Source organism: Dermochelys coriacea, chromosome 4, assembly GCF_009764565.3.
Source record: "Dermochelys coriacea isolate rDerCor1 chromosome 4, rDerCor1.pri.v4, whole genome shotgun sequence".
In the NCBI taxonomy this organism is placed as follows: Eukaryota; Metazoa; Chordata; order Testudines; family Dermochelyidae; genus Dermochelys; species Dermochelys coriacea.
In genome coordinates, this window is record NC_050071.1 from 64,425,021 (window position 1) to 64,679,478 (window position 254,458).

The 254,458-nt window shown below is 41.5% G+C and overlaps 3 long non-coding RNA genes across 9 annotated transcripts; 1 reads left to right on the plus strand and 2 right to left on the minus strand.

The window, feature by feature from the left end:
• The first annotated feature begins 55,577 nt into the window (after positions 1-55,577).
• On the plus strand, positions 55,578-67,258 carry LOC122459893. Its single transcript, XR_006280859.1, has 2 exons — positions 55,578-55,910; positions 66,893-67,258. It is a non-coding gene; the product is annotated as an uncharacterized LOC122459893 (long non-coding RNA).
• Positions 67,259-76,604: 9,346 nt separating this feature from the next.
• On the minus strand, positions 76,605-178,140 carry LOC119854759. 6 transcript variants are annotated; one of them, XR_006280855.1, is made up of 4 exons: positions 178,048-178,140; positions 107,625-107,708; positions 79,218-79,370; positions 76,605-76,864 (listed from the first exon to the last, which is right to left on the minus strand). It is a non-coding gene; the product is annotated as an uncharacterized LOC119854759 (long non-coding RNA). The 6 variants fall into 6 exon arrangements; XR_006280854.1 differs by lacking the exon at positions 178,048-178,140 and adding an exon at positions 164,725-165,140; XR_006280857.1 differs by lacking the exon at positions 178,048-178,140 and adding an exon at positions 133,361-133,429.
• A 19,188-nt stretch (positions 178,141-197,328) lies between these two features.
• Positions 197,329-210,829, minus strand: LOC122459891. 2 transcript variants are annotated; one of them, XR_006280852.1, is made up of 4 exons: positions 210,677-210,823; positions 208,293-208,386; positions 208,020-208,130; positions 197,329-198,906 (listed from the first exon to the last, which is right to left on the minus strand). It is a non-coding gene; the product is annotated as an uncharacterized LOC122459891 (long non-coding RNA). The 2 variants fall into 2 exon arrangements; XR_006280851.1 differs by lacking the exon at positions 197,329-198,906 and having other exon boundaries at positions 207,882-208,130; positions 210,677-210,829.
• Positions 210,830-254,458: the final 43,629 nt, after the last annotated feature.

Genomic DNA, 254,458 nt, shown 5'->3' on the forward strand with positions numbered 1-254,458 from the left:
ATGCCAGAATTCAAGTTGCCTGTGCATCTTATCTTGTCAACTTTATGTGTATAGATTTTTTTTTTAAATTACATCATGTTAATCTTTCTACAAGACCCCTGCTTCCTTCACAGCACAGGATAAATAGTGCTCATTGAATGGGTAGCTGTTCTATCCATCTCCATTCTTTGTTTAAATATATTCTCAAATGCATATGCCCAAACCTATGCACATGCTTGTGAATTAATGCTTTTATTTTCATAATACCTCTGTGAGATATAATATTATCCCCATTTTACAGAGGAGGAAATGGGGCACTGAGAGGTCAAGGTCAATACCACCCACTATCGTTGTATGTCCAATTTAAGATGCCTAGTGCCTGATTAGTGTGTGTATCTATGTATGGGGATAGACCCAGGCCAGTTGGGTACAGCAGAGTAGCCGTATTGGGGATCCAGGAAGTGGGTGGGCAAAGCCCGTCCACTGCTAAAGGATACCCCCCGAGACTAAGAGGGGGGTCCACAGGACCTGGAAAGCCAAATAATTACGGGGGACAACTAACGAACAACAGGGACAGGAGCGCGGTCAAACGAAGGGAACCGGACGGGGATACCGAGCAGAGAACCCCGGACAGCGCGCACTGCTCCTCGAAGGTGTCAAGGGAGTCAGGGGATGCCGCCCAGAGGAACTCTGCCCGGAGGCATGAACGGATGGAGGATTGGAAATAGTCCCCACAGTCACAGGAGACTCCATCGGCTAACTTCCTCACCCTGGTTTTATAGATGGCTACTTTAGCAAGGGCCAAGAGGAAGTTGACCGGGAGGTCCTGTGACTTGGTGGGGCCACGGACAGGGAGTGCATAGATAAGAAGGTGAGGGGAAAAGTGCAACCAAAATCTTAAAGTATTCGTGAGGAGCTGGAATAGGGGCTGCAGCCTGGCACACTCTAGGTAGACATGCGCCAGGGTTTCCCTCACGCCGCAAAAGGGGCAGGTTTCCGGGATTGGGATGAACCGCGCCAAGTACACGTCCGTGCTCACGGCCCTGTGAAGGAGCCACCAACTGATATCCCCGGCGGGCCTCGGGACCAAGGTGGAATAGAGCCCAGCCCACCGGGGCTCCTCACCCTCTAGGGGTGGCAGGAGGTCCTGCCACTTTGTGTTAGGGCAGGACGCGAGGGTGAGGATGTGAAGGGTGTGGAGCACGAGCGTGTATAGATGTTTTCTTGGCGCGGTCTGGAAACGGACCGGCTGCAGCTCGTGTAGCCGGCTCACGGTACAGGGGCAGGGGGGCCAGTCGGATCCACGGAGCAGGGGCCCGATGAAAAGGTCTGGATGGCCTGGCGTGGAGGGTGGGCAGGGCACACCCTCCTGAGGACCCGGTCGAGGTAAACCCGAGCAGTGGGTGGCAAAGCGGCCCTCACCTCCTGAAGTACGTGCAGGGGAGTACGAGGTCTGGAGAATCCCATGCGCTGAGCAAATGTCATGGGATCCAGCCAGTCTCCCCGGTCGTAGTCCTCAAAGTCTGACTCTGGTAACTTCTGCCAGCACCAACCTCCGGCGCACCGCGGGGGACTCCGCCACCTGCACACGGAGCTGGGGGTTGTGTAGCAGGGGCTCCGTGAGGAGATCTTCCCCCACGGAGGCCGCCACAGACCTGGTCACTGTGAACAGTTTCCAGGTCCGGAGGAGGTCCTGGTAGAAGACCGGCAGCCCGGAGAGATCTCGCGGAAGATATTGGTCATATCGGAGCCGGTCATATCGGCGCCCCCCGGAGGTGGCGCAGGAAGGCGTGCGCCAATATGCTCCACGCCAGACTACCTGCACCATAAAGGAGCCTCTGCAGGGCCTGGAGGCAGAAGACACGGATCTGAATGCGAAGACACTTCAGACCCTGCCCTCCCTCCTCCAGGGGTAGATGGAGGACCCCTGCAGAGACCCAGTGCAGTCCTGACCAGAAGAACTCCAGAATCAACGTCCGGAGGTTAGCCAGGAAATCCGGGACTGGGACCAGGGTGTTGAGCCAGTACCAGAGCATGGACAGGACTAGTTGATTAAGCACCAGCGCTCTCCCTCGAAGGGAGAGACACCAGAGTAGTCCTGTCCATTTCCAGAGCCGCTCTGTCACCCCGCCCTCTAAATTCTGCCAGTTCTCCGGCGGAGATGGATGCGTGGCAGAAAGATAAATGCCGAGATAGAGCAGCGGACCCGTGCTCCACTGGATGGCCTGAAGCACGGGTGGGAGGGAGCTCTCCTGCCACCCGTCCCCTACCACCAAGCCAGAGCTCTTGACCAGTTGACCTGGGCGGAGGAAGCTGCCGAGTAAATGGCCTGGCAAGCCTCCACTTGCGCCAAGTCACCCGGGTCCTGGACCTGCAGAGGAGACAGAGGAAGGGCTCGATCGACAGAGCATACAGTTGGCTCAAGAGGGGGCACCCCTGCTGTACTCCTCGCCCGAAGCTGACCAGTTCGGTCAGGGTCCAGTTGAGCCTGAACAAACACTCTGCGGAGGTGTACAGCGCCCAGAGAAAACCCACAAACTGGGGTCCGAAGCCAAACGCTTGCAGAGTGCTCAGGAAATACCCGTGATCCACCCTGTCGAACGCCTTCTCCTGATCCAGGGACAGGAGGGCGAACGACACTGTCCCTACACCCAAGTTCCAAGAGGTCCCGGACCAGATAGATGTTGTCGAAGATGGTGCGGCCTGGGACGGTGTAGGTCTGGTCTGGGAGGATCACAACCGCCGGCACGGACCGTAGCTGCAGCGAGATGGCTTTCACTAAGATCTTGTAGTCTGTGCTGAGGAGCGAGACAGGACGCCAATTCTGTAAATCGCAGAGGTCCCCCTTCTTTGGCAATAAGGTGAGCACGGCTCACCTGCACGAAAGAGGGAGGACCCTGCTCTGCAAAGACTTGGCCCAGATGGTGACTAGGTCTGGGCCGAGGACATCCCAGAACATGCAGTAGAACTCCACAGTCAGCCTGTCCATGCCCGGAGATTTATTAGTGGGCATGCAGCGGAGGGCTTCCGAGAACTCAGCCAGAGTGAGAGGCAGCTCTAGCCGGTCTCAGTCGCCCGTGCTGACCGTCGGGAGTCCGTCCCAGAGCACTCTGCAAGCGTTAGGATCGGTCGGATCTGGGGAGAAAAGGCGTGCATAGAAGGCCCTGGCCCTCCCGCAATCTCCGCTGGATCCGTGAGGGGGGTGCCATCCTCCGCGAGGAGGCAGGTGACATGCTTCTTAGCCCCCCTCTTTTTCTCCAGGGCATAGAAGAAGCGGGAGCCGCAATCCATCTCCTGAAGGAGGCGGATGCGGGATCGAACAAAGGCACCCCGGGCCCAATGGTCCTCGAGGGCCTGGAGCTCCTCCCGCTTCTCCTAGTATGCCCCGTAGAGGGATGGATCCTCGGGGCTGGAGGCCAGACACCTCTCCAGCTCTAAGACCTCCCGTTTCAACTGCTCTATCGCTGCATCCCTCTGTCGGCTGGTGCCCCGGGTGTAGTCACGGCAGAAGAGCCGGGCGCACACCTTCCCCAGGTCCCACCACCATCGCGCCGAGGGAAAGGCACAACGCTGCCCTCGCCAGGCGAGCCAGAACTCCCAGAAGGACGCCACGAAGCCCACATCCTCCAATAAGCTGTTGTTAAAATGCCAATAGGCCGGCCCCGGCCTCTCTGCGCAGAGAGAGACCATCACGGTGGCTAAATGATGATCGGAGACTGGGGCCGGCCAAATGCTGGAGGAGTGGGCCCGTGAAAGGTGGAAATGTGATAAGTAGATGCGGTCTAACTGGGAGTGGCGCGACCAATGGACCTCCACCCGGACAAAGGTGAATGTCAAGACGTCGTCAGAGTGGTGGTCGTGCCAGACGTCCACCAAGGAGTGATGGTCGACTATCTCCCGGAGGACATCTGCGGCAGCCGGGCACTGCTCGATCCCCGAGTGGTCCTGCTCCTTGAGGGTTGTATTAAAGTCCCCGCCCAGGACCAGGCACTCGCAAGGATCCAAGGTGCCAAGGAAGGCGGACACCTGCTGAAAGAAACACAGCCGCTCCGGGCCTGATGTCGGGGCATAGACGTTGACAAGATTGACCACGAGCCCCTCCATACGGGCCCGGAGGTGCAGCAGGCGGCCTGGCACAGCCTCGGCGACCCTCAGCACCTCGGGCCATAGGTCAGGGGAGAACAGGGTCACCACTCTAGCCATCTCGCAGTTCGTACGGCTAAAGTAGACCCTGTCCCCCCAATCCAGCCGCCAGCTGTCTTTGGCGGCCGGAACCATATGGGTTTTCCTGCAGGAAAACCACAGACTACCTCCCCCCCGAAGGAAGGGGAGCACCTGGGACCTGCGGAGACCCATCCTACAGCTGTGGGTGTTCAATGTTGCGATGTTAAGAGGTGCCATGAGGAGGGCTAGGGGGGATCCTCGCCAGCAGAGATGCTTGCGGCTCCCAACAGGCCGCGCAACAGTCCGTGACCTACCCCGTAGGTGAGTAAAGAGTCACGGAAGAGGCGGACCCGCTGGTAGGCCATGGTGCCCTGCCTCCCGGTCCTTTTACCCTCCCCCATGAGGGCACTCGCAGCCCGAAGGATTTGATGGAAGTCCACCATCGCTGGAGAGTGAGATGCACCTTGTTATGGGAGCCACAGACGTCCTCAAGGAACTCCCGCAGCTCCTCTCGCAGCATATGGGAGGCCGGGGTCACTGTGGTTACGTACCGCAGAGCTGGTGGAGGGAGCAGCAGGTAGGGACACCGTGACCGGTGGCGGGGCTGCGGCAGTGGGGGCAGCCCCTGCCATGGAGGGCCCGGTCTTTTTGGCGGGGCCCTTCCCCTTCTTCTGCCCCGGCCCTTCCCGCCGGCTGGGGGGGCTCCCCCGGAATCCGAGGGGGCGAGGAACGTGGCAATAGTGGAGGTAACCCCGGTGCCCGCTGCTGATGGCGCCCTGGCGTGGGCGGTGGCAGGTGGCTTGGCAGCAGCGGTTTAGGTGGAGGCTTGGGGGAGGGGTATCTGGGGCTGCTGGAGGGGCTCCACCCATTTTGTCCCCCCCATAAGTAGCAGGGAGGGAGGGGAAAACACCAAAGAGAGGAAGGGAAAGGGGAGGCAGGTCGACCACTCCTCCCCGCTAGGCTGCGGGCAGGAGAGGAGGGTGCCAAAAGCGGGGAGCTGGACAGTGGGGTATCAAGGGCTCGTAGGGGACAGTCACCGACTCAGGATAGGAATCCGGCTCCTCTAGCTGCACTAGGGGAGGGAGGTCACAACAATGTTGGGGGGTGCAGTGAGATAGGGGCAACGCAAACAGCGGAAGAGTACAAGCGCATGGGCAGGAGCATGAGCGCACTGGGTAAGGGGCCAATCAGGACAGGGGTACCCCGTGGGGATGGGGGAGAACCAGGCCAGAGGCAGGACAGGGAACTGAGAAGCTAGCTTCAGAGGCCGGGCGGGGCAAACAAACAAAAGCTGCAGAGGGAAAAGGGCGGGGCGGGCAAACCAAACTGAAGCCAGCGAGTGCTGGGGTAAAGGGGAGGGCAAAAAGGCTGCAAGGGGCAAAATGGGGCAGGTAACAAGGGACAAAGCTGGGGGCTTGCTGAAGGGATCCAGTCCAGGGAGATGGCGGGGGGGCACGTGCGCCCACATGCGCTTTCAAAGAGTCAGTGTGGGCTGGCTGCTGCTTCAGGCCCAAAAGGTGGGGAAAGGGCACAGCAGGCCAAGCAAGCAGCGGAGTCCCAGAGGCAGGAGCCTGAGGCAGATGGTAAGTGTCCACTGGGAGTGACGGAGGGGGCAGCGGCGACGACGGTGGTGGTGGGGGTTCGGGAGATGGACTGGGGGGCAGGCTCCACGCCACACCCCTGTGTCCCCACAAACACAGTCAAAACCCCCACCACAAGAGCACAGTTCAAAAGTTACTCAGCCTTAAGGCCCCCTCCACAGTGGTCTGCAGAGTCCCTGTGTGCTCCCCAAGCAGCAGAGGGTCTCATCCCCTCCTCCTCCGGGGTCCAGCAGCTCCCAGGCAGCAAAGGCAGCAGCAGCCCGGTGGCCAGGCAGGCAGAAAGGATTCCTCACAGGTGGTGGCGGTGTCCACAGCAGCAGTAGCAATGGCTGGGGTAGGGGTCCCTCACTCTCCCACTCCGGGGAGTGGCCCAGCAGCCCCCCCCCCCCCAAGGGGCTGCAGCTGGAGCAGCAGCAGCACCCAAGGGGGGGAGTCCAGCAGCTAGTCAGCAACCAGGTAGCAGAGAAAGGGGATGGGGGGTGTCTGGCCCAGTCCAGCCAGGGAAGTAGCTGGAGCAGTGGTAGCAGCAGCAGCAATCTCCCTCCTTCCTCCGGGCCAGTTGGGTTCAGCGGAGGAGCCAGAGACAGATCTACTGGGTGAACAGGTTGCTGCTCCCTGACTGACTAGAGCAGGGGCTACTCCAGGCTAATGAGAACACCTGACTCCAATTAACCTGCAAAGAGTCAGATGAGGCCATTAAGCTAATGTGACCACTTGACTCTCTAATTAAAGCCTCTCTGATGATATAAAAGGGCTCACTCCAGTCAGGCAGAAAGGAGCGGAAGTGTGGCTGGTTAATGAAGACATCTTCAAGTCATTGGTAAGGGAGAAGCAGGAGCGCTGTGGGGAAGTGGCACAGGGAAATGTAGCAACTCTGGCAGTAACAGGTTGGCTGCCAACAGCTGCTACCACTAGGGTCCTTGGGCTGGAACCTGGAGTAGGCCCAGGTTCCCACCACTACAGAAACACCTCCTGGGAGGGGAAAACAGGCCCCTGTCAGGACAGGAGGCCAAACTGTTTTGGCATGAGGCTGTACGAGCAACAGAGACTGTGGAACTCTCATAGATACTAAGGTCCGAAGGGACCATTCTGATCATCTAGTCTGACCTCCTGCACAGCGCAGGCCACAGAATCTCACCCACCCACTCCTATGAAAAACCTCACCTATGTCTGAACTATTGAAGTCCTCAAATCATGGTTTAAAGACTTTTCAAGGAGCAGAGAATCCTCTCTCAAGTGACCCGAACCCCATGCTACAGAGGAAGGCGAAAAACCTCCAGGGCCTCTTCCAATCTGCCCTGGAGGAAAATTCCTTCCTGACCCCAAATATGGCGATCAGCTAAACCCTGAGCATATGGGCAAGATTCACCAGCCAGATACTACAGAAAATTCTTTCCTGGGTAATTCAGACCCCACCAACCTAATATCCCATCTCAGGGTATTAGGCCTATTTACTATGGATATTTAAAGAGCAATTAATTACCAAAATCGCATTATCCCATCATACCATCTCCTTCATAAACTTATCGAGTTTAATCTTAAACTTATCGGTATCTTAAAGCCAGATAGATCTTTTGCTCCCACTGCTTCCCTTGGAAAGCTATTCCAGAACTTCACTCCTCTGATGGTTAGAAACCTTCGTCTAATTTCAAGTCTGAACTTCCTGGTGGGCAGTTCATACCCATTTGTTCTTGTGTCCACATTGGTACTGAGCTGAAATAATTCCTCTCCCTCTCCTGTATTTATCCCTCTGATATATTTATAGAGAGCAATCATATCTCCCCTCAACCTTCTTTTAGTTAGGCTAAACAAGCCAAGCTCCTTGAGTCTCCTTTCATAAGACAAGTTTTCCATTCCTCGGATCATCCTAGTAGCTCTTCTCTGTACCTGTTCCAGTTTGAATTCATCCTTTTTAAACATGGGAAACCAAAACTGCACACAGTATTCCAGGTGAGGTCTCACTAGTGCCTTGTATAACGGTACTAAAACTTCCTTATCCCTGCTGGAAATACCTCTCCTGATGCATCCCAAAACCCCATTAGCTTTTTTCACAGCCATATCATGTTGGCAGCTCATAGTCATCCTATGATCAACCAATATTCCAAGGTCCTTCTCCTCCTCTGTTACTTCTAATTGATCCGTTCCCAGCTTATAACTAAAATTCTTGTTATTAATCCCTAAATGTATAACCTTACACTTCTCACTATTAAATTTCATCTTATTACTATTACTCCAGTTTACAAGGTCATCCAGATCCTCCTGTATAATATCCCGATCCTTCTCTGAATTTGCCAGCCTCCATTACTGGCTTATGATGAAAAGGACTCCGTAGACTGTATCCCTGGCCCTAGAGAGAGAAGGGCTATGTGGAGGGTTGCAGTGAGCCTCTTAAGCTAGCATAAACCACCTGGAAGCGCAGGACCCATGGGCACAAGGTCGGTGCTCTGCCACAAAATAAATATATATATTATTTTATAGCATTTATTGTGTTTAGAGTAGATCTCCCGTTGAGTTTGCTTGCAGTTTCCAGTGTTCAGCACTTCAAATCAGACTCCAGTCAGACATTCAGAAAATGAGAAACATGCAATTAGTAGCCATCTGTGTAAAGTTGGAGTGACTTGCACAGCACTACACATTAACTCTGTGTCAAAGGCAGGAATAGAGTCCAGTTGAATGCCACACTGGCATTCAACTTTCTTAATTATAAAACCATCATTTCTCTTCCTGCTGTCCCTGTCATCATTATTACACACCTTCCAACTTCTGCAGCAACTGAGGCAAAGATCCTAATGACAATGGCTTCCTTCACTACATATTTCTGACTTCCTCTCCAGAACAGCTTCCTCCTCTGCGCTGAATGGCAACCTTGCTCATCTCTTCTCTTGAAGGTGGGTTGCTCCCTACCCACCCCCAGCCCTCTGGTGCTTGTCATTGGGCCCCTGCCTCATGCATCCCCTCCTCTCCCCCCCATCTAGCCCACCTCCGATGCACCACCTAAGCAGGCTGTCTGCCATCCAGTTGGTCTGTTTCCAACCCATGTTCCACACCACCCCTCATGGAAAACTTCAGTCCAAATTGTTAGTCTGGAAAAATTATAAGATCATATTTACAGTTGTTGATGGTGGAAAGTATTAGACAATCTTCACTGTCCGTGTTGTAATAGGATACCACAAGTTGCTGTAAAAACAAACTGAGGGCGTGAAAGAGGGAGAACAAGGGTAACAGGAACATATAGTCATGGTATCTTGTTTAATGCACAGTATCTTGTGTATTTATATCTTTAATGGCTAGGCAGTTGCCTAGCCATTTCAGATGGTAATTAGCACAGATATCACAGCAAAAGATGCTCTTGAGGAGGATTTGAAGGAGGGCAGGGTTGCTGCTTTACAGATTAGTTCTGGGATATTCCATGAAGAGAGAGCAACATGTAAGCATGTACAAAGGTTTGTTCTGATTTTGTTCCTGTTGCATCTCTCTGGACAGTAAGCACATATTGGCTCTGACTCAAAAGATTGGTTGCAAACATCATGTTCCTTGGTTTTGATTGCAGTGTGTGAAGGGATTATGCTCATGACCTATTATGTGTTAGTAATATGCATAGAAAAAACTGACTGGAATGCAGTGTTGCACTTCTGGGAGGCACAGCTCCAAAAATGATATTCTAGGGGGTGGTAGGGGCTAGGGTTGTTTTTAAAGCCACCCTAGGGATTTTGTACTCATACAAGGGCTAGTGCACACTCCACTATAGGGACTCCTTTCTCACACCCTGCCCTACTTCCAAGCATCTTTACAGCTGTCCTATGCAGTGTATGCACTGGATAAATCTCCCTTAACTGGCTGCAGGGCTCTTGTGGACCTGTAAGCAGGTGCAGTGGGCACAGGGCCTGTGGTGGAGGCCCTCCCAATGAAGAATCCCTCCCAGTGAATTTTAGCACTCATATCAAAGAACAATTTGAAAACACCGGATAGGGCTGGTCCTGGGTGTGTTGCCACCCAGAGTGGAAAAAGTTTTTGATGTGCACCGCCCCACTCCACCCAAAAGCAGAAATACAAGGATTTGGCACTCCCGAATGGGACGATTTGGTGCCCCGAATCTTGGCACCTAGAGTAGCTGTCCTGATAGCCTGGCACTGGCTAGAGCTTCCACTCTTCCAGTCTTTTGGTATCTGCTGAGCAGAGCCAGCCAGTCATGTCTATTCTATATAGTACCACGCTCCTCACTATAGTATCAGAGTGCCTTGCTGTAGTGCATTAAGCAACATGTCTAACATCTGTCAGGTACATGTTCTCTCCTCCTGACTTCTGTGGGAGAATAGTGTGCAGTGATGATGGGTGTGTGTGTGTGGGGGGGGGGTGTGGTGGTTGTAGTATAAATAAATCCCAAAACACACATTGAGATGTGAGAACTTGGAAAATGTGAAAACTTCAAAGACTATTATATTGAGATGTGTCTGCTATGGGCACACAGACTATCGGATCAATAAGTGGTATGTGTATCTTTGTGTTTCTGGCTTCCTGTGTGTTTCCTGTGGAATCTGGAATCACTAGTGGGTAAGCAATGCAAAACCCTAGACAGATAAACAAGACTGTAAAAATCCCACCCTCCAGGGAAAACTGCTTATACTGGTTCAGACAGTATTCAGGGGGCTCAGAAGACAAAGAACAAGAAATGGTATAAAGAATGAGCCTGAGCTGACTCGGGGATGACATGCTGTGGAACAAAGAACTGACAAATTTGTGTACAGACCTACCAGGATCACATGTGGATGATGGGCAACATAGTATGTATTTTAGATTTTGTTCTGCTTTATCTATAATGCGTGCAGGAAAGCTCTGTCTTGCACACAAACCAGCTTTATGCTTATGATAGAGAGCTCTGTTGTGCCCGAGGAACAAAGCTGTCAACCACAGTTGTCATCTTGGAGTTTTAGGTAATCTCTTACATACCTTGGGCCCAGGCCATTGAGCACCTTGAAGATAAGGACTGAGATGTTGAACTTGATTCAGTATTCTGCATGAAGCAAGTGTAGAGAGCAGAGGACAGGTCTGATGTGCTCACAGTATCCTGTGTTACTTAAGAGATGCACTGCAGCATCCTGCATTAGTTAGAATTTCCTAAGAGCTAAAGGCTTCATGCCCAGGTACATTGCATTGTAGTCCAGATGGGAGGTGACCAAAGAGTGACCTGGCCACAGTGGTACTGAGTCCCCTAGCCAACCAGATATATGAGAAAGCGTTACTCAGAGGTTGCTATGCGAGTACTTAGCATCAGTGAGGAATCCAGGAGCACTTCTAAGCTACATACTGAATTGACCAATGGTGGGTGTGTGCCTCCATCCAAAGGAGATTGTATCATGGCTGCAAACTCCACAGAATGCTCTCCTCTTGCTCGGCATCAGCATCGATTGACTATTCATCGATGAGCTGATGTTGCCCAAGCAATGGCCCATATATGGGTAATGGAGTGGTTTTATATGCTGAAGGATAGGTAGAGCTTTCTCTCCTCAAAATAACTGGGGAAAGCTCCTAACTATGCAAATCTATGGGTGACTGTTTTCATGCTACTTGATAATTAGATTAATGCTTTGACTATTTAGGATTTGTTTTTTCAGTTCAAGTTCATTCATGCACTTTGCTCTAGATTTTTTTTTTGTGACCTGTGTTATCCCAGAGGGGTATGACTATTAAGGATTGGCAGTGGACTGGAACACATGCTTAACATGCAAGTTTATTGAAACAGTTGTGCCCTTAACATCCACTAAAGTAGGATGTGGGGGAATGAGTAAAATATATTTTATTTTGCTGTTCAAAAGTTCCTTTTCAAAAAGATATACCTCTATGTGCCCTAATTTTCAGAATTAGTCCATTTTGTAGCTTAGCAAAAAGTTTAATGTAGCATCCTAGCAATTTCACCCAACAGTTCATTTGACCAAACTACCTCTCTTCTCATTTTATGTTTGCACATTTTTGTCTTGAGCTGATTCTGCATGTTCTATACTTAAAATTTGACAGGATGGTTGGTTTTTGTTTTTTTGTATGTTTTTGTTTTTATGTGCTGCTGACTTGTAACAAAGCTTCACCTAGATCTTAAATTTTGAGAAACATGGGGTTTATTCTTCTAGGCTCTGGGTTAGAGGGTCATACAATTTCTCTGCTGTTTATGGCTGGTGTCTCTAGTCTCTTAATGCCCATAAAAACTGCATCTCTGGAAGGACCTCATCATTAACAGTGGATTGGTATAATTGAAGAATCCTCTGATTTTCTCCTTTTGGATGACTTTAAAAAAAAAACCTACAAATAACTTCTATAAAGAAATCTGAACATCCGATAGAGGTCAAACTCTTAACCAATTTCTGATCCATAGTTGGGTGGCCTCCTTGTTAGTTAGCACAGCATGCTGAGTCCTGGGAATGATGACACAGGCTCGAGCTCAGTAACAACAAAACATGTAGTATGGTGCGAGAGAACAAAGGCATCTTCCCTCTTACTGCTTCTGACTCCACAAAACATTTTCCCTTTTCTGCAGGCAGGAAGCAGGCACCACGCCCCGACCTACCTCTCAGGATTATTTCCTTTAGGGTCTGGTTGTGATGTGCCACACACAGAGACCCAGCCAGCACAGTAACTTGGTTACAATACTTTACCTGTCATCTTTTAGTGACTTAGGCCCAGATCTTTCATTGTGAGCCGTAATGTAACAGTACACCCCTGCCACAGCACAGACCTACAAAAGCCAGTGGGACTCCACACACACTGGCACCCAGACAGTTCTCCTTGTAGAATGAGGGCTATAGTTTCCTTAAAAGCTTCTTGTGGAGTTTATGCAAGTTCTCCCCCCCCCCCCCCAAAAAAAAACCCTGTCGGTCTGCTCTGAACATTTTTAATAATCTTCTAAGAAAGACTCTTCAGGTGTGATTTGCCTGTCATTGCAGGCCAAGAGAGACAATCCTGTAGTGTGGAGGGGGGTGGGAACCTATAAACTCTGGTTAGGTCCGGGTTAAAAGAGTAGAAGTTAAGCCTCAGTTTACTGAGCAGCTGCTAGGCAACAAATACCGTTGCTGCATTCAGAACTTTGTGGCAGTGTGACTAATTGATTCTTGACACAAGTCCTTGTTGGTTTGTGGAAATTGAGAACTGTTGCTGGAAGTGCAGCGAAGCCTCAACATGAATATCTGCTTCAAGAGCAAACTTGTTAGGGGATATTTGCTGTGCATCACTTCCTACAGAAAATGGAATTAACTTCTATAGGCGATTACATCTATTTAAATTAATACTTGATAGATTAATACAATTGTTATATCTCACATCAGACATTTAAAATACAGTGATATTTTGGTGTTTGGACATGTAGCAATTAAGTAAATCTATTGTGCGCCAACTTATTTTGAGGTTGCATATAAAACTGAATTAAACCCAGGAAAAAACCTTCCTTTCAAGAGTAATATATGGCACATACAGCACTAAGTGCGATATTAAAGTGGCCTCCACTGCATGTAAGGGTTAAAAGCTCACAAAGGGGAGTGCTTGAGCTATAAACAGAATGGGATTTATTTGGGCTTTGATATCCTGGGAGAGTCAGGCAAGGAAGGAAAAGGGGAAGCTGCCTGCAGGAGAGAAAAAAAAGCTAGCAAGTGCCTGAGCATCAAAATCCTCTTATAAGAGGTTCACTTCTTACATAAAGAGGATGCATTATGGTATTGACTGTATGCCAAATCCTGATAGGATCTTACTCTCATTACTAACTGCAAGAATTGTCTAGGGACAATTGTAAGAACTGCCTTATGAATTAAGAAAAGGAGTACTTTTAGTCTTTAAGGTGCCACAAGTACTCCTTTTCTTTTTGCAAATACAGATTAACACGGCTGCTACTCTGAAACCTGTCCTTATGAATTAAGCTATTGTTCCTCATAAATAAACTGATTCCTGTTTCCTCATACATAATTTATTTCCTTCCTCTTTCTTGGACTGCCGAGGAATGTAAAAGCAGGGAGGGTAAAAGCTGAATAGGTTTCACATAATATTTTCAAAATATATTAGCAGTTTGGTGGAAACTGCCTATCAAGACACTGGCACATGTTACATGTATAGAAAGCATGTGCTAAATATTATGTGACTTTTTTTTGCTTCCCTTTGTGTCGTGTAAGGGAAACCAGTAAAGTGTGCCCACGCTCATGCAGACTTTTTCTTTTCTGAATCACAGTATTCTCCCTCACTTCTATTCTCTTGATTGTTGTAATGCAGCAACTCCAATATTCTGTTGGATAGCAACTGAGTTTCTGCTTAGGTCAGGTATTGTTTCTGTAGGCAGGTCAGAGATTGAGACTACATTTTTTTTTTTTATTCTTTTAAAAAGAAAAATTCAACCATTTCAGGAGCAAGATAAGATCATGTGCAACTGCCTAGTAAATCCTTTGGAAAAGGTCTTCCATTTCATGTTGCTTTATGCATAGTTGCAACTAAATCTTTATTATGCTGGTGTGTGTGTCTGCCTGTATTTTGATTTATTAAAGGATGCATCTGCCCATCACATAAGTGTCAATGATAGACCACAAGCCAGGTGGAAATATTTTTGAGTCTTTTCTATACTGTAGTCTGTTACGTCTGTATATCTATTACAGACATATGAGCAGGGGTGACTGTAATCTAGTGTCCTTTTAGTAATGTGCTGGATTTTCACATTTTTTTTTAAACATCTACCTCTTAGTACCTTCCCTCCCCTTCTTACACTAAAACAAGTCTATTCAAAATGGCACTTAGCAATAGAATACCAGCTTGTATTCGTGAGCCACAGGACATGCATAATAGAATTTGAGGATACCCTGTGTATATTATCTCATTTTAAAACAAAAGTGTCCCAGAAATTGTTAAGCAGAATTGAAGTCTGATCTTCTGCTATCTAGAATTCCTAATGGAAAAGCTAAAGTGGAATGTATTACCTAAGAGAGTACAAAGAAGCTGAGTGAAAAAACAAACTGATATACTTATTCATTTTTAAATTATGCCCAGCTCTCTCTTGATGAGTCTTGCAAAGTGATTATGCTAGTTTCATAAAGAGTCCAGAGTAGAAATGTCCAAACATCTCTTCGTGAACTTTACTCCTTCCCGTCCACCCACGTTTGACCTCTCTTTCTTTTTACAAATTATCTGCAAACGGATTGTAATGGTTAGCTAATCATAAATGTATCTGGGCTATAGACTGTTCATGAACTGTTCACAGCCTTTGAGTATTCAGAATTCATTTTATGATCCTTGAGATTGCTCTCCTAAATTGCATGGTAAGGTTTCCTTTGCCTTATTGCCTGGCTATCTTTTTAAATAGGAATATCTGACAAAATCAGTGGGGTGTTGAATCTCTTGGGGGGGGGGGGGAAACTGGGGAGCACTTTAGGGCAAGAGGCAAAAAAATGGAGATGAGCAAACTTATCCCTCCTGAAATTACACTGACTTCAGAGGGCTCATACTAAGGATTAATTAGGCCTAGTATATTTACTTTTTGTTAGATTTTTCTCTCTTGTTCATTCTCTTCCCACCACTTCTCTTCTTTTTTTTGTTACTTTTTTCCACAATTGCTCCTGAATACATTGTTTCAAAAAACAAAGTATGGGTCCATGTTGTGGCTTTCAAAGTTCAAAATTTGGCAAAACAGGTACATCTTTGCCTCCTGTAGAAGCACGAAGACCCACAATCAAACCCTAAAGTGCAGTAGCACCATTAAACACAATCACTGACTCCAAATTAAAAAGAATAGACACAGACGTTAACTGAGCATGAAACAGTCACCCTTTTCAATCAATTTATTCCTGGATTTAACAGGATAATTACCATATGCATTTTCTTGAGTCATTCTCAAGTATTGGATATTGTTGCTTTTTAAAGATATATCATTTGTACATTAATTGTTTTGTTTTTTTTAAAATACTGGTGCATTGGCAATACAATGCAAAATACAGACTTAAATGCGTGAAGAAAATTTTGTTGCACATCATCTTTATTACAGAATCTTAAATAGGAAATAATTGTGGTGATGAATTGAGATAACTTCAGCCTAATGAAGGAATTGTAATTGCCTGTGTTTTGAATTCTAGCAAGGCAATATCTGCTGGGTTTCAACATCAATGTGTAAGCAGTTGTGATGCTTTATTTATGACTGCTCCTGGCAAGGTTGTTATATTATTCTCCAAGGCAACTCTTAATGAAAATTCTGTCAGCAATCAGATGAAAATCTAAAAATATTTAAGTGGGGGGGAAGGTTTTTCACCTTCTAGACATTATCAGCAAGAAAAGATGCCTGGAGTTTCATACTGAGTCTTTATTAAATCCTTTTACATTGTTGCTTGCTCTGTGAATTGTTGCCACTGTGCAAAAATATACAGGCTCCCTGTATTTTTGATTCACAAATATTTTCCATTGTCTTTTCCATATTTTGTCTTTTTAGGTGAACACTTTCAAAAAACAATCTCACCTAAACCATTTTAGATGTTTTAAAAAGCCAAGTTAGGAAAAAGATTTGGTTCAGCTGTTTAATCTACAGCATTAAAAACAGCTATGATATAGCTGATTATTTTGAATGTCATGCCAAATATTCAAAAGTGTCCATTAATTTTGGAGGCATTCACTTTTTGTGTGCTCAGTTGACAAGATCTAGGTGTCGCTCAGAAAGGCTGAAGAACCACAATATTGAATTAATTTGCAGTTGAGAATGCTCAGCACATTCAGAAAATCAGGCCCCAGATGTCTGAAGTTGGGCCACCAAAAATTGAGAGAGCCAAAATGAATGGACCTTCTATGACCTTTAATTTCTGTGATGTTATAGTGCTTTTTGTATATAATGTTTATAAAGCACTTTAAGATCCTCAGATTGAACGCACTATAGAAGGGAAAAATATTAGTAAAATCTACCTGAAGATCACACTTATTGCATATTTTGCTGCTTCAATAAAATATGCAAAGAATTTTCCTTCACATTTGACAATGAAGTGCTCCTCTAAAACCAAACTCAATCAGATAATTTCTTTTTTGATGTTAGTGAATGATCTGACTGTAATAAAACCACAATCTAATTCCAATGCTCGTTATGCTATGTTGTGTAAATTATAATCCAATATGTGTCTGGGTCATTCAGTGATTTCTTTAACCATTTATCTGTGTAGGGAACTACTATGTTAAACTAACCAACTTCTGGTGGAAGGGACATGCTTTCAAGCTTCAGAGATATCCTCCTCTTCAGGGCTGTAGCAGGAAACCTGAGTGTCCAAGCTAAAAACAAGGTGGGACAGATGGTTAAGCATAAGAGGTTCATATATGTTGTAAAAGACCACTTAATTCCCCCTCCTTCATTTTAACACCCCTGCAGTCATAGGACAATGGAGGAGTAATAGGCAGCAGGGTGCATTACAAATTATTGTAATGGGCCACAAAACCAGTGCCCCTGTTAAGTCCATGGCTTTTAGTATCCCACAGAATTCTGAATTTAAGTTCCCGACTCATCTTTTGAAAGTGGTGTGCAGGTTTCCTTTTGGGGAGGGATAGCTCAGTGGTTTAAGCATTGGCCTGCTAAACCCAGGGTTGTGAGGTCAATCCTTGAGGGGGCCATTTAGGGATCTGGGGCAAAAAATGGAGATTGGTCCTGCTTTGAGAAGGGGGTTGGACTAGATGACCTCCTGAGGTCCCTTCCTACCCTGATATTCTATGATCTAGAAGGATCAGTTTTCAAAAAGTGTTCACCCATTGATAAAAGGGTGGTTTTTGTCCTTTGTGAGTTCATTTGAGAGCGTCGTGATTGTCTGGTTTTACTTACATAGTTGCTGGGGCATTTGATGCACTGGATGAGGTACATCACATGTTGTGATCACTGTCTCCTACAAACACCTATCTTGAAAGATGTGTGGTGAGGAGGAAAGAAGAGACTTCAGGCTGAATTTTCAGGCCTCTGACTTTTTCGATTGCGGCCATCTAACAGACAGCAATCTTGCATGTGCTAATCCTACATTTGTGTATACAAAGTTAGAAACCCAGCTGAATATGTGACCTTCTGTCCTTAAGGTGGGAAGGAAGTTCCAAACACATGAGGCTGCATAAGTGAAAGTGATCTCTAAATATGGAATAATGGAAAAGAGAGAGAGAGAGAGAAGGCCAAAAGTAGAAACAGCAAAGTAGAGAGGAATAAATGGATATTAGGGAGGGGTGAATCCATGAAAGAGTAGAAAGTTTTCTAAATTTAACATCAAATACATGTCAAAGTATTGTAAATGTGGTGTTCATAAGTGTGTTTGCTGTACATTTTAAATTGCAGTTTGATTATAATCTGGGTTAGGATCAGCTAACTATAAAACTTTTTTTAAGTGTGAATTTCTAGATCATGAAAATTTATTTCCAACCCAGTAAGAAGGAATGCAGAGTTTTGTACACTAACAATGTATGAGGGGTGAAATATTTTTGCCTGCAATTGACCCATGGTAAAGAAAAAATGCTTTCTCCTTACAAATATCTTGCCCCCAAATCATCTGCCAAAAATGATTTGCTGTATTGCAAAAGTTCAATTTTTTTGTGGTAGTGCTACTTCTGATATTTTTAGCTTTTTTGTACTGGATTCTACAATTTTGAGCAGTTCCTTAGTGCCCTCAACTCCCATTGAAGTATACTAGAATTTAGGGTGCTTAGCAGTTAGGGTGAGTTGGAAGAATGCAGTAAAGGACTAGTATTAAGTCATCAGAAGCATTAACTTTATAAAATACTTCTATAAAATATAACCCAAACTCCTTGTATATTGTAGAAAGTAAATAAAAAAATGAAATGATAGAGGTATTTCCATAAAGATGTACCATTGTAATTTATAGCTTGTCCAAAAGAAAAAGTTGGGGGGGAAATTGTATGGGGGGGTGATAATTTCCGGCAGTTTTAAAAATATCAAAGTTCAAAATTTTAGATGTTTTGAGACTATCATTGATTGAAAAGCAAGGGGGGGGGAGTTGGAATGTGAAATGTTTAATCAAATTTCCTTTTGTTTTTCAAATGTCTAGTTTTCAAAATTAGAAATTTTAATCAATACTGGGTTTTCCCCCGCATTTCAACCAACCAGCCGAACAGTTCTATTGGTAACCATTGACATACCTCTCACTTCTGACATCTTGACACTTGCATCTCTGTAATTATAACTGTCATTCATTGGTGGCTGGTGAGTGAGCTAAGTCCCACCAATAATTGGGGTTGGGTTGGGTTAGAAGGTTCTAAGAGGACTTTGGGAGGTTCTTAAGTGGAAGGAGATTGGGTTGAGGTGGTAGGTAAGAATGAAGAGGATATGAAGGAAATGGTGATGTATATGGTTTGTGGGAGAGATGGTGGGGTGAAAGTTTCACTGGAGGGGACAGATTGCTTCTAGGAGAGAACACTGAAAGAATCAGAAATAGACCATTTTTACCATTATGAATCTTACCCCAAGATGTCCCAGGTTTTTTTTCATTCTGAAAACTAGACAGAATGGATGAAGCATGAGGGCACTCCTTTTTCTTTTGACTTCCCCATCAACAACGTTCATTATCCCTCAACAAAAAGCTTCCCAGTGACCCTCTTGACCTCTGAATCACAGCTTTTCACTTTGAAAAGTTTGCCACATGCAGCTTCACCACTTATTTGGGACACCAGCCACTACTGTATTTGGTACTTCAAGTAAATGGTATCTGAACATGGTGAGGAGAGAAACAGATAAATTTCTAGTTCTCTAAAGGCTCCAAATCTACGGGTAAATCACTTTAAAGTAGGGAAGAGCACACATTAACTAACTGCCATATCTCCTGATAAATTACATTTACTTATTCTGCCCCATAAGGTACAAGTCTACTGGGACTTTGGAAACTTGTAAATATCATCAGTGATATGATGAGAAAAAGAGGGGAAATTCTAGAATGACCTTCTCAAACTAGCAGGAAACTGAGGGCAATTGGTTAAAAGAGCTGCTCAGCTACCAGTGTGTTTCAAAAGCTGAACTTTATTTCAGAGATAATACAATAGAAATCATTAGAATTGTACTAGAGATGATTTTTTTCCCCTGAATGGTTTCCTATAAGTCAAAAAGTGAGATTAAGCTAACATATATTTCTATTTACCAAATACCAGTTGTGCTTCTTAAAATGCATGCAACTGCATTTTAAAAAGCAGGTTACCTTTTAGCGATAGCTGACAACTTTTATATAATTCACAGGCTCTCATCCTGGGAGTGACAACTACCCTCCATTTTTTTTATGGCTAAATGGGATTGGAGGCCTGAATCTTTCTTCTGCTTGTAAGATGGGGCCACAGTATGAAATAGTTCCATATAACAGCTGTAAATGTTTATGTATTCCACATATCACAGATATCTGCCTTCAATGCATCTTGATGGATTATAATCTGATATTGTACGAACAGGGCCATGCAAGAGTGCAATGAGCAGCTGTAGGGTATGCTGAGTAGAATGCACTTCTGATACCAACATAGCAGATCCCATCTATCGATCTGCACCCTGCATTTTGGGGTTATACTTGGGTTGCAATAGTTGGGGGGGAGGTTTGGGGGAATATTTGCCATGCACCTGCAGATCATACTTGTGTCGCATTTCTTGGATTCACTTAGAGCCATGCTCATGCAATGCTGCACATCTTGGCCTGTATGTAGAGTTTAGGGAACCGAGTTCCACATTCTGTAGATTACTCTACATTAAGTGGAAACCCTATTTATGAAGGTGCACTGAGATCATTCTACACCATGATCTCAATTACTGTATTGTGTGGTGGATGTGACTTATGGGCTGGAAGGCGGCAGACTTTTACTTGATCCTTTTAGCTCAAGTCCCCACCCTTTTTATTTGTGTAAGTTTGAATGTAATTATATAAATTTTGTATAAACTTTAAAAAAAAAAAAATTATGGTGCCCCTATAACAAGGAGCACTATACTGCACAGCACTGTCGACCCTCTGTATGAGCTCCCCAAATCTTGTTCCTCTCTCTGTAACAAAACATCGTTATGGTATCACTTCTATCCTAGCCGCTCACAATATTTTTCAAGCTTTGCAACAAATGTCTGCATTTGGGCAGGCTGAATTAGCCCCCACAAGATGAATGTTTTGGAAAATTGACTATGTGAAAATTGAAATTTTGTTCTGAAACATTTGTAAGCATTCACTTCAGTATATTTATAATGAAATAAGAAGTATTTAAAATTAGAAATCCAGTTAAAAAGATGTTAAATTGTTCTTTGAATTCTTAAGATCAACAAACCTGAACCAAAACCAGTGAGTTTTCCAAATCTATCTATCTATCTTCAGGAACAACCCTACAACAATTCTACATTTTAGTATGAATTATTCATTGTAAATGTTGCTCAATTTCTTCTTCAAAAGGAAGAAATGCAGAACATAAGACAAAACATTTGCACTAGCCATCTTCAGGCAAAATACAGAAAGAACAGTCAAAATAAAAATTTGACAAAAGGTATCCAGCCTCTTCATACGCAGGTACAGAATTTGACTCTGTTGGCAAAAAGAATCACTTTTAATGAGATCACATCAATTAATATTTGGGAGAAATGAGATGATATTTAAGTTTGCTTAATATTTGCCATCCGAGCCATTCATTTTCAAAGGTTAATGATTTTTTAAAGAATCTAATTAACCAGATTAATTATTACTGCACTATTTTCAGGGATATTTCCTAACCTAGGCGATTCTCAAAAACCCAACATTCATTCTTTTCTCTTGGCAAAGTACCATATTTAATATGAATTTTAGATTGAAGGACATCCTCCCAGCATGAAGGTTAATCTCAAACGATTAAAAAAACTTATTGAGAGAATATAACATAATAATCATGAGTACTTTGGAGATAACAAACACAGCTTTGACGGCTTTAATACTCAGTTAAGCATAATATGATCTTGGTCCTAGAATAAGAACAACAAGATTTAGGGCTAATTAAGTACTGTGGGAACATGAAGTTTTGCACCCATCATAACACATCACCTGTGTGTGTGTGTGTGTGTACACACACACACACACACACACACACACACACAACCATGCTCCACTGTACCTTTCTCTAGAATAATTTTTTATGCAAAAATCTACTGCCTCTTTGAGTGCATAAATGAAAAGTTCCTACTACATAGTCTTGGGTCTAATGAGCTATCATCCGATGAAGTGAGCTGTAGCTCACGAAAGCTTATGCTCTATTAAATTTGTTAGTCTCTAAGGTGCCACAAGTACTCCTTTTCTTACTGGGGAAGTGATGTTCCTTCCCATTCTCCTGACTTGCATTGGTCCTTTGTTTTTTATTCCTGATCCTCTAGTGCTACTTTCTTTAGCTGCTCACTGTAGTGCATAGTGGAGGAAGCAGAGCCCTGTTGAAGCAAGACTACCTGAACGTTTGGCCCTATTCACAATATCACTTGCAGGGAAAGAGGAAACACTGCATCATTTACGTTTAGATAGGCATGAGTTATTAGAGTTCAATGCAGTACTGTATGAAGAACGCTGTTGCCTTGTGAAGGAATCAGCAGGACTAGGATCACTTGGCAAAGGTGATTTCAAATGTTTGTCATGGAGGGAGCCTGGGGAGCATTTGGGTTCTGACAGGTCAGGGGCCCAGGGAAATAATTAACATTATTTCTTTATGGCCATACCCAGGATGAGATATTGAGGATGGGTATATTTATCCCATGTATCTTCCAGAAAACACTCAAATGTGTATGTTTGTAGCACTCTGGAGGATAACTAGATTAAAATACTGAATATGTATATACCTTCCCTAAAACATGGGGGAGTTGGCAGGGCATGCATTATGCATTATGTAGGAGGTAAAAATAAGAGGTAGCTGCTCAAATAGTACAAGTATGAGAAACAATTGAAGAAAATGTCTTTCTCTTGCAGAGCTGTTGAACAGACAACTGATCAAAACATGTCAGCTCCATACAAAAATCTGCACTTCCCACTCCATAAAAAAAATCAAACTGCAGCAAACCATAGGAGGCTGATCTATAGGAGTACATGCTGCATCTGACTAAGTGCTTTGATAAGCTAGCTGTGGGAAGTACATTTGTGAGCCTCTATTGCATGGTTGCTAAGAGCCTAAATGAAGACAGCTGTGATGACTTACTGCTAACATCAGCAGGAGCTTAAATTCTGTCTGCTACATCAAAGCTATTGACATCTGAAACTGAAATATCATCAAGATGCCTAAAGTAGATCTGCATTCCTTTTTCATTTTGCCCAAGACAGTATTTTTATTTTTATATATATTTTAGATGTTTTCTCCCTCTCTTTCTCTCTCTGTGTGTATTATATTCTCTCTCAGAAAATAACATCTAGAATATAGAAAAAGCAACTGAGATCAAGACTATAACAGGGTTCAAAAAAGAACTAGATAAATTCATGGAGGATAGGTCCATCAATGGCTATTAGTCAGGATGGGCAGGGATGGTGTCCCTAGCCTTGGGTTTCCAAAAGCCGGGAATCAGCAACAGGGAATGGATCACTTGATTACCTGTTCTGCTCACTTACTCTGGGGCACCTGTCATTGGCCACTGTCAGAAGACAGGATACTGGGCTAGATGGACCTTTGGTCTGACCCAGTATGGCCATTCTTATGGTCTTATAAGATACTGAGAATGTACTGGAATCAGAAATAGCGGCACTGCGATGGGTACCCGCATGGCCCCACAGTATGCCAACATTTTTATGGCTGACTTAGAACAACGCTTCCTCAGCTCTCGTCCCCTAATGCCCCTACTCTACTTGCGCTACATTGATGACATCTTCATCATCTGGACCCATGGAAAAGAAGCTCTTGAGGAATTCCACCATGATTTCAACAATTTCCATCCCACCATCAACCTCAGCCTGGACCAGTCCACACAAGAGATCCACTTCCTGGACACTACGGTGCTAATAAGCGATGGTCACATAACCACCACCCTATATCGGAAACCAACTGACCGCTATTCCTACCTACATGCCTCTAGCTTTCATCCAGATCATACCACTCGATCCATTGTCTACAGCCAAGCGCTACGATATAACCGCATTTGCTCCAACCCCTCAGACAGAGACAAACACCTACAAGATCTCTATCATGCATTCCTACAACTACAATACCCACCTGCTGAAGTGAAGAAACAGATTGACAGAGCCAGAAGAGTACCCAGAAGTCACCTACTACAGGACAGGCCCAACAAAGAAAACAACAGAACGCCACTAGCCATCACCTTCAGCCCCCAACTAAAACCTCTCCAACGCATCATCAAGGATCTACAACCTATCCTGAAGGACGAGCCATCACTCTCACAGATCTTGGGAGACAGACCAGTCCTTGCTTACAGACAGCCCCCCAATCTGAAGCAAATACTCACCAGCAACCACACACCACACAACAGAACCACTAACCCAGGAACCTATCCTTGCAACAAAGCCCGTTGCCAACTCTGTCCACATATCTATTCAGGGGATACCATCATAGGGCCTAATCACATCAGCCACACTATCAGAGGCTCGTTCACCTGCGCATCTACCAATGTGATATATGCCATCATGTGCCAGCAATGCCCCTCTGCCATGTACATTGGCCAAACTGGACAGTCTCTATGTAAAAGAATGAATGGACATAAATCAGACGTCAAGAATTATAACATTCAAAAATCAGTTGGAGAACACTTCAATCTCTCTGGTCACTCGATCACAGATCTTAGAGTGGCTATACTTCAACAAAAAAGCTTCAAAAACAGACTCCAACGAGAGACTGCTGAATTGGAATTAATTTGCAAACTGGATACAATTAACTTAGGCTTGAATAGAGACTGGGAATGGATGAGTCATTACACAAAGTAAAACTATTTCCCCATGGTATTTCTCCCTCCCACTCCCCACCCCCCACCCCCACTGTTCCTCTGATATTCTTGTTAACTGCTGGAATTAGCCTACCTTGCTTTTCACCATGAAAGGTTTTCCTCCTTTCCCCCCCCTGCTGCTGGTGATGGCTTATCTTAAGTGATCACTCTCCTTACAGTGTGTATGATAAACCCATTGTTTCATGTTCTCTGTGTGTGTGTATATAAATCTCTCCTCTGTTTTTTCCACCGAATGCATCCGATGAAGTGAGCTGTAGCTCACGAAAGCTTATGCTCTAATAAATTTGTTAGTCTCTAAGGTGCCACCGGTACTCCTTTTCTTTTTGAGAATACAGACTAACACGGCTGCTACTCTGAAACCTGTAAAGTGTGTGTGTGTGTGTGGGGGGGGAATCTTAAAGTAATGAGCATACTATTGAATTGGCATAGCAATGTGCAGTTATCAAAATTCCATGGGATTTTTTTTCCTAATATAATATATGGAGCCACATCTTCAAAAATCTCTCATTTTGTACATGCAATGAATGAGTGTGCAAATGTATCCGTAAGGTGGTACTTTACAAAGTAGCTGGTATCCACCCTTCCCCCCCCCCCCGCAAGGAGGCTGTACAAGGGCTGATTCAGTCTTTACTGTAGCTTATAGCAGCCCTGACAGATGCTCTGAATTGCACCCCACCTGCAACAGCTCCCAATAGACCTTTCAGAGATTGCTAGAGCACAATGTGCTCTGTTCAAACTTCTTCTCAGATCTGGCATGTTGCCCATGCCAGGGGCTGAGCAGGAAGCTAATAGGGGGTGTGACTGGAGTGGCTTTTTAGCTAGTCAAGAGCTATGATGGGGCCAAGGATTGAGCCCTAGATATCTAAATCATGGATGACAATAATAGGTATTCATATCCACTCAGATACGCCCAATACCCATGGCATATGGTTTTTCTATGCTGCAGTTGGGAGGTGGGATTCTCTGCACAGGTAGACAGACTCATTCTAGCTCTGCATGAGCTAACATGCTAAAATATAAGTGTAGCTCTTGCAGCACAGGCTATCCTCTTGAGCTTCCACCTGGGAGGGAGGTGGGATCATACTAATGCAGCGAGCCTAAGCTCTCCTCTCTGCAGCAATGTCCACACTATTTTTAGTGTACAGACTCCCACTAGCCCTGCTTACGTGATCTACCTGCTCTGGGAATGCCACCTCCCAGATGCAGTGTATTAGGCTCTGTCTACCCTACAAACTAGGGGTGAGATTCCTCCGCTCATGTACACATTCCCACTGTAGCTCTTATTGAGTTAGAGCAAGTATAAATAGCAGTGTAGCTGCGGTAACACTAGTAGCAGCAGTGGAAACATGGCTCAACCATGCCTCCACTGGCACTACCTTTGCTACTGCAACTATGCTGCTATTTATACTCATGAATATATGCACATGAGCTGGGGAATCATTACTCCCTTTGTTTATAATGTAGCCCTAGCCTTAGAGGCAAACTGTGCTATGATGGCTTCTATAACAAAGCCTTCAAAATAGTAGAAAGAGAAAATCCTGGCCTATAAAAATACCCCAAGTCTCTTCAATGCATAGTTCAGTAATTAGGCCCCAGAGTTTTGATGGGTTTTTGGGCATTGGATCCAAAGTATAGCACAGCAATACAGAATACATAAGAGGCATACGCTTGAACAATGTAAATGTCCCACCTGTTAGAATGGTTAGTTGAGATTATAATAATCTCATCATAAACCAAATTAAAGCCCAAATTATTTTTGTTAATATATCACTCATGAAAGATTCAGAAATTACTGAAATCCTTTCTAGCTACACAAGAGAGAGGCCTGTCAGAGGCATATGACCAGCAATTCATTTAATGAGTTAATAAACCATTTCTGTTCACTACCACTATGGGCTGGATTCAAATCCGCATTCTAAGCAGGAAATCTCTTTTACAGTTCCTGAGCCATTTAGGATGAATATAGAGGCAGAATCTTACTAACTGTTGATTTGTCAGAATTCTCCCTTATTGCTATAAAATGCCTTTTTAGATTAGGAATTGAATAAATAAAGTGCACTTGTTTAACATTCCAGTGTCTCTTCCCTTCCCCAACCTCCAGTTTTATATGAAGCTCAGATTATAATCACAGTCCTGCAGAGAACTGTGATACTATGATCTTAATTGTGATACTATGATAAGGAATACTGTATTTATACAGTTTTTATTATACTGTTCTTACTCTGGTCTTTGGGCATTACTATAGTACATGTTCAAATTAACAGAACTTTGTCTATAAACTGGCACAAATCCAAATGAAAATCTGAGCCCTATTTCTATCCAAATCCCCTGAAATAATTTTTAAATCCAATTTCACTAATTAATTACTCCCATTTAGGCTTGATGTTGTCCTCAGGAAAGGCACTATTTTATCAGTATAAAACTATAAGGAAGGATTTTATTGTAGCATTTACGTAACTATCAAGGGAATATGCTTTTCACAGTATTCACAAAAAGAAAAGGAGTACTCCTTTTCTTTTCATGAATACAGACTAACACGGCTGCTACTCTGAAACCTGTCATTTCACAGTATCTGGTTTCAGTGATATTTTGAATGGGATTATCTTGAGGGGGAACAATGGTGGGTTTTTTGAGGGGGGGTGGCTTTTGGGTTGTTTTTTTTTTTTGTATTTTCAAGGGGATAAAAGGAATAAACATGGCCTAGTGGCAAAAACTGAGAGAGCACACAAGCGATCCCTCCAGTGAATTCTTTGGGTCTCAGCCTGCTGGTAATTTCACTTTGTTACATAAAACTTTAATCATAGCCTTATCACAGTCACTATTTAGTTCCTTATTGTAACAATAAGGGGACTGTGAAAGATTCTCCAGATACAGAGAAAATATTTTCTTTTTACAACAAGTGGCATTTTTTGTTTGTTTTGAGAAGTGCTTCAGGAAAGCACTTTCCAACTGACATTTTATGAATTTACAAATCCTGGTGACAATGGGAAAGGAATGCAGTGCCAAAGATGAGAATATTGCTGGAAACGTATGCACTGACTGTGGCAATGTCAAAGATAAAGCCAGAATTAATTTTCTCAAATCTAATATAAACACATTTGGAGACACAAGCTTTAAATCAAGACCAGCAGGATGTAGTCTCATTTTCTGTCTGCCTAATCTAATATTAATCTTATATAAAACAGCATCTGAGAGCCTCAGAAAAATTATCCCAATGACCAAATTAGTCCTGCAAAGGTATAGTTTAATCTAGTTTCCTCCCTACTTCACTTAAAATCTGGATTCCCTTATCTGCTTCCTCCTTCCCATTGAAGAGACTCAGAGATGATAATGTTATGGGCCAATACAAACAATTCTAGATTTTTATTCCAAAAAGAGGGTTTTCTGTTCCCATTGTTATCCAGGATAAATATTGAAATATATATACCCTTAACTTAAATTGCTCTGTTTCATTTAGCAGTGAAGTAGTGCATACACTTTCAGATGCAGAGCTTCTAACCTTCAGATCCGTATTTTTCACAGTTCTGCCTGTATTTCCTTTCCCCTTGCAGTCAATGGTGGTAAACCATTTATTTGCCTAGCACATGATGAGGCTATAAAGCATAGTATTCTATGTTATGATATTATACCAGTGGGTGCATAAATGTTGTAAATAGGGCTGTCGATTAATCATAGTTAACTCATGCCATTAAATAAAAAAATTAACGGTGATTAAAAAATTAATCACGATTAATCGCCCTGTTAAACAATGGCATACCAATTGAAATTTATTAAATATTTTGGAATGTTTTTGTACACTATGAAATATATTGATTTCTATTGCAACACAATGTACAGTGCTCACTTTATATTTATTACAAAACATTATACTGCAATCTTTTTATCATGAAAGTGTAACTTACAAATATTTTTTGTTACATAACTGCACTCAACAACAAAACAATGTAAAACTTTAAAGCCTACAAGTCCACTGAGTCCTACTTCTTGTTCAGCTAATTGCTAAGACAAACAACTTTGTTTACATTTATGGGAGATACTGCTGACTGCTTCTTATTTACAATGTCACCTGAAAGTGAGAACAGGCATTCGCATGGTAGTTTTGTAGCCAGCGTTGCAAGGTATTTACATGCCAGATATGCTGAACATTCATATGCCCCTTCATGCTTCAGCCACTATTCCAGAGGACATGCTTCCATGCTGATGCTTGTTTTAAAAAAAAAAAGTGTTAATTAAATTTGTGATTGAACTCTTTGGTGGAGAATTGTATCTCTCCTTTTCTGTTTTACCCACGTTCTGCCATATATTTCACATTATAGCCCCCTCGGATGGTACCAAGAAGGTATTAAGGTGAGATTTCTAAGGATAGATACAGCACTCAACACAAGGTTTATGAATCTGAAGTGCCTTCCAAAATTTGAGAGGCTATGTGGAATATGCTTTGATGTCTTAAAAGAGCAACAGAACCAAACCACCAAAAAAGAAAATCAACCTTTTGCTGGTGGCAACTGACTCAGATGATGAAAATGAACATGCATCAGTCTGCTCTGCTTTGGCTCATTATTGAGCAGAACCCATCATCAGCATGGACGGATGTCTCCTGGAATGGTGGTTGAAGCATGCAGGGATACATGAATCTTTAACGCATTGGGCACGTAAATATCTTGTGATGCCACCTACAACAGTGCCATGTAAATGCCTGTTCTCACTTTCAGGTGACATTGTAAACAAGACATGGGCAGCATTATCTCCTGCAAATTGTAACCAAACTTGTTTGCCTGAGCAATTGGCTGAAGTAGGACTGAGTGGACTTGTAGATTCTAAAGTATTTTGCATTGTTTTGATTTTGAGTGCAGTTATTTTTTGTACACAATTCTACATTTATAAGTTCAGCTCTCATGATAGAGATTGCACTACAGTACTTGTATGAGGTGAATTGAAAAACTATTGTTTTTTACAGTGCAAATATTTGTAATCAAAAATAAAGTGAGCACTGTACATTTGTACATACATTTGTATTCTGTGTTTGTAATTGAAATCAATCTATTGGAAAATGTAGAAAACATCCAAAAATATTTAAATAAATGGTATTCTATGGTTTAAAAGTGCGATTAATCACAATTTTTTTTAATCGCTTGACAGCCCTAGTTTTAAATCAACCTAACTGATGCACAATTTAAGCTTTTAAGATGGTTTGAAAGGATCTCCTCTCAAAATGATTGGTTATGTCCTGGAGGCAATTCTGTTGATATTTTAAAGTCATCCCATTTAAGTCAACTATAATACTGAATAAAACTTCTTTACTCTGTAGTGGGTCAGTGAGTCATAACTGCCTCACCTTGTGTGATTTATAATTGTAATTCATTAATGACTTTGAGAATAATAAAATTAAATAATGTAAACATACGAAGTTAAACTGAAATGCTCAATATAAGAATATTCAAACACTTTAACTTTAAAAACTGTAATATTCTTACCTTTATAGTACTGCTATCTTAGGATCAGGCATTTATAGAAAAACATATTTAGGGAATTGTATATAAATGTCATCAGTTACAAGCAGATGGTTATGGCTCGCAGAGCTGATCCTGTAAGTTGATGAGTGAGAATTAGGCAGGCATAGTCTAATAGAGTTAAGACTCAGGCTGAGCACCGGGAATTCCTAAATTCTAAACCTGGCTCTAATACCTATTCCCTTTGTAGCCTGCTGCAAGTTGCCTAACATCTCTGCCTACTTTTTTTCCATTTCTAAAATGGAGATAATACTTAGCAGCTCCCGCGAGAGGTAGCTTATGTAGGTAACTAGTATGTGTAAGATCTCTGCAAATGCAAATGTCTATAAAAATGCTGAATAGTATCATTATGGAGGCTCCATAGGAAAAGCTTATAAATAAATATATTTGAATGTTCTAAACATGTTGTGTATCTAACACATTAAAAACGGAGACCAAATTGCTTTTGGGAATAGTTGCTCTTTTAAGATTCTACAAATATTACTATGGAAAATAATTTAATTCAGTTTGTATTCTTTGTAGAGATTAAAGAGCAATGTTGGTCAACAGAATTTTTCAATATTTGGTGGCTTATTACAGCACTGAGTCTCTACTTTCCCAGGCAGAGATCACAAAGGTACATGCTTGTTACTCTGTTGATAAACTGAATAAAATAGTTTTTTTCAATCTTATTAGACACAACTTCTACAGTAATTTAATGTTGTCGCATAATTAAAGACCTTGGTTAAACCTATGGCTTGGCTCCACTGAAGTCAGTGGAGGCAGGCTAATTAGCTGAGGCTCTAATCCCAAACTGAAATGCCTAGTTGCAAACACAAAGTTGAGGTTAGCATTCAACCGTAACTTCTGTATTTACCTGCTTGTATGCTTAATTTCTAAACTTAAGAAGGCAGTAACGTTTGGTTCCCCCCTCCCATTTCCTTATACTTAGTGGAAATGTAACTTAGAATATCCAATAGTGCAGCAACATTTAAAAATACACTGTAATGTACATTTGTTAAGCCTCAATTTTATAGGTTAGATGATAATTGGATTTTAAGATGAAAATCACCCAGGTGTGGAGGAGTCATGCTGCAGGAAGAATTCCAGCTGACTCAGTCCAGTGTGTCCACATAATGAAATAGCCATAATATGGCACACCTATGTAAACTTAATTTTAGGCCATTTGCAATGGCTTAACACAAACAAATACTCGGCATGCAAATGATCATGCAGACTTGTGATTTGCCACAAAGTCTCATGGTGATTCCACTGTGCTTGGTTTACTTAATGGAACAAAATAGTATTCTAATGAGATCTTGCATGGTAATTATGAAGTCTATTTACTTCATCACAGCATGTTTGAAATTGTATTTATAGGTTCATGAGGCATTTATTGGGTTCCAACAACAATCCAAAAATCAATCTTCTCTAGACAGCAATACTGGCTTACCAGTACTGATATTTGCCATCTCTTACCAATGATACTGGTAAAGCAATACCCTTTGTGGACAATTCCCAGTCTGTCAGCAAAGCATCTGAAAGTTTGGATGGTTACCTGAATATCTGATTTCTGCTTGTTTCGCTTGAACAAGCAAACTGGAAAGTGCATTAAATAAAATAACTAAGTCTCTATAGAAAGGTGAGGTAAAATAATATAAAGATTTCCTTATACAAGCAATGTGTTTTCTGAGAGAGAGAACTAAAATAACAGCAGTCTATCATTTTGGTCTTTCCTCTATCTTTCTGAGGAGAAAAAGTTCAAAGAAAAATATCCCCAGGGTTTATTGTGCTTTTATATTACTCTTAACAAGACTAATTCAGACTTATCAGAAACTCTAATTTAGTGAATCTATTATCTTTTTCCTTCTATGACGCTATAGTGAGTATTATGATTTGAAGTGCCAGCCTCAGACTAGCAAATAAACCTGTATAGACAAATGATATTGAAAGATCAGGGCAGAGTTCATTGTCGTCATGCATTGTTGCCTCCATATTCTTAAATTTTAAAAGATACAAATCTTAAATACAGAAATAAGAGAACTGTCATCCTGGTCTCTAAGGCTTCTGCTACAATTGGTTTCCATTCTCCAGCCAAATCTGACTGGAACTCTAGAAGAGATGATCTCTTACTTGTTGTCTTTTGACATGCTTCTACTAAAACCCCTCGTCCCACTGATTCTAAATCTGATCTTGCCTGCTAAATTGATGGAAGAATCTTTGCAGCAAGGAATATTTGACTCTCTCCCCAAATAAGGACAATGTGGCTTCATCAAGCTGCCTCTTCCCTACAATTCCACTTCTCAGGGCTTTGTGGATGCTGATCAACAAGAAAAATCTCTTTGCTGCCAGCTAAGCTATGATAAGGGATTTCATTAATTACTTATTCCACAATTGGTCAAACTCAGAACACAGTTCTTAAAACTGGTCCTTTGTTACAGATCTTCTGTATATCTTGGTCTCTTGTGAAGGGGTCCAAAGTGAGGGAATGTTTTAAGGCTACCATAATCGGCAGAGGGAAACTCTAATATTCAGTCAATGGTCATCAGCTGAGCTGATTGAATTGGTTGGGTTTCAGATAGGCCCCTTACCCTGATTGGAGAAAAGATGATCTGTGGCCTCAAATCAGAAGAGGTAAGGTGTGACCATAACAAAAGTCATCCACTCGGATACCCAATCTAGCACCAAAACCAGATGGAAATTATCGCTGTTTTTGTGTGCTGAGCTAGAAATCACCCTGGGCAATTCCGCATTGACAAGTTGACCATTAAACATATTAAACATCTCAGAGGGAAATCTAGGGTGCATCCTATTCACCAACGCTAATAGGGGGAGATCCTTAAAATAGGATGACACATGTAAAATGGAAACACTAACAGGCATCGATTGCTACTGCATCCACTGCAGTGGATAATTTCTACATAATTTCTTAATCTGATTATCAATGTCATTAATCAATACTGCCTATGAAAGACACTTTGGGAAAAAAAAACAGATACCAACTTTCAAGTTCTACAGAAGTCAGCAGCTTAAGTGACGAAAAGAATGAAAGGAGGATTTAACTGCATAGATATCTAATATTTTATTACTGTTGCTTGACTATGACTTGAAATTAAAGGAGAGAAGTTAGGAGGAAACACTTAACTGGACTATTAGCTCACTCAAATATTGGTTTCCAGTCCCCCTCTTCCTGAAGCAAGGTACTGTACTGAGCCTATACGTCACATGGCCTTTTGGGACCGTTGAGCAAACTTCCAGGAAAATATAGATGTCTGACACATATATATTTAATCTCCTAGCTAGTTGCAGAAATGTAAGAGGATCCCCACAATTATTGCACAAGGAGAATCTAGTTGATGAAATCTCTTCCTCAAGCTGAGTGCAGCATCTACTCTTCCTGTTCTCATCCCCTGATTCAGAGTCTTTCTTTGAGTCTTCTGCAGTTGTATCTTTGGGAAGCTTAATGTACATTTAAGATATATTTAACATTTTCCATTAGATAAACATCAGTTATTTAGAAACATATTATGCTATTAATATGTATGGTAATCAATAGCTGATAAGTATTAATGAATGTTTTTATCATGGCACAATATGCATTTATAAACCATTTTGCATACTGTGCAGAATCTAAGTTCTTCACTGTAACTGTTCATCTCTGAGGCCTGGAAAGGGGGAGACCTAGATTCAATGTTCAGGTCTGCATCTGATTCTCTGTATGATCTTGGGCAAACCACTTAAACTCTCTGTGCCACATGTAAAAAGGAGTTGATTCATACTGTGTACAATATAGTAGCTCTCAAAGTACTTTTACAAAGATGAGTAAGTATTATCATTCTGGTTCACTATGGAATAAATCCTGCTCCTTACTCTGCAGCAGTGGAAGGCTTAGCTTTGCAGAGAAGGTGGAGTTGCTGTTTTGGGGCCCCATGCAAAGGATGTGCAACTCCTACACAGCACAGAACCCTGACTCATCTTTACAGGTGATGGGTGAGGGTAGACCATGAATGGGTATAGGGAAGTATGATATGGATCTTCTAATCCTTCCTGTAGCAGGGGCTACACCAAGGGATAAAGAGGCTACTCCAGCCACGGGGCTAGAGCCTCCCTGGAGCTGTCCTGTAGTATAAAGAGAATTCCTTACCCCTTCATACACCTGTTCAGGTGTACTAGCTAGGAATTGGGCTATAACAAAGTTATATTAATAGTTCTAATGGTCTTTGGTAACTGTAATAGTTAATCATTCAGGCAGTCAAGCCACAGTTCATATGCTTTAATTTACAGGGAGCATGTTGCTTTTATTACATATGGTATAGTCTCATATTGGGAACCTGACTCTAGCAGCTGATATCCCATATGAACTGAAATATATCAAGGCATGATAGATTAGCTAAGGCTAGTTTCTTAGCTAAGGCTTTTTGGGAGTGGAGATGTTCATCTAAACAATATGCACTATTTCAGTACCAAAAAAAGGAAAGAAAACTCCTTGGTTCCTATCATGCTCAAATCCCAAAGGGTTCTGTTTTTTCTTTTTAAGGGCCTTGAATCAGCAAAGTATCTAAGCACATGCCTAACTTTTAAGCATGTGAGCAGCCCCATTAACCTCAGTGGAGCTACTTGGGTAACTAAAAGTATGTACACATAATATATAAAATGTGTTTTGATTCTTCAGTGCCTTGCACCTTATAGCTTAGAATGACTTGAATTGGAAAAATGTGTCCATATAATTTTGAAAAAAGTCAGAACAATTCTGACATTTCCCCTCCCTCTTCTACCACCTGTGATGTAGTCACTAACAATTATGGAAATTTGAGGGCTAAGTGGGTTATTTCTGATTGAGTTGGGTTTTTCATTTTTCACTTTGCTCGGGTGAAAATGACTGTACAAGGTGCAATGGGGTGCAGAACTGGGCCTAAAATAAACTATATATTAGGTCTGATTCACCACTGTTACTCTAGTTTTACACCTGTAACTACAGAGAAAGCAAAAGAGTTAAATGGTGTAAAATTGGTGTAACTGGTGAATCAGGCCCACTTTATATATAGCAAGGTTGTGAGGGACAGATCTCTATCTTCTGAAAAGAGGGCAAGAATTTTATTAAAATCCATTGACAGTATCCAAAGTACAGTATTTATATAAAATGCATACATTAACACTAACTAGACTATGGAGAGTTCACTATCTAATATGACTAAGTTTTGTTTTGTTTTATTTTATTTTATTCTTGTGCAACATTTACAATCCTACCACTGAATTTTTGTTCAGATTGAAAGCATTTGTTGGCAACATCAGGTAAGGAATATTGGTAGTGATATAATCCAAGCTGTGGCAGGAATATAGGTATTTGGCTTGTAAGTAATAGGATAGTCTTGTACTCTGGGGCATGAAACATTGACAAACATAGGAAGCCCACCAGGTATGTGGATTTGAGCAGGCTGATGTCTGTTGGCTGTGCAGAAGTTTTTGGGAAATGTGCTGTGCGTGTCAGGTCTGGTGTAATAGTTGTTTAGGGTGGTTACATTTTAGAAATAAAGCAAGTTTATTTTTCTGTATTATTTTTCCTGCTATACATAAAATGAGGAAACTGCAAGCTTCTGTATCATTTCAACTATAGGTAATGGCTAATCTATAAAATATGGGATGTTAGAAAGTCTCTCTGGTGTGTAATTAGTTAACTTACATTGGTTGGGGTTAGATTCTACAAGGGATTCATTACAACATGTATGCACCACTTGCATAAACTCTTTTTTATTCGCTATGGAATAAAATGTCTACCACTAAATGCAAATGAACAAAAATGTACATTTTTTTTTCCTGATTTAAACTTAGGTCCACTTACTACTTCTGAAAAATCTTTGTATCATTGATGATGAGAATATACTATGCTGTCAATGGATGGGTCTTTACTAATCTGTTTGTGCACTTATCCTATTACTAATAGCAAGGAAAGTATAGAAGGTTTCTTTGGCCATAAGACTAGAGCCATTGTGAATACATGCCTGAACCAGAGCCCATTGACATGTACTGGATTCTTTCCATTGATTTCAGTGTGGCTTTTGTATCAGGCCCTATGTCTGAGGAGCTGAGTATCTCTGAACATAATATCTGCCCTCCCAAAGTTAGAGCAGATAAGTGACTGCAACCCTCATTGCACTGAGTCTGCCAGTCAAGATTTACCACACTGACTCATGGCATCCCTCTTTATGATAAAAAAGGTTCATCGTGGAAGTAAGGTGAATGAGTACCGGTACATTATTTCAGCAATATGAGTGGCAGAAATTAAATTCCCTTACATTTCTATCCTGGGCCACTCTGCTATAGTAAAGTTATCTTCAGATTGTCTACTCTTTTATTCAAGAAGAATTTACTGAATATTTCATTTCAATAATAACTTGTAATTAGGTAAACATTTTGCACTTACAGTTTTCTTGTATTTCTGTAAACAGAAATAAGAGGGGATCTAATGGCTCAATGCTGCTCCCATTTAAGATGACAGCAAAGCTTCTATTGTATTCAACTTGAAGGGATCCGGCTCTGAGAGCAGTGATGAGAGAGGAATATTTCTTAATTTTATTGTAAATGTTCTCTCTAGGTGTTCTGATCACCATTCCAGCTGATTCTAGGCAAAACAAATGATGTACTACAGATAGGCCTGTATCCTCCTATTCCTACAACACTACCACCTAAAAAAGTTTTATAGGACTTGCGCGTTCTGAGACCTCTGATTGCAAGAATTTGGATTCTCTATGCGCATGTAGATGCCTTAACTTCATTTCTGTTTTAAAAAAAAATATTCTTTTAAACATAATCTGAATTATTTCAGGCCAATCCCAGACTTAGATCCCCTGGTTGTAGTTTGCAGTGCTGTTCTCCAGCCATTTGACCTGTCCTCTCTTTGCATTTTTTAAGGAAACATTGTTCCATAGATACATGTGGGTTCTTCAAGTTTAGAAATTAAATAAAAATGTAATCTTTCAAGTTTTAAACTCAATAAAACTTTAACAGTGCTCAAGTGAAAAGCCAATTTCAGTGACTAAGGGGAAGATCTAAATTACTGAAATATGATTATATTGGATTTACATTTTTCTCAGTGGATGTAGATTGATGTGAAAAACGTTACCAGCATTAGTGAGAGAGAAATCACAGCATGTAGAATTTTATCACTAAAGGGGGAGAGGGAATTGGCATTGTAAATGATTTATACTTCAAATCATAAAGTGGATTTCACGAAGTCACGCCTAAACTTACCAGTGACTTGGAAATCATGCTATTGTTAAATTCAGGAGATGACATTACAAAATGATGTACTGCAGTAGTGTGGGGGTTTTTTTTTGTTGTTTTTTTTGCACTGTGAATCAATTAGCATTAGTGTTTTTTCAATGGCGGCAGGCCTTTTATTTATGAAAACCAAACACTCAGCTCTCTCTTGATTAACAAACTCATTATTTGAACTGGGAAATCACTGGTGTGTAACATGTTGTCCATTTCTTTACAAGACTAACAGGGTTGTAAGATGTCATTCCACTATGCAGCTTCAGTAGGTCTCCCATCCTGGTAGACAAAAGCAATTCTGCTTTGCTGGTCTGAATAAGAGTGTTGTGCCAAGTATGGAAATCAGGCACAATGGGCTAAATCCACAAAGGCATTTATGCACCTAACTGACCCTTTTGTGCCTAAATAAAAAATTTAGATTTTTAAAACCCCTGCTCAACTGCCACCTAACCCTATAGGCACCTAAAACCTAGGCACTTACACTTCTGCTGCAAAAGTCCCTTAGGTGCCTAAAAATCTACTACTCAGCATGTGCACAGCCACCTGAGTCCTGATACTTAAGCCCTGGCCTTCTCCCAAGTATTGGGCTGCAGGGCCCAATCCAGCAGGAGTCTCAGAGCCTGCCTAATGAATTGAGAACTGCACAAAGGGGGTAGTGGTGATGTTGCTGCCACTCTTATAGCCTTTATCCAAGTGGTTAAAGCACTCATCCAGAATATGGGAAACCCACATGCAATTCCCTGGTCCAATGAATATTTAATTATTCATACAAAATGGGACATCTTCAACAGGAGAAATTGAGAGCCCCACCCTTATACCTGGACTAGCCCATAGCCTGGTGGTTGGGGTACGCTCCTGAGAAGTAGGAGACCTGGGTTTGAATCCCTGCTCCAAATCGAGCAGAGGGACTACTGGAAATCTCTCACTCTGTATAAATGCTCTAACTCCTAGGCTAAAGGTCATGCGGGGAAGGGCACTGTCCTTTTTTGAGACAAAGGGCCTAGGCTTCTGCAGGAGAAGGTGAATCCTGAATAGAGATGGGCATTTAAGTCCCCTTGCGGGGCTGAGCTTAGGCCCCATCCTTCAGCATTTCCTACTGGCTAGCTCAGGCTGCTGCCTGCTCAGCTTGCTGAGTTTTGTGGATCACGTTTTTAGGCATCTATCTTTCCCTATGCATTGTGTACGGATCCTGGGTGCCTAACTCAGGGCTGTGGATTCTGTTAGGCAGCAGAGCACCTAAAGTTATGCATTGCAACACTGAACTTAAATCCATATTATGGATCAAGTCCAGTGACTTCTTTCATCTGGGGAGAGAACTGTATAAAACTCTTCAAGCCACTATGTGGCATCCAAGTGGAAAAACAATTAATTTAATTACAGGTTGATATGCAAAGCACTTGTGGCTTGTTCTTTTCCCATTGTGGTCTTTGGCAAGAGGCAGCTCTGATGTAAGGTGAATTGCCCTGACCAAGTTGGGATGTTTGCATGGTTCTTGTCATTCAGTCAGGTGTAGTATGAATGATGCCTCACTCTCATGACCACTATCTACCTGACGGAGTTGGAGTGTTTGTGACTGTGCTAAATGTATTAATAAAACAATATGTGTAAATATAAGAGTTCCTATAGAGTGTGTGTGTGTGTGTGTTGCAACTGTGCACCTCAGGGATCCCAACTATATAATAATTTAAATATTGGGTCTGATCTTGGGACAAGAACCTGTCAACTCTCAAAATAATAACTGGGGATTCTTAAGTAATCAATATAATTAATACACAATCTAAAGATTGGGCAACATTGCTCCCGGGCTGGAAAGAGAAAAAGCATGATTTGTGTAAGTGTTTCTTTCCTCAGCTGTTTAAAAACATGACTCAACCTTCCCAGAATAGCAATACATTCTTTCTTTAAACTGAAGAATAAATATCAGCATATAAAACAGTCAGCAAAAACTGCACACCATGTCAAAAACACTCGAGATGGAACTTTTTGTTATATCAGCAAAAAAAAGTATTTATCTCATCTGGAAACTACTATCGTGATTATTCCCATACCAGTTTTGATTCAGCTAAAATGATAACCACAGCTTACTTTATTAGTTTGCAATTATAAATTTTAGGCTTTCCTTTGTAAATGGACACTATTCCAAAAGAATCTTAAAAATAGCTTTGAAAAGTTGCAAGATGGCTATGAGGACATTGCCTACCACTTGTAAATGCTTCTGAAAACAATTTAGATCCCAAACTGCTTAAAAATCAATTTTAAGGCTAAAATGTTACTGAACTTTTAGAGCAGGGAACTACTCTCAACACTAAAAATGCTGTTTTGTATATTAATCAGACAATAATATTTCCTGATCTAAAGTATTTCCTCGGGTCATTTTTACAGCAATGTGTGGCATGGGTCATAATCTTTAAATGGTATTGGATGAGTAATAAGTTCATTTTAAGAAAAGGAGTACTTGTGGCACCTTAGAGACTAAAAAATTTATTTGAGCATAAGCTTTCGTGAGCAACAGCTCACGAAAGCTTATGCTCAAATAAATTTTTTAGTCTCTAAGGTGCCACAAGTACTCCTTTTCTTTTTGTGAATGCAGACTAACACAGCTGCTACTCTGAAACCTGTCATTAGTTCACTTTAGGCAAGATTATCCCCTTCTGTATTAAAACTTTCAGGGGCTTGTTAAACTGGTAGAAATCTCAGCAGGGTTCACCTTGTGGAGGTGCTTCCTGGTCATTCTGCCAGATGCAAGATTTGCCCCCACCCCTACTTTCTCCATGGACTGAGCTGCAGGGCTTGCTCCCAAACATGGAGAATCCCCAGGGATCTACATGGATTTTATGTGATCAGTAGTAAACTGAAGCCATCCACACAGAGACCCATGGCCAGCCTGCACCTCTGATGGCTCCTACCCTGTTCTTTGGCTGTGCAGTTCCAATGGTACCCAGGATCCCACTGGCAATGGCTTCCCCTTCATTTATTGAAGAGTAAGGGTTTTTTAAACAATAGATATCCTTGAAGATAAGGTTGCTTGATAACATAAATATATATGCTATGTTACTGTTAGTGGGTTATTAATCATTGCACTGTACCAGAGCTATGTTACCCAAGAACCACTCAAGGCCCACTGGCAAGGGGGCTCCAGTAATATGTTGATTCTGGTATGTACATTCTGGTTCACCAAAGAATCTCATATGAGGTTTTAAATGAAAGCTGAGGGGACACTGATCATCAGTAGCATTGTGAAATGTATGCACAGATACTGTATAAGGAGTTATTTACACATACGAAAAATGTTTTTAAAGTCTGAATCGAGACAGTCACCAGCAGAGGTGAAAAACGGGTTTTCTTCCAGACAGGAGGTATGAAATGTGTATCTCACTGTTGGAGGCTCAAATTAAGCATTGTAAGCTAACATAGTGCATGCTCATTTACATATCAAGTCCAAATGTTAACAAAGATGAAACGTCAATATAGAAGCAGCATACAGGAAAAACAAGCCATAGGTAGTAATCCTGTCTCTGAGGACTGACAAACTATGAGTGAATACGTAGAAGGCAAAGATAACACCCCATCATCCTGCACTTAGGCAGTAAACTGTGTATTTACTTCATGAAAACAGGATCTCTGCCAACCTTGGTGAAAATCCTGTAGAAGACTTTGGGTGAGAAACTTTTAGACAGGAGATTAAGGTTAGATATAAAACAATCCATAACATGCTTTTCAGAGACTTAACTTATGTTTCCAGTATTCTTACTCCTCTCCAAATCTATAGTCTTTGATGATAAACTCACTTATGGGGTGGGGGGGGGGAAAATCTCAGTGCTGTGATGTTAAGACAAGTTCTGGTCCTGAGCTGAATCTGACTATCTGGTGTGCACACTGGTCCTTTGGGGACCACAGACTTGATATTTCTGTGAGTAGTTAGTGTCGGATTCACAGCAGAATGTTTGTTTCAAAGGGACTGGAGTGAACCTATTGTTAATCTACAAGGGAAGGGCTGATAGAGCCTAGAGGAGAGTGCTTGAGTGGCTAACAAGCTGGTGCCATTAGGGAGCTGACATCCATCTAAACAGGAGCAAGATTCTCTCATGTTGGAGGCAGGCGTAACAAGGTGGCTCACAGTCCTGGGTATCCTGAGAACCATCAGCTATGTAGCTGACTTTTTTTTTTTTCCCCTAAGAATGCTTATAAACTTGATGATATCCTTTCCATCATTTATACTGGCTTTATTTTTTGCTTTTCACTTATCTTCGGTTATGACACTAGTCGTATTCCTATTCTTTTTATATTTAGTTTCACTCTTTGGTTTCTGTCACGCTTCAGGGCAACTGCAGCTGCAGTTTCTCAAGTGCTAAATTCAACTGAAAATGTATCCAATTAAGGACATCTTGGTAATTGGAGCCCATGGAAACACTTTAGAGAAACAAAGATGCTCTGTTAGAAGAGACTAGGAATCTCTGATCTAAGAACTGTTATGAATTCCCTGGTTGGTGAGCTCTCCCAAACACACACTCCTCTCAGATTTCAGAGTAGCAGCTGTGTTAGTCTGTATTCGCAAAAAGAAAAGGAGTACTTGTGGCACCTTAGAGATTAACATATTTATTTGAGCATAAGCTTTCGTGAGCTACAGCTCACTTCATCAGATGCATGAATGCATCTGATGAAGTGAGCTGTAGCTCACGAAAGCTTATGCTCAAATAAATATGTTAGTCTCTAAGGTGCCACAAGTACTCCTCTCAGAGAGCTTGTGTGCTGAAGAGCTCAACATGAGAGCTCTCCGGGACATTTTCTGTTCATCTCAAGCTGAATTCAACGATTTGGCCCACAGTGAAGTGTAAACTTGAAGAAAGTACTTGTATTCAAATAGTCATGCAAGTAAATCAGAATAAAATTGCTGTGCAATGATCTCCTCCTCAAGGTGACCTTTTGGGTGGGTGGGTGGGGGTATGATTTTGAGTGGTGACAGCAGCTCTGTGTTTTGCAGCTGCCCATCTGAACTCATTGTTTGGCACTTCTACCATAGTGTGATTGATTTGTGCTTATTCAATAGATAGCCAGATACTCCAAGCAATCATGCATGTAGGTGTTTCCATGACTCTCAGGGAATGGTAGGATATGTAGCTAGCAATATCAAAAGGCTTTATGTCTTGACTCCTTGCACCTGTTACATGCTGTTTTAGCTCTGAGTTTAAAGTAATTATTTTTAGGGGTTTCTGTGACTGCACCTGAAGGTGTTTGGTCTTATCTGAATCACTCGATGTGCAGGTGCAGGCAGAGGCATTCAATGGGCTGATAGCTTATTTTGCTCCCACACAGGAAAACTCTAAGTGCGAATGAGGGTTTAATAGATTGGCAGGATGTGAAAAACTGCTCTGAAGCAGTTACACAGGCAAATGCGTCATGACAGGGAGGACTATATTCACCCCCCATCGACATGGCAGTTTTTGCCACCAGGGCCCACAATCCTGGTGTGCCCTCTTCTGCCTGGGTGAATTCAGCCTTATTCTGGAGAGAACTTTAGTCCCTGAACTACTTTAGGTGTGTTCGGTGCCCTGTTCTTAGCAGAGCATCCAATTACTGGCCATGTCTACTTTTTCAGGATTATGAAAATAATGAAGAGAAAAATAAATAGCTGAAAATGCATTAAGACACATCCTGCCAGGTGCAGTTTACATAAGCAGGATATTTTTTTGCTTACTGGTGAGATACTTACAGTAGCATCTTTAAAACCTACTTCTCTGGTTAAATATAGATATGTAGTAGTAATTTAAATAAATAGAGATGCATAGATAGTATAAGAAAGCATTTTAACAAAGCATAAGCAGGTCAGTATTCCTACTTGTTGATGATATAGTCATGCATTGTAATGTAATTGAGCCAGAGCACTGTAAATGCCTCATGATTCTGTCTTTACTTTTTGCATAGTTTTATCTGTTACTAAACATGAACATTATGCAGTGAGTGGGTGAAGAGTTTAAATAAAAAAAAAACCTCGTGCTAAGATACAAGTTTGGTTTTAAACTTGATACCTTATTAAGGAACAACACTTTGTAGGGCTTCCTTTTGAGGTGATACATCTTCCCACTACCTTTTGGACCACTAGTTCAGGCTTTATCTTGATGAGGAAAATTGGTCCCCTTCTCTAGTGTTGAGTCAGGATAACATCTCTAGCTTGATTTCCATATCTTATAGTTTCCATATCCTATCACAAACCCTCTCACCATCTACACTCACGTTTCAGGAAACTAGGGTAAAATATAACCCTGTAAAAAAACAAGCTAAAAGTGTTGTCCTGCCTCTATGCCAGGAAAAGAGTCTGTTAGAGAAACTAAACCACTTTTCTGTTCAAAACACATCTTTAAAGGCAAAAATGTACCATTAGATACTATACTAATGACTGATCTTAGTTTTTTACTGATGTAAATAAGTCTTCATTGACTTTAGTAGATTTCACCTAGATTTACATCAGCACATGAGAGCAGAACTTGGTTCTTCATCAGATATGGAAGCAGATCTGCTTCACTTGAAAACAAGCTGGTGTTTAGTATCATGCCAAGTCAATACAACCAACATGACGTATGCTTTATTTCTGAGTATACATCACCTCCAATGGAGGAAGGAACCCCAAATCCATGCTTTAGTCAGTCTCTGTGGAACTAACTTTTCATATCTGTACCAAGATATTTAAAAAACTTTCTAGATAGGTGGACACAATTGGCAACAGGCTTTGTTGCAAGGATAGGTTCCTGGGTTAGTGGTTCCGTTGTGTGGTGTGTGGTTGCTGGTGAGTATTTGCTTTAGGTTAGGGAGCTGTCTATAAGCAAGGACTGACCTGTCTCCCAAGATCTGTGAGAGTGATGGGTCGTCCTTCGAGATAGGCTATAGATCCTTGATGTTGCGTTGGAGAGGTTTTAGTTGGGGGCTGAAGGTGATGGCTAGTGGCGTTCTGTTGTTTTCTTTGTTGGGCCTGTCCTGTAGTAGGTGACTTCTGGGTACTCTTCTGGCTCTGTCAATCTGTTTCTTCTCTTCAACAGGTGGTTATTGTAGTTGTAAGAATGCTTGATAGAGATCTTGTAGGTGTTTGTCTCTGTCTGAGGGATTGGAGCAAATGCGGTTGTATCGTAGAGCTTGGCTGTTGCCAACTGTGTCCATATATCTATTCAGGGGACACCATCATAGGGCCTAATCACATCAGCCACACTATCAGAGTCTCGTTCACCTGCACATCTACCAATGTGATGTATGCCATCATGTGCCAGCAATGCCCCTCAGCCATGTACATTGGTCAATTTGGACAGTCTCTACGTAAAAGAATGAATGGACACAAATCAGACGTCAATAATTATAACATTCAAAAACCAGTTGGAGAACACTTCAGTCTCTCTGGTCACTCGATTACAGACATAAAAGTGGGAATACTTCAACAAAAAAGCTTCAAAAACAGACTCCAACGAGAGACTGCTGAATTGGAATTAATTTGCAAACTGAATACAATTAACTTAGGCTTGAATAAAGATGGAATGGATGGGTCATTACACAAAGTAAAACTATTTCCCCATGTTTATTCCCCACCCACCCCCCACTGTTCCTCAGACATCCTTGTCAACTGCTGGAAATGGCCCACTTTGATTGTCACTACAAAAGGTTTTTACCCCCTGCTCTCCTGCTGGTAATAGCTCACCTTAAGTGATCACTCTCGTTACAGTGTGTATGATCACAGGTTTCAGAGTAGCAGCCGTGTTAGTCTGTATTCGCAAAAAGAAAAGGAGTACTTGTGGCACCTTAGAGACTAACAAATTTATTAGAGCATAAGCTTTCGTGAGCTACAGCTCACTTCATCGGATGCATTTGGTGGAAAAAACAGAGGAGAGATTTATATACACACGCACAGAGAACATGAAACAATGGGTTTATCATACACACTGTAAGGAGAGTGATCACTTAAGATAAGCCATCACCAACAGCAGGGGGGGGAAAGGAGGAAAACCTTTCATGGTGACAAGCAGGTAGGCTAATTCCAGCAGTTAACAAGAATATCAGAGGAACAGTGGGGGGTGGGGTGGGAGGGAGAAATACCAGGGGGAAATAGTTTTACTTTGTGTAATGACTCATCCATTCCCAGTCTCTATTCAAGCCTAAATTAATTGAATCCAGTTTGCAAATTAATTCCAATTCAGCAGTCTCTCGTTGGAGTCTGTTTTTGAAGCTTTTTTGTTGAAGTATAGCCACTCTAAGATCTGTGATCGAGTGACCAGAGAGATTGAAGTGTTCTCCAACTGGTTTTTGAATGTTATAATTCTTGACGTCTGATTTGTGTCCATTCATTCTTTTACGTAGAGACTGTCCAGTTTGGCCAATGTACATGGCAGAGGGGCATTGCTGGCACATATCACATTGGTAGATGCGCAGGTGAACGAGCCTCTGATAGTGTGGCTGATGTGATTAGGCCCTATGATGGTATCCCCTGAATAGATATGTGGACAGAGTTGGCAACGGGCTTTGTTGCAAGGATAGTTTGTTGCCATGTACATTGGCCAAACTGGACAGTCTCTACGTAAAAGAATGAATGGACACAAATCAGACGTCAAGAATTATAACATTCAAAAACCAGTTGGAGAACACTTCAATCTCTCTGGTCACTCGATCACAGACCTAAGAGTGGCTATACTTCAACAAAAAAGCTTCAAAAACAGACTCCAACGAGAGACTGCTGAATTGGAATTAATTTGCAAACTGGATACAATTAATTTAGGCTTGAATAGAGACTGGGAATGGATGAGTCATTACACAAAGTAAAACTATTTCCCCATGGTATTTCTCCCTCCCACCCTACCCCCCACTGTTCCTCTGATATTCTTGTTAACTGCTGGAATTAGCCTACCTGCTTGTCACCATGAAAGGTTTTCCTCCTTTCCCCCCCCCTGCTGTTGGTGATGGCTTATCTTAAGTGATCACTCTCTCCTTACAGTGTGTATGATAAACCCATTGTTTCATGTTCTCTGTGCGTGTGTATATAAATCTCTCCTCTGTTTTTTCCACCAAATGCATCCGATGAAGTGAGCTGTAGCTCACGAAAGCTTATGCTCTAATAAATTTGTTAGTCTCTAAGGTGCCACAAGTACTCCTTTTCTTTTTACAGTGTGTATGGTAACTCGTTTGTTTCATATTCTCTATGTATATAAATCTCCCCACTGTATTTTCCACTGAATGCGTCTGATGAAGTGAGCTGTAGCTTACAAAAGCTTATGCTCAAATAAATTTGTTAGCCTTTAAGGTGCCACAAGTACTCCTTTTCTTAGTACAATTAAAGTTGCCTTCATTGTCTCCTAACCTATGGAGGCAAACTTGGTTAGTTATGATGTTTTGGTTTGTTTATATTATAAACAAATCTCCCCTAACTCATCTCTAAAGAAAACAGGCTACATTTCTATCTTGGTTAAAAGATTGTTTTGGAAATTGATGGCAATTTTCTTTTTCATCCTGTTCAACATGTTGCCTGGTGTATCCAATTACAGCAATGTGATCTGATTCAGTAGTAGTGTTACCACTTATTCTGGGGACTATTACAAAAAGTAATAGCTCGTGATGATATTGTTGTAATTGGAACCCTGAGGGTATAAGCTCAGAGCCAGACCCATAAGTCTTTTGACCACAGATCCAGAGTGGGTAGATGAGATGCTACTTTTACTGCCATTTAATGTTTTGCACTTGCCTATGCTGCTTTTACATACAGTTTGGATCTAGTCCTGTCCTCAGATATGCCCACGTAGCTCCTGCTGACTTAAATTGGAGCAGCACACATCTGAGGGAAGGACTGTGTCCTTTCTCAGCACTGCTTCTCCTGCCAGTGCCTTCTCCCCTTCATCCAGACTGTGATTATTATTATTATGCTTTGAGTAGCAGTTGCTTTACAATGCTGCCAAAATCCGCTTTTTACAAATCCTTTTCTGCTCTTGCACCCATTAGTTTTCTTTTAATTATTACCCATTTGACATACAAGTTTAACAGAGACAAGACCGGGCCCTTCCCCCACCCTATTGAATTCAAATTTACCATCCATTTACTGGGCACTGTGCTATCTGCACACAAATTACACTGAGCTCACCATCAGCCACTGCTACTGTGCAGTATTAGAGGAATGGTCAGTTTATGGTATAACTAGAATGTTTCAAAATCTGCCAAATTTAAAAATTTTGAAGATTTTTTTTTTTTTTTGGACTGGAAAGGCACCCAAAATGTGTTTGAGCAGCTATAAAATTGAAGTTTTTCAACTTTTAAATATGACTTGGTCAAATTGTTTGACAACACCCACATTCCCCTCCACACCAAATGTCAGGAAATGGTATTAAATAAATGTTGACTGAACAACCTGAACAGTCGCACTGCTTTTTTTTTTTATTTAAGTTTTACTATAAAATAGCCATTGGAGATGGAGATCAGTAACTCTGTCACATAGCAGTATACAACTTTGTAAAGCTCACCTGTGTCATATGACTGGGCCCAGAATACAAAGAGCAATCTTTGACCACCCTTATTACCGCTACACTTTTGTTATCCCAGATTATTATCCTGTGCACTGATCCTGCCAACAAACTGAAACAAACAGAGGTCTGAAGCTACAAGAACTGTGGTAGGGTGACCAGCTAGCAAGTGTGAAAAATCGGGATGGGGTGGGGGGTGATAGGTGCTTATATAAGACAAAGCCCCGTATATCACGACTGTCCCTATAAAATTGGAACATCTAGTCGCCCTAAACTGTGGGGACTCTGTGCTTCCTCCATGTATAAGTTCTGGTATATGCCATCTGGCTGAGTTCAAAAGACTTGCAATTAGCAGTAGTATCAGCTGGTGTGGGGATTGAGGTGAGCGCTTGCTGGAAAAAGGGAATCCTTTTCCATGGGATTTTTTTTTAATTAATCCCAAATCAGGATGAAATGTTGAAGCCACAAACCTTTTCACTTTAAAATTCATTTTTGGAGAACTGAAATCAGCTCCCTGCCCTGCCCCCACAAGGTTCCTATCAGTTTCACTTATGTAATTCACAAGAGCCTTCCAGCCTTGCTGCTGGAGAGGCAGAGATTCTAGGCACTCAGTCTGATCTTGCAGCTCCAGGAGGTAGGGAGCCAAGACTCTCTGTTCCCAGAGTTAACCCTGCAGGAAAACTTTTTGTCAGTTTCACTGAGAATACACTGTAAGTACCAAGGGTAAAATAATTTAGGCCAGGGGCTGCACAGCTAACTTATGTTTACAGACGGTGGCATGGGCTCTTTAATAGCCAGTGAAAGCCAATTCAATGAAATCTTGGGCCTCCAGTGAAACCATTAGATTGGGAGAAGGATAGTGTTAGTGTTATCCAAACTCCCCAGCCATGCCAAAGTGGAGGTACAGCAGAAAACAATGCATAAATAACTGGCATGTACATATGTGAAAATACAGTAGTGAATGGAGTTTCCCTATTAAACAGGAACAGGGAATCTGATATATGCCAGCAAGAAAGGCAATAAAATGGATGAGCTCCTGATTCTCCAGGGGCTCAAATTTGTCACCATGGAGCTCTCAGGTAGCATGAAGCAGCTTATGCTCTTCATCATATGGCACTGGAAAACAGCCAGCAGACATCACTCCATAACCTGGTGAGCCGCTATGGCTTGATGCCACTTTCTGATCAGCGCACTATCCATAGAGGGCTGACAAGACCCAATAGGCTCTGCAGTAAATCAGAGATTTTATACCTATCAGACCCCTTCACTATGAGAGAGCTCGCTTATGTGCGCCTTCATCAATGCCCATTACTAATCATAATCCACTTTGTTAGTGAATTATTAAAATAAAAAACAAAGCATTAGGAAGGTGGTATTAGTGAATCTCCATAGAGAAGTAGAAATCTCCTCATTATCCTATTATTGCTACAATTAAGTATTCATTCTGTGACTGGACATTTTATTACCTGCTCTTCTAAAAGTTCAAAATGTTTTAAGTATCATGAAAACAAAAGCAAAACTATTTTTTTGCATTAAAGGAAGAGCATTCCCATTACAACTACAAATTTCACATAGTGCTAGTGGAACATCATAATAATGTTGAACTAGTAAATCACAATGGTAAATCAAAATATTTTAATAGCCTGAACATCCATGTAAACATGGTACTTCTTGCAAAGGAAGGAAGCAAAAACTCCATAGCATACTTTTAGTTGCCTATGGTCTCTGAACAGTAGCCAATAAAAAGTTATATTTAAAAAAAATCTATTTTCTTTTCATAGGTAATCTTTGATCTTATCTCATAAAAATGACAATCTTTATGGACTAATGAGGCAGGTTATGTATTGCAGGGAATCTGTTAAGATTTCTTAAGTACTAAATGTGGCTTTCAATCATGTTCAGGTATTGTAATGTATCCTACCAAGTTAAAAATGAAGCCATCATAAACCATTTATATCAATAATGCACATATAAATTTACCCCAATGCTTAAAGCATAGCGCAGTTGTCCAGAATAACTGTGCATTGAACAGTTGTGCAAAAATAATGAATACAAGATACCACTTGAATATTTTTATTAAGTTCCGTTATCCTTTGGGTAAAGCCATCAAAGGGATTGGAGTTTTTGCTTCCTTCCTTTGCAAGAAGTACCATGTTTACATGGATGTTCAGGCTATTAAAATATTTTGATTTACCATTGTGATTTACTAGTTCAACATTATTATGATGCTCCACTAGCACTATGTGAAATTTGTAGTTGTAATGGGAATGCTCTTCCTTTTATGCAAAAAAATAGTTTTGCTTTTGTATTCATGATACTTAAAACATTTTGAACTTTTAGAAAAACAGGTAATAAAATGTCCAGCATGATACTTTACAGCTATATAGCACCATTAATCTCTGAGAATACCAAAGCCCTTCTCTAACTATACACAAAACCTCAGCAATAAGATGTAGCCACCTGTAAGATGGTGAATAGCAGCCAGGTAGGTGACTGGTGTTCAACAAACTGCAGAAGTTACACTTCAGCCTTATGCCATGTGATCTTTATTATCCATATTTTTAAGGTCTCATTGGAAACATCCCATCCTGTTTCCAAGCTTGTGACCCCTAGGAGAGTTTAATTAAAGGCAATGACACATTTTAGGTAGGAGGGAAAAAAAAGTTAGGCAAACCCAAACATACAATCAAATTCTAGTACCACTTAAATGTATTACACCTGGGGAGTTCTGTGAAAACCCAGGGCAACAGAATCCTCCTCATAGGACCATAGACACATGCCTTCACAGCCTCTTCTATACCCTTATGTTACAGGGTATGCAAATGGAGAAGATAGAGAAAAACGTAAAATACTGTTGATGGCAGACTGCAACATAACACTCTTCTTTTATTACTCAGAATGATAACCCACAAGAACCCCTAAACAAGGAACACCCTGCTTTGTTTCTCTCTAAAACAAAGAGGTACAACTTACACCATCTCTTATGGGGCTGGCTTTCTGCATTCGAAGTGTGGCTCCCAGGCTGCACACTTCACTATAGAACCTCCTAGCCTGCAAGCAGGTCTGTGTATTCCACAGTCGTCAGTAGTGGCTGCATTATCCCCACCTGAGTGGGTTTGTCATAATTCAATTACACAGATACACTGGCCCCATTCCCCTCATCTGCTGAGCTGACCTCCTTCCCAATCCTTCCCTGTGCATTGCCATGGAGAAAGCCAGGGTAAAGCATGCTTGATGACTTGCAAAGTCTATACAGCCCTCTGCATAGCCCCTCTGATTTGCCTCTATATGCAGCTGAATGCTGGTAGTTCTGTTGCCTTTAGGGCTTTATTAGAGTGTTATGAGGTGGAAAGAATTTGGTCTGCAGTGATTAAATAATCTGGTGTCTTGAGATGAATCCATAAGCAACCTGCAATTATGTATTCAGGGATAAAGATGCATCAAACGATAGAACATGTCATGTATTGTTGGCAATAGTGGCATGTGGTTGGACAACTACCCATCTCTCAACAGAGGCTGTTAGTTACTGCTTGATAATATTGGCAAGAATATTAATGAAGCTGGCATCTCCTCAACGCCTCTGAGTATACTCCCTCTGCCCCTCACCATAAGCTGCTCTATTGAAATGTGGACTTTCTAGCCTCTCCAAAAAAACATAGCTAATACAAACAAAGAATACAAAGGAAAAAGATTTTTTTTTCTCCTTCACTGCCTTGATGATGCCTGGGATCTTAGGCCCCAAAACATGGGATTCTGTAGGGCAGCAGTGTATTCACACAGAGCAGGCTGCAGAATACAAGCCTTAATTCATCTTACAGGAAAGTCAGGAATTTTAAGTGCTGCACTGTGCCCTTGGAATGCATTCTGAGGAGATTTTGTGTTTTAGCATGTTACCCAGAGCCAGCAGTCTCAGTTTTATTCTGGCACCTGTGGCAGTGCAATATCTTCTGGATGCAAGTCTTCTCTTTTTTAACCTTTAAAGTGTAAATCATCCCACGTTCACAATATTTCAACATCTTGGTTGGTTCACTTGATTAAACAGTCTACTGAGATTTCAAGTAGTGCTGGTCACTGGTGGTACTTGCAGTACTTTGCTCTACTACAGCTGGCTCAGATAGGTCAACTTGCAAGAAGGATGTTAAAGGACTAACTGTCAATGAGCTCTGAACTTATACATGCAATATAAGTCATTACGGGATAATGATGGGCCTTCTCCCCTCTCTCTCCTGCTTTTTCCCAAAGGCCAGATTCTGCCACCCTTATTCATGTTGGCCCTGATCCAACAAAGAGAACCCCATTGGCAGACTCATGCCTCCACATGGGGCAAAATCTGACCCTGAAACATTTTGCTGTTTTAGTTGAGTGTAGGTTTTCAACAGGTTATGATTAGAATACTTTTTATTTTCAAAAAGAAAAGGAGTACCCGTGGTACCTTAGAGACTAACAAATTTATTAGAGCATAAGCTTTCGTGAGCTACAGCTCACTTCATCGGATGCATAATGCATCCGATGAAGTGAGCTGTAGCTCACGAAAGCTTATGCTCTAATAAATTTGTTAGTCTCTAAGGTACCACGGGTACTCCTTTTCTTTTTGCGAATACAGACTAACACGGCTGCTACTCTGAAACCTGTTTTTATTTTCACTTCAGCTAAACCTTATTTTCTCAAAAGTTAGTTATGCAGAGGTTTGCTGAGCTACTGAAAAAAGTCTATTTTTATTTTAAAAAATGTAAACAGCCAGTATTAGATATGAAATACATAGCAACACCTAAGCAAACAAAGCCAGGATATATTTGCAGGCTACAACTATTTTATTCTCCTCGTTTAGGCTTTTACCCCCCAAGAACAAAGAACCAGTTGTTGATAGCATTGTGATAGTAGACCTTTCCCCTAGACCTCTATCCTAACATCTATATTTTATTAATGTGCTCAGAGCCACTGTTTAACAGAAGAGCTGCTGGAAGCTGTTAGAAAAGCAGGAAACAGTAGGAGAGTGGTAACACGCTGGGTGTTAACTCTGTTTCATAATCACACTGTTTGGAGCATCATAATACTTTTCAGTGCCTCTTTATTTTCCTCCCTCTGGCACCTTCAGAAAGTGAGGCCTGGGTGTTTATAAAACCTTGAATCACATGAGATAGGTCATATGTACAAATCAACGCTTATTTGTTGGAAATCCTCAGGTCAGTGTTGCCTTCAGCACTTGGCAGCAGAAATAGTGTCATCAGTTTCAAAAGGTTGCCTAAAGATCTTAAGTGTGTTTCTCAGGAGACATAGGAGTGAAATATTTGGTCCATACCTTTTCTTTGTCCCCTGAAATTGCATGTCACCTTCCAAAGGTGGCAAAATTGGATATAAAACACTAATGGCAGAAAGTTGAGAAATTCATTCTCTTGTGCCCGTTGTAACAAGTTCCCCTCTATACTCTATAGGTGAGTGGAAATTTGTGTTACCAGCTTTAATATAAAAGCCAGAGTTTAAAATGCAGTTTTGATCTAGTTTCCCCACTCATAACTTGATCATTTTTAGCTGGTGGTCTTTCATCTCTTCATGTCAGAATCCCCTTTCCTGTCAGCTTAACTTTTTTGGCCATAACTGATTTTTTCCCCCTCTGTCTATTTTTATGCATTCTGTGACCAGCCAGTGAAATCAATGAGATCTGCCTGAATAAAAGGGGCTGGCCAGCAGCCCACACATACACACCATCATTGTTGTATTACCTTTCATTTGCTTTTTTATCTTTGGGATTTAGATGGTCACTTCTTCATTAAGATAAGGGAAAACTGGTGTGACAATGTGGGAAGTGTCTGTACAATTTATGAATTCATATTTTGAGTTATTTCTATATCACTGAATGGCCCTCTGTAAATGTCGAATCCACCATTTGCTGGCAGGACCTACAACAAGGCTGCACTACACTCAGGACAATGGGTAATATTTAATTTCAATGACTGTGCTTTGACTGGACTGTAGATATATTTGGAGGGTGAAAAATTGTTCTCCTTAACCTCAGTGGATAGTCAATGGGCTTTAAATTGCAGCAAGAGAGGTTTAAGTTGGACATTAGGAAAAACTTCCTGTTAGGGCAGTTAAGCACTGGAACAAATTGTCAAGGGAAGTTGTGGAATCTCTATCAATGGAGGTTTAAGAACAGGTTATACAAACCCCTGTCAGGAAGGATCTAGTGTATTGTTTAGTACTGCTGTGAGTGAAGGGGACTGGACTAGATGACCTCTTGAGTGCCTTCCAGTCCTACATGTCTATGATTCTATGTGCTAAGGGTGTTAGCTTCTCCAAGCTGGAACAACTTCCTTCTCTTGTCTGGGAGAATTAAGTGGAAAGAGTGAATATTCCCTGACTAAGATAGAGAAACAAGAGGTTATAGAAAGACTCCTGGGAAAGGTATGGGGAGATGCAGGAAGTTTGGGCAGGAGAGGAGAAGGGGACAGACCAGCTAAACTGGAGAAGAAGGATCCACATGTTAGCACACAAGCTGGACGCTACTGCACCTGAAAGATGTTGGAGAGCTGCAGACAACCATTGCCCCAGCCAAACAATGCTCTGGAGTGGTGAGGAAAGAAGCAGGGAAATGCATGTAGGGTTTAAAGTTTGTAGTAGATGTGCATTTCTTCTGTGACTAAGTAATGAGCAATAGTGTGTTTGAGTCTTATGTAAACTTTGTGTTACACCTCATCACATGCCCCTTGCAGAGGTAACTCAGAAGGCTCATGGCTTTGGGTGGACTTCTGATTCCTTTGACGTCACCCCACCCACTCCTAGCAGTGGTACTAGGGACTGGGCAGTTGGACTGCTGGCTGAAAATCTCAGGTGGGGGAGATAGAAGGGGTATGAGTGTGCTTAGAGGCCCAAAAAGTAGGGAGAGTGTCTGTGCTCTGTTCAGCCTCTGGAGGCTTAAAACATCTGGGATCCACTAGCTGATTCCCCTCACATTAGTCAGGTATATGGCTCAGAGGTGGTGATCATGCCTTTGGCTCACATATCAACGCTATGTTGAGGTAAGTGTTTGGATGGGAGAGAGCACTTCCATTCTCTGGTCCTAATCCTGGAAATATGCCCATGCTTCACTTTATACTTCTGAGAATTCCCATTGGAAGTGTTTCAAAGACTGAGATCAAAAACCCTATTTTCAAACTGCAATAAGTTTTTTTTGACCGAGTGATCTCATTGTCATTACTCCTGTGATATTGTTCCCTCAGCTTCAATATGCTCTTGTATCTGGAGCAGCTTGAAGTTTCAGTGCAGTGCCATTAGTATGATTTGTGAAAGTTTATCCAATTTCTGATAATAAGCAGTTTACATTAAGGGCTTAATCCTGCTCCTGATAAATTCCTTTGGGTCTTCATTATAAACCACTGTGCAAGTGAAGCAAGATTGGGACTAGAGTCACAAAAGGACATAGGTGCCTGAATCCCAGGCCCCAACACTCCCCCCCCCCAGCTGCACCCAAGTCCTGTAGGTGCTCCACACCTACATTTTTGAAGTAAAAGTTCCCTAGGTGCCTACACTCGTCTGAGGATGTGCACTGCAGCCTCACTCAAAGTATCTGGATACTCAGCCCCAGCTCATTTGTCCAACCAAATTGCCTATGAGTCCCAATCCAATAAGCATGCTCAAACCTTACCATGCAGATTGGGCCAGTGGCAGGCAGGAAGGACTTCTCTTACAACTTTTAGCCTGGTGGGGATGGGGGGCGGGAAAGAGAGAGCAAGACATTTAGTGGTTTGGGCACTCACCTAGGATATCAGAACCCTGGTCATTGGGGGAGAGGAGAGAGAATGTAAGCATGAGGAGGAGTCTGCAGCCTGATGGTTAGAGCACTCACCTGGGAGGTAGGCAACCCAGGATCGACTCCTTCTGCTCCAATGACTTAAATTATTTATCCACATGGAACAGTTTCAGCAAGACAGATTTTGGGAGCAACACATCAGAATAGCCCAGTGGGTAGGGCACTCAGCGGAGAGGTACCAGATCACTGTTCAACTCCCTTCTCCTTCAGGTGGAAGAGGAATTGGAACCACAGGGTCTCACATCCCAGGTACGTACCTGGGTTAAAAGTTTGAGGACAGAGGATTGTTGTTTTTGTCCTCTTGGCACCAGGTGCCTATATCATTTTGCAACAGGCCAAAGGGGAGGTTTGCAGCTGAGAATCACAAGCTGAGGATTCACCTCATTGCAGTGTGAATTTAAGCGCTGAATTTCCTGAGAGGAGTGGGGCTTAGGTTATACTTATTACCTTGGCATATCCCACTAATTAACTTAGGCATACTGCTACCTAACATACTGAGTTTTCTGAAAACCATTCTGAGGTGCCGCACTCCCTCTCCCCGCCCCCAATTCAGTGTACTGGGAACATATGTGACTAACTCAGGCTTTGTGAATCCCAGTGATTTTCTAGGACTCTAAAAGAAAGGTGAAGTGACACTCAGCATTGCCATGCCTAAGTTCCTTTGTGAATCTAGCCCTCTATTTCTCACCTTGCTTTTATTTTGCTTAAGATAGTGGTAGGAGAAATGAAAGAGTAACAGATTTACATACACTTATTCAGTAACTGCTATTTACATTCTGGAATACATTTATCTACTGGTGTTGCTAGGCAAAGTTGTCAGCAGAATATTTTGAACTCATACTATCTGAAAAATATTATGGAATACCTTAAAGCAAATGTAATTTATCTGAAATATGGAGACTCAAATTTAAAAGTGATAATCTAAAAAACTCATTTTCCATAAGAAGGATAGGTACCCGAAACATACATGCAGATTTTAAAAAAAAAATTCTCTTAAAAACCAAGAGATTTCCTGAATTTGTGGATATTTATTTAAAAAAATGTTTTCAAAAGTTTGGGATTTTTCACACCGCTGACTCACATAAGTATGTCAGCCACTCTAACTTAAGTATTGGCCAGGCTAAGATCTCTTTTTTACTGAGTCCAAATTCCTACCAGACTAGGAGGTAGAAGAACATTTATAACTAATGTATTAAACTCAAATTCTTTTTTCTACATCAACATGTTGTACCTTGAAAAGCTGAATATCCCACCATCTTCCAGGCCTAGACAAGCAAGTTGTGTGTCCCAATATCCAGTAAGTTAAATCTTGCATGGGTAGCCCTGAAGGAACATGACTTTTTCATTATTATTATTAAACCCGATATTAGAAATGGGCTGGATATCTCCTGTTCTGGGCCTCTGACATTTGCACATCTCCTAAGTGTGCAACACAGGCCCTGAAAGCCCTGAATATGACTTCCTGTCTGACTTTGCCTATCCGATGATTTTGTCTGGTCCTTAAACACCCAAAGGATGGCATTTTTTCTTCAAAATGTATCCTCCACATACTGTGTATGCAAGGCGCGATCTTGTACACAAGTCTAGAATTGCATGACATACCACAAATGTCACAGCACGCTACTGGCCTCAGACCAGTGTATTTTTTTTCTGAGGGGATGGGATTTCACAATTGGTGGAAAAGTGTTTTATTGATATATATTTTAATCCATGTAAATTGTGGCTGTTTGAAGTTGTTCCATCAGAGATTTTGAATATTAAAACTAATCATGGGGTGATGGATTGGCAGGCAGAAAGCAAGTGAAACAATCAAAGGTGCAGGAGGAATGCAATTACATGGCTCTAATTTATCAAATACAAGCTGACAGATAGCAAAAGATGCCTTTAAAAAAATGTGCTGTTTAAGTTTCCTCCATTTCTAGCTGCATTCTGCATTAGAGAGAGAAGGAAGAATGCTGGAAATAGTAAACTTTAAGTGTGTCCATCATGACAGTTGTGTTCTTTAAAACTTTTCTTTTACCATGTTACTGATATTCATGGTAATATTAATTTTCTATAGTTAAAGTGAGGCATTAGCATAAATATTGGTACATGGCAGTTTTTAAAGGGCTTACAATGCTTAGTGTATGGAACGGGAACTCAGAATTGTGTTCTGTTCCCTACTTTGTCATAAATTTGCTGGGGAACACTGAGCAAATTATTTAACCTTCCTGTATTTCTTTATACCTTTTTACCTCTAAAATAGGTAGGTAAATACTTGCTTACCTCCTAGAGTTACAATGTACTAATGTTCTGTTTGAGATCCTTCGATGAAAGCTTCTATTGAATGTAAGTAGGGAAAAAAGTAAAGGAAAAATAAGTTGTAGCCATTTTTACACTGTTTCAATAATGAGTAATTTCCTGTGTTTGACACTTACTGTCAAATTTTATGGTTGAGTCTATTACTCAGATATTGCAGGTACTAAAGTGATAAACATTTTGAATTTAATTATACTTCACAACTGTCTTTAATAATCCTCACTTTACAGAACATACAATTTCTTCACCATCCATCAGGCATAAACTGTGTAATAGAGGAGGTCATGAAGACTTTTGTGCCATAAGATCTCCTATACCAACAGTTTTCAGAGTAGCAGCCGTGTTAGTCTGTATTTGCAAAAAGAAAAGGAGTACTTGTGGCACCTTAGAGACTAACAAATTTATTAGAGCATAAGCTTTCGTGAGCTACAGCTCACTTCATCGGATGCATTTTATACCAACAGTGACTGCTTACTCAAGAATTCACTGCAGTATTCCATACCATTGTGCAATCCTCCATTTCTTGACAAGAACTACAAATGGACGAAAGTAATATTGAAGTGATCAAAGGGAAGCTGCCTTTAATGAGCACACATGGAGTTCTGTCATAACAAATTACTACCCTGTGATGCTCATGATTAATTGTGCTGCCACTTGTTGTATGGCATTACAGTAATATAAGCCAAGCAAGCATAATACAAGACTGTCTGTAAAATTAGTAAATTTCTTTAATTTCTTATTTATCACTGTGTGCCAGATGTGACAACACTTCATCATATATGCTCTTGCCAGTAGTGTCCTGAATTATAATAGATCGTAATACAGTGTTGGTTCAGTTCAGGGTCAATGAGCCTAATGCAAGCTGACAAGCCATAAGGTGTACAAATTAGAATGAATTTGTGCCAATATGCAACATATTATAACCAGCTTTAAAGAGTCTCTTTTTTGTATATCACACTTGTTCATGAATTACATCAGTGTGTTTTTCATTATGCCCATGTTGAGGACCTATACTCTTTTATTTGAGGTATTTTGCCTGTGGTGTTTAGGAGAATTTCAATTATGTCCCTATTTACAATTAGTGAGGAATGATATCAGACTCCTAGGGATTGGATTTTAATTGAGATAGGCCTGACCAGCAAAGTTCAGGGAATGTTGAAGTTGGACCAGGATTTTGCTTCAGTTTAATGTATCAATTACAGTATTTAAACCAGGATTAAAACTCAGGAATCCATGCTCCCAGCCCTATGCTCAAACCTCAAATGAAAGTTATGTAATGATGTGGTTTAGACTATATACTGGCATCTTAAGTAAATATTTGAAACACTATCAACAGTTTAAAGAAAAATGCTAAAACATTGGATTGTGATGCTTTGATTTACTTGAGGCTCACCTTCTGATGGGATGACTACCTTGCATCTGATCCTTCAAGTTGGAGGAAATCTAGGTAACCAGTCAAATGATGGAGATAAATTTAAGAATTATATAAATGATATTTCTAGGGTGGGATTTTCAAAAGCACTCAGAGGTTACCTACCTCTGACTTCAGTGAGTTCTACCATTGCTGAAGGGGAGAAGTGCTAGGCCAAGAGTGAGTATTTTTGAAAATCTTACTCCCATGGGCTAGCGAGCCTGAGTACATTGGTTTTGTAAGGTAGTAGTTTCTCTCTCCTACACAATTTTGCATTTAATCAGTATAATGAAACTAGAGATCCTAAGGGGTCTATTCTGATCCCTAGGAGAAGAGAGGCAATAATTTGGAAGAGTACTCCAGAGGTGTCAAATATAAAGGGAAGGGTATATATCTTTAAATCCCTCCTGGCCAGAGGAAAAACCCTTTCACCTGTAAAGGGTTAAGAAGCTAAGACAACCTTGCTGGCTCATGACCAATGAGGACACAATATACTTTCAAAGCTGGGGGGAGGGGGGAACAAAGACTTCTCTCTGTTTGTGTGTTTTTGCTGGGATCAGAGCAGGAATGCAGGTCAGAACTCCTGTAAAAAGTCAGTAAGCAATCTAGTTAGATATGCATTAGATTCTGTTTTGTTGAAATGGTTGATAAAATAAGTTGTGCTGAATGGAATGTATATTCCTGTTTGTGTCTTTTTGTAACTTAAAGTTTTGCCTAGGGGGATTCTCTATGTTTTGAATCTGATTACCCTGTAAGGTATTTACCATCCTGATTTTACAGAGGTGGTTCTTTTACTTTAATTTAAAATTCTTTTAAGAACCTGATTGCTTTCTTCATTGTTCTTAAGATCCAAGGGTTTGGGTCTGTGTTCACCTATGCAAATTGGTGAGGATTTTTATCATCAAGCCTTCCGCAGGAAAGGGGGTGTAGGGCATGGGGGGGAAAGACATTTCCAAATGGGCTCTTTCCCTGTTATATTTGTTAGACGCTTAGTGGTGGTAGCAAAAGAGTCCAGGGACAGAAGGTAAAATAGTTTGTACCTTGGGGAAATTTTAACCTAAGCTGGTAAAAATAAGCTTAAGGGGTTTTTCATACAGGTCCCCACATCTGTACCCTAGAGTTCAGGGTGGGGAAGGAACCTTGACAAGAGGTATCTCTGCACACAATAAGGCAATGGTGGGCAACCTGTGGCCCATCAGGGCAATCTGCTGGCAGGCTGCCAGACCGCTTGTTTACATTTGCACAGCCGCCTGCAGCTCCAAGTGCCCACGGTTTGCTGTGCAGCTCCCATTGACCGGGAACGGTGGCCACTGGGAGCTGCAGGTGCACGTACAAATGTAAACAAGCAGTCTGGCAGCCCGCCAGCAGATTATCCTGATGGGCCGCAGGTTGCCAACCACTGTGATAAGGGCTACACTGGCTCTATTTGTATACCTGCATATGCAGATCTGGTTTTTGATAGGGTTTTCATGTCTTCTTTTGACAAAGTTTACTTCATACTGTTATACCTAGGTCTCCACTGATGGGTTTGTGTGAGAGACTTAAATCTACCCTACACTATTCAGTGCAGAGTGAGATTCCACATTATTTCTTTACTAGAGTAATAAAATCCCTGTTGTGTCTATTACAAAGTTATAATAAATCAAATAGTCTATATTGTATATTCACCCATATGTAACATTCAGAGTTGTTTGCAGTTTTAGGGTGTATAGACCCCAATCTATATCTGGCTAAGAGGATTAACACATTAACCTTGGACAGGGAGGTGAAAATGGTATCCCCCCTCATTGCAAGGTCTGTTTAAGAATTAGCCATGAGGGGGAGAGGTTAGGCTCAGATGGGAACTATTTTTCCCTTCAAGAGTACAGAGAAGGAGAGGGTTATAAAACTTTGTCTTTGGGAGTTTTTCGAAAAGGGTCAGATGCTCCTTGGAAAAACAGACCGCAGGAACCTTGCTTCTGCAAGGAAATGCACCATTAAGCTGAATAAGAGGGCATAATTAAGCACAGTGGATAAAGAAAAGAAAAAACAGGATGAATATTCTGAAAAAAGAGAACATAACCTCCATCTGCATTTAAAAAGCAGATTGTAGCAAACACTAGTAAGTATGTATTGGGGGACAATCCTGCATTAGCATATGGATACACTAGGTTTTTTTATAGTCTTTTCATGCTTCCATCACTCTTTGCTTCTTTGATACTTTGCATGGAAAGACTCCACCCCAAGAAGTAGTCTTTTTAATGTATTTTATTTGAATTCTTGGTGCAAGAAGCTCTTTAAAGCATGAGCTTAGCCCCGAGAAGTTTTGGTTTACATCTAGACAGTGTCACTTAGATGGAAGCAGCTGGACAGTTAAAGTGGGTTAGTAGCTTTCTGCCATGAACAGATAGCGTGTTAGTCAGACCTTTTATAATACCTCTCAAGAAAGCTGAAGGCATATCACAAGTAGGCTTTGTGCCATGTCATCATTCAGGTGTCATTCATCTTTCAAACCACAGAGGACAGACATGCCTTTCAATGCATTCGTGGAGACATTGGCATCAACTACTACAGTCCACTGAAATGTGGTTATAAGTACTCTTCCCCCATATGGCACGCAAACACATCAATACAAAACTAATTTGAATTATTCAAATTTTGTCACTCATTCAGTTGAGAAACACCTCACTCTACAAATAGTCCCATTAATTTCTCAGGGTGTTTATTGCTCAGACACCTCTTATAACTGATTCTACTGTGCATCACCTGGTCCCTCCACCAACATGTTTGACATTAATAGCAATTAAGTCAAAGAGAAACCTTGGCAATACCCTCTTCAGGGCAATAACTTGTCACCCTTTCTAGCATGTTAAGGGGGAGAGGAAGGATGATATGGCTGATAATGTACTAGACCTGGAATTTAGGGTTTTGCTACAGACTTTGTGTAATCTCTGTGCCTCAGTTCCCCATGGATAACATGTAGATGAGAATAAATCCACTAATGTTACATGGTGTGCTTCAATATTATGGTAATGAGCACCAGAGAAAAATCCATAAACAGACAATAGCTATCCTAGCCTAACTCCAAGTGAATATAGAAGCTTCCGCTAAGCCCTCAAATGAATATGGTCCATTTTTTGGATACTATTTGTACATAGATCAGTATCAATCCTGATTATGCTCTCACCACCATATTCCACTGACTTTGAATGGATTCACTCCATTTTTACATCCGTGAGAGTGAGAGCAAGTAGTAGTTCTGAGACCAAGTTTTCAAACTTGATGCTTATAGTTAGCAAAAATCCATATTTAGATGCCTAAACTAAGGCCTGTTTTTCAGTGAACAATCTTGATTCCCATGAAGTCAAGGGGATCTGTGAGTGCTCTGCACCGCCAGGCCACTTTTATTTCAATATGGCTTTAGTTGCCTACCAAATTTGACTAAAATATATAAATTCTGCGATAGAAAAGCTACAAGTGCATTTGGCTTTAGAGAAGGTAAATTCCATGTAAAATAAAAAGGTAAATAAAAAAGGTTTAAGACTACTGTGTTTTACAATATCATGCCTCATATCTGATCTGCTGCAATAAGAAATTAAGAATGATCACTTCCTTCCTTCTGTCCCTGATTTAACCAGTTACATTTCTTCTGAGTATATGGATTTCTTACCTGTAGCTGACATGTATTTATTTATGGGGGTTTAACTTTACCTGGAAATTTCACTGTGCAGTTGGCATATTTGGTTACAAGGAAGAAAGAGCAAGTTCTATTACAACAGCCAATTATCTAAAGAGATGAGAAGTTCTCTCCTCAGTATAGTCCTGACACTATTGTCTGCTATCTCTCTGCAGGCATGAAATGGAGCTGTATTTTGTGAATGAAGTTTGATTATTTTTCCAGAAAAACTACAGCTTTTTATATATATATATATATATATATATATATATATATATATATATATATATATATATATATATAAAAAAAACACACACACACAGTCACATTGTTTACAAAAAGCAACAATTCATAATGGGAAGGTTTGATTTGAATGGAACAAATAGGGATACTGGAGGCAACCATCAGCTACCATGATGATTTAATCACATAGTAGATGAGTATAGATCAACTAGGGGAAGAGATGGCACAGGGACCCCCTTCCCTATGGAACTGCTATGCAAGAGGCAGCCATGATTGGGCTACTTTCAGTTTGGGAGCTTAACAAAGGGAAGTCAGCCAGTGCTGCCCGCAGCCATAGTGATGGTGTATCAGTTTTTCCATGGCTTTCCGGTAAGCATGAGCTGAGCTGAGGAACTGCAGATAATGCGTGTTTCACGAGTGTCCTGGGGCTTCCAGCACAACTGCTCCTGGCAGAACCTTTAGAGGCATTACACCTGTTCCTGGCCTCCACAGGCCTAATGGCTGCTGAAAGTTCCCTTCATGAACTCCAGCAAAGCTACATTCTGTTTTGCCAGTCAGACCTCACTCTAAGTCTCAGCCACACCTGTCAAACGTTTTGGATTTAATCTTAATAAATGGAACTAATTAAGTACAACTGGTGCTGAGCCTCTGTCATTTTAACAGGTTTCAGAGTAGCAGCCGTGTTAGTCTGTATTCGCAAAAAAGAAAAGGAGGACTTGTGGCACCTTAGAGACTAACAAATTTATTTGAGCGTAAGCTTTCGTGAGCTACAGCTCACTTCATCGGATGCATTCGGTGGAAAATACAGTGGGGAGATTCGGTGGAAAATACAGTGGGGAGATTCCCCACTGTATTTTCCACCGAATCCATCCGATGAAGTGAGCTGTAGCTCACGAAAGCTTACGCTCAAATAAATTTGTTAGTCTCTAAGGTGCCACAAGTCCTTCTCCTTTTGTCATTTTAATTTCTCACTAGCTAAAAGGCTTTGGACTAGATCCCCAAAAGGATTTCAGCATTCCAGTGCTGACCATTGCAATGCCGAACTTTTAGCCTGGAATCCTCAGCCCTGAATTAGGCACCCAGATTCTCTCCTTGGGGAGAATTAGGCATCTAAAAAAGTGATAGACAGAAATCAGCAAACAGATCCACAGCCAGCCAGCCCCCTAAATTCTCAATCTGGTCACTCCTGGCTAAAGTAGCAATTAGGCACTTAAGTCCCTTAGTAAATATAGCTCTTTGTTCAGTCCTTTCGGTTGTTGACCTAGACACAATAGCTCATGTGTTTATCACCTCTGAGATGGATTACAGATCTCTCTAGCTCAGCCTAAGCAAGAGACTCACAAGAAAGCTGCAACTGGTACACAAGCCTGCAGTCATAGAATCTCAGGGTTGGAAGGGACCTCAGGAGGTCATCTAGTCCAACTCCCTGCTCAGAGCAGGACTAATGCCCCACCTCGTTAGTGGAAAAGAACACAGCACGCTAAAGCTACAGACTGCACTGGTTCCTCAAGCACTAGTACATCCAGTTTAAGGTCCTAGTACTGATTTACAGCGTACTCAATAGGCTGGGCCCAAATTGTTTCTCAGACTACCTTTTCCCCCAGAAACTTCACAACAGCTATAATCTAGCATGTTACATGTAACCGAACTGAGCGACACACTCATGAGAACAATAAAGGTGAGTGTTCTAGGAGGAACCCCACAGAAGCTGTGACCAATGGAAGTCACTGGAGACTGCCAGAGTCTCAAAGCAATTTTTAAAAAAAAAAGGCACTGGGCCTCCCCACAGATAGCCATGGCCTCCTGCTGATTCCCAGGATGCAGGATATTTATGGAAGAGTTCCTTGGCCTCTAAAATGGGAGGCAAACACTGCCTCCCAATCATTAATGACTCTGTGAGGGAGGGCCTTCATGAAGATTTCCTAAATTGTGCCCCCTCCTATGAGTTTTACAAAGGATGCAATTGGCCTTAGGCTTCCAAGATAAAGCCCCTACAATTCTTTCTAAACTTTAATAACTGGAATTGAGCTTTAATCATCTCCATACCTATTTCCTCAGAAATAGAGGGAAAGGGAGGGAACTGAAATAACTAGGCCAGAAACCCACCAGAATATCAAAGGGTCAATTTGACACAAAGTTTGACCATGTAAAATATCATCCCCTATTCAAATGCCTCATCTGCATACCAGATCAAGTTTAAGATTCATGTTCTTCCCTTTAAGGCTCTCCTCAGCCCTTCCCAAGTCTGTGCTCTTGTTTGTTATTTTAAGCCACTGAATGATCTTTACTCTCCCAGTGAAGGCTATCTCACTGTTCAGTTCATTTCCTTCTCCTACCTTCTTCCATACTTCCCCTGCCTGGGCATACTTCCCTATCAACCTCTCCTGAGAAACTACCACTTTCAGGAGCCCTACAGGCACTAACCCATGTCCACACAAATACCTTGACATTCACATTTTTAGAGATTCTAACCACCCTTTCCATTTCCCAGTGCTTCTGTCATAAATATAAAGGGAAGGGTAACCACCTTTCTGTATACAGTGCTATAAAATCCCTCCTGGCCAGAGGCAAAATCCTTTCACCTGTAAAGGGTTAAGAAGCTACGGTAACCTCGCTGGCACCTGACCCAAAATGACCAATGAGGGAACAAGATACTTTCAAATCTGGAGGGGGGGGGGGAGGTTTTTGTCTGACTGTGTGAGATCTTTGCCAGGAAAAGATCACAGATGCAAGCTCTCCAAGTCCTGTAGAGTTAGTAAGTAATCTAGCTAGAAAATGTGTTAGGTTTTCTTTGTTTTTTGGCTTTTAAATTTGCTGTGCTGGAGGAAATGTATATTCCTGTTTTTGTGTCTTTTTGTAATTTAAGATTTTGCCTAGAAGGATTCTCTCTGTTTTGAATCTGACAGCCTGTAAGATTATCTTCCATTCTGATCTTACAGAGTTGTTCTGTTATCTTTTTTTTTTTTTGTTCTTCTAATAAAGTTCTGATTTTTAAGAATCTGAGTGGGTTTTTGGATCCTAAAAATCCAAGGGTTTGTGCTCAAGCCTCCCCAGGAAAGGGGGTGTAAGGGTTTGGGGAGATATTTTGGGGAAACAAGAACTCCAAGTGGTCCTTTCCCTGTTCTTTGTCTAACACACTTGCTGGTGGCAGTGTTTTACTTAATCCAAGGGCAAAGACTTTGTGCCTTGGGGAAGTTTTAACCTAAGCTGGTAGAAATAAGCTTAGGGGGTCTTTCATGCAGGTCTCCACATCTGTACCCTAGAGTTCAGAGAGGGGAAGGAACCTTAACAGCTTCCTTGTCTGATCTTTGCCTCCCTTTAGACTAATGTTTTGGGCCGGTACAGTGCTTTTATTTGTGCTTCATACAGTTCTGGGCATACACTTGGCATTTAAATAATGTAATATTTAGAAAGTAAATTAGTTTAGACTAAATTATTACAAGGCAAACAACTTAGAAGCTAGAAAAATTATATGCATAAATTTCAACACCTACTTTAAACCATAAATTGAGATGGGGTGGATGTTGAAACAAGGGCCTGATCTTGCATTCCTTGGGTACTTCAGATTCCCATTCGTTTCAGTGTACATCCCCCTTTCATTGTTATTTCTTGGTCTGCATGTAGGATTTAACGGAAACCAACAGAAGTTACATGCGTGGAAGAAGTGCAGAATATGCACTGGAGATCTGCATTGAAGAGGAGAACTCCACAGTGTTGGTCAGAATGGAGAATATTGCTTACAGACTGGAAGTGTCATTTGATGGCAAAGATTTTATACAGTGGTGAACTTTCTGCTTAACTCAAAGCCTACTTTTTGCCTTTGAAGCCTTTCTTGATTTTATTTTATTCCTTTGTCCTGCCTGTAGCTATTTCAGTTTTTCTATGATTGACACCAGCTAAATCACATCTGTGTCATCATCAAGTCAAATAGTAAACAGAAAAAAGGCAACAAGTACTTTGGAAACATTAAACAGTTTTGTTTTGTTTTTTTAATTCTGTTGTACTCCCTTGTTGCTGTTTTGCAATCTGTACTTTGCGTTATTCAGGTTTTAGATACGGCGGTGTTGTGTTTTTTTTAAAATGACGTACAAGGGATGTTTACAAAGGAAAGGGAAGGAGGACATACTTTCTATAGGCTAGATTCAGACCCCTTCACTTGTATTGTGTCCTCTTTTCAGAAACAATCCCAATGATTTCACTTCTATTTGTTGTGAGCAGCAGAATATGGATTTTTTTTTGTTTGGTTTTTAAACTTTATTATAGGACTAAATTGGAATATCAGATTCCTTTTTCACTCCATACCCATTATCCACTTCCAAGACAATTGCCTCCAATCTTGCTGCTGATCTGTCACCCACCTACGTGTTCTGTTTTCCTCTCACATTCTTACAGCTTCCTGACTTGCACCTTAGCTTCACCAGTACAAGACACTGCCTCAGATCTACACATGCATCATAAACAGTTTTTTTCTGTACAGTTGATATTGAGTACTTGTCTAAGGTGGCTGATTATGAAAGTCTGGAGTTTAGATAGTGAGGTCTGAAGTGTTCAAGTTCCAGCACCATATAGGAAGACTGACTTTACAATGTTGGTAAAAGTTTAGTGTGGAGGGCAAGATTTCTTTCTCCAGATCAGCTTTAGGGCACATCTGGCTGTTATTCTGGCTTTAATAATTTTGTTCATTCCACCCATTGTACTTACAATGCTGAAAAGAGATGTGGAGCTCTTCCATGTCAGTCCCAGAAAGCATTGTTGGTGTTTCTCATTTATTGATTCTCATGGTTTGTTTTCTCTGGGTTGATTTTCAACCCTACTAAATTGTGCATAGATCTGAAGATAATTTGTTTTAGCTTGCTTGTTTCTCTTGGTATGGGATAGCAAGTTGATGCCATCTGCAAAGTCAAGGTCCTCTAACTTCTGAGTGAAAGTCCATTGTATCCCCTTTGATTGTTCTCTTGTGTCTCTCATTACTCTGTCCACTATCAGTAAAAATTGTATGGGTGACATCTTTGATGCCCATAGTAACTTCAGATGTCTTAGTCGGTTCACTGTTATGTCACTTGGCATGTCATATTTTCATAGACACATGAAAATCATTCACAGATTTCTGAAGCATTTCATAGTGGTGTAGCAGCTTCCATAAAACTGTTCTACCCATTGCATCAAGGGATTTTAGAAAATGTATAAAATTCATATAAAACAATGACTTCCATTCAATTGTCAGTTCTATACCAGACACATGGGGGAAAAGGTTCAAAAAGTGAATCTGCCAAAGTAAGAGACCTGAGTCCATGTAAGAATAGGAGGGAGATTCTACTGTTGTCTATTCCAAGAAAGATATTCACCCATATTATTCTATACAGAACATAGAAAGTGGTAGATTCAAAAGTTATGACAAGGACAGGAGAAGTCATGTATAGGTCAAATAATAACCATAAATACGATCAATGTGCCTAGGGAAAGCTTAATTAAGGAAAAGGGAAGATCTGCAGATATAGAGAGGGAGAATGCTGTGACTAGTTATTTTAGGAAGATCATTACTATAAATGTGGCCGGTTGAGTAAGCGAGAAGGTTTCAGGTGAGGTGCTTCCTGGTTTCTGTAAAGTTAAAGCAGTAAACCCCCTTCTGTAGACACAATTATACCAGTTTTAAAGTGTTTAATACTTTACATTCAAGAAGGGAAATACACTGTATCAGTACAAGGTACCTATATAACTGCATCTATACCAGGAGTCTCAAATGTATAATTATATTGGTAAAAACAAATCACAATCCTAACTAAAATAGCTATGCCAGTACAAAAACTGTGTAAGCCAAGCCTGAGAAGTGTTCAGATGTGTACTAGAAATGAAAAGAAGTGTGATTTTTATGTTCTAACTTTTTTAAAATTATATTGGAGAATGGCACTTCAACCCCGAAACCTGAGCATTGATGCAGATTGATAATCTGGACTAATTGTTTTAAAACAGGTGAGTTGTTGTTCCTTCAGTGACCCCTGCCCACCTCTACTGTAGGTGCATTGTTCATAGTAGATGTGGTACGGTGTAAAATGGAAGTATTGGATTCTTTTATCACTGGTCAGTCACTTCAGGTTCAGCCTTCTCATCTTACATAGGTTACAGTTTCATGCACTGTGCTATAACTTCAAACTTAGAACTTCTATTATTAAAGAACTAGAAACAAATTCCCTGTAAAAATACACTAAAATGTATGCTCTACATTCCTCTTTTTCAGTTAAACTAATTTTCTATTGGTGTATTTGTATGAACTTAAATAGAATTACTCCCGATTTACATCAGCGTGAGATGTTATATTGTATTAAATCTAGGCTATCAGTATCATTTTGGCCAAAGGGCCGTCAGTGAGACTGTTGTGCCTAAGCCTTGTACATGATTTTTGGGCAAACTTAGTCTTTTGCAGAGATTGATGCCAGAAAGATTTTCTCTGTTTTAATAATGCAAAGTTCCTTACATAAAATAACCTGGATATTGATTTTACTAAGAAGGCAATGTTCTGCTTTGCTCAGGTCAACGGGGCTCAGCATTAAATTTTTGACAATGCTTGATGGGGGGAGGGATAGCTCAGTAGTTTGAGCATTGGCCTGCTAAACCCAGGGTTGTGAGTTCAATCCTTGAGGGGGCCATTTAGGGATCTGGGGCAAAAATTGGGGATTGGTCCTGCTTTGAGCAGGGGGTTGGACTAGATGACCTCCTGAGGTCCCTTCCAACCCTGATATTCTATGATTGTTTTTATGCTTTCATTGTCACCCCTCCCCCCTTTCCATTCTAAGCTGCTGTTCAACGGCTGAACTAACACTGGTTCATTTTAGGATGACAGCTCAAATGAGTGGGGTATTATCTCGTCAACCACCACTACTATGCCATTTTAACAAGCTATAGTGATTTATTACTGCCTTTCTGCACCAAAAATAGGCTATTGTTCATCAATGGCAACAACTGTACAGCACTAAACTCATGAGTAAAATGGCACACTCCTGCTCTAAGAAAGAAGCCAAAGACCATATGAATTATGGCATAACAAAGAGTGGGTTATATGGAATTAAGTATTATTCTCTGCAAATCAGAAGCCTCCTCCAAGGTAGGTTGATAGCACCATTGTTTTATAGCAAAAAGCATTGTAACAGAGGTGCAGAACATTTTGTTAGAAAAAACAGAACCTAAAGAAAGATGGCATTCTGTTATGGAAAATGTTCAAGATGGATGCTATAATGGAATTTGTGAAATCAGGCTTTACAAACTTTAGGCCAATTTGAGCTCAGTAGGCACTAGTTTAAGTATGAACTGGACTCAGGTGTGCTCCAGCAGGGATCATGCTCAAGAAGGTCCAGTGTATCCGAGTTCCACAGTGCAGGGAGAATAGGGGAAACTGCATTCTTTCATTCTAATGGATAGTGCATGGGGCGGCAACATTATGTCCCCACGTTCTTTTCTCAGGCATTTTGCTCCCCAGTGGTCAAATAGAGTGAATACAGAGACTGCAATTGTACCTGACAGTGGCATAGGATATACAAAGAGGAGGGAGGGAAAGATTTTTGCACCATCTTACAACTTGCTGCCTATTCACACACCCACATGAGAGTGAGGCATGATCTGGCCCTGTATGTGTAACCTGTAACTTTAATCACTACAACTCAGACTTTATTCTTTTATAAGTGGAAAGGAGACAAACTGGCTTAAAACTTCAGCTATTCCTTTAAACATACAGTTACCATTTGAAAGTTAGAGTGATATTGTGGTATGATTCCCTGTACTATTGCCATTAAGATGTTGAAATTATTTGCTAGTAATTAGCATAACCCTGATACTTCAAGTATTCCCAATATAATTACCATTAAATATTGACATTTACCTCTTGAAAGCAATTGATGTCACTGTAGGGATAACAAATAGTAACTACTGCAGCTATGTATTTTGAAGCTAAACATTTATTTGTAAGTAGGGCTATATCTTGACCCTAAATATTCCATTTTAGGCCTACATACCCCATTTCAGATTCTGCTGTCTTCATGCTAACTAAAATCAATATATTCAAGCTTAAAGGTTAGTCTACCTTTGTGACAGAATAAAAGAAACATATCACCGTCCTGAGACGTAACATTGTGGGATGGACATATATCCCACTCACGTCTCCCAACATAAAAAGGTCACAAAGAAAACATTAGCATTCAGAAACATGGTTTTGGATGCTCCCTGAGGGATATGTCTGGCAGCTTATAACTGAAAATTGCCTCCATCTGTCTTCCAAAGCACAAGAAAACGTACCGGTATTCCTCAGAAGCATCAAGAGTTACTTTCCCAGCATGAATAAATTCAGAACCACTGCAGAAAACAAACTGACTTCTTGGAGTAATTTTCTGGTTTATTTTTTGTGACCAAAGTCTTGCACCTCTAGCATAACTATGTATTAGACTAGTTATTCTCTAAAATGTCTAGCTTAAAGAGACTGTTTAGACTGCCAAATGAGGTTTTATCAGCAATATGCACTTAACTCTAGTTCTCCATACAGGCTTGGTTGAAAACTAACCATTTGCTTTAGTGCTATACACCTTCCAAAGCGTACCTAGTTTTGCCTGATGTTCTCAGACAGTGTATTAGGGGCTAAATAAGTTTCTGCTTGTTGCAAAAGTAACTGGATTCTAGGCAGCCTCTGAATGCCTGAAGGACTCATTTCCCATTTTTGATTGGCCAAGAGACATACAGGGGGGAAAAGGCAGTGTAGAAAGAGGAGCAGAATGGACAGGGATGTTGTCACAAAGCTATGGACACTAAGGGGGAGTGCTTTCCTATAACCATCAGGATGTAACTGTAGCCACTGGAATCAACCCCCCTACAATTTGATATTTTATAACCCTGCCCCAAGTCACCAGTCTCTTACCAGAGTTCTCATGTGCCACAATAACCTTCCCTGTAGTGTGGAGAGGCAGCTACCAGGACATAGACAGCCATGCATAGGGTAAAATGTCCCTCTTTCTGTCTTTCAAGAGCTGGAGAGTTTGGCAGATATGGAAAGCCCTGCCATAGTCACCTGTGCACAGAAAGATAAATTCTATTCTGAATGAGTTAAGCAAGCAGGAAGAAGGATTGAACCAAATCCTTTATTTAGCAAAACATACTTAACAGTGACAGTAATCATTTTATGCCCTTCTTTTCTCACTGTTCTCTCTCAAACCTCTTGTGTCCCAAACCATATACTGATATTTACACTTTAAACTGATCTATTGGATTAACATTAGATACATCTATTTTGCAAATGGGGGAATAGATTGGAGCTCTCTAAATCAGTGCAAATCAATCTGAAGTTCTGTCCATTAATCTGCTCAACAGTAGAATTTAGCTCTGGTATGAGATGCAAGTAGGTAATTACCGCATACTCACATATGAAATCTGTAGTAAGATACCCAGATGGAGACAAATGTGCCAGCATTGTTCCTGCCTCATCATCAAATCAACCTTAGTTATGCATGCAGAATCAGGAGTCTCATCCTTAAGAAGATATTGATTAATGCAAGATTAGTGGCTAATAAATTTAACAGTATGAAGAACTAATCATAGACAGACATTTTCAAAAGTAAAAAAATAAATGCAAATGAGACTAAACTCAGTCTTGGTTTATGCCAAATAATGTGCACTTTTTCTTTGCCCTGTCTCCTCCTGCTCATTACCTCAAGGACTGAGCACTCAAGCCCCAACAACCAATCCTTTGCAGGTCCTCCATATCTTCATTATACCAGCCAGCAGCATTTTCAACCTTTTTGCATACCCTAAGATAATAAAATAAGGAAGGTAGCTTCCCAAATAAGAACCTTCCCTTGGTCAAGCCAGAGACCACCTGAAAAAAAATACTCCTATTCTCCAAAGGACTACCAAATTCCCTTCTCCAAACCTTTCCCACGACCCCCTGGATCTCATAATACCACAGATAATTAACACCCCAGCCCACCTAACTATTAATATCAATTTATATTAGAGTAGAGGGTAGAGCCCCTACCCAGGGATCAAGGTCCCACTGTCCTAGACACTGTAACAATATGATCCCCGCCTCAAAGAGCATCCAGCTAAACAGGTCTCATCTCATGTGGGTGAGCTAATGCTACCCTTCTCTAGCCCGTCTGCCACTTGGATCAGAATTATAGCCAAGAAGTAGAGAGAGAACCATAACAACTTGTCTCCCTGGACCTCTGCCATCCAAGAAGAGGTAACATGATCTGACCATATTCAGCATGTCAATGAATATGAAAATAGTCTCTTGCCTGCTCTCACTTAAATACTTGACCTGAATGATTGCAGGTCATCAGTTGGAAAGCTGGTGCATTAACTTGGTAAATACACAGCCTAAGTACACAGTAACTTTTTTTTGGACAGTATCTTTTTAACAAGTACATATATGCCCCACTCAGGTATTTAGTACAAAGACCATGTACATTTAAAGAGTCTCCTTCTCTAACACATTCATCATTGTATCTTAATCCCTAGCAACAATATTATACACTGAACAGCCAATAATGTGTTGGCATTTCAACATACCTGCATTCAACAGTATTTGTTTCCATTATCTTCTCAATGAAAATGGAGTGACAATATTTTGCCTGAACTTCTCAAATAAGTTACCATGAGTCTGATGCTGAGCCTGGAAAAAATCAGCTCAAAAGGTCTTCCAAAGTTATGAACACCTTAAAACTGGAGCGACAAGGTGGGTGAGGTAATAGCTTTTATTGGCCCAACTTCTACTGGTGAGAGAGACAAGCTTTCAAGCTACACAGGGCTCTTCTTCAGGAGCTGATTACAGAAACTGTTTTGCAGCCTCATAGCAGTTCTCAGTAGGGGGCCACTCTAAGAAATTGATTTTATCCTATCTGGATGAGGGAAGACATGGGAAATAATTGTGTACACAAGCAGGGTTGTACAGTAGGACATACAAAAGTATGTCTTAATCAGTCTCAATGATTCAGAAAACAAATTGATCCCAGCCAAGTCTTCTTCTCATCTTTCAAAACTGCAGAAAACCTTTTTCAGAGGCCAATTGGGCATTCTGCTTAAAGATATAATGACACAATATAGCTCCGAGAATGCTTATTTCCTCAACCTCTAGGTAGCATGCTGCTCTATCAGCATTATTTTTAAATTCAATGGGTGAAATCCCACTCCTATGGCAAAAACTCCTATTGTCATTGGGGGTAGGATTTCACCAATATTGGTTTTTATTCTTAGGAGCTGTTGGTCACTTAAAATAGTTTCCTCTCTTTCTTTGAGCTATCCGGAAGTTCTGACTGTTGGGTCCTGTATTTTCATTCTCAGAAGGAAAGCCTAGTGCAGGGTTTAGACAGGGCTGTTCTACACTACAAAGTTAGGTAAACTTAACTACATCACTCAGGCCTGTGAAAAGTTTCATGCCCTGTGTGATGTAAGCAAGCTGACCTAAACCCCAGGACAGACAACACTAGGTCAACGGAAGAATAATTCTTCCTAGCCTCTTGGAGAGGTGGATTTACTATAGCAATGGAAAAAAACACACACTTCTGTCTGTAGTAAGTGTCTGCATTGCAGCAGCACAGCTGCCATGTTGCAGCTGTGCACTGTTGTGTTTCTACTGTAGACATACTCACACTAGCTTCAGGAATAATGGCAAGTTGTCAGGTACTAGTAATAAAATATTCTCATCTCTAATTAATTTTGTCTCTCATTTTCCCTACATAACATAACACTAATGGGATGAGGGAAAGAGATATGAGAAGAGGCAGGTAGCCGCATGCATCAAGAATGATTATCAAGTGATTTCTTTAATCCTATTGTCTCACCCCCCTCCTCATTTCATGCTGTAAAACAATATATTGCTAGATTAAGTGCCCACTAAAACCACTTTCATGTTTAGAAACCTATTCTTATTCCATTCTGTTATCTGTGCACAAAAGTATGTGCATTCATCATAATGACAGCTGAATATTTTATTAACATCCAGCAGAAAGCTATGCTTTTGTCAAAATATTAGGTCACTCAATTAGTGTGTATGTATATATGGGATCTTAAGCCTCCCCCCCCCCCACGGGGAAGGGTACTCATCTCTGCAAAAGGTTGACATGGAAGACTAACAAAAAACTATTTTTACTTCTGGCTTTCTGAAGCTAGATATAAGAACTTTAGAGAGAGGGCTGAAAGTGCTGCGTTTTCCGTTTTACATGGAGTCTGATCCCATGCTCATCACCATGCCTTCCAGACTTGCTCTAAAATGACCTCTGAGCATGCCTAACAGATCAGGGCCCACAGGCAAGATAAGCAGAGGAGCACCTAGTTGAGAGTCCCACTGGGTAAGGGCAGGAATTAGATGGCAAACAGCTCAGTGTTGTCAGGGGTGAGGTGGCTTTGAGCAATGCCTACTGGCAGAAATTTAGGCACCTTACGGAGTTTGGACAGCAGCTGAGCTGCTGCTTTGAGAATCTAAAGTTAGGATTTAGATACCTAAAGTGGTGGTTAGGCACCCGAGTCATCCTTGTGAATCCCACCCTTGTTTTTCAAGAGTCTCACAACTGAAATTTCAGAATAGCAATCTGGTTAAAAAGAAGTTAAGTGGATAATGTCACAGAGCACTCCATTCACTGCAAGTCAATGTAATGCTGTTGCAAAAAAACAGCAACTGCAATTTTAAGTTGCATTAACAGAGGCATTGCTTGCAAGTCACAGGAAGTGATAAAACTGCACTACTCCGCACTGGTTAGGCCTCAGCTAGAAGACTGAGATTTGGTCACCAATTTATAGAAAGAATATGGAGAAACTGGAAAGGATCCAGAGGTGAGTGACAAAGATGACCAAATTGATGGAATGCAAGCCATACGAGCAAAGGCTGAAGGAACTGGCTACGTTTAGTTTGGAAAAGAGGAGACCGAGAGAGGGACTTGATAGCATTCTTCAAATACTTGAATGGCTGCCCAAAAAAAGATGGAGAAAAATTGCTGTCTTGCCACTGAGGACAGGACAAGAGGCAATGGGTTCAAACTACAGCATAGTAGATTTAGATTAAATCTCAAGAAAAACTTCTTAACTGTAACAATGGAACAGATTGCTGAGGGAGGTTGTGGAAGTGCCTTCCCTGGAGGTTCTCAAAAGGAGGCTGGATAGTCATCTGTCCTTGATGGCTTAGACACAACAAATCCTGCATCTTCACAAGGGGGTTAGAGTAGATGACCCTTGTGGTCCCCTCTAACCCTATGGTTCTATGGTCCCCTCCCCTCCATACCCATTAATCCCTGAAGCAGAAAACATGGGTGATGGCAGTTAAAACTCAAAGATTCTGCAGTAAAAAATAAATATATTTTATGTCTAATGTTATGCTTTTACATACATATCAAAGCGCCTAAATAAAAATGGACTACATTTCAGAGCTTACATGTTGCTTTTATTTAGATTTTTAGTTAAAGTTTTTTCATCCAGTTTTCTATTCTGCAATTTGTAGGTTCCTGTCTCAACCCACTTTTTAGTTCCTGAGACCAAGGATGGTTGAGGCAAGACTCAGTTCAAGACTTCCTATTATCCCACTGCTGCAAAACTTATGCATATGCTTAGCTGTATGTACATGAGCAGTACCTGGAAAGTAAACAGAGTGATTCAGACACATAAAATTAAACACATGCATATGCAGTTGCAATATTAGATACATACAAAAACTGACTCCCATAAGAAAAATGCACATTCTCACACAAAGTATTTGACCTAGAAGCAAGTTCCTTCATCTGGAATAAAACGTTAATTTTAAAACTGCTGACATTTACAAAATATTTCTATAGTTTCTTATTTACACACCACATAATTAATGACATAGCACTTGATTTAACTGAATAAATCAGTAATGAACATTTTTATAGTTTTTAAATATTTTTAATTAGGACAGAATGTAAGAAGTGAAATAAGATTTAAATTATCATAGTTTGCTCTTTTAGATTACATATGGGTGTCATTATAAACAGGGCTGGCCTTAGTGGGGTGCAGGGTCTGGGACAAATCAGCCTCCCCGCTCTCCTTCTCACTGTCCGCCCACCCATTCACCTCCTCACCCACCTGCCCACTCCTCGCCTCCCCGCTAGTCCCCTCGCCATCCATTCAGTGGGCACACACACCCCACTGCTCTCCTCCTCACCATCTGCCTGCCTCCTTGCCTGCCCCTCGCCTCCCCATTTTCCTCCTCGCCCTGCTTGCCCCTGCCTCACCTCCCCGCCTGCCTCCTCACCTGAATATCAGGACAAATGGTGTCCAGATTGTACATAGGTCTGGATGTGGGGAAAGGACTAAATATTGGGACAGTCCCAATTTTATTGACACACAGGGCCCCCCAAGGCACAGGGCCCAGAGTGGTCATCCCTATTGACCCTACCCAAGGGACAGCTCTGATTATAAATGTAGTTTATGCAGCCAGTGTAAAGATGAAGACAGGATAGTAGGTCAAAATGTAGGTAAATCCACTATAAGTGTTTTCTTAAAATAATAAACTGTTCCTTAAAGATATTGTAGATAGACTAAACGGTTGCTCTAATACCATCTCCTCAATAATTATTTCAGTAATATCAATGATAGGTGTTGGAAGGGTTCCAGCTCCCTTCTCCCTCTCAGTTCCCAGACACAGTTCTCTGGAAAATAACAGTCCAGAGTCTAGTCTGCAGGCAATTCGAGGGGTTTATTGGGGCTAAACAAGCAAGTGTATTCCAAAGACCTTCACACCAGTCAGGCTCTCTCTATATGCTGATAGAACCCCCTTTTTCTCCTGACCCCTAGTTCCACAGGCTGACGGTGCTCCCTCTTCCCTCTCCCTCTTCTTGGAAAACTTAATTATACTTGTAGTGCCCCTCCCTGGTACCATCCCTTCCAATATATGGTCATGTTCCATTCTGTGGGGTCTGGAGTCAATAAGACCACCTCTTTTGTACCTGATGGGAGGGATAGGGAGCGGGGTTACTTTTGCCATGGACACTTTCTTGCAGACTTTGTGTCTCCTCCTTACACCTACCCGCTGCTTAATTAGCCCCTTATCTTCTCTTATTACTGAAAGGCAAGGCTACCAGCTGGAGGCATGGGGAGGAGGGGGGGTGTAGCCTTTTGCTTTCACTTACATTCTCTTGCTTGCTTATTCAGCCTGTTTAAACTAAAAGCAAAGCCAGAAGCAAGATTATTATTATTTAGTCTCTACCCTATTTACTTCATATTCTCCGAACAATAGGTATAATACATGCCCAGAGGTTGGCCTATTTGAGTGCTGGGTATTCAACAATTTGGTTGAAGCACTGTGACATTAAACAGAACTGTATTCTTGAATGAATGATCACAAGATGCCAGCAGATAGAACCCAAACAGAAGGTCAGAACCCAAAATACTCAGCACCCATAATAGAAAGCCCTCGGTGATTCCAGGATACTGCAAGGCTCTACCGTCAAGGATTCAGCTGTAGATGTGGACAGAAAGCCTGTCCCTCCTTCCAAGACAGCCACATAACATTTTGTGACTCCCAAACTCCTCCTCCTCACCAGATACAAAGCCTGTAACTGCCCAGGTTAACTGCCATATATGGCAATCAAGCACTGAAAATAAAAAGGTCACTGTTTCCTCAGCCTCCATCTGAGTGAATTGGTTTCTTCCCTCAACTGATTGACAGCCAGGGAAATTGAATTGGACTGTGGTTTAGGCTGCATGGCCCAGGCTGACAACTCTAAAATAGCTCCATGTTATTATGCAGCAACGTGGACATGTTTGCCACATGAATTCAGAAAGGACAAAAAATCCTCAAAGCAATCTTTGGAGAATTTTTGAAGTGGTGTTCTACTTTGAAAAGTGGCTTTGTCAAAATGGCACCCACTTAGTCAGAGTCTGCTGAACTGAGAGACAAAAATAAGGTTGGTTGCTTTTTACTCCTATTAGCTCTGAAGAGGCAATGCAGGTAAGAGAGACTGACCTGCATTTTTGTTCTTTCTTGTACATCAAAGGAGTTGTTTGCAAAGTTCCAATCAGTTACCTCTGTCATTGGAGAGCATAACTGGGAGAGTTGCACACTTGCTACTGAGGAGCAAATTCACAAGATGGAGAGGATCCAGCTTGACTCTGAGCCCTGATGTATTAGTAAGGATGCAAGTTAGAAGATTTGCCTCTAAAGGCCCAGATCCAGCAAATTGATTAAGTGCATGCTTACTTTTAAGCATGTAAGAAACACCCGTCACTACAAGCTGGGAATCAAACAATGCATATTTGATATACAAATAATTCAGAAAGAAAAAACATGGAGACCCGCCCCCATCCCCAAATACTATTTCCACCATTCTTTTTTTCAAAATAGAATAAGAGCATTTTAAATAAAATAGCCAACTGATGTGTTAAGTTGTCTCTTTTTTAAGAGCATCTCACTGTTCAGATACAGCCTTTGTGTTTTGACTTTAAATTAAATATAAACAGTAGTATGAAAAGTAGATCTTCTTTAAGACTATTATATTAATTAAGCATAGATATAAGTTCATGGTGGAGCACACCCTAACCATCATTTTACATTTCCCTCAATCATAATTATGTTTCAGGAATCTAAAATTGAATAAGCTAAAAAATTGCAATTTTACTGCAGTAGAGAACTTCAGTTGTGTATAACATATGCATTTGTCATATAAACATGTCATTGATAAATTGTGTAAGAAACATTAATTCTTTAAATCCAGAGCTATAATGACAGCTTAAATTATAACCGCTCTCAAGCTTCATTTTAAATGAAGACTTTCATCTAATAAGAAAAACTTACACTTTCACAACATTTGTGAGAGCAAAGTAAGTAAAACATGCTGAGTATGTTGGTTTCACTAGGGAGCTGTGATTTTAAAAAAAATCAGCCATACAATATAGCCTATTATTATCCCAGCAATATTCATATGGTGGGTTTTGGCACTTGGTTCCCTTATTTGAGCCAAGGAAGATCAATGTATCTGAGTAAAATCATGATTTTAAAACCTCTTTCATTTTCTCTCATGCCTGAGTTTCAATGAAAACTTTAAGAAACAAATTTCAGTTCAAAACCAAAAAACTTAAATTTTGGATGATTTTATGGGTAGTGTAAAAAGATTGCCATGGGACGGGGGGACATTGATGCCCTCATCTGAGGTGAAAGTCCAAATAGAAACAGCTGAAATGCCATACAGCAGTGATACTCAGACTGAGGCTTGCCATACTCAAGTGGCTCTTTAAATGTGTCTCCTGCAGCACACGGTATCAAAACACTGTCATTTAATTAAAAACCAATCAGAATGCTTTTACTATGTTATTAACCAATTGTAGTTGATAAAATAAGAATACTTGATCTGTCATTTTGTTGTGAGAAAATTAAAGAGAGTGTAAATGAAACAATGAATTCACACTACTGTGGCTTTTTTGGGTAATGTTGATCACTAATTTAGCTCCTGATCACTTGAGGTCTGTGTATCACTGCCACACAGTAACCTCAACCAGAGAGTCATTAGGAGGTTGAGTAAGTTAACTCATTCTCCTGTGGTTGTGCACATAAAGCTTTGAGATTCCTTTGCATGGAGAAAAACAGATGCCCAAAGGGAGGGCTGACTTCATTGTTCCAGACTATGTGCTCTGAAGGGACCTTGGGGCTAGAGAGGTTACTCAGCTGTAAGACTCAAGGACTGGGTCAGGAAAAGGGAAACTGTTTTGTTAAGATGTCAGCTTTTGGCTGTCAGTCACGTGCAAGTCCCTGGAGGGAGGCAGAGGCAAGAGAGTTATTGTTTTGGGACATGGCAGAGGTGCTTTCAACAAGGTTTCTACCAAAGGGAGTTTCCTGTGTAATGTTCATTACTAACCCTGCTTCAGAATACAGGACTATGTACATTTTATAATTAAAAAGTTACACTAGGAAAATATTTGATTTGGCATCACCAATTTCTTCTCCAAATAATACCTAGCTCTTAGATTGGACTTTTCCTCTTTAGATCTCATAGCACTTTACAAAGGAGGTCACCTCCATTTTACAGATGGGGAAAGAGACACAGAGAGGGAAGTGACTTGCCTGAGGTCACACAGCAGACTAGTAGCAGAGCCAGGAATAGAACAAGTTCTTCTGAGTCCTAGTGTATTGAGTTATCAACTAGGCTACATTGCCTTCAAGGCAGCTGATCTGCAAGACCCGAGAAATCTAATACTGCTTGGCAGAGGGGTGACTTCCCCCCACCCAGGATCACAAGTCTCATTTTCAAAGAAAAATGAACTTTGAATCAAACTACTGCCATATAATTGATATAAATCCTTTGCTAAACAAAAAGCTTTACAACCAAAAATGCATCAGATAACCAACAACCATTACCTGCTTCTACCTGCAGGCAGCAACAGTATGCCCACTCCTAAAAATAGTCAGAATGACAAATATATTGCTATCCAGCCCACATACAGCATGATTGGAGCCAGGCATTTGTGGTCATGTAGATGAGGGAAATGGATCCAAGCGGCGTTAGTTAGGGCTGGTTAGGAGTGATTGACACTGATTAGGAGAGGAAGTCTTTTTTTTTTTTTTGGTGGGTGGGTGAGAAGAATGGTAGTGAATGTTGGATTAAAATTCACCACTCAGCAGATTGGATTAACAAACCCTTATTAGTGAGGAAAAACACTAGCAAGCAATGACCAGATACTTACAAGTGGGAACCTCTTTGGGACAACACCATACATGCCCTCCTGACCAGTTAGTTCCAGCATCCCTGATCTTTTGTTAGGCTGACTAAATTTAACTTTTTATTTCCTTTTCTTATATATATATTGGTTCCTCATTTCCCTGGTTGTTCTCCTGCCCTGTCAGTATGTACGGGGAGATTTTAGTTTGGTGACCTTTAAGGAGGGGAACTGTATGGAGAGATTTTGGTAAACCAGTAAACTGCCTGAAACCACTATTGCATATTGCTAAAAGCAGCCAAGTTGGCAGGCCATAAAGTGGCCATGCAGCAGGCTTAGCTTAACCATGGCAGGGGGGTTTTGGTGCCACAGAAAGGGCAGCTTGACCCCACATCCTTCCTGATAAGAATTGTGTTGAAGTTGCTGATACATGCATTTTAGAAGAGTAGGATGTACCCTCAAGAATGTGTCTAACAGGGTCTCAAGGCTGCAAACTCTGGGAAAAAACCACACCGGGTTAATCAATAATCAGAAGAAAACTTCTTGCTTGACCATTGAAACTGCTGCATAACAAGTTTTCTTTAAGGGATATGGCACTGTGTTACTAATGTATAAAATAAGGGGGGGAAAGTTTGAGGTAGTGGAACTCTTTTGAGTTACTTTATTTTCTGTTTTCCTCACACATGATTACTCTGCATCTTTCTTGCACATGTGCAATTTTACTTGTGCTAAGGTGTTAGACTTACCAAAGCAAGCTCTGTCTGGTTTGAATATGCCTTCATTCCCAACAGTAAATAGAACATCCAAAAGATAACTTATAAAGCCCTAATTCAAGAAAGCACTTAAGCACATGTTTAAATCCTATTGAGTCAACCTTTCAAAGAGACTTAAGAACATACTTAAAGTGAAGCATGTACTAAAATGTTCTTCCTAGATAGGGATGTGGTCCTGAAACAGGACCTAGTAACACAAACTTTCAGAGTTTCTCTCTGTATCTTTTGACTAGTCTTCTCACTAGTTACTTTGAATGCAATTTCATTTATGTTTTGGGGAAAAAAAAATCACACAAGAGGGCAGAAAGAAAGAAAAATCCATTGAAAATGGGTCAGCTATTTTATTACAGGGCCTTTTGCTCAATTTCAATCCATGTGTGACAGGGTTCCAGGGGAGCCACACTGAGGTTACGTAATTAAGGTAAACTGCAAAGAATGGGGCAGACAATCCCCACAGCTGGTGGTCATTCCAGTACTTAGATCCACCAAGCTAGCCTCAAAGCAGCTTCTGTAATACCTTACTGGTTACCCAGAAGTCAAAACACAGTTCCCTTATGGCAAAACAGCCTTGGATTTCCACCCAGACACCAAAGTCAAATATGAAAGTTCTACCAATTCCAAAGGATCAGACACATCACCTCCCAAGTTAATATACATTTCAGATCTTACCCAAATACACGCTTACAGCCAATCCTTATTAACTAAACTGAAATCTATTAAAAAAGAAAGAGTATTAGTTAATAGATATGTATACAGATTGACATGTATAGTTTTGAAATGCATTTCATAGTAGAGATGGTGAGCTTTGTACTTGCAGATGTTATGATCTCCTTTTGATCTCTGAATTAATAGAATACAGAGTAGACAGGTACTGTTTATTACATTGTTAACCTCTAACAATACATATGTAAACACACATTATCTACCAATAGGTCCCTAAAGGTTGAATTGGGGTCATTTACTCTGCAGGATACTTAACCTTTTCTGGTCCTGTTTCACCCCATGATTCTTTCTTCTCTTTAAAATTTTGCCAGTGACATTGAATGGACCTCAGACAAACTTAATTGTCATTGAGTGAAAAGCAATGACAGATTTTGATGAAAATTTAGTTTGTGCATTTTAAATAAGTGAACAATAAATTGCCACATTTTTATTATAATTACAGTCCTCTCCCCTCTCCCGCAACTTTTATTACAGTAACCTTTAGTTCCAGAGGGGGAAATGGTTTTTGCAGCTTAATTAAATCCAATCCTTGCATGCTAACACTGCCACCCTGCCATTAAATTAATATGTAAACTTTACTGACCCTCTCATAACAAGCAGAACAGACAATGTAACTGTGTGCAGTTACCCCTACTGGGTGGCTTATATAAGCTTGGCTGCTGGTGGTGTGGGGCGGGAGGAGAGCGAATAGTAACAGCACATCTCTGGAGCCAGTCATGCTTGCAGTGCAGGGGAAAGGAAAGGAGCTTTGAGAGACCGTGGGTGAAATCCTGGCCCAATTGAAGTTAATGGGAGTTTTACCATTGACTTCAACAGAACCAGGATTTAATTCCATATTAGTAATATGCACAAGACATGATGTCTGTTTGGTTCAGACCATCTAAACCCATACATCCTCAGCCTCTATATATTTTGCTATCTATGTCTTCCCCTCTTTTCCATGGCACCCAGCCTCATATCAGCAAGGGATGCTACTGCACAGCTCTGGGAGGTCAAAAGCAAGGGATATTTTCTTCTAAGCATTCCTCTTCTCTGCTCTTTTTCCTGGAAGGGATATGCCTGACCTTTAGATTTCATATTTGTTTGCAGTGTTGTTGTAGCTGCGTCGATCAGGATATTAGAGTCAATGTGGGTGAGGTAATATTGTTTATTGGACCAGAAGTTGGTCCAATAAAAGCTATTGGATTACCCACCTTGTCTCTATTTTTCATAGGCATTTGTATTTTAAGTCTGACTTTTTCCATCTAGTTACTTTTTCCAAAAGATGTTCTGTGTCAGAAAAGGTTCATGGGGAAAGAGAAACAAAATTAACTGAAGTAGGAATTTTTTTTTTCAGATTTTCAACTTTGTGACCAGCAGTCTCATCAGCTATGTATTCTCTCCTTTATGTAGGATGATAGTAATCACAATGAGAAAACAACGTGCGCTGATTTGCAGTCTGTTATTCATACCCTCCAATGTCGCTTGAGAAAATCATTTGCTTTTTGAAAAATACCAATAGAAATCCATAACCAGTTGTATTTTTTGCTATGTTTTGGTCCTCAGAGGTAGATCACAGTCTCTTGTGTTTGCAAATAACATGCAAGTTAAGTGACCGTTGATGCACATTTGTGTTCACTTTATGGCAAAAAGAGCTCTAACTTTTCAAACATTTGGCTCAGAATCTTAACTTCAAGGCTAATGCTAGCCAAATCTAGTGGAAATGGACTTGAGGAGGAAGAAATGACAGAAGAGAAGAATCAGTTGCTCTGCAGCCTGCTTCCACTGTTCACAGAGAAGTTCACAGGCTCTGCATGACTAGGGTGGCCATGCTGGGGTAGGACAGATGGGAGGGGAAAACCACTCTTCTGTTTCAGATGGGGGGGGGAAATTTCCTTTTAGAGGATAATGATCTGACCATCTCAGCATTATGGTTCCAAGCTGCTCCCCCTCCCTCCACTAGATTCCCCCTAAGAGGAGGGTCTCAGGCATGAGACATGGTAGTATGGCAGCAGTAAGCAGTGCAATGGCATTAACTTCCACACCACAACTCTGGTCCTTCCATATTTATGTTAAAATCCACAGGATTTTAACCACAGAACTTTGGTCGGTTTGATGCCTTTTGACCCTTCCCCTTCCATGAGAGGAAGAAAAGTCACATACCCCTCTCCTTGAAGGAAGGACTTGATGGAAATGCTACAAGTTAAAACTCAATTTTCTCATCTTTATGTAGCTTTTACCAAATAGGGAATAATCTTGTTCTAAATGGATATATGGACTTTTCTCAGAGGGCTTCCTACTTTGTTGTCGCATGGCAAAATACTAGCCTATCCAAATTGACTGGATACCACTTTTCATTTTGAAAGAAAACTTTTGGAAGATATATTTTTAATAATCAATCTGCATTTGCTTGGAATTGTAATACAATTCTAAAAGTAACTCCAAGAGCATAAAAAAATCTTTCAAAGTAATAAAAAGTTAAGACTATATAGCTTTATAAGTGCAATTAGAAATGAGCTCTCCCTACCTCCAAAAAGTATTATTTTTAATCACAACATAAAATCCTACATACAAGTGCCATAAATACATGGCACACTGTGCATGAGAGTGCAATAAACAGCGAAAGCCTGTGCAATTTACTTGCTTTCTTGTGTATTAAACAATGTATAATAAATGTTGGAAAGAACAATCTGCCCTTTCTTCCATTATCTAGTGTTAACAGCCGCACACCTAGGTGATGGCAAACCAAACCTTTTGCATCCTTTTTACGAGCACATTTTTAAACAGATTGCATTGACAGGTGGTGGTGCTCTGCAGCCCTCTCCTTCTTTACTGAATTTTCACTAAGCTCTCACCAACATCCTTTGCATTTAAATGACATAACTGTGGGTCTCTCTCCCTCATGACTGAATACTCAACCTAATTTCCTCCTCAGCCTTTTCAGCAGTCCATGCACTAGCAGCATAAAAGAACATCAGAAATCTCAAAGACCATTTTGTTTCTTCATTTACATCATTCCTGTTTATTCAGTATAGTCAGTGTTGTGCAGTTTAAGTGGATGGATAAACAAAAATGTCCCATAGCGACACAACACAGAACTACAAATAAAAAAAAAGATATATTTTCATTATTTCTCATTTGATACCACTAGCATGGTACAGATATGAAAGGTTGTTTTTATCTGCTCAGTACTGTGTATTCTGGACATTGATTTTTTTTCACTGAAGTATTTGATATTCAGCTTAAGCAGCTTTATGCATTTATCACTGACAGATATTTGTGGGGGAGGTGACTTATTGATCTGTTAAAGAGTGAGCAATATCTCAATTATCACACGTGCTCTGCTATTACAACTGCTTTTCCTTTGTGACCTAAAATTCTGCTTGGGAGATTTCACAGACTGTGAATGAAAACTTGAGTCTGTAAAAGCCTGTGGTTAAAGCAAGCATAAATCAAATGCCAGAATACCCTGAAACAGAAGATTCACTCATTATATAAGCAGACTATGCTCAAACTACAGGCAAACTAGGCAGCTGCCTAGGGCAAGAGATTCCTGGGAGAAGTGATGATAGTTGATAATGAGTGCTGGGAAATGTAGTCTCAGAGATCAGTGGATGCACAGCTACAACTGTTCCCTGTCCCCATCACTACACACTGTAATCTGTGCATGCCCAATATGGAGCACAGGGTGCCCAATAAAGTTTTGCCTCAGGTAGAAGACTGTCTTGAGTTGCCTCTGCCTAGAAGTGTTACCCACACAAGTTCTTGAAGGATGAAATTCACCTCACTGCAGAAGGCGAGTTTGGGGACTTAAGTGATGACTGACCTGGTGCTAGCCTTCTGCACAAGGTCAAAATTAAGGGCTAGTCCAGACAAAATACACCATTCTGGACCATATTATTTATGGCTCCAAAGCAGGTAATTCCACCTTGTTACCTCCTTTCATAGTTTATAAAGTATAGTTTTTTCAATTTCCAGTTTTCAGTTCAGCTTCCTTCTTTCCCCATTTGAGAGCATGGGACTAAGATGACCAATCACAAATAACTACAGGCCTGATCCAAAGTCCACTAAGTTAATGGAAAGATTCTCCGAGTTCACAAAGGGAAAAATGGGTTAATTTTGTCCAATATATTGTTCAAAGCAAATCCCTGGAGCAGCTCCTATCTTTATACGCAGCCCCACAGACTGACAACAAGGTTTTCGAATGTGATGTGTTCTGCACATCTGCCTAGTAATAGCATGATTACCAACTTATTTAATGCAAACCACTAAAGGGCACTCAGAACTTTTGAGAACTACCAACTTGACTGTACTTAAGCAGTGATATACTGTTCCAATAAGCCATCTAGTGTCTCTTATAATGAAAATAGGTTGTTTTTTGTGGAAGGAACCTATCTGCTATTTTCTGACAAATTCTTCTCCCTTTGATGTGTGCTGCTGAATTTTATGTCAAGTAGGAGTTTCATGACATGTGGAGAAAAGGGTTTTTTTTTTTTATAATGATTGAAAATAAAGAATCATACAGTAAGTGGCTCTCTTTTTTCCTTTGTAAATCCCAGAACCATAGATGTTTTTGTTTGATTAATATGGTCCTTTCTTTTGGGTATCCTTCATGTTAACACCTAGTAAGAGTATAGATTTAGATTTTTTGACAAGAATCTGAATGATAACATTATGTAGAATGTTCAGGGCTCACATGTAGTCTTAGATACAATAGCTGCACATACTCAGTGCTAATCTTCTAAAATCCAGGTAGGGAGAATGTACACACTTCCAGGGGAACTGGGTTTACAAGACAAGTGGCAAAGCAATCCCAGATGTCTAGAGCTAGGATCAAGCCTATAGAATTTTGCCAGTTATAGAAATCACTTCATTATGGCTTTGGAGATGATAAGCACAATATGTTCCAGGAGGAATTTTGATTAGAAATCTACAACAGACAATTCGAAAGCAAAATAGGCAATGGAAGAATGTAACTAAAATCAAAGTCATTTTTAAAAAATCCAATATTATCTGTTTATTTCAGGGAAATTTTTTCTGGAGCTCCACAGAAGACTTGCTACCAACATCACACTGCAGCAATGAGTCACTCCAGATGGAGAATATTACATTCCTAATTAAAGAGCACAGCCAGTACTTCATGTTTTTAGTGCTTTTAAACCACCTCACTGGTCATAAAAATTATACTAATGTGTCTATTGGGGGGCAGAGGAAGAAGCACTCCTGACAGCTATACTATGCACGTGGGTGAACAGCAGCAGCACCACTACACATAAATTTACTTTCCTAGCTACAGCAGACCTTGTTTCTACAGAAATCCAAACCTCTGACATTACAGTGAACCTAAAAGTAACAAAGATTGTGAATTGCATTCTCCATTTCACGAACAATTAGTGTAGCGGAATTTGAGTATTAATTTGAGTATTATTTCATGAATTCAAATTTGAATATATATATAAAATATTATTTATGGAGAACTGCTACCCTGCTCCTTGGTTATAGTTAAAAGATCTTCTTACCTCAATAGCTGAGTGAAGTTGGGGCTCGTTGATCCTATGTCCTTTTAGTTCATACTAGGAAAGGGGGTCACAACAAGGGGCTTGATAAGAACATAGGAATGGCCATACTGTGTCAGACCAATGGTCCATCTAGCCTAGTATGCGGTCTTCCAACAATGGCCAATGACAAGTACTTCAGAAGGAATGAACAGAACAGAACAATTAAGTGATCTACCCCTTGTTGTCCAGTCCTAGCTTCTGGCAGTTGGAGGTTTAGGGACACCCAAAGCATGGGGCTGTTCCCTGATCATCTTAGCTAATAGCCCTGGATGGAACCATCCTCCATGAATTTATCTTATTCTCTTTCAAACCCTGTTATACTTTTGGACTTCAAAACTTCCCATGGAAACAAGTTCCTTATGTACTTCCTTATGCTTGTTTTAAACCTGCTGCCTACTCAATTAATTAGGCGATCCCTGGTTCTTGTGTTATGTGAAGGGGTAAATAACACTTCTCTACACACTTTCTGCATACCATTTGTGATTTTATAGACTGCTATCTTATACCCCACCTTAGTTGTCTCTATTTAAAAAAAGACTTAGATTGTTCATCTTAAATCTCTCCTCCCTTTGAAGCTGTTCCATACCCCTAATCATTTTTGTTGCTCTTCTCCATACTCCTTCCAATTCTAATATGCCTATTTTCAGATGGGGTGACCAGAACTGCATGCAGTATTAAAAATGTGGGTGTAACATGGATTTATATAGTGGCATTATGATTTTTTCTATTATGTACCCCTTTTCTACTAGTTCAGAACATTGTTAGCTTTTTGACTGCTGCTGCACATTGAGCAGATGTTTTCAGAGAACTATCCATTATGATCTTACACTTGAAGTCAATGGCAAAAGTCCCATTGGCATCAATAGTGCAAGATTAGGTCTAAAGTGTTCAGACTCCCTAGAGTTTAGGGGGGCTATTATGGTATTGCTCAGTGACAATGATTTATTAACACTGTTCTAGAGTAATGCCCTTTATTAGAGTGCAATTGAAACAAAAATGTATGGAAATTGCAGCAGAAGTATCTGAAGGAAGGATTGATAGTTCCATTTTGTTTGCCCATAGACTGTCTACAAGGAGTTCAGAAACTCTGGGCTACAACCTAAAATTTAGAACCAAGTCCTTGTTGTCTGGAAAAATACCCCTTGGGCAGAAGATTTTTTTTTAACTAAATTTTAATCCAAATATTCAGCCACAGCTTTCACCTTCTCCTGAAGAAGGTGCATACATGCATTACCTTTTAATATCATCCCCCATGGTTAACCAGATACTCTTTGACTTTCATTGTTCTGAAAACTATTTCTTTAAATCAACTTACAAGAGCTTCCCTAGCACTTCTCGCTAGCTCTCCTAGTCCCTTCTTACTTACAGATTACTCGCTATATAGTATATCTGCAGTCAAAAATGGCTCAGGAGGTATAATAAGTAAGCATGGCCCTCCTGATAGTTTATTTCAAAAATCGCAGGTTTATAAAACCTCTCTTGAAACTTCTCAGCAACAAAAGATGCTGCATTTGTGAAGACAGTATAGCAGGTAGTTCTGAAGTTACTGAACTCCAGGACCTTTTGACTTTGTAAATATATCTTCCCCCACTTTTCAACAGAAATTAACAACAGTTCTCTCCTATACGTTGTATTATTTTATTCTGCCAAAAATCTACCTTCCAGTCTCAAATGCAACTTGCTATTTACTATCATTTTCTATCTGAGTCACTACAGCACAATCACTGTGTCAAGTTGTCCCCAAAAAAAAAAGCAAATCAAGATGGATTTGTTCCACTTGTGTCCTTTTGAGGCGCTATTAGGCTTTCAAGTGCCTACTAGCTACCATTACTGCAATTTGAGCTAAAGCAGCCACAAACCTATAATAGCTTAGAAGTAGCATGAAGGCATCTGTGTGTACAGTTATTTGTAAATCAGGCCTTTTTTTGATAGCCTTTGCCTTATACAGAGAGGTCCAGATCCTACAAGCCCTCTGATGCCCTGATCCAGCAAAGCACACAAGCATGTGCTTGACTTTGAGCACATGAGTTGTTCCATTTATGTAAGTGGAATTACCCATGTGCTTAAAGTGAAGTGAAGCACATGCACATTTCAATGGGTCTGCCCCACTCAGGGGAAGCAAAATCTGCCAGACATACACTTCAGGATTTGTCAAACACTTCAAGCCCAAAAATTATCCTTTTCGTACCCACACATGCTTTTACTTAGTATAAAGACTGCTATTTTTTATTCTACATGAAGGATCTAGATTCTAAGCCAAGTTTTTAGAAAACAGGATTCTAAAATAATCCCTATTTAGGCACCTGTATAAGTGACCTGATTTTCAAAGTGCTGTTTGTGACAAATTGGCCACAATCCATCTGTACCACTTCTGAATTGTGGTTTCAGAGTAGCAGCCGTGTTAGTCTGTATCCGCAAAAAGAAAAGGAGTACCTTAGAGACTAACAAATTTATTTGAGCATAAGCTTTTGTGAGCTGCGCTGTAGCTCACAAAAGCTTATGCTCCATTTGAGAGAAAACAATAAAAACAAAAACCTATACACATGCTAAAAAGTTTACGAGGGGTCATGCTGAATTCCAACCTAGGGCTCTGGTAGGTTTTAGTCCCTCAAAACCCACTACTTGGTTTTCCCCATAGTTACAAGTTCATCTATCTTAGATCCAGAACTAGAACAAAGGTTAGACAGATCACCTATTGCTTTATACAGCTTGGACCTTTGTCTGCTGACTGCTTGTTACAAAAGGCGAGACTCCAAAAGGCTGGGGTTTTAAATAATTGGAGATAGGGAATTTGTATTTTCTTCCTAGGAGTTCCCCAGGAAATCCGTTTAATGTTTATGGACATGTCCCCATGTCCATAATTGCCTAGCAATACAGTCTTTTGAACTCCAAGGGCTTACATCTGTTACATCTCCTGCCCCCTTCCCTAGAGAGAGACAAGGTGGGTGAGGTAATATCTTGTATTTGGTGAGAGAGAAGTGTTCGAGTCACACAGAGCTCTTCTTCAGGTCTGGGAAAGGTACTCCAAGCATCACAGCAAAATGCAGGGTGGAACCAGTTGTTTTGCTGTGATTCTGGGAGTACCTTTCCCAAACCTGAAGAAGAGCTCTGTGTGGCTCAAAAGCTTGTCTCTCTCACTTTCTTCTTAGCATATGTGCAACATGCCTCAGTTAGCACATGACCAGGATTCATCACCAAATTTGGTCAGAGGTAGGATTGGGCCGGGTACTAACGGGGAGCACAATGTGAACACTGATCCATTCCCAACAGAAATTAGTCCAATAAAAGATATTACCTCATCCATCTCATCTCTCTACCATTCTGGGACCAACACAACTACACCTACACTGCATACATCTTCCCCCTAGAGAGGTTACATACAATCACGGTTCACAATAATACATAAAATAAATGAAGTTTTTCAAGGATGCAAAAACCTGCCATATCTATCTCACTCGAAGCATCTCAAATGGACCTCAATGGGAGCTGATGGGTGCACTGAACTTTGGAAAATCAGACCACTCATTTATTGCCCCAGTTCAGGAAAACGTTTATAACCATGCTTGACTTTAAATGGTCTGATTTTAAAATCAATGGGATTTAGACATCCAAGTACTTTTAACAATCCCACTAGGTGCCCACCAGCATCCTTAAATGCCTAAATAACTTTAGTTTGGCCATAGGAACCTAATGTTAAGCACCCATGTTTTTTAAAATGGCCCTAAAGTTAAGTGATGCTGCAGTACTCATTATGTTCTTTGACTGTTTTACTGTATGCTGTTTTCATATGCACTCATCAAATGTAAGTATGAATACATCATGCCTTAAATTCGTAAAAGTAATGAGCATTTTTTGAGAGAGACATTCAGAAAGACAGGCCCATTTCTGAATACTATTTCTGGAATGTCATTTTTGTCATGCAAATCTGAAAATAAGCCAATTTAAGGTCAGATTTGACTATAATTTTGTTCGGTAGAAATAAGTCGTGAAAAACAACTTGAGGCAATGGATGCTCATTTTCAGATTTATTTTTAGCATTCTCAATGAACCACAGTCTATAAAAATCCATGTCGGGAAATAATTTGATTAAAAAAAATTAGGAAGTTGCTCCTTTTCCACCTTCTTTCTTCCTACTGTTCCATTTTCTTCTCGTTTTTAAATTATTTCACCTTTTCTGATCTCAATACCTTCTTATGTGTTTATGTGCCTTCCTTCTGATGATAAAAGTTCCAATAAGTTGTAATTAGAAAAACTATATCTTGTGATTTGTGAGACTAGATAACACTCAACAGATTTCAAACATTAAATTACTAAATGCTCACAGTGAACTTTTGGCAATGTATGTATTAAAATCTCCTAAAAAAATTAGAGAAATTAACTCAAATATTGAATAAATCTGAAGAAACTGCAATCAGCCTACAGATAATCCACATGCAAAAGAGAAGGATAAACTCATTCAATTCATTACAAATTATTCATTCAACTCTGAATTTAATCAAACTCTTCAGCTAAAATGCATTTTAGAAGTTCTCAGCTGTCTTTCACACTTCACAGTCTAACAGGCAAAAAGCAGTTTTATATAGTAAATGAACATTTGAAATAGATGGAGAGTGGGGAAATACAAGAATACATATGTGGATCAAGGCACTTCTGAATCCAAAACCAAAAGTATATCTTACTGTAGATAATTTATGTGCAATATTAGCACGTTATTGGATTTTATTTATTACTGTGATTTGTATATTTGTACCAGCCTCTGTTATGACAGCAACTTTGCCAAGAATGCCTCAAGTGCTACTGGCTACAGGCCACACCACATCCCACCTCAGCAGGTCCCCGGCCTATGCTACACTTTCTGAGGCCCAGCATGAGCTGAAAGAATTCTCCTTCCGCTTGATGCATCTTTTGGGCTAGAATCTCATTTCAGGCAGTGAATAGTGCAAGATCATCTATAAAAGAAGATTCCAGGTTTGTCACTCTGAAACCTAGAATGTCTGTTGAGTCATTGTTAAGAGACAGAAACAGCTACAAGCAACAAGCATGGCCGTGAGTTCTTTTTGTTTAGAATATCACCAGGTTCAATCATCACTGGGATCTGTGGTCTGTTATTGTCCAATTTTTAAGTGCTCAGCAATTTTGACTTTACAAATTACAACTGAGTGACAGCACAGGCTTCCAGCTACAGTAAGGCATGTATGCATGCCATGCAAGAGTACTAGACCACTGAGATTTTAGCGGTAACTCAACTAATTCCCACCTTACTCTCCAGCTGATTTGCAAGCAGTAATTTTGTTGATTGTATGAGAAAGACTGCACAGATTATTTGACCCAACTGCCACAGTTCTTACAGTACAAGCTTTTACCCATAGTTTTATAAAGGATAGGGATAAAACCATATCTTATTTTTTCTCACCTTGTGTGTAATAAAAGGTGGAAAAATAGCTACCCCGACAGCCATCCACCAACAATCATAAATATAAGTTCCTACAGAAAAAGTTAATATACCAAAATCTCCTTGATTTTGCTGCTTGAAAGAGAACTCCCATTAGAAGTATCTTGCTAGTTTGGCAGATATGTTCTTTTACAGAATCTCTCAAGGACCAAAGGGAACCGCATTGGGGGAAACAAATGAAGTATATCAAGGAACTATGGAAACATTAATCTAAGGAAGTCAGAGGTAGTACACTGGAAGGAGCATGTGAATTAGTATCCCTCTTCTCAGGAGTAGCACATACTCTCCTGTAGAGTTCTACATCTGCTATATGGCATGTAGGGCAATGGCCAGACCCTGGCCTAGGCCTGCCTCTGTGGGGCAGTGTGTGCCTTCAGCAGCATTGGACAGCTGCACCTGTGCTCCAGGGCCCAAGCACCCAAGTTATGGTTGCATCCTGCATGGATGAATTAAACAGGGAAAGAAACTCTGTATCCTCTTTCCTCACAGAGCACCTATGTTAGAGTTGCCACAATTTGGCCCAAATGGCCTTCAATCTAACCATGAAGACTTGAATACATAAAATTCTGAGTTCCGTGAATCCACTACCTGTGAAGTGCTCTGACATTCCCTGTATCTACTCAGAGAAGCAAAGCAGAGTTAGAATTTTCAACTAAGTTACAAGAGATGGGATGTATCCATGAAACAGAAAGGTGGAACAAGTGGTTAAGTAAATAGACCAGCACAGATCCTCCTGGAATTTCCGTAGTCAATTGGACTCCTGTGTGGAAAGCCTTGTGCTATGTATTTTACTTAACCTAATTCAACGCATTATCTCACGATTGCATGCTGGAATTATCCATGTCTCTAACCTGTGTCAGCACTGATTGATCCAGCGAACCCAAAACTATAATGCAAAACTGAGAGCACTGAGCTTTGAAGAGAACAAAAGCAGCAATTAGTATAGTTCTATCTTTTCAGAGTTCCCTAGTACTTGTTGAATTAAGAAGCATAGGGAAAAAAAAATCCTACTCTCGCTATTTAATTCTTCTCCGTATCCTAGAATAGATCACAAGAGACATTTTATGCCAACTTTCCGACAATCACTTGGCAACATTGTTGGTTTCTGAATAAACCACGAGATCATACTATAGCTGTTAAGCTTTCCACATTATGCAGGAGTGTTTAAAATTTAATGTACAATTTTAAATGCACTCTGCTGCTTTGCTAAGGCTTTAGTTAGTTCAGCACTAGCAATTAAAAAAAATCTGTCAGAGCTGGCACCAAGCTAAGCTCCTTCTCCCCCCAATCTTAAGAGGCCCGTTGGAAATCATTTTCAGAAATAAAGCATTGTGAAGAGTCAACTCAGGCCTGGGAAAGCAGGATGGGTGCCTCTGTGGTGATGTTACAGAACAAGAGCTATGTGTGAGGAGAAGGAAAGAAAGAGCAGCAGATAGGAAAGGGTGGGGTGGGAGGAATAAGCAGCACTGGGCAGAGATGGAAGATGTGAAGAAAACTAAGAAGGGGGATTGGAAGAAAAAACTTCTTGGTTTTCTTTTAAAGATGTGTCCGTAGAGACTATGAACAGTAGCCAAACATCCAGCCACAACATTCAAGTTTTAGAAGAGATTCACAAGCTCAACTTTATAACAAAAACAATCTATTTGACATTTATGTTAACTACATAACAGGGCATCCATCCCAGGCTCCAAACACCCTGACAACCACACAGAAATGCAATTAATATACAATAGATCTTAACAATAGGCCTACTGAGAGGACTACCATATCAGCAACATGGATGTAACAAAAACTACCAAACAAACCATCACCAGAGACACCTACTTCACCCATCTCCATTCCCAATAGTCCAGGAAGAAAAGATTGGATTTGTAATGTACCCTGAAAAACTCACGCTGCTCCAGATCCAGGGGGTAGTTCCAAAAGCTTGGATTCCTAATGGAGAATACCCTGTTAGATATCTTCTCTCTTTCACACAGACAAAACTTCATCTCAGGGGCCTCCACTGATTGCAAATATGGCAGCACCTCATGAAGAGAGAAATGGTCTCAGACATATATGTCTCAGGCTATTGAAGGCTTTATGGCCCAAAGCCATCATTTTAAAAAACAACAACAAAATGAAGAAAAACAGTGATCTCTTGGTGACTGATGAAGATCAAATATCCACACGGATATTATTAGCTCTGATTTCTACCTTCGATACCGTTAGCCATGAGGTGGTGACGACTCATTTGGGAACCACTGTGGATGAGGTTGGGGTTACTTGAGTTACTTTTGTGCACTTTGTTGGGTGTTCTTTTTTTTTTTAATGCTTTTCATCAAAGGATCCAAAACCACATCAAACATTAATGAATGAAGCTTCACAAGACTCACGTGAGGTAGACAAATTGTATTTCCATTTTACTAATGGGAAAACTGGGACATAAGTTTAAGTGGCTTGTCTAACTCACATAGCAAAGCTCTGGAAGAGCCAGAAGCAGACCCCAGAATTCCTGGCTCCCATCCATGCACTTAGATCACTAGTATCCTTTCAACATGGCACTATCATCTTGTATAATAGTATTAGTATTCATGAAAAAGAACTGTGGTTATAATTTTTACTATAAGTTTTTGAGGTTACAAATATATCGCTCTTAGCAGGGAAATTCACAGCCTTGGGTTCTTCAGTTCAACATAAATTCTAATGATTCAATCCCATGAGAAGTGAAAAGATTCCAAGCATGATCAATAGTGCATGTCAGTTCTATTTTTGTTTTAATAAGAAAATCCCAAGGTATCTTATATAGTCTGTTCTCTCCTGCTTTTTAGACAAATATGCAGAAAGAACAAATACACTCCTACTTCGATTTGAACTTCTCTGTAATTGGATGCCACTAATGGAACTAGTGAAAATTATAGAGTGGAGTGACATCTTAGCCCTGGTCTACACTAGGCGTTGAGATCGAATTTAGCAGCGTTAAATCGATGTAACCCTGCACCCATCCATATGACGAAGCCCTTTTTTTCGACTTAAAGGGCTCTTAAAATCGATTTCCTAACTCCACCCCCGACAAGGGGATTAGCACTGAAATAGGTTTTGCTGGATCGAATTTGGGGTACTATGGATGCAATTAGATGGTATTGGCCTCCGGGAGCTATCCCAAAGTGCTCCATTGTGACTGCTCTGAACAGCACTCTCAACTCACATGCACTGGCCAGGTAGACAGGAAAAGACCCACGAACTTTTGAATTTCAATTTCCTGTTTGGCCAGCGTGGCAAGCTGCAGGTGACCATGCAGAGCTCATCAGCAGAGGTGACCATGATGGAGTCCCAGAATCGCAAAAGAGCTCTAGCATGGACGAAACGGGAGGTACAGGATCTGATCACTGTATAGGGAGAGGAATCCGTGCTATCAGAACTACGTTCCAGTTTTCGAAATGCCAAAACATTTGTCAAAATCTCCCAGGGCATGAAGGACAGACACCATAACAGGGACCCAAAGCAGTGCCATGTGAAACTTAAGAAGCTGAGGCAAGCCTACCAGAAAACCAGAGAGGCGAACAGCCGCTCCGGGTCAGAGCTCCAAACATGCCGCTTCTATGATGAGCTGCATGCCATTTTAGGGGGTTCAGCCACCACTACCCCAGCCATGTTGTTTGACTCCTTCAATGGAGATGGAGACAACACGGAAGCAGGTTTTGGGGACAAGGAAGACGATGAGGAGGCTGTAGATAGCTCACTGCAAACAAGTGGAGAAATCGGTTTTCTCCGGTGTTTCTCACCCTGAACCTGGAGCCAGTACCCCCCAAACCCACCCAAGGCTGCCTCACGGACCCACCAGGTGGAGAAGGGACCTCTGGTGAGTGTACCTTTTAAAATACTATAAAAGGTTTAAAAGCCAGCATGTTTAATGATTAATTTGCCCTGGCATTCATGGCTCTCCTGGATGTACTCCCAAAGCCTTTGCAAAAGGTTTCTGGGGAGGGCAGCCTTATTCCATCCACCATAGTAGGACACTTTGCCACTCCAGGCCAGTAGCACGTACTCGGGAATCATTGTAGAACAAAGCATTGCAGTGTATGTTTGTTGGCATTCAAACAACATCTGTTCTTTATCTCTCTGTGTTATCCTCAGGAGAGTGATATCATTCATGGTCACCTGGTTGAAATAGGGTGCTTTTCTTAAGGGGACATTCAGAGGTGCCCGTTCCTGCTGGGCTGTTTGCCTATGGCTGAACAGAAATGTTCCCCGCTGTTAGCCATGCGGGGGGTTGGGGGGAGGCAAAATGCGACCTTGTAACGAAAGCACATGCGCTATGTATGTAATGTTAACAGCAAGGTTTACTGTGAAAGAGTGTACCCATTGTTCTATAAAAATGTGTCTTTTTAAACACCACTGTCCCTTTTTTTTTCTCCACCAGCTGCATGTGTTTCAAAGATCACAGGATCTTCTCCTTCCCAGAGGCTAGCGAAGATTAGAAGGCGAAAAAAAAACGCACTTGCGATGAAATGTTCTCTGAGTTCATGCTGTCCTCCCACTCTGACAGAGCACAGATGAATGCATGGAGGCAGACAATGTCAGAATGCAGGAAAGCACAAAATGACCGGGAGGAGAGGTGGCGGGCTGAAGAGAGGGCTGAAGCTGAAAGGTGGCAGCAGCGTGATGAGAGGAGGCAGGATTCAATGCTGAGGCTGCTGGAGGATCAAACTAATATGCTCCAGCGTATGGTTGAGTTGCAGAAAAGGCAGCAGGAGCACAGACCGCCGCTACAGCCCCTGTGTAACCAACCGCCCTCCTCCCCGAGTTCCATAGCCTCCTCACCCAGACGCCCAAGAACGCAGTGGGGGGGGCCTCTGGCCACCCAGCCACTTCACCCCAGAGGATTGCCCAAGTAACAGAAGGCTGGCATTCAATAAGTTTTAAACTTTTAAAGCGCTGTGTGGCCTTGTCTTTCCCTCCTCCACCACCCCTCCTGGGCTACGATGGTAATTATTCCCCTATTTGTGTGATGAATTAATAAATAATGCATGAATGTGAAGCAACAATGACTTTATTGCCTCTGCAAGCAGTGATGGAAGGAAGGTGGGGAGGGTGGTTAGCTTACAGGGAAGTAGAGTGAACCAAGGGGCGGGGGATTTCATCAAGGAGAAACAAACAGAACTTTCACACCGTCGCCTGGCCAGTTATGAAACTGGTTTTCAAAGCTACTCTAATGCGCACCACAGCATCCTGTGCTCTTCTAACTGCCCTGGTGTCTGGCTGTGTGTAACCAGCAGCCAGGAGATTTGCCTCAACCTCCCACCCTGCCATAAACGTCTCCCCCTTACTCTCACAGATATTGTGGAGCGCACAGCAAGCAGTTATAACAGTGGGAATATTGGTTTCGCTGAGGTCTAACCGAGTCAGTAAACTGCGCCAGCGCGCCTTCTGAACTAGCTCAGCCTGTAGTTGAACAGCTCCTGGCTATTCTCCAGGCTGCCTATGTATGGCTTCATGAGCCATGGCATTAAGGGGTAGGCTGGGTCCCCAAGGATAACTATAGGCATTTCAACATCCCCAACAGTTATTTTCTGGTCTGGGAAGAAAGTCCCTTCCTGCAGCTTTTGAAACAGACCAGAGTTCCTGAAGATGCGAGCGTCATGTACCTTTCCCGGACATCCCACGTTGATGTTGGTGAAACGTCCCTTGTGATCCACCACTGCTTGCAGCACTATTGAAAAGTACCCCTTGCGGTTTATGTACTCGCCGGCTTGGTGCTCCGGTGCCAAGATAGGGATATGGGTTCCGTCTATGGCCCCACCACAGTTATGGAATCCCATTGCAGCAAAGCCATCAACTATGACCTGCACATTTCCCAGGATCACTACCCTTGATATCAGCAGATCTTTGGTTGGTTGGCTACTTGCATCACAGCAGCCCCCACTGTAGATTTGCCCACTCCAAATTGATTCCCCACTGACCGGGGGCTGTCTGGCATTGCAAGCTTCCACAGGCCTATTGCCACTCGCTTCTCAACTGTGGGGGCTGCTCTCATCTTGGTATTCTTGCGCCTCAGGGCAGGGGAAAGCAAGTCACAAAGTTCCATGAAAGTGCCCTTACGCATGCGAAAGTTTCGCAGCCACTGGGAATCGTCCCAGACCTGCAACACTATGCGGTCCCACCACTCTGTGCTTGTTTCCCGAGCCCAGAATCGGCATTCCACCGCATGAACCTGCCCCATTAGCACCATGATGCCCACATTGCCAGGGCCCATGCTTTGAGAGAAGTCTGTGTCCATGTCCTCATCACTCTTGTCAGCGCGCTGACTTCGCCTACTCGCCCGTTTTTGCCAGGTTCTGGTGCTGCATATACTGCTGGATAATGCATGTGGTGTTTAATGTGCTCCTAATTGCCAAAGTGACCTGAGCGGGCTCCATGCTTGCCGTGGTATGGCGTCTGCACAGAAAAAAGGCGCGGAACGATTGTCTGCCATTGCCCTGACGGAGGGAGAGGCGACTGACGACATGCTTTACAGGGTTGGCTTAGAGGGAATTAAAATCAACAAAGGGGGTGGCTTTGCGAGAAACAGAATGGCCCCCTCAAGGATAGAACTCAAAACCTCAAAGATAGAACTCAAAACTGGGTTTAGCAGGCCGTTGATTTCACAGAGGGAGGGAGGAGAAAATTAATACAAAACAAATCTGGTCTATTTCTTGTTTTTAGTCACTTCATCTATCTTTATACATCATGCTGGGAGCAGACTGTGCAGTACAACCGCTAGCCATCGTCACCTCCTGGGTGCTCGGCAGAAGACGGTGCAGTATGACTACTGGCTGTCGTCTTCTGCTGGCTGCAAATTAAAAGACAGTGCACTGCCGGTAGGACTCAATTGCCATGAGACGAAACAAGGGAAAATGACCTGGCTGAGTCACTCCCATGTTTGCCCAGGCACCCGGTTAAAAGAGCACCCAGGACTACGTCGACGACGGCTACCAGTCATACTGCACTGTCTGCTGCCAAAAGGCAATAAACTGCTGCTGTGTAGCAATGCAGTACCACGTCCGCCAGCACCCAGGAGACATATGGTGATGGTTAGCTGAGCGGGCTCCATGCTTGCCGTGGTATGGCATCTGCACAGGTAACTCAAGAAAAAAGGTGCAAAACGATTGTGTGCCCTTGCTTTTACGGAGGGAGGGAGGGAACGGGGGCCTGACGATATGTACCCAGAACCACCCGCGACAATGTTTTAGCCCCATCAGGCACTGGGATTTCTACCCAGAATTCAAATGGGTGGTGGAGACTGCGGGAACTGTGGGATAGCTATCTACAGTGCAAAGCTCCGGAAGTCGACTGTTGCCTTGGTACTGTGGACACAGTCCCCCAACTACATGCACTTAGAGCATTTGTGTGGGGACACACACACTCGACTGTATAAAAACGCTTTCTACAAAACCGACTTCTATAAATTCGATCTAATTTCATAGTGTAGACATACCCTTAGGTAAATTCATCCTATGCTGACTCAAAACATGGGGCAAACAGGATCCACCACATTCAATACATTCTAAAATAAGCTTTTTTTAAAAAAAAAAATCCTAGGTGCCAGACTCCAGCTAGCCAATCTCAAGAGGTGTCTTCCTGCCTCCCCCCTTAAATTGAAATGCCTCCATGATAAGCTTCTTGTTCATATTTGGTTTTAACAAAGCCATAATTGCTAATATTTTAGATAAGTAGGTCATAGTAAATACAAGGTGATACAGACTGATGTAAAGTGTAAAAATTAAGGCCTCCTCAGGGGGAGAGGGAAATCTTACTTTATGCTTCTGCTTTTATTTTCCATAGAATACAATGACTTTATCAAAATACTTTGAGACATTTTCAAGTTATAGGACCCAATTCTCATTTACAGTAAGATCCCTTTAAACCGTTCTGTCAATGTAAAACAGATGTAATCTAATTGTATAAAAGTCCACTTTAGGACTTTTATATAATACCAGGGTTATTTACACCACCCTTAGTGCAAGTGTGAATTAGAACCATATCATAGAGTTTATATACAATAGTCTTGAGGTGGCCAGTTGAAATCATATTTGGAATGAGGATAAAATAAATAAGCTATCATACAGGGATCTGACAGGAATGCATCTTAAGAGACTTTGACATGTTCACTATTTAGTTTGCTCATGATGGAGGAAAAAGGGTATGATTTTTAAACTCAGGTTATGAGTTATAAAAATGACTGACAGTGCTCTGTCTCTAAATAAGATCCTTTCTTTCAATGGGCATGGACCTCTAAAACTCATGAAGGATGTTAGTAATATGTTTGCTTTTCCCTCAGGTGAAATTCCAAAGGAGGAACTTTAATCCTGTTTGTGGGAAGGTGGAGTGGAATGAACAACGCTTGTTAGAACAAGAGCATACAAAGGCATATAACTGACACTAGCAATAACAGAATGGAAAGGACAGAAGCTGCGAAATGTCTCTTGGAAGGAATGTAATGAAGGTACAGACAGACACCACCATCCTTCATACCAGCATGCTGGCAGCTGCACACAACCCAACAGTCTGTTTCAGAAGCCCAAAGCAACACAAAATGACCTAATTAGAACCAAGATGACAGCCCCGAAAGACTCACAACAAATTAAAGAGAAGTACAACTGTTTTTAAAATAGTATATAAAACCTATATTCAGCTTTCAGCTGTATATGCAGACCCAGTGGAATGGTTTGGATATTAGCTGTGGGAAAAGTTAATTCCCCCCACTCCTGTCCTCTGCAACTCATTGACTAGAATAACAGCAGCTGCCATTCTGTATCTCTGTTTTCTGCAGGATCTCTGCAGCCTCGCCCTCTACCCCTCAAGCCTGCTCTCAAATCCCCCTGCACTGGCGTGTTTGAGGCCAGCACATAGACTTCCTCTGCAGCGTACAGAAAGTGCAGAACCTTCTCCCCATGTCTGTGCTTTCACTGTTACTGCACAACCCAGTGCAAGATCACTGCATGGTTTGAATGCACCAGAAATCCCTTGTCAGGCCCTCTAAGGCTCCGGTGAATTTCACCCTCAGTTAGTTTACATCTTATGGAATCAAAAGCCTTCTCAGAATTATCGAAGTCTGTGTTGCTAACATAGGAAAGCAAAGGTTCCAGTGCTAAGAAAGCAGCATTAGTTCAGTCACAGTGCATATAGAGAGCTAGATTCTCTTCTCACTTTCTCTGGTCTATTTTTGAAGTAAATCAGATGAAGCCAATGGAATTACACTGGTGTAAAGCAGCTTAAAAGAGAGGAGATCAAGCCCAGTGTATATAATCTTTGTATTTATATAGCACCCCAATTAACTATTTAACCTGGAAAGTAAACACTGCATACATACAACATAGCTGAGTTCATATTGCTAAGCTGCTGCACCAGTAGTCATTAATGGCCCTTGCTAACAATACCTGGTTCCTAGGTGTGGATAGTTTTGTTATAGTGATCCAAACCTATAAAATAAACTAGGGAAGAAGGAAGTAATAAGCAACCCAAATACAGGCAACTTCCTCAAATTACTTACCTACCCTGTTATGCTGTGATTGCAAGAATTTATAACTAGAGCTGGGCAAAAGTTTTTGTGCACATTTTTTCTTTTTCAGATAAAAATGCAGATTCAGCAACACCGAAACATTTGTAAGTTTGTATCTATTTCACCAAACTGTTCTAAAAAGATATCAAAGTCTTTCAATTTGTCATATTCAAAATGAAATGTTTTGAATTTTTTTTATTTGAAATGTTTTTGGTTGTGTCAAAGTTTCCTTTAATTTTATTAACAACCAATAAATGGCTGGTTTAAACTTGTGAAAATCAAAACTGAATATTTCAATTTCATCAAAACAAATGTTTTGTTGTACCTGAAATAAATTCTTTTGCTTTTTGGAATTACCAGTGAACTGAAAACTCATTAACTGAGCTCTATGTATAATGCTGTTATAGAACTATATTAAAGTACTGTGATATCAGAAGTGTTGTATTATATTATGATAACCCCAATAATCTCAATCTTGCTTCCACTCATTTCAGTGCAAGTTCACTGACTTCACTGAAAGCTGGACCAGGCCTAATGTTAGTTTGCTTATATAAGCCCGCTTATTGACCCTGAACTTCTATGAAAGAGCTCTTAGAACTAAAATGCAATGAAAGAAACACTCTTGCATGAGGTAATTTAGTGACAATAAAGGCAGAAACAATTTTAAGTAAAAAGAAACATGTCAATAATGAAATGGGCCTGAAGAAAAGAAACAGATAAAGTACTTAAAGTAAAATTGGGTTAAAAAAATTCCAGAAGTGAACAAAATAGACCTATGATGAAGAAATAGGTAATTACTGGCACTGACTCAGATGCTAATGATAGAGACTGGTAGACATCTAGGGCGGAAAGTAACTTTCAGCTCCCTCTTAACGCATCAAGTTAGCAGTAAAATCTGTTCCCAAGTGATTCTTTTCTATGTTGGGGGAGGGGGGGAGAGCAAGAGAGTTGCCTGTGAATTTTAGAATAAAATGAAACCTTCTTACAAGGAGCAAAGTGGAGCTTGGGCAGGATGTATAAACAGGGTCAAACTCAAAACAAGGTTTTTTTGTTTTTTAAAAAGGAGTACTCGGAAGGTCACAAAGAGATAAAGTCAAAATGTTACTGGTTTCAGATTTCAGGTGCTTTTATTTGGATGAGGTTCTTTATTGTTTTGGTAAAGAGGGAAAATATATGTTCTAAAGTTCATTGAATCATACTGTGTTTTTCAAAGTGTCTGTCTGATTAAAACTTTTTTTTTTTAGCAAAAATAGAATTGAAAAGTCTATCTAGGTAACCAGATGTTTAGGATCAGGATAAAATAAAATTGTTTCTGCCTTGACTTGTTTGTTCATATTTGCTATCAAGAACATAACCCTGTATAAAATGACTCCAGATAGTTCTCCCTGACAATCAGAAAGCTGAAATAGTCACTCTCCCACAAAATGTGTACCCAATGTCTTTTAGCTGATTATATAATGGGAGATTTTACAAGTGCTTGCAGATGGCTGAGATAAACAATTAGTTCAACTTCTAGGTATCTCAGGTTGATCTGAACTGAACAATTTACATCTGTTTGCTTTAAAAGGCAAAGTATTGGCTTTTGTACAAGGAGGAATAGGGGCCCGGAGCAACTGGTTTGCTTTCATCCATGTCTTCTGAGAAAAGTTGTTCCCTGAGGAACTGAGTCAAGATTGTCAGTTTCTCTGTGAAGAAATTATGGCTCATTCATTCCCCATGTCATAATGTGGTGCCGTTTTTCCCTCTTATGATTCTAGAGTCTCTTAGCAATAGCATTGACCCCAAGATCTGGAGAGCAGCTCTAATATCAGAAGCTGTCACTCTGAGTAGCTGTCAAAATCAGCTGGCTGTAAATTATCACTGTAGATCATTAATATGAACACCAACCAGCTAAAGAAGTGCAATCTGCTTGACTCTTTTCTCTAGAGAGCAAGTGCACCACTTTTGCAAAGCTCCTAACTGAATAATAATGGTATATTATAAGAAATGGATAAAAAAGCAGAATGATCTTATAAACAATATTCAATCTTTGCTGAACTTGCATCATCTTAGCCATGGAGGCCCAACCTTTTAGAAGGATTTGGGTGGTGTTCAGCTGAGTGCAGCAATGCCTCACCCACTGCCTAGTGGAATTTTCAGTCCTAAATTAGGCAGCTTCATGACCCCTCAGCTCCCTATGGAATGCATGGGGAGAATTAATCACCTAAGAAAGATTTTCAGAAACTGGCCAGCTGAGTGAGGAGCCATCTAAGCAAACCAGGAGTGAGGTGCCAAGGAGAGGAGCTTAGGTGTTTAAGCATCTGATCTGGCAAACCTGTTTGATGAGCAAAGGATAGAAAATTGCTATGCCTAATGCAAGAGCACCTCATGAATGGAAAGCTTCCAAGGGACTTTCATTGATGCCAATTTATAGAGCTCAAGGATAACATCATAATTACAGTCTTTGGAGTGCAATGAGGTTTAGTTAAATATTGTAACAATTGTAATACAGAGATGGATTTTTGACATACATTATACACTTGGTGGAAGAATGAGCTGCCAGAATTTCTTGCATCTGACAGAACATTTCATATAGGTGATTAATATATAGTGGTGCATTACCATTTTTTATTTGATCAGTTAACCAGTCAGAGTTCTACCTGGTTACAGCTTTTCTTCTCTATATGGTGATTGCCTAGCCAATCATATTTCAGAAGCTATGGGCATACTATTATGGTACTATATATCAATGTTCCCTCTAATTTTTGACTGACCGTGTGTGCAAAAAATTTCTTCTGTGCAAATTGTTGTGCTTCTGTACAAATTTTTGTGCATGCGGTGTTTTGCCATGTGTGTGGGGTTTAGGATCTGTGTGTGCACGCACACGCGCACAGCTTAGAGAGAACAGTGCTATATATGCTTTAACAGACTAGAGAAAAGATTTAGAATTTGGTCTTCTCATTTTCAAAAGACTGAAAAGAAAACAAATTCAGCTAACAAGTCTTAGAGCCCATATTCTTTCTTCAGACTCATGGGCACATTCCAGCTTGCAAAGATCCAAACACAGACTGAAGATCCAAGATGAAGGACAAAATAAAACAAATGACTGAAGATTATTTTTAAGAATAAAACATGTAATAAAATCATACTTTCATGATTTTGCATTATAATGTATATACTTTATAAAAGCAGAAAATATTTCAGTTAGATGTAAATTTGATTCTAAAATGGACATTTGAAAAGGGTTGATCCCATAAATATTTTTACTTAGTTTAAACTAAGATTTTTATCAACAACACATGTGAAAACATGTATGTTGCTATACTGAATAGGATTCACATCTTGGCAATCAGAAGCTCTCTGAATGGTGCAACTCAAGCCACAAAAGTACTACCAAGAAGTCTAGATTCAATACTTAGCTCTGGCAAAGATTTCCTGCAGGACCTTGGGCAAATCACCTAATATCTCTGTACTTCTATTTCCCATCTGTAAAATTGCACCAAGTGATTTCTGCATGAAGGTCATAATGTCTGTCTGAAAGACATGCTCAATCTCAGTAAGAGCCTGAACTGCATCCAACCATGTTTAATGATGAAATTGTACATACCCCAAACTGATTTATGCATTGTACTAACTGTATAGCAACATGATTTTTCAAGGTCAGCTGGTAAGACACATAGTGGGAAGCCTACCCCCATGTGATCAGAGGGGTATCATGTGATCAAGAGTTTTAGCTTACCTGAAAAATCTATTTCAATGAGGTTATTTCCATCTCTTTCCTTGAGAAACTGAGGCTCCACTTTAGCTGAGATCTAGGATGCAGCTGGAAAAAATCCAGAAAAAATAGTTTTTTTAATTATAGGCAACAGTTCTAAAAACACCTAGATCTATCCATTTCTGTAGCTGCTTTGCCTCCAATCCCTCACCTGCCTCCTCCCTCTTCCTAACATATTCTTCAAATTAAAAAATAATTAGGGGACTGGGCTTATGAGACTGGTAACGGAAGCCACCATCACCATCTAATAGTTCCTTGATGGCTGAGAGCATGTGAAATATGATTTGGTGGTCTCAGTCCAGTCCCTGAATGTTAGTTGTAATGCCTGTCTATTAATAGGTCCTGTAAGCCACCACCATAATGGATATTAATTGGCAATAAAGGCCAATTTACATGCAGATTGAGTGATCCTCATTTTATGCAATTGTTTCTTCCAAGTCAGGAATGAGGCCAGTTGCAGGCATCATGGAGAAACTTACAATGCAGTTTCCCTCTGCTGTACCTGTTAAGTGGTTATATAGAGGACTGTAGTCTACAGAGGTGTAAATCCAGCACGTTCACAAGCATTCAATTCATTTTTGAAACAATTAAACTAAGTTATTTTCAAATTGTATGCTTTAAAAAGAATTCAATGCTGGCCTGAGACCTGCAAACCGAGGTTTAGCTCAAAACACATTTTATGTTTGAGCTGTTAAACCCTTGATATTAAGGATTTATAATGCAAATGCTGACACAACCTTAACTCTGGCCATCTGAGTGGCACCACTATAATTAGATGACAATTTAATTATTTCAGCTGCAGCGGAACTGAACAAGTAGTGCAAGAAAACAAAAACTGCAGCATTTATATAAGCTATGGGTGAGACAAACTAATAGCAAACCAAGGTGCATGCCGTATAAAACCTGACAGAAATTGTGTCAGTGCTTCTTGAATAGATGTTTTTCCTCCTGACTCAAGAAGAACTTAATAGATAAATATATGGCACCCAGCTTTGCTTTTGGTGTGGAATAGAATAAAAAAAGTCATAATGCAGTTAGCTACTCCTTTTATTCTTCTTGATATGAGAAAGATTTGAGGCCATTCCAAGCAACACAGGATGTGTTAAACTAGAGACCAGTGACTGACTCATCAATAGATAAAAATAGATTTAAACTGAGAAACAACAGCTGAGAAAAATGAGCTTGGTAGTGGGTAGCCGATGAAAGAAAAATCAAGCCACATGAGAAAAGTTAAAGAAAGTTGTGAGAGGAGGAGCTGTTTCAGAATATGCTTCTCCCTTCAATTTATTCTGCACCCAATGTTAAATAGAATATTATATATAATGCTACTAATTATGTATAATATTGTTCATCAGCACTTGAACTGGAGGGAAGATATTTATTATAAAATAATTAGAAGCCCAAACCATATATTGTTTCCTGGACCATATCTATTCAATAATATATATGCAAAACTACCACTGGCCACCCTGATGGGGATGAAGTTAAAGCTACCTTAAAAACCATCAATGGGACTATAGGCATGAGCACGACATGACAGATTAAACTGCTGATGAACAATAAATTGAAAGGGTAAAAACTTATTTTGCTGTAAGTGGTAGTTTATCATCCATTAAGTTATGATCACTTCAAGGCTAAACAGGTACATAATTGGAGAGAGCAGTCAGTCAGCATGGATTCACCAGTAGCAGAATGAACAGCTAGCCCGAAGGCACAATGTGAGCTCTCAAGTGTTTCTCTTTGAACTTCTCTGACACAGGGCATGTCTACAGGGCAACGTAAGTCCATGCTTGAACCCGGGCTCAAACCTAACACCCCTTACGTCTACACTGCAATTGCACTAATCCTGGACTCCGAACCAGAATCCCAGGACCTTGCAGAGCAGAGGGTCCAAGCTCAAGTCAAGCTGGAACCCAGGGTCTGAGCCCTATGGTTTTGCACGGTAGGCCCAGTTCTGCTTGACTCAGGTCCCAGGAGTCAGCCAAGTACCCCACAATTCCCTAGGACAACTTAGTCCTCTCTATTTCAACAATCTGCAATCCACTCTACTGAAAATGGAAGCTGCCCTCCCCACCCCTGTTTGGCAAACAGCAGCAGCTCGGGTCAGCATTAACCCATTCTCTTCTGATCACCCATCTGCAAGCATGCTATCAGAGAGCCTCACATGGGTTTGTCACATAGAGCAAACTGATCAAGCCTTTTTTGCTAAGTGAGCTGCTTCATGGTCATGGAAGTAGCCAGATTTTGGTGAATCTCTGGTGCGAGGCAAGTAAAACTGTGGACTTCAGCAAAAGCACCAGGAATAACAACACGTACCAGCAAATAGCTAAAAGGCTGGCCACTCTGCAAATTTTCCAAACAGGTGATCAGTACAGGGAGCGTATTAAGTACTTAGCTGAAGGGTGAGTACTGGAAGATCAGGGACAAGAACTGCACCTCCAGCAACTTGCCAATGAAATGCCCATTATATGACAACTTTGACCAGGTTCTGGACACTGCACCCAGGATGAAGCCAACCATGCTTCATGACAACCTGATCAGCAGTGATTGGGCCCTGAATGCACCCTGGGGACTGATGGGAGCCAACAGCAGGCTCCCAGTAAGCAGCAGAAAGTGACTCTTAATGAAACCAGGCTCAGAGGAGGCTGTGGATCAGAATCAACAGCAAATACTTGGTCCCTATTTGGAAGAGCTGTTTGATTTCCCTTCCTTCCCCCACAAAGAACAGCCCGCTGATGAGCCTGCAGAAACTCCAGTGGAGACAGAAGCTGCCCTGGAGCTCAGTAAGTGTATGGCTCAAATTTAGAGTTTATTATTACAGTAATGGGAGGGATTTCTGCTGTAAGAAAAAAATGCAAAAATGATAAACCCTGGCTACCAGCATTTGGCCACTAATGGCAGATTGTATTACACAGCCTAGTGTCCCCCACAATGAGGAGTTAAAAATGGTGACTTAGAATTCAAAACATTCATAAACAACTGTAAAGGTTATTTTAACTGTTAAATCACAGGTGTTTGGTAAGGTCATTCTGGTTTTCCTTTTCAGTTATAAGAAATTTGACACTTTGTAATCACTCTTCCTGGGTTTATGGAGCCACTTCTACTTCCAAATCTAGTGCATTTCAGTTAGGGGTTATCCATGCAGTCTGCAGGTCACAAAATCATTTCACCAGAGTATAAATGTGGTGTCAGTTTTTTTCCCAGAACTGTGCCAGGTGGAGTAAAGCTGCAGAGTTAAGCCATGTGTGAGCTAACACTGCATCATGTTAATTCTCTCATGGCTGCTGATTGCTGCAAAGTTCTCCAGAAGCGGGAACTCCAGATTGTTAGTCACATTGTGGGGAAGGGTGTATTTAGAACCAGGCTCCTGCTGCCTTGCCACCACCACAGCATGACCACCCTGCAATCTGCTGTCAGCCCAGCAGGAGCTTGGACATCTCCATGTTAGGGTGGCCCAAGCATTCAGGGCTCATGAGCAGCTGACAGGGCAACTACACCCCAGGCAGGCTTCCTTCTTCAGCGGAAACCTCTACCCACCTCCCCTGCTGTCAACTGAGGGGAAAAGGGGCAAAGAATGGGGACATGCAGTGATAGAAGGATTGTGTTGGGTATTAACTATTCCCTGCATGTGGTTTTATAATGGCAGCTGGCCTTCCCAAGTCTGAGTGTTTTAGTCTTTTTAAGACATGTTTACAAATAAAGCACATTATTGTTTTCAAGAAAATTTATTTCTATCACGGCATCACATTCTGTAATCATGATTTGAGTTAATAAAGCTAAAAACATGTTCAGGAACAATTAAGTATTAATAAGCAAACAGTATTCCTCTGTTTAGCTAGGTACAGCAATTAACATTTCAATAAATGCCATCTATACACCTACTCTGCCCTCTTCTCCCCCACAACCAAATTCATTATTCATCATGTCATTCAGACTTACATTGCATAGCAATCAAGCCCACGCCCTACCAAACACTGCCCCTCTCCCCAAATGAGCCACTTTTCCCCCCACAAGCACATTCGTACGGTACTATTCCCCCTCTTCCATTGGTCTATGCAAGTCCAAAATGGGAGAGCTCAAAGCATCCCCAACTTTTGCTGCCTGACTTCTGTACACCCCGCACTTTCTGGCTGAGGGAACATAGGTCCCATTCAGGGGGAAATGACTCACCTCTGGTTTCACAAAGGTGTGATTAGCACAACAAGCAGGGGCAGGACTGATGACACAGGAATCCAAATGGATTTGTAGACACCTCCAATGTGATTTTAATCTTCCAAAAGCACATTCAATAGCTATTCTACAGCTGCTGAGAGTATAATTAAACCTTTTTTTTAATTTTGGCTAGGGCCTCTGAAATCAGGGTAGGGTTTCATAAGCTAAGGCAAAAGTGGATTATTGAGGGTCCCCCAGAACAACAGTGGGGACAGTAACACCATTTATGTCAATGTAATCTGGTGGCAATAGTGCCCCAACCTGTCCATGAATGTAGGGTCCAGAGAGGCAAAAAAATTCTGGCATTGTGAATTTTTCCTGTACAGCCTACACTGACATTCATAAAAATGTCTCTGTGGTCCACGAGTGCCTGCATAAAAATGGAGTAGTGACCTTTGTCGTTTATGTACTCGTGTGCTCCTCAATAGCCCTGGAACAATTAGGAAACCCCATTCTCTCAAAGCCAGTAATGTGCTGACTTGTTATCATATTAGCTAATTTCACAGTTAACTGATTTAACAGCATGTTCTGGAGATCAACAAATCTGGGCTCCATTTGACTAAAATGAGGAGTAAATTCCAGAGTCAAGGATGCTTCATCCATGCTTCAACATGCTACAGGTTAGTTTTTGTAATGATTGTAAAAACAACGAGGAGTCCTTGTGGCACCTTAGAGACTAAGGTGCCACAAGGACTCCTCGTTGTTTGTGCTGATACAGACTAACATGGCTACCAGTCTGATACCTGTGATGATTGTGTTGTTCTTTACAGTAATCTGGACTCAAATCATTTAGGGCCCTAAAGATCAAAACTAAGACCTCAAACTTTATCCACCAGGTAACTGGAAATCAGTATGCATTACAGAGCTTGAGCGGTCTCTTTGATTTAAACACAGTTTAACAATTAACATCTGCATTTACAAAGGTGAAATTTTCTACTCATCTTTTGATACATCCTCATGTTGAACACATTTTTGTAATCCATTTTTGAGCTGACAAAAAATTAGTTGTAGTATGAGTCACATCATAGACAACATTGCAATCTTATTGCCAAGTGCAAATTAAAAACAAAATTATTGGTTACTGCTACGATTTGGATATTCAGAAATTACTGGGGATCCAACATGATCAATAGATTGCAAAGCTGAGTAACAAACAGTGGGTATACTCCTTTCATTGAAGAATATTTGTGGTTGCTTCTCTAAATCTCAGTGTTAACCAGAATGAGTCCCAGCCAGCCAGATCTCATCCAAGCTCCAACCTCAGCTAAACACCTACTAAAGTACTGAATGTACTTCCTGGGTCAGATGTCATAGAAATGAAGAGATTTATAATTGTTTGGCATTGTGCTAAAAAAAGAATAGACATGAGTGGACTCGAAGAGCTAACTGAAGCTTTTCAATATTTTTGAGAGCTAGAGACTTGCCTTCCTCTGAAGCAATGAGCATGGAACACTATTGCCTAGGATTAGGTGATTAGTTTTCCATTACATCCTTTTCCTCTGATTGCTGAGGTTGGATTCCAGAAGGCTCTATTCCTATCTGACTTCTTCATCTACTCTCTTAATAATGTTATGCGTTCTTCTACTAAAGGTCCTGAAGACAACTGCTACTTCAAATTTGCATTGACATTTTATATCTGCTTCTGTGTTTTTCTTAGGTATTCAGTCTGTATGACATTATTTCACTGCCTAGGGTAAAAACACACACACACACACACATATATACATCACTGATCTTTCTACTGTTGCACTAAAACCATAATATGTCTGTTTTCTACTACCAGTTTCAAAGTGAGATTGCAATAAGACACTATTTTCCAGCTAAGCATATTTAAATATTGCATGAACCTGGCTCCTTTCCGATGCACATTTTATTAAAACCAGCTGTGAAGGAATTATTGAACATGCTAAAAATGGCTTTTGAGAGCAGAATGATGAGTTTTGTCCATTTTCAATTCACAGGCTGAGCTTTGACTACATTTCATATTCCAGGAATTCATTTGCCTTTCACAGCAGATCAGCTTTATACACCGAAGTCTCTTAATGACTTCAGAAACATCATTTCTGAGAACTGCAGGAAATCTAGGTCAAGGTCTGATTGTAACAGAATTTACTTACATGAGGAATATGCTCTTTATGAAATAATAAATAATATGAATACAAGCCTCAGTGAAGTCAGACTGTGGAATAAAAGCTAAGTAATGTAATTATATTTGAAAATAAAATTATACAAATAGGAAAACTAATTTATTTACATAAATTGTCTGATATTCTGAAAGTAAAACATCTGTTGGGATTTTAGCCTAGTCATATACTCAAATGGATTTCCTCCATTCCTGATGGATTGACCACCTGTTATATTTTACAAAGAAATTTTAATTCATCTTCCTACATCATATAAAGTTCTAGGAGGCAATTTCATCATCATCTCCGAAACATTCAATTTTATGTACATCAAATAAACTATTTTCTCTGGGGATAATTTTGACTTCTTTATGATTACTCATTTGCAAAAAAAAAAAATTTGAATATTCTAAACAACAAGGTTGTATTCGAGTCCACATTTGCATACTAATGGACATCAGTATTTCAATGTTTACTGCTATCTTACAGGTTGTATACAGCCCACCTCTTCAATGTCATATATGTTTATTAGAAATTAATATTACTATTTTATGCATTCACAGCCTGAGAATGGTATTATATGGATAAACATCATTCCTAAAAGAAGCATGTTTGTGAATACTGTATTAAATTAGTGCTCAAGGGGAACAATGTAAGAAGAGAAAAATACTGCAGCTGAATTCACTTTGCAATTGTGCTGATATTAAATACTCAAAGATCTAATTATATGTATTCTTCTAGCCAGAAGAATCTGTGACCCGGTAATAAGGGTACACAGAGAAGACCTGGGATCTGGAATAAACTTAAGATACTCCGACAGAGTTCTGTTCAGTTCTATCTATTGTCTTATGCTTTGCATATCACCATAATATCTTAGTCCCTTCAAATATTTAAATAATCTTTCTACTATATAGTGGCCTTTCTCCACAGTAGTAATGCATCTGATCCCAAGGAGAGGCTTGCGCCAGCATCCCCAGGGAGAAACCATATTGGATAACTTTATGTTGATGGGGGTATTCTTCTGTGTTCCCAACCAATATAAAATGTGGAGCTAGAGATTACATACCAAAGCTAGAACAACAAATGTGTGATCCAGATTTAAATAAAAAGGATCAACCTCTAAATTCAAAGCTATTATCTCATCTGTATTCCATTCTTCCCAGTCCCCCCAAGGAGCAGGCTTGTTGGGGACAAGAGGGGTCATATCTAGAGCATCCTGTGTTGCAGGCACCCCTGGCCTCAGTAAAGGCACCCCAAAGAATCAGGGGAGCATAAAGCATCTTAGAGATACCTTTGTCCCCTTCTTCAGTGGCACCAAGCAGAGCTCTGATTTTGGATATCTTTAAAACTTCAGTCTGCAGCTCTGAATAACTGGTTATCCATGAGCATAAATGTCAGCTATTGAATGAAATCTGATGGGGACAATAATCAGAAATTTTGTCTTCTCTGAATTCCTGAGAGAAGGACTTATTTTTTCCTGAAAATGCAAATTACAATTCTGCAAAAATATCAGAGAGGATTCAGCCCAATTGTGCAGCTAACTCTCTCTCTCACTCACCCCTCTTCTCCACCCCATGAAGTCAGTATGAGTTTTGAGTGAAGAGTATAGGGTCAGGTCCTATATTAGTGATTACAGAAATAGTTTCTCAATATTTAAAAACTAGAGAGACATATGACAACACAAACTGAACAAAAAATGAACAATGGACAAAAAAAATGTTTAGGCTGCCACGTAGAGAGAAGGAGTGGATAGTTAGGTTTGCTTTTGAGAATCTCAGTTGAGGCATCTGATGAAAGTCATGGTGGCAGTGATAAGAAGTACAGGAAAGACCCTTTTGTGGTCACATTAATCTTGTGCTGTATATTTTTTTGTATTAAAAAACTAATAACTTTCTCAGCAGAAAAACAGGTCTTTAAAAATGTAGCAGAATGAAGAAGGAAGTGGGGGTTTTTTCCCATACACAAATATTTTCTCCATTGTTTACTCAGATATGTACCATCCTTCTTTGGAACATTCTAAATGCATTACTGGGAAACTTTTTAAGTTCATAGTCATTTTCTGTCCTTCACACACCCCCCCACCGGAAAGATAAATAAAAAGTGCTTTGTCCAAAAAGAAGAGAAAATTGCCAATGAAATAATTTTCTGCTATAAATGTGTTAGAAAAAAGGCCATCATCATCATAATTTGGATTGAAAATTGTATCCATTTCTAATGGTTAAGTGATAAGAACACTCAGGCAAAAAGGAGGCTCTATGGCCTGAGGAATCTATCTATTTTTAATCTGCCAGTCACCGTGCTCTTGAGGCACCAATGGGAACAAGCAAATTGACTCGAACACTGTTAGACTGTGAGCCAGGAGGAAAGCCACTTCAGCTCTCTGTCTCAATACTCTTATTAGTAAAGTTAAGTTAGTAATATTTACCTAACTTTTAGGGGAGCTGTGGGAATTAATTAGGTCATGTTTGTACAGTGCTTTGTAGATTACTCCTGGGGGGAATTCTGCGCCACTGCATGTGCACAGAATTCATATCCCCTGGAGATTTTTTTGCTTCCCCACAGAAAAATGACTTTCTGACAGGGAAGCTGCAAGAGCAGCTAGCAGCACAGGTACATCATTTAAGGCACCCAGAGCAGCTGGTGGAGAGGTAAATCACTGCAGGGCTGGGGACACCACAGCCAGTGGCTCCTACTCTGAGTTGGAATCAGCTGCTAGTTCCAGCTGGTCTGGAACCAGGAGAGGACGGGACTTCTTCCCCTGCAAGGAGTGGCTGGGGCTGTCAGATCCACCCCCAGAAACCTCCCCCAGCTGCAGGAAGCTCAGCATCCTCCCCTGCTTCCTGCCCACATCGCTCCTCAGCTGCATGGGGAGGAGACACTGTGCGGGAAGCAGCTTCCCCATCTGCCCAACCCTCGTGCATCCGGACCTCCCATACCCAGACACCCCTTCCAAGCCTCACCCTGTACACCCAGAACTCCGCAATGCTCCATACCCAAACCTCATACCATTGGACCTCAATCCCTGCATCTGAAGCCCCTGCAACCAGACCCCCTACTTCAGACCCCCACTCCTGCACCCAGACCACCCCCTGCTGAGCCTCAACCCCCTGCACAACCCTGGAGCCCCACATTCAGACCTCCACATCATTGACCCCCAACTAGATGCACCCAGACCCCCATCCCACCAAGCTCCACTCCTCCCCCAGCACTCAGGCCCCTCTGCTGAGCTCCAACCACCTTCACCTGGAAACCCCTGCAGGAACCCTCCCAATGAGTTTCTGTGCATTCAGATACCCCCACACCTAGACCCCACGGAGAGCTGCTTGCACCCAGATTGTCCCACACAGAATCCTTTTACCCACACCTAGATCCCCCACACACTGAGCCCCTCCACACTTGGACCTTGCCTGGTTTAGCCTGCCTGCCCCACACCTGGTGCACCAGGTGCAGAGGGGCAGAGCCTCAGGGTGGTTCTGGTTCAGGCCCAGGCCTTGTGCTGTGTCAGGGTTGGGTGAAGCCTCACCACTAAATCCGTGTCCCAGGGGTGGGGAGGACTGCAGGGTGATCTCCGACCTTTGTGTAGCCAGTGGCCTCTGCTCCCCAATGCCATGCTGGAGCCTCTGCATTTATTTATTGACAAATAAAATGTGCAAAATTTTAAAATATCGTGTACAGAATTTTTAATTTTTTGGAGCAGAATGCCCTCAGGAGTAGTACATGTAAAGTGCCGTATAAATATTAAGTACTATAACTTATCATCATGTTTAGAAATGACTTTATAATGATTGTCAGCCAAATGTATAGTTCTTTTTCCTTTCCTTGGATTGTTTTGAGGGTGTAATGTTTCTTGATTTGTCATAGACTTTCAGAATAAAATGGATAGTAATCTGACATGACTACCAGCTGGTTTGGATGCTACAGAAAATAAATTAAGCTGCAAAAACACAATCAATTTATAAGTAAATAAATATGTTCCTTAAATAATAAAAGGACTTTTCCTGCCCTCATATTCATTTTTAATTAGACAGCACTGTCTTTTGCCACAACTAATTGCTGAGTTTCTCAAATGAGAGGAGGTGGCACGTATTGATTTAACTGTCAGTTGAGTTCATCTACAACCAAGGAATGTGCCATTTTTGTTAGAAGTCATCCCAAAATGGCAAAGTTATAACATGCAGTACTGAGACTAACACATTTCATGAACCATGGCAAGTAGCAACTACATGCCTAGACTTTCACATCTTATTAAGATCTGTTTTAGGAGAAGCAGATCATAAGCCTTTTTTTATTTTTGGACCATAGCCAGCCCCAAAGGATTGTTTAAGGCAGTGAGCAAAACAAAACCAAGTTTCTATATTTTTGGACACACTACATGAGAAAATAGAATATGAAGTGTCCTTTGCAAACCAGAAGCTCACAGTTTGGCAAAGAGAATTTAACAGAGTTGTGGCTGGTTTTTATTAACCTTTTCTTTTTTTCTCTTGCTCCGTTTAAACAAAAATAGCTTTTTGGCTGTTTTTTTCTTTCCCTTTTTTTTTTGACAAGGGTCAATTTGACTGATTAAACTAGGCTGCTGCACATATAATATGCAGCCAGTTACTATGGCAACAGTTTTACTTTGACACACAGCTTAGCTTGTTTTAAAGAGTGTACCCTGTTATGTCAATTTGGAACACCAGCATTTTTCCCTGAAAAAGAAAAATTAAAATTAGTTCAAGAACAAAACCTAAGCTGGATCCAGTATGTTATTGAATCACAGAAATTAGAGCTGGGAAAGCCTATTAGGCCATCTATTCCATCACCTTGCCAGTGCAGGTTTAGTCCCTGCCCAATATCACAATTCCATTTTTGTTTTATTTCTTAAATGCAATAAAGTCCATCAGTATGAGTACCATGTAATGGATGTACATAGTAACCATCAGCTTTGATCTCTGAAATACACCAGATTGGAAAGGAAATGTAGATGCATATTTTTGAATCCTAAAATTTATATTTTAGTCTTCTCCATGTTAATTTTCACAAAATCACATACACTTGGTCTCAGGAGGGATGAACAAGCCAGCGAGGATGAAATAAAAATTGATGCTAATCTCTCTGTTGCAGATAAAGTGAACCAAACCCCAAACTCTGAGCTTTGAAAAAGTTCATATAACATCTGTTCCACAGTGAAGCTGGGGCAGCAGTAGTTAATAAAGACGTTAGATGTATCCACTTCTGAGATTTCCCCTAGCCCTATTCTCCAGCCATCCTCTCCAGTCACAAATTCCTGACTTTGAGAAGGGCCATCTGCAGGGCCTGGGGGAAGGGATACTCAGTGCTGAGGACATGGTTGACTATTTCAGTGCAGGATGGGAGAAATCTGTAAGTAAAGGGTTCATGTGGAATAAGGAACACTAACAGTCAGTTCTCCCATGATTTCCAGAATTTCAGATAAGCATCTTGACTGAATCTTCAAGCCTTCTAAGGCATGCCTATTATTAAACTATCTAGATCATAGAATCATAGAATATCAGGGTTGGAAGGGACCCCAGAAGGTCATCTAGTCCAACCCCCTGCTCAAAGCAGGACCAAGTCCCAGTTAAATCTTCCCAGCCAGGGCTTTGTCAAGCCTGACCTTAAAAACCTCTAAGGAAAGAGATTCTACCACCTCCCTAGGTAACGCATTCCAGTGTTTCACCACCCTCTTAGTGAAAAAGTTTTTCCTAATATCCAATCTAAACCTCCCCCATTGCAACTTGAGACCATTACTCCTCGTTCTGTCATCTGCTACCATTGAGAACAGTCTAGAGCCATCCTCTTTGAAACCCCCTTTCAGGTAGTTGAAAGCAGCTATCAAATCCCCCCTCATTCTTCTCTTCTGCAGACTAAACAATCCCAGCTCCCTCAGCCTCTCCTCATAAGTCATGTGCTCTAGACCCCTAATCATTTTCGTTGCCCTTCGTTGTACTCTTTCCAATTTATCCACATCCTTCCTGTAGTGTGGGGCCCAAAACTGGACACAGTACTCCAGATGAGGCCTCACCAGTGTCGAATAGAGGGGAACGATCACGTCCCTCGATCTGCTCGCTATGCCCCTACTTATACATCCCAAAATGCCATTGGCCTTCTTGGCAACAAGGGCACACTGCTGACTCATATCCAGCTTCTCGTCCACTGTCACCCCTAGGTCCTTTTCCGCAGAACTGCTGCCGAGCCATTCGGTCCCTAGTCTGTAGCGGTGCATTGGATTCTTCCATCCTAAGTGCAGGACCCTGCACTTATCCTTATTGAACCTCATTAGATTTCTTTTGGCCCAATCCTCCAATTTGTCTAGGTCCTTCTGTATCCTATCCCTCCCCTCCAGCGTATCTACCACTCCTCCCAGTTTAGTATCATCCGCAAATTTGCTGAGAGTGCAATCCACACCATCCTCCAGATCATTTATGAAGATATTGAACAAAACGGGCCCCAGGACCGACCCCTGGGGCACTCCACTTGACACCGGCTGCCAACTAGACATGGAGCCATTGATCACTACCCGTTGAGCCCGACAATCTAGCCAGCTTTCTACCCACCTTATAGTGCATTCATCCAGCCCATACTTCCTTAACTTGCTGACAAGAATGCTGTGGGAGACCGTGTCAAAAGCTTTGCTAAAGTCAAGAAACAATACATCCACTGCTTTCCCTTCATCCACAGAACCAGTAATCTCATCATAAAAGGCGATTAGATTAGTCAGGCATGACCTTCCCTTGGTGAATCCATGCTGACTGTTCCTGATCACTTTCCTCTCCTCTAAGTGCTTCAGGATTGATTCTTTGAGGACCTGCTCCATGATTTTTCCAGGGACTGAGGTGAGGCTGACCGGCCTGTAGTTCCCAGGATCCTCCTTCTTCCCTTTTTTAAAGATGGGCACTACATTAGCCTTTTTCCAGTCATCCGGGATTTCCCCCGTTCGCCACGAGTTTTCAAAGATAATGGCCAAGGGCTCTGCAATCACAGCCGCCAATTCCTTCAGCACTCTCGGATGCAATTCGTCCGGCCCCATGGACTTGTGCACGTCCAGCTTTTCTAAATAGTCCCTAACCACCTCTATCTCTACAGAGGGCTGGCCATCTCTTCCCCATTTTGTGTTGCCCAGCACAGCAGTCTGGGAGCTGACCTTGTTAGTGAAAACAGAAGCAAAAAAAGCATTGAGTACATTAGCTTTTTCCACATCCTCTGTCACTAGCTTGCCTCCCTCATTCAGTAAGGGGCCCACACTTTCCTTGGCTTTCTTCTTGTTGCCAACATACCTGAAGAAACCCTTCTTGTTACTCTTGACATCTCTTGCTAGCTGCAGCTCCAGGTGCGATTTGGCCCTCCTGATATCTTTCCTACATGCCCGAGCAATATTTTTATACTCTTCCCTGGTCATATGTCCAACCTTCCACTTCTTGTAAGCTTCTTTTTTATGTTTAAGATCCGCTAGGATTTCACCATTAAGCCAAGCTGGTCGCCTGCCATATTTACTATTCTTTCGACTCATCGGGATGGTTTGTCCCTGTAACCTCAACAGGGATTCCTTGAAATACAGCCAGCACTCCTGGACTCCCTTCCCTTTCATGTTAGTCCCCCAGGGGATCCTGGCCATCTGTTCCCTGAGGGAGTCAAAGTCTGCTTTCCTGAAGTCCAGGGTCCGTATCCTGCTGCTTACCTTTCTTCCCTGCGTCAGGATCCTGAACTCAACCAACTCATGGTCACTGCCTCCCAGATTCCCATCCACTTTTGCTTCCCCCACTAATTCTACCCGGTTTGTGAGCAGCAGGTCAAGAAAAGCGCTCCCCCTAGTTGGCTCCCCTAGCACTTGCACCAGGAAATTGTCCCCTACGCTTTCCAAAAACTTCCTGGATTGTCTATGCACCGCTGTATTGCTCTCCCAGCAGATATCAGGAAAATTAAAGTCACCCATGAGAATCAGGGCATGCGATCTAGTAGCTTCCGTGAGTTGCCGGAAGAAAGCCTCATCCACCTCATCCACCTCATCCCCCTGGTCCGGTGGTCTATAGCAGACTTCCACCATGACATCACTCTTGTTGCACACACTTCTAAGATTTGATCCTTTTCCTAGAAACTTTTCTCACATCTGTAAATATGAATCCTAGGCTTACAGTAAGTCTGTCTTTTATTTGTGAAATGAAAAGTGTGCTTCCCCTACTGCTCCCTTTAGTACTGAGTTCAGTGTTGTCTACCTCTACAATCCGGCTTCTTCTATCATTATAACCAACAGCAATGAAACAAAAGGCATGCTTTTTTCCAGCAATTATAAAATTACTTACTTAATTTTACTAAATGTAATTAGTTCCAAATCCATTGATTGTCACTGCCTTCTGTGCCATAATTGCTAATCTAACAAGTTAGTCTATTGTATAACTGTGTCCAATACCAATTAGTACAAATTGATTACCTGCACTGCTTCATGCCTGCCTGCTTTCTGTGCTATCACCCCAAAAATTCCACTAGACTTGTTAAACATCCACTCTGAGAAACCCCACAGGCAAGATATCATTGAAGTGTATTTCTCCAGATGTTCTATGAGCTCTTCTCTTGTTATGTCTCTAGGATCTTCTTTGCCACAGAGGTTTTACATGAAGGCCTATCACAGAACTGTAGAACTGGAGGGGACCTCATGAGATCATTTAGTCCAGTCCCCAGCACTGAGGCAGGACTAAGCATTATCTAGACCACCCCTGACTGTTCTTAAAAACCACCAGTGATGGAGATTCCACAACCTTCCTAGGTAATTTGTTCTAGTGCTTAACTACCCTGACAGTTAAGAAGTTTTTCCCTAATGTCTAACCTAAACCTCCCTTGCTGCAATTTAAGCCCATTACTTCTTTACCTGTCATCAGTGGTTAAGGAAAACAATGCATCACCCTCATCTTTATAACAACCTTTTACGTACTTGAAAATTAATTACACCCCTCCGCCCCGCCATCTCCTACACTGTTGAATAAACCCGTTGCTTTCAATCTTTCGTCATAGCTCATATTTTCTAGACCTTTAATCATTTTTGTTGCTCTCCTCTGAACATTCTCCAATATGTCCACTTCTTTCCTGAAGCATGGTGCCCAAAACTGGACATAGTACTCCAGCTGCGGCCTTATTAGTGCTTAGTAGATGGAAGAATTACTTCTTGTGTCTTGCTTACAATTTCTATAAACATTTCCAAAATGCCCACAATGTCATGCAATTGTAACAATAAGTTCTATCCAAAGTCAGACTAAAATCCTTCACCTTCCAAAAGTGCCCAGCTTTTCTCCCATTCTATTATTTTGGCAATATCTTTGCAAAGAGAGGATGGTCAAATTCAGAGATGGGGTAAAATTTGCAAAAAAAAAGTGTCTAGGGTTCAGATTCTCTAAGGTATTTATGCATTGTTCCATTCAATATTTAACACCTAACCCCTTGGCAGCTTGCTACTTAGTGGAAGCCTCATTCCCAAGTTATGTGCCCAGGCTACCCATTTCATACTTTGGAAGAGTTAGACCCCTAGAAAGGAATCCTCAGAAGCCAGCAAGCTGAAACCATACCTTAGCAGCTGAAACTCTCTCTCTCTCGGTCTCCCCTACTCATGCTCAAATTTCTGTCATGCTTAGTTTACATTTCCTTGTGTGCCCCTATGTTTTTGTGCCAGTACTGTGCTGTCCTCGCACCCAGTCATCCTAATGCAGGGTCTGACAGGTATCAGGTCTTCCATGAGTGCCTATATTGACATCCGATGAAGTGAGATGTAGCTCACGAAAGCTTATGCTCAAATAAATTTGTTAGTCTCTAAGGTGCCACAAGTACTCCTTTTCTTTTTTGCGAATACAGACTAACACGGCTGCTACTCTGAAACCTATATTGACATGATGGCGCAATCTCATTTTAGGGCCTCCAAGGTTTGGCTTTAGCTAGGGCTCCAAGTAGCTCATTAGCTATAAGGCAGTGTCAGGGTTTAGGTAGCTTTGCAAATCCTGACCAGTTGCAATTCAAGCCAGGGGGATTTAGGAAGTTACAGTGATTATAAGAATGCCAGTGGCATCTGAAAGGTGGTTTGAGGCATTTAGGTACCTGAATACTTTTGCAGATCTGGGAATAGGCGCTAAATCGCTTTTGAAAATGTGGCGCTTAGGTGCTTTTTCAAATTTTACCAGCATGTAAATTTCCCAATTAATCCATCTTAAGTTACTTACACTGCATGTAAAGATTTCATCTTGTACAATGTTTGTTCTGGCATAAATTACTTTTCACTCTTCATTTCTATCTCTCAACCTCTGTTGGAAACCAAAAAAAAAAAAAAAAAAACTCACTTCAGTTGTATCTTGTTCACTGCATTAACCCTTGTTGATCCTCTAACATTGCTTGTCAATACATACTGACTAAATTATATTCAGATTTGCTTCTTGAATATTGAATCTGAACATCCAAGGTGGAATTTGAGATCCAGACCCAGCTCTGCTCTCTTTGTGAGAATGGGAGTGACATTTTGATTTTTTTAATCCATCAGTTATTTAAAAACAAGACAAAAAATGCACCATTATTTTCTCATCAGTCCTTTTTTTAGCCCCCTTGTTCTTGTATTTTTTTTTTAAATTCTCGGATAACTATAAAGAAGTCCTAAAATCCATCAGCCTCAGTCTTAGCCTTTTCTGGTGTTGTTTGTGGATGGTACAGTAATTCTTTCTGAGCATACATTATAGAGAGCTTTATTTCACTTCCATCTCTAGGCCCCCTCATTTCCATTTTTATTTTCTTCCAACCTCACTCATGACAAGTGAAGAAAGATAATAAAATATTAAATAAACTCTTTTCCTTTAATGAAGACCTGCTGCCACTTTTTTTGATACTTTGTTTCTTACATGTGACTAACAAATGCAGCAGAGTATAGAGATAGCTCAAACAAATGTATTTTTAGTGCAACAGCCTTTTTCTGTGCTTCATACATCCACAAAGAGAAACAAAATACATATCAACATCAAAGTCTGAAATGATACAACACTCAAGGCTGGCTCCAGCTTACAGGGGCAAAATATGTTGCCTAGGGGAATCATCGAATATCAGGATTGGAAGGGACCTCAAGAGGTCACCTAGTCCAACCCCCTGCTCAGAGTAGGGCCAATCCCCAACTAAATCATCCCAGCCAGAGTTTTGTCAAGCCTGACCTTAAAAACCTCTAAGGAAGGAGATTCTACCACCTCCCTAGGTAACCCATTCCAGTGTTTCACTACCCTCACAGTGAAAAAGTTTTTCCTAATATCCAACCTAAACCTCCCCCACTACAACTTGAGACCATTGCTCCTTATTCTGTCATCTGCTACCACTGAGAACAGCCTAGATCCATCCTCTTTGGAACCCTCTTTCAGGTAGCTGAAAGCAGCTATCAAATCCCCCCCATCTCTTTTGCAGACTAAATAATCCCAGTTCCCTCAGTCTCTCCTCATAAATCATGTGCTCCAGCCCCCTAATCATTTTTGTTGCCCTCCAATGGACTCTTTCCAATTTTTCCACATCTTTCTTGTAGTGTGGGGCCCAAAACTGGACACAGTACTCCGGATGAGGCCTCACCAATGTTGAATAAAGGGGAATGCTCATGTCCCTCGATCTGCTGGCAATGATCCTACTTATACAGCCCAAAATGCAGTTAGCCTTCTTGGCAACAAGAGCACACTGTTGACTCATATCCAGCTTCTCATCCACTGTAATTTCTAGGTCCTTTTCTGAAGAACTGCTGCATAGCAACTCTGTTCCTAGTTCATAGCAGTGCATGGGATTCTTCCGTCCTAAGTGCAGGACTCTGCACTTGTCATTGTTGAACCTCATCAGATTTATTTTGGCCCAATCCTCTAATTTGTCTAGGTCCCTCTGTATCCTATCCCTACCCTCCAGCATATCTACCACTCTTCCCAGTTTAGTGTCATCTTCAAACTTGTTGACGGTGCAATACACACCTTCCTGCAGATCATTAATGAAGATATTGAACATAACAAAAATGGATATTAGAGGCAGCTAAATGTTTTATGACTGCTATTGGGTGGGTGTCTGCATGAGAGTGCACAGATGTTCTCTACTCCATCTGTGTGACCAGAGATTTTGCCTCAGTTGTCCAAAATGCCTTATAACACTTTAAATGGGAAATTTTCAGAAAAACCTCAGAAAGTATTTAAATTCAGAAAAATTGTAAACTACTTAATTTGGACATAAAACAAGTGGTAATAGTATCAGGACCCTTTGGAATGCTTAGGATAGTAATTAGTTTTAGGAACAAATCTTTAAATAAAAATTAAGAATAGTTTAAATTAGAAACATCTAGTAATGGCGGCTATAGGGTGATGTAATATAGTGGGCAATCCCATTTCTAGGGCACATAGGGATCCATTACCTATGATGTAATGAGTCCACTTCTTATGATGCAATGGCAAATTCCACTTCCTGTGAGGAATGACTCAAGCAAAATCCCATAGAGATACATTGAAGCCCATAGGAATACATGGGACTTTCAAACAGGAAGTAGCTAGCGTTCATCCAAAGGTCAGCTGAAAAACTCAATAGGCATACATTGAGAGGAGGATGAAGGAGCTACTAAGACATGTGACTAATTAGCATATAATTAACATATGATAATCTCTGGAAACTGATTGGCTGAGCTTGAGTGTCACATGTTGATATGTGACAAATTAGCATATGCAAATCCCTGAAAGCTGAATTACAATAAATTATCGCTAATGAGCTGCAAGTCATATAAAAAGGAAACATCCAGCAGAATAAAACTTTGTAGGGGACAGGGACCTGTAGGAGAGCAAAACCCTACAGGACACCTGGAAGAAAGATGACGCTCAGAGCTGCAGCAACCACACCAGTGGAACCCTGCTGGGTAAGAAAGCTAACTATTGCCTTAGCAGCAGAGTAGCTAACTACCCATGACCACAACCATTGACAATGCTCGCTAGCCCCAGACAACGCTCACTAGTGGCCATTGCTCACAAACAGCTACTACTACAGAGGCACCACAAGCCACAGCAACCGCTTCTGTAATAGCTAATTATTTTTCCATCCTAGTCATGCTGCCCTGTAGCACTGCAACCCAGGCTCACTAGAATCGTTCCCAAGCAGCTCTTGCAGCAGCAGTAACAGCAGTCCATCCAGGGTTCCAAGGTTGTCCCTGGCAATGGCCGTTTCTGCCACCCAGCCAGCAGAAGGCCACCGCAGCAGCTACCAACAGGCATCAGTCTCTGCCACCACAGAGCAGCATTTATCTCAGCAGCAGCTTGTGGTGAACTCACCAGAGAACCTGCGCTACCTAAAGTTACCAATGATCCCTATTTTAAACAGAGTTCCAGAGTTGTTCTACAATAAAATGGATGTCTATTACAGGGTTCCATAATCACTAAAGATGTTAGGTCACATTCAAAGTATATAGTGCAAGAGTAGGACAAATGTCAGTGCCATCTGGTAATACTGATATTCCCATTGGTTTCTCTTATGCAATCAACACCACTTGTTGTATAAGGGTTTTTTGGGCTTCCTCGTATGAGTGCCATATCTTCTTTGTTGAACACCACACCTACATGGTTTATTTTAACTGCTGTGTTGTCTCTGCCTGTGATGATTAGTTTGTGCTTTAGTGCATGTTGCTGGTGAAACTTCTTGTCTTGAATGAGTTCTGTACAAATGATGTCAGTCAATTGTTTCTTATTTTCAGTAAACATAAATATAATTTTCTGTGGAGGTGGCTGTGTACCTGTACTCAGCTGATGCGCTCTGCTTGCTTCTGTAGCTTTGCTAGATCTTGTGACACACTATCTTGAAATCTTTGTACCTGTCAAAGATGAGGTATACATCACCTGCTGCTAGTTTATGTTCAATGTAGACTACAAAACTGTTCATGACATACATGATGATATCACTTGCTGGCCATTATACTACCCAAAGAACTGTAGAACCATCACGGACTCTGCTGGTGACTTCTTGTGAAGTATGTTTAGCTGAGACTTCTGTCTGCAGCTGATTCCTTAGGTTAAACTTAGCCTTTGCAATCTTCATGTCACCAGAGTCAGTGAACACTGATGTTGGCACAGGAGCCAACTCATGTAACAAAATATTCTTAATGTCAGCCTCTTGTGAACTTGTGCATAGGCCCATCACTCTTGAATAGATGAGCTTAGCATTAGATACCTTTGATGGATCAACCAGTACATGCTTTTTTGTCACTGCCAATGTCTATATCATAGAACCCCGTGGGCCAGCTACATTCAAATTCTTGCATTTTGCAAATTCATATTGTAAGTGCATTGTCTAAATTGACTAATGGTGGTGTCCTTGTTTATTGGCTGTTGCTTCTGAGTGCTTACTGGTGTCCAAGGGACCAACACACAGTTCTAGCTTCCAGCTAATGGCTTCTCTTTGCCTTTCATTCACAGCAATTCATAACTTTATTTCTTCTTTGTGGATCTCTTGTATTTGTGCCTCATGGGTGTAATTTATGTTTGCAATGTCTTCCACCTACAGGCAGCATATGTGGAGGCTTGAGAGTCCAAGTCTTGAGAGTCTCTGATTTCAGGGTTCTTCCAATGATGCAACCATAGCCTTTGCCATACCTCATGATGGTGGTTTCAATATACATGTCACTCCAGAAGCATAAAAGAAAACAAAAGGTGAATGAAGCTGACCATGTGTTTAAGTTTATAATCTGTGAATGTCTGTAATTGTCCAGTATTTGAAAATTAATTCTCGTGAGTAAATGTGAGAATTAGTTGAGTGAATATGCTCAGAGTACAAGAAGAATGTGTCCGGGTTGCGGGGGTAGGGGAAAGAAAGTAGTATACACTAGTATGCCCTAATACAGAAATAAAACATATGTACCTCCTTGCTAATTATGTTCCATAATATTAGTGTGAAGTTTTAATTAAAAAATTAATTAAAATTCAATTAAATAAGTTCACTGTCACCTGGCTTGTGAATCAGGAGTTGTAACTGCTCATATTTCAAAATGCTCAATAAATGACAATCTGTCAGGCAATTTCTTTAAATGTAGAGTCTTGAATTTTAGAACACACACACACACCCCACTGTATGAACACTAAAACAAGGCACTGACAAAAAACTTGCATTTCGGTACCAAACTATTAGGTTTTCAAAGTGCTGTACCAACATTAGCTAATAAGTCCTCACAACAGCCCCATGACACAGGAAATCATCTACCCAATTTTCTGATAGCTTCTGTGTTCAATTTCTCCAAGTCAAAAAAATTTCAGTTTAAGTAAGAGAGGGATGGCTTCTCTCTCTCGCTGTGAGTCACCCTCACAAATGTGCTCTTTTCCTTCCTGATCAGGCCTCCTCTTTTGGTGTAGTAGAAACTATTATAAACCTATCAGAGGTCAAATGAACTCATCTCTTTAAAAATTTAAAAAAAACTTTTCACCTTCCCACCATTTAGTGCCTCACATAATATCCATTATACTTTCATTATGATGAAAATCACTAATCTTGAGCGAAGAGAGAGAGAGAGATGACCGGTCTTGAGTACTGTAGGATGTAACTATCTTGTGATATACTTTGGGGCAAAAAAATATGCAGAAGTACCACAGCATCTTAAATTTTAAATATTCATTCAATAGGTTCAAGAGAGGGAGTTCTGGGATCTACCATCTCTGGTCACTGCCTGAAGAGAGGACACAGTTCTGTGACAGCAGTGATTTAAGCCATATGACCATCTGTATTATTTTGCCCTTTGGGAGATGGGAGAGCCAGGGCTTCTGTTGGGATTGGGAAAGGACCTGAAGTGGAAAGAGTGAACTGGAAGTAGTGTGGGGCTCCCAAAATGCTTTGATTCAAAAAAGTATCTTGATTCAAGAAAGCATTTAAACCTGTGCATAAATGTAACCATGTGATTAAGTGCTTTCCTGAATAGGGGCCTGGATACTTATAATGAAGCAAATGTTTGAAGCTCTATCAATATGTTTAATTTATCCTAAACATCACTTCCCTTTCCTGTCTAAGTATGTGAAAATTTGAGACAACATTGCAAGTCAGAACTATCACAGGATAAATGTTAATAATTCATTATAGAAGTTTAGCCACTCTGACAATGAATTTTGAGGCCTCTATGTATTTTCCCCCACAGTAAAAAACAAACCTACAATGTACATAGCCCTCATGGTCTAATGGAACTGTAAAGTTCTAATCCTGCCTCTGCCACTTCCTCCCTGTATGGCCTTTGACAGAGCTACCTGTATGGCCTTTGACAGAGCTACCTCGAAAATATACAACCGTTACATACGAGTATTCTAGCCCTACTGCATTCCTTAACTGGAAGGTTTTCGCTGTATGCATTTTCTTACTGAATATAAAACTGCTTGTTACTTTCATCTCTTTTGATTGTTATTACGATGCTGGTAAATCAGGTACCAGCTCTTGCCAAGTCTGTAGCCATCAGCTGAGCACTGACAAATTCATAGCTGTAAACCAGACCAGCTCACCTATATGTTAATATTGTTCAAGATAGGTGTTAGACTTGAAATAATGCTTTTTGTGTACAGATTCTATAAAATTCTTGTAAATTGCTGCATGCATTAATCTTACCTGTAATGTCTGTATTCCCTGCTACAAGATACATTGTCTTTGTTTTAGAATAGTAAAAATGCCTGCTCTGAACTCAGACAGAAAGAGTGCCTCACCCCTCCTGCTTCCAGGAGGGCTATTAAAATTAAGCAGGCCTTTAAGACAAAAGCTTTGTTGATTGCCCCATCCACCCATGCAGAAGTATGTGCAGAAGGCCTCATCCCATTGATTTGAATGCTGGAAGAGGGAAATAAAGACAGTTGACATGAATACCTCTTTGCTGTTTGGACTCTTACAAGGGCTAGTGCTAAGAATCAAAAAGCAGAGATCCCCAGGGTCAACCTGGCATAGCCCTTAAAAGACATTCAGCACTGACTGGTTACTACATCTGTCACCTTTTGGAATAATAGATTTAACTAATTTGTGCATATATGCTGCCTGCTTTAACCTGTAAATAACTCATTTTTTCCTAGTTAATAAATCCTTAATTAGTTTACTATAGGATTGGTTACCAACATTGTCTTTGGTGTGAGATCTAAGGTACCAATTGATCTGGGGTAAGTGACTGGTCTCTTGGGACTGGGAGCAACCTGAATTTTTTGTGATTTTTGGTGTAAGTGATCATTTATCACTAAGTCTAGCTTGCCTGGGTGGCAAGATAGACTGGAGAGCCTAAGTGAACTGTCTACGGTTGCACAGAAAGACTGTTACAGTGGTCCAGGAGTTCACATTCGTTACTGGGCTGGGGAAATCTAAGTATAGAACGCACCACCACCAGGCATTTGTCAGTCTGCCCTGAGGTAGGCATGCACAGTCATGAACCATTTCAGACAGTGTAACAGTTATCACTGCCTTTTCACTTTCCTTTCGATTCCTGTGCTTCCAGCTCCCCTTTTCTTTTCCTGATCTCCCATCCTTTGTGCTGCTCTTTCCTTGGTGCCCCTTGCATTTTTTCAGCAACAAATTTAGGAATTTAGCAGCTTAATATCCTTCACTAAAGCATGCTAAAATGACATTAAGTGAGATAATACTGAAAGATCAATGAGCTATAGCAAATGGGATGCACATTTGACACACTGGTTCAAGAGGTAGTCCAGCTCCACTAGCCAAATTCAAGCACAGTTTTTACCACACCAAACGTGTATCAAGTTGGTGTATCAAGATTGTAGGATGTGTGAAACATCTCCTAGACTATGTATTTTCAAAATTAAATTTCTCAAAGCATTCTGGAGTCCAATAATAACTGTTCTATACTCTCAAAACAAAATGAGGTGGTAAAGGCTTTCTTTAAAGGAAGAAAAGGATCAGAACTGGTGTCTTATTTTTACTTATGCCTGGCTTTTAAGATATCCATAACTGATGTCCAAGTTCCCATTTGTAGCTGATCATTATCATTACCGCATTCTCAAGCATTTGTGACAGCACTAATCTCCCTGGTAGGGCTGGATATCCCATAGCAATTACACTGAATAAAATCCAATTGCAAGAGAAGAAAAATGGTTCAGATGTTGGTGAGTATGATGTAAAGTTACAGCAAATTGAAATGCCATTTAGAATTTTTTCAGGATTCCTCCTACTTAGGCCAGCACCGTCATTCAGCTCGTTCTCATTACCTCCTTCGAGGCTCAGATTTGATAGTTTGCCGCTGTGCATATCACCACACTGCATTGGCAACACTTTGCAGTTGCTTTTATTGAGGAATCATTTAAAAGTATTTTACAACATTTCATAAGAAAATAAAATAATTTGTGAAGGCTAAAAGGGACACAGCAGGAGCTCTGTCTCCAATCTCACTTTTGCAATTCAATCTATGTGCATGGAAAAGCAAAACTGTCAAAATTATAAAACTATTAGGTTTCTGTGTCACTGAGTACAGTTATTACTGTTACTGCAAATGTACTATGCTCCAGTGGCAATTCATTGGTAGCATACAATGAGACAAGAGCTCAACTTTGATTAATATTCATGACGAGCCCACATTTCATATTTTGATTAAGTACACTGCTAAGTCTTAGAAGAGGATATTAAACCAGGAGATATTGGAACTGTCATACAATATATGGGATGGAGCAAGCAAAGTAAATAAAACTGGAGCTACCTTGAACTACAGCGAAGCTCAGCAGCATCACCTACATGTATTGCAGAATTCCTTGGCACAACAAACATACATCAACCTGTCTGCTCCTACATACTGTGAAACAGATAGATTCTCTAGTGGCACTGAGCATGGTTCAGCCATAAGCACATTGGTACCCCAGGCCAAGATGGGATTCAATGCCCCTTTCTGCCGGATTACTTCACCCACTGTTGTGAGGGGATGCTATAGTTGCACTACAATTACAAATTTTCTACACATATACATGCATACGTTCATAACCATAATCTATATCCATATCTCCTACTGATCATTAAGTTTATAACATTACAAGCTTTTGTAAGAGACCTTATTTGACATATTTATACTATTTTTTACTATTACAACAACGAAAACATTCTATACAACTAATTGATTTAATTGCTTATTCTCTAAGTTTCAGACCCTGTTCTCCCCTGGGGGTGTCTGGATGATGATGATCACACCCAATATCAGTACTGGTGGAGGAGGTGGACAGGTCCTGTGAAGGAAAGGGTTTTCCATGTAACATTTCAAAAAGATACATGAAACATCAGATGAATCTTCAGAGGGAGAGAGAGAGAGGTGTTGCTGAAATTCAAAAACGACTGGATTGACCTTAAGAGGACCAAGGAACCGAAAGTCCAACTTGTAAGCCAGTCTGTGCAGAGATGCTCCCTGGAAAACCTTACCTTTTGCCCCACTGAATAGGTGTGGCCTTGCTGTTGAGGCTGGAACGTATGCTCTTGTTTTTTCCATGTTTCAGAGTAGCAGCCGTGTTAGTCTGTGTTCGCAAAAAGAAAAGGAGTACTTGTGGCACCTTAGAGACTAACAAATTTATTAGAGCATAAGCTTTCGTGAGCTACAGCTCACTTCGGATGCATTTGGTGGAAAAAACAGTGAGCTGTAGCTCACGAAAGCTTATGCTCTAATAAATTTGTTAGTCTCTAAGGTGCCACAAGTACTCCTTTTCTTTTTGTTTTTTTCCATGTGATTCTTCAGGGATTTACATATGAAAAGTTAAAGATTTTTATAAAGCAACTAAATAGGGGGAAAAAACCACCTCTGCCCTGCCTTAACCTCTGTTCTTATTTCCTACCATCTTCACAAATGATTAGGTCTCACTTGTCCCTTCTTTATCTTTTTCTCTTGAGCCTCTTTTGACATTATGTCTTTTTCTATACTACTCCAAGCCCTGGGACTCTCCCTCCTTCCCTCCCAGTGTAACAAGAGCCTACCCTCTTCCCCCACCCCCATCCCACCAAAGTAATCCTACAAAATCCACTTCATACTAGACCACATTTCACCGCCCTGCTAATCCTCATCAGTAAAATGCTGTCACTTACCAATTATGCTGGTTTCATTTCTCCTTATTGTCTTGGAAACAGAGCTTTGCCTCCACAATACCTTTATCTAACAAGAGGCTGCAGGTTCCAAAGATCTGATGTCACTTCTGTACCTAGGTCAATGTATCTCACTTTTTACTATTAATTAGGCTATTGAATCAGTCTGGATATATTAGCATGAAATATTACTTGATTTTTAGTATGACAGCAATGCCTTTATCAAAATGAAAGTTTTTTTTCCCCAGACATGCATGAGCTGAAATGACAGTAGAACACATTGTTGTGGGATGTTCTTAAATCATAACACAGAACATTAACAGCCTCATACAATAATAAAAAGTCAACATATCTAGGATTAAAAACCACTTAGTTATAATTCCATTTATTCACTCTGTACTCCCTGTTCATCAAGCGATACAAGATTACAGCTCTTACAGTCCGAGTCCACAGACAGGACACTAATATTGGAACAAGGAAAAAGCCCCTCCCTTGCAAACGGGCATCAGTTCCCAACAATTTTGCTGGCACATGGTCCAAATGCTACCACCAATGCTGCGTAGTAATGAGCCCCACTGGAGTCTAGAGAATATCTTTTAAACATATATTTTAGCTTCCTTTTAATGGTCAACAGAGTAACCACAATACAGGAAGCATATTTTATTCTTCAAAAGAAATCCAGAAGGAAACTAGAAATTAACACACAAGCAGTTATTCAAAGAGGTTGCATCTCTTATCTTTTGCCTACAGTTAATATTTCACTTTTAAAAGAACGTTTTAAGTTCATTTCTGTAAAACCAGCAACTGTGGGGGTGGGTGGGTGATGATCAACACTCCCCATAACACTCCTTTCAAGATCCATACATGCCTATTACATCATCCAGTGCACTAAATGCACCAATAGCAACTATGTGGGTGAAACCAGACAATCTCTGTGATCTGGAATGAACTCACACAGGAAAATGATAAGACAAAAAACACTACATCATCTGCGGGTGAACACTTTTCACAAAGCGATCACTCTGTATTTGACCTATCAGTCCTCATCCTCAAAGAAAATCTGTACACATCTTCAAAAGACAAATCTGGGAGCTTAAATTCATAACTATGGTAGACACTAAAAGCCATGGACTGACCAGAGATGCCGGATTTATGGCTTATTACAACAATCTATAATCCACTAACCACCCGCCCCATCCCAACCCCACCCCCAGATTTTTCTCATCTTCCCCCCATATGATTGGAGATATGTTAATGGACCATTTCACCTTGAATGGTCTCTTGAAATGTGTTAACTACTTATGCTAAAAATCTGTTGCACCTTATATTTAGCTGTGACATGAAGTACATTTCCCAGACCTGAAGAAGAGTTCTGTGTAGCTCGAAAGCTTGTCTCTCTCACTGACAGAAGTTGGTCCAATAAAAGATATTAGCTCACCCACCTTGTCTCTCTAATATCCTGGGACCATCATGGCTACGACACTGCATACAATCTGAGAAATGTCAGTTCTACAGTAGGTTTAGATTTAAAGCAAATCTATGTAGAAATTCTGATTATTTTTACAGTTTATTAGAAATATCTGTTTTAATAAGACAATATCCAGAACATGGACACACTGGTCACCTGTTGTAAAGATTATGCAAGAGCAGAAAAAACAAGAGAGTTTTCAGACACTGCAGTGTCCTGCTCAGCAGAGACGACTCAAGATTTGATAGTAATGAATATACAGTAAAGGGTCTTTACTCAGGTTTCAGAGTAGCAGCCGTGTTAGTCTGTATTCGCAAAAAGAACAGGAGTACTTGTGGCACCTTAGAGACTAACAAATTTATTAGAGCATAAGCTTTCATGAGCTACACCTCACTTCATTGGATGCATGGAATGGAACATATAGTAAGATATATATCATACAGATAAGTTGGAAGTTACCATACAAACTGTTTCAGAGTAGCAGCCGTGTTAGTCTGTATTTGCAAAAAGAAAAGGAGTACTTGTGGCACCTTAGAGACTAACAAATTTATTAGAGCATAAGCTTTCGTGAGCTACAGCTCACTTCATCGGATGCATTTGGTGGAAAAAACAGAGGGGAGATTGATATACACACACAGAGAACATGAAACAATGGGTTTATCATACACACTGTAAGGAGAGTGATCACTTAAGATAAGCCATCACCAGCAGCGGGGGGGGGAGGGAAGGAGGAAAACCTTTCATGGTGACAAACAAGGTAGGCTATTTCCAGCAGTTAACAAGAATATCTGAGGAACAGTGGGGGGTGGGGTGGGGTAGGGGGGAGAAATAACATGGGGAAATAGTTTTACTTTGTGTAATGACTCATCCATTCCCAGTCTCTATTACCCAAGATCCATAAACCTGGAAATCCTGGACGCCTCATCATCTCAGGCATTGGCACCCTGACAGCAGGATTGTCTGGCTATGTAGACTCTCTCCTCAGTCCCTACGTTACCAGTACTCCCAGATATCTTCGAGACACCACTGACTTCCTGAGGAAACTACAGTCCATTGGTGATCTTCCTAAAAACACCATCCTAGCCACTATGGATGTAGAAATCCTCTACACCAACATTCCACACAAAGATGGACTACAAGCCATCAGGAACAGTATCCCCGATAATGTCACGGCTAACCTGGTGGCTGAACTTTGTGACTTTGTCCTCACCCATAACTATTTCACATTTGGGGACAATGTATACCTTCAAATCAGCGGCACTGCGATGGGTACCCGCATGGCCCCACAGTATGCCAACATTTTTATGGCTGACTTAGAACAACGCTTCCTCAGCTCTCATCCCCTAATGCCCCTACTCTACTTGCGCTACATTGATGACATCTTCATCATCTGGACCCATGGAAAAGAAGCCCTTGAGGAATTCCACCATGATTTCAACAATTTCCATCCCACCATCAACCTCAGCCTGGACCAGTCCACACAAGAGATCCACTTCCTGGACACTACGGTGCTAATAAGCGATGGTCACATAAACACCACCCTATATCGGAAACCTACTGACCGCTATTCCTACCTACATGCCTCTAGCTTTCATCCAGATCACACCACACGATCCATTGTCTACAGCCAAGCTCTACAATATAACTGCATTTGCTCCAACCCCTCAGACAGAGACAAACACCTACAAGATCTCCATCATGCATTCTTACAACTACAATACCCACCTGCTGAAGAAACAGATTGACAGAGCCAGAAGAGTACACAGAAGTCACCTACTACAGGACAGGCCCAACAAAGAAAATAATAGAATGCCACTAGCCATCACCTTCAGCCCCCAACTAAAACCTCTCCAACGCATCATCGAGGATCTACAACCTATCCTGAAGCACGACCCATCACTCTCACAGATCTTGGGAGACAGGCCAGTCCTTGCTTACAGACAGCCCCCCAATCTGAAGCAAATACTCACCAGCAACCATACACCACACAACAGAACCACTAACCCAGGAACCTATCCTTGCAACAAAGCCTGTTGCCAACTCTGTCCACATATTTATTCAGGGGACACCATCATAACGCTTAATCACATCAGCCACACTATCAGAGGCTCGTTCACCTGCACATCTACCAATGTGATATATGCCATCATGTGCCAGCAATGCCCCTCTGCCATGTACATTAGTCAGACTGGACTGTCTCTACGTAAAAGAATAAATGGACACAAATCAGACGTCAAGAATTATAACATTCAAAAACCAGTCGGAGAACACTTCAATCTCTCTGGTCACTCGATTACAGACCTGAGAGTGCTTATCCTTCAACAAAAAAACTTCAAAAACAGACTCCAATGAGAGACTGCGGAATTGGAATTAATTTGCAAACTGGATACAATTAACTTAGGCTTGAATAGAGACTGGGAGTGGATGAGTCATTACACAAAGTAAAACTATTTCCCCATGCATAATGACAGGTTTCAGAGTAGCAGCCGTGTTAGTCTGTATTCGCGAAAAGAAAAGGAGTACTTGTGGCACCTTAGAGACTAACAAATTTATTAGAGCATAAGCTTTCGTGAGCTACAGCTCACTTCATCGGATGCATTTGGTGGAAAAAACAGAGCTCTGTTTTTTCCACCAAATGCATCCGATGAAGTGAGCTGTAGCTCACGAAAGCTTATGCTCTAATAAATTTGTTAGTCTCTAAGGTGCCACAAGTACTCCTTTTCTATTTCCCCATGTTATTTCTCCCCACCACCCCACCCCCCACTGTTCCTCAGACGTTCTTGTTAACTGCTGGAAATGGCCCACCTTGCTTGTCACCATGAAAGGTTTTCCTCCTTCCCCCCCCCCGCTGGTGATGGCCCATCTTAAGTGATCACTCTCCTTACAGTGTGTATGATAAAACCCATTGTTTCATGTTCTCTGTGTGTGTATATAAATCTCCCCACTGTATTTTCCACCGAATGCATCCGATGAAGTGAGCTGTAGCTCACGAAAGCTTATGCTCAAATAAATTTGTTAGTCTCTAAGGTGCCACAAGTACTCCTTTTTTTTTTGTAATTAGATTGGAAATCTCTGAAGTGTAAGTAGATGGCTTGATTCTGAAAAGAACTGGTAAGATCAAAATCAGGTACAGAGTTTGTTACTGTGGATATAACTGTTTCTATATGTACTCTCTGTCTGTCAGGGGGACTCTGTACACTGTGGATAACCAAAAATGGGACAATAAAATCAACCAAAACCTGAAGATAAGATTTGGCCTAACCTAATCATTAGCTATGGCTAATGAACTAGTCTGGCTTGGAACAATGATTGTAGAGCATTAGTAGTGTGAATGAACAAAGTGTGTGTATGAGTAGGAAAAAATAGCATTTTTAAGCCAGCCCACCAATTGAAATACTGTTACTATTAAAAGCAGATTAATTATTCCTATCCTTCAATATATTATTTATATGCCAAATGTTCTAGGAAAGCCCAATTACTTGGCAGGGTGAGGCATTTTGCCCCTTTTTGGAAGCACTGCTAGTCTCAAGAAAATGAAGTGAAATCAGATTCTGTATTCTCAAGATAAAACAGATCTGTCCAGCATGTGCAGCATGCAGACAACAGATCAATATGCTTTCAGATTCAGAGCTGACAACACTTAATGGCTGGTAGAAGATAATATCAATGCTTTGAAGCAATTCTATGAGAGTGTGAAGGAGTCCCTGTCAAGTCTCTATTTTAGAATAAAATTCCCTACCTTTTGAGAAATACCAGCAATCAGATAGTCCTCAGATATAATCTTTTATTAGCCCCAGAATCCAAATACCTTAAATACATTTGTCAGTCTATTCTTTCAGAAATAACCAGAGAGAATGAAATGGATTGCTGATGACCTATAGACCTACATTTTTTTAAAATGATCTTAATAAGCCCCGGTACGGTATTTTAAAAGCACAAATGATAAAATTCTGTAGATAACAAAAAGAGATAGTGGGTAACATTTTCTAAAGGAATGTAAGTCACTTGTTTGCTAAATCTTAAGGGCACAATTTTAAAGTTATTTAAGACCTAAAGATGCAGTGAGGCAACTGGTGGAATTTTCAAAAGGCCCTGAAGTTGACGGGAGGTAGGGACCTATGTACTTTTGAAAAGCCAACCTGGTACCGATCTATAACTTTTAAAATCTAGCACTACTCACACTGAAAGTCATGTCAATGGTTTTTGGGGCATGTCTTCACAACAAACGGCACAGCTACAGCGCTAAAGCTGTAGCACCATAGTGTAAACATTTCCTACATAGGACATTTGTGTAGCCTGTTGTAAAATTAGCCAAATATTTAGAGAAGTTGGTGTACCCCTTGGGATATTGAGTTGCGAACCACTTTAGCACACTGGCTCAAGTAGAGCTAGAATGAGTCTGTATACACTCCCAGCTGCATTTTACTCATTATATTAGACACAACAACTTTCAGACCGATACTATTGCAGTGCAAAGTAGCCCTTATTTTCCTTCCACTACACTGAGGAACTATACTGTGGCCCTCTACCCTCTGGCTTAGGAACAATAAATGGGACTCTCTTTAAAGCCTATTACTGCTGTTTGTTAGACATAGATGTTTTTTCTCAAGCAATTCAAGGAATACCCTGCCTTCCCGGAGGATATTTCAGATATTTCCATGCAAAGCACTCCCACTAGGTCTCCATAAATAATGCTCTATACATGAAGTGCAAATACTTAAACACCTCCAACGTGACCAGATCATTAATGATGTTTGTCGTTATTGGTCTTTCATTTATATTTTGACGTTTTTCCTGTCTTGCAGATTTAAAGCTGGTTGTTTTATTAGCTTTTTTTGACATTCAGCCTGGCATTACTAAAATGTCTCAAGTGTCTTTTGAAATATATCTAAAATGATTTACAACAGTGTTACTCAAAGTGTATGACTGATCTCCCTGGGATGGCTCCAGCTTGCAGAAAAACCATAAAAGCCCAGTCCTGCTTCCATCAAAATCAATAGGAATTCTGCTGGAGCAGGAACAGGCCCTAGGCAAGACAAGCTACACACACACACACACACACACACACACACACACACACACACACACACACACAAACAAACTTATAAGGAATATAAGCAGCATGTATGTCCAGGGTTTTGATGTAAAAAATTCAAATGCATTCTTCATATGGACTGTCTGATATCTATAAAACGAAATAAACATTGCTACATTTATTTCCATATTTACGATTCCAAATACATGCACATCTATCCAGAGCCCTGTAGTTAAGAATGTAGTGGAGTCACAGACACTACATGTCCATGCACTAACCTGCTTTACAGAAGTTTTAAAAGTTGGTTTACAAAGAATACATCTTTCAGCTGCTCCTGCTGCATTGTATTATTTGAAGCACCCAATGTGAAAAAATTCATAACTTAAACATAATTTTACCAAGACATTTACCTTAAACTTAACAAGTTGAAAACATTTCAACCCAAAGTGTAATATGTTTAAGTGCCTGAAGTCAGGGCATGAATGAAAGTGCCAGTTCAACTGTAACTATAACACTGATAAAAAGAAAAGGAGTACTTGTGGCACCTTAGAGACTAACAAATTTGAGCATAAGCTTTCGTGAGCTACAGCTCACTTCATCGGATGCGAAAGCTTATGCTCAAATAAATTTGTTAGTCTCTAAGGTGCCACAAGTACTCCTTTTCTTTTTGCGAATACAGACTAACACGGCTGCTACTCTGAAACCTATAACACTGATGTAATTAGAATATCTTATACTACATGTAAGGGATTTTGAAAGGCAATTTGATTCCATATAAAATGAAAATGATTCTTGTGACTTGTTTCCCTCAGTTTTGAACAGTTTGCCAGCTGTTTAATTCTAACATTCTGTACTGCATTTAAAATGGATCCAATTACGTTAGATTATTAATTTTTTTATATACACAATACAAAGCAACTTGTTATAGAAAAGGCACATGTTATTAAAATATGTAGCAGTTTCTTCATTGTTTAAGATCAGTTTGGTTTTATAAGGAACAGGAAAGATATGGATACAGACAGCAAGATTCTTTCTACAAGAGACAAAATACTATTACTAATGCAAAATCATATGAAAAAAGTGGGTGTATATAATAAATATATAGATATAGTAACCATAAAAGAAGAAAGTGAAAATGCTTAAATGGAAGCATTGAGAGTGAAGGATTCTTATAAATATATAATATAATAAGGTTATTTTGTGATCTCCTTTTGGAATTTGTATGATAGACTGACAATTTCCTGAACAAACCTTAAGGAATTAAGATAAAGGTTATTGAGTTAAGTTAAACCTTATTGAATTAGCGTTGATACCTTTGGTGTCCATTGTATTAAATATGCAATTGTGTATGTGTTATTATATGTATTTTCATGGGAAGACTAAATCAGAGAGCAGCAGGGAGTGATTAGGTGATTGTGACATATCCAGAGAAGCCAACCCCCTGGAAAAGTATGCATATACTGGTTCCAATGGGATTCTTGAAGGATCACTGACAAAAAACAAACAAACCAAAAAAAAAAAAAAGAGTTTTGGGATAAACAGCTTTGTTTTAAATTGGCTCAAGGCCTTATCCTGATCTAGCAAATGGACAGGATCCTTAGGCCATGGAAGGTCCCAATCCTTAGAGAAAGGTTGGAAGGACTGAGCCTTCTGAGGTCTCATAAGACTGGATGCTTGTTCGGAGCTGAACCTGTGATGAACTTGTAGCCATAAGGACTTCCCCTTGGATGGGGCATTTAAGAACCGCTCCTGCCAGAATCCATATTAGGGTTGGGGTGGTATCTAGTAAAGTGTCTAGGTTCTTTCAATGTTTTTAATATGTTTTCTCTGTAATGCTTTTTTTCTTTAAGAGTAAAGCAGGCTTGCATAGGAAGTGCTGTGTGGTACTGTATAACTAGCAGTTACACCTGTTCACAAGCTCTGAAGAGTTTCAGAGTAGCAGCCGTGTTAGTCTGTATTCACAAAAAGAAAAGGAGTACTTGTGGCACCTTAGAGACTAACAAATTTATTTGAGCATATGCTTTCGTGAGCTACAGCTCACTTCATCAGATGCATTCAGTGGAAAATACAGTGGGGAGATTTATATACACACACAGAGAGAACATGAAACAATGGGTTTTATCATACCCACTGTAAGGAGAGTGATCACTTAAGATGAGCTATTTCCAGCAGCAAGGGGTGGGGGAAGGAGGTGATAATCAAGATGGGCCATTTTGTGGTGATAATCAAGATGGGCCATTTCCAGCAGTTAACAAGAATGTCTGAGACAGCAAGCAGGTGGCCTTGGGCAGCCTGTCTGTGCTGGGAATTAAGCTGAAGACAGGGAACTGTACAGCCTGGAAAATCAGAAGGGAGAGAAATGCAAGTATCCACCCAGAAAGGCAATGGCTGGGCAAGTGTAAGCCTGACAGTGGGTATTCTTGGTGGATACTGAAGGGAAACACAGGTGCAGTTGCCCTGAACTGGGACAAACAGAACAAATGAAATCCTGTGGTTTTAGAATTCTGACGTGTCTGTTACAGTTGGCATTGGCAGGATGCTGAGCAGACCAGCCATTTGCCCTTTACTGGACTCTAAGCTTCCTTCAAAACAAGAAATTAATCATCAAGAAGCTGCTGCTCCAGCTACCAGGATAACATGCCAGCTTAATCAAATCTTGTTTCAAGGGCTCAATCTTGCAAACACTTATACCCATGAGTAACTTTACTCAAATAAAGAAAAGGAGTACTTGTGGCACCTTAGAGACTAACAAATTTATTAGAGCATAAGCTTTCGTGAGCTACAGCTCACGAAAGCTTATGCTCTAATAAATTTGTTAGTCTCTAAGGTGCCACAAGTACTCCTTTTCTTTTTGCGAATACAGACTAACATGGCTGCTACTCTGAAACCTTTACTCAAATAAGTAGTCTCGTGCATCTTTGCATGATTGGGCCCTTGGTCTTTGCAAATAAGCTTTTTTTTTTTTTTTTTTTTTTTAAAAAGGAGAAAAGTTTTTTGTTAATCCTGCCTTTTAAAAGGTACAGTTTGAAAAGCAAAAATAGATGGCATAGGACTAGGAAGTTATTGAACATAAAAATACAGAAAGTAAGTTCTCGCACCAGAAGGGGGAAAAACAAAGTAATTGGCAGGATACTGAAGCATTTATTATTGTTATTTATTTATTATACAGCAGCACCTAGTGACCCAAAACAAAATCAGGGTCACTTTGTGATGAGCTGTGCAAAAATAGAGGACTAGGACAACAGCTTATGCACCAAAGTATCTACAGTTACCAGCCACAAACACTTACCTATATGCTTAATTTCAAGCAAAAATATTGATCTCAACCTAATTAACCAACCTAGTTTCTCAGCCTCATATTACACCATTTATCAAAATCAGTTTTGTAACCTGTAGTTTCTGGCCTAAATATCACCAGGTTCCTTTTCTTATTCTGTTTCTAGAATATTAATCAGAACTAAATTAATTTGACAGTAATACAGCTATCAGACTATCTCCTATCATAATTTCACTATAATCATCATTAATTAATGCACTATTATAGTGCTATCTGATCACATCTCTAGTCTTGTATAAGTGACATCTCTTTTACCTTTGATGAAGATGGTGATAGTGATAATTAATGTTGTGCCTCAGAGAAAGAAATATTTTTCTACTTCAGACTGTACTGTATTATGACAGCACTTTGTATTTTAAAAAAGAAATCAAGAAGTTCTGTGTAATCTCAAAAGCTTGTCTGCTTCACTGACAGAAATTGGTCTAATAAAATATATTACTTCACCCACCTTGTCTCTCAAAGATCATCAAAAGAAATCATATAGCCTTCATTCCACAGCAAGATTTGACAGGTTTCAGAGTAGCAGCCGTGTTAGTCTGTATTCGCAAAAAGAAAAGGAGTACTTGTGGCACCTTAGAGACTAACAAATTTGAGCATAAGCTTTTGTGAGCTAATGCATCCGATGAAGTGAGCTGTAGCTCATGAAAGCGTATGCTCAAATAAATTTGTTAGTCTCTAAAGTGCCACAAGTACTCCTTTTCTTTTAGCAAGATTTGAGTGACAGTGCAAGATCTTGAGAATTATCATGGTGTCAAGCTTTCTTACTGCTTGAAGTGCAGACAACTAACATCTGTATTGCTCAGCAGTATCCTTTGCTGCAAAGTCTCCAATTGCTTCTATCTCAATCAAATGCATTTATCACTAGATATTGTGAAAAGAAGTTCAATAATCATGCTGTAGACGCGTCCTAGAATGAATCGGTCAAAGTGCTTCTAGGTTACTCGAGAGAGAAAGACTACAGCTGTAATTACAAGTAGAGGTGGATGGGGATTCAGGCATAAAAGACCTGTAAACTTTTCTGAAGTTTAGTCAATTTGTCTACACATAATATAGCATACATCATATATTTTCACATGCATACACCTCTTAAAATCATCACCCTCAGTAAACCACCTCAACTGACTATATTTCGTATATTATTCTGTCTCAGTAACGTTGCTGCTCTTGTTTAGGAAATTAGTTTAAATAATTATTTTCCTCCTTCTCTCCTTGTTTTTTGTTAATTTGATAAGTGCTTTCAGCTATGAACATTTCAATCCCTCTTCACCTAGACCTGAGGCACACTTTAAAAATTGAAGTATATTTATCTATGACAACTACTTTGCAGTCACACTGAAAGTACAGAATAAATAGAAAAATTACATTGTGTACATAATACAATATATTATTGTGAGTCCTAATAAGGATCCATTTTAGCTGTGCTCCTTCTCTGTCTTTTATGCTACACTGCTAGTCTTTCTCCAGAATGTAGGAGTACACTTTACATATATTACGCTTATTGTTATTGCAGCTTTTTGCCAGGACTGGGTTGCCATAATTAGTTGCAGCATTTCATTTTCTCTGCTTGATGATGGTTAGAATATGCATAATTTTGTTGTGAGCAAAGGAAGTTTCAGGCTGAATGTTGAGGGGGCAAGGGGTGGAAATTTCTTACGATTAAGTCTGTTAAGCTTCCCCGGGGAGCAAAGAAAACTCCATCACTTGAGTCATTTAACATTAAAATGGAGAGAGTATTCAAGAATATATTGTAGAGAGCAATTCTACATTGGCAGTTTGGCAGCATCCAAAAGGCAGTATGAAAATAAACCAGGATGTATAAAAGAGTTTGCTCACATTCTTTGTGTGACTGCATCTCATCTTCTGTTCTGTGTCCTAAAACCTAGCACCTCTTTCTTTTCTCTCTCTCAAGATAAAATGATAGAAACACTTGTGTCAAAGGCTGGGAGACAGGTATTATCGTACAGACAGCAATTGGGGAGCGCAGCTTGTTTTACATTTTTCCAATCACACTAAATCACCAGGTAAACCTCATGGAGCTGGTCTGCTGCCTGGATCTGTGAAAAATGGGAACAAGCTGCTGGGAATGGAAGAAGAGGTAAGCTGGATCAGCTCATTAGGTGGGATATGGCAAAATGCTTCTCCTTTTATTAGCTCAGATTTATTTTTTTGTATGGCAAGGCAAGGCATTTTAAAAATAAACCGTATACATTTGTACCGAAACCTCTCACTGTGTATTCAGTACAATGTTTGTAAAGGTTTGGGGAGCGTTACTGACAATCACTGAGGAGAAGAGAGAGCCCTTTAAAAGAAGGTGCACATCCTTCTGGCCTCAGCCCTTCCTAATTGAGGGTTGTGCAACTCAGCCCTGCAATGAGATCCACGAGCCTGCAGATAACTGAAACAAACCAAACCACCAGGCTTGGGGTCTCATTGCTGGATTGGAGAATTTGTGGGGCTAGAGCCAGTACTAACTATTTTTTAAAGTACCAGGAGTGTGCTAGGCACTATAGGGATTAGACACTAGTAGAAACCCTGCAACAAATATAAGAGTTGAAATATCCTGGGGTAGTATCTTGGGGCCCTATCCAGCTCCTGAAGCTTGTCAATAACATTCATCGTGTTTATGTGTATAGTGAATTTATCTTCAGAACTCCCAGGTCTGAGTCCAATGGATAAACAGCCTGGACTAATCAACTTTCTGGAATCTCAAAGCAAAAGCCCTGTAGCCTACAACTATAAAAACTGAGACCAAAGAGAAAGACCTAGCCAGTCACTCCAACATCTAGTCAGCAGAGATCCTAAATAAGGAGATGTGAATTATATAATATTTTAATACAATTTAAGATGATGATTTATGGATACAAGAACAAAAACATTAAAATGCAGTTCCACTCTAGAAAGTGACTATCAATGGCACCAGATGCCCTTGCTGCTGTGTATTGAGAGCCATATATGCTCAGTTCAGTGTAAAGTTTTATACTGCCTGCTAGCCTTGCAAAATCAACACAGCTAAGACTAAACGAGCTGCAAATTCTATTCCACTTCCTACATTAAGAGAATTTTGCAGTTGGTTTAATCACGCCTTTGCCAAACCCACTGAAAGCAACAGAGCTCCACAGGTCTAACAAAAGGGTATCATTTGCCTTGTAGAGCTTTTTATTACTGGGTTAATGTGCAAGATGGAAAGAACCCAAACTGGTTCGTGGAGTCCAGGCTGAATTTGCTGAGCTGCATTTTTTGCGGGAGGAGGGGGAAAGAGATCTGTACTTGTAAATTGAATACATGTTGGTATATTGAGAAATAAACATGCAGCTGAGATGCCTTGGGGTTTCCCACAGATCAGTAAAGTGTTCTGTATTGCCTACCCTATAACCCTGGGTGCCTCTGTGCTATGCAACTTTGGATCAGAGCCCTGACAGAGCCCAGAAGCATGCTCACAACTCGATCTCACCTTGGCTTCCATCAGTCCAGTTACTCCTTGCAGGGTGATCCCCCACAACCCTTCCAGTCCTGAGTTTCCCCCAGACCATATCCCCTGCAGCATCCTGACCCTCTGACTGGACATTGACAGAGGTAACATCAAGTTCACTATCTCCAAAAAGACACTGTCGATTCCCGGCCAATGGGAGCTACAGGGGAGGTACTTGTGGGCAGCACATGGAGACACGCTGTCCCCCTCCCCCACCAGGGGCCGCAGAGATGTGCTAGCAGCCGGCCACTTCCGGGAGCAGCATGGGGGTATGGCAGGCAGCCTGCCTGAGCCCTGCTGCACTGCTGACCAGGAGCCACCTATGATAAGCACCCCCTCCTCCACCCCAACCCCCTACCCCAGATCAGAATACTCCTCCTGCACCCAAACTCCCTCCCAGACCCCACATCTCCTGCTGTACCCCAATCCCCTGCCCCAGCCCCCTCCTATACCAAACTCCCTCCCAGGAAAAAGACTTGTATACAGGGTCCTCACAAAATCTAATAGCCCTGGGGCTCACAGGAGAGTTAATCAAGCCCTGATTAGGTGAGCTATTTTCTTTTAGATTCACAATTCCATGGCTAATGAGGTTTTATCACATTTTACTTCCCATCAAGGAGATATGATTACAATATATTTGTTTTTATAATTGTTCTTTGAAGAAGGGAAAAGGGAATTAATGGAAAACAAACATCTATAAAGAACATAAGAATGGCCCTACTGGGTCAGACCAAAGGTCCATCTAGCCCAGTATTCCCTGTCTTCCAACAGTGGCCAGTGCCAGGTGCCCCAGAGGGAATGAACAGAACAGGTAATCAAGTGATCCATCCTCTGTTGCTCATTCCCAGCTTCTGGCAAACAGAGGCAAAGGACAGCATTCCTGCTCTCTAAGCCCTGGTCTACACTAGGAGTTGAGGTCGAATTTAGCAGCATTAAATCGATTTAATCCTGCGCCTGTCCACATGACGAAGCCCTTTTTTGACTTAAAGGGCTCTTAAAATCAATTTCCTTACTCCACCCCCGACAAGGGGATTAGCGCTGAAATCGGCCTTACCGATTGGGGTACTGTGGATGCAATTAGATGGTATTGGCCTCCGGGAGTTATCCCAGAATGCTCCATTGTGACTGCTCTGGATAGCACTCTCAACTCAGATGCACAGGCCAGGTAGACAGGAATAGGCCCACGAACTTTTGAATTTCAATTTCCTGTTTGGCCAGCGTGGCAAGCTGCAGGTGACCATGCAGAGTTCATCAGCAGAGGTGACCATGATGGAGTCCCAGAATCGCAAAAGAGCTCCAGCATGGACCAAACTGGAGGTACAGGATCCGATCGCTGTATGGGGAGAGGAATCCGTGCTATCAGAACTCCGTTCCAGTTTTCAAAATGCCAAAATATTTGTCAAAACCTCCAAGGCATGAAGGACAGAGGCCATAACAGGGACCCGAAGCAGCGCCACCTGAAACTTAAGGAGCTGAGGCAAGCCTATTAGAAAACCAGAGAGGCCAACGGCTGCTCCGGGTCAGAGCCCAAAACATGCTGCTTCTATGATGAGCTGCATGCCATTTTAGGGGGTTCAGCCACCACTACCCCAGCCATGTTGTTTGACTCCTTCAATGGAGATGGAGGCAATACGGAAGCAGATTTTGGGGATGAGGAAGATGATGATGATGAGTTTGTAGATAGTTCACAGCAAGCAAGCGGAGAAACTGGTTTTCCCGACAGCCAGGAACTGTTTCTCACCCTGGACCTGGAGTCAGTAACCCCGAACCCACCCAAGGCTGCCTTCCAGACCCACCAGGTGGAGAAGAGACCTTTGGTGAGTATACCTTTTAAAATACTATACCTGGTTTAAAAGCCAGCATGTTTAATGATTAATTTGTCCTGGCATTTGCAGCTCTCCTGGATGTACTCCCAAAGCCTTTGCAAAAGATTTCTGGGGAGGGCAGCCTTATTCAATCCACCATGGTAGAACACTTTACCACTCCAGGCCAGTAGCACATACTCGGGAATCATTGTAGAACAAAGCATTGCAGTGTATGTTTGTTGGCGTTCAAACAACATCCTTTCTTTCTCTCTCTGTGTTATCCTCAGGAGTGTGATATTCATGGTCACCTGGTTGAAATAGGGTGCTTTTCTTAAGGGGACATTCAGAGGTGCCCGTTCCTGCTGGGCTGTTTGCCTGCGGCTGAACAGAAATGTTCCTCACTGATAGCCACAGGAAGAGGGGAGAGGCTAGCCACACACTGGGGGGGAGGCAAAATGCGACCTTGGAATGAAAGCACGTGCTAAGTATGTAATGCTAACAGCAAGGTTTACCGTGAAAGAGTGTACCCATTGTTCTATAAAATATATGCCTTTTTAAATACCACTGTCCCTTTTTTTTTTCCTTCCACCAGCTGCATGTGTTTCAAAGATCACAGGATCTTCTCCTTCCCAGAGGCTAGCGAAGATTAGAAGGCAAAAAAAATGCACTCACGATGAAATGTTCTCTGAGCTCATGCTGTCCTCCCACACTGACAGAGCACAGATGAATGCATGGAAACAGACAATGTCAGAGTGCAGGAAAGCACAAAATGACCAGGAGGAGAGGTGGCGGGCTGAAGAGAGGGCTGAAGCTGAAAGGTGGCGGCAGCATGATGAGAGGAGGCAGGATTCAATGCTGAGGCTGATGGAGGATCAAACTAATATGCTCCAGCATATGGTTGAGCTGCAGGAAAGGCAGCAGGAGGACAGACCGCCGCTACAGCCCCTGTGTAATCAACCGCCCTCCTCCCCAAGTTCCATAGCCTCCTCACCCAGACTCCCAAGAACGCGGTGGGGGAGAGGGGCGCCACTCCACCCCAGAGGATTGCCCAAGCAACAGAAGGCTGGCATTAAATAAGTTTTAAAGTTTTAAACTTTTAAAGTGCTGTGTGGCCTTGTCCTTCTCTCCTCCACCACCCCTCCTGGGCTACTTTGGTAGTTATCCCCCTATTTCTGTGATGAATTAATAAATAATGCATGAATGTGAAGCAACAATGACTTTATTGCCTCTGCAAGCGGTGATCGAAGGGAAGAGGAGAGGGTGCTTAGCTTACAGGAAAGTAGAGTGAACCAAGGGGTGGGGGGTTTCATCAAGGAGAAACCAACAGAACTTTCACACCGTAGCCTGGCCAGTCATGAAACTGCTTTTCAAAGCTTCTCTGATGTGCACCGCACCCTCCTGTGCCCTTCAAACCGCCCTGGTGTCTGGCTGTGCGTAACCAGCAGCCAGGCGATTTGCCTCAACATCCCACCCCACCATAAACGTCCCCCCTTACTCTCACAGATATTGTGGAGACCACAGCAAGCAGTAATAACAGTGGGAATATTGGTTTTGCTGAGATCTAACTGAGTCAGTAAACTACGCCAGCGTGCTTTTAAATGTCCAAATGCACATTCTACCACCATTCTGTACTTGCTCAGCCTGTAGTTGAACAGCTCCTGACTACTGTCCAGGCTGCCTGTGTATGGCTTCATGAGCCATGGCATTAAGGAGTAGGCTGGGTCCCCAAGGATAACTATAGGCATTTCAACATCCCCAATGGTTATTTTCTGGTCTGGGAAGAAAGTCCCTTCCTGCAGCTTTTGAAAGAGACCAGAGTGCCTGAAGATGTAAGCGTCATGTACCTTTCCCGGCCATCCCATGTTGATATTGGTGATCCACCACTGCTTGCAGTACTACTGAAAAGTACCCCTTGCGGTTTATATACTCACCGGCTTCGTGCTCCGGTACCAAGATAGGGATATGGGTTCCGTCTATGGTCCCATCACAGTTAGGAAATCCCATTGCAGCAAAGCCATCCGCTATGACCTGCACATTTCCCAGGGTCACTACCCTTGATATCAGCAGATCTTTGATTGGTTGGCTACTTGCATCACAGCAGCCCCCACAGTAGATTTGCCCACTACAAATTGATTCCCCACTGACCGGGGGCTGTCTGGCATTGCAAGCTTCCACAGGGCTATTGCCACTCGCTTGTCAACTGTGAGGGCTGCTCTCATCTTGGTATTCTTGCGCCTCAGGGCAGGGGAAAGCAAGTCACAAAGTTCCATGAAAGTGCCCTTACACATGCGAAAGTTTCACAGTCACTGGGAATCGTCCCAGACCTGCAACACTATGCGGTCCCACCACTCTGTGCTTGTTTCCCAAGCCCAGAATCGGCGTTCCACCACATGAACCTGCCCCATTAGCACCATGATGCCCACATTGCCAGGGTCCATGCTTTGAGAGAAGTCTGTGTCCATGTCCTCATCACTCTTGTCACCGCGCTGACATCGTCTACTCTCCCGTTTTTGCCAGGTTCTGGTGCTGCATATACTGCTGGATAATGCATGTGGTGTTTAATGTGCTCCTAATTACCAAAGTGATCCGAGCGGGCTCCATGCTTGCCATGGCATGGCATCTGCACAGAAGAAAGGTGCGGAACGATTTTCTGCCATTGCCCTGATGGAGGGAGGGGCGACTGATGACATGCCTTACAGGGTTGGCTTAGAGGGAATTAAAATCAACAAAGGGGGTGGCTTTGCGAGAAACAGAATGGCCCCCTCAAGGATAGAACTCAAAACCTCAAGGATAGAACTCAAAACTGGGTTCAGCAGGCCATTGATTTCATGGAGGGAGGGAGTAGAAAATGAATACAACACAAATCTGGTCTATTTCTTGTTTTGATCCACTTCATCTATCTTTCTACATCTTGCTGTCAGCAGACAGTGCAGTACGACCGCTAGCCATCATCATCTCCTGGGTGCTTGGCAGAAGATGGTGCAGTATGACTGTTGGCTGACATCTTCTGCTGGCTACTGATTAAAAGACAGTGCACTGCCGGTAGGGCTGAATCACCATGAGACTAAACTTAAGAGGGAAATGACCTGGCTGAGTCACTCCCATGTTTGCCCAAGCGCCCCTGACCTCATTGAGGTTGGTTAAAAGAGCAACCAGGACTACGTTGACGATGGCTACCAGTCATACTGCACTGTCTGCTGCCAAAAGGCAATAAACTGCTGCTATGTAGCAATGCAGTACTGCGTCTGCCAGCACCCAGGAGACATATGGTGATGGTGAGCTGAGCGGGCTCCATGCTTGCCGCGCCACGGTATGGCGTCTGCACAGGTAACTCAAGAAAAAAGGCACAAAACGATTGTCTGCCCTTGCTTTCACGGAAGGAGGGAAGGGGGGTCTGACAATATGTACCCAGAACCACCTGTGACAATCTTTTAGCCCCATCAGGCACTGGGATTTCTACCCAAAATTCAAATGGGCGGTGGAGACTGCGGGAACCGTGGGATAGCTACCCACAGTGCAATGCTCCGGAAGTTGACAGTTGCCTCAGTACTGTGGACACACCCCGCCGACTACATGCACTTAGAGTATTTGTGTGGGGGGACACACAATTGACTGTATAAAAATGCTTTCTACAAAACCGACTTCTATAAATTCAACCTAATTTTGTAGTGTAGACATACCCTAAGAGGCTGTTGTTCTGGAACTGGCAGGGCTGTCTTGCAGACATCAATATCACAGAGCTTACAGTAAGCATCAGAAATCATGGAAATATTGAATAACTAGCAGTTCTAGCAGATTGGTAATGTTCACAAGGCAGCATGTATGAGACAATAAAATGCTCTGGGGACAACAAAATGGCCAGACAGAGCTTTTAATCATATATTATTTATTTACAGTATATGGCACTTATGCTGTGAGAATTAGGACCTTAATCTGTTTTTGGTGTTTTGTATAACACACCAACCCCAATGTGCTGCCTTAGATAAAAATCACTAATACGCATATTTTTTTTCCAGTAGTGATCACCCAAATGTCTTGAATTAACTAAACAAATCACTTGGCTCCTAAAATGCCTAAATAGCTACCAAAACAAACAACAAACTAAAACAAAAGACCCACCAAGTCTAAGCAAAACAACTAGGATTTTGCCAGCTGGCAGACAGGACACTACTCATATAAGTTAGCACAGCCCCTATGAAGGCAACAAAGCTATGGTAGTTTATACACCACCTGAGGATGTGGCCCCAATTTTCCTAAATATGTCTTGCTTGGTGAAACCATGCACAAAATATCCACAATGCCAACAGTTGTCCCGTGAATTCAGATCTTCAAAACTTATCTCCGATCCCCACTGGAAAAAGACAGTGGATCAAATGCTCCAAAAGTCCTATCACATTTATGAGAGGTACAAGGTGCAGAAGCCCTCACCAAGAGTATCTCACTTGACTTTAATGAGCATTGACTCAATCCCTAAATATACTTTTTCCCAGCCCATGCATTCTTAGGGCACCCTGGGCTCAAGGCTGAAAACCAGCTGCATCCACTAATTCACTTTTGCAATCTGGAATTATGTCACATGGGATTCCAGGCTGAGGCTTTTATAACTTTCTCCTGGTTACAGGGCAGGACTAAACCTTCCCACAAAGGAATCAGCCTTGTCAATCTGCTCAGCCCTTCACTTAGAAGTGACGGGACATGCACTAAATACCTGTGTCAATGGAATCATGCAGCCATTGGATAATCATATTGTACCCTCTACCCCTTTAACTTGAGAATGAATATTTAGTCACTTCATTAGGTAAAAAGTTTGACTAATTGTTTACAGATTACATTGACTACTTACATAAATCTTCAATTGTCAGCAAACTCTCCAGCTGTTCAGAATATTGAAAAATACTTTTCAAACACCCACATCTCTCTCCCATTCTGAAAGTTAGGATAATTCATTATTCTAAACACAGCATCTTTGGCTAACAAAATGATTGATCTAACTACTCTGTTCAGATAAGGGAATTTAGTAAAAGGGCATTGCATTATCAGTTACATTAATCTATTGCATTCAACAATGTGCATAGATCTTACATTGCCATCTGCAAGATAGCAGGAGATAAGATATGAAAAGACAGCCTGAATGGTTGATTTAACAATTTATCTTTGATAACAAACCTTGAATTTGGGAATATTCTGAAAAGATCCTCTTCAAGGCTACTTTTTAAAGTTACTTTAAAAAAAAATCCAAGGTACTATTTTTATGTGCGTGCAAAAAGGGAGAAATGGTGGCATTCAAATTTTCAAAGAGAAGGGAAATCATCATCATCATCAGTGGCTTGAAGCATAGATGTAGCCTATATTCTTCACTTGTGTCTGCTTTTGCTAATTACATTGCCATAATGATCCAGTGCATCTTTACTGATTTTTACTTAGTTGTGATCCCCAGGCTAGGATTCGGACTGTGGTTAGTACTGCTCACCAGGCTAGGCTTACAGTTACAAATGGTGGTGATCATAGAATATCAGGGTTGGAAGCGACCTCAGGAGGTCAACTAGTCCAACCCCCTGCTCAAAGCAGGGCCAATCCCCAACTAAATCATCCCAGTCAGGGCTTTTTTAAGCCTGACCTTAAAAACTTCTAAGGAAGGAGATTCCACCACCTCCCTAGGTAACGCATTCCAGTGTTTCACCACCCTCCTAATTTCAGAGTAGCAGCCGTGTTAGTCTGTATTCGTAAAAAGAAAAGGAGTACTTGTGGCACCTTAGAGACTAACAAATTTATTTGAGCATAAGCTTTCATGAGCTACATCCGATGAAGTGAGCTGTAGCTCACGAAAGCTTATGCTCAAATAAATTTGTTAGTCTCTAAGGTGCCACAAGTCACCCTCCTAGTGAAAAAGTTTTTCCCAATATCCAACCTAAACCTCCCCCACTGCAACTTGAGACCATTACTCCTTGTTCTGTCATCTGCTACCACTGAGAACAGTCTAGAGCCATCCTCTTTGGAACCCCCTTTCCAGGTAGTTGAAAGCAACTATCAAATCCCCCCTCATTCTTCTCTTCCACAGACTAAACAATCCCAGTTCCCTCAGCCTCTCCTCATAAGTCATGTGCTCCAGCCCCCTAATCATTTTTGTTGCCCTCCGCTGGATGTTTTCCAAATTTTTCCAATCCTTCTTGTAGTGTGGGGCCCAAAACTGGACACAGTACTCCAGATGAGACCTCACCAATGTCGAATAAAGGGGAACGATCACGTCCCTCGATCTGCCGGCAAGCCCCTACTTATACAGCCCAAAATACCATTGGCCTTCTTGGCAACAACGGCACACTGTTGACTCATATCCAGCTTCTCGTCCACTATAACCCCTAGGTCCTTTTCTGCAGAACTGCTGCCAAGCCATTCAGTCCCTAGTCTATAGCGGTGCATAGGATTTTTCCGTCCTAAGTGCAGGACTCTGCACTTCTCCTTGTTGAACCTCATCAGATTTCTTTTGACCCAATCCTCTAATTTGTCTAGGTCCCTCTGTATCCTATCCCTACCCTCCAGCGTATCTACCTCTCCTCCAAGTTTAGTGTCATCTGCAAACTTGCTGAGGGTGCAATCCACACCATCCTCCAGATCATTTATGAAGATATTGAACAAAACCAGCCCCAGGACCGACCCTTGGGGCACTCCACTTGATACCAGCTGCCAACTAGACATGGAGCCATTGATCACTCCCGTTGAGTCTGACAATCTAGCCAACTTTCTATCCACCTTATAGTCCATTCATCCAGTCCATACTTCTTTAACTTGCTGGCAAGAATACTGTGGGAGACCGTGTCAAAAGCTTTGCTAAAGTCAAGGAACAACACTCCACTTCTTTCCCCTCATCCACAGAGCCAGTTATCTCGTCATAGAAGGCAATTAGATTAGTCAGGCATGACTTGCCCTTGGTGAATCCATGCTGACTGTTCCTGATCACTTTCCTCTCCTCTAAGTGCTTCAGAATTGATTCCTTGAGGACTTGCTCCATGATTTTTCCAGGGACTGAAGTGAGGCTGACTGGCCTGTAGTTCCCAGGATCCTCCTTCTTCCCTTTTTAAAAGATGGGCACTACATTAGCCTTTTTTCCAGTCGTCCGGAACTTCCCCTGATTGCCATGAGTTTTCAAAGATAATGGCCAATGGCTCTGCAATCACATCTGCCAACTTCTTTAGCACTCTCGGATGCAGCGCATCCAGCCCCATGGACTTGTGCTCATCCAGCTTTTCTAAATAGTCCCAAACCACTTCTTTCTCCACAGAGGGCTGGTCACCTCCTCCCCATGCTGTGCTGGCCAGTGCAGTAGTCTGGGAGCTGACCTTGTTCGTGATGACAGAGGCAAAAAAAGCATTTAGTACATTAGCTTTTTCCACATCCTCTGTCACTAGGTTGCCTCCCTCATTCAGTAAGGGGCCCACACTTCCCTTGACTTTCTTCTTGTTGCTAACATACCTGAAGAAACCCTTCTTGTTACTCTTAACATCTCTTGCTAGCTGCAACTCTAGGTGTGATTTGGCCTTCCTGATTTCACTCCTGCGTGCCCGAGCAATATTTTTATACTCTTTCCTGGCCATTTGTCTAATCTTCCACTTCTCGTGAGCTTCTTTTTTGTATTTAAGATCAGCAAGGATTTCACTGTTAAGCCAAGCTGGTCGCCTGCCATATTTACTATTCTTTCTACAACATCGGGATGGTTTGTCCCTGTAACCTCAATAAGGATTCTTTAAAATACAGCCAACTCTCCTGGACTCCTTTCCCCCTCATGTTATTCTCCCAGGGGATCCTGCCCATCAGTTCCCTGAGGGAGTCAAAGTCTGCTTTTATGAAGTCCAGGGTCCGTATTCCCAGGACTATGGTTGGGTCTGGAGTCAGTAAGGTTCCCCAGCCTATGGTCAATGTTACAAAAGGTAATGTTGCCCGTACTAAGTTTATGGCTGGGGTCTCTGATCTAGGGTTAGAGTTACAAAGGGTAGGACTCCCTGGGCTAGGCATTGTTCAGTTTGCTGGCAGAGAGTTTGGACTGGTAGGGCTCCCCAAACTAGTATTAAAAAGGGTAGGGCTCCCTGAGGTTGGGTTTGGGCTGAGGCCAGTATGGCTACACAGGTTAGGATTACAAAAAGTGTAGTTTTCTTCAGTCTATGGTTAGTGCTAACACCAGTTGAGCTTCCCAGGCTATGTTTTGGGTTGAAAAGGATAGGGCTTCCTGAGTTAGAGATGGGACCAGGTGGGCTCATCTGACTAGCATTAGAGTTACAAAGGCTGAGGTTCCCCTTGTGAGGGTTAGAATTACAAATGCGAAGGTCAGTAGGTTGGGTTAAGGCTGGGGCCTGTGTGGCTACTTGGGCTAAGGTTAGGACTTGATCCAGATAGGCTCCCTGGGTTAGGGTTAAAAGGGGAGAGTTCCCCAGGTAGGGCTATGATTACAAAAAGGAGAACCTCAGGCTACAGGTAGGGATGGGAATGGTTGGTCTCTTTGAGCTCAGGTTAGGACTGGTGCTGGTTGAGCTCCATGGGCTAGGGTAAGGGCTACAAAGGGGACAGCTCCCTAAGCTAGGGTTAGGGCCAGGGTCTGTTGGTCTCCCCCAGTTAGTGTGAAGTCTGGGTCTGGTTGAGCTTTTCAGGCAAGTGTTTGATTTATAAAGGGAAGAGCTCCCTGGGCTAAGATTGGGGTGGGAGCTGGTCAGCTTCCTCAGGCTAGGGTTAGTGTTACAAAGGGTAGTGCTTAAGCTCTTTAAGCTTCTCCATGTTAGCGCTAGCACTGCAACATGTAAGGCTTCCAGGCTATGGTTAAGGATGGGACCAGTTGGGCTCCCTAGGCTAGGGTTAACATTATGAGGGAAAGGGCTCCTCAGTACAGGGTTAGGGTTACAAAAGGAAGAGTTCCCTTGGTTAGGGCCCGTTGGGCTTCCCGAGTGGTGCTAGGATTACAAAGAGTTATGTCACAAGTTGTACAGGTCCCTGGATGAAGGCTGGGGATGGTCATTGTCCCCAGGCTAAGGTGAGGTTTAGAAAGGGTATGGTTACTAGGACTAGGGCTGGGAGATGGAATTGGTCCTCCTCCAGGTAGTGATAGGGCTGCAAAAGGTAGGGCTCCCTGAGCTAGGGTTAGGGCTAGTGCTGGCTCAACACCTCTGTGACATTGCATGCTATAGGATTTTATGAAAATATGCTAATGTGTGAATATAATTTAACTGGAATATGCTTTATGCAAAAGGTCTCTTGTAAGGTATCATTACAAAGCTTATGATCCACTGAGTATGGTCATCCTATTTGTATGAATGTATCACTTTTGTATCTGAAACTAGAAATATGAAATATAACTCTGGGGTCCTATTGTAGTTATGCAAAGTGAGGGCGATTAATGGTGGTTTGGAATCTTGATGGCTTCCATCAACTAGGACAACTGACTATGAATGGCTCTGTTTGGTTGCAGGGCTTCCTATGAGTCAGGCTGGAAGGAATGAGGGCTTGAAGTTTTACAGTGACATATGATCATGTCACCTGAACTGAAATCCATCTTTAATCTGGTGCTTTTCCATTGAGAAGGAGGGGTGGGAACCCAGAGCGGGACAAAGGATTCCCGCCTTATGCAAAAGATATACAAGTGGGTGGAACAGAACAAAAGGGGCTGCAATCATGAAAAAGCCCCTAGCTACCACCTGAACTGGAACAAGGACTGTACCAGGGGAAAGGATTGTGCCTAGACTAGGAAGGCATCCAATCTCTGATAGAAGCTTATTGAAACATCTCTGAGGGTGAGATTTCATCTGTATTCAGTTTTCATACCATATTAGACATAGACTTGCATGTTTCATTTTATTTTGCTTGGTAATTCACTTTGTTCTGTCCATCATTACTTGGAACCACTTAAATACTACTTTTTGTATTTAATAAAATCACTTTTACTTATTAATTAACCCAGAGTATGTATTAATACCGGGGGGGGGGGGGGGTCAAACAGCTGTGCATCTCTCTCTCAGTGCTATAGAGGGCAAACAATTTATACAGGGTAAAACAGATTTGGACCCCATTGGGAGTTGGGCATCTGAGTGTTGGAGACAGGAACACTTCTTAAGCTGTTTTCAGTTAAGCCTGCAGCTTTTGGGGGGGATGTCGTTCAGACCTGGGTCTGTGTGTGCAGCAGGCAAGCATGTCTGGCTCCAACAAGGCAAGTTTCTGGAGTCCCAAGCTGGCAGGGAAAATGGGTTAGAAGTAGTGTCAGCACATCAGTTGGCAGTTCCGATGGGGGGGCAGGTTCCTGTGATCTAACCCATCACAACCTCAGTTTAGGTTAAGTGTTATATATGGTCTGTGTTCCCAGGTAGGGCTGAGGCTGGTAGTTTAGCTGGGCTAGTCTTACCCTTTCCAAGGGTAAGGCTCATGGGTCAAGGGCTAGAATTACACAGGGTAACAGTCTTGCTGAGGGTAGGGACAGGGCTGGGGCCAGATGGGCTTCCCAAGCTTGTATTAGGGTTGGGACCCGTAGGGCTCTAGTGTCTGGTGACAGTGGTACAAAGGGAAGGTGTATTTTCCTTCAAAAGTTAGCAGTCACCACATTTAACAGACCATTAGCTAACTAGTTTCATGTCATATTTACATAAAGACATTTAAGTTTACAGTCTTCATTATAGAAGACATTTGCTCAGTATAGTGCACTCCACTTGAAGTAGATACATATCCAGACAGTCTGTGTTCAAAAACAAAATTTTCTGTGCCTCTTGTGTAGTTTATCTGTAAATCATGAAGTGTAATAATATTTTTGTAACTCATTTGGCTTCCCTAATGACTCCCATACCCATTCAATACTTTCAGTGCTGTTGTGTCTCTCTTGTCTCTAAGGTGCCACAAGTACTCCTTTTCTTTTTTCCCTGATGTTTAACTCTTTGGAATAAGTGGGAATAATTGACTGACAAGTACAGTCAGTCCACTTTGGTTTTGTGGAGACTTCAAGCCGGAGATACAAATCCAGCTGAAGACATACCCTCCACTAGCTCTGAAAAAGGACAGAGCTGTGGTGACAAGCAGCAGTGGGAGCTAACCCCATTGAATATGTATCCATCTAAGACCATAGATATGTTCTTGGGGTGGTGAGTCCCTCCTGATGTTCACTGGCTATGCTGTTTTTAGCATTCTAGCCTGACCACAGCTAAATCTCCAGCCTGAAGTGTAGACATACCCTCAGTCTGTTCTAAGTATCTTAAACTGCACTCAGAATACAAAAAAGAATGGCTTTCCTGATATGTCAGCACTATCAGTCTCCATATTAGTGAGACAGTTATTTTAAATGTTGGAATCCAGGAACTAATCAACTACCATTAGATTATATAGCGATTCCTAACATTAGCACTCGAGTACTACATTTTCAGCATGAGGCTTTCAGCAGCACACTTTGCTAAAATTAATGGAAATCCCTGAGCACAATGAAAATTTACCTATGAAAGTATTTTAAATCATTGACAAAGCCCAGTGTTTCAGCAGGCTGAGCACCCTCAGCTTCTGCTAACTTCAGTAGGAAGTGAGGGTGTTCAGCAGCTACTAGAAGGAACCCAGTGCCTCAAATGATGAGACCAGTAAATAATCCAGTATGTTTCTCCTTTAAAAACTTCACTTACATATAGGATCAAAGACCTAGAAAGTGTGGCAGAATATAGCTACTGCAAAATATCTAGTGTGAGATGGGTAACTTGAAAGGGATGGAAAGTTGAGTCTAAGATGTTTTAAACTGAATTGTACTTTAAGTGTAAACACCTGTTATCGAGGCTGTTTTATAAAAAACTTGCCCTGAAGTGCAATTTAAATGTAAAACTGTGTTTAGCAGTCGCTTGACTTTGGAACTTAGCCAGATTCACTGGAGGTGAGCATGTTAATTTGCTGCTACTTCTTCTGTTAATTTTGCAGTTCTGGACTACTACTAGTTTAGTCTAGGTGCAGATTAGCTAACATTAAGTAGTACAGGTTTCAGAGTAGCAGCCGTGTTAGTCTGTATTCGCAAAAAGAAAAAGGAGTACTTGTGGCACCTTAGAGACTAACAAATTTATTTGAGCATAAGCTTTCGTGAGCTACAGCTCACTTCATCGGATGCATCCGATGAAGTGAGCTGTAGCTCACGAAAGCTTATGCTCAAATAAATTTGTTAGTCTCTAAGGTGCCACAAGTACTCATTAAATAGTACAGTCATTGTTTGTCTTGATGTAATGTGCCAAAACATTTCAAGAACAATAATGCCTATATTACTTGCAAGGCAACATTTTGATTGTAATTAGTTCTTGTAAATGAATAATGTAAAATTTTAGGAAGAGATTTGGTCCTTTGTCCAAGTAATTTGTAATAGGGACCTTGTATGCAAAGTGCCCCCAATTTCCACCAAGTTCTATCTAGGTATTTATAGTGGGTTCATCACTGCTTCATTAGCAATAAGAGATGTGGCAGGAAGATTTATACAAAAGATCTTAATTGAGTGTGCAGAGGCTCGTGTTATATGCCAAGAGGATTATAGTTGTCCCATTGCAGCCTGGCCATAAGCAGGCAATCCTGATGTCCAGATGTCACCCCAAACTAGGTCCTTCCTGAAACCTGACCCTCTTTCTCCAGTTCTGCTCATTATATAACTATGCTATCTGAGTAACTTACCAGATGTCTTTATTTAAAATTTTACTTATTTTATTAAAAAAAAAAAAAAAAACAGTGAGGTTGAAGAAATTTAGCAAGGGCCACCAGTGGTATTTAGTGACCATTTAGTACTTTAGGTGCTTGCAAGAGCTCAGCTTTATTGTCTAGTTCCACATGGCTGTCCATAAAAACCAACAAGAGCTTCATAGTTCCCTAACTATAATGTATGTCTGGGAAGCTCAGGTCTTGAAGGCCTAAACTCCCAATACCATATTACCTAGGGTTCATACATTTTAGAGGCAGCTCTTGTTCAACCACCCACCCCTATCAGATAGGGCAGCTTCAGGGTTCTCCTCCCACCCTGTGCCACCAGGAACTGCTGTACCAGCACAATTCCAACCTATCCAACCTCTCTCAGTCAAGACCCTCTTTTAAAGGTGACCCTGATCACTTCCCTGAGCTCTTGACCAGCAGCAGTCTAGTGCTCTAGGGTCTCGGTGCTAAGCACCTCTTGCAGAGTGCTGGGCACTAATGGGATCAGGCCCAAATTTAAGGCCAAGTCTCTCCCAACCCCCAACAAAACACACACACCACCTTCCAAACACCAGAGGTTCCCACTGAGTTCAGGGAGAGTGGGCACCACCATTCAGGATTTGGCCTTTCGTCATTAAATATTTGTAATGTTTTTACACAGACTATACAGGAGGAAAGTAAGCAATTGCTGCAAGTTCCTACAGGGATGTTATGTGACCATGAATGGACAGGGAAGCCTCTTCAAAAAACAAACCAAGGTTTGTGCTATGCTAGGTAAGCATTTGAGAATCCCTGCTACAGGGCCAGCACAGGCTAAAGACCCTATTAGTCACATACACATAACTGTGAAAAAAAGATAATGAAGTCCCCACCCAAATTGTCTGTAGTCTCTAAAAAGTCACAAGTGGATAAAATATGATAACACACACAAAAGGCAAAAGAGAATTGAGCAATATAGCAGGACAGCTTTGAATGGAGATTTGTTTTTGCAGATGGAAAACATTTTGTCTGTTAGACTTTTGTCCTCAAAATTTCTCCACTGTTGTTGCCACCTGTGCCCTCCCACGAGCAAGGCCCCAGATGGGAACTCCATTGCCGACAAAACACTAGTGGTTATCAGCGTTAACACAATAGTGTTATCTAGTCCCATTGTAATGGCCTGGTAGAGAATACTCATTCCCACTGTTGCTGTAACCTTTTTGCCAGGTATCGTCAGCAGCAAAGAGGGCCAGGTTCGATTATCTAGGTGTTCATTCAGGAAAAATTTACAAACACCACTGGCTCAAACCCCTACCCAGAAATTCTCTGCCATCCTAAGTACCCTTCACAGGCAATACTTCCCCCATCAAAACCACTAAGTCTATTGTACAAACAAACCGTGGGAAAGCCAGTAATCAACCAAACAGCACCCCCTCCCCATGTCTGTGAAACAGCCTTAAACTGAGTCCTGCATTTGTACACATACAACAAAGCAATTGATTCCTGTAATAGCTGCTTCCCTCCTCCACTGTGATCCCCACTCACTGTTTGTTGTCCAGGTTTCAGACATGTCTATCTCCAGCCCATGAGGGATGTGCTGCCTGATCAGCTCCAGGGGCTCCTCTACCTAGCACAGCTGAAGTGATTATAGCCGATTGTCGGCTAGGGGGGCCCTGACTGTAGTTCCTGAAATAAGTTGCTGCCTTCGGCACAAACTGCCTCAGTGCCATCCATATGCCTCAAAACCACTGAAGTGGGGCATGGTTGACTTGAGGGAGGCTTCTCTGCTCCTTGAAGTCTTTGAACCATGCTTTAAGGACTTCAATAGCTCAGACATGGGTGAGGTTTTTCATAGGAGTGGGTGGGTGAGATTCTGTGGCCTGTGCTGTGCAGGAGGTCAGACTAGATGATCAGAATGGTCCCTTCTGACCTTAGTATCTATGAATCTATAAGTGCCATGGCCCATCTCTTGTTTACAGAAGCTGCCTTTGCATCACTTGTTTGCAAAGTCTTTAGAGAAAGACCAGTGATGTTAGACCCTGAACAGAAAGTACAGAATCATCAGCGGGGACACATTCCCTTCAGAATATAGGAACCCTTTTCCTTTTTAGCTTTGTCCAGGCTCTGCTACCCAACCATGCTCGACTACAGTTTTGGTCAGTGACTCTTCCCCCAGGCACATTTGGTGCCGTTTTCTTGATTTTTGTTATCCATCAGGGTAATAGCATTTGATTACACCAAACTCAACAACTAACCAAAATGCCCTAAGCCGTCTCATAATTGAAATGCAAGTGAGGCCATTTGGTTATTTTCCCTTGCTCACCAATGCATGCTGGCAAGAAACTCCCTCCCCCCAATAAAGCCTCTGCCAGCTGGAATTATGAAGCAGCTTCAAGCTAGTCTTTTCCCTATGCACCTACAGGTATCTATAGAAAGATCCCTACTCTCTAGGCCATAGGGCAAGTCCACAAAAGGGTTTAGGCATCTCACAGCAACTTTAAGCACATAAGTGCCACTGAGATTGTCAAAATCCCTCTCATCTGCCAGCTAACCATGCCAATCCCTACATTCCTATCATTAAAGTCCCATAGGTGCCTAAGTTTCTTCTAGTGAGCATCACGCTACCATCTATTTTATATTGAAGCCCCAGTGGGATCCTAGGCATTCCCTGGTCTACCTTGCCTGGGGGGCTTGATCCGGTAAGTATGGTCTCAGCATGCAAATCCCTCACAGGGGCAGAGGTGACAGCTCTCTCCCTTCAACTAGTAGCTAGGGCACTCTTCCAGAACACCATGGAGAGAGAATGACTTTATAACCCAGCGATCAGGGCAGTCACCTATTAGGTAGGGAAACCCAATTACAAATCCCTTCTTTACAGGGATACGGAATAATGCAGATCTTTGTGATGGGACACTGCACCTCCTCCTGGACCTGATGAGTTATTCCCCAGAGCAACAACACACCTTTCTGCAGTTGCACACCATCTCTTTGCCTCTCACTCTCTGCATCTGCACTGCAATCCCTCTCTTGCTCCACAAGCTGCTGCTGCCTCTTCATGACTCAGTCCTCCAGGCAGGTCACTATCTACTTATCCTCTTCCAAGGTATCAAAGTCTTTATTCAGCAATCCTGGGCAGTCTTCCCATTCATTACCACGTAGTTCAGCTCCCTCAGTCACTAGCAGGAGAACCCAGGCCTGCCCTCTACTCCAGCTTCTGGCTCAGGGACATCCCCAGCCAGCAATCAAGGGCTGTTTTCTCTTAGACCTTACTACCTTCCTCCCCTCTCTGGGTTTGCAAGCCCAAATGTACCTCCCTTCTCCCAGTGAGGGATTGCAAAGTTTTCCCACAACCCCCTTTCAATTTCCAATTTTCTATCTGTAAATCCAAGCCCAGTTTACTCCTCCCTCTCTAAATCCTGGAAACACTTAGCCACTTGATTCATCTCACCTGTGGCCTGTTGGGTTAATTGGCCCCCCCTTAGTTTTCATTAACCCTTTCGGGCCAAGCTTGGGGTGGGCAGCACATCACAGTACCCTATGTCCTAAGTGAATGCTCTAACGATGAGCTAAAAATATAAGAGTGACGGTGCCCCCCATAAGGCTTTATGGAAATATGCCTGTGAATGTATATATGACATAACTGGAATATGTCGTATGCTACAAATGCCATGTAACGTATCTCTATAAAGGTTATGATCTAAGGAATACATTTCTCCTATTTGTATGCATGTATCATTTTTGTACTTGAAGTTATGAATATTGGCTGTATACTTGCTTGATTTCTAAGTAAGCTTTATAAGGCATTTGGTCAGCTTCTTTAGAAAGGAATTTGCAAAGTTAATGGCCCAGTCAAGAAGCACTTAAGGAGCTACTAGGCAGCTCTCCAACACCACTTTCTACAAGCCATTACCCTCTGATCCCACTGAGAGTTACCAAAAGAAACTACAGCATTTGCTCAAGAAACTCCCTGAAAAAGCTCAAGAACAAATCCGCACAGACACACCCCTAGAACCTCGACCTGGGGTATTCTATCTGCTACCCAAGATCCATAAACCTGGAAATCCTGGATGCCCCATCATCTCAGGCATTGGCACCCTGACAGCAGGATTGTCTGGCTATGTAGACTCCCTCCTCAGGCCCTTCGTTACCAGCACTCCCAGCTATCTTCAAGACACCACTGACTTCCTGAGGAAACTACAGTCCATTGATGATCTTCCTAAAAACACCATCCTAGCCACTATGGATGTAGAAGCCCTCTACACCAACATTCCACACAAAGATGGACTACAAGCCGTCAGGAACAGTATCCCCGATACTGTCATGGCTAACCTGGTGGCTGAACTTTGTGACTTTGTCCTGACCCATAACTATTTCACATTTGGTGACAATGTATACCTTCAAATCAGCGGCACTGCGATGGGTACCCGCATGGCCCCACAGTATGCCAACATTTTTATGGCTGACTTAGAACAACGCTTCCTCAGCTCTCGTCCCCTAATGCCCCTCCTCTACTTGTGCTACATTGATGACATCTTCATCATCTGGACCCCTGGAAAAGAAGCTCTTGAGGAATTCCACCATGATTTCAACAATTTCCATCCCACCATCAACCTCAGCCTGGACCAGTCCACACAAGAGATCCACTTCCTGGACACTACGGTGCTAATAAGCGACGGTCACATAAACACCACCCTACATCGGAAACCTACTGACCGCTATTCCTACCTACATGCCTCTAGCTTTCATCCAGATCATACCACTCGATCCATTGTCTACAGCCAAGCGCTACGATATAACCGCATTTGCTCCAACCCCTCAGACAGAGACAAACACCTACAAGATCTCTATCATGCATTCCTACAACTACAATACCCACCTGCTGAAGTGAAGAAACAGATTGACAGAGCCAGAAGAGTAACCAGAAATTACCTACTACAGGACAGGCCCAACAAAGAAAATAACAGAACGCCACTAGCCATCACCTTCAGCCCCCAACTAAAATCTCTCCAACGCATCATCAAGGATCTACAACCTATCCTGAAGGACGACCCATCACTCTCACAGATCTTGGGAGACAGACCAGTCCTTGCTTACAGACAGCCCCCCAATCTGAAGCAAATACTCACCAGCAACCACACACCACGCAACAGAACCACTAACCCAGGAACCTATCCTTGCAACAAAGCCTGTTGCCAACTCTGTCCACATATCTATTCAGGGGATACCATCATAGGGCCTAATCACATCAGCCACACTATCAGAGGCTCGTTCACTTGCGCATCTACCAATGTGATATATGCCATCATGTGCCAGCAATGCCCCTCTGCCATGTACATTGGCCAAACTGGACAGTCTCTACGTAAAAGAATGAATGGACACAAATCAGACGTCAAGAATTATAACATTCAAAAACCAGTTGGAGAACACTTCAATCTCTCTGGTCACTCGATTACAGACCTAAGAGTGGCTATCCTTCAACAAAAAAGCTTCAAAAACAGACTCCAACGAGAGACTGCTGAATTGGAATTAATTTGCAAACTGGATACAATTAACTTAGGCTTGAATAGAAACTGGGAATGGATGAGTCATTACACAAAGTAAAACTATTTCCCCATTGTATTTCTCCCCCCCACCCCACCCCCCACTGTTCCTCTGATATTCTTGTTAACTGCTGGAATTAGCCTACCTTGCTTGTCACCATGAAAGGTTTTCCTCCTTCCCCCGCCCCCCGCTGCTGGTGATGGCTTATCTTAAGTGATCACTCTCCTTACAGTTTTCAGAGTAGCAGCCGTGTTAGTCTGTATTCGCAAAAAGAAATTTGTTAGTCTCTAAGGTGCCACAAGTACTCCTTTTCTTTCTCCTTACAGTGTGTATGATAAACCCATTGTTTCATGTTCTTTGTGTGTGTATATAAATCTCTCCTCTGTTTTTTCCACCAAATGCATCCGATGAAGTGAGCTGTAGCTCACGAAAGCTTCTGCTCTAATAAATTTGTTAGTCTCTAAGGTGCCACAAGTACTCCTTTTCTTTTTAAGGAACAATGGATCTTAGAATGCTCCAATCCACATAAGAAGTCTACTTGAGGATGTTCAAGGTAGCATGTGAACCATGGCTGCTACCTGTAGTTCTGAGTCATGCAGGGACATGTGACTTGCCCATGTGACTCCAAAACTCCATATTGTAGCTGGGATTCTATACAGAGAGAGGGGTGTCCACTCACAAGAGAAAGTCTATTTAAACCCCAGGGAGACCCCTCCATTTTGTCTTCAGCTGGCTAAAACAGATTTATTTGGGGTTTGGACCCCACTGGGAGTTGGGCATCTGAGGGTTAAAGACAGGCACACTTCTCTAAGCTTCTCTCAGTTAAGCTTGCAGTTTGTGGGACGTGGTTCAGACCTGGGTCTGTGTTTGTGGCCGGCAAGCATGTATGACGCAGCCAGGCAGGGTTCTGGAGTCCTAAGCTGCAAGGAAGGCAGGGGCAGAAGTAGTCTTGACACATCAAGTGGCAGCCCCAAGGGGGTTTCTGATAGTGGTAGCAACAGCAGTATTTCTTAGGCACCTAATTCCAGGAGAGGATTCACAGCTGAGAATCCTGAGCAAAGACTGGTGCATAATTCCTTTGGAGGGATGGTGCTTAGGACTCACCCCCTCCCCTGCATTTCCTACTGATTAACTTAAGTAGCTCAGTTTGCTGGCTTCTATGGATTCCAGCCTATATCCACAAAGGGACTTAGGCACCTAGAACCCCAGATTTAAGTGCTATGGAGATCCACAAAAACCCCATTCAGCTGCCATCTGAACTTGAGGCAGCCTAAACTCATTTGGCAACTATATTTTTACTGTAACAGTTCTCTATGTGCCTAAGTTTCGGTTTGGCATGCATACCGCTACATCAGGCAGCTACCTCAGGTGCCTCTCTCTGACATCTAAGCCCCTGCATGATCATCAGATCAAACAGAGAGATGCATCCCCTCTATCTTACCTGTAGGGCCTGATCAGGGCATGGGCATGTTCAAAGCATACACAACTCCACACAAAATAGCTGGTGGGTGAGAAAGTAGTGTCCTTTCTTATGACCATTAGCCCACTGGTTACAGCACTCACCTGTGATGTGGGACACAGTGGCTCAATTTCCCTCCATCTGACATGGACTATAGATTTCAACAGGGGTCTTTCACTCCTCAGGTAGGTGCCCTAACCACTGGATTATGGGATACTCTAATGCGAGTCTCTCTAAATATCTTGTTGAAGTCACTCCCCTTTAAATAATTTAGTTATTTAATAATTAAGTATTAATTGGACCAGAAAGAGTGAGAATGTCTTCATAGTCCAGTGGTTCGAGCACTCCCTTAAGATGCAAGAAACATAGTTCAAATCCCTTCACATCAGACAGTGGGGACATTAAACAGGGGTCTCCCACATCACAGGTGAGAACCCTAACCACTAGGCTATAGGTTATAAAGGAGGCCTCTGGTACCTTCTCTTCCTTCTCCCCCTACCATTTTGTGGGGAATTAGATGTGAACAGAACTTGAGTACTAGACCAGGGGCCACAGCAAGTTAGGTGTGTGAATGTCTTTTTGCCTGATCTGCGGCTTCTGCTGGAGCATAGTTGTGAAATAGGGATCTAGATACCTGCCTGAGGCAGCAGTGCATGTGGTCAGAACAGTTTTTGTTTGCTGGAGGTGTCTGAATGCCAGGCTTAGGCACTCAAGTCCCTTTGAGGATCAGCGCCAAAATGTCTAGTACTATAGACACAATCTGAGTAGACAGCCCAAATAGTAACTTGCAGTGGAGATTTCCAGTGTAACCTGAAGACACCAAACTGCCTTTTCCTCCTCATTTATGCTAGTCTGAGAATTTTCTTGGAACAATTTTATTCAAATGGGCTCAAAAGAAGGCTCTCATGGATACAAACATATACATTTCAAAAGGTATGTTGCCTTTCCAAGAGCTTGCAGAATATTATCACTGGTGCTACCATTATGAGAAAAGCCCTGACTATTTTATTGAAAGTAAAGAGCAAAAGATTTGTAATACTGGGTCCTAAAATAGGGGCCATACAAGAATTAGGAGGTAAGTAAATTTCTAAATTCAAACCTTACCATGATTATATATCAGAATGTATGATTTTTTTTAAATGGATTATTTAATCCCTCGACGGTCTAAATAACATTTGAATAGAATCATAGCATCAATATAAACCATCTTTAGAAAAATATTTATAAACAAACCCTATTTGCTTCAGAGTAGTCAATTTCAGATTATGACAGGTTTCAGAGTAGCAGCCGTGTTAGTCTGTATTCGCAAAAAGAAAAGGAGGACTTGTGGCACCTTAGAGACTAACAAATTTATTTGAGCATAAGCTTTCGTGAGCTACAGCTCACTTCATCGGATGCATTTGGTGGAAAATACAGAGGGGAGATTTATATACACACACAGAGAACATGAAACAATGGGTTTTATCATACCCACTGTAAGGAGAGTGATCACTTAAGATGAGCCACCACCAGCGGGGGGGGGCGGGGGAGGAAAACCTTTCATGGTGACAAGCAAGGTAGGCTATTTCCAGCAGTTAACAAGAACATCTGAGGAACAGTGCGGGGTGGGGTGGGGGGGAGAAATAACATGGGGAAATAGTTTAACTTTGTGTAATGACTCATCCATTCCCAGTGTCTATTCAAGCCTAAATTAATTGTATCCAGTTTGCAAATTAATTCCAATTCCGCAGTGTCTCATTGGAGTCTGTTTTTGAAGTTTTTTGTTGAAGAATAGCCACCCTCAGGTCTGTAATCGAGTGACCAGAGAGATTGAAGTGTTCTCCAACTGGTTTTTGAATGTTATAATTCATGGATTCATAGATTCATAGATACTAAGGTCAGAAGGGACCATTCTGATTATCTAGTCCAACCTCCTGCACAGCGCAAGCCACAGAATCTCACCCACCCACTCCTATGAAAAACCTCACCTATGACTGAGCTATTGAAGTCCTTAAATCATGGTTTAAAGACTTCAAGGAGCAGAGAAGCCTCCCTCAAGTCAACCATGCCCCATGCTACAGAGGAAGGCGAAAAACCTCCAGGGCCTCTTCAATCTGCCCTGGAGGAAAATTCCTTCCCGACCCCAAATATGGCAATCAGCTAAACCCTGAGCATATGGGCAAGATTCACCAGCCAGATACTACAGAAAATTCTTTCCTGGGTAACTCAGATCCCATCCATCTAATATCCCATCTCAGGGGATTAGTCCTATTTACCCTGAATACTTAAAGGTGAATTACTTACCAAAATCCCATTATCCCATCAGACCATCTCCTCCATAAACATATCAAGTAGAATCTTAAAACCAGATAGATCTTTTGCCCCCACTGCTTCCCTTGGAAGGCTATTCCAAAACTTCACTCCTCTGAAGGTTAGAAACCTTCATCTGATTTCAAGTCTAAACTTCCTGTTGGCCAGTTTATACCCATTTGTTCTTGTGTCCACATTGGTGCTGAGCTTAAATAATTCCTCTCCCTCTCCTGTATTTATCCCTCTGATATATTTATAGAGAGCAATCATATCTCCCCTCAACCTTCTTTTAGTTAGGCTAAACAAGCCAAGCTCCTTAAGTCTCCTTTCATAAGACAAGTTTTCCATTCCTTGGATCATCCTAGTAGCCCTTCTCTGTACCTGCTCCAGTTTGAATTCATCCTTTTTGAACATGGAGACCAGAACTGCACACAGTATTCTAGGTGAGGTCTCACCAGTGCCTTGTATAATGGTACTAAAACTTCCTTATCCCTACTGGAAATGCCTCTCCTGATGCATCCCAAAACCGCATTAGCTTTTTTCACAGCCATATCACATTGGCAGCTCATAGTCATCCTATGATCAACCAATACTCCAAGGTCCTTCTCCTCTTCCGTTACTTCTAATTGATGCGTCCCCAACTTATAACTAAAATTCTTGTTATTAATCCCTAAATGCATAACCTTACACTTCTCACTATTAAATTTCATCCTATTACTATTACTCCAGTTTACAAGGTCATCCAGATCCTCCTGTATAATATCCCGATCCTTCTCCGAATTGGCAATACCTCCCAGCTTTGTATCATCTGCAAACTTTATTAGCACACTCCCACTTTTTGTGCCAAGGTCAGTAATAAAAAGATTAAATAAGATTGGTCCCAAAACCAATCCCTGAGGAACTCCACTGGTAACCTCCCTCCAGCCTGACAGTTCACCTTTCAGTAGGACCCGTTGCAGTCTCCCCTTTAACCAATTCCTTATCCACCTTTTGATGTTCATATTGATCCCCATCTTCTCCAATTTAACTAATAATTCCCCATGTGGCACGGTATCAAATGCCTTACTGAAATCTAGGTCAATTAGATCCACTGCATTTCCTTTATCTAAAAAATCTGTTACTTTTTCAAAAAAGGAGATTAGGTTGGTTTGGCACGATCTACCTTTTGTAAAACCATGTTTTATTTTGTCCCATTTACCTTTGACTTCATGGTCCTTAACTACTTTCTCCTTCAAAATTTTTTCCAGGACCTTGCATACTACAGATGTCAAACTAACTGGCCTGTAGTTACCCGGATCACTTTTTTTTCCCTTTCTTAAAAATAGGAACTATATTAGCAATTCTCCAATCATTCGGTACTACTCCTGAGTTTACAGATTCATTAAAAATTCTTGCTAATGGGCTTGCAATTTCAGGTGCCAATTCCTTTAATATTCTTGGATGAAGATTATCTGGGCCCCCCAATTTAGTCCCATTAAGCTGTTTCAGTTTCGCTTCTACCTCAGATATGGTAATATCTACCTCCATATCCTCATTCCCATTTGTCATGCTACCATTATCCATAAGATCCTCTTTAGCCTTATTAAAGACTGAGGCAAAGTATTTGTTTAGATATTGGGCCATGCCTAGATTATCTTTAACCTCCATTCCATCCTCAGTGTTAAGCAGCCCCACTTCTTCTTTCTTAGTTTTCTTCTTATTTAAATGGGTATAGAACCTTTTACTATTGGTTTTAATTCCCTTTGCAAGGTCCAACTCTACTCGACTTTTAGCCTGTCTCACTTTATCCTCACATGTTCTGACCTCAATTAGGTAGCTTTCCTTGCTGATCCCTCCCATCTTCCACTCCCTGTATGCTTTCTGCTTCTTCTTAATCACCTCTCTAAGATGCTTGCTCATTCAGCTTGGTCTACAACTCCTTCCTATGAATTTTTTCCCCTTTCTTGGGATACAGGCTTCTGATAGCTTCTGCAGCTTTGATTTTGACATCTGATTTGTGTCCATTCATTCTTTTACGTAGAGACTGTCCAGTTTGGCCAATGTACATGGCAGAGGGGCATTGCTGGCACATGATGGCATATATCACATTGGTAGATGCGCAGGTGAGCGAGCCTCTGATAGTGTGGCTGATGTGATTAGGCCCTATGATGGTGTCCCCTGAATAGATATGTGGGCATAACTATTTCCCCATGTTATTTCTCCCCCTCACCCCACCCCCCACTGTTCCTCAGATGTTCTTGTTAACTGCTGGAAATAGACCTACCTTGCTTGTCACCATGAAAGGTTTTCCTCCCTCCCCCCCCTGCTGCTGGTGATGGCTCATCTTAAGTGATCACTCTCCTTACAGTGTGTATGATAAAACCCATTGTTTCATGTTCTCTGTGTGTGTGTGTATATAAATGTCCCCTCTGTATTTTCCACCAAATGCATCCAATGAAGTGAGCTGTAGCTCACGAAAGCTTATGCTCAAATAAATTTGTTAGTCTCTAAGGTGCCACAAATACTCAATTTCAGATTATATTTAAAGACTAGATTTAAGTCAAATCAGATTAAGTGAAAAGAAACAAAGTGATAGAAAGCATTTAGCAATTAGCACCTCCTCACTGATGCAGGCTGTTTTGTGAATCAAGGCAATGTATTCTGCATACCAAAACAATATCATGCTAGTTTCTGCTGAGACATAGAGCTGTGCAAGTAGCTGATTTTTTTCAGTTTGGTGGTTGAACCAAAAAAATTGTTTCAGGTTTACCCAAAAGGAGGATTTTTTTTTAAATTAAATTTAAACAAACAGACACCACACACACCAAAAAAAAAACAAAAACAAAAAATCCCATACATTTGGGTTACATGAAATGTTTTCTTTCAATTCAGAAGTGTATTTAAATTTTTTTTAATGACATTGAAGGAAGTTCCAAAACAAAGAATCTTTCAGAAATGAAAAGTAAAGTATTTCTTTTCCTTTCTCTTCTCCCCAACTGAAAGATTCATTGAAATCAACCCAAATCTGCACTTTTCAGCAAAAAAAAAAAAAGTATTCTCATGAAAAGTGTTGCCCAGCTCTACTGGGAAGTTCCTCACTTATGGAAACCCAAGAAACAGAGGCCCAAATTTGTACGGTGGTTACCACCTTCTGCTAGGTAGTGAGTGCCCTCAACCACTAGTGAAGTCAGTTTCACAGTGTTATCCTGTTTTTTCTTGTCCAGTGACCCCAATGGGAGGAGCTGCTGAGTGGGATTGGGCCCTGATTAGGAATTTAATTAACATTATTTAAGGCAGTCAGCCAAATATATTTACAGTATATTACAGTAGTACCTCAATGCTCCAACCTGGATTAGGGCTTCATTGTGCTAACCATGCTAAAGACAGATCTGGCCTTGTCTACACATAAAATTGATACAATTTGTGTGATATGGGTATAGTTAAAGCAGGACAGTCCACCCCCTAGCAGGGATGCAGTTATATCAGTATGAAGGTGCCTGCTACTGGTATTGGCTATTCCTGGTTGGAAAAGGGAATAATATAGTTGTTTTACATACTTTTGTGACCCTCCATGCAGCTCCATCTCAAGTCATTTTTGTTTTAGTCAGTTTCCCAGGATTAGTCAGCACTATTTATAGCATTACGGAAAGCTAGACAGTCAAATGCGTCCTTGTTAGCTGTAGACTCTCAAACCACAAATAACTCACAGAAATACAGATCCCTAGACACAGAAATGTTGCCAGACCAGAGACTGTCATTTTTCTTCACTTGAAAGTATCCTTGTTAGCCCAAGGGTATTTTCAGTAAGCAACTGCTAAATTAGATTACCCACTTGAGTGCATCGTTACAGTAAAAGTATCATTTTGGTTTAAACACAACATTTTTCATTATTCAGTATTGTCCTATAAAGGCAATAAATATACACTTCCAGCTTCCACTAAAGAGAGAGGCACTCAGTCACTGACTAAACCATAGTACATATAGGTACATTATTGTTGGTATCACACAACATAGCAGAACTCAATTTAGTTTGCCATTAGAGAAAATATGACAGTATTCTAAAGTAATCATCCCAAGCACCATAGTAAAGTTATTGTGAATTATGGGGCCAGAGCCTTGGCTACCCCAAAGGAGCACCCATAAATATGATGGAGGGTGGGGGATGCAAGAATAGTGCACTGCAAAGCTTTCCTTTGCTCTCCCTTCCCTGATCCTGGGGGCTGCTGTGTGCAAGGTTGATCCCTGGCATAATTTGTAGCATTCTGAAATCTACTCGGCCCCAAAACAATAGCTGGAAATTGCTGGGACATAGGAAAGCTTGGCCACGTCCCCTTAAGCTCAAACCATGGGTGGGGTGTATAGCACAGGACTTTCTGTGCATGCTGTTTGCCTCCAGAGTAATCCTCTACTCTATGGGAGCTTCCCATGGAGAGCTACACAAGCACTATGTCCAGTGAAGTAGCCTTCTGGTTCAGGAGGAACCATACTAGGATTTAAATCTGGGTTCAGTTCTTGGCTCTGCCATAATCTTCCTGTGACCCTCTGTGTGCTACTTGCGGAGAAAAATACAGCTGGTGGGGGGACTGATAAAAAGACATGTGATGTGAAGGACTGGGTCTTGTTCCTTTGAAGTCAAAGGGGAAAGGAGCAGAACATCATCATTTAGCATAAAGTTTTTCTATTCTTTTTCAAACAAGAAAGTGAAAAGTTTTAGTACAAATGTCTGCACTAAATCTTCAGACATCTAGTCAAGGAGGACAGATGTTTTGTCTTATGTCAGTAATACTGGTATAGTTATTCAGATAAAGGGGTTCCCCATGTAAATAAGCCCTTAATCGATTCAGTTTATAAAAATACAAAGCCATTTCTCAAAAAAACTTCACTTGGGGTTTTTGATCTGTTCTTAGCACCCTTAATTATTTCCTGTTATCTGACATTATGACAGTTTTTTGCAAGTCACCCACTGCAGCATATTCAGATGCTCCCACCAATTACTCCCTCCATTGATCTTTCCATGTTGTACTTCTTGCCCTCATGACATTTTATATGATATATGGAATCTCCATACCAAATCCCTTATGATGCCAGTTTAACCTTATTTTTTTTCTACTAAAGCTGCCACAAAAAGGTATCATTTGCGATGGGGCTCATTGCAATGGGCAAACTCATTTCACTGTAGTATCTCAGGTCAAAAATCAAAGAAAATACATACCAGAAAGAAACAGATTTTGTATTTCAATTTCAGATTAATGAGAGACGCATTTTAATGTAAGCCTGTTTCCCTCCCTAGGCTTCAGAGCCTGAGCTGCAACTTCAAAGCCCTCTCTACGCAGCTGTTTTTAGAGTACTAGCGCAGTCTGTCAGCCTGGACTGGGAGGCTCGCTGTTTAGACATACCCCCTGCCTTTACAGTTACACTCTAATTGCTTGTACAGTGCTGAACAAGGAAGGAGCTCCAGGAAACGCAAGGGTGACAGTATTTTCTCTCTCCACCAATGGCCAGTAGCAGATGCTTCAAAGAAGATGCAAAAATAAATAAATAATATTCAGCACTAGGCAGTTATGGAATAATCTACCCAAACATCAGAGTTTCTTCATGATGCCTCCCATGCTCCCCATATCCTCACATTGGTTTAAATCATGACGCATGAGAGTTTTTGGAAGAGTATTTAGAGTTGCATCCAAATTTTGTTTTTTGTGGGTTTAATTTATTTTTAAACCTTATTACTACAGTTGAAGTGTTTTCCTTATCATGAAGTGTTTGGTTATTTTTTAAAATACAGTTCAATACTTGGACTCAGAGATAGCTCACTGCCCCAAAGTAAAAGGAAATAACTGTATAACATGTGAAAAAGTATCAGTTTTAAATGTGTTACCTTGCAATTTTATTTTGTGTCCCTTTTGTTCTTGAATTATGAGACATGGTGAATAAAAATGCTCAACCTGTCTTCTCTATCCTATTAATTATGTATTACAATTACTATCATCATCATCATCATCTTTATTTTTCTCCTCTCTAAACAACCCTGACTTCATTTTTAAACATGAATTAATCAATCAATCTTCATTACATCCTGTCAGAAAATGAAGCATTATTTCCCCTCTTTTACTGAAGGATAAACACAGAGGTTTAGTGACTTGCCCAAGCCTACACCACAGAGTCTGTGGCAGAACCAGGAACAGAATCAAGGAATCCTAGCTCTTTGACTTCCGTTCTGATAACTTTTTAATAGTCTCTTTCCTGGGCAAAGTACAAGTTTAGATAAGGTGAAAAATAATTAATCTATTCAGTAACTTACAAAAGAGTTGCCATGTCATGATCTAATTACTATATTAAAAAGTGGGTCATAGTGCTGCTCTAAAAAGAGCATAATTCAGGGCATGATGGTGACTGAAACTATGCGTTCATGTTTCCATTACTACCAGAAGCAGGTTACAGTTTTATAACAAGATTAATTAATTTTAGACACCAGTTCTGAATTCTTTACCACCCAATCCCCTCTAGCTGTTTTGTCCATAATAATGCATAATAGGATTCGTAATTTGTAGTCCCTATTTTCATTTAGGACACCAAGCACCTTCACATATGTGGCCAGATTGATATAAAACTGTGTCAAGTTTTCAACACTATGTGATAACTATATAACCAAATGCCCAGCTAGATGGATCAATTACATGACTACACATATGATAACAGCAACTGTATGTTCACACACTTTTCTAAACAATCTGGGACATGGCATTGGAAAATTAAACACAGTTTATCACAACTAGTTTGATTTATGCAATTAACTCCAAAAGCCAAATCAAATGTATAAATACAAATAAAAAAAATCCAACCAACAGCACGGGGTGGGGGGAGGAGGGAGAGGAGACACCAAAACAAAAAAGTCTTGAGTTTTCACCTGCCGGATGCTATTGTCAATTGATGTATCCTATTGAAAACTGTAGGGAAGAAAATTCCAGCATTATGAGCCATGGGGATATGCATTTAGTGCCAGACTGTGAAAAGCTGTTACCTGTGAGTGGTAGAAGCTGCAAACAAAGGCCTAGATTCACAAGGAGGACTTGGCATTGCAGTGCTGTACATTGCAGAGCCTAACTTTTAAGCATGCTGCTGCCTAATAGAATTCACAAGCCCAGGTTAGGCACCCAGGCTTCCTATACAATGCATGGGGGAGTTAAGCACCTAACACAGAGGCAGCTCCTTGCTAAGTTAGCCAGTATGAAATGACTATGGGAGCAGTGTGGCCTAACCCCCACCCCTCTGAGCCAGTTAGGTGCCTAACTCCAAGTTGGAGGGAGATGCCTATCTCCACTTGGGATTCACAGCTGTGAACCCTCTTCTGGGGTTAGGTACCTAAGCCAGGCTTGCACTTTATCAAGTAAAAAGGGGGTGAGAGGTGCTGACCCTCTAATTAATAGTCCAGTGGTTAGAACACTCACCCAGTATACGGGGAATGCAGGTTCACATGTGATTCAGAGCAGGAACGTTAAACCCAAGTTTACTAGGTGAAGTCCCCTAACCCTAGAGGAGAGTATTCTGTGGTAGGTCTTTCAATATCTCCTGTTGAATCTATTCAGTTTTGTACAAAATACTTAAATCATTAAACCAGAGGGACCAACTGTGTAGCCCAGGACTTATGGCACTCACCCAGGAGAGTGGGGTTCAAGTCCATACTCCAAATCAGGCAGCATGAAGATTTGAACCTGGGTCTTCTACCTCCTGGGTGAGTATGCTAACCACTAAACTATTGTCATCTATTTTTCCTGGCTCTCTCTTGTGCAGGTTTAGGGGTGCTTCAAGCATACTTTCTGGATAAGGCCCCACAAGTAAGATAGGCGGGGAAAGCCTTGTTTGTGTATCCTTCTGGGGCTTAGGCAGGATTTAAGCATCATGCTCCTTGGCAGTGTCATGACTTGGGTGGCTTTGTGCATGCCCACTAGTAGAAATGCAGGGGTCTTTAGTGGCAGAAACATAGGAGCCTAGAGACTTTGGGCATCCACAGGACTAGATGGCAGCTGAAAGGTGATTGGTGCATACCAGTAGCACCTAAATGTTGGACTTAAGAACCAAAGGCCCACTTGTGAAACTAGCCCAAAGAGCATCTCCCTTGGGCAGCCTGGATAAAACCCGGTCACAATTGCAGTGCCCTTTGCTTAAGGGAGCAGTGAAATCCAAAGGGGGCAAGGAAGATGGGTAGTTCTGACTGCTGGGAGCAGGCTGTACCAACTCTGCAGTCCTATTGCTTGCCAAGCCACCCAGGAAGGAATCATTCAAGAAGATCATAGGGTGTGCTGCTCCACAAAACCCCTCTATATGAGCAAGGGCTGAATGCCATGATTTAGCCTTTAATATACTTATAAACATTCTGCTTTTCCCAATCCCATTACAAGTAATATAACTCTGCCTTCACAAGTGTTACATTATGGTATGCATTAAATAGCTTTGTTGCCCTACAGGACTGTTTGCTTTCATCCATCCCATATGCACATTGCGTCTCTGATCCTGTCTCCATTTTAATAGATATATTTTTAAAAACTGTCCTGAGGACTTTAGTTTAGCCTTCAACAATCTAGACGGACTGCGGTGCAAACTGAATGAAATGTGAATACAAAGTTACAAAATTATTTATTTTTGTAAATATATTGGGTCCTAAAAGTCATCCTTGACACAATTACATGTTACATGGCACAAGTTGCATATTACAGGCAACGTAAGGTTCAATCATCTTTTATATCCTAAACTTCCCATTCTAAACTTTCTACACTGAACAGTGTTTTTTTTTTATTAAGCAAAATGACTGACCACATATTGAACCTGAAAAATAATTATATGGGCCAAGTGATTACTAATTGATGGATCTTCCACCTACGGCAGCAGTTTAGCCTAGAGACTTGATATTATGAGCTATGAGAACATGAGCTCTAACATACCACCAAGATTGACTAACCGCCTTGCTGTTTAGTGGAGTGCTCTGCATTAGCATTTATAATGTGTGTCATAAATATAAAGGGAAGGGTAAACACCTTTAAAATCCCTCCTGGCCAGAGGAAAAACCCTTGCTTCTGTAAAGGGTTAAGAAGCTAGGATAACCTCGCTGGCACCTGACCACAATGGCCAATGAGGAGACAAGGTACTTTCAAAGCTGGGGGGGGGAGAGAAACAAAGGGTCTGTCTGTCTGGGTGATGCTTTTGCTGGGGACAGAACAGGAATGGAGTCTTAAAACTTAGTAAGCATCTAGCTAGATATGCGTTAGATTACGATTTCTTTAAATGGCTGAGAAAATAAGCTGTTCTGAATAGAATGGATATTCCCGTCTTTGTGTCTTTTTGCAACTTAAGGTTTTGTCTAGAGGGATTCTCTATGTTTTGAATCTAATTACCCTGGAAAGTATTTACTATCCTGATTTTACAGAACTGATTCTTTTTACTGTTTCTTCTATTAAAATTCTTCTGGTAAGAAACTGAATGCTTTTTTCATCGTTCTTAAGATGCAAAGGTTTGGGTCTGTGGTCACCTATGCAAATTGGTGAGGATTTTTATCAAACCTTCTGCAGGAAGGGGGGTGCAAGGTTTTGGTGAGGATTTTGGGGGGAAAGACATTTCCAAACAACACTTTCTCAAAAATAAACCCGATTAGATGTTTGGTGGTGGCAGTGGAAGTCCAAGGGCAAAAGGTAAAATAGTTTCATGCAGGTTTCCACATCTGTACCCTAGAGTTCATAGTGGGGAAGGAACCTTGACAATGTGCAAGATGTTTTTCAGGTAATGAAAAATGCAAACAAGCAAACTGCGGCAACTATCCAACTGGTTTTTAAAAACTATTCAGGATGACAAAGGATGTTCTTGTGAAACAAAACAGGGAAAACTGAGAAGGGCTGGTGAAGAAAGAGTGGAGGGAAATTGTTAGTGTGGTGTTTTTCCAAAAAAATAAAAAAATCAGAACAAAAGAAAACATTTTTCTGTGCAATATATTAGCAGTTGTTTCAGGGTAAAATTTTCAAAAGCACCAAGTGGCTCAGGAGCATATGACCCATTTTCAAAAGCAATGAGATTTTGGCTCCTAAGTCATTGGAGCTTTTGAAAAATTTATCCTCAGACTTTTAATGGTATATTTTGCTCCTATCTATGCCGTAAAGTGAAGGTGAGCAAATCCATACAATTCCTAGCCTAGTTTTGTAATGTGTCATTTTCTGTGAATGGAAACACAGCTTTTATTTTAGTTCTCCCACTTCTCATGTTTCTACGCAGAATATGATAACATGGCATTTAACAATGTGTTGGTATTTGCACTAGACACTGGTTATAAAAAAAAACACACCTCACTAACAGTGGTAGGGTGACCAGATGTCCTGATTTTATAGGGCCAGTCCCAATATCTGGGGCTTTGTCTTGTATAGGCACCTATTACCCCCCCCCCCCCACTCTCTGTCCCGATTTTTCCCACTTGCTATCTGTTCACCCTAAACAGTGGTTACAAGGGGATACAGAATCCTCTGTACACCGTGCTATAAACTTACCCTAGTTCTTGCCTCTCAATTGTAATGACCTCAGTGTTGACTTTCTATGACCTGGATATGATATGCACTTTGATGTCTACTCACTACATGCCTTTTTAAAAAAAAAAAAACTAAGTGAATTACAAATTGGTACCTAGTTAAAGCCAAGTCTGACTATTACATGGGTTTTGAACATCTGAATCAAATTTACACCACATTTAACCACATCTGACTATAATATAATATAAAAGCATTACAGCGCATATCAGAGTGATGTAACTGCCACAGAGCATCCTGCAGTCTTGGGATATACTGTTTAGTTCATTTTCTTCTTTCTTTAAATTGACATGTCCTCAGTTTCAAGTTCTATAACTGAAAGAGTTTAATCAATGGGTAGCCTCTCATAAATGAGAACACTGTTTAGGAGAATATGTCTGCTGCTTCCCACAAGGGGAAAGCCCGCATTAATTATTATAGGGCACAATTTTTGTCTGAGCTTTTCAAGGTCTGTATTTAAACAGGCTAGGCAGGAATGTAAACTTCTGGTTCTATGAGTACCAACCACACTTAAGCTGTATGCACTTAAGAATTCTTACTAACAAGTAAATATTCACCCATGGAAATTTCTTCCAGATTCATTAGATCAAGAAATTGGCTGGATTCTTGTTTCAGCATGCCAGAATTCAGAAATCACTTCTTTTTTTCTAGAATTATCCACCCACCCACCCCCAAGCTATAGTTGACTTGAATGGGGGAGGGGGGGTAAGGGGTAGCTTACTGAAAGTACTGGGATTGATTTTTTTATAGCCTAGTCATTTACACTTATGCTAAATGGGTGTAATATTGCCATCTTAATATGGTAGGGCTTTACACCCATGTTGTACATGGCAGTCTTGTGGTTAACAGTATTACCAATCTCCAGCATTCAGAAGTAGAGAGTCAGCCCTCATTCCCCTGCCCCCCCCATCATAGAATGGCTTTTAAAAAAACAGATACATTTGGGGGTTTATTTGCCTTAGGTTTGTGCCTTTAGAGTATGTTTAGGTCATGTTTTCTCTTTGCAACCTTAGGGGCTAAAAATGGACTTTTGTTTTTAATGAAAGCTGGGATTTGTCATGCAATCCCATGACTCCAGTATCTGGAGCTTTGAGGAAAACTCCAAATATTGTGGAACTCAGCCATACTGGGTATGCTGAAATGAATCCTCCTTGACTCCCTAGAATAGGCAGTTGGGTACAGTGAGTGTTGGAGCTGGGGAAGGCACAGGTAGACCCACAGTTCTCTCTGGAATCTCAGGGTTTTTTTATTTAAAAAAGTATGTCTGTAGCTGATATGGCTGGAGGGGGGAGAATCTTTGAAATGTGAAGCAGTGTAACTGATACAGAAACCTCTACCTGAGTTTGCAGAGAGTTTGGAACAATGGCTTTGAGGTATGAATAAGGATATGTCTACTTTTGAACTGGGAGATGCGATTCCCAGTTTGTGTAAATAAATGCATGCTAGCTTTGTTCAAGCTTGTGCACTGAAAATAGTATTATAGCTGGGGTAGCGTGGGTGGTATCTCAGCTAGCTTAGCAAGTACATACCAACCCAGATCCCTGCTATTTGTAGTATGTTCCTCCCCAGACCTACACTGCTATTTTTAGCATATGAACGCAAGCAGAGCTAGAGTGAGTATGTCTACAGAAGCTGGGAATCGCACCTCCCTGCTCAAATGTAAATGTATCCATTAGTTGCTAACTCAGGTGTCAACAAGGTCAACATTGTTAATTATTTCACTACTCCTCAAAGCAGGTATGAAAGGAGAGGATGAATCATGTTACTAAGAACTACATCAGTGTTTGGCATGAAGGGTTAGCTGGGGCAAGAGAGCATACAGATTTTATAAATGAAGATGTGTAGGCCTTTAGCACGTGGCAGGGTTGGGAAAGGGGCATGACTGGTTTCATTTTCCTGAAGGAGGCTTGGTTTTGTGAAAAACACACTCCTAGAGAATTCTTCACTGAAAGGAATTTTGCTTTTCATCTTCAACCCACTGTGTTCCTTGGATATGGAGAGGGAGAGTCATAAGATCAGTCAGAACATAGAAAAAAGGATAGAGATATTGTAACCAGCTTTGATTTGTAAATGTTTGTGAAGAAAATAGAGCAATTACTGAGTGTCACAGTTACCAGGTAACTGCATTTCTGATCCCTTTGTGGTCTCCTTTAGGTACTCCACTGAGGTGATGGTGAGAAGCCTGAGACCTCTCTCAGGGAGGAATCACATTGTGGGGGAGAGGGTGGATTTATGCTGCAGACTCCTGAAGTTCACTGTGACTATCTCAAGTCTGACTCTAGTTCAGCAACTTCCATCCTGTGCTCTCAGGGCAATGAGAGGGTCAACCAGTGAGTAACAAGCCTTCACAAAGCAAAGTATTACTGATTCAGTATTACTCATTCAACAAAAGCACTACAAAGAAAATATATCTTAAATATGTTTCTATTCATGCCTAGCTTACAAAGGGTCACCATCTTCCACATGGAGACCCTGGCAGATTTCAAAGTACATCAGACCCTTTCCACAGGGTCTGTCACTCTTGGTCACAAGTTCATATTTGTCATTTCTTGGAAAGTGTGTGGCCCTTATCTCAGATCAAGGTGATCGCTTTATACACTTCACTGTTCTTTGTTTTCCAGGCATCCTAAACTAAGTGAAACCCATATATGTTATTTCTCCCAGGGAGTGAACCTTCCACAGACATGTTACCTGCATTAATGATTTGCATTAGTTAGCCCTTAGTGACCTTAGTCAGTAATACAATCACTAGCCAGCCCATAAAGATACATAAAACACTTATAAAGTTGATATAATAGTCTTGGAATATTCCATATGTTCAAAGCATCACATCTGTCACACGGACCACAAAATTCCACTTTAGCAACAGAAGAGTAAATAAAAGTTCTTATGGGAAGTATTTCAGTTTGCCTTTCATCTTTGATGTTTGGAGACTAACATTTGGCAGGCAAAGTGTAAACACTGTATGATACAGTATAACTGTGAAAGAACACCAGAAACCTGTATTCATTTTTAAAAGTCTACCTATTTAAGCCCAAAAAGTTGATGAGTGATGCTGATCAGAATTAGGGTGCATCACATACTGATTTTACTGCTGGGACACAGTTCATCATGAAGGAGCAACTGAAGCGTTGGCAGGGGTAGCTACAGTAGGAGAAAGAATCCTGAAGAGTAAAGAAAAATTAAAATACTGTGACAGGGTCAGGCCAGATGACTATAGGAGAGTAATCCTATTGAGATCTGGGAAGTGGGCGGGCGAAACCAGTCCACTGCTAAAGGATCCCCCTCAGCCTAAAATGGGGATCCACAGGACCTAGATGCCAAAAAATTCCGGGGCACAACTAATGAAATAACAGGGACAGGAGTCTGGTCAAAGGGTCAAACGAAGGGAACCGGAAGGGGACACCGAGCAGAGAACCCCAGACAGCGCCCACTGCTCCTCAAAGGCGTCAAGGAAGTCAGAGGATGCCGCCCAGAGGAACTCTTCCCGGATATGTGAACGGACTGAGGATCGGAAATAGGCCCCACAGTCACAGGAGACTCCATCGGCCAACCTCCTCACTCTGGTTTTGTAGATGGCCATTTTAGCTAGGGCCAGGAGGAGGTTGACCAGGAGATCCCGTGACTTTGTGGGGCCATGGATAGGGAGTGAATAGATAAGAAGGTGAGGGGAAAAGAGCAACCAAAAGCGTAATAAAATACTGGTGAGGAGCCGGAATAGGGGCTGCAGCCTGGCACACTCCAGGTATATGTGTGCCAGGATTTCCCTCACGCCGCAAAAGGGGCAGTGTCTGGGATTGAGGAGAAACGCGCCAAGAACAGGCCCATGCTCACGGCTCCGTGAAGGAGCCGCCAACTGACATCCCCCGCGGGCCTCGGGACTAAGGTGGAATATAGGCTGGCCCACCGGGGCTCCTCACCCTCCAAAGATGGCAGGAGGTCCCGCCATTTTGTATCGGGGCGGGACACGAGGTGAGGGCGTGCAGGGTGTGGAGCACGAGCGTGTATAGATGTTTTCTTTGTGCAGTTTGAAAACAGACCGGCTGCATCTCATGCAGCTGGCTTACAGTGAAGGGATGTGGGGGTCGGTTGGGGCCACGGGGCAGGGGTCCAATTAAAAGGTCCGGTGGGCCTGGGGTAGAGGGTGGGTGGAGCGTGCCCTCGTGCAGGACCCGGTCAAGATAAACTCAAGCAGCGGACGGCAAAGCGGCCTTCACTTCCTGAAGTATGTGCTGGGGAGTACAAGGTCTGGAGAGTCCCATGCATTGAGCGAGCATCAGGGGATCCAGCCAGTCTCCCCAGTCATAGTCCAGGAGGTCTCCGACTCTTGTGACTTCTGCCAGGACCAACCTCTGGCGCACTGAGTGGGACTCCGCCACCTGCACACGGAGCTGGGGGTTGTGTAGCAGGGGCTCCACGAGGAGATCTGCCTTCTCGGTGGCCGCCATGGACCTGGTCATTGAAAAGAGTTTCCAGGGCCGGAGAAGGTCCTGTTAGAAGACCTGCAGACCGGAGAGGTCTTGCGGAAGACCTCTCAGATGGAGATAAAGGAGCTGCTGGTCATATCAGAGCCCTCGGAAGCGGCGCAGGAAGGCGTGCGCCAGTATGCTCCATGCCGGACTACCTGCACCATAAAGGAGCCTCTGCAGGGCCTGGAGGCAGAAGACATGGACCTGAGTGAGCAGACATTTCAGGCCCTGCCCTCCCTCCTCCAGGGGTAGATGGAGAACCCCTGCAGGGACCCAGTGCAGTCCTGACCAAAGGAACTCCAGAATCGATGTCCGGAGGTTGGCCAGGAAACCCGGGGCCGGTACCAGGGTGTTGAGCAGGTACCAGATCATGGACAGGACTAGTTGATTAAGCACCAGTGCTCTCCCTCGAAGGGAGAGGCACCAGAGTAGTCCTGTCCATTTCCGGAGCCGCTCTGTCACCCCGCCCTCTAAATTCTGCCAGTTCTGCGGCAGAGAGGAATGCGTGGCAGAAAGGTAAATGCCGAGATAGAGCAGTGGACCCGTGCTCCACTGGATGGCCTGAAGAGCGGGTGGGAGGGAGCTCACCTGCCACCAGTCCCCTACCACCAAGCCAGAGCTCTTGACCCAGTTGACCGATGTGGAGGAGGCTGCCGAATAGATGGCCTGGCAAGCCTCCTCCAGCACCAAGTCGCCTGGGTCCTAAACCACAAGGAGTATGTCATCAGCGTATGCTGACAGGACCAGCTGTAGCTCCGGCTCCTGCAGCACCAACCCTGTCAACCTCCTTTGGAGGAGACAGAGGAAGGGCTCGATCGCCAGAACATACAGCTGGTCCAAGAGGGGGCACCCCTGCCATACTCCTCACCCGAAGCTGACCGGTTTGATCAGGGTCCAGTTGAGCCTGACCAGACACTCTGCAGAGGCGTACAGCGCCCGGAGAAAACCCACAAACTGGGGTCTGAAGCCAAACGCCTGCAGAGTGCTCAGGAGATACCCGTGATCCACCCTGTTGAATGCCTTCTCCTGATCTAAGGACAGGAGGGCGAACGACAAACCGTCCCTACACCCGAGTTCCAACAGGTCCCGGACCAGATATAGGTTGTCGAAGATGGTGCGGCCTGGGACGGTATAGGTCTGGTCTGGGTGGACCACGTCTGCCAGCAGGCACCCTAGCCGCAGCGAGATTGCTTTTGCCATGACTGTGTAGTCTGTGCTGAGGAGCTAGACGGGATGCCAATTCCGTAAATCGTGGAGGTCCCCCTTCTTCGGCAATAAAGTGAGCACGGCTCGCCTGCACGAAAGAGGGAGGACCCCGCTCTGCAAAGACTTGGCCCAGACGGTGACTAGGTCTGGGCCGAGGATGTCCCAGAACACGCGGTAGAACTCCACAGTCAGCCCATCCAAGCCCGGAGATTTATTGGTGAGCATGCGACAGAGGGCTTCCGAGAACTCGGCCAGAGTGAGAGACAGCTCTAGCCGGTCTCAGGCGCCCGCGCTGACCGTCGGGAGTCTGTCCCAGAGCACTCTGCAAGCGTTAGGAACGGTCGGATCCAGGGAGAAAAGGCTTGTGTAGAAGGCTCTCGCCCTCCCGCACATCTCCACCGGATCCATGAGGGGGGTGCCATCTTCTGCCAGAAGGCAGATGACATGTTTCTTGGCCCCCCTCTTTTTCTCCAGGGCATAGAAGAAGCGGGAGCCGCGATCCATCTCCCAAAGGAGACGGATGCTGATAGAATTGCAGCCGCTCCGGGCTCACTGCCAGGGCATAGATGTTAACGAGGGTGACTACAAGCCCCTCCATGCGGACACAGAGGTGTAGCAGGCGACCCGGCACAGCCTCGGCGACCCCCAGCACCTCGGGCCGTAGGTCGGGGGAGAACAGGGTCGCCACTCCAGCTGTACAAACTGTGAGATGGCTAAAGTAGACCCTGTCCCCGCAATCCAGCCACCAGCTCTCTTCGGTGGTCAGATCCATATGGGTCTCCTGCAGGAAAACCATAGAGTACCTCCCCTCCCGAAGGAAGGAGAGCACCTGGGACATGTGGAGACCCATCCTACAGCCACAGGTGTTCAATGTTGCGATGGTAAGAGGTGCCATGAGGAGGGCTGGGCGGCATCCTCGCCAGCAGGGACGCTCGCGGCTCCTGACAGGCCGCGCAGCAGTCCGTGACCTACTTCGTAGGTGAGTAAGGAGTCACGGAAGAGGCAGACCCGCTGGTAGGCCGCGGCACCCTGCCTCCCGGTCCTTTTACCCTCCTCCATGAGGGCCCTTGCGGCCCGGAGGATTTGATGAAAGTCCCCCCCATCACTGGAGAGGAAGCTGTACTTTGTTGTGGGAGCCACGGACGTCTTCTAAAAACTCCCACAACTCCTCTCGCAGCGCATGGGGGGGTGGGTTTGCGGTCTCCTGGTTACTCCCTGACGGGGCCCTTGGTACATCCCCGTGGCCCACCGAGATGGGCAGACAGTGTGCGGACTCCCGACGGGGCTCCTGATGGGTTGGCCCCACTAGGCCCGCCTCGAACCCTGGGGCAATAGGGGGTGGCGGAGGGAGGATAGCAGTCCCTGGGGGTCGGGATGGGTAAACACAAAGGCCGCTCCCTGGGGGTCATCTGTTGGAAAAGGGAAGGAGACAGCCCCAGGGGTGGCAATAACATCTCGGGAGGTGGACAGGATAGGGGTAGGGGCAGGGGCAGAGGCAGGGTTAGAGGCGAGATTCTGGGCGGGGAGAGGGCTCTCAGTGATGCTGGGCGCAGGCTCTATGGTGGATTTGGCAGCCACGGCATCAGGAGGTGGACTCTCTTCTGTAGGGCCCCCTCCCGGGAAGAAGGTTGAATGCTCCTCACCAGCGAGGGATGCCCCTGGTGGCTCAGGTCCCGGCCGCGTGGCACTGGTCGTTGCCTCAACAGGCTCGGTGGCCGTCAGCGGGGTGCCATCTGCAGCTGGGTTGATGGAGAAGTCCAGGGGCTCCTCAGAGGTGGGAGCAGAAGCAACAGTTGGGGGGGGGAGCATGGGGAAAGGGGGGCTGGAGTGAAGTCACCCAGGTCAAGGCCCGCTGGCATAGGATCGTCCTCCCCCTGGGTGACCGGGGTCAGACCCAGGGCCTCGATCTCCTCATATACGAATGGGAAATCATTTTCCACCACCCCCGGATTCTCCCCTCTGGCACCTGACGCGACAGTCGTCTCGGGGCACACTGAGGTTTCAGATGGCACCAGGGCAGGGGGGCTCCCTCGGGGGCCTCGGAGGGGAGATACTGCCTTCCAGTGCTGCCACGTCTTCGCCAGCCAGCACCGGTGGATGGAACACACCCGTGGGTAAAGCGGAAGGCTCGGCATCGGTGCCCCCCTTCCTGGTCTTCCAGGGGGCCTCCGCATCAGATGGAAGAAGTGGAGCTTGAGCCTTCTGCTTGCCCCGCTTCCTCTGGACTAGGGCCCAGCCCTCCATGGCATCATCCGGGGACTGGCTAGCAGGGGTCGTGTCAGGGGGCAGAGGTGATGGCTCAGGGACTCAAGGGGATAACGGTGGGGCAGCACAAGGGAGGGAAGATTCCCCTTGGGGCGGGTCCTCTCCCATGCTTGGTGGTGTCCCTGCCGCACCCTCCTCCACAAGCCCCGCCAGATTGCAAGCAGCGGGGGCGGGGCTCTCCTGCTCGTCTGGGCATAGTTGGGGAGGTGCCCCTTGGGCCCGAGCGGGAGCAATGGTGGACTGGGAAGGAGGAGGGGTAGTTTCGGGTGCTGGGCAGCCAGGGGCGCTGGTGATGACAGGGCCGGTGCCCTGCCGGGGCTCGGGGGTCCTGGATGCCCCTCCTTGCCGGGCCAAGGGGCAGTCCCTCCAGACGTGCCCCATCGCCCGGTAGAGGTAGCACCGGGCCTCCTCCGTGGAGTAATGCACCCGGTAATGGGTCCCTTGGTAGGGGACTAGGAAGGACCCCTCGAGCGCCTCTCCATCACGCGCTGCCGGCGGCAGTTGAAGCTGCACTTGCCGGCGGAACGAGAGGACGTGACGGAGGGCGGGGTCTTTGCAGCCCAGCGGGAGAGGGCTGATGACAGAGATGGGCTTCCCCAAGGTAGAGAGGGTGGGTAACAGGGTGGCATTGGGGAGAAAGGGAGGGACGGAGGTGAGGACCAGGTGGATGCCCAGGTCCTCTAGCGGCTCCAAGGGGAAGAACACGCCCCCTACTGCCAGGCCCTTCTCCATCTCCTCCTGGGGGGCGGCCTCCGACGCTAAGAAGAAGACGACCTTGCCATACATTTTGGAGGCCGCCACAATGGCCGTGGGCCCCACCACCCTTGCCAACGCCCGCACATAGGTCTCCACGTGGGGCGAGGCGGGCACCAGGAGGCAACGGATGCCATGCTTCCTGGTCATGGTGGGAAAGAGGCCCCGACCACTATAGATGGTAGCGGAGTCAGTGGACGGGAGAGATGACGAAGCGGCAGGCGGGGGGGGGGCTGCCACCACCTGGGCATACGCCCTGGGGACCGGGGAAGGGACACCTGCAGAGCTCGTGGAGGGAACAGCGGGGAGGGACGACCCAGCTGGTGGTGGGGCCGAGGCATTGGGGGCAGCCCCTGCCATGGAGGGCCTGGTCTTTTTAGTGGGGCCCTTCCTCTTCTTCTTACCCTGGCCCTTCCCGCCGGCTGGGGAGACTCCCCCAGAATCTGAGCGGGGGAAGGACGTGGCAGCAGCGGAGATCATCCTGGTGCCCGTCGCTGCTGGCTCCCCAGCGGGGGCGGTGGCAGATGGTTTGGCAGCGGCAGTGGCGGTAGAGGCTTGGGGGGGTGACGGAGAGGCAGGCAGGGGAGGGGTAGCTGGGACTGCTGGAGGGGTTCCACCCATCTCATCCCCCGCCATCATGAGAAGGGAACGAAGGGGAGACACCAGAAGGAGGAGGGGAAAGGGGAAGCAGGTCGACGACTCCTCCCTGCTAGGCTGCAGGCAGGGGAGGAAGGCACCAAAAGGGGTGGGCTAGACGGGGAGGGTAATCAGGGGTTAGGGGTCAGTCGCCGACACAGGGTGGAATTCTGGCTCCTCTTGGTGCACTAGGGGAGGGGGGGATACAACAACATTGGGGGTGCAGTGAAGAGGGTTGAAACTAAAATGGGGAGTGGCACAAGCGCATGGGAGGGGGCATGGGCGCATGGAGCAAGGGGCTAAGCGGGCTGGAGGTAGAACAGGGAAACCAAGGGGCTAGCTTCAGAGGCTGGGGCAAGGCAAACAAACAAAGGCTGCAGAAGGAAATGGGCGGGGCAGGCAAACAAACTGAAGCTAGTAAGGAGGGCTGGGGCATAAGGGGGGGCAAAAGCTGCAAAGGGCAAATGGGGCAGGTTACAAGGCTGCCAAAGCTGTGAGGTAGGTAGTCTGGGGGGGGGGGTACGTGCGCCCACGTGCGCTTGCACAGAGTCTGTTTAGGCTGGTTGCTGCTTCTGGGCCAAAGGGTGGAATCAGGACGTGGCAAGCCAAGCAAGCAGCTGAGTCCAGAGGTAGGAGCTGAGGCAGATGGTATACAGCCAGTGGGGGTGGTGGAGGGGGCAGCGGTGGTGGTAGTAGTGGTGGGGGTTGGGGGGGACACAGATGGATCGGGGGGCAGCTCCACAGGGCCCTGGCTGGAACCCGGAGTAGAGGGCGGGTCCGGGTTCCCCCCAAATCCTCCCAATCCCTGGTCAGACACAGGAGGAGTTGACCTGGACTGTGAATTCAGAAAACGGCCAAGCTGAGGGCTGCCGTGAAGCTCCAAGGTGAGCAAATCCGCCAATAAGTGCAAGACCCACCAAGGTAGAGCAGGAACTTTGTCACAATACATAAAAAAAGAACCAGATGTGTTTGTATGTATATGTACAGATAGTTAGTAGGCTGAAGATCATAAGAGTAATGGGAGATTGAGAATAGAAAGGATACTTAATGAATTCCCTCTTCTACTTGCATTTGCTCTGTTGCTCCCATAGGAGAAGGGGAGGAATGGACCCCACTTGGACATTTATAAATGTCCTTTTATTTTGTTGCTCTTTTCTTTTCTCGATGCTGGGCCACTTATTCTCTGCTGCTCCAAATATGAGCTAGGTGCAGCAGAAAGCAAGATGCTGTCATGAGGCCAGTTGCAGCTCGCTGATTCTCAGCCATGCTGCAATTTAGAGCAACTCGAGGGCTGCTCTGAACTGTGCCAGCTGGCTATGTCACCTAGGGCAGCTCTAAACTGCACCCAGGTTGAGAATCTGGCTCTGTGACAGCCTGTAAAACCTTAAGTTTATGCCAATAGGGAAAGTTGGAGTAGGCTTCTTGCTGCCTGCCTAACTTCTGCCAGGGGCATGGGCTAAGGAAAAGAAAGCCAGAACTGGCTCCCTGGGCCTGTCACTGTTCACTGCACCTGAGCTCAGGACTTGGGCTGGTTATGTTTTTGATCTCATGTGTCTCCAATCCTGATGGCTTAAAGCAGATACATACTGGTTCTTTACTTTTTATTCCTTATATTATTACCCAAAGAATCACACTTCATTCTCAAATAGTCTGTCCCTGCTACTACATATACTTTCAAAATACAGCACCAGCCTTAAACCTCTTCTTTCCTTTCTATCCAGAAGGATTTTCTAGCTATTTATAACTGTCAATTGCTTGAAATGTGGTTTTCTAAAAGAAGTGCTGACATCTTCCCTACTGTAGAGTAGTGTTTCATTACCACTGATTGTATTTAAATGGCTAGTGTGCTTTAAAGCTCATGCAATTATTAAGATGTTACTTCACTTTCTCTTTCTTAGACTACAGGAAGAAAGAGACATTTTAACCATGCATAACAAATTCATTACAGTAAGTTGCTTCCATCTGACTCAAAAATTTATGAAACATAAGGACTGAACTGAAAGGCTGCCTGACTCTTTAGATTTAGAGCTGGATTTTGGATGGGGTGATGCAAAAAATGCAGTCTACTCCAAATTCTTATTAGAATGATCTGTAAGCATCTGTGTATTAAGCTTTTCTTAGAAAGAAAGCTCATGTATTCACTTAGAAATCTCATTTTCAATATTAGCAACAATATTGTCTACATTGTGACACTGTCAACTTTTAAAAGCTCCCTCCTCCCCCTTTCCCCAAAAGGCAAAAGTTTTGCCGACGCAAGTGGCAGCGTGAACACAAAAGTGCCGACAAAATACTGAGAGAGCATTCACAGATGCTGACTTTTAGTGACAAGGCTGTGTCGACAAGCGTAGTGTAGTGTAGACAAGCCCTGTGTATTTAGGTTTTTTTGTTGTCTCTAGGATTAACAGAGGGTATTACTTTCTAAAAAAAAACAACTATTATTTCAGAGAAATAATCTCCAGCCATGAGTCCATATTTGCCAGATACAGTTAGTTACCATTAAAAATATTAAAGATGACAATCACAATGCAGGACATTCAAAAATTTTACTTTTAGAACAAGATTCAGGTCTATTTAAAAAAAATAGCTCAGTCTCTCCTCATTAATAAGCATGAGGCACATTAGTGCTAGAAAATGTTGCAAGTCCTGCTAGGAGCCTACATGGCTCATTAGCATCTCATAAGTTATTTTATCTTACGGGGAGTATGTAAGACAACTCTAGCAAGACAATGTTCTGCTTAAAAAATGTGCATAGAAAGACATTTAATATATTTTAGATATTACATTTCCTTTGTTTAGCTGTGTAGATGGTAGTCAAAAATCCTACTAGAATAAACCCAAGCCATGTATTCTATTATCTTTTGAAACTCGCTCATGCCTACAGCTGAGACAAGGTGGGTCAGAAAATATCTTTTATTGGACCAACTTCTGTTGATGAGAGAGACAGACCTGAAGAAGAATTCTGTTTAGCTTGAAAGGTTGTCTCTTTCACCAGCAAAAGCTGGTCCAATAAGAGATATTACCTTACACACCTTTTTGTAATATCCTGGGACAAACATGGCTACAACACTACCGCCTACAGTATGTTTAGTCAGTGAGGCATGTGCAAGATGGATTGTGCATCTCATTAGGAGCAACTTTACATGTCTTCAGAACTAAATACTAGTCTTGTCACATTGACCAGTTTGCATCCTTCCCTAAATGCAATTGCCTGTGCTGCTCCCAAAACAGTTCTTGTATGGCACATTCTCAGTTGGGTACATTTCAAACAGAGTAATCTGATTGCTGAGAGTTAGATTAATAAAACTAATGTTTAGAGACCTGTTGAAATAAAAAGTCAATGATTTCAGCTCTTCAAACATTAATATTCCAGATAAATGTACGTCCACAACAGGGAAAAGGGTGTTGAAACAGCGTGGGGATACATCTACGTCAAACTGTGAACTCCATGTTTGGTGAAGCTCATTTTGTTTCAGGGGCTCTACTTTGTACTGTAACCTTCATTTTGGAGGTGTCCTGTATGTTGCATTGCAACCTCCTTCGTGGATTCTTTAGAGCACCCATTTTGTAGCAGAGGCTTGCTACCTAATAGAAACACTATGTCTGAGAAGCTGACAGAGCCATCGATGTTGAATGACTCCCCTTCTGGAAAATGAGTTTTCTATGGGGAGGGCCATTAAGAACATAGAAACGGCCATTCTGGGTCAGACCAATGGTCCATCTAGCCCAGTATCCTATCTTCTAACAGTGGCCAGTGCCAGGTGCTTCAGAGGGAATGAACAGAAAATCGTCCAGTAAGCCATCCCCAGTCATCCACTCAGCTTCTGGCAATCAGAGGCAAGGGACCCCTAGAGCATGGGGTTGCATCCTGACCATCTTGGCTAATAGCCATTGATGGACCCATCCTCTATAAACTGATCTAATTCTTTCTTGAGCCACATTATAGTTTTGGCCTTCACAACATTCCCTGGCAATGAGTTCCACACACTGTGAGTTGTGTGAAGAAATACTTCCGTTTTTAAACCTGCTGCCTATTAGAAGCACATGATCCAGAGATGAGGTCTACTCACGGACAGGGGTCTATCCAGAGGGTAGATGGGGCAAGGTTGTGACAAATATTACTTCAGACTTTGTTGGAGAATTAACAAGTGTCTCAGCTAAATGAAAGCTTGCAATATTCTTTCTGCTTTACATCTGGGTTAAAATCCAGCTACTCTCTACCAATGTTTCCATGGGATAAAATGGATAAACTTCCATTATTTATATTGTTCCCTATAGTGTTACAGTGCTGGCTCTGAAGGGCTTATTGTGAAATGGCAGTGGTAGATTGCTGAGCTGTGCAAAAGTACAACAGCAACTGGAGTTGGTGAGCATGCACCACACCCAAACAGCCCAGGTGGACATTTTGGCTTGAGGGACAGATAAGACAAGTAAAGAGATGGAATTGCTTTCATATATAGAAAAAATAGCCTACTTTCAGGTCACCAACTCGGCAGCATGGGAAAATACATACACATACTCTCACTCACTCCCATTGACCTAGCACACTAAAAATGGTAATATAGCTGTAGTCATTTGGGCAGTGGTGGCAGAGGCTAGTCACCCCAAGTACAAACTCTCTGGACTCCAGAGTACGTTCTTAGGGCAGCTACCCTGTGCCACTGATAACTGCTGCCCATGCCACTGTATCTACACTATTATTTTTAGCGTGCTACCTCTCTGACAGCTAGCATGAGCATGTCTATGAGAGCTGGGAATTTACACCCCTAGCTCCAAGTGTAGACATAACCTTAATGTCCTTTCTAATACCCTCTGTGGAGAGGGGGGAAAAAAACAAAAAAAACCACACCACCGCTCATTACAAAAAACACTTAGCTCATTTCTAGTACAGATGTCTACACTGCAATTAAACCCCCATGGCTGACCCATATCAGCTGACTTGGGATCTGGAGCTCTTTAATTGCAAGGTAGATGTTCAGGCTCTGGCTGGACCCCACACTCAGACCCCACAAAGGGAGGGTCCCAGGCTCCAGCCAGAACCCAAACGTCCACACAGCAATAAAACAGTTCCTTAGCCCAAGTCAGCTGACAGGGACCAGCTGCGGGTTTTTAATTACAATGCAGATATACCCTGAGAATCTCACCATCAGAGATACACCACCTTTCTCTCTGGATATCAAGCGTAAAGGACATGGCAGGATAACTGCTGGAGAAATTCTAAAGGACAACTTCTGCATATGAAATAGGTCTGAGCTGCAAAGTTCAGATGTAGATCTGGCCTAGACTTAGAATCATAGAAGATCAGGGTTGGAAGAGACCTCAGGAGGTCATCTAGGCCAGCCCCCTGCTCAAAGGGACTTCAAGGGTCTGAGTTCAGTTTATTATAGACATCAGCTGTAAAAGTCATTCTAACTTCAGAAGAGTTTGGATCCAGGCATTTTGGTCTGACTATTCTGTGCTTCACAGCTGGTGGGAGGGAGGGAAGAAGCAGGGCACAGTTTTTCTCTTTTGTGTTGCCATTCAGTAATTTGTATGCTCACACCTTGGTTTTACTATGCCTAAAACAGGACAATATCCTCCTTGTATTGTATTTTTTGAAGAGGAAATCAAACAGGAGATATTTTAAATTACATTTGGCTGAACTCATTTACATGAAATAAGACCCAAATTTTCACCCAAAATTTTAAACAAGTTATTTCTGAGATTCAAAAAGTTTAAGTAGTTCCCCCACTCCCTATGTGTATGCATGCACAAATCTACAAAGCCAAGAGTTTCAGACAAACAACTAGGTGCTGAATAGAAAATAATCAAACCATGGAGTCTTTTGAAGCTTATTAATTTAAAATCAGGTTATGAAAAAACACTTGAAAACATGATTCTTCTTTAGAATTGTGGTTAAACTTAGCAGTATACCAAAGCATTGGTCCTGCTTTGAGCAGGGGGTTGGACTAGATGAACTCCTGAGGTCCCTTCCAACCCTGATATTCTATGATTCTATAATATAATACAAAACACCAGGATTACTTTGCACAAAATTTAAGGATCCTTTCTTTTTTCTGAGATTGTGTTGAAAGCCAAATTTCAGAAGTCGCCCTACTTAAACCCAGTTCACATAAGGGTAGCCTACTTGCATCTGATTACTTCTCCAAATTAGCACACACAAAACAAGAATCTTAAAAGAAAAAGCACTGAATAGGAAAATGATTCTCTTGCTTGGAAAATTATTCCTGTGGCTTGCACAGTATTAGGGCAACAATTTTACCATTTGACATTGAACACAAAATGAGACTAAAAGCCTTCGTTACTATAATATATGTATATTTAAGGGACTTGATGTGGATTTTTGGAGATGTGCAGCTCTCTTTTCTTCTTCTCTTCCATTACTGCAATTTGACTGTTCTGGGTTCCTGGAGAAAAGAGAAATGAAGGTCCAGATCCCCAGTCAATGCAAACTGGAATTTAGGAAAGCTCAACTAGATCAAGTACACTCTCGCTAGAACACACTTCATTATTACAAACTTTTGCCTATAATGAATCCGGACCCTGGATCCCAACAATCGTTGGGGGGAGGGGGGCGGGAAAGGATGTTGCACATGTGTGCACAATTTTATCCACTGAAGCTGGAACCCTGCTGCTGTGGGGGCTGACAGTGCGGAGGTCACCTAAAAATCGCCCTCTGTGACCAACTTGTAGCCTTAGTTATTATAATTATTATTAATAAAGCTAACACCTTTATCTAAAGCTACCTCATTAACTCACTCCAACAGTTTATGGTCCATTTTGATTTCCCTTTTGCTATAAAAAAGCCCTGGCAATAAAAGAAAAGGTTTGGATCCCAACAGGTTCATTATAGCAAAGGTGTACTGAACAAAGAAACTTGCAGAAGCAGAAACTCTAAAAATTAGCCCACACTTTATGAAACACTTCACCCTGATGGGGTTTGCCCCATCACAGCCATTGCAGCTCAAGAAGCCCTTAAAAATATCGAAATAACCTCCTGTAAAAGAGATCTGCACTTTCCAGGCTCGTGAAAGTAGAAGTAGGAAGCCTCCACATTCTGTAGATTGGTGCAAAGACTCAGGGTCCTATGCAACTCATCACTAATCTCTTAATGATCAAGTAGCATTAATGACAAAGATGGTTTCATCTGCAGCTAATGAAATTTTGCCCCTTCCTCCTGGATGAAGATTTGTCCACAGCGATCTACTCATTTGTCACCGCTACACTACATTATTGGAATGCACTGCACCTAGGACTGAATGTGTATGCAATGCAGAGACTCCAGCTGGTGCAGCGTTAAGTTGTTTGCATTCTCAATGGGACAAGCCATGAACATGTCATCTATACGCTCCAATGCCTCCATTGGCTCTCAGCCCACTTCCATTACCAGTTTAAGGCCTGGGTCCTCTTCATCTAAGCTATCAGTGGATCAGGGCCAAGCAAAATCAATGACGATTGCTCCAACCATGACCCAGCAAGATCATAAAATACTGCGGGGAGAGTTAAACCAAATAACCCCAAACTTTTCAGCTCAAAGCCAAAACAAAGAGTTCAATATTTTCCTTACCACAAAAAAAAGCAACCAACCCAACAAAATGTTGCTTTTTAAACAAAAAGAAAGCAATTGTTTACCTAGTAAAGCAGATACTTAACATGAACATTTTTGCATGTTTGCTTAGTTTTGATAAATTTTCTATCAGCCCTAATAAATACAGCTGGCAAAGCCCATAAGGGAAAACATTCCTGGACAAGGCACTCAGAGGAACATCCAGAGACCAACAGACTAAGCCAGAATCTGACCATCTTCAAAATAACCTGGAAGTTCCATCTCTTTTACAAAGCATTTCCACCATAATAGAGTGGTGGGTTTAAGAAAAAAAAAAAAAAAAAGTAGATGTATTCCCCAAGCAGTCCCTTGTAACCAGGGATGGGAGAGAAGGGGAGGACATTCTGTGAAGTCTTCTAGGGCCTTACTATGAAGATTTAATTTACCTGTAAAAAAAGACCCACAAAACTTCAATATGACCGTGATGATTGTTACAGAAAACTTTTATAGATAGATTTCCTATCAGTATTTCTGACCATTACAAGTGCCTTTTTATTTCTTATGAGTCCTTGATGTTCAGGGAAAAACCCCTTACAAAGCTGATAATAAATTAATAAAATTACAGTGGTGTATTTCTGTTTCAGACTACATAACAGGCCAGATTTGGTCCCCATTTAGTAAAGTATCAACCCAGAGTAACTGGGCCCAAATCTGATCTCATTTATACCAGTGTAGTTCTTCTGTGGCTGTATCCTGATTTACACATGAGATTAAAATCTGGGTGCTAATGTATAATGTATTCAGGCTTTTCAAAGAAAGAATAAAGGAACAAAGAAAGGACTAGATATTAGTATTCCAAATGGGATTTTGTTGTTGACTGATAAAGCAAAGTGTATTCTTGTTAGGCAATTGGCTGCAGTGAGTATAGACCTGACTAAATTGTAGTGCTTGATGGAGCATCTGTAATAAATAGGATATAACAAACACCATACACCAGTGCACAGGAACAAGAGCTTTTGTCCAGAAAAAAACACCTTATAGCAAGCATTAAACTTTAAAGAAAAAACCAAATATCTGATACAAACATCCATATTCAGTCACTGGGCTGCTGTGTGATTACTCACATCAAACTAAAAACTAGAGAAATGGCACTTCAATATTAACAGTTTAGCCAAATCAATCTCCACTGTCACTGAAAACTCCAACGAAGTCGCTTAGGGCCAGATTTTTTTAAAACTTGTTAGGTACCTAGGTGCTTTTCAAAGCCTTACTAGAAACCTATTTGCATCTTTAGATACCTAATGAGCTTTGAAAATGTGGCACCCTTATCTGGTTCCCATGTACAATTATGTGTTTTTAATTACAAATCTGACTAAAAAGTAAAGGCCTGTTCTGATTTCCCTGCAAAGAGTGCTCTGAGGAGAGGCCACAAGAGGTTCCTTCACCAGGTAGGGCTTCATCTTGCAAGGTGCTCTATCTCCAGACCAGTAAAGCACAGAAGCATGTGCTTAATTTTAAGCACTTGAATATTTCCACTGAAATGGGATGAGACAGATGCTTCAAGTTAACCAGGTGGTTCATGACCAGAATGCTGAGCACCTTGCAAGATCAAGTCCCAGTACACTTCTGCAGGAGGTAGCCAAGATTTGGTGGTTTGAGTCCCCAGAATGCTAGTGCTTTTACTACTCTAGACACCCCAAAGGGGGATTTCTAAATGAAAGCTCAAACTTAAAGGCCAGAAAGGGCTATTACAATCATCTACTCAGACCTGCTGCATAACACAGACCATACAATTTCACCCAATGATTCCTTCATTAAGCTCAGTCAGGTGATAGCCCATGCTCACACTCCACACCAGCTGGCCTTAAGATGCAGCACCAGCTCTGCCTGTTAAAAATTGTTCCCACTCCCCTGTGCCTCTGAATGAACTAAGCCAAACTCTGTTCTCAGTTATATGGCCATGCACCAGGAGAACTCTAGTGAAGCCAGGAAGTTATTTCAGATGGAATTGCAGAGTTAACAGAGCAGAATTTGGTACAATTCCTATAGCTACTACCACTTTCCAGCACAACTCAAGCTTCTCGAGCAACAGAGTCTAAAATGTTTACATGACAGATGTTAATTCATGCAAGCTACAAACCAGCAGAATAGGCTATTCACACATTTGTTTGTTTTTTACTTTCTCTCTCTCATTCTCCAGCACTGTATCACACTGAAATTGAATGGCCCCAGCCAATCAGATTGCAGAGGCACAGTCCAATATCTGACTCACAATATGTGGGAGATTTTAGTAACCAGGCAGTATTCAGATTCCTACACTCTGATTGGTTTTAACACTCAGATTTCAGCATTTGTGCTATTCCCAACTACCTCAGTTTAGTCCCCAGTTAGAACAAGCAAACATTTTAGAGTCAATTATAGTAGGTCTGATGGAGTAATTAAGACTAACTGTATGCAACTACTGTATTGTAAAAGATTATACTATTCTTTTCAAGGTATGTTTACATATGCATTTGGGAAACAATAGGAAAAAAAGCAAAGAAAACCCTATTTCTCACATATTTCGGTATTAAGGCTGCCATTTTCAAAACTGCCTAAAGGATTTAATCAAGTCTTGTATGTGGCTTTGAAAATCTGATTCTAGGAGCTTTAATCATCAGTGTTGTTCTGGTAGGACTAGATTTTCTGATCTGTGTTTGGTGGAGTCATATTCCATAAATTGAGACAAATTTATTTTCAGCCAAGCTGTTTTATTAGCCCAGGACACAATTTTACAAAGTGGCCTATTGCCTGGCCTGCAGAGTCAGCTGACTTGGCTAGGGGTTATAAGTGGCACCTCACAAAGTTGTGTGGCATTGTGTGGGGAGAGGAGTCCATCCACTGTGCCCCCTGGAACAATCATGCCTAAATATGAGCAGATAAAGACATAGCTTCTTTATCTGAAAAACAAGTTTTTAAGATTAATCAAGAGAAAAATAAATCTGGAAGCCATTTTTTAAGCAGAAAGCAAATATGTATGAAGCTGGCATAACTCCAATATGGCAAGGTGGATTTTGTTCACATTTTCCACATAAACACTACATTCAACTTTAAGGTTGAGACCAGGCAAGAGAAGTGTCAGCCAACAAGCCTCATCGAGAAGTTCATCCCAGTCTCTCACAGCACACACATCCCAAATGTGGATCCTTCTAGTCTGCCCGCTACTTTCTCTATGATAGGACCAAATGGTTGTGGTAATTCACTTGTTCAATCCTCTTTGGGTCAGCTTTGTCAGTTCTCTAGGCCCCTTCCTAAAAGGGGCTTCTGCTCATACATCATCACTCTGGGAAAAAGCCTGATCTTAGTCTCCATCCCTCATTCTCTGCAGATTTCACTTCCATCTTGCACATGCCAGGCAAAAGACAAAGGGCCCAATCTTCAATTGAAGTAAATTGGCTTAACTGCATTGATTATAATGGAGCAACACCAATTTACACCCTGCTTTTAGCAGGCATATTTGTGTAGTGTTCTTGTGCTCCATGTTTACAATTCTCCTTTTCTGGCTGCTGAATCTTGCTAAGCTGGTTACATACAAATCAATTAAAGCAACATATAATATTTACACTATTTTTGCCTCACTCCTACACCTTTCTCTCTCATCTAACAATGTCTTCTGAAGTCTGAACTACTTAGAGTGTGACACTTCTAGTTCTGTGTTGCACTGCTTCTCACTGTCTTCACCATTCTTTCACACTAGGTCTTACCACGTAATGTAGTTTAAAAAAAAAATCGACCTTAGGATGTTCCCCCCTCCCTTCTTACTTCTGCTCACAAAGCTTCTCAAATGTCTCTGCTCTGGAAACTTCTAACTATCTGTAAATAAGGCTGGTAACCTAGCAACATCAAGTGAACATGTTTTCCCTGCTGAATTGCACTGGGCACTATCAGATCAGCATGTTTTATTTTGTGAAGCTTTAAACACGGTCTTCCAGGTACAGGTACATATATTTCACATACTTTAGCATCACTCTCAATTTGAAACACTTTCACAGATTCTTTTAGCTCCTTAGCGGTGACGTGGGGCTTTCCCATGAGCCCTGAGCAAAGATGTAAAAAGCAGCCCAGGATGCAGATTTTTACTCCTGGGTTCCCCTTGCTCCAAGTGGAAGTGCACCGACTCATCTCTATACCTAGTGCAGCATAAATGCCCTGGAGCATTGATCCACTATGTTGCCAGTGCATTTGGGGAGTGGACAAAGACAAGGCTCCACCCATTCTCTGCCCCATCCCACCCACAGGCGTGAAGCAGGTGTGGCATCTCTGAGGAGACTATATCTCCCTCAGGTTGCCACCCACATTATTAGGTAGCCGATGCAAGGGTGTGTGTGTGAGAAAGGATCCACTCCCCACCTCTGCCACCTAGTGGTCAGGCAAGGGAGCAGAAGGCACTCTTCTATCTTGGCACCATCTGTTGATAGATTGTTCCTGCCCTACAGTGGTCTGCCCCCTTCTGTGACTCAGCCCTCCAGATGGGTCACAAGCTGTTTCCACCCTTTCTGGAATTTGGGAGTAAGCCTCCCATTCTGAGTGGACAGATTCAGGCTAGCAGGGCTTACACTAGTCCTCCTTGGGCTTCAGAATCTGAGCTCCAGTTCAAGCCAGGACTTCAAAGAGCTGCCCACATAGCTATTTTTAGAGCAGTGGTATGAGCCCTGCTAGCCTGAGTCTGTTGATCCAGGCTGAGAGGCTCAAGTCAAAATATTGCATAGACATATCCAAAGCATTCCACAAAGGCTAGTTAAACTTCACCAAGCCAAAGTCCCAGAATCAGGATGCCCTGATCAGGGTCTTGCTACTCCTGGCTGTCTGATAGCAGATATAGGCTTTTCACCACCAGCCCTGTTGGGGGTGGGTAGAGGATACCTAGCACACCTTCTCCAGCAGATTCTAATCCATTTCCCAAAGGTACATAGTTGAGTCCTGCACCCTGACTCACTTCCTATCAGCCTCTCCACACAACAGGAAATAGCAAAGACATAACAAAATAAATCAAATAATAAGTCTCCAACCTTTCAAATGCCCAGCATCCTTTGCCCTCAGCAGGTTGGGTAGACCATCAAGAAGCAAAAGCCCCAGCAATTAGGCCTCTCATAGTACTCTTTTTGCAGAGCTTCAGAATATAGATCCATTCACCTCCACTAGCTACTTGCATGTAAGCTACTCTGGTCACTTTTTAAGCTCCTCCTCCAGCTTGTGCATGCATTTCAGGTGTAATGGGGTGGAGCTACCTAGACCCAGAGGTTCTAAGCCCTCTCCAGTTGGGGCTTTGTACACCTCATCCCAGGGTGCCTTATATCTATTCATTCCTTTATGCAGCAGTGCAAACTGAGCCACAGATGCTTTCTTTGCAGATTACCTCTATCATACCAGAATGATATCTAAACAAAGTTCTCCATCTGTACCATACTATATGCAGCCTATTGGCTTGCCATCATTTGAATGCCATCCTCTCAAAGGGAACAGAAACTTTACAAAACTTTCCAGATGCTGAATCACTGTAGCTCACAAAAGGGACTCTTTGTCCTGCATTTTTAATTAACCTTTTTTAGACTGAACAAGTTTGATTGGGTGATGAACGAGTTATTTCAGCATAATGGAATCATAGGATAGAGTCTGTGATTCCAAACACAAAAATAGCTCTGATATCTTTCTCCCCTCTCACTGATTAGTCGGTAGGCAGCAAGAAATCAGCCTTTGTTCAGTCTTTGCAAGCCTGAGCAGTTTTTATTTAGGGAAATGGTATGTCTTTTTTTCAGATTAATGCAGCAACAAAAATAAGAGATTAGTCAGGAGGGTGAACCTGGGAAAGCCCACTCAGTATCCAGTAAGATTTAAATGAATGGAGAAGCTTACTATAGACATTTTGAAACAGCTCTATCTTTAGTTATATATTAATATAACTTTTTTCACACAATTTTAAGAAAGCCCAAATTCTACTCTCAGTTTGCACTGCTAGAAACACTGATCCATGACCTAAGTCAAGGAACCATGTTTAAACTCATTGTATACTCAGTTCTGGCTGACCAATTTGGACAGGTCAGAACTAGGACAGAGAATGATTTATAATGATTTATACCGTTGTTTGGCCTCATCTGCACTGTTTAAAGCAAATCAGAGTCAGCTTCCTTAACCTGGTGCACAGACCGATGTGGATGCAAATTGGGACCATAGATTATAGAAATGAAAGACAAATGCTTTCATTCTCTAGGTTCTAATTCCAGGTCTGGGAACTAAAAATGTTTGTGCCTGACCTGAGTCAAGGAACCATGTTTAAACTCATTGTATACTCAGTTCTGGCTGACCAATTTGGACAGGTCAGAACTAGGACAGAGAATGATTTATAATGATTTATACCATTGTTTGGCCTCATCTGCACTGTTTAAAGCAAGTCAGAGTCAGCTTCCTTAACCTGGTGCACAGGCCGATGTGGATGCGAATTGGGACCATAGATTATAGAAATGAAAGACAAATGCTTTCATTCTCTAGGTTCTAATTCCAGGTCTGGGAACTAAAAATGTTTGTGCCATAAATAATTGTATTTGTTTGTCACTCTTGGCTGTCCAAAGCTTTCTGTTCAGTAAAATCATTGCTTGCCACGCTAGAACAAAGACCTGAGCAACAGAATGATGGGACATCCCTGTTTACTGGGATTGTTCCAATCTGGAGTCACTGTGGTATCCTTCCTGGTTTTGTGGATATCAAGGTTTTGATCCAGTTTCATTGAAACCATAGGATATCTGGCTACCCAACAAGCCATCCACCTCTTTCCCCTCTCAATTTTGCAAAGCATTATTACCACTGGCCATCTCTCCTCCCAACAGCTACCTTTCAGGCTGTCAGCCACCATCCAGCTGCTAACTGGAAGTCATGCCTGCTTCCAGCTACAGCTGAGGGAAGCTAAGATGAGAGCTATAATAGGAGGGCTATAGCAATGGTAGTTCCTTGCCCAGTGGGAAGAGAATTTAGGGGCCTGTGAAAAGCTTAATGGAAAGGGAAGACAAGGGAAGGGAGAGTGGAGAGGTGGAATAGGATGAATGCTGAAGCCTAGAGAGGGTTAATGGGGGGAGAATACGAGACCTGGGGTGGGAGGAGGTCTCTGGTGGGCAGTGAAGCATAGGAGAGTAGACCTTAGGAAGCAAAGACAGATGAAAGGACTGGAAATACAAGCAGGCAGAGAGAGAGAACACAGACAGAAAGAGAGGAACGAGAAATAAGGTAGAACTTGCAGCTAGGCAAGAGAGGGAAATGGAGAGAGATAAAGCACAAATATGGACCATAGGCATGGGTGGCATGTGAACTGCCGGCTGGGGGAGGCTAGCCCCCAAGCCCACCCCTTCTGTACATGCACACACACACTCCGCAGAAGCTCAGAGTCCCCCTACCCTCCTCCCCAGGCTAGCACACCCAGCATGGGAGCACAGGGAGGGTGGGTGATGCAGCACCAGCCCCCCAGCCCTGAAGCACTGGGAGGGGAGGTGGTGCGGCCCCAGCCTCCACAGCCCCAGAGCATCGGGAAGATGGGCGGCATGGCCCCAGCACCAGTCTCAGCCTGAGCCCTTGCTAGAACCACAACACAGGGACAGGGGAACTGGCAGGAGAGGGGCTGGGGGCAGAGCATGGATGGGGCCATCCCTGGCTGTTGGGGAGGCACAGCCTCCCCCAGCCTATGATACCCATCTCCCATGCCTATAGGTCAACAGAGTAAAAATATATTAAAAAGCGGAAGAAAAGCAATTGCAGGGAGGAAGTGGAAGTGTAAAGAAATTAAAATGTAATGAACAGTGTGGGTCAGGGGAAGGAAAGCAGGACCAGGAAAAAGTGATAACATAGCCAGTTATTTGTTCAGCCTCTGCAACTGCAGGGAACTGCAATCATATCTGTTGCCCTCTCCTTTTACCATTCTTTCACACTAGGCCTTACCGTGTAATGTAGTTTAAAAAAAAATCGACCTTAGGATGTTCCCCCCTCCCTTCTTACTTCTGCTCACAAAGCTTCTCAAATGTCTCTGCTCTGGAAACTTCTAACTATCTGTAAATAAGGCTGGTAACCTAGCAACATCAAGTGAACATGTTTTCCCTGCTGAATTGCACTGGGCACAATCAGATCAGCGTGTTCTATTTTGTGAAGCTTTAAATACCGTCTTCCAGATACAGGTACATATATTTCACATACTTTAGCATCACTCTCAATTTGAAACACTTTCACAGATTCTTTTAGCTCCTTAGGGGTGACATGGAGCTTTCCCATGAGTCCTGAGCAAAGATGTAAAGAGCAGCCCAGGATGCAAATTTTTACTCCTGGGTTCCCCTTGCTCCAAGTGGAAGTGCACCGACTCATCTCTATACCTAGTGCAGCATAAATGCCCTGGAGCATTGATCCACTATGTTGCCAGTGCATTTGGGGAGTGGACAAAGACAAGGCTCCACCCATTCCCTGCCCCATCCCACCCACAGGCGTGAAGCAGGTGTGGTATCTCTGAGGAGACTATATCTCCCCCAGGTTGCCACCCACATCATTAGGTAGCCGATGCGGGGATGCAAGGGTGTGTGTGAGAAAAAGGATCTGCTCCCCACCTCTGCTACCTAGTGGTCATGCAAGGGAGCAGAAAGCACTCTTCTATCTTGGCACCAACTGTTGACAGATTGTCCCTGCCCTACAGTGGTCTGCCCCCTTCTGTGACTCAGCCCTCCAGATGGGTCACAAGCTGTTTCCACCCTTTCTGGAATTTGGGAGCAAGCCTCCCATTCTGAGTGGACAGATTCAGGCTAGCAGGGCTTGCACTAGTCCTCCTTGGGCTTCAGAACCTGAGCTCCAGTTCTGTTGCCCTCTCCTTTTAAAATCAGTCTTTCCAATTCCAAATATTGAATATATTCACTGCCCTGAAGTCATGGGGGAGATGTATCTTCTAAAATCCACTGAGCATCCTGCTTAAAACCAGCCTCCTTAAGAGCTGTCTGCGGTGCAGAGGAGTCATTCCTTTAGAAACAGGGAAGTGTCACGACATCTAATGAGGGCTGTTATTTTCTTTCTGTAACTGCAGAGAGCTGGATATCATTTCCATATAAACTCAGAAAAATATGGTTGGGAATACAGAGTGGGGAAGACATAAAGACAATGAAACCTGTTTGCACTTTTACAAAAAATTCCTTGTGCTAAACAAAGAATGACCTAAATTAGGTCCACATTGTGGATGCAGAGGCTAAGTGATGTGCTGAGGCTGAAAAACCAAGTTCCACAGGATTCCAGTATTAGGAGTGGGTGGAACTCAGTGGGTGTTTTGTTCAACAGTATCTCAAGCCTAACCTATTAATACTTATAATGAAAAGTATTCAAGGAAAATGCAAACACCTGACAAGGAAAAATCAGATAGATTCAGTTTGGGGGACTAAAGAGCAGTCGTTTATTCAGATGCTCTCAGGGCCATATAAACTTTAATGCTCAAGATAAACGAGGATTCAGAAGCACGATAATGAATTGTCATTGTTCTGCCATCTTCTGCTCCCCCATTCCCTTTTCATACCAGGAAACATTCATTATTTTCTGGAATGTCTGTTATATAGCACCTTCCTTCTTCAATACTCCAGTGCCCTCTAGTGCGCCAAAGGAGATGTTCTGGCTTCCATCATCTGTACTGTAATCAAAAGAAAAAGACACCATTTTACACTGCACAGTAAGACAATGGTGTCTGAAATCTTCACAGCACTTCTCTCTCTTTTAAACAAAAGCCAGCTCCCCTCCCCACGTTTCAGAGCATTCAAATGAGTATGTTAGCTAGAATTAGGAAATCCCTTACCGATTCCTGCCCAGAACATTGTAACAACCAAAGAGACAGTTCTGAGAGACTAATCCTGGTTGGAGACTTAGTCCAGTGACTTTGGGACAGGACCCTGGAAGATTAGTCATTGCAGAGTGAATCCTCAAGCCCCACAGACATGATCAATAAAGTTCACAGTTCTGTACCTCACTGACTGTCATTGTCTTGATTTAACAGCTTCCCCACTAACATGGGATAATATCACTGTAGCATTGCTGGTGCTCTCTGCTTGTAACAGCCTCTTTTCTCAGACACCACTTCCTTGTACAGACTTCTCACAAGATACAAAAAAATGTAGTTGGGTCATTCCTCAGTCACACTCGTATTTGGAAAAACAAGTGACAAAACCTGTATCCTATTGCAAATGGTTGCACAGATACTATGGCCGGGGAGAACAGTTTATCATGTGATTCTGGATGATTTTAAGAAGAAATCATGATTAAGGGCCTGCCTCTCTATCATCTTCTCCAAGCTCAGGTCCGATTTGTTGTACTTCAAGCTCCCTGAATTCCTGCCTCCACTGTATTTTCGGCACTGGACACCAGCAACCAGCTTTTATTCCACCCTCCCAGGAGTTCCATGAGCAGTTGCCAATCAACACAAGTGCTTGCCTGAGTACAATGGAAAAAGAAGCTCTCTGCAGGGCCAGAAACTATAGAGCCCAGGAAGCCTGGTCTACAATTAGATTCAAATGTTATGAGTAGTATTTTCAAAGGAGACTAAGGCAGTGTTTCCCAAACTTGGGACACCGCTTGTGCAGGGAAAGCCCCTGCTGGGCCGGGCTGGTTTGTTTACCTGCCGCGTCCGCAGGTTCGCCTGATCATGGCTCCCACTGGCCGCAGTTTGCCACTGCAGGCCAATGGGGGCTGCAGGAATGGCGCAGGCTGAGGGATGTACCGGCCGTGGCTTGTGGAAGAGGCAGGTAAACAAACTGGCCCGGCCCGTCAGGGGCTTTCCCTGAACAAGCGGCATCCCAAGTTTGGGAAACACTGGACTAAGGGAATTAGTTGCCCAACTGCCATTAAAATTCAATAGTAATTGTGCCCCTGACTCCTTAGGATATCACAGTAAATTAATATATAAAACAATAACTCAGCACTTTCACTCTTTATAGTATCCTCAATGTTTTCCCCACTGAGGAAAGTGCCAGACAAGTTCAAGGATGAAGACAAGGGCCAGGGAAAGATAGAAGAGCAGAGGGGGTAGAGAAAGCTGCATGAGTCTGGATCCACTCTGACTTCATACTGCAAACATGCTGCTGTAGTTAAAGTGTTGGGCAGTTTCTTGAAACACACCTTGCCTCCCTTCTTCTATGGTGGCCCCTAATGTGGGTGACCATGGAAACACTCATGTGCAGAAGGTTACAGGCTCAGGAAGCAACTCCCTGGACAAAGTTTCATATCTCTGCTCTAACAGCAAACAGTTCAGCTGTACTCATGAATGCCCTGGCCCCACGGAGCTGACAATGGATGCTCCTCTGGACTCACAGCCTGAGCATCAGGTCGCATTCTGGGGAGCGAGAGAACAATCCAGGGCAGCAAAAACAAGAAAAAGGGAGACAGAGAAAAGAAAAGAGAAAAGCAAAATATATAAAAGCATGCTTTTATATATTTATATATATAAAGAAGAAACACGATACCTGAGATGTGAAGGGACACAGGAGGAGAAATAGTAAGAAGGGCCCAGCTGCCAATCAATTATCCATTGTAAAATTTTAACGTTCAGTATTCCTCTGTATACCATTGCCAGACTCATGTTAGGTCTAGCAATGGCCCAATGGATTACATCGTAAGAAACACAGGAAGAGATTTAAGAATGACTTTTCTTCTCTCTGCCTATTAGGGAGCATGGTCTCTATACTGTGGCTGGGGAATTGGAAGAGATTAACTTAGAGCTAGGTATGATAACTGCTGCTAGTAGGTTGGAAGAAACAACCAGAAGAAATGGCAGAAATTTTCTCTATCCCCATGATTGAGGGAATTCAGTGTTTATTGGCAACTCAAGTGTTGGGGGTCTGGTTAAACCAAACACTGCATTTAGATCAGGTAGAAGCAATAGTCAGGAAGGAATATTATTATTATCTCCCCAGACAGGTGCAGTGCAGCCTTATCCTTAGGAGATGGCTCTTACTTCCATCATCTGTGCCATTGGCACTTCATGGTTAGACACTGCAATGTGTTCTACAAGTGGCTGAATCATAACTAAATTCAGAAGCTGGAAGTGGTGGAGAAAGCATCTGCCTTGGTTAGCAGGGCATCTATAAAGAGCATCAGACACTGCACTGGATATCTGTGAGCTTTCAGATGGATTTTAAGGCACTGGCATGGACATATAAAACCCCAAATGACCTGGGAAGAGCCTACCTCTCTCCTCATGAGTGGGAAGTTGCAATCAGCAGAAGCACTGATCATAGAGTCTTCTCTGGATGACGGAGGGAATTGCTAGAAGTGCATTCTCCATCCAGGTAACCCAGCTTTATTAACTTTCAGGGCATGCTGCAGGGCACATTTTTTTCACCTGACCTTTGAAGAAGACTAGGGGAGATTTGAAGATGAGTGGGGGGTGTGGGCATTACTATTTCATTATAGGCAACTGCTAGGGGAATGGGGTGAGCTGATTAAACTGTATTTTGTTTGCAATTTTAAACAACTGACAAAGTGCTCAAAACCTGTGGCATTTTTTACTGTTTATAAATCAAAAACAAATATATAAAATAAAATAAACCCATAGCTAAATCTTTGATGTAAACAGATGGAACAGAAACATAATATTCGCAATATACATGTGTCAAACAGGAATGCATAGTTGCTGTCATGTGCTTGGATTCCTATGTAATAATTATAACTAGATTCTACTTCCTCTCAGTATGTTCTAGCTCAATTGGAAGCCAGGATCCAGCACAGAACCAAAACAACATTCAAACACGCAATTATGCACTGGATTCAGCTTCAGCATTTGCATGATCACAATTTGTTCATTCAAAATGATATTACAGATACATTTGCAGGTAGAATATCCTGCCTGTTTATGTGATTACCCATGTTTATACATGCTATGTTTATCTTCAAGCTTTTTTAATAATTTAAACTAATTAAAGTTAATAGTCCTTGGATGTTATAAAAGAGAACTTCACTGGTATTCACAAATGAATGCAAACTAATATGATCCCTATTTTGTATTTAAATGGTGTATTTTTATATATTATTAATCTACAAAAGCTTTATCGGACTTGCAGAAATTAAGACTCATATTAACAGCAATTAATGTCTAACCATAAACAGACATTAGTGTACTATAACATTGTAAAAGGTGTTAATTGCATTAGTACCACAGTGTAATAGAGATAAATTGGATTTTACTTAAATTACTTTTTACTTAGTGAGATTAGTTACCTTAGCAGCAGCCACTCTGCCCTGGCTGCATAATCATCATTTTTCATGATTCCCATTATTTTTCCTCCATCTAGAACATGAGTTTCAACATTATTATACAAATTTCACCATCATGCAACGTTGTTTCGTGTTATGGACTCCTTGAAGGCTTAACAGCCAGCGCAGAGCTGCCCTAGTTTGAAGTTGGAACATGCTAGGGCTATGAATTTTCAGGGGTGCAGCATCTTCTGCTAGCTGGTGCATAGGCAGCGTTGGGGCCAGACAGCTCTTTGAGGGATCTGTCCTGCTTTCTTAGGAGCAAAGGGATTACAATTGTGCCTAGCTGTTTGCACAGGTACAAGGGTTGGGGGGGTGTCCTTTTTCTGGGAACAATCTGACTTTAGAATACATCTGCACTGCAAAAAGCCCCACCAACCTATGGCAGTGAGTCTCAGAGCCTGAGTCCACAGACTCATGTTAATGGGATTCACACAACGGCACTAAAAATAATAGTGCAGATGTTTCTGCTCAGGCTCTGAATCCTGGAAAGGAGGGTGGGTCTCAGAACCTGAGCTCCAGCCCGAGCAAGAACATTTACACTGATATTTTTAGAGCTGTAGCCCAAACCCACGTCTGGGCTCCAAAACTGCCACGGGGGAGGGAAGGGAGGCGTTCTTTGCAGTATAGACAAACCCATCATAGAGACCCTTAAGAAAACCTTTCCAAGATACTTCTTTTACATTGAGATTAGCAATCGTTTCTGAGTGCCCAAAAGTGTGAGTCACTTCACAGGAATGTTCTTGTCCCAAATTGTTTACAATCTAAACCCACTGATGTGATGTGACATATGTGCTGTCTCAGTATATTTATACATGATAGTCCTCAGGGCCTAATCAGAACTGACTCAAAATCAACAGAAGTGTTTTGCAAGGGGCTGCTCTGTTAGAAGACCTCTGAAGATCTTGGAAAGGTTAAGGGAATATAGTTTCCATTTCAAAAGCAGAGAATGTGCAAGTTTGAATGCATGGCCTTGTTTTCTAGTCTTACTCACACCAGAGAAATTATCTCTGGAGCTGATGGAAATATTGCATCACTAGTTTTTGTAGAAGCTCCAGCAAAAACTGTTTAGCCATAAACACACTGCTTTGCCCATGTTAAAATAATTGCTACAACAACCATGTAATTGAGCAACGCTAACATCTGTATGCTTTGGAGCAGGGACTTGAAATTTGCCAGGGAATTTCCCCTGGTGTCAAGGATGTTTTTTACTCTTTCCATGAAAAACTGCTCAAATTTGGCTAAGCTATAAGTCTAGAAAATTTCAGTTCACACATGCTCATTAGAGACAAGTTATAGTATTGCAGCTAAATTCTCCATTCTTCTGCACTGAATATGCTCCATCCCCTCGCAGATTGTAGGTATGTTCCCACAGAGTGACTGAACATACTCCATCCTGGGGAGCAGCACTTTCCCTGTAGTTCCTACTCCTGGTTGCCGGGATTTACTGTGGCACCAGAACTGAGAGCGGGGAGACTGTCTCTCCTGTGCTCTCAGTGATGCCCTTGATGGAGCCCAGGCAGCATGTAGGACAAGGAGCAAATGGTGTGACTGGAATCTGGAGGGGTGATGAATGCAGAAAGGAGGAAAGGGGAAAAGAAGCAGAGCAGGGAGATGGGTGCTCAGGAAGACTAGAAGCCAGGGTGGGGGAGAAATTAGAAGCGGGAACAGAGCCAGGAAACTGAGGACAGGGATGGAGGGGGGCAGAAAATGGGAGATAGGAACAAGAGGGGGAGAGGGGCAGGAGCTGAAGATGAGCAGAGGGATGGGTAGGACCTGGGAGGAATAGGGGGGAGGGAGATGGGTCAGGAGATAGGAAGTGGGAGATAGGAGCAGCAGGGGACACAAAGAGGCTGCCGGAGCGCAGGGGCTGTTAGGTTTATAACAATGAGAGTGCACTCGCTTAGAGAACCTGAAACAGAACCCATTTTTGACTTTCAATAAGATTTGGGCTCCTAAGTGTCTGTCATTTTGAAAGTGGGACTTAATGAAAATGTTAGTTTAGATCTTATAACTAAATTGTTTTTCACAGCCCAAGCTCAGGACAATTGGATATCAAGAACACTAATATTCATGGGATTTATAAAGGAGATGGACAGAAATTTTGAAATATATTCCTTTAAAAAATACAAAGTACCTGAAATTAGAGAAATGAAAGCTGACAAATATACACTGAATCAATTGATGGTATTATTCTGTATTTATTTATTTTAAAGCTTTTAGAGAAATAGTTAAAAATAGCTGCTGTGTGATTTTCAGAGAAGTGCTTACTTGTGGAGTGAGTATCAATTGTATTTTGAGCAGTAAAGTTGGCCATAATTATAAATATTTTTGTGAATTTTAATTTTTGTATTTCATATTTTATTTTAGGCAACAGGACTATTTAGATATTCCCAATTCTTATTTACACTCAGCTATCATTTAAGCCTTTTTCCAGTAATTACATTTGAATTTTGTTTTCAGCAAATATCCTGTTTATACCAAAAAAGTGCTTCTCATTCTTATTGCCTTGCAATAAATCAAAAACACCAGGATCTGAAGATTTCCTGATATTTCACTCTACAAAGAACAAAGCAGCCTAGCCCTGATCTGGAAACAAGCAGACCCCTGAGTTTACATGGAGATGCATTCAGTTTATTGTCCACCCATGCAACGTCAATTGCGGGACTGTGTTCTGATCTGTCCCTAATCATCTTTCACCAATGATCTAGTTCAGCAATCTGATTAAACTCACATTTATAAAAGTGGAAACAAACAATAAATTATTTAGACATTAGATGGCAGCAAACATCTGAAAACTGAGCTCTGCCTGCAGTCTGACACATATCTATTATAGGAATCTACAAAATCCTCCAATTGTGGAGTCTCTTTGGTTCAGCTGTTAGAGAACTACCTTGCCAAAAGAGCCAATATTTTTTCAGCCTGCTCCTACAGAGCTTAGAATCTCAGTTTTGCCAACACGGCTAAATAACTCAAAATGACAGCACTCCCCCCCACCACTCATAGTTAGTCCCTTCACTAATAACACACAGTAGAACAGAACAGAACTTGAAGGGGGTTTTTTAATCGCTTTTACTTGTAAGTCCATGCAGATATTTTTTATGCTATTTGACTGTATAATTTTAGGAACAGACTTTTACAGTTATCGGTTCAGTATCATTATGTTTATTTAGTAACCGCCTTTCCTAGTGAGGTTGCAGTGTGAGTGAACAACACGCATATTTTTCACTTGAAAAATGTTATCTTGAAATATAATTTTCCTAATAAAGTTTATTGCTTTATTAATGTACAACATTTATTTCAAGCTAACAGATTCTTCTGAAGTCACGCAGAAGGAGTTAACCAAGAGCTTCCTACAAATTCTGGAAAGCCAGATGTTTCCTAATGATTTGTATTTCCTTTAATTAGCTAAAATAGAAGATACAACTTTTGTACTCTAATCTTACATACTGCTCTTTCACTATTTAGAAGTATTGGCCTTAGTTGTCAAAGGCCACTTTTGGACACATACAGGTGTGAGTTAGGTAGTCATTGTGTATGCACAAGGCATATGGTCAAATGAGCCCAGGGCCTGATCCAAGAGACATAGAAATGAATGGGAACCTTTTCAGTTGCTTCACTGGGAGTTGGATCAGTGCCTTAGTGTTTAAGCAGTTGCACTGAAAATTGGGCTCATAGAGTGCATGCACACAAGCTGCCAAGTTCCCTGGGAAGCTTTTGAGTTCTGTGTGCACGCAAATTAACCGCAGAGAGTTGCATAGACCTAGTGGACCTTCTGCAGCCTGCTGTAAATTAAGTCAAAGTATGTTTATAGACACAGCTCTGGCCCACCTTGCCCATATCTCATTGATGAACATGAATGAAGAGAGGAAACTGTCAATTGGTCAGTCAGCAGACATCTCTCTCGTGGTAGCCCTCATCATTCTCATTAAGTCCACATATATCCCATCCATTCTAGAGAGGTGAAGAACTTCAAGCATAGATTCAAAGACCTGAAAAATGGACAGCTGCAGTATCTCTACCATCTCCAGGAATGGTTCATGGAAAGAAAACCCTCAGTGTCCCTTAGCACAGGCTGAGAGGGTCTCAGGAGGGTGGACAACACACATGCAGCAAATTGAGGCCTTGTGTGCAAATAATCAAATTCAGATGTTCACCTAGAAGAGTGGTGACAGACTATGGCTGAGTAAAAGTGGAAAGAGTAGTAGCCACCAAGCCAGGAGCTAAGGTAAATACAATGGCAAACTTGATTTTCCCTCTGCACAAGAAAAAGCTCACTGTCAGCTGACAACTCCACTGCATCCAAGTCCAAGTTCAGAGAACACGTGCTGGGACTGACAGATCAGAAGGTGCACTCTTGCTCTGCCTTCCACAGAGTTCAGCATTCAGACAAGCACTCATTTAGTCACCTATAAATAGAAGCAGAGTAACTCCAGCAAATGTATCAAGGGGCTTTACAAAGGCAGCCTTTGTCAGAACATGCAGATAGGCCATGCCAAACATGAGACATCCAGGCATTGTACAACAGTAGTAATCATTGTAAGTTTTCTTTTGCAGAACTGCATCCCTCCCCTACCTACTCCATCTTTCAGGATAATGTGAGCTTTAGACATTGCTGAAACTTCAGTGGAGACACCTTTAAATGACAACAGTAACAACCCAGAGAACAAAGAGGAGCATTCCTCAACCTTTGCCAGCCAGGACCAGATCTCCCGATACCATCCTGCTTCATTGCCCAGCCTCTGTTCCTGCCTTTTCTGCTTCAGAATTCCTCTGCCCTTCTACTATTGCTCTGCCACCCCTGAACTCAGAGTCTGCTATTTACATGCAGAAAACAGGGAAGCAGCAACAATTAACATCAGGGGAGGCAGAGAGGGTTTGGGAGTACTGTCAGTGGTTCTCAAACTTTTGTGTTGGTGACCCCTTTCACACAGGAAGCCTGTGAGTGTGACCCCATTTATAAATTAAAACATATGTTTTATATTTAACACTATTATAAATGCTGGAAGTAAAGTGGTGCTTTGGGGTGCAGGCTGATAGCTCACAACCCTCCACATAATAATCTTGCAACTCCCTGAAGGGGTCATGACCCCAGTTTGAGAACCCCTGGTCTACATGAAGAACAAACTAGGAAATCAGGTGCTTTTTAAATTAGGCTTCTTTCTGGGTTACAATATGACTAGCTAATATGATTGTAACATGTTAACCTGTGTCCACATCACTAGATGCTAGGGGGGTTTCAAATCATCTTAGCTAACTTGAGGTAGTACCATTTCTGTAACTTTTTCCATGTGCAGACAGACTTCTACAGGGAATAATGGGTTTAGTAACTGGCAAATAAGTACTTATTTCACAGTCTAGATTCAGAAGTGATATTGATCAGTATGATTATCAGTCTTCCAGCTTTTTCCGAGGTTGTAAGGGTGGTGCTGTGAATCATTTCTGGAAGAATCACTCACCTTAAGGAGCAATTGGGAAGAGTTTTGTTTGACAGATTTTTGAATTCAGTTCAAATCCAATGGAGCCCAGCATGTTTCTAGAGGGATGACCATCGATTACTTGTATAATTTCTCCTTGGTCAATGTCAAAGTGACAATTTCTCCTATCACTTCAGCACTGAGCTGTGTTTTTTGTGTGGGGTGAGTTAAGGAAAAAAAGTCATATTAAGACGAGTTTGGTTTTCTGTGATGTTAAATAAATAAAGATTGACATAAAACTTTTTAAAAAATACTATTTCTTCTTTATTGATTCCTTGTTCCATGGATGTGTTTTTTAGCCAACAGAGAGCCCTGCACAGGAGCAGCCCACTCAGTCTGGCCACCATTGCTGAACTCACAAAGAAACTAGCAATACTGATTTTTGCCATAAGGACAGTGGTAGATTTTAAAAAAATCTAACCTACTTCATTTTATGTATTTCATAAATACATCTTAAAATCAATCCATGTTCTGAATTTAGTTTATTGGGAAATATTGGCTGGCACTATCAAAAAGAACATTCACCCTATTCCTTTATGAGGAAATAAGGCAAAGGCTACAGACGACTCTAGACTTTTCTCTAGAGGGGTGACAAAAAAAAAATAACTCCAGGCATAATGTGGTCACAAATGAGCAAAATGACCTGAAAGTAACAGGCACTGCCATAGGTTCCCCACATCTCATGAGAGCTATGGGCTGGCCATGTGTTCTTCTCCTGCTAAAACTCCTCCTCCTTCCTGCTATTCAGCTATAGAACAAGAAGAGGAGACAGACAACTCATGGCCTAATTTCCCCTTTCCAATAACTCAGGTCCAGAAAATTTTAAGTCCAACTTAAGTTCTTCTGTCTGTAATATTGACTTGACATGTTGAAATTGTTCTTACTGGCAAAAAATTATGCTACCGTATATGAAACTGGAAGTGCATACAAAAGTAATTTTGTTATTTCACTGAAAAACAATTTATTATAGCTGGTTTATTTTTTTCATTAAAATATTTTTTTAGTAAACATGACTTTTCAAACAAAACAAATTTTTACAGAAAATTTGCATTTGGCCAAAAAAATTTCAGTTTTTCAGTGAAAAACTGGAAGCTAAAAACTAAACATTTTTTACTGAAAAATGCTATTTAATATTCATTCCTCACTTTTCCCCTGACAGCTAAAAATACTAATGTCTCCTATTTAGAGGGGTCATTTATAACTCCAAGTCACCTCTCTGTACCATCTTGATTTACAGTGAGATCTATCTGACATATGGTCATGGTATAATAATGTTGGGACAGATGGCAAAACTGTACTGGCTCCTGGATATCACTACTGTATCATTCAATTTCTTGAGCAGCCCTCAAGAGTCACTATCATTGCTAAAGTGCCTTTTTGTGTATTCAAGACAAAAAATGGAGGATGTCAATTTCCAATGTCCAACTCGCTCTAGAAAATACCCACTGATGCCAAGGAGAGTTCTATGCATGAAGGGTGAGATGATTTTAGAATCACAGACAAGTTTGCAGAGCTGAGAAGATAATGTTACATTTCAATATGTCATGTCATATGGCCAAGTAAAATTATCCTTTCTTAACTAAACATTCTGTATGGTGGATCATTGAATATTTAACTGTCAAACTCAAAATGCAATGCAAGCTAATATAAATGAGCCACAACATTATCTGTATACCCGACATGGGAACTTTTAACAGATATCTGATCCTTTCAGAATTGGAATTTCATATTAGCCATAAAAAGTTTAAAGCATGAACAGGAAGATTTTTTTACACTAAGTATTTCATAGGAAAAGTGGTATTTTTTACTTATTTCTTACTAGTTCTTCCATAGAGTCCCTACAGATTTTCTTCTCTATTAATCCACATTCAAGTGTAGATGTGAGCAAGCCAAGATGAAAGCTTTGCCAAGGGCAAAGAAAACAAGAACAGATGAAAGCTCACAGCACTCCAATGCCAAAGTTTACATTTTAAATGCCTTACTTTATGTGGCAAACACTCAAGGGGAAAAAGTGACACTGATGCAGACTTTAATTGTCCAAGCTATTTTGGGCATAACACTGTTATGACCCCACACTGATGGCAAAGTTTCCTTAGGCGGGATATGACTCAAGATAGTGCTGCTTCCTTTTCCTTAGATTTTGCAGGTTCCGTACTCATGCGGTGCAAGCTGTTTATCATGTTAATGGCATAATAACTCTTTTTATTAGGAAATGGCCTGCTGGAGCAGTGCCTAGTTATTGTGTCACTATATCCCCTTTTCCCCCCGCAAGCTGATTCAGAACTGCAGACAGAGCCTCACATTTCCTCATTAACTCTGGAAAATTCCTATAATGAATACCGTAATTTGGGGGTTTTCTTGTTGCTTAACAATTGCTGGAAGAATTTCAGTTTATACTGCATTACAAGGATTTCCAAATTAAGGAGCAAATAGTGTTTGTTTTGGAAACCATGCCTATATATGTTAAAACCAGATAACCCACAAAGGATAACTATTATCTTGAGAAAGGCATAATATAAAGGACATGGATGTCCACCTTTAATTCTCACTCCGACATTTTAGTTGCACTGTAAATCCTCATATTTTGTGACCTTGTGAGTGAACGTCAACGAAGTGTGGTGTTTCCCTTCAGTTCAGACCTTCAAATGCAGTTATACTGTGAAAAATGACTCTACAAGAGTCATCATGAGGTCCAAATTGTTTATTTCCTCTCAATTATTTCCACTGTAAATCTGCTTAGTTTACAAGTAAAAAGATTACGCTTTCTTTATAACTGACAGGTCTGAAGACTCAGCCTAGCATCAGAAGGTGAAATAAAGGTTCTGCAGTCCAAATTATACTCTCATATCCACTTGTGCAACCCCACTGTCTCTGAATTACACCCTCAATGATACCTATCTCTCTTAACCATCCAAATAAGCAAACTTGGGCTGGAAATCTTGTGAGAATAGTCCTGCTTAGAAAATAGTGTTTCTATCTGGGCCAGAAATATCACAAGAACACTCTTCATTAGGGTATATTAAGCATGTCATTTTATACTCTCAGCTGCAACTAGGACATGCAGACATGCAAAAGTCATATTCCAATATGGTAACGACTTTAGAGATGAAGCAAAAAGTGTTATGACAGTCATTCAATTGCCATCCAACACTTCAGTCCATCTTTACTTTAGACCATACTGACATTTGGTATTACACAGTTACGCATTCCAATTGTAATCTAGATTTCTCCTCAAAGGGTAACAATTTGAAGCAGTCTGTTACCATATACTCCTAAATCACTGTGAGGAGTCCCCAAAGTACATCATTATCTGTCTGCAGTATCTTAGACTTTTATATGGTACCTATCATTGTACTGTGTAAGCATAGCTCAAAATGAAGAACCTGAAAATGTTATTACCATACTGAGATATTACTGTTGGAAGGACAGTACTGTATTTTCAACAGCAAATTAATATTTCCAGATCTGTCTGCTTGTGGGAAGTACCTTTATCCATTTACAACAATTAAATAAACGATATGACAACAATACATGGCATTCAGTGAGTAACATAGGCAAATGACAACTTTGAGACCTTGCTAACCTACATTTTATCTCACCTGCACACGCCTTCAGAAGCTTCCTCAGTCCTTGGGTTAGACAGGTGCAGAGGTTATGCCCCGGGTTATGACCGTGCTTCCCCTTTGGATTTGGCTGAAAAGAATACCATGCAGCTGGCAGCCACCCTAACCTATCTGTGTCCAAGGGGTGGGGATACATAGTCTGCCCAATAATCCTCACGTGTTGAGTTCACAAAAGGAAGATTTTTTTAATCTGTTAGCCTTTAATATTTAGATAATTGATTATATTGTTACTCAGTTAAATAGATTAGTATAACATGAAAGGCTACTACCACTCCCAAAGAGATTTTGGGAAAGTTTATTTTAAGGTAATTGTTGGGGCAGAAGGTGTCAAATCCTACTCTCACTTAAACTATAACAATGTTTTCCACTGATTATCCTTGGCATGTTTGTTACTAGAGAAGTACTGAATCCCACATTAATTTACTTTTTCAAAATAATTATCTTGAGGGTAGATTAGAGATGCTTCCACACTGGGAAATTTATCCATCATTGTTCAAGTGGCTCAAAGTTGGGGGCACTTTTAGATTTTGGTGTATTCTTCAAATATCCGATGGAAGCCTGTGCCAAAAATACCTTACACCTACTTCAGGTAAAGCATTTTTTACTATTTTTCACTTATTTGGATGTTTCTACAGTTATCCAAACTTTTGTGACCTATAGACTAGATTATTGCTAGAATCTGCTCAGGAAGAGAACTCACGTGAACCTGCCAGTTAGTCACAATGAGCATCTTATACCAGTTCTTAGACAACTGCACTGAATCCCTATTCATTTCCAGGTAGATGCAATTCAAGGTGTTGACTTTCATTGATGGTATAAAGCCCTACATCAGTGATGGCAAAACTTTATTGTACAAATAAAAATTACAAAAGAAGTATTCAGAAGGCCAAGATGCAGAGGCAGCTGTGTGACACTCACTAGGACTTCTGTTCTTCAGGGTTGTTTGTGGGGAGGGAAGGGGGACTTTTAATTCTAGTCTAGTATTTTGTATCTTACATTCTACTCTCATCAGTTGATTCCTGATGTCAGACTTGAGTAAGTTTATTGTTTAAAACAGTTGTTTACATGGGCACATTGGGCCAAGGGGAATCAACATAACTATGACTATTTTTTAAGGAACAAAGAGACTGAAGAATCAAGCAGTATGTTCCAAGTTTACAACATACAGTTTTGGGCATGGATTGATTATTCTGTTTAATCCCGTTATACTCAATATTTTGCAGCTGGGTACTTAGGTTCAACTATCTTTGTTTTCCAGATAGCCTTGTCTTGGAAGTTAACCATCACCAGCAGTAGCCATGAAAATAGACCAGTTCTCCAGATGCTTCCTCAATAAAAGGAATAGGCCCAGAAGCAAAAAGGTGGAGGAGGGAGCATGAGGAGATGGCACCCTCAGATCCTCCACCTCCATCTTGTCCAAAATTTGTGTGAAATTTTGTGTGAAAAAAATTCTTGCCCATCATCGCTGCTCAGATGATGGACAGGAATCAAAGACGCGGGGTCTTCAAGATATCCTACAGGGAAGGGTTTTGTTTTCATATGACTTTTCATTGCTTATCTGTCAACAATAATTAGTATTATACTCTCCTAGCTCACTCTCTGTTTATTAGGTTCTGCCCTCCTGCAAAGCTTTCCTTTGCTCACTAATCCATCAGTATATCTCCCAGTAGTTGAAGCCGACATCCTTACGAAATGTAAATCAAAGCTTCTCAGCATCTCAGAATATCATGCTGAGCTTGGCAGTCTTACAGGTAGAAAGTCTCTTGAGGCTCATCCATGCTATGGAAAAATACATTTTGCTCAGTTTAGATTCTTTTCATAACAAGTGCTGTTGAAAGATTCTAAAAAAAATTTTTTTTCTTCATTTTAAGGCTTCCAAGTAATTTCCCTTTTATTACAGAATCTAAAAAATTATAATATTTTAGAAGGCTTAGATGGTGAGTGGGGTGTTAACTAAATTTCTTCTGATCCAAGCAACTCTGATTCTAGGTCTCTTTATTTTTATTTAAGTTTTGAAAATACTTTCACAGTGTTTTCCCAGTTCATGGTAGAATGAATAGTAATCTCTTTGTACATCCAAAATAGGCAGTAGTGGCCTACTTGAAAAAGTCTAGTTTTCCAAATAATCATATGGCTTTCTCTATACTCAGCAGTCAATATTCACATGCACAATGGCCTTGATACTGACATCAGTAATAGTCACAGAGTGTGTTTTCTGCCTCTTCTAATGACCCTTAATGGGTAGATAAGAGTAAGAAATACTATTATGGTGCTTGGAATTAGTACAGTGTTTTTTCACACAGAAAAAAGAGACATGTTATTCATCAGATCTGTTGACTGGTAGAGAGTGCACCCCCTACACAGATTTCTTGGTATAGTTATTTGCATGTTTATTAATTATACTGAAACATATTTTATGTCTGTCTTTTTTTTTCTGTCCAACCAGGACAGGATTCTCAATTTCTAGTTAATTTTATATTCAATTAATAATATAAATGCTTCTAGTTTTTTCTGTCAATAAAGAATGAGGACTGACTGATATATATTAATTTAAAGGCTCTACCAGATGCATTTTAGTGCCCCGTTTTACTGCAGTATAGTAAATTATGTAAAGACTCATGACAAAACTGATCAGCAAGATTTCCACCCATGGCTTTGAGGGCCACAGCAGAACCCTCCATCACTTAAGCTAAATGTGTTAGCTCGTAACTGTAGTAGGCCACTATCCTCCATGTAGACTAGTTACTAGAAGAGGACACAACACACACTGCAACACGTGTTGCTATTACTTTCTTGCCTGGTATAAGCACACCTAGTAAGTGAAGTTGTTAGAGGTTAAGCTATGGGTTCAGCTTGAAGGAGTCCACGAAAAGTATGTGAACTGAAGACCAACACAAAGGGTAAAATTTTTGAAAGCACCTAAGTGAAATAGGTACTTCAGTCCCATTTTAAAAAGTGACCTGGGCACTTATGAGCCTATTTATTTTCACTCAAGCCCTCCTTTCTTCATCCCTTCTCTATCACTATTGGCACTACCCCAATCCTCCCTTTCCTACAGCCTTGTAGTCATTTTCTATACCAACTCCATGCCTTCTGAGGACTCCCCTACATCAGAGGCATTCCCCAAGGGGTCGTCATGGTTCCTTTACAGTTAATCCAGTCCTTAGTCTTCAAACTTGTCAGTAAACCATCTTGCACACTTTAGGCACGACATAAGAAATAAACTACAGACAGAAGCCACATACCATCTGCACATTTCCTGCTCTTCTGTTTTAAACACAGAGATTTATTGTCATAATTAAGGGCAACCACACCTGTGCTCCCTCTCTATGGTACAGAAAAGGCACTAAGTCTCAAGCTGCTGGTTCCCGTGTCTGTTGCCTTTTTTAGGTGGAGGCATGTATCTCTCTCCTTTCTGACCAGGGTATTTCCATGTTCAACAGGTCCCCAACTTCAGTGTGTTATTCCTCTCTTGCCTTCTCTTCAGAGACTAATAACAGAGTGATTGCCCACTATGATAAGGTAACACACAGCACTTCCTATGTAAGCCTATTTTATTCTTAAGGTAAAAGCACTACAGAGAAAACATATTAAAAACACTAAAAGAACCTACATGCATGCTAATAAGCTTAGCAGAGATCATCCCAACCCTAACATGGGCTCTGGTAGAAGCAGCCCTTCAAAATCACACCCAAGGTTTTCCTTATGGGTTCAAGTTCATCATAGCTTCAGCTCAGAACAAGCCTCAGTAGGCCCAGTCTAAGATCATCTATTGACTTCACTGTGAAGAGACCCTGCAGGGTTTGCTTGGTCCAGTGCCTGCACCTAGAAATACAGGATGCAGAGGCCGGTCCATATAGCCCATCTGAAGCAAACCTTGCAGGATTTAAGAAAGCCTAGTCCAACTACAAATAAGTTGGACTTGTGCCCTTTTTTTATGATATTTTAAGAAGGATTTGATGTTTAGGGGAGGAGGCTCTTCTGTTTAAAAAAAACACTAGAAATACAAGTTTTAGGTATCTTAATAAAGGTAGAGAGGTTGGAGTTTAAGCAGGTGGAGGAAGACATTTTGGGGAGTTTAGTTTTGGGGAGTTTAAGAGCAATAGGACTTGATGAGAGCCTGGGGATGTGAAGGAAGAAGGTAAGAGAGAAGTAAAAATAACCTTCTGAGGACTCGATGACAAGGTTCAATGACAGGGAGGCTCATAGAGTTGTCAAAAAGGTGGAGGAAGCAGGGAGAGAAGACACAATGAGCTAGAAGATGAGAAGCTCATTTTTAGATCCAATTATTTTGAGAAAGTGAACTATAAGGAAATTGTGGAGAAAGATTTATCATTACTAATGCCAAATCCTGGCTGTAGTGCGAAGTCTGTGTGGCACTGGCAGCAGTACATGCATAGATACACTGGTGGATGTCTTATGTTAAAGCAATCTTACTTCCATAGACCAGAATGCCGTGCTTCAGACCAGCTCTGTGCATGGGCTGGAAAAGTATATATTTCCATTCCTTTTAGAGACCCTGATCCAAAGCTCACTAAATCAGTGGTCAACTTTCTATTGACTCGTTGACTGATAGCCTTTGGATCAAGTTCAAAAGAAGCAGCATGTGGTGTCATCTAGTGTTTGTTGCTGATATTTGATTTAATGCCTGCTCCATTTGACCATGCAGTTTGCTTTGTCACACTAGAAGGCTGTAGTTGTCAGTGCATGATATGCAATGTGGCAAGATTCTGTTTGGCAGCCAGATCATGTGTAACACTGCTTGCATACTACAGAATGACTTCTTATTCTTTTTTTTCTTTATCATCACCTGTGCTAGCAGGGGTAGTGTTTACCCTTAAATTTTATTGAATGGCTTAATACTGTCTGCTCCACACTAATATATATGTAATGTTCTTGTAGCCTTGCAAATCCCAGGATATTATAGAGACAAGGTGGGTCAGGTAATACCTTTTATTGCACCAGCTTCGGTTGGTGAGATAGACAAGCTTTCAAGCTTAAATATGAATAGTTAGACACCAGAAATAATAACTACAAAAATGTGCTTGAGAAAAGGTCATACAAGTACTCTCTGAACCTAGAAGAATAAAATAAAGATTTTGTGTAGACCTACCTCCAAAACCGTCTGGTCAAGATTCTGCCACGCACAATCCCTCTGTCCCTCATCTCTCTACATAGCAGAGAAACAAAATATTGCTCCAATAAACAAATGTCAAATACACACTGTTTGCACTAAACAGCTACATTCTTCCAGACATTATTCTTGGTAAAAAGAAAAGTGGAAGCAGACAACCATGACAGTAATTTGCCTATTACAAAAAATACTCCACTGCATTATCTCATTTTCAGATCTTCCTGTTGTTTAACGTTAACATATGAAAATAACTTCTGCTGTCAATTATTCTGACTGATTTTTTAATAAAATGTGAGTAGCTATCCTGAGATAGGAAAGTGACTGCACCCAACAAAATACCTCTGTCGGTCTCAGCCTCCCTGCAACATGGATCATTGCACATGCTGTGACCCTGAGTTTGGGAAATTTACATTTTTCAGGATATGAAAAGAATATATGTATCTTGTGTGAGAACTAGGAATGGTCATTTTTCTCTGTCTCTTTGCAAATTTATGAGCCCTTGTTACACATAACAGATGTCTCCAGTTACATCAGGGAAAATAAAGTTGGATAATTTATGTGGGGGGGAACCATTTTAACATGGATTTTTTAAAATGCTCCACACTTTTTTCATGCAAGGAATGTGACCTCTGTGTGAAAACGGCCCACATTTTTTATAAGTACAGACCTCTGACTGGAACTTTCAGCAACATGAACATTACACATATTTCAGTAGAAAACAAGAATAACAAAAGAATTTTTGAATTTGACACAGACATTTCAATGAAAAAGAAATCCTCCATTAAAAAAGGGGACTCAGAGGTGAAGTCATAAATGTTACATTGTTTTCTGTTCTGCTGTGTCAGCTATCTGCCCTGTTGACCCAACTGCAGCTTTTTGCCCTCTGACATTTAGCAAATGGTTGCAAAGCTAACACAGTCTCTGGAAGGATTCCAATTAGCCATCTTCATGAGATTCTCAGTACTATTAAGGAATGAGCTACACTCGGGAAATATGACTCCCCCAAAGTAGAAATAAAATGATTTATAGACAACTTGATTATCAAAACTTTAAAAACCTCACAAATCCAGGAACATAAATCTGAACATTTATTTGTTGACATTCAAATAGTGTGCTTTATATATATATACTAAATACTTTATATAGATATATACTTTATTTCACACTTATTTTAAGGTTCAGTCCTGCTCTCCTATATGTGGGCTTATATTTCTGTGTAACCCTTATAATACCCATGATAGTACAAGATACATGGTATTATGCATGTAAATGCCCTCCCTCAAAAGGTGTAATGGCTCCACTGTGCCTGTAAGTTTACCACAGGACTGCAGAATCACTGATACATGTGCATACTTCAAATATAGAGCCCATTTTTCCTCTCAATTATTTCAGAGCAACTTCAGAATTGACTCTTGTTATCTTCTTAGTTCATACATGATATTTGTATTCCATATCTGATACTAAGTGTAAGCCCCTCTGGAATTGTGCATACCAATATTACACTAACAAAGTTACCATACAATATATAGATATGAATTTCAACATTTTTTTCTAGGCATTTTTCTTGAACTTGGCAGTTTGTCATGTCTACCCAGCAGGAAAAAAATACAGCATTTTTTCAGTTGCAAAGAAATAACAGCCAAAAATCGGTTCCACATTTTGACCTTAGTTTCTCATTTCTATATTGTAGCATAAAGGAAGTGGAGGCTTTGGTAAACTACTAATTTTTGTTGGGATAGCCAATAGCTATATTCTAGCAGAATATATATATATAGCAGAATTATTCTAGATTCCAGTTTTGCTCTTGATGTATACATGGAAATTGGTGCTGTGTGTGATCAACACTAGGAGAAATATTTATACATACAGGCCCAAGTCCTTTCATCCAGTACATAAAACCCAAATACTGCATCTCCAGTCAGGGCGAGGGGGAAAGGAATTCTCTTCCTTTGCTCTGTAGTCCTGAGACCCTAATACTCCCCATAAGGATCTTCAACTAGAACTGGTCAAAGTTTTTAAAATAAAATATTTCTCAGTGAAACATTGTCTTTTTTCAAAATTAGAAATTGTCACAATTATTCCTCAGATATTTTTTATTTTTTCAGTGAAAAGGAAAATGAAAATTGTTGCCATTTTCTCAGTTTCCATTTTTGGCTTTCCTCCCCTCATCCTTTTTCTTCTCCCTTTTCAGTGGTGAAATGGAAAGAAGGGAAAAGGGAAAAGGAAAAAAGGGGAAGGGAGAAAAAGTAAGAACATTTTAAAAATTCTATATTGAAATATAATTCTATAGTGAAATATATTGACTAAGTGAAAAATATCTTTCCTTTTCAAAGCCTTCAAAATAAAAACATCTTTGACATTTTTGATTTTTGGCTGGTATAATTTTATCTCCATTTTTTTTATCATGATAGCAAGTAAATTCAATGCAATGCTCCCCTGCATGGCCCACTTGTGCAGTGGGAACCACAGCTGGGCCCCTGAACCCTTACTACACTTTTGTGTAGCAGAACCATACCAGTTGTTAGCAGAAGGTTGACAGTGTAATGAATGGACACAAATGGACACAAATCAGACGTCAAGAATTATAACATTCAAAAACCAGTTGGAGAACACTTCAATCTCTCTGGTCACTCGATCACAGACCTAAGAGTGGCTATACTTCAACAAAAAAGCTTCAAAAACAGACTCCAACGAGAGACTGCTGAATTGGAATTAATTTGCAAACTGGATACAATTAACTTAGGCTTGAATAGAGACTGGGAATGGATGAGTCATTACACAAAGTAAAACTATTTCCCCATGGTATTTCTCCCTCCCACTCCCCACCCCCCACCCCCCACCCCCACTGTTCCTCTGATATTCTTGTTAACTGCTGGAATTAGCCTACCTTGCTTGTCACCATGAAAGGTTTTCCTCCTTTCCCCCCCCTGCTGCTGGTGATGGCTTATCTTAAGTGATCACGCTCCTTACAGTGTGTATGATAAACCCATTGTTTCATGTTCTCTGTGTGTGTGTATATAAATCTCTCCTCTGCTTTTTCCACCAAATGCATCCGATGAAGTGAGCTGTAGCTCACGAAAGCTTATGCTCTAATAAATTTGTTAGTCTCTAAGGTGCCACGGGTACTCCTTTTCTTTTTATTTTCCAGTGTGAGTCACTTTTTCAGCTGGAGGAGCAACTACAGTCTCTAGGTTGTAAACGTTATTGCTCCTTTTAAAAATGTCTTCATACTGAAGCCTCAGTTACCTTCTATGAAGCTATATTTTAGTTAACGGGGTTATGTGACCCTCCCAAAACTGGTCTCCCCAGAAGTAGTGGCTATTTTCTTGGATAATCAAGTAAATTTTTATCTCGATTTCTGTCCCATGAGCTCCTTTTAAAAATGTACCCCCACCATTGAGCTCTCCTGCATTTGTCCTAAACGTCCTGAAGAGTCTATTTTAGGTCACAGGTTTCATGCTGACAGTGCCTCAGCTAATGGCTAACTGAAAAATCAATTGATCAAATAGGATGGCAAAAGTACAACTCTATTTTTTGTCATGTGACCCTGCCTAAGCTGAATTTGTGCATCTGGTCATTAATTTCCTCAGTTTAGTACATTTTCTCAATGGGGGTCACCCCAAAGTGTAACCGCCCCATTGTAGCAGTCGGTTTACAACAGCCTCCAAAACTACTGATAGAGTTGCATACTTTGTGGCCCCATATTAATACTCTTTTATAGCAGAATACAATGTAATAATAATTTCTGGTGGTTTATTTTAAAGAGTCTGCTAGCATAAGTCACAAGGGAATAACTCAGATTGTTTATCAAACAGTGGCAGAGCTTCAAACAGTCATATAGCCCTGTATTTGCCAGGAGGCATATACTCATACAGTAATTATAAGTAGATATTTTAAAACTTTTTTTCTTTAAACATACCATAGCTGAGGCAGCACAACACAATGTCACAGGAAGGGAAGATGACACAGGTCATCTCTATACAGTTAAGTCCTAATAATTTCAACAGCTTTTTCTTTAAACTCAGTTCATGTTTGTACATGAATTAGTATTGCATAATGATGCTAAAGATCACAGGCAGCACTGTCATGGAAACAGTACTCAAGTTTCCCACCCATCAGGGTAGGTTTAGAAGTGAATTGATGTGGGAAAATAACACAAGTCCTGCCGGGAATTAAGTTACAAGTCGAAGGACGACGATCTAGCAAACTCAGTATTAAATTGTAATATCATTCTGATTAGAATAGACTGCCAGAACTGCATTATAGGACATGTCATCACTAAATGTAGCACCTGCAGCAGAATTTTTCACAGAATTGAAGAGAATATTTCCCACATTAATCCTTAACAGTCCGATTCAATAAAATTCAGTAGAGAAAGTTATGCTGAATACCACGTTTTAATGTAACTGAGGAGGTTTAAGTCATACTAATCATCTGTTGTGATTTGCAATCTAGGAACAAGGCTGCAGGGAGATCCAAGTCTGTAGAATCGATTCATAAAAAGATCATGTCATTTCATTCTCACATGCCATGATTTCAAGCCTACCTCCACAGGTCTCTGAAAGTTGGCTATAGGGAATAATATTACTCCACTACATGTAGCCTCAACCTACCTTGCAATGAGCCTTCACAAAGTCAATGTCTTCAGAAGTAGTTAGACTTTCCTCATAAATTGGCCAGCTAGGGCATGAAAGGGTCCAATCACCAACTTACTTTCAGGAAGGAAGAAGTAGCAAAAGACTACACTTAAAACAATATTCTCCTTTCCCTACATCTAGCTAGAAAAGGAAGTGAAAGATGAAGGCCAAAATTATCTTCAGGTCCACACTGTACACCATGACTTTGAATCCTCAGCTTTTCCTATTTATAGGCCACACATTTAATCAACAAGCACAATCCAAATATGCAGGGAGAGCAGACTATCAAAGACAAGAACTACCTCAGAGATGAATTTTGCCTCAAGAATTTAATTTTTTAAGAAATATGTTTTCAGTTCAAATACCTTCAAAACCATTTTCAAGAGCTAAAAAATGAAAAACATTTAAACTGGGCTGGTTTTACATTCCACTGCACTTAAGTCACAACACTAGCTGCAACGAGGAGCCATATTTCAGGATGATATCTTTTAAAAACAAAGCCATTTGTGCAATGCCTTCTAAAATAATGGTGTTCAGCATTTGAATTCCATTTCAATGATATTCTAAGGGCTCCTGCCTTTAGAATGCCTTTAGCTGAGAGCTGCAAGGAGGCAACAAAACATGGGGGGAAAAAAATCACTTTATTTACCAAGCTTGATAGAGATTCTAAAGATTCTCATGGACTCAATAAAAATAGATCAAAGAATTTAACATTTGTACAGACTAATGTTAAACAAAAAATCAAAAGCAGCAACACAAGTAATCTGATGGGCACACTCAAAGGAATGAGAAAGTCAGAGAGTGGAGATCAGAGCAGATTGGCAGATGTTGTTTCTTTGATCTTTACTTTCAAGTGATGGTGCAACCCATGCTACAGGTTTGAAAACTTTCATTTTCACCCTAATTAAGGCTGATACTGACACTTGTGCTTACAATTTGATTTAATGATTTTTCAAATCTAGCCCCAAAAATTACTTTTACAGAGGAAAAATGTCTACAAAAAATGCTGGTGGTAGAAAATCAGGTACCAAAATTGCCTATTAGCACATAGATAGTGACAAAATGAAATAAAGAAACATGTTAAAATAGAAAATAAGAAAAAATACTATTGGCTTTAACTAGTGTGATGAGTGAAGTATTTGTACTTTCCTCCTATATAACAAATCATTGTTTGCTAGATAATCAGTGAGAGAGGGAGAGAAAGAGAGAGACTCTTTAATATTGTGTTAAATTCTACCTTCACTTAAACCCACACAAATCTATTGCTACCCATTGCAGTCAGTGAGGTTTACACAGGTGTAAGGGCAAAATGTGACCCATATTTTTTATTTCTGTAACTTCCAGAAGTGAAGAGATATAGAGTATAACCTAATGTCTGTTTTGTGTATAAATCATTCACTTCATACATTGCACCCAGTGCACTTTTTATACAAATATGCCTCCTATTATTTTAGCTAGAAAAAGTCAGTGATGAGTGACATCCAATCTCCTTCTGAAAGCATAATAAATTTTTATCTCACTGGTCCCAACTTTGTGTCCTCAGAACAAAACCCAAGAGCAACAGCCAGACTGGTTCTCAAACTGAAATTAGCGTTCCCAAATCATTTCTCCCAAGTACCATCAAAAGGTATTCACGCTGTTCTTGGAGACTAACCAACAGTAGCTTCATGACGAAATAGCTAATTGATGGTAAAGTGTATAAAAAGGATAGGAATCACATGGTAAGAATAATATTAGATTCTGAATAATGGGTTGCTCTAAAAATATTTGTTAACATAAAAAATCCTCCTCTCACCACAGCCCCTAACACGCTGCTCTCCATTCTGCAATAGCAGATTTCATCAATGCAAAATGTGATAATGGGACAGTCTACCTTCAATACAGTTTATGTAAATCTGGAGTAATTCCTTTGAAATTAATGGATTTATGGCAGACCTACCACATTTGTAATTTAGAGTATTCCTACCCTAAGTGCTGTACCTCTTCAGTGTAGACACTACCTGTGCCAGCAGGCAGGGTTTACCCTTACTGCTGGAAGATAATCATCCAGTGATAATTGGACATCTAATCAGAGTTCTAGGTGTGAACATGCATAACACATGGTGGAAATACACCATCAATTGATGGAGTAGACATAATCTTTGCCCTACCTCACAGTGGCTTCCCCTAATCTACTAGTATCTGTCCTGTTTTTCCTGGGTTAAGCATCAATTACTTCACTGTTTCTCATGCACCAATCTCCACCAGACTCTGGGAAAGGCACTCAGTTGTACTGCCTGTATCAAAAGAGAGAGAAACATACAACTGGATGTCATCAGCATATTGAAGACATCACAAGTCCTATGTAGTGTGTAAGTATGTTAGAATCTATACACATATGCCAACTGTATAAAATTCTAGCGGTCAGAGTATTTATTCATTCCTATTACCAAGATGAATAACTTCAAAAATAAGTATCTCAGTGTCTCAAAAATCTTTGCACTAGAGCTTTTCAAGGGCTTTTGAGTTAAGCAAATTTGACATTTCTAGGCTAATCCATTTATATGAGACATACAATCAATAAGTGCTAGAATTCTTTTCAAAAAGTGAAATGCATCTATTATCGTAAGACTGTTTACTCAATAATAGTTCTATGATTCACCTCAGATTAAGCCAAAAATTATCCCTTAGGCATAGACCACACATGCAAAGTTCAAAATACATAGAATCAGTTTAAAGGAATGTAGAGGGTGTGCCAAAAATCAGCCTAATAATGATAACCTAGTTACAACTTTATCTATGGTGACACTGTTACATTCACAAACCAATGGTTCTGATGAATAGAGGGGAGTTATAATAGTTTTGGAAGTTCTTCAAAATAGATTGACCAGGCCACTTGATCTCCGGAGAGGAGAAAGTCAGGGTAGAGCATGAAAATTATTGTTTTAGTTTGAGAAAGGTGGGTGGAAGGGTTGACTGAGTCAGAGGAAGACTGCATGTGTATGGGAACTGGAATCCACCCAAGCAATTACTAATTACAGTATTTCAAAATTTGTAGGACTGGCTTTTTCTTTGCTTTCTACCATCTTGACATCACAGCTATTGAAAGTGATGGCATCAGGCTGTAGCAGTGGGAGTTGTCAAAGCTATTTGCTTGCAACAAACCATAAGCTGTGCTCGTGAAAACACTAAAACAGGATTTTGTGTTCATAAAAGTACAAACCGTTATGAATGTATGGCTTGTGATTTGCACACAAGCTAGACTGCATTTACAGGGAGTTTTTCAGGATGCTGTGTGAACCAAATTCTGGAGGAGTAGCAGCCACTGCCAGTTAGTGACAAACTATTCCCATTACATTTATCACCAAGAACTCATCCTTTATTCATCTTTTTTAGGACTGTGACATGTTGTGAGATTCTCATTTTCTGCCCCATAAAGGTTTAAAAATCTAAACCTTTCCATTGTCATAAGGGAGCTCTGTGAACAATAGCACTGTTGTTTCTGAGTGAACTGACAATTTCTTGTGGCTGAGCAGGGATTTCAAACTTGTCCAATCACTGGAAAGAAGGCAGCACTTCCACTTATTTCAAAGGCCTGTATTAAAATTTAATTTAACTATTTCTGTGTTCAGCTCTGTCCTTTTCGCTTTTATCAAAAGAAGACACACAGCACTCCAAGCAGCTCTGCACAGTTCAAGCTGAGAGATCTGCTGTTTTTTAAAACCTGATTTATATTCACTAATCACCTAATTCCTTCAGCTATCATTCCCACTATTCTTGTCACCTGCCATTATACCCCACACCCATATTTTCTTTGAGGAAACAACATAGCATACCAAAAATAAAATATAGGTCACTGCCTGTTGGTGGGTGAGGTGTATGTGAAAGAATAATGTTTGTTTCTTCATTTTGCTGATCATCAGGTTTTATCTTTTGGTGTTAGTATGTCTTGGAGCAATCCTACAACATGCAAATGTACTGGTAAACTTGATGTTTTAAAGCCACTGTATCTTTATTCTAGAATGATAGCAGCTAGTGGTGGCTAATACTAAATAGATCATTCATCCCATCTGTGAGGGAGTTTGAGCTGCCCTGTGATAATGTATAAACACTGTATGTTGCCCTGTTATTGGTGTGTTTTCCATATGTCTATATTTGTTTAACTTAACAAAATCTGTCTGAAAAAAACGAATGGGAAGGAGAAGAATGGCTCAAAAGAGCCAGCTCTCTGCAAACACTTAAGAATTAAGGAATAATGCCAGAACTATCAGTTTCTGTAGGTTGTCTCCGGCAATGCCCCTCTGCCATGTACATTGGCCAAACCGGACAGTCTCTACGCAAAAGAATAAATGGACACAAATCCGACATCAGGAATCATAACATTCAAAAACTGGTAGGCGAACACTTCAACCTCTCTGGCCACTCAGTAAAAGACTTAAGGATGGCAATTTTGCAACAGAAAAGCTTCAAAAACAGACTCCAACGCAAAACTGCTGAGCTTGAATTAATATACAAACTAGATACCATTAACTTGGGTATGAATAGGGACTGGGAGTGGCTGGGTCATTACACATATTGAATCTATTTCCTTAAGTTAAGTATCCTCACACCTTCTTGTCAACTGTCTAAATGGGCCATCTTGATTATCACTACAAAAGTTTTTTTCTCCTGCTGATAATAGCTCATCTTAATTAATTAGCCTCTTACAATTTGTATGACAACATCCACCTTCTCTGTATGTATATATATATATCTTCTTACTATATGTTCCATTCTATGCATCCGATGAAGTGGACTGTAGCTTATGCTCTAATAAATTTGTTAGTCTCTAAGGTGCCAAAAGTACTCCTGTTCTTTCTACAAAACTGGTTTGAATCAAGATAGGAAAAGGCCAGCGAATACAGGAGATCAAAAAAACTCTGATTAAAAGAGGGCAGTGTTTGTTCAGGAAAACCACGCTGAAGCACAGGAACGAGAATGGATGCATCTGAAGAACTGAGGCCTGCCTACGTTACCATCAAGGGATGTCAAGACTTTAGGTACGACAGACATGCATGTAGAATGTTCATTATAAAATCATTTTTCTCTAAATGCTTTGTTCCTATGCCAAAATAAATAACATCTTGGTTTTCAGAAAGCTGCTTTGTCACTGTATTCCACTGGTCACAGATTCCTGAAGGGAAGAACTACACATGCCCAAACTCAGCCAGATCTAATGAGTAAGAATGGTGGATATACAGGGTAATATCCCCCAGAGCATGGGCTAAGAGTTGGAGCATTGCAAAATTCCACTTCAGGATAGGTAAAAGCACAAGGCCTGACACCTGAGGAGGTGCACTCAGAGAGACCAGGAAGGGAGAAGAGATGCAGTTAGCCCTGGAAACATGACACCATCTATCTACCAATAAAAGATTGTTCCCTTCATGTTTTAGTGTATTGTGCAGCCTAGTTTTATTGTGCCAAGTACTCGGGTCTACCACTTTTCTTAGGAAACTTTTCTATAGCCCAGTGGTTCCCAAACTTGGGATGCCATTTGTTCAGGAAAAGCCCCTGGTGGGCCGGGCCAGTTTGTTTACCTGCCGCATCCACAGGTTCGGCCGATTGCAGCTCCCATTGGCCATGGTTCACTGCGCCAGGCCAATGGGGGCTGCATGAAGTGACAGCCAGTACATCGCTCAGCCCGCGCTGCTTCCTGCAGCCCCCATTGGCCTGGAGCGGTGAACCGAATCCAGGAAGCTGCGATCGGCCGAACCTGCGGACGCGGCAGATACACAAACTGGTCCGGCCCGTCAGGGGCTTTCCCTGAACAAGCGGCATCCCAAGTTTGGGAAACACTGCTCTAGCCTATTACATTTCACTGTTAGAAAATGTATCCCAATATTCAGCTTAATTTCCCCCCTCTTAGTTTCATCCTAGTTCTCTTAGTTTTCTCCTATTTATATCCCGTGTTCCATATGAAATATTGTATTCTTCTTTCGTGTTTACACCCTTCAGATGTTTGCAGATAGTTATAGCTCCCTTAACCCCACACTTAATCATCGCTTAGCAAAGTAATACATATTATTTAGCTCTTTTAATCTTCATAACCCAATCCCTCCTGCCCATTAATCAGTTTGGCTGGTTTTCTCTGAATTATTTTCAGTTTGTAAAAAGAAAAGGAGGATTTGTGGCACCTTAGAGACTAACAAATTTATTTGAGCATAAGCTTTCGTGAGCTACAGCTCACTTCATCAGAAGTATTCAGTGGAAAATACAGTGGGGAGATTTATATACATAGAGAACATGAAACAATGGGTGTTACCATACACACTGAAATGAGAGTGATCAGGTAAGGTGAGCTATTATCAGTGGGGGGGGAACCTTTTGTAGTTTGTCTATATCTTTATGCTAACAAAATAACAGAACTCAATGCAATATTCAAGGTATAGTTGAATCAGATTCATAAAGAGCGAGACAATTACCTACTGTTTTTATGACATGAAGCATTTATATTTACTCCAAAAAAATGCATGTTGCAGCAGCCAGATCACATTGCAAATGTATGTGTAATGTGGCATCCTCCATCACAGTTAGGTCTAATTCAGCATTGCTGATTGATATATTTTCCCTCCCGTGGAATGAATGGAGGAAATCTTGGCTCCATTGAAGTCAATGGCAACACTCCCTTTCACTTTCGTGGAGACAAGATTTGACCCTACGTGTTTCAGATTATTTTTTCTTAATTCAGTGGTCTGCATTTTTTCCACACTGAAGCATTTTTTTATGTCCCAGCCATGTTTCTAATCTGTCTAGGTCCTTTTGTATTTCTTCCTTGTCTGCACAGGTATTTGTGTTTCCTCCCAATTGAGTGTCATTTTAAAGTTTAATTAGTGTTATTTTTTATGCTCATTTTTATGCTCATCCACATCAGGATCTATGAGTGCAAAATTCATGCAAACTAGACATCATTTATTTGACAAGCTATACATCAATTACATCAATTAAAAAGGATCTTAAGAATGTTACTGCATTTTACCTACAATTTATAAGCACCTATTAAAATGGGAAAGGAGCTGTATCTGGTGTTACATGGCTTAGAGTATATTAAAAAAAATGCAAAAAGAACAAAGTTCCAATGCTCATAGCACAACGGCTCCTCCATCAAGATCAGTTTTGTACAAATAGTAATTGTAATTTTTTCTAGCTTGGCTTGAATCCTGACTGTGACTCTAATATTATAGTATAAAGTGAAATTGGATGTTCAGTATGGTCATCAGCTAGCGTGTGGATGAGAGACAGAAAGGAAGATTTTTATGTTAGGCATCATCTCTCCAAACGAATCTTGGCTGGAAGAAATGAGGAGGGAGTAGATTAGAGTTCTTGTTTATTGTGTCTTCTGGCTCAAAGTGGACCCAGAGAGTGGGAAAATGCAGCTAGGAAAGAAGCAAAAGGAGAATGGTACATTTAGAGCTGACATTGCTCTCCAACCCAGCAACAGGATGGCAAAACACAATCAAGACTGAAGTGAGCACACTGTAAAGTACTGGAAATTATTTTAATGGAGTTTTTAGGTAAGCTTTGGCAACTTTCCCTTTAATTAAAACAGGGAGAGAACTGGCTACCCAAGCCAAGTTTTTCATTACTTAAATAGTGAGGTTCCCAAACAATAACTCTAAGTCATGTTAATAGATTAAACATAAATAACAGCAGCTGCTTTTTCATCATGTTGAAACTAATGTCAATGTTCCTCCCTGCCTTTGTTTTTTAATGTCAACAATGTCTGGACAAATGGAAGAACAGTAAAAGTAAAGAGTAATCTCTGGTCTTGTCTATGTTTTTCAGTATAACCAATATAGTTATACCAGCATAACCCCCTCTAATTCTGGTATAAAAGCACTTTTTCTTGGTTTAGTTTATGTCACTTGGGAACGGCTTTTGCCTGTATAACTGTATTGATATAACTGAAAAAAGCAAAGGAGTACTTGTGGCACCTTAGAGACTAACAAATTTATTTGAGCATAAGCTTTGGTGAGCTACAGCTCACTTCATCGGATGCATGCAGTGGAAAATATAGTAGGGAGATTTATATACACAGAGAACATGAAACAATGGGTGTTATCATACACACTGTAATGAAAGTGATCAGGTAAGGTGAGCTATTACCAGCAGGAGAGCAGGGGCGGGGGGAAGAACCTTTTATAGTGATAATCAAGGTGGGCCACTTCCAGCAGTTGACAAGAACATCTGAGGAACAGTTGGGGGGTGGGGGAATAAACATGGGGAAATAGTTTTACTTTGTGTAATGTCCCATTCACTCCCAGTCTTTATTCAAGCCTAAGTTAATTGTATCCAGTTTGCAAATTAATTCCAATTCAGCAGTCTCCCGTTGGAGTCTGTTTTTGAAGTTTTTTTGTTGAAGAATTGCCACTTTTAGGTCTGTAATCGAGTGACCAAAGAGATTGAAGTGTTCTCCGACTGGTTGTTGAATGTTATAATTCTTGACATCTGATTTGTGTCCGTTTATTCTTTTACGTAGAGACTGTCTTGAATAAAGACTAGGAGTGAATGGGTCATTACACAAATTAAAACTATTTCCCCATGTTTATTCCCCCACACACACACTGTTCCTCAGATGTTCTTGTCAACTGCTGGAAATGGCCCACCTTGATTATCACTACAAAAGGTCCCCCACCCCCCGCTCTCCTGCTGGTAATAGCTCACCTTACCTGATCACTCTTGTTACAGTGGGTATGGTAACACTCACTGTTTCATGTTCTCTATGTATACAAATCTCCTCACTGTATTTTCCACTGAATGCATCCTATGAAGTGAGCTGTAGCTCATGAAAGCTTATGCTCAAATAAATTTGTTAGTCTCTAAGGTGCCACAAATACTCCTTTTCTTTTTGCGGATACAAACTAACATGGCTGCTATTCTGAAACTTGATGTAACTGGTAAATCATTCCCATGATGATGAGATCTTAGATTTCCTGGGTTGTTTTTTGTACATTCAATAGTTATGACATCAAGAATGTAGTGAATAAAGTGATTGCTGACAAAATTTTCCCAGATAACATTTTAAGTTTTCTGCTGAGACATCTTAAATTGTCATTTGGATGCCACATTTTAATCAAATCACAATAAGTACAGTTAATTATAGCAATTAAATTATTAATATTGGCATACTCCCCTCTCAACATGCCAGAATCACTGATGCTGCTGATGCCGATAGCTATAACTTCATGGACTTTAAAGGAATATAGCATCTGCTTAGCCAACAATGAATTTGTGCCAGTGAGAGGGAGCCATCAGTATGCTAATAAATCCCTGTGAGCTGAGTACAGTATAAACTAGTCTCCCAATACTCTTTAGTAAATTAACTTCTCTATAGTCTGTTTTTTAATTTAATTTATTCCCAGGTTGCTCAAAATTAGGCTCCTTTTTAGGAAAGCTTTTTTTCCCCAACTTGTCTAGGTGCAATGGGATTTTCCAGTGTGCTATATATATTATACCAGGGTAGCTTTCCAGAAAGAACAAATTCTGATTATAAAGGAATTAATTAGTCTTAATTTCCTTACATTTTCCGTCCTTGTGAGCAAGCCATTACAGTGTTTCTGTGCATTAGAAATAAGGAACAAACATTTTATCTCTGTAAGCACAGGAAATAATGTTTGGAGAAGAATCAAATCAATTCTCCACGGGAAAAAGGTGGTAGGAACAAGAAAAACATTTGTACTCCCCCCCCCCCCAGTTACTATAAAACATCTTCACCCTTCCCCTCAACTCCTTACCCACGAGAAAAATGAAGTTACCTCCTCTGGCCTCTTTTCTAAAGATTTATTCAGTCATACAGTACATTGTGTAAATGAAATTAAACCAAAACACGAACGGCTTTGGAATAAAACACTTTACTGTCTTATTGTGAAGGTTTTTTTTATGTTTGTCTGCCATCATAAAACTAGGTTTTCATCTGAGCATGAACAAACACAGCAGATCCTCTGAGATACCAGTCCCCATGCTGTACATACACATTTAGCCAGAGAAGGGCTGATCACTGCCACCTGCTCACAGCTGTAGTTTTATGGGGAACTTAGTTGGAAAATAGCATTAGCAGCATCAAAATGATGCCTTCCACCATAGCCCAGCTGTACCCTTCAGACATCAACATTTCTGTCCTCTTCTTCCTTGGTTATTATTGTTGTTTGTTTCACACTGTATAAAAAGATAGAAAAACTGTGTAGGAAAAACCAAGTTAGTAGAGGATTGATTGATATATTATTTTGTTTTTCTTCATCTGCTATAATTTGAAGCTGCATGCATGTAGATATGTTACATACCTAATAACAGCTGTTTTATGCAATTATATTTTACATTCCTGATTTTTGCTATATTATATAGTACTTTTGTAACTACCTAAGGCCTTAATTGTGGAGCTACCACAATCCCCAGTTAAGTAGTAGCATGGAGTTGTGCCCAGGGCCAGACTGTTCACAGTTTGGGCTCTGGTTTTCTGCTTTCTGTAAGGGAGAAGTCTGTGCCAGACTTTATTTGGTGCACAATATTAATACTTCCCTCACTTTGTCAGCTCAGCCATGTGGCCTGTGCATTGGATGGGTGGAGACACGGCTACACATACTTGCGCACCCACTCCCTGACCACTTGTACTGGAGGAGAAGCCCTGTGGAGGTTCCTCTTCTCCCTGCATTGTACCCATGATATCAGGATGTCCTGCTGCCTTTAACTTCCATTAAAATCAGTGGGCCATATCTTCCTCTTCTGGGTAAAAGCAAGTGAAAAGAGAGTACTCACATCTCAAAAGACTCAGCTTCTGATGAAACACAGTTCTAACTGCATCATCTTTAATGAGTAGTCCCAGCAGTGGTTCACAACAGGTATAGGGTACGATACCCACACATGGACTGGAGTTCTCTGTGAAAATATGCTCGCAACACTGCACACTTCCAGCCATCTGCAGCTCCTCCACAAGGCTCCCAGACTCTCTCCTCACCTAATATGGGCAGCCTGGCTGGTATGGTCATCCCACCCACAAAACAATTAGAAGAAATAGAAAAAGTCCAGGGAAGGGCAACAAGAATGGACTTCATAGAAAGAGGAATTGAAACCATTAGAACTTTAGTTTAGGGTGAAGAAGACAAAGGGACATTATAGAAGAAGCATATCTGAGATAATGTGTGGTGTCGTGAAAGTCAGTTGCGATTCACCCTTTCACATAATACAAGAATAAGGAAACTCTAAGTTAAAAGACAACACATTTAAAAATGGTTAAAAGTAATGTTTTATAGGACCTGATCCTGAAAATATTTAAGCAAGTGAAAAACTTGAACACATGAATAACTTGATTTTAAAGTGTGGGGGGACTTGGCAATTACACAGAATATAGTTAACCTGGGAAACTCACAGCCATGAAATTGAGGCAAACAGCTTAATGTTATTTAAAAAAAAAAGGATTAGGCACTTATACTGAATACTAACACTATCACCTACACTAATAAAGATGAAAATATATTGGGGATATGACCCATGAATTTGGCATAGTACATATGAAAACACAAAATCAATACCATCATTAGGTAAAGGTTACTTTTATTCTCAGAAGATATAGTACTGTAGTTGCTTGCCAAAACACATGGCTTTCCTTAAGAGTCAAGGCAAGATCTAGCTCACTAACGTGTCAAATATATATTAATATGTGTGAAATGTTACAAATTTATATTTTATTAATTATTTATCATCTGTAGCTTTTTTTGTTTGGTTTGGTTTGGTTTTTTCATCCATCTATAGAGCTGGGTAAATTATCTGTCAAAAGAATGCAACAATAATTGATTTGGTGAATGCCCTTATATATTTTGAATAATGTGTCCAAAGACTATTTTTTTATTACTTGTCTGACTCTAGTCAAGACTACGCCATATGGCTGATGTGGACTGCATTTTCAAATCCTCCTACACACATATTAAGGGTAAGATGTATCAAACCATCGTCAGAATAAATTAATTTAAAAAATACTCCCCAGTTTCAAACAATGTTGCAATTGTATTATTGCCAAATTCTTCCTGGACCACAGTGCTCTATAGAAATGATATTTTAATGATGATTTATCAGATTTGTTACCCTGCAAATCTAAATTTTACAGTTTGTTTTCGATATAATTGCACTTCCGGCAATCAAGTTTAACAGGCATATCCCGGATGTTTTATTTTTCAGAAAAGGAACCATTTGTATAGTTTGGACTAATAAAACACAAATTGTGTCCTCAGTTACACTGGTGTAAATTCAGAGGGAATACTGAAAATTGATACAGTGTTTTTCCCTTTTTTAAAATGAATTGTGTTTGCACCACATCAGCATTCTCTATCTGTGAGTACTCTAGCAAACAAATTTTCTAGCAAGAATATATAGGACCTTTTTCTAAAGAATTAATATCGATTAACCATGTGAATTGCTTAACTTCTCTTTTTCCATTCCATCCAACTTTTAATACACAGCACACATACATCACAGAATGGACACTGTGTGCCCTTGTGGGCGTTTTCTGTTTTAACTTCTTCCATTTGTATGGTTATACTTAAAAGAAAAGCGCAAATTGGCACTTGTGATCTCTTCACAGTATACATAATTGTGTAGCTGTACCAAGGAAATTACATACTACCAAAAAGGTTAGCTCGCTTTTCCACTGGAAAAACATTTCTAACTTATCCTTAGAGGAAAAAAATATCACCAGGTTCATTCCATCACACAGTGTGAAGATTTACCACTAGATGGTCTAATCCTTTCTAATACAGTAGGATATTGAATCCATTTATTAATCACTTTTTCAATATACTGCACTGTTGAATAGAATTAACAATTATTTTTTTCTTTTGTATATAATGTATTATAATTGTAAGTACACCTCTATATTATTCAACATGGGTGAAATCCTGGCCCCACTGAGGTCTATAGAAAAACAACTCTTGGCTTCAGTGGAGTCTGAATTTCAACCCATAGATTCTCTCTTACAAAAATATTAAACTAGAAAGAGTCAGTTCTGTTGAGATTTACTGTATTATGTAGGAACTGGTAAATAGTTTCATTGTTAAGTATATTGTGGTTTGCTATAAGTGAATGTATTTATATATTTTATTTACAGGTGGTGAAATGACAATTTGACTTACATAATATAAGATATTTATATACACATTTTCCTTGTACTTAGTGTGATGGGTTATTATAGCACTAAAAGTGGTGTTTTGCTGGAAGGAGGGAACATAGCTTTATAATTTTCTGCATATCTTGTACAATGATTTTCAACTTTCCATGAAGCACCAACTCTGGAGATGGGGGTTTGATTTATCATTGGATTCCTCCAATTTTACCACAGTGCAACTCCTCTGAAATGTCAGTGCCTCCACATAGCTTTTGTAGAATTTTGTGGGCAAAAAATGTAGGGGAGGGATGCTAGTTGTTCCAAACAGCCTTGATGACAGCATGTAATCTGAATTTTCAGCTTTGCAAGCAGACCAGTTCATGTCTTGCTCTGTTCTGTCTGTCACAGGTCTCACTTAGCTACTGAGAGACACTTTTAAACTCACACTAAAATATCTCCACTAAAAAAAGAATTGATGCATTACAGTGAAGTCCAGCGAATGCCTCTCCACTGCAAAAAAAAACAAAACAAAAAAACCCCACTCTTTGACAAAAATTCTACATATTTAAAAAAACCCTATGTAATAAAAAGCCTTGAACAGAACAGCTGGGGCATCCATTCAGTTCCCCATTTCTACAAAATCCATCATTGCTCTTTCTCATCCAGTTCAACTGCCAACCTGGATCTTTGTCCCCATTTCACATTCCTCCTGCACCCCGTTCATCTTTCTGTTCTTGACTCACCAGTTTATTGTCCCTTTCCATGAACTCCCTCTTGCAATCTCCTCAAATCCCTCCATTCTGAGATGGGGGAGTACATATCCATATACTCCCCAGACATCTATCCCCAGTCCAAATCCCCCCTGGCTCCCATCCCACTGTTCTATTTCCCCAAAACACTCCTCGCCCAAAAGGATTCCCACTTTTAGTCCTTCAGTAATTCACCCCAGTCTCAAATCTCCCCATCTGCACTCCCCACACATCTAAAATACGCACAAACCCCATTGGCTCAGCTCAGCAGCCCCCTGGACTGGAGGAAAACCTGGAATCAGGAGTAGGGTTGTACTGTATTATAAATATTTTATCTATATGAACACATTTATATTATCTATATTTTAAACTTTGCCCTACAACCAGCTCTCTATATCCTTGTATTCCCAACTAAAATTAAAAGACACTTCTCAGCAAGCCAAAACAAACAGTGAATTTGGTGCCCGATGAGCTTAACATGCCAGGAATACTTTAAAAACCTGAACAATGAGGAAAATTTTGAAACGCCATATCTTCCTTTCTGATTTTTCCCAAACTTCCCAAAAAACTCTATCTTATGTTGACACATAGCATATAAAATATATGCGGGATTAGTGTCTTTTTGGATAATTTAGAGTGGTTGAAATTTGCTTATATCTGACATTATTTTCAAAATTAACCATGGAATGGCTACAGCTGATCCATTAAAAAAAAACAAAAACAATAGGAGTTTGTATTATATAGATGTTCCGTTTTACCCTAGTTAGTTGTCAGACTCCAAAGAGCATATAAGGCCTTCCTCCTCTATATAAAAAGTACTACTAGTAAATCCTGACCTTCATTATTATTATTACTATGTCCCCTCTGTGATATGATGATAATAAAGATAGTGTGAGCATCCTTATCCTTCTCTACAAGCCTTTTGTTTAATTAATACTGAAGATATTTTTTGTTATGTAGCATAACTGATAATAGAACTATATGTCTCCTGTATTTATACAAAATTGCTCAGTGGCATGGACAGTTTTCTCACTGCTTTTACAAGATCTCACAATCTTAGTTGATTGTGGGTGCCAGCCTATAATGTTTGTTGAATAGAATCTCTGCTGATCAGTTCTGATAAAGCAAGAACAAAGACTGCAAGGAGGTTCTTTATTGGATTCATTTTGCAGTTGCTGATTTGACTCACCATACACCATTACAAGAGCTCTGTTTCCCAAGCAAGCTTGAGAAATGGAAAATGAAGTCTTACAGTTATTTAGACAAATAGGTTCATTCCTACAGGACATGCATTGGCACAGCTCCAAACAGCTGGGTTTGCACAAAGAAGTCTCTTTTTCTGTAAGAGATTCTGGTGTAATTTTGTCTCACTCCACAAAAATTGCTTCTTCTTTTTTTTTAAACTAAAAGAAAAGTTCATCGGCACACTGAACTGAACTGAACGGCACAAGAGCACACTGTTGGCTCATATCCAGCTTCTCATCCACTGTAATCTCCAGGTCCTTTTCTGCAGAACTGCCATTTAGCCAGTCAGTCCCCAGCCTGTAGCAGTGCATGGGATTCTTCCATCATAAGTGCAGGACTATGCACTTGTCCTTGTTGAACCTCATCAGATTTCTTTTGGTCCAATCTTCCAATTTGTCTAGGTCACTCTGGACTCTATCCCTACCCTCCAGCATATCTACCTCTCCCCACAGCTTAGTGTCATCTGCAAACTTGCTGAGGGTGCAATCCATCCCATCATCCAGATCATTAATGCACTCCTCAAAGTATTTTGTCACACTCATGTTTGGCAGTATTAGATTTCATCCCAATTTGCATAATAGTTGAGAGTGAATATATATTTACTACTGTAGTTGATTGCTGTTCTCCACTTGAAAGTATTTAACATTAGCCAAGAAAGGACACACACTAATTACGGAGGGGTCAAATTAAAAAACACCTGTCTAATCTAATGTGAGAGCTACATACCGGTCTTCAGTTTTCTATGGTGCCTATCACTACTTGGATTTTACCTGCCTCTTCTGGAACAAAATTGATTGCGCTTTTTGGCAACCAACTTTAAAGCATATGTGTCAAATGTTTTTCATGTCTAAGCATATCACTCAGTTTAGTCTCAAAGTTATCAAAGAACCACACAAATGTGTCCCCTCACTTGCTGAAACTTATTCACATGAGGAATAATGAATCATGAAACAGGCAGACTGAAGGCAGAAACCTACTGAAATGTTCCCTCATTGCCGTAGTATCTGAGCACCACACAACTTTGAATGTATTTATCCTCATGACAACCCTTGTGAGGGAGGGAAGTGCCATTAACCCCATTTTACAAATGGTGAACTGAGGCACAGAGAGACTGTGTGGCTTGTCCAAGGTCACACTGGAACCATGTAGTGGAGCAGGGAACAATCGACTGACTCATCCTTCCCCCAGTCCTGCAGCATTTAAAATTCCATCCATAAATACTTTTTTTTTTGTGGTTTGGGATTATTTTCACACCCTGTGCCTCACATTTAGGCTTTTGCAGGTTGAGAGGTCTTGGGTAAAGCAAAAAGTAAATTTAATGAAACAACCATGTGATAATTGGATATAGATCCCAGTTAAAGTCCAGATTCAAATCCAAATCTGAATTTGAAAACCTCAACATTTCGGGAGGGGGGGTTTCAGATCAGTGATATGAATTTGGTCAATTTTGAAGATGGGAACCATCTGGGACATCCACTCCCCGTCTTTATTCAAGCCTAAGTTAATTGTATCCAGTTTGCAAATTAATTCCAATTCAGCAGTTTCTTGTTGGAGTCAGGTTTTGTTTCAGACCTGTCTCATGTCTAAACTTGTCCAGATCTTCTAATTTCATTAATACCCCTTTATTTAGTGAACCCCAGTGGTGCTTGAGAAATTGCATAAAAATTTAGTTTATGATTGTGTCAAAACCTCAAGAAACTGTCCCAGTAGAAAAGAAAAGGAGTACTTGTGGCACTTTCGAGACTAACAAATTTATTTGAGCTACAGCTCACTTCATCGAATGCATGTAGTGGAAAATACAGTGGGGAGATTTTATATACATAGAGAACATGAAACAATGGGTGTTACCATACACACTGTAACAAGGGTGATCAGGTAAGGTGAGCTATTACCAGCAGGAGAGCCGGGGGAGGGGGAAACCTTTTGTAGTGATAATCAAGTTGGGCCATTCCCAGCAGTTGACAAGAATGTGTGAGGAACATTAGCAGGGGGGAGAGGGGGAGAAACATGGGGAAATAGTTTTACTTTGTGTAATGACACATCCACTCCCAGTCTTTATTCAAGCCTAAATTAATTGTATCCAGTTTGCAAATTAATTCCAATTCAGCAGTTTCTCGTTGCAGTCTGTTTTGAAGTTTTTTTGTTGAAGAATTGCCACTTTTAGGTCTGTAATCAAGTGACCAAAGAGACTGAAGTGTTCCCTGACTGGTTTTTGAATGTTATAATTCTTGATGTCTGATTTGTGTCCATTTATTCTTTTAAGTAGAGACTGTACAGTTTGGACAATGTACAAGAGTACCCAGAATTTACCTACTACAGGACAGGCCCAACAAAGAAAATAACAGAACGCCACTAGCCATCACCTTCAGCCCCCAACTAAAACCTCTCCAACGCATCATCAAGGATCTACAACCTATCCTGAAGGATGACCCATCACCCTTTCAGATTTTGGGAGACAGGCCAGTCCTTGCTTACAGACAGCCCCCAACCTGAAGCAAATACTCACCAGCAACCACACACCACACAACAAAAACACTAACCCAGGAACCTATCCTTGCAACAAAGCCTGTTGCCAACTGTGTCCTCATATCCATATTCGGGGACACCATCATAGGGCCTAATTACATCAGCCACACTATCAGAGGCTCATTCACCTGCACATCTACCAATGTGATATATGCCATCATGTGCCAGCAATGCCCCTCTGCCATGTACATTGGCCAAACCGGACAGTATCTACATAAAAGAATAAATGGACACAAATCAGACATCAAGAATTATAACATTCAAAAACCAGTCGGAGAACACTTCAATCTCTCTGGTCACTCGATTACAGACCTAAAAGTGACAATTCTTCAATAAAAAAACTTCAGAAACAGGCTCCAATGAGAGACTGCTGAATTGGAATTAATTTGCAAACTGGATACAATTAACTCAGGCTTAAATAAAGACTGGGAGTGGATGTGTCATTACACAAAGTAAATATATTTCCCCATGTTCATTCCCCGCCCTGCGCACACACACACACACACACACTGTTCCTCACACATTCTTGTCAACTGCTGGAAATGGCCCACCTTGATTATCACTACAAAAGGTTTCCCCTGCAGCCTCCTCCCCTTTTCCCACCCCCACCCCCGCTCTCCCGCTGGTAAGAGCTCACCTTACCTGATCACTCTTGTTACAGTGTGTATGGTAACACCCAATGTTTCATGTTCTCTGTGTATATAAAATCTCCCCATGTTGGATTATATTAAATAAATTCTGTATTAAAATCACAAATGAGTTTGATTCCCCATAGTTTAAATTCCAGGGTATTACTAATTAAGAGGTCTCTTGGTTTTTGGTACTGTTTCTCTCCCTCTCTGTGTGAAACTTGCAAGCTGCTAATTGTGTTAGTACATTCTAAGACACAGCCTGTTCTCAAAGCAATACTCTGTAACAACAGAAACAGGACACAGAGACTATCCACCCTTTTGTTGTATTTATCTCTAACAATTGTGATTAAAATAGAAATAGAGGATGTATGTGGATGGATGCTTGGTGTAGATAATAACTGAATGATCAGGGAGGTGCAGCCTAAGAATCCAGTGTCCATCAGCTGAAGAAGGCGTCAAGTGGAAATAACCAGAGGACCCCTGGAGGGCAGACTGGAATCCATCCAACAGCCTCAAGATGGGAGAACCAAAGAACAAGATAACATCTGGCAGCACGGAGCCATCAGGAATGTGCCATCTACTGATTGATTCAGCAACAGCATGATGAAGCAATTCCCATAGACTGGCATAGAAAGAAATTCCTATAAAAATGGACTCTAGAAAGTGAGAACTCTGGGGTCTGATTCTGCAAACCAACTTCCAGGAGCATCGATATGCATCTGACAAGGCCCTGCTCCCTCCTCATGTCCCGGCCACCTGCCCAGTGGCTTGGCATGAGCAACTCTAAGGCTGGTAACTATGATAACCACCTTGCAGAACCTGTGTGTGTGTGTGTGTGTGTGTGTGAATGAATGTGTGAATAAATATGAAATTGAATGGAATGTTATAGCTATAACTAACTGCTTACTCTGATTCTTTCTGTATTTACAATAAATGTGGCATTTTGCCTTTTCCCCTTTAATAAGATCCTGCTGGTTTTTATTTTATTGGTATAACACCCACTGTATTTTCCACTACATGCATCCAATGAAGTGAGCTGTAGCTCACAAAAGCTTATGCTCAAATAAATTTGTTAGTCTCTAAGGTGCCACGAGTACTCCTTTTCTTTTTGCAGATATAGACTAACATGGCTGCTACTCTGAAACCTGTCCCAGGAAAGAGGCTAGATCTTGTATATGACTTAGCAAACCCATCAGACAAACAAAATGTGCACAGCTCTGACCTTTGGGCAGAAGCCTGGGCATCACCTTCTACTAATACAGACGTTTTTCCACCCTTTTAGCTACAATGAAAAAAACACTCTGGGAAGCAGGTGCCCAAAGAGATATAACAAGAGAAGAAAACCTTCAGAAAAGCAGGAGATGAAAAGGAACTTTTTGTTGCCAAGGGCCAACAGTCTTGCACATGTTTCTCTTTTAAACATTTTGGGCCAATTTAGGCCTTCACTTACACAATCCAACCCACTGAAGACAATGAGTTTGTGTAGGTGTAACTGAGCCCAGAATTTAGCTCACTATTTATCAAAAATGGTCAGATTGAAAATTAACTTGCTTTGTTGAATATGTATTAGTGTTCCACTTCACTTGAAATATGAACTGCAAGTCCTTCCATAAATAAAATAAAGCTGTCTAGTTTAAATGTGGTGTCAATAAATCTTTGAAGCTTGTTATAAGTCTGATCCAAAGCCTGTTGTAGTCAACGGGAGTTTTCCCATTGATTTCAAGGGCTTTGGATAAGGTCCTAAGTGCAGTGAGCTGGTATAATAAGTTATAAATAAAATTTTAGCAGGTCTCCTTGCTATAGCAACAATACTGCTGGAGTGTATTTTTCTCAGCCATGTGACAGAACAAGTGTCACAATATTAGAGTTGAAAGGGAGTCTGAACACACTCATTTCAGTATGTCATGCAGTTAAAATAATGCAGACCTAAAATGGTAATGTTTCTAATGCTTATATTAATGACTTGACCTTTCTCATTGTTGTTCTTTTCAAACTTATGTCATTTGATGTTGCATATAAGACTGCCATTCTCCAGAAAAACAATACATGTAGACTCTATACCACAGTCCACAAAAGAGACTTTACAAGGAAACAGTAAGTTAGGGTCAGTGGCCATTTCCCCCCACTGTGGGATATTTGCTTTTCATTGTGTCAAGCCAAAATAATTGACATATTTTATTATTAACCGTAATTCAACACTAGAGGTATACTACCCTGCTAATGGTCCTTGTCTACTTCAGTAAGCATGTGGGGCTCATTTCTGCTCTCTGTGTGCAAAAAGTAAACTGATAAAAGTCGCTAAATTTTGGTATATTTTATGAGAAGCTCAGCTGTGGGAATGTCTCTGTGCTTGCTTCTTCAAAATCTAGTTTTCTCTTTCATATATACTATTATTATATCTAGGCTTGTTTTGCTGCATATATTATTTTAAATCTCCCTATGTGCCTTATTCTGGCGACTTATCTGCAATGAGATTCCTATAATCCCATTTTTATCATTTTATCTGACTGTAATTATTAACTAAGTAATTGTGATCAGTATTAGAAGCCTGAGCCAAAGCCCAGTGAATTCATTTGGAGTCTTTCCATTGACTTCAGTGGGCTTTGGAACAGGCCCTGAATGAGGAATAACCTTTGCCTGAAATGGGAGCATCCAAACAGTTTAGGCAACATATGTTTGAGCAGGAAGGAAAACATACAGAGCCAAATTCCCTCTAGGGTACATATCACTTTTTCCAAACGTAGATGTAAATTTATAAAGATTTTAATGGTGACCATATATCTGAGCCATATGCATTTGTCTTTTGGCTTGTAGCAGTTGGTAACATATGGCATATGCCTTTCAGCAAAGTGACAAGCCAGCTGTGAAATCCCACAGACTAGAGGTAGTATTCCTCTGTCAAAAATTCATAGCACTACACGCTTTTCACTATACTGAGAGGCGAACCACCTCTGAGAAAGTGATGCAGTCTCTTCTTGCTGATTGTATATGCAATTTCCATTCTGTTACATTCTTCCGTACAGGGTGTTTTGAAACAGTTAAATGAAATGAAAAATAATTCTAAATTATATTAGTAACACCTGTGGAATAATACTTGGGTTACTTGTTAAATAAAGAGTATTACCAATGTAACAACAACCGCAGATGGAAAACTACATATATGGATGATGACTGTACTCCACTCATTTGTTTATGCTCTCCAAGTCCCTCAATGTATATATGACCTCTCTCAGTGATGGATTTTGCATTTGGAATTAGCTGAGAGATGTATAACACCGCATCTGATCTAGCAGTTCCCTATTATCAACTATGCTTCAGAAGAGACATTGCTTATTTCAGCACATATATGGAATATATTGTGCTCATGAAATGTGCCCTGAAGACTTTCGGGCCTCAGGGTCATTTATGCTCTATTGACACCATTTATGTTTACACCAACTTTAAGGCCCCTTTACTCTGCTCTGCCAGAGCAATGTAAAGAAACCTTACTGGTAATGATAACAGAGCCACTAGTTTTAGGCAGGAATATGTGAAAGGCTCAAACGGTCTTTTAATCAAACCACACCCTGGGCCAAGATAACTCCCCTGCCCCTGCCCAGAGGAGGAGAATGTATGTATTCTCAGCTTTTAGGGAGGAGCAGGTACCACAGTAACTTTATTAACATGCTTAAATTATCTTAATCTTACTTTCATGTTACAGGTTGGTCAAGCTTGGAGATGCTTATGGGCTGAATTCTTCTCTTCCAATTATCCTAATTTCTTCTTTCCTTCTTAGTTTACTCCTATATTCTCTGTCATCTCATAACACACACTTTTTCTTTACTTGTCCTTCTTCCACTACTATTTGTACTACTGCAGCATCCAAAAACACCAAAGAGCAGTGTCGATTACACTTAGGCACTATATCAACAAGCAGAAAAGACAGCACTCTTGATTCAGAGACTTATTCTCCCAGAGGTTCAGTTCTACATCTAAAAGATAGGAGGCTTCTCTAAATCTTCTTTGTACATCCTGAGTCTTCAAAACTGATTTAGAAATCTGTCTGTGGGAGCAGACTCTCTTGTAAGATTTGACTTTTTCTGGTTAGGACAGAAATTCAGCAAAAATAAAGTTCAGCAGATGCAAAAATGCTTATCCATTCAGCAGTAACTTATTGAATTTGGCAATACAGAGCCCCACAATCCATCTTTTCCTTAGGTGAATTGAGGGGCAACAGCTGGTGAAGGAGCCCTGAACAAGGGACAGGATGGATCTGTGAGGAAAATATTCTGAATAAAAAAAATTTTCTTTTGAATATTTTCCTTTGACATTTTAACATTTTTCATGGGAAAATTTGAAATTTTTCACTTCAGTTCAAAATAAAATATTACTTGAAAGTATGCTTGAACGGAGCAGAGATATACTTCTGTGTAAACAGAAGAATGGAGAAAACCAAGCCTGGGAATGGGTCTTCAAACCAGGAACATTGCTCAGAATCATATTTTTTTAACCAGCAAAAGTACAACGGATGGATGAACATCAAGAGAGTTAGACTGAGACAGAAAGACTCCCGTTTATGTCAACAGGAATTTTGCCACTTATGGTCAGGATCAGGGCCAAGGTTTAGCAGATCAAATCTGAATTGTGATGCCACACCATGACAAACACAATCTGGTTCCAATGCCAGTAAAGTCCACGCTTCAGGGATGGAGTGCAGGCAGCAGGAGACTGGAACTGGCCTTATGGGAAAGCATAGCTTCTCTTTTCCCATGCACTCCAATTAAAGTCTTCCAGTATCCAGGATTTTTCCAGGCTGCAATCACATTGTGTGGGTGCATGTGTCATACTTAAACCCGTGATGTTTCAGTTCAGCAGTTTCTAACAGAGTTTATTCAAAGGGACTCTTTTTTTGTCACCACTCATCCTGTTCTTAAATAAATATATAACTATGGCATTGACCTCATCTACTATACTTATGAGTGACTATCACAAATTCAATTCCGTATATGAAAATGGAAAGCACATTTCACTTTGGTGACTCCTAAACAAGAAACTTAATTAAAAGAACTGACTGGCTGAAAGAATAATTCAATGGAGTCCCGTTAAAACCCCAAGAAAATTACACATACTTTGCAAAAATGCCATACCTCAAGAAGGAATCCCACGTTAAAAAGCCTGGAAAGCAACAGTTAAGGGATCCTCCCAGCCCCTAGTGCCATAATATTCTTCACTTTTCAATATCATGACTTACATCATCCACTCAACTGCCGGGTTTAACCACTAGCCACAACCAAGCTATATATGTTCTCCACTCCCTGACTTTAGGGTGAAGGGTGGGATTCTGTTATTCCTCCAAATCCAACACTTCCTAGTTCCACCACATAAGGCTCTTTTAGTCAGACTTTGGCGGAATTTTACCCATCCACAGGAAGTAAATGGATTTATTTTTCCTGACTATAAGTACAGAGACATGGGGCATTTATGCTGAAAATATGGCCCTAAATTATGAGTGGAAGGTGGGGTGCCAAAAAGCACTGAAACAGATGTAAGTTTTATTTTCTTACTAGGCAAAGCAACCATTGTAAAAGCTGAAGGATATCACCAATGGGT